Source organism: Phalacrocorax aristotelis, chromosome 6, assembly GCF_949628215.1.
Source record: "Phalacrocorax aristotelis chromosome 6, bGulAri2.1, whole genome shotgun sequence".
Lineage (NCBI taxonomy): Eukaryota > Metazoa > Chordata > Aves > Suliformes > Phalacrocoracidae > Phalacrocorax > Phalacrocorax aristotelis.
The window spans coordinates 13,230,499-13,518,856 of NC_134281.1; the positions used below are offsets into that span (position 1 = coordinate 13,230,499).

The 288,358-nt window shown below is 48.7% G+C and overlaps 3 protein-coding genes and 1 long non-coding RNA gene across 13 annotated transcripts in view; all 4 read right to left on the bottom strand.

Moving 5' to 3' along the window:
* Positions 1-1,456: 1,456 nt before the first annotated feature.
* On the bottom strand, positions 1,457-123,300 carry PLXNA1 (plexin A1). Of its 2 annotated transcripts, none has more exons than XM_075096000.1 (32): positions 123,071-123,300; positions 107,045-108,392; positions 100,474-100,656; positions 70,335-70,475; positions 68,065-68,165; positions 67,469-67,592; positions 65,198-65,351; positions 64,456-64,555; positions 55,289-55,403; positions 49,323-49,523; positions 39,943-40,039; positions 39,394-39,584; positions 35,674-35,825; positions 35,207-35,327; positions 34,745-34,881; positions 33,983-34,150; positions 33,055-33,148; positions 32,329-32,568; positions 31,992-32,135; positions 31,011-31,245; positions 29,503-29,645; positions 26,301-26,557; positions 22,049-22,115; positions 16,895-17,041; positions 15,926-16,085; positions 15,238-15,341; positions 14,667-14,763; positions 13,772-13,962; positions 12,706-12,875; positions 10,729-10,941; positions 6,959-7,109; positions 1,457-3,459 (listed from the first exon to the last, which is right to left on the bottom strand). In XM_075096000.1, exons 1-32 carry the CDS (start codon positions 123,244-123,246, stop codon positions 3,364-3,366), a joined length of 6,018 nt encoding a protein of 2,005 aa, XP_074952101.1. In that variant the 5' UTR covers positions 123,247-123,300; the 3' UTR covers positions 1,457-3,363. The 2 variants fall into 2 exon arrangements, with proteins under 2 accessions (XP_074952101.1, XP_074952102.1); XM_075096001.1 differs by lacking the exon at positions 123,071-123,300 and adding an exon at positions 120,919-122,549.
* A 26,668-nt stretch (positions 123,301-149,968) lies between these two features.
* On the bottom strand, positions 149,969-267,771 carry CHCHD6 (coiled-coil-helix-coiled-coil-helix domain containing 6). Of its 6 annotated transcripts, none has more exons than XM_075096013.1 (8): positions 267,685-267,771; positions 265,237-265,369; positions 263,952-264,021; positions 261,614-261,758; positions 227,177-227,260; positions 207,054-207,124; positions 191,161-191,296; positions 149,969-150,522 (listed from the first exon to the last, which is right to left on the bottom strand). In XM_075096013.1, exons 1-8 carry the CDS (start codon positions 267,754-267,756, stop codon positions 150,499-150,501), a joined length of 735 nt encoding a protein of 244 aa, XP_074952114.1. In that variant the 5' UTR covers positions 267,757-267,771; the 3' UTR covers positions 149,969-150,498. The 6 variants fall into 6 exon arrangements, with proteins under 6 accessions (XP_074952114.1, XP_074952110.1, XP_074952112.1 ...); XM_075096009.1 differs by having other exon boundaries at positions 267,541-267,735; XM_075096012.1 differs by lacking the exon at positions 149,969-150,522 and adding an exon at positions 161,882-161,974.
* A 154-nt stretch (positions 267,772-267,925) lies between these two features.
* LOC142058588 (uncharacterized) lies at positions 267,926-269,447 on the bottom strand. Its single transcript, XR_012661034.1, has 4 exons — positions 269,016-269,447; positions 268,553-268,637; positions 268,336-268,427; positions 267,926-268,101 (listed from the first exon to the last, which is right to left on the bottom strand). It is a non-coding gene; the product is annotated as an uncharacterized LOC142058588 (long non-coding RNA).
* Positions 269,448-270,253: 806 nt separating this feature from the next.
* TPRA1 (transmembrane protein adipocyte associated 1) overlaps positions 270,254-288,358 on the bottom strand; it is a 19,498-nt gene continuing 1,393 nt past the window's right edge. For 2 of the 4 annotated variants that reach the window (XM_075096007.1, XM_075096006.1), the window contains exons 2-11: positions 283,841-284,043; positions 283,561-283,693; positions 280,631-280,717; positions 278,924-278,996; positions 277,827-277,906; positions 276,550-276,660; positions 276,066-276,126; positions 274,906-275,008; positions 274,200-274,280; positions 270,254-273,067 (exon numbers count right to left, since the gene is read on the bottom strand). In XM_075096007.1, the coding sequence (XP_074952108.1) occupies positions 272,833-273,067; positions 274,200-274,280; positions 274,906-275,008; positions 276,066-276,126; positions 276,550-276,660; positions 277,827-277,906; positions 278,924-278,996; positions 280,631-280,717; positions 283,561-283,693; positions 283,841-284,031 (1,155 nt within the window). In that variant the 5' untranslated portion in view covers positions 284,032-284,043 and the 3' untranslated portion in view covers positions 270,254-272,832. Of the gene's footprint in view, positions 273,068-274,199; positions 274,281-274,905; positions 275,009-276,065; positions 276,127-276,549; positions 276,661-277,826; positions 277,907-278,923; positions 278,997-280,630; positions 280,718-283,560; positions 283,694-283,840; positions 284,044-287,684; positions 287,992-288,358 lie in introns of those variants that run through there. The other 2 variants (XM_075096004.1, XM_075096005.1) reach the window with 2 other exon arrangements.

Sequence of the window (288,358 nt, forward strand, 5' to 3'; positions counted from 1 at the left end):
GGAGGAAGCCAACAGGAACCCATCCCCAGGACCACACCATGGGCTCTCAGCATCACCATGGGGCGGGAAGAGCCAGGCCAAAGCACAAGGGGTACGCTGCAAGTGGAGCCCAGAGAGCACAGCCACACCATGGCACTGCCAGCCTGCCTGACATGACCCCCCCAGGAACCTCTCTGCTGCCCAAATCCAACCCAGGCCCACCATGGCCAAGAAACTCACCTGTCCCTCCAGCCCAGCTGAGGGAGCACCCTTAGCATCGCTGTCAGGAAAGCAACAGGCTAATAAATTCTCTGCTCTTAACAGTGCTTCCAGCCCTTGTTTGCCAACAAGGAAATTTTCAGGGGCATGCTCTTAGAAACAACGCTCCATCCTCTTCAACCAGCAATGGGGAAGGTCCCACCATCCCCTCTTAATCACACAAAAACTAGGTGCTTGGCTCCCTCAATGGCCACCAAAGCCCCCCAAGATGCTCTTACCACTGCAAAAGGCAAGACCCATGCCACTTTCAGAGAGACTTCGAAAGAACCGCTCCCCTTCCACGGCATCACAATGAGTACCAACGCACAGCCACCGTCCTCCAGGCGATCTCCAGGACCTCCACCAATGGCGCCCAGCTGGCAGCAGCACGAGGAAGCAGCTTTGGGGCAACCTTGCACCAAAAGGAGCTGTGGGCACCCCTCCGCCCCATCGCAGCAGCAGCGAGTTCTGCAAAGGAGCCCCTGGGGGGATTTTGTCCCATGGGAGTGCCCAGGGAGATGCTGGCAGCCAGCAGCGGCCCCAGCGCGGGGCGGGCAGGCACCCAGCTGTCCTTTAAGGCTCTCCAAGTACCACATTTGAGATGTGAACCTCTGAAGTCTTTCTTTTTGCTTTGTTTTTGTTTTTCTTTTGGACAAGAAAGTGACAAATTAATTTCAAATAAAAAAAATAGATAACAGGTCTAAACAAACCTCTAATATTCAACACTTGCAGTTTTTTTTGTTTTATGGTTTTTTTCTTCTGTTTCTTAAAAAGATCAACTCAGACTAAAATCTAGCACAGTCATGCAACAGCCCACAGCTCTCAGAAATCCAGCGACAGCTCAGGGTTCGTAGGTTTGGGAAACAATTATTACTTCTTTTTCAAACATAGTTTTGCTGTTGTGGTTGAGTTTTTTGTTTGTTTGGTTTTTTTTTCTTTTTTTAATCAGCATCTTCTCCTTTCCCTCCTTATTAAAACAAAACAAAACCAAACAAAATTACAACATAATGAGAGATGTGCAGGCTTCAAACGATTGTTCTGCATGGTGAGAAAGGCTTGGAAAATTCTTCCAGATCATTTGGTATCTCTTTTTTTGTAGTTGTTGTTTTGTTTTAACTGGCTGTGTAAATTAATTTCATATTTATATTGGTTCGATTCTCCTTCAGTTAACTATACAGCACCCCACTGGGGCACGAGAATTAGATTGTAACCACATATATATATATACACGCTTTTATTTTTTTTTTTTTAATTAAAAACTTCATTATTTCTCCCTCTCCCCTCCTTAACTTGCAATTTAAGGGAACGGACAGAAATCAGCTGGGCTTCTTTCCACTTGGATTTCAACAGCCACCCGCTCCTGGCAGAGTTTGACCCCGTCTGCCATGGCCCAGGCAGTGATGGGAGCTCTCGGTACACAAAAGGAAAGGGTTTTGCTCAATTTTTTGGAAGTTTTTGGTCACCTACTGCCATTCAGGGCAGCATTTGGCACCTTTTCATCTCTGCAAAGCACAAACCCGCGAGGATCTGACATTTCAAAGTAGGCAGCCAAGGGAGAGACCTCCGGTTTCCAGCGAATGCCCCAGCAGGGCGGAGATGGCAGAGGGGAGACAGGGTGACAGCAAGGAGAGAAAGGGGAAGAAAGAAAGAAAAGACAGAGGAAGAAAGGTCAATCTTGGGTGGAAAGTCCTGCACACATTTGGGCTTCCCAGGCTGGGGAGTGGGTAACAGCCCCACAGTAGCTGAGCATCCCAGTCCCCCCGTGAGCTGGTCACCCAGCGGTGATTGCCGGGGGGGAATCCTGGTCAAGAGATGCAGAAGATCTGCCTCCCCTTTCCCTGGGGATCTGGTCCCTTCCCCTGCATCAGCACAAAAAGATGATGGGAGAAAAAAAATAATAAAGGGCTTCATTAAGGCTGCTCCAGCACCAGGGGATCTGCCAAAAAAAACCCACGCTGGCTCTCCACGAACCTGCCCGACAGACCCCAAGCCTCCGCAGCTGTCCTCCACCCCGTATCGTCCTGGGACAGGCAGGGGTGGGCAGTGCAGCCCGGACCTCCCTGCAGCCACTGGACCTTCGGAAAACGAGGATGAGCTCAACAAAACACCGACCATCCCTCAGCGATCCCCCAGGAAAAGAAAAGCCAACCTTGGGATCTCCTTTCGCCTCTGATCGTGACCTCCAGAACACTCCAGCAGCATTTAAATAAGAGCATCTACTCAGCTAATAAAACTCCCACCTTTTTTTTTCTTCCTCCCCCACCCCGCCCCCCCCACACTAAACAACATTCAAATAAAACATGGCACAGGACGTATTTTAAGAAATATCAAAGCTCAGGGATTCCTCCCTTTCCTGCCCACCCCGCTACTGCTCCCACCCCCAAATCTCCCCAGCATCAGTCCTTTAGCTTATTTTTTAAAACCGTTTTTGTTAGCTTGTTGCAAAAATTTAGAATCTTTTTTTATCCCCTCCCATTTTTTGTTATAATTTTTTTCTTTAAATTAAAAATTTTGTTTCTCTTGTGTAAATTGTGCAAATATAGCAGTTAACACTAGTGGCAGAAGGCCAGAGAAAGAGAGAAGGGGGAAGAGACAGAAAAAGAGAGAGAAGGAGGAGGAGAGGGGGTGGACAGCTGGGGGAAGGAGGGGAGAGCAAGTCAAATACAGTAAAAATAGGAGCCCACCCACCCTCCCTCCACCAAAGTAACAACAACATCCGAACGCCGTCCTGGAAAGCCCCACGGTCCCAACCCTCCTTTTCCTTGCGGGCTCAGGGGCTCTGCCCAGGCAAGGGACGCCCAGCGGGTCCATGGGGCAGGCAACCCCCTTCTCCTCTGCCTGGCATCGCCTCTCTGCAAGGTCCCTGCTGCATCCCGGTTGGATCAGGGGTTTTTGTGTGTGTCAGGGGTTTTATTGATGTTGCTGCTGTCGTCAGGATTGTTTGTTTTTTCCGCTAAAGCACGAGGTTTCCTTGTTCATTCATGGGAAGCGTGCAGAGGCGTGGTGGCTCCCGCGGGTCCGGCTGGCCCCAACCCCAAAGTCTTCTTCTGCCCGCGGCTGCTGCTGGCCGGCCCTCCCTCCTGCCACCTCCGCTGCCCGGGATGCTGGCACTGCACCACCGCCTTCTCAGCTGCTTAAGGCCATTGTGTCGATTGCCTGCTCCAGCTTACTCCTCAGCCGCTGCCTCCGGGCCTGCTCATCCTTCTCCAACGCGGCTAAAATCTGGGGAAGAGAGGGGAGAAGAGAGGGTGAGGAGGTATCCTCCTACCTGAAGTGGCTCCTTGTTGCCCACGGATGTGCTGGCTCATTGACAGCATCAGGGCATGGGGATGTAGCCCCACGGGAAGGGGCGCATGTTCGTTCCCATCTCTAACGGGGTCTGGAAAGGGCCAAAGGAGGCATGAGGTGGAAGACGCTGCCCTGAGTGCTGCTACCCCCCAGGCAGAGCCTCCCAGGACCCCCAAAGGGCTGCAGTAACGCCAGGGACCAGCTTGATACTAACGAGAGGCCAACTTGCACGTGGGGAAATGAAGAAAACAAACCTCCATTGTCAAATGAAGGATGAACCCCAAAACCAAAACAACGACACCTTCCCACCACACCCACGACTCCAACAAACCTATAACATCCTAGGGAGGCAGGGGCTGCATTTAAGAGACCACGAACAAGCCATGAACTGGTTCCATGAGCACAAGATGACAAAATCTACAAGGCTTCAGCTGCAGCCAGTGGTAAAACCCTGCTCATCTCTCCCCAGGGTGGACAACTGGGTCCACTGGGGCGATGGAGGGCAACACCACATGGATGCACCAGCAAAGCCTGCCTCACTGGGAGCCCTCAGTCCTGTGCAAGGGGTGTACCCACAGACATCCAAGGACAGCATTCCTCCCTTGAAACCCCCTTTCTCTAAACAAGATCCTGGCCATGATGACAGATCGCAGGGTGAAGGGAGGGTCCCCTGCCCTGGGCTGGGTGCGGCCATGCCCCCAGGGCCGGGGAGGACTGGCAGCAGGAGGGTACAGGTCAAATCTCAGAGTGGGGAGAAGGGAGTAACGAAGTGTAAAATGAAGGGGCAGTTGCCCTCCCAGCATCCAGGAGTCTCACCTCACTAACATCATGCCAGCAGAGCAGAAAAGCTGATTTAAAAAAACAAACCTGACAAAAATCTCATCTCCTCGGGTGAGCTAGTTGAGAGAGCAAATTTTTTGCAATTAAATATCAAGGCATCCGTCAAAGGGGACTTGATTAACCATTTCATTGGCTGCATAATTGGAAACAAACTGTTGTATAATTAATAGACTGACTAGGAGGCAGGCAAAGTCCATCAGGAGCCCTACAGGTAACTTCTTAATGGGGAATCAGCTCCCTTTGATTAAGAGCTGCTGCAGCGCCGGCGGGTTGCAGAGCGGCGCGTGCTGTGCAGCATCCACCACGCTGCCATGCAGCAGCCTCCAGCCACCAACAGGCTCTGGCTCTCCACCAGGCTTTTTCGGGACAGGATCAGGCTGGTCCCTGCCTGCCGGGGCAGCAGGAGATGCCAGATGGGGAATCTCTTCCCAAAGTAAGGGGGAATGCTGCATCTTGCCACCGACATCAGCTCCTGAGGAGGAGAAAATTCACCAGCGAGAGCCAAGCACGTCTGATTTACCTTGCCTGGCAGCAACAACCCTGGGCTGCAGCTGGACTCACAAGATCTTATAGATTCTGCCACAAAACCTGCCGCCAGGGACACTCCCCTGCCATCCGTCTCCACAGCCACTGTCAGCCGTCATGCTACACGCGAAATAAAGTAGCTATAACAACACTCATGGAGAAATCAAAACCTCACATGCCTGAAAGGTGGCTGAGCTGGAACCACATTAGATCGGTCCGAGAAGTGGAAGAGGAGTCTGTTCCCCCTGCCCACCTCCTCCACCTCTCCCAAGAAGTCAGCATATGCTGGGATGCTGAGGTGTCAAAAGATTCACAACTTGTCCCTGCATTTACTCTTTTATCTCAGCCTCACGGAAACAATGAAGTCAAAGGAAACCTGTGCTGAGCATAGACAGAGACCCAGGTTTGTCACCTGCTGTAAGGAGCCACGACCACTGATTACCAAGATGCAAGTACCCAAATGAAAATTAATTATGATTTTCATTCACAGCCAATGACAGCATATTATTGCACTGAACAACAGGAAAAATTATTCTCTCCCATTTTGCATCAAAGAGGGTGCAATCGGGCTGCATATAATTGTGCTTAATGAATGAAAACAAACAAAGGGAACAGCTGCGATTTATTAATCCCATTACAAATAATAAAAGAAGTTCCTGAGAGCTGTGAACACACTTGTGATGCTAGGAGAGCAGGCGACAGCAAGACACTCAACAGACATCAGGCTGCCATTAGTGGGCAAGAAGAGGACCTGTGCCCCTAAAGAGCACCCCATTAATGCCACACAGTCCCCTCCCTTCTCACCCAGTGCTTGGAGGATTTATTTAAGGCTTGGGGGATTTTTATGCTGGAGGAAGTGAGCACTTGATGATGGCTGCCCCACAGCAGATCTAGATCCTCCAGACTGCTCCTCTTCCACTCTCATGGTAGCCACAGAGCTGTTGTACAACTGTAAAACACTTCACGGCCAACTCATCAGATACAGAGGCCTCCTGAATGTGTCATCCCAAGTCATTTGGGGAGTGGCACAGAGGTTCCACCAGCACGGTCATCAGTACATGGCCACGAGCTGCATGGTGACCACCACACAGCACCTTCCCAAGCACCAGTGTTTCCTCCCAACGTTGTAGGCATGCCAGGCCCTCCTCTTCCTCACTCCTGCAAAGCACCTAGCTTTGCAAAGGTCCACAAGGATTTTGGCCACCATGGTCCCAGCACTGACGTTAGACCCAGGGGCCAGGTCTGCTATGACCTGCCTATGGACTCCCTAAATTCACACCTCAAAGAAGCGCTGGGAGATGCCTCCCGAGCTTGCTGCATGGTCTGACGGGGACCCCGTTTCCTCCCGCTGTGGGGCGAGAGGCTGGTTCTCCTGGATCTTTCCAAGCGAGGAGATGTTCCGGCACTCTGTCACCTAAATAAGCCACCATTCAAACACAACCGTCAATCCCCTTTATTGGGACAATAAAACCTATACTATCATGTTGTATGTATAGATCCACATTTTACTGTAGTTACATATTTTATTGCTTTAATAAAAAGATGTGGGGTGTGGATTTGAGCAGTCCTTTAAGTAGTTAATTTGTATAAATTACAATAGAGGGGCTTTTAACCATTCTTACTTATCTTCACAAAGCAAGCACTGAAGAGGCCACCACATCCTCTAGCATCCCCAGGGAGAGGAGCCAGACGCTGCCCATATAATCACACGGTGTTGGTACTGCTGCAGCGCCAGGTCGGTGGCGGTGGACAGGGGAGGCACACTGAGATAACGCCATGAACTCTGCAGCCCCGTGGAGCTCACATGCCAAATGTGTAGAAAAATAGGTGTTTCCCACATTACTCACGGCAGAAAATACGGGGAATGAAGTGCTGCCTACACCAGCACCTGGCTCCACCCCTCCCAAACCTTTCCTTCCCTGTCAGCCCAAGCACAGACACAGACTACATTGCTCTTTCCCACATTTTATGGGGTGTTTGTCTATAGGAAAAAGCAGGGGACTGCAGAAATGCAGGCAAAAGGACACAGCTCTCGGCCCAGGCTTGACTCCCCATCACCACGTCTTACCTCATCCTTGTACTTGGTGATGTAGGAGTAGATCTCATGCAGCGCACTCATACTGTTGAACTGGCTGAGGTGTAACCGCGACTGCTCCGCTAGGTATGCGCTCATGTCCTGGTCACTGATTGCTGGCATTTTAGCTATATCTGCATAATATCTGCAAGGGAGAAACAGAACAGTGGGTCAGAAATAGGGACAGACAGAAGGGGACCAGCGTCTGCCACGACACTCGCTGAGAACAGCCTCTGGAGAGGCAAGGTGAGGAGCAGCTTCCTTCCAAGCAGCAACATACCACGATCACCCATTATAACGCCGCTGCTCATCAAGAGGTCTCTGAGCACTCTGCGGAGCGGTGAGCATCATTAGGAACACACTCCCAATGCAGCAACGCCCAGCGCAGCTCACCATGCTAGGAAGCCAGGATCTGCTGCTCTGAGGGATTTCCCACCCTCTCCTAAACAACACATTTTCCTCCTTCCCATCCCATCGGCACATTTTGCACTAAACCGCATCCACCAGAATCCTCCATGCCTGCAGCAACACGTAAGTCTTTGTTACCATTCTCCTAAGGTCACCATGCCACTAAAGCCAAAGATGCCCCTTTGCATTCAATTAGATAATTGGTGCGTGAATGCAAGACAAGTTCACATCCAGCCCTTGCAGCAATACACACCCGCGTGGTTACATCTTCCTCAGCAATAGCCATTCAACACAGCCTATGACTGCCGCTGGCCATGCTCAGAAGTTACCGCTCACCAAAAACCTCGGGGACCTTTTGTTTGCAGTGAAAACCGAGGTTCTGCAGACACATCTGTGAACTCAAAGAATCCTGGGCAGCAGAGGAGGTAGCTGATGTCTTAGGGCATGCCTGGGTCAAATGACTTGATTCTTTCCTGCCTTCCTTGTGCTTCTCTGGTGGTTGCTACCAGCAAGATACTACCTTACATTTCCTAGAACAACTTGAGATTTGCGGTCCCATCCCACAGCTGCCTCATTGATATGCTCAGCAAATATAGAGAAACCCCCACACGGCTTACATTGTCCAGAATCATAGCAGAAAAACAGAATACCCTGCTTCATAAAAATGCAAAAGGATCAAAGCCTCAGTGTCACATTGCAGCAGGGGGGTTACACCAAGCAGATGCACCAGCAGACTGGCTACTGAGGTCCTTTTTGAAACCAGGGCTGTGTCCACAGGCCTCTATTAAAAGCAAATGAGTCCTGGCCACTCCCACCACCTGGAAATGCAGAGTGCCAGTCTCTTCCAGGTTTGCTTTACTCCTCGTGACTCCTCAAACTACTCAGTGAGGTTTCTGGTACAGTGATTAGCATCATTAGCATCATCAGCCAAACGCGGAGGTGGAACGCGGCTGAAGCACTTGGATAGGAGCAGATGGCAGCAAGACCACTTGAGATGAATATGAGGATCCACTCCATCCCACAGCGCTGAACTCAGCTAGTGATAAAATACTTGGGCAGTTTTTACAAGGAGGCTCATTCACACACAGACAGTTATGAGAGAGATTTCCTGGATGCTGCCAAGAGAGCAGTGGTCTGAGCTGAGGACCTCTGACTATATCAAGCATCAAGAGATCTGCTACATTGCTAGAGAGATTATCTCTAGAGTGACATCTCCTAAAGCTGACACTACTTCTACCTGCACTGAGGAATATTAGGAACAATATGCCCAACATTCTCAGTTCCAGCCAGCTTTGATTAGCAAAGAAAACCCATAGAGATCCTCCTGGCCACCCTTTAACCCCATAGATGAAGGCCCCTGTGGGGAGGGACTCACGGGAAATGAACGTACAAGGGAGACCTGCTGAAGAAGAAAGCTTTTGCGGCTGCCACAACAAGATGTCCAGGTAATATCAGCAGTTTTATGATCCGGGTTTTACCATGACGCAAAGGATGGCAGGAAACCATAATTTTTCAATACAAGTGTGCACAGCTCGTGGACCAAGATCCCAGTCACACCTACCATTTCCAGAGGACACCTACCACAGCCATGATTACAGCAGCAGTCCTCTTGGGTTTCCCCAGACTCTCCATCTCCCAAGCCCTTTACCGTGCTATTCTTGCCTCAGACTGGCAGGATGCCCTTTTTTCAGCTGGTGCCTGAACCAAGGCAGCCGACAGACCTGCTGTTGGAACTAGCAGTCCCACTCAGCTGCCCACGCATCGCTCCCATCCTGCCTCTGCAAAGCTTTGTGACGGTAACGGTGCCAAAAGCCAGAAACGATTACACTGTAAATCCCCACAGTAGAGGAGCAGTAGGAGACACAGTCACGCCCTGCACAGGGCAGCTCTGCCCCCTGCTTGGCTGCTTCTGGGACCACAGCAGCAGTATGTGATAGCAGAATATCTGTCACTGGTCAGATCTGCCACTCCTCCCCAGGGACATAGCATGTCTAGACCAATGTTTCACTCTGGACTGGTTTTATACCTTTTTCCTCCAGACACACTTAGAACTGAATATTTTTGTCATAGAGATGGCAAGCTCAGAGAAATTCACCTTACAAAGTTTGTGACTTTCCTACAGGACCCCACACCAAAGCCCCCTACAGCCCTCTGCAAAGAACTTTCTCCTATTACAATGCAGCTTATCTCTCCTCTCAGTCACCATATTTCAGGGGCATCTTCCGATCCAAGCCCTATCTTCCTCGAGGAAAGGAGCTTGTCTTTGTACCTGCCCACAAAGCACCAGGCATGCCAATGGTGCCTCAAAAATAACTGTGTACAAGTGAGTATCCAAAGGATGATTTGGGCTACAAAGTCCCATGCTTGCAAACTAGAGAATATGATGCTTATTGTTGCCTGGACATCATCTGTTTGGTTCATTCTATATCCAGTCTAGATGCTGAAAAAGGGAAGGGTCCACAGTGTAATAAAAAAAAAAAAAAAAAAAAAGAAAAAGAGCATGATCTGTAGCACAGCATATCAACACAAGGGGAAAGCTGCATCAGCAACCAGAAATCTGACATTTTTTAAGCTTGAGTCCCACTCTTCCATACGGTAACAGTAGCTCTATTTGGAGGGCTTTGGAGGACACCTCCCAGGTTTCTCTTCTCTCCCAAAAGGATAAAGGTAAACATAACATTATGCCTGAGTGCATCAATTTGCAATCAGTAGCATTCAAACCCTGAACCTTTAACACTGCATTAATTCAGCGGGACAGAAGGATGTCTCTCATCAGCTAACAGTGAAGGCGGAGGGTGTCAGGAAGAGTCAGGGGACCTGCTCCTCTCTCTGCTCCATGGCACAGCAACAGCAGCCTGAGCACTGCCTCAGAGCATGTGCTCTCATCAGGATCCCAGGCAAGATGTACAGATGGATGAGAGACGGGAAATGGTAATTTTCAACTATTTCAGCAAAACCTGCATGTATTGTCATGGTACAAAAAAGGCACTTCTCTAGTCCAAGGCTGACTTCTCACTGCTCTTGAAGAGTAATCAAGGGAGGTGTTAGCAATTCCCTAGCACAGATCAAGTTTTTACAACAGAAAACATCAGACAACCTAAAAGTGGAGATTGCTTTTAGCTCCCCTTAAGCAAGTCATAAATGGCTCTGTCAAACAGTCTTTGCAAACTCATTCCAGGAGACAATCACAAGAAAGCATCATCTCCCAAACAAGAGGACCACTTTCCACAAGCGTTAATAGGATCCCTCTTCAGACAGCTGCCAAGAGGAGTCCTCCCAATGACCCAAGTCCCCACACCCACATCCACTGTTAAGTCCTCCAGGTGACGCAAGGAGCTATTGCCAAGTTTACTCACCTTTCTACCCAGCTCTTGTAGTTGGGGATGTCCTTGGCGTACAGTAGTTTGTTGGAGGGAGAGTCTTTTCCTAGCTTGTGCTCAGAAGTTGAGCAGGAGTCCATGAATGTCTGAGCCACCACGGATAGGCAGGCATCAGTAATACTGTTCTTGTGAATGTCGAACACAAACTGGGGGTTCTTAATCACATTCACCCAAAAACGTAGAGGTAGACTGAGGGAAGAAGGAAACAGGAGTCAGCACCTGAACCAAGCTCTACATGGCACTAGCACACACGCATCTCCAGTTGCAGAGGAGGAGCAACCCATGACCCAGAATTGGGCAGGATGCTTTTCCCAGCTTCCCAGGAATGCAAACAAGCTAGGGTAAACGGCTGTTCCCCTCTGCGCAATTCAATACCACATCATCCGCCCACCCCCACACGGCTACGGCTCTCCATGAAGAAATTCCTCAGCACTGCCAACATCTCCAAAGGTAAACCAGGGCAGTGCAGATCTGCGGTTTCTCCAAGGACCCACTCTTACTGAAGAGCCCTTGCTGAGTCCGTGGGTCAAACCAGGCCTGGTCCCTTCTCTCGCCTCAATAAGCCCATCTACAGCGCCATGTGGCATTTCACACATCTCTCGTGTTGGAGGAAGGGGGTTAACTGGACTCCTCAAGGGACTCATTAGCACATTTAACACCAGAGGAGTATTTAGGCAGCCTCAGACGCTGGAAATAAAGCTCTCAGCTGTAGAGGCAGCAGGTCTCCTGGCCAGCCACCGACTGGATGTTTGCTGCATACTGACTCAGGTGCCACTCTCCGTGGCTCCATTTCCCAATCCTGCTGCCCCTCTCCTCTCCCTGGAGCATCTCAGTGTCTCCCCCCATCAGAAAACCTCTCTGCTCTCTCATCCCTCAACACCAACACCTAGCAAATGCTTTTATCTTAGACAAAACACACTTCATTCCCCAGGACTTTCCTAATGAGGGTACCGGGTGCATGTACGTATTTCATTTGTGAAGGGAATGGCCTTGAGAAATTAGCTCCACACATCGAATTAGCGCCCAGAGATAAGCACAGGCATTAGTATGCAGGAGCCTGCATGCCCAGCCCCTGAGGAGCGGGGCTTTTTTTTCCTCCCTTGCCTTTCACTCCTTCTTTTAATATAGAAAGCCAAGTTATAAATCAGTTCCAAGCGCTTCCATGCTCTCACATCTCCATTTAAAAATGTTTCTTTTCCTGCCCTGCTAATTGCCAACAGTTACTGAACTATACAAAAGCAATTTGGCTGCCATTTAACAAATGCCAGACACGGGAACGTACATACCCGTCTCCAGTAACTGCAAGATCAGAGAGATGAAATCAGTGAGGCAGCAGAAAGGAAGAATGCCATGGGGTGGGTGGGCTGCAGAGCAGGAGCCAATGCCTGCTCAAGCCCTGGCCCCAGCACTTACGGAGGTCTCATCAGCCTCTCCAGCCCGCTTTTCAGGGAGCAATTAGCAGAGTCGGTGGGCTGGCTCTGCAGGCAAGCTTATGGAGGATGCATACAGGGCTTTACGCTGACTTTGTTAGGGCACACTTGGCTGAATGATGGGAGGGAGCATGGAAACACCTTTAGGGCAGTCAAGACAAGAACCAGGGCTGGCATCTCCGAAGGAGCCTGGAGGATGACAAAGCCCGAGTGGCCTTTGCTCAAGGTGAGATGGGAACAGAGCTGCTGTAGTCCTCAGCCAACTCCAGCCATCAGGGGGAGCGTGGTGCCTGGGATTTGGGGATGGAAGGGCTGAGGGAGCATTGCATTCCTGGGATTTTTTCTGCTGCAGGAAGGCATGCAAAGGATTTACCCACACCCGAAATACAAAGATATGGGCCTCTCTTGTCCTGGATAATTTCCAGGGACATATTTCTTCTCACTGTCAGAGGGTTTAGAAGTATTGTTAGCTGTGATATCATTAGCTCCACTCCCCTCCCCGTTCACTGCCCCCCTCCATTACCAGTTACTCTTCCAGGTGTGCCTGACATCGTAATCATTGATCTGATGCTTATCAGCTTGTTCATCCAGGAAATCAAACATGTATTTGATGGCGAGGGGCAGTGCACTCCCACGATGTGCTGTGCTGAAGATGGTCTCAAACAGGTCATCCACGAATTTCTGCAGGGTGCCCTGAAGAGGAGAAAGGGGGAAGGGTGGCTCAGAAATGCCTGGTGCTAGCAGAGAGATGAGCCTTTAACTAAAGGTTGGCCTTTAAACCAACTTCATTTCTATCACCTGGAAGAGAAGCACAGTATAGTCTGTGTAACCCTACTTGTTCTCAGTGGTTTATACTGGGAAACAGACACTGCAGTGACAAGATATCTCCTTCACTGCATGATCTGGCACGCTAAAAGTATACAAATAAAAACACCATATAGAGCAAAACCCAAGTGAATGTATGTCATATCATGGTCTTTTTTGGGTCCCATTAAGGTACCCAAGACCTGATGACAGACATCGCTGAACAAGCCCTCATCCCACGAGGCAGGGAGCCAAGTCACAGGGGAGATGGCTGAGCCCAGTCTCTGCAATCCTGAGCCAGTATCTACAGCACAGCCCTCCACTCCTCTCTAGGGACATCTCAGACGCACAGCACCTGCTCAGCACTACAGAAGGTTTTGTATGTGCTGAGGGAAGGGGAACTTGCTGCAATGTCAAATGCCCTGGGTAATTACCCTTCCCACATCACTGATTTTGCAGCTTTATCCCAAACACCAAAGGGGGTGAAGTGCCTGCCCCATGACATCTCTGCTTTGCAGTCCAGCAGCTGCTCACGGATACAGGGAACAGTAAAAACGCCAAAGGGTGCAAAAAGCAAATAGGAAAATCCACTCAAGGGATATTCACTGAGGGTTTTGACACATAAAAACATCACCTCCAGCTCAGGGAATAGATCAAGAGAGTAGGTCCTCCTGTGCTGAAGCTGAAGACTAATAAAAAAGCAGTGCTTACCACTTTTGGACAACCAAAAGCCATACCCTTCCCTACCCAGATTTAAAAAGCCAGGCAGCAGTTCTGGGCCATACCTTGGTGGCTAACAGGCGGGTCAGGTAGATTTCGGAGACCATCTTGCTGCCCCGGTCACCCTCCCGCTGGTCCATGTGGTCATGGTTTTTCACCAGGTGCCAGAGCTTGGTGCCACTCTCCAGGTCGGGGGTGATCATGGGGGTCCGTGAGCGCAGGCTGTCGGGGCTGCTGGCTGTCCGCAGCATGCTCTCTGCAAGCACCAAGCAGAGGGGGATGCTTGTACCCTGCCCACCTCCACCTCGCCACCAGACCCTCCATCCCCCTTCCCTCCTCTGTGGCTTCAGGGCACCTCATGGCTGTGAAGCAGGAGCTTTGGGATCCAGCCTCTGCAATCACTGAGCTCTGCTGGGACCATCCTCAGAGCCTGCCGGGCTATGTTCAAACCTGGCTGATGTACAGGAGCCAGGACCATCATAGAAGGGTTCCTGCAGAGGTCTGCCCTGCTCCCAGCACGCAGGTACCAGGATCATAGATCCCTCCTGTGTCAGTCCGAGCTGACCACACTATTCCCTTCCAAACCAAGGCTGAAGTACACCTGCCAGCATGTTCACTGGAATCCTTTGCTCTGCTCATTTAAGTGCAAAGTGCCTCTGTGCCTGTTTTAATTAGATTTCAGAGGAATAAAAGGGAGGGGATCCCTTCGCAGCAGCCACCTGACACATCTTTCTCCCCTGAGTCTGACACATTGCAAAGAGAGTTGGCTCTGAGGGCATCAGCCCCCTCTCCAACACCAGAATAAATAGCATGGTGCAGGAGAGCCGGGGGTTTGGAGGACCTTGTTCACATGAGCCACACAGCCACAGTTACAATCACCTGCCCTGTGGCTTGGTCTGCAAGCCCAGCCCAGTGCTGCCTCCCCTGCCAGCACAGCAGAGGATGCCCCTGTGCACTCACCATATCTGCTGAGGGACTTGGTGAAGGTGGAGGAGTTGGAGATGTTGTATGCCGAGTTCTGCTTGGGTACCAGGGCTACCGAGGAGCCATCCGTCACCTGGGGGCAGAGATGGCATGAGCAGGCTGCGATACTGGAGAGGCACAGGAGGAACAGCCACACAAGAGGGAGAAGCCAGCCCAGGAGGGATGAAGCTACACTGCACCGCACCCTAGGGAGATCTATCTCCAGCAAAGGAGACCTACGTATCTACCTCTGCGACAGCTCACGGAAGGGGTCAGAACAGGAACACACCAGAAACCTTGGCATGAAAAAATGGCAAAGTAAGGTCAAGCAGGGAACAGCCTCTGTGAGTCCTAGAAATGCCCTGTTTATTGCTTCCTTGAACAGAAGGACCATAAACATGGGGCCCAGGCAGGGAAGCGACTGCAGACTTCCTGGCCATGCCCCTGCATGAGCATCATGGTCTGGAGAGCTGAGCCCAGGTCCTGACCAAGCTGAGGAGGGAGAAGAGATGTTCAAGCTCAAAGCAGCTGGTGACTGCTCAGTGCTTTCCACCATGGAAAGCCTTACCTGGTAGTGGGCCAGGGTGTTTAGCCTCTTCCAGTCATTGTCAATCTTTGTGGTAACATCTTCATCCTGCAGTATGATCCGGGCCATCCTGCCCTGCCGCCACTCTGTCCCCATGAGGGAGAAGAGCTCATGGTTAGGGAGTGTTACAAGAACAAAGCCAAGGCAAGGGTGAGAGTGCAGTCTGGGCATCAACAAAAGAGCCCTCCCCCTACCTTATGAATCCCAGGACTGATGACTATCAATATGGTGTTGGGCAAAAGCTGTTTCTAAGTACTCAAGGAAAGACAGCATTGGTTCAACCCTGGCAACCATTTCCTTTACTCCTCTTCATTTTCTCGCCCCTCCTTTAGGAACAGGTCTTTTAACACTGTTCTTAACTATTGCTGGCCTCATTGGACCTCAGTCACCTCAAGCCTGCAATACAGACCACAGCCAGAGCCAAGGAGGCTCCTGTCCCCATCCTCTCCACTGGCCGGACCCACACTCTCATGCCAGGGGTCCCCACACAAAGTTAGTGAGTGCCACCAGCACAGCAAAATTAGACTGGACAAACACAAATGCTCTGGTCCTGCGAAGTCCCCTCTCCTGTAGGCGATGCAGATTTTCCTGCCTTGAACAGTTTTTTTAGCACTTCTGCTTTTAGCCACACCCCTGCTCCCCACAGGGAAGTGCTTGGCCTCTCTCTTACCCAGGTCCATGTCTCCGGCTTTGGGTCGCTGGGAATAGGGCACCCCCTTGTAGACAGCATCCAGCAGCTTCTCTTTCACCTGAGTGATGGTGTCGCAGTTCAGCACCTTGACGGGGATCTCTGGGGCATTCTCATTCTCAGGGTTCACACAGTTAAGGGTCTGCACAGCACAGGGGGCAAAAAGACTCAAGTGAGAGGTTGTGATGTACTGGCTGCAAAGGCAGGTCCAAGGACCTGGGGCTACAGCTGTCTACAGGCCACATCTTCTCACCTCCCAGGCCCCTGCAGAGTTGCAGCTACATGGCACATTCCTGCCCCGCCTTTCTCCCTACCACCCTCAAATCTCCAACCATTCCCAGAAAGGCAGCACTGTGTCAGTGAAGGAATCCTGGGCCAGCAAACCATGCCCATCTCACCAAAACCTGTCTAGGCTGAGTGATGCCCAGCCACTTCCCTCTTGGCCCCACCCTGGTGGAGGTCAAGGTGGTGAAGAACTAGGTGCAGTCTCAGCCAGGGGAAAAGCCTGGCTCATCATTCAACTGGACAGAGGAGATGGCTCATATGGAGGAAGAGAAGTATCTCCTGCAGTAATCTCAAGGCTGTAACTTTGATCTCCACTCAACATGTGTGGCTGGCTCTTCCAGGTAGCATGTGCTCAACAGCATCTCTGGCCCCATACCTGTCAGGGCCATGGGGTTTGCTGGAAGAGGCATGGAAGAGGATTCAGTTCATGTTTGGCTTTCTCAGTTCCACGGCAAGAACAAACCTTACCATGCAAAGCCTAGTTTCTGATCCTACCTGAGATGGGCACCACACAGGGCAAAAGGCACCCCAGGGATGCTGGAGAGAAGAACAAGGGATAAACCACTCTTTGCAAAGTACTTTGGGTACCTCCAAGATCTTGTTAAATAGCTGGACCTAGCAGTCCTGGCAAATATGAGTACCGGTGAGCCTTCCACTTGCACTAACCAGCATTTTGTAGTCAATCTGCTGCCGGATAAGCTTGTCTTCACTGAGGGAGTAGCGAGCCTCTCCTGTGATGGCATCAATAGGTCCCTTCTCCATCTGTTGCTTGATGGCACAGTAGAGCATGAAGAGCGGTTCCCCAGCACACTCCTGCAGGACAGGGGATGGAGGAGAGGGAGAGAGAGGGGTGAGAAGGTGCCAGGCACCAGCTTTGCCTTTCAAGAACCACCACCATGTCAGGAGCCTGCTGTGGCCCTGCAGCGCTGAGCCCCATACGTGGCTTTATAGAGTCTCCAGCCCTTGCTCAAGACTGCAAGGAAGGGGGCACATGGTAAAATTCATCCTGTGGAGGAACTTTCTCTCCTTCCAAGCTCACTGGAGGTTGTTCCCTTGTCTATCAACCCCTAGGCTTGGATTCCCAGAGTTTCCAGAAACTCCCCTGGTGAATTCTGCTCATTCTACAGGTCAAAAATAAGCTAAAAAGGTTAAATTCACGACTGGTGAGAGCAGGTTGGGTCTGGGGACTTTGTGTATGGGATATAACCTTTTGAGCTGGCCCAGCCAAGAGACGCACAGGAGGATTGGAAAGGGCACACCACAGTGAGACAGCCTGGGGACTCTTGCTCAGGTATCACAATGCAGTTCTGGCATCTGCCAGGAGCGCAGTCTCATATGAGAGAAGGTCAAAGGAGGTTTCTCCATATGACGGATGGGCACAGACAGATAGATACACTGGGAAGGAAAACGCAAGAAAGCAACTCACTAACAACACTACCCTGGGTCTCCAGCTGATGGAGGGGACCAGGCAATGAGGTTTTCTGCAGCTAAACCATTTGCCACCTATGTGTCCCCACTGTCAAACCCCTATAGTCAGAGCCAGCTTCAGCCACCAGCCAGAGCCACATGAGCATCTATCTCATAGGTGGGAGGAAGGGAGAGGGAAACCGGACCAGACACTTCCCACGAAAATGCTGGATGCTGGAACTGCAGCGGCCCAGGAATAGCAAAGGACTCGCCAAGGTTGGAGGCATCAACCAGCCTGGAGCCATGAGTTGGCATAAGGGGGCTGGAAGTGGTCAGTCCTTTATCACCCAGGGCCCAAACCTCTCCCCTGAGCTGCATCTCAATGAGCCCTTCCAGATGTAGGCATTAGCCCTAAGGGAGGAAAAGGGGTACAATGGGAGCAGAGAGGATGGGGAGAAGTCCCAGCAGATTTTACCCCATCAGTCCTCACCCCTCCCTGCTGGCTGCCTCACAAATAAATTGTACTTTGGTGCAAAGTGCGGCTGCTCTCCCTGTCGCCATATGCTGTTAGCATCTCCTTAGCATCTGCGGTAATTAAAGAGACAGCTGCTAACGAGCAGGAACAGGCATACATCATCCCCAGACCTTCCGACAACATGCATGTCTTTGAAATTATGTTTCATTTGCAAACTTGGCTTCATTAAGTCAGCTTGGAAAAGTGAAAGACCCAAGGTGGGTGCTATGCTGTGCATTACCAGCTGCCCAGCACCTTGCTGTGCCAGGCTGGCTGCAGAGCAGTGAGCCCCTGGGGGCTCCCACAGATCCCCAAGCCCACCCTTCCGGTGGGCTCAAGTTGTTTCTTTCAGCTGCTTGTAAAAAATCCTCATAAAACTTCCAAGTCTGTGGAAGTGGTGTGGATGGAGGATAGCTTGGAGCATGACTCCTGCTCACTTCTGGCACAGCTGCTCCCATCTCAGCTCACAGATTTCCCATCTCCAGCGAGGCACGGTTGCTGCCTTCTCATCTGCAGCGCTGTGCCCACCTCTGGGGATCCCCACCAAGAAAGGTCAGTTTGGTTCCTACACTGGCAGCCCAGTTGCACTCCAGGCATCACAGCATAACCTCCTCCACTCCTCAGATGCCGGCCAGGCTGATGGGGGATAAATCTCTTTTTGGATGTGTGGATTAGAGCTGGCCCTATGGCCTCCTTGGGGGGGATGAAGGCATCAGAGGTCCTGGGTGGTGATGGGTAGGTCACTCCACCAGCACCATGCAGGCATTTGGGGGCTCCTGTGTGCCCCAGGATCCTGGTCTCCTGACCTGTCAGGCACCCTAAGGTCAACCAAAACAGCCCCTCTGCCCTGTCCCCCTGACTCTGTGCATCCTCCATGTTGCAGTTTGGCTTCCCCACCTGTTCCAAATGGGGGTTCTACCCTTATAATCCAAAACCTCACTCCCAACCCCACTGGCTCATGAGGACTGGGACCGAGATGCTGCCATGGGCCACAGCTCACTGAGCCACAGCACGTGAGGATGGTTTAGGGCTCATCCCTGACAGAGACCAACAAAATGAAGAGATCACAGAAACCAGCACCGGGCAGTTGCCCTGAGATGATCTGTCAGGTGAGAAGGGGACCTCTGAGACGGGGCCAGGCAGCGCCAGGTGTTGATGGAGGGCAGCCTGCCGCTCAGACACAGCCATGCCCGTTCTGCCAGCCCTGATGCAGTTTGCTCACTGCTGGAGGCCTGGATGAGGGGGGCTTTGGGGGAGCTCTCTGTGCAAGCCAAGCCAGAGGAGGGTAGCTGCAAACACCCCCATGCATGCACGCGTCAGTATGTTGAGAGCAGGCTGAGGCGAGCCAGATAACGCTCAAACTGTCTTATTGACTAGATCTAGCTCATCAGGCACCTAATATCGTGCATTTTTCAGCACTTGTCTCGATTTATCCCTCTCCCTTTCCCCAGGGTGTCTCATTAAGAGTCTGATAAATGCTACTACAGGGTCCACGTGAAAGCATCAGCCCTCACTGGCTCCCCACGCTGGTGGCCCTGGGCAGGGGGCGGCTGTCCTGTCCCCGTCCCTCTCCCCAGCACATCACAGCCATGCGATGCCGAGCACCCAACCCTGCTCCGAGCAGGTTTGCTGAGAGCAGATCTGGCAGCTGGGCACACGTCCGCCTGCCTCATTTACATGCATGATTACTGCAGTTTGGTGCAGTTTCCCTACTGGCAAACTGCCGGCTATGACACCTCTCCATCTACTCCATGGGTTTCTCCTGCTTTTGATGCCACCTGTGATCCTCACTGCCAAGCGACAGGCGAAAACGACCCTGTGGGTCTCCACTGGTGGGACTGACCCAGGAGAGGCCGTGAGCACATTCTCAAGCCTCTTCCAGTCTAACTCAAGTGACCCAAGTGATGGAGTTTCAACCACCTCCCTGGGGAGATGATCCCTAGCATAACAAATCCCTCAACCAGCAGGTTTATCCAGGCCCTCTGCATATGTTCTTCCTGTAATATTGCATCTAGATCAGACTTCTTTCTCCTGCTGCTACCACCCACAGACTGGAGGCATTTTCCCCTGCCAAAGCTATGGTGTAGCCAAGGACTTTATGAAAAGACATTGCCCTAGTCCCATCCCCATGCCTTTCTCTCCTGCTACTCCTTATCCTCAGACCTGCCCGCACTGATGATGCACGTGGAAGCCTCTCTGAAGGGAGACAGGGCTATACAATGACAGATGCAAGACAGTAGTGGCACATGAGCTGATCCAAAGCAGCTTCTGAACAAGGTGAACATGCCCCCATCACCTGCCCACATGGCCCAGCTCAGCCAGGGACAGGCCTATGGTGCCAAGACATGCACATGAACACAACATCCCCAAATGCTGCCATGGGCATGCAAAGGCTGTGCCTTGTGCTTTGCTTGCCAAATCACAACTATGTCCACTTCAGGGAGCCCTGAGGAAGTTTATCCACAGCAAGAGCTACTCCTGCCTGTCCCACCAACCCCACAGAGCTGTCTGCTGGTGTCCTACCTGATCCCACCAGGCACTGCTGCTGCAGGGGTGGAAGGCGGCCTTGCTGAGCAAAGCTCCGGCACAAAGAGGCAGCGGGAGGTTTGACATCTGTGACCAGCACAGCTTTTCTCCTCTCCCATCCCCTGGAAAGCAATCTCCGCCACACGCTACAGCTAGATTTTTATAGATACAGCCTATCCCTCAATGGAGGCAAAAAGCCAAGTGCATGTAAGTAATATTATAAATCACTTCTTGTTGACGATCACTTGAGTTCTGCACAGACTCCTGCTCGCTCTCATCCCTTGGCTGGAAATGGTTCAAACCCTCTTTATCTTAATGAGGGATGAAATCCCACAAAAACGGCTGCATGCCACCCAGCCTTGCTGTGCTGACGCCAGGCAGGATCCCAAGAAACAGCCCTGCTGACAGACAAACCTGTGGTGGGACCAGAGATGCCGTTCACCCCACAGGTGTCATCCTGAAGCAGCAGCAGGACCAAGCCAGTGGTCCATGGGCTGGAGCTGTGGCTGTGTAACCTGCTCCAGCAGGTGGAAGCACTGGTGCTGATGGGATAAATGTTCTTGATATGGGTTGGGTGAACCAGTGGTAAAAGCAGCCCTTACGCTTTGGCATCCTCTTCTGCTACCCTTGATGAAATTGGGAAAAAGGCAAATTCAAGCTAATGGGCTTGCCAATGCAGGCAGGGGCACGAGGATGTCCAATGTCATCTGCACCCTCGTGCACACGCTGTGGGGAGCTGCATCTCCAGCTGCCCACAGGCCCCATGGGGCATCCATCCCCACTGGGGCACCTTTTGGAGGGGAAGCAGCAGCTGAAGCGGAGATGCCTGGGGGAAACGATTCCCCTACCAAGGACCCTTAGTGTCAAAGAGATGAAGGAAAAGCAGCGGCGTTATGTGAAGAGTGCAGCACATCAAACTACATCTCAAACAGGCAGAAATATCCTCCAAGCACAGTGACGTCTACAGAAGGACCAGCTTCCCGGGTTTTTCCTCCCAAGTTACACAAGCAAAGGCAAGGAGGAAGGAATGGGGACCGTTCTGAAGGGATTCAAGGTTCAGCTGAGTTGCTTCAGATTTATCTTTTCTCCAGGCACCGTTTTTATGAAGATCTCAAACCCAATATGCATTAAACAATCCTGGTCTGGATTTCATTTCTCAGTCTCAGCTTTTTCCCCAAAAGGAGACCCAGAATCACTAATCACATCTCAGAAACACAAGAGAGGAGTGGAGGCCTGGGAAGCAGTCTCTGCTCTGGGAGGGAGCGGCAGCGCTCAGTACATCAGCCCGGGCTTTGGGTACCATGTTGCCCATCCCAGTGAGGCAGGAACCACCTCCCCACCCCCACGGGGTTGCCATCCCTTCCCAAACTCACCTTCAGAAACTTGTACAGCAGAAACGTGAACCAATTCGTCAGCATCTTCTCTGCCACCGACTCTGTTCTGTAGGGATGGCAGAGAGAAAAGCTGTCAGGAGAGGATATTAAAGGTCTCTGACCTCACCCATTGCCACCTCAGCCTTGGACTGTGGCTAAATTATTTTTGGCTTTACAAGGTCGTATCTGGAAAGGCAGAAGCAAAGGGGTACAAGCAGATAGCAAAAGCTCTAGTGAAAAGCCTGCCCATCTGCAAGGCTGAGCCATAGCAGCCCCCCAAAAGAGAGAAGCAAATTGGTCTCTGGAATATTTGGAGAACCAGAGGGAGCCAAGCATGACCTTGTTCCATGGGGAGTCTAACCCAAGGATGACCAGATTTCTGCTTCTCCCTGGTACCTTCTACTTAAATGAGTTTTATTTCTTCCATCATGTCCCATTGGAACCAGACAGCTCCCTCCACAGGAGGATTGACTGAGGCACTTAAGCCAGGTAAGACATCACCAAACCTACCTCAAGCTCCCCAGCATAACCTGAAGGGAAGAGCTGAGGTTGCAAGGCAAAGTCAGTACCTGACCCACATTCCCATTTCATTCAAGCTTATTCCATTCAAGCCTCAAAGCCAAGAGGCCACAGTAGAACAAGAGGATAATCACCACCAATACTGGAGGGATAAAGAGAGTTTTCCCCAGCAGCCTGCCACAGCTCTGTTCAGAACTGCTGGTGGAGAGAACACCTGGTTCTTGGCACTCAGTGGTGGTGACAGTGAAGCTTTAGGAGGCCACGCTCTGACCCTTGCTTCTCTCCCTGCCTTGGGCCTGGATCTCAGGCAGGGTGCAGGGCGCTGCAACACAGACAGGACACCAGTCCACTGGCACATGGTCTTGGGTAAAGCCACCATTGGATTTAGGTCTGGAGACTTTGATCTCAATATGGTCTTGGTCAAACTTATCCCCAGTACTAATTCAGCTGGAAACAAGGGTATTAAAGGAGGAAGAAGTACAAGCAGTGGTTGGAAGCTCAAGCTGTTTTCCATGTACCTTTGGAGCACTGTGCAAAGACACTATACCAGGCTTGGGATTTAACCCTTCCCTGCCTGCATGATAGAAATCCCAGGTCTCTGTGTGTCTCCTTGGAGTTGGGTGGTGATGGTAGGAGTTTGCAGTGAATGACGCTGCAACCACCTTTTTAAAAAGGAGCTTAAAAATGGAGCCATGCCTCTCAGCTTTTGGAGATGCAGTTGAAGGAAGCAGCTAAAACTGCCTTGAAAAAACCTGTAAATTGCCCCTAGCTTCCTAAAGCATGGTTCAAATCCAGATGGCAACATGCTCCAAAGCAGCATGGCAGGGAAGGTCCAAGGGAGTCACCTGTGTCTGTTTGAGACCATCACTGCACAGCATGTGCACAAGAGGGAGAGCAGGATCCTGCAGGACGGGTGTGAGACATGGTGGGTCCAAATAGGATATAGGGACCTCGGGGTGGTGGAACTGCAGCCAGGACATGCTGCACCAGCAGAGGAGAAGGACAGCCTGGCATGGAGGGAGGTGAGGGTGACACAGGACCCAGGTGAACTGTGCAGTCCTGCAAGGGCAGGTTAACACACCTGTCTCTGCACCACAGCCTGGCCTCACTGCCATAAGATTAAAATTCCCCTTAACACATCCATTATTTTTAAAGTGGCTTTCACTCCCTTTAAAGTAAAAATGCCAGCCAGCCCCCTGACCCTCTCCGGTTAGGTTTCTTCAGCTCATCCACCCATTAATCATCAGATCAGCCACTTGCAAACACAAATGCTCCTGAGAGCACAGGCAATACTAATAATCTGAGGGACGTGGCTGCATTCCTGTTGCACCAAGGGAATGGACACAAACGGGTTGACTCAAGAGACAAAACACAGAAGAAACCCAAACGTCAGAGCCACCATGAAGAGTCCCACTGCTCAATGGCAATGCCGTGCCCGGCAGATGGGGCAGGAGCAGTTCCCAATGGCCAGATGGCTGGGATAGGAAATCCACTTTCCCAGAGTTTATTCAAGCTGACTCGGGGTCATATGGTCCCATCCAAGGCTTTCTCTTGTGCTAATAGGGCTTAGCCCTTTTTGTCCTTCCTGGAATAGCACAGCTCTCCTTAAATCATTAGGGGACAGTAATACCTGAGCCTACAGAGGAGGGAAGCCTTCCTGCACCCTGCCAGGAAAGATTAATCCATCAAGGGGAAGGAAAAAAGAGAGAAGGGACATGGGGAGAAAGCCAAGGGAAAGGGTGGACTGAAGCTACTGAGCAGACATCCTCCCCAGCCCCAGACCAGGTCCTTCACTGACAAGCCTGTAACACTCATCTGAAGTGCCATCACCTGGGCTCTGGCAGATGTTTGTCTTTATCCACGATAGAGCTGGATGCCACAGCAACTGGGGGATTATCCAATAACAAAATAAATAACAGCTCTCCCCAGTTAGATCAGTGTTAATCCAGTTGTCCTGGGTCGTAAGCACACTCCTCGCACCCAACAGCAGGGCTCATTTAAAGGACAGAGGAAGCACAGCCTTCAACATTGCTCACTCCATGCTGCAGCTCCAGGAAGAACAAAGTCTCTTTAAATATCACTCAAGGAGGCACAAGCAAGGTACTGGCCAGGGGACCTCGTCCCTGCCATAAGCCTCCCACAGCTCCACCTGCAATGGACCACCAAGCTCCATGGTTGGGAAACGATAGCCCTTGGGCTGCTGGCTCTTGCTATGTCGTCAGTGCAGGCTGGGCTCTGCCTCCGTGCCACTCCCACAGCTGAGCCACTGCTGCTGCTGGCCTCCCTGCACTGCCTTTTATTTATATTTTATTGATTTACTTCATTCTGGAGTTTTGTTCCGATGACATGGCTTTGTCATGCTCTGAGACACCCAGGAGCTGGAAATGTAGTTTAAATATTTCAGTGAAGCCTGGTGTCATGGAGGGACAGTAAGAAGGGAAGAGCCTACAGATGTGCTTGGATAAAACAGATATGGGGAACAGGGGTTGGCACCTCCAAGACCCACCCTTCTCCCAGCCAGCCACGGGTCTGCACCGCACCCCCTCTCTGGCACATTGCTAATGAGGTGCTTTGAGAAATTAAGGGCTCCCTTGCAATGTGATAAATGAGGCGGAGAAAGTAAGAAAGCAATGTGCCTAAAGAGACTGGCAAAAGGAAGGTAGCAGTGATGTAACTGGGATCAGTTCACATCTGTGTCCACTCCAGACGTCTCCCCAGGGGCAGGTGCAAAAAACCCAATAGGCCTTGTCCAGTCTGGCCATGCCATGAACATTGGTTGGTGTTTGAAAGATGTTCGGGTTTTCTCAAGCCTTTCTGGTGACATGCCAAGCCTGTGGCTCTCAGCCATCCTTGCATCTCTGCTGGAGGCTGGTGGCATCAGTCTGGTGGAGGCAGAGGTGGGGAGGCAGGGGATGGCATGCAATGGGAGAAGATGGCACAGAGGGCCTCAAGCTGGGCTGGTGGACCTTATTAATTGTTTTTGTTCAGCACTTGGTGTATCTTTCAATATTCATCAGCCCATGATGAAGAAGAGCTCAGAGCTATTGTTAAATATTGATGGGCCAGGCAGACTCACAGCAGGGCTTGGCAGGCTGCCTCATGCTCACACTCCTCCCGGCCCTGGCAAGACTGCCAGCTTGTGAAGATCCGCTTGGCTTTCCCAGGAAAACCCCCACGTGTCCGGTGAGGTGGGCAAGCCCCAAGGAGGCAGTGAGGAAAGGACGACTCTAGCCTGCTGTGAACCCACAGAGGCACCGATGCAGGAGTGTCAGCAGCAAGGCAGCCACCAGGCAAGGTGAGAGCTGCCCCAAGTGCTGGGAGGTTTTGGGGACCACCTGGTCACCTGGAGAAAGGAAGGCAGATGGGAGCATTGCTGCAGTGACATGTGACAGTGCCTGACAACAACATGCATCCTCCTTGCATCAGCCTACGCAGCTGGCAGCCACCAAGCATCTTGCTCCCCAGACAACATGAACCTGCACAGGCCAAACCAGAATGAGAACATCCCATGGATGGCTCCTGAGCTGGCTGGGTCCAGGTGGTCCCACATCCCTGTCATACTTGCACACAGACAGGCAAGGAAATGCTTGACCACAGACCCAGTGCCAACATTACCACAGCAAACACCAAAGCCATCACTGATGGCATCCCTAAAGGACACCAGCTCGTGTCCACATACTCAGAAGAGCCTGGTCACTGTCCCACAGCTCCAGCCGCTCGGATGGTCACTCACCTTCGCAAGAGCAGCTTGGGGTGGTTCTTACTCTCCAGGTTCTTCTCAATGAGGTCGGAAAGGAGCTGCTTCAGCACGCCCGTGGCATACTCCATCTCACCCTGCAGCGCCGTCATGATGAGGGAGGCCACATTGCCACGGTCCCGCATGGAGAAGCTCCGCTGAGCCTCCAGAGTGCGAATGAAGGTCAGCAAGAAGTGCTTCTTGTTCAGGAGCTGCCCGAAGAGGGTCAAGGACTTCTCCACGTTTGCCTGAACCTGCAGAGATAGAGCAAAGCTGGGAGATGGGCACGAGGGCTAGGGTGATGAGAAGAAGGTGGCTGGGCTGTACTAGACACTGGATTCACCTTCATCCCCCAAGAGGAAAGGATGAAAAAGGGTCAAAAAGCAGCTGGATTTGCTCTCTCCATAAAACCAAGCTGCTTCTTTAGTGATCAGCCTCAGTTCCCTACGGAAGTATTACCTAGTTCATAATATCTCAGTGTCAGGTTAACTCAGTCTCAGGTCACTGATGTATATATATACACACACATGCTTCCATACAAAGACTCTCTCCCACGCGTGTGCAGGCACATACACGCACTTCCCTCCCCACAAACAAACACTCTTTCTCTCCCAAACACACACACAGATTACAATTTTCAACTTCAGCTAATAAGCAGTGCAATTCCACCCAAGTCACTGCAACACGCAGGTCAAGTATTGCACAGAAAACAAATCCACAACCCTGAGCTCCACCAGCAGCAAACCCTCCTGGTTTTGGGGGGCTGGATTTCAGACAGGGAAGCAAATAGCAGAAAACTGGCTCTGCCCCACTCCAGACGCAGCCTGAAATATTCCTTTTCCTCTTGATATGTTTGAAGGTGTACTTCTGGCCATACTTGGCCACATAGGACCCAGCAGGGATTGGGTTGGGATGCTTTCGTCCCTGCGCTGCCATTGTCAGCCCAGCTCTGCTCAGCCCTGGCCACATTTCTTTTAAGAAATGAACGTTTTTACAACACAACATTTTCCCATTAGAAAAGATGGTTTCCTCTGAATAAAAGCCTTGCTGTGGTAAAAATGTCAATTTTAATTATTTCCCCACCACCACCCCCTGTCTTCCTGATTGGGAGAATAAGTGAAAAATTTCATTTTGTGTCGATATTTGGAGACAAAACAACACTTTTCATTTCAAAACACCAACTCAAAATGAAGAACAGGGTTTTGACACATCAAATCATTTCACTTCAATCAAAACTTTGGATCAGCACTCTTCAGTGAAATTCCTCGCAGTTGTTAACTTCACCCTCCAAAATACTTCCTCCCACTGGACAAAAACCCCGTTTCCTGCCCAGTCCTTGTCAATTCTGTGATACGAGCCCCCAGGTGCCACTGTCACCCTCATCACCCAGGCAAGCAGGGATGCCTGCCCTGACCATCCCAGAAGGGCGGTGACACACCCTCTCTGCCTCCATCCCCGCCTCCAGACTAGCGGGGACCTCATTGCAATGATGCTGGTAACTCAGGGGACACAGAGATACCAGTTGATTCCTCAGCATGGGAAGACCCAAGGGCTGGCTGGAGACCTACCAGACCCACCAGTAAAACTAGGGCAGAGGAAGACATGCTGCATCTCCACCCCTGCCAAGACCAGGCAAAGGACACCATGGGATGAGAGGCTTTGTCCCTTCAGCAGAGCATCAGGATCTCAATAAGATGGGAAACAGGTCCTGCCCAACAGTGACCATCCCATCAGAGCCTTGGCAGGAAGCACAGGAGGACAAGCAGCACAGCAGTGCCTGAGCCCCCACATGCCTGTTGCCTCCCTGGGTCCCCGCGTTTAACTTGCTGCTCATTGGCAGAAATAAATGAACAATCCTGAATTAAATATTTAATCAGGCTTAAATGCGCACAAAGCAACAAACCTTCCCCCCAAAATCTAAAGAGAAAGGGAGCTGGTACCAACAGCCTGCTGGTCGCTGTGGATTAGCGTGTGCGTGAGCAAGTGCCGTTTCCTTCCCGTCACTTGCAATTGCTAATGTTACACTCTGAGTAAAGAGACAAATAAAAGCAAACCTGATTAAATTATATGAAGCTTACACAACTGCAGTTGCTTTATTTAATCTCTTTTGGGGGCTCTTTTTATTTTTTTTTCTCCCTAGCAACTTTAACCCCTTGTTCCCCAGGGCAGGCTGAGCTCACGTGCTCTCTTGAGTGGGATGTTTTGAATTAGGAGCTAGAAGCAGATGAACTCCCACCCAGTCTGCCACAGCCAATGCAAAATTCCTCGTGATACCCTTTTCACCCTTCTCTTTAGGGAAAACTCTTAAGAGCAAGAGCAGAGGTGAGAGAAGAGCCAGGCGTTTGTACAGACAGGAAGGGCTATGCCCCAGGGAGGGCTACACTCACGCCTGCTGCGGCTCTAAGCATCCGGAAACCTGAGCTGCAAGGGGAAATCCATGGAAACGGGGTCCCCGCCGCCCTCCAGAGCTGGGATTAGGGACCAGGGAAAGAAAGCAGGCAGAGGGCCAGGGCCCCATGCTGTAGCCATGCTGGCATACAACACCAGCACGTGTACTTGCAGTTGGTAAGAGCTTGTTGTGTTGTAATTAGTGACCGTGCATCTTGCACCAGGGCCGATTACTTCTCCTAAATACAATGTGAAGCCCACGTTGACATTAATTACTGTGCTGGGTCAGCAGCGAGGGGAAGCTCAGGTCACCCCCCTCCTTTCTCTAATCAAGAGCGGCCTCGGCAGCCCAGCAAACAAGAAGCCAATTGCTGTGCAATTGCATGCACTAAATTAAACAGAGGTGGGGTGGCTGGGAGAGAAGAGGGAGCTCGTCTGGGGAGCAGGGGAAGGATGCCAAGGCTGGGTTCTGTGTGGGGAAACGGAGCCAAGCAAGCAGGCAATGTCGGACAAGCCTGCTAGAAATGAGCGTCCGGTCAGGCATCAAACAAACCCAATTGAATAAAGCAAGTACTGTAGAAAATGACAGCAGCAATGATATTAATACAAATATTGATATTAACGTCAGAGAGTGCAGTAACCATTCAGCAGCCGGTCCGCATGCACAATGGCTGCCATGCCGCGAGGTGCTCCAGGCTGGGCCAGCGTCCAACCAAAGCATCTCTCCAGCCCTGTGCTTGGGGCATGGGGACTTGTGCAGGGGCATATCCCCAGCATGAAACACTGCAGAGACAGACAGACAGAACCACACCTCCATCTCCTTCAGCACAGGATGGTCTTCTATCCCTGGGAAGAGAACCCGCATGGCGTAGGTGCGGTAATCCAGAAAGGGGATGCCAGCCCCATCCAGGTCGTTGGTCAGCTCATTAATGTCAGTCTGCAGCTCAGCAAAGGCTGGGGTGGGAAAAGCAGAATTAAGCAACACACCCCGGAGTCCCAGCATGCAGCACTGGCATCCAGCCTCCGCTGCACCCACCAGCACCTCATGGGTGGGACCCCCCAGGCATGAATCAGCTCCATACCCCCCCCGGCTGGCAAGCTATGGTCTCTGTCCCCATCTCCTAGATGGGGAAACTGAGCTGCAGAGAGTGAGGATGACTACCCCAGAATAAATCAAGTGGCAGATTTGGGAACAGGATCGCCAGGTCCTGGGAGGCTCAAATACCCCCTGCTCAGCACTCACAGCCTCCCAGGGATGCTGGGGGCAGCAGGGAACAGCAAGACTTGAACAAAGCCATAGCTTCTGGGGGAAAGCGTTAGTCTAAACCACAAGAATGTCCTAATTTCTTTTTGACCTAAATACTACTCAAGAGAAGAGCTTGAACACACCCACCCTGGCACCTCCCGATCCGAGCAGAGGCAGCTGCGACTCCCAGGGGAATGTGATGCAGGGGGGTGGGTCCTGAACCTTTAATTGCACCTACAGGGAAAAGCTGACGGGAGAGGAGTCCTGGATATGCACCAGGGAAAGGGGTTGGAGGGGGGAGAAAATCCCTCAAAAAATCAAATTAACAGCACTTTAAAGTCAGCTGAAAGCCAGGCATAGGACTGCAGGCTCGTCAGCCTGATGAGAAAAAACAAACCGTCAGCTTGAAAGGCGTGCTATCTTATCTGTAACTAGTGGGACTAGAAAAGAGAAAAGGCAGGGAAGAGATTGTGGCTTTTAATTAAAAGCAGATCCTTTTATCTGCCAGCTGTGGAAGACAAGACACCATCCCCTCCACCAGCTCCCTCCCCTCTCCCTGTCACCAGTGCCATCCGCAGGCATGTGTAGGGATGGGGATTTAGGGGAGCAAAGGGTTTTTCTTTCTTTCCCCTTTTTATTATCTTGTTTTCAGAGCCTGCTTCATCCACAGCACCCGGGCTGGTTGTGGCTGTGGCTGGCAGGGTCAGGGCCTCGGGAGCCAGCTCAGGGGGATAATGGGCAATTAGTTTTTATCAGCAGGATCATACAAGGAATTCTGCCCAATTTCACAGCATCCATCTGTCACAAAGCAAGAGGCCTACTGCCCACTCACAGGCAGCCCTCACTACCCTCCTCACTCTCTTTTCTCCCTTTTGGAGAAAAGGAGGTGAATTCCTTAACAAGAAAAATCCCCAAATCCCACCCAAAATGAGTTCACTTCCTCTGATAAAGCAGCTTTGCCTGTTCCCGTTCCTGCTCTGGAAAGCAGCATGGAAAGGGTGGGAGCGTGTCGAGCCTCAGGATGCTACGAGACCCTCCAAGACCCCCACATTAGCAGCACAAGGATCCCTCACCCTCTTTGCACTCCAAGGCCACCCGGGACTCCAGGTTGTCCATCTGCAGCTGGAGGCGTTTCAGGGTCCGGTCAGCATCCCGGGACTTACGTTTGTAAGCAATGAGGACGATGATGATGATGAGGAGGAGCAGACCACCCCCGCCACCAATCCCAATGATGGCAGGCAGGGTAAGCAGGCTGTCCGAGTAGATCTGCAGTGTCCCCGGGGAAAACTCAAACCCTCCAGCCTTAATCTGTGCCACAGGGTGAAAAAAAAGGACCTGGCGTCAGGGGGCATGCACTCAGGGCAGACCTCCCCACCTCCCTCCCGTGCTGGGAACAGGGGGGTGATTGAGGGAGAAAGGATGCAGAAAAATGCAGGGATGGCAGGAGCTGGTCTGGAGCAGCATGGCACACTTTAATGGGATGCAGGACACACGCTGCCAGCATGTGTGGAGCAGGCAGAGAGTTTGATGTCTCATTCAGACAACATTACAGTAACAGATGGGATGTGAAGCGAGTTTCCCCATGGATGGGGAGCCTGGGGGGGACCATGCCAGGTCCCTTTCAACCTGGTGGGGTCCTGGAGCATGAGCACTGCTGCGCTACAGCCCCACAAACAAAGGAGCCTTCCTTATGTTGTGAGCCAGCACAGGGGGGAAGGGGTGGGAAGCCGCCCCCCGCCTTGGCACCGGCTGTGCTTTGGCACCCAGTGGGGAAGGGAGGTTGTTGGCAGGGCCAGCCAGGGCCACCCAGGGTGCAGGAACGCCTGGTTGAGTGTGCTGGGAGGGAACAAAGTATTTGGTCCTACCGAACATGTAATTAGGGAGAGCGATGCCCAGGAAGCAGGAAGATGGCTCCTGAGGATGCTCCTGCATGGGTACCGACTATCCAGTCCTCACCCAAGGACAAGCACGCAGCAGGGCTGATGCCAGGATAAAGACTGAACCTCTGTGACATATGGGACACGAGAAGCAAAGGCACCAGTGGCAGCACTTACTGTGACTTTGTGCTGGCCAGTGAGGTTGGGGGACTCGCAGAGGAGCTGGGTCTCAGAGACAGTCAGGGTGCAGGGAGTGTCTCCAATCAGCACCGTGTAGTTCAGACGGGAGTTACCAGCAGCTGGTGGGAGCAGGTTCCTACCCTTTGAGGGAACAAGGAAGGAGACTGTCAGTTCTTGTGCAATGGGCAGTCCTTCAAAAAACAACATAAAGCAAATTCGCGCTCTCACAGTGCAGGACTTTGCCCCAGGAGAGACAAAAAGCCACCTCCACAGAGGGACACACAGGGTCCCTAACCCTCTGGTGCCTATCTGTCTGGGTGCACCGCTGCCTTACCTTGAGGATGAGGGGAGAGCTGGGCTTCAGCTCCAGCATTCCCGTGGGGCTGAGTGGCTCAAAGACAGGGTCTGGGTAGTAGACAAAGTTGGTTGTGTTGATGATCAGCAGGGCCTGGACATTATCCATGACAAAGCCGATCTCATCTGGGCGGTCTCCAAGCTCCGGAGGGCTCCGCACGGGGTTGTCGATGGAGGGCGCGTAGCACACCATGGTGGTGTCGTTGTAGACAGTGCAGTTCTGCAGTAGGCACAGACTGAGGTCAGACCCAGCTCCCAATAGGGAGTTCAGGATTGACCCCACAAGAATCTCCTGCAAGCAGCAGCTCTGGACACAGGGTTTAGACTCGGGATCTCCTGTCCTGTGCCTTTACATCAACAGGCACCACATTCCACCCTGGGGCAGAGACTCCTGTCTGCAACATACGTGTGAGGGGTGGCAGGTGGGAGCTCACTGGAGAAGGGCTCTTTCTGTCACTATCCTGCAGACATCCCACAAAGCTCCTGTCAGCTTTGCACGCTCAAGATCTCAACCCTCTCCTTGTAGCACCTGGCCAGAGGCCCTGCAGGGAGATCGGTGCCTTCCTTTGGGTGGCAGCCCTTGGACCTCAGCCCTTCCACACCATCACACCTGATGGGCAAGGGATGCACTTTCTGCCCTGCATTGCAGAGGGACAGCATCCCTCCTCCTTGTGCTCTGCTCCCAGCCCCAGCCAGCACCACTTACATTCTCCCTTTCAGAACTGCAGTACTTGGCCCGGATCCTGGGCTCTTTGATGGTGGCCAGGTTGGTGCCAGTCACAGTCAGCAGCGTCCCACCACTAGAGACATGGAGACAATGGGTTAGGAGAGGCAGCTTGACACTGGGTCCTCACTTCTGGGAGGGAAGTGCTCATCCTCACCAGCCAGATGCCCATCTGCGTGCACCACAATGGCCCTGGGACCTGTCACCACAGCCAGCAGGATCTGGCATGCACCACCACCAAATCATCTCAACTGACCCAAGGGCCAACTAGAGATATAAAACCTGCTAATTAACAGTAACATCCCACCCCATGTCCACATTTGGGGCCTAAAGGCAGCTCCCAAGCTAAAGGAGACCAAGCTTCCACAATAGGAAAGCATCCGGAGGAGGTCCTCTGCCACCTGCTTCTCCACCATGTAGGAGCCCTGCCAGGTTTTCTCCACGGCTTGGTGTTAAACACCCCGTGGTCCCGGAGAGCTCAGCCATGCCCCTGGGGAGCTCACTCCTCATCAACACCCTGGAGAAGGTTTCCCTTGGTGCTAGCTCTTAATGGATTCCTTCGCTTCCTCTCCAGCCGATTCAAACCTTTTAGAAAAATATGTAAACATTGCAAAAAATCCCCCGATGGGAAATATTTTAATTTTATTTGCCGCCGCCAAATGTCAAGCTGAAATTAAGCAGATCCAAAGCACTCTCTGCTCTTGCCCCCTGCCAGGCTGAGCTCTGCAGGCCAGAAGTTAGCAGGACCCCAGTGCCAAGCCGTTTCTCACACTCCTTTTGCCATATCTCTGGAGTACGGTCCAGCAGCTATCGCAGCAGCACTGGAATGTACCCATCAGGAGGGGGGATCAGTGTGGGAAACTGCCCCCCCTGCATCCCACAAGCTCCCTGTGGGCACCCCTCGATTCACCTGTTGATGCTCCACTCAGGATCAATCTTCTGGATGGTGGGGTCCTCTGTGTAGTTGTACTTCACCTCCGGGTTGCTCAGCTCTGCCCGGTTGATGTTGATGAGGATGGGGGAGCCACCAGGGGTGTGCCCAGGGGGGGTCCTGCACCGGATCTCACGGGCACTTCTCCTGGAGCAGAAACACACAACCTGTCAGAGCCCAGGCAGGAAGGAGGCGAGGGTGCTGGGGGCAGCCAATGCTGCCCATGAGGCCCCTGCCCCAGCCCCTCTCCCCTTCTGAAACTGCCCGGGGGTGGGGAGAGAGAAAGCAGAAAAAAAAGAAAAGGGGAAAAAAAAAAAACCAACAAAAACCCCCAAGAAATGAAACAAAAGGCAGCCAGGAAAGGCTGAGCAGCTCCTGAGCGTTCCCATCGCGCGGCTGCTGCAAACAGCAGCGATTAGGGCTGATAACCAGTAATTACCGCAGGAAAATATTTAAAGAGCCGCTCCATTATCATCCCTAATCTAAAAATTACCCACTTCATGCCTCAGGGCTTTGTGCTTTTAGAGAAAAATCCCCGTTCTTTGGGCTTTTCCTGCAGCCTCTGACACACAGAAGTTTTGGGGGAGATGCCTCTGGCCGCCCACACCCCTTTTTGGGGTTTGGCTCCTGGGGTCCCTCCTGGCTCCCCAGCACAGGCTCCTAGCCACTGCTCTATGTAGGGGCCCTGCTGCCTCTGGAGGTGCCTGTTGTCCATCCTCTGCAACCCTCCATGCCCCTCACCATGAAAAAGTGCAGGGCCGTCCCCCGATGGTCACAGAGACATTGCTGCCGGCATTGAGGTGGCTGCCTTCGATGGCGATCCAGGTGCCGCCGGACAGAGGGCCCCGGGCTGGGACCACGCGGGAGAAAGTGGGTGTCTGTCAAAGGAAAAGAGCATCCCTGGTTCGGATGGGCTGGGGACAGAAACCCCTGTCCCCAAGCAGCCCCAAGCAGGTGATGGGGCTGTAGAGGAGACGGACCATGGGACAGCGGCAGGGCACAGTGCTGAGGGCTGGCAGTGCCAGCAGGACCGCAGGGAGGCCGAGCAGTGGCAGGCTTGGAGAAATTCAAGCTGCATGACCCAATACCTGCCCAGGGCATCACCGCCTGCCCCCCAGGGAAACAATGGCCAATTTTCCAACTCACCTGGAAAACCACCCCAACCCACCTGGGACCAGCCCTGTCCCCCAGCACGGGGCTTACCACAAAGGTGAAGCTCTTGGGGGACGTGGCCCGGTAGCTGGGCGAGCAGTCACGGATGCACACTTCTACCCGTGCCTCATGGACTTTGTTCAGGCTGGCATTTCCAATTTCACACACGATCCTAAGGGATGTGGGGAAGGAGACCTCAGTGCCCCGGCACCAAAACACTACCTGAACTATGGTGGGGATGGACTGGCTTCAGAAAGGGGCAGATCTGGCACCAAGCAAAAGTCGCAGGTGCCAGCAGCATTCTTGAGAAACCGAGTCAGTGGCTGTTGGCACTACCAGCTTCCCCAAAGCCTTTGGGCTCTTCCCAGAGTAACCACAGCCGGCACATTCTTCTCTGCCAGTCCAGCCCAGTCAACCCCATATCTTCTTGCAGCCATGGGCAGCATTTGAGTGGCAGCACCCTGACCCCCATGTACTGAGGTGACCTGAAGCACACCCACCCCTCACCAGGCACTTACTGTTCAGCACTGATGTACTCGCTCTCGATGGGGATGCACGGCACTTTGCCGACTCGAACACCCCAGCGAACATCTTCAAACTTCAGGCCCAGGTTCTCTCCAGTGATGGTCAGACGGGTCCCTCCTTGCCTGGGGCCAGTCTCGGGTGACAGCTAGGAGAGAACATGGCCCATCAGCTGAGGGAGCAGATCCACCGCGACACCTCGCTCAGGGAGGCTGCAGCCCAGGAAGCTGTGGGATGTGTGTTACTCCCCCACGAGCAGTGAGGACAGATGGGTTATGATAAATGCCAGCATGTCTGCAAGGAGCATACAGAGCAGGAAAGACCACCTCAATGACAGTCTCATCCACAAATCCTCCCAGTAACAAGCCAGAAGATGCCAGATGTGTCCAAGCAGAGGGTTGGGGTTTGGACACCCTCCTGCAGACAGAGCCGTCTCACAGGTAACAAGGACACAGACAGGAAGTAGCTAGGGCAGCCTCAGTCATGGCTCCAGCTGAGCTGGCAAGGAAGCACATGGATCTGCATGGCTTTAGGCCAGGTCTCACATACCCAGGGATAAGGTTACCATGTCCAAGGTGTCCTCAAAGGAGAAAGCATCTCCACCAGGTCCCTGTGCATGGCAGGCAGAGGGAAGAAGGCTTTCTCTCTGCCAGGAAACCCTGTACCCAGGCCAGCTGGGAAGGGAGGGCACCTCACCCCGGTGCTGTGCCTCATTTACCAAGATGATGCCCAATATAGTGGGCAGGTGTGGCCTGACAGACGGCAGCGGGATGAGGGATGAATGGAGGCATGGGCTCACCACTGCCTCCAGCCAGGCAGTTTTACACCAGTGCTCACCAGCCCTGGGGCCCAGCGCCCACCTGCAGTGCTAACTGGGATGAATGGCAGGGCTGCATGCCCTGGCTGGGACCAGAGACAGGGCTGGGTCACCCGTGACACCAAGACAGAGCAGGGGAAAAGGCAGCTGCAGGCATCAGGCAAGGGACAGAGTAACAGGGGCTGGATCGGTCCAGGAGGAAGGTGTGTCCTGATTCAGGGGAAGGGACCATTTGTTGCAGGTGATGCCCCTCTCCGCTTGTGCTCCTGCAGCAATGACAGAGATCCCCTCTAGCACCAGGAGGCATCTGCCAGTGCTAAGCCCACCGCCTGGACAGGCTCACACTGCAGCCATGCTCACACTGCGACTAAGCACGTGCAAACTCTTTGCATTCCTGGCAAATCTAGGTGGCTGCAACCCTGGGGCCTGAGCCAGCTGGAGCCTCCTCCTCCTTCTCCTCCTCACACAAGGCTACTCCTGGATGCCATCCCCGCAGCAAGAAAAGGCAGATGAGCAGAGGGTGGGAAATATGCAGCAGCGGACACTGTCCACATCCCCAGCCCTGATGTACCACACAGAGCTGGGGACCATTTCTGCAGGGCCCCACCGCAGCCATCTCCTCTTGGGTTAACCACCATCCTCCAGATTCACACTGGGCTGGTCACCTTCAACGCACTCGAACGGGGGCAGTCACTCCCTCTTGCATGCAGGCAGTCTGGGGGACATGTTCCAAGGCAGCAGCAGAGCTGAGACCAGTGCCTGGGGCCCCAGCTCCCACCAAGGCAGCCACAGCTCATGATTTACATGGCCAAAAAAACCCTCCAGGGCTGCAGCGAACCACTGTTAGCCTAAACCCAGCTCAGCCCCTGCCCAAGTCTGGGATCAGGGTCATTACAGCAGCTGCAGCCAGCATCAGGTTGGGTCTTCCCCCTAAATCGAGCTCCACCAGGGCAGCTGGCAAGAAGCGGCTGTTTGTTTGGTGTTTCTAAATGAGTGTTAAAAGCTGCTCCAGCGCATTAGATTCCTCCTCCTCCGCAGCAAAGCTGACAAGGGCCACGCGTTCAGGGAGAAACAAGCCCAGGAATGAAATGACATCGTTGGCCGCCCAGCACAGGAAGGTCAGGGCTAAACAAGGCACGTGGGAGGAGGGAGCTGGCCAGGAGAATGGGGACTGCCCTGAGCTTCCCCTTTCCCCCCTCCACCTCTGAACCCCCGGCCCTGGCAAACATGGATGCTCTTCCGCTAATTGGTTTCACAGGGTCCTTCTATATCAACAAGCAAATGGCTCCAGTGGGCGCAAGCAGTGGGCTCACTCCCAGCTCCGGTGGCTACAGCATGGCCAGGAGGTGCTGAGGCTGAGGGGCTCCCCCTTCCCAGGGGAAGGGATATTGCTCTGAGGGTCACAGCCAGCACGGGGCAGGACCCCACAGAGGTTTGGAGGGGGCTTGTCCCTACCACTGAGTGATAGGTGATTCTTCTCCCATGGTCACCTCCCAGCTGAGCCCCACCACACATGAAGATGCCTGCACCTAGCTGGCTGGGTTGGAAGGAGGCTCCAGGTCCCCACAAATCCACTGTAGGAGACTCCTCTTTTCCTCAACCATCCCATGCTGACCTCTCTGCACCAAGCTGCTCTCTGGACCATTTCCAAGCCTGCCAGCTGCCCAGGGTGTGGGACAGGGGTTGTGGGAAGCAGCAGGCAGGCTGTCGGAGGAGGATCACACCAACAGCTACACACATCTACACCGACCGCCAGCTCCCAGAGCACTAACTCAGAGCAGCACCAAGGTCAAGCCCACCTGACAGACCTGTTTCTGCTGCACCTGCAATTACTGCAAAATTTCATAATGATTCAGGGCAGGAGAGCTGCCACCGAGGGTGGACGCCATCAGCTGCTGGGAAGCTGCTGTGAGCAGTGTGCAGGTGGATGCCTTCAGCCCTGGCCATGTGAGCTCAAGACGACAGGGCACAGCCTTCAGCAAGGCCACTCCGGGCATGACCTACCCACCACGGTCTCCACCCCCGCCATCCCCCGGGGCCCAGCTTTGGGAAATTCAGCCTGAACGTGGTGGGAAGCTGTCGGGGACAGGAAGCCCTGCAGCACCACACACAATGGTGGACCTCCTTATAGGGAGGCATGTTCTGGGCTCGACCCTGCTCCCCCAGGGAATAGATCCCTTATCCCAGCACTCTGCCAGCCCCAGGCAACTCTCTGGAGGCAGTACTTCTTGCAGGCAGGGCTCTGCAGGCAGGGACGTGCCTGGGGGAGAGTGTAACCCCTCTCTCTGCACAGCTGCCACCCTGCACACCACTTCGAGAGGCAGGCAGTGCTGGGGAAGGCACAACTCTCATTTCCATCCTCCATCAGATAAGACAATAAAACCCAAACAGATCAGATCCTGCACTAAGGCTTCAGTAATTAACACCTGCGAGGCCTGCCCAGCCATGGGTAAACAGAAGGTATCCAGCAGAAATACCCACCAGTCCCTCCTCATGCACTTGGAGCCCAGCCCAACAGGCATGTGAACATGAATACACACAATCTTATTAAATGAAGGTCATAAAAGCTGTCAGGGAATGGAGATGACGAACTACCGGCATGCATGGTGACAAGAGGAGGAGCAATGTGGAGCTGCAGCTTTCCTGGGATCCTCTGGCCACGTGTGGGAGGAGCACTGGGAATCTCAGAGACAGGCCAAAAAGCCCAGTGCACGGGGGTAGCGGACAGAGAATTTTAGCCTTGGAAATTACAGTGGTGACAAGAGATGCTCAGTCCTAAACACCAAGTAGATTTGGCTGCTGTAAGATGCCACCGGAAAGCCCCATCCCTATCCCCATCTTCCATCTCCCATCCTGATCCTCCAGCACGGGGCACCACCACCCATCCGTCCCCACGTACCTTGGTGATCTTGGGGTCAGTGCAGCGGCTGTTCCCGCTGCTAGCGTGCATCCAGCTGCTCTCGTAGGCTAGGCAGTGCTGCCGCAGTGAGCAGCGCCTCTCCAACACGCACCAGCCGCACTCAAAGCGTGGGTCAGCCTTGAGGCACAGACCACAGCTCTCCCGCAGGGCCGAGCACTTGTATAGGTGGGCTGCAATGGCAGGAGGAGCACGGGGTCAGCATGGCCCACCCCAGCTCGCGGGCACAGGGTTTTGGGGAGAAGGGCACCCACTCTCACACGCCCCCAACACATGCATGGCACCAGCTCCCAGGGGAATAAACCCCCATGAGCAGGAAGCACCAGCACCCTGGACTCAATGATGAGGAAGAGCTTTGGCCTCTCTCCCAAAGCTTCTTGGAAAAAAGCCTCTTGTCTAGAAACCCGTCTGATCAATGTAGCCAGAGCATCACTCCCTCTTGCAAGGCACTGGTACAAACTGCTGTTGGGGTGGGCTGGAGGCTTCAGTGGGCACTGGGCTGCTTTCCCACCCTGTCCCATCCTCACTCACCCTGGATGTTCTGGGGGTTGTCGATGACAAAGTTCCCATTCCAGACCACAGACAAGTTGACCGGCAGGTCGCTGATGTCATTCCCTTCATAGAAATACTGCAGGGGAGGACAGAAGTAGGTAGAGCCGGTTAATTGGTGGGGCGAAACGACCCAGTGAGGGGCACAGAGAGGCGTATGACCCCATTACATGGATGTCTCCCAACAACCCAGATGAGAGGGATGGGGGCCTGTTCAGACCCACTGTCTACGAACAGACAGGTCTAACAGCCACTGGTCAAAGCATCAGACGCACCACATGCAAACCAGTAGGCTGGACTGGCAAAAAAAAAAGATAAATCAGCAACACAGAAGGTTTCTAAATAGACCCAAAGCCCATTAGCCCAAAGGTTTGAAGCTGCTGCTGCTAGGAGAGGAGAAAACAGATGGTATCTCTGCAGCACAAATGTACCTCTCCCTGCCAGGCACCCGAGCCCTCCCCCACATCTTCCCCACTCCACAAATGCTCAGTCGGATGTTTGGGATCATGGTCATCACTACTGAAGCTCAAGGAGGACAAGCTGGGCACATGGCAGAAGTGGATTCTGCAGAGAAACCCCAACACCCGGTGTAACGCAGCCGTGGGTGGGACAGAGCCAGGCACCAGTCTGGTACTGTGCCAGCCCTCAGAAAGGTCTTGGGAGAGCATGCCTCCCTACCTCCCCGTGCCACCTCTGCACCACACCCCCAGCCACCCCACTCCCAGCCCCATGCTGTGCTTAGCCATCGGCTGTACCCAGCTCCAGGACTAGCATCATCAACCCGGTCCCCCAAGCTCCCATGCAGGGAGGTGACACCAGGTGATCCTACCCCCCAGCTCCAAGGCACCCCAAACTCAGGCCCCAGCACCCACTACTGTCCAGATGTACCTTCGTCCATTCCTATTTCCGGCCCAGCCAGCCACTCCTCCCCATGCAAACCCTCTCCCCTGCCTCAAAACCCAAGCTCCAGCCCTGGCAGCCCCATCAATATTCCCCGCACAGCCCCTGCACACAGGCGGAGAGGTTTAATCGATACAGAGGCAGGAAGGCAGTCGGAACCGTCCCTGACAGCTAATGACCTCCTTCAGCAAGAGATTCCCTGCACCTCGCCCGAGAAAATGACAGGCGTGTCAGGAGAGATTAAATGAATGATTCATGGGTTGCTGGAGTTTGTTAGGGAGTGGTGGACGCGCCCGGAGCAGCTCACCCAGACACAGGCCAGCAGCAGCCTTGCTACCACCTCCGGCCAGCCTGAGCATCAACTTTTGCAGCCCTGGTGCCATACCTGGAGGAGTTGGCCCCAGCATCTCCTCCAGCACTGCCCCAGCTGCTGCCCTACAGAGCACATTAGTCCCTGCCAGCACCCGGGATCACTCCGGTGCGTCCACTATGATTGACCCCCTTCAGAGGAGGTAGGGACAAGGCCCACAAGAGAAGCCAGTGTGCCCAGGTGGCTGCAGGAAGCAAGGACATGTTGGGTCCTTCTCACCTCACCATCAAAGCTGGTCCCCTCCCACGCTGAGTCTCTCCCAACCAGGCAGCATCATCAGACACAGTCCAGCATCAGACACAGCACCAACATCAGGCACACGCCCAATGTGAGACATGGCCACAGCAACACACCCCTCCCTTGACCCTACAAGGTGCAAATGAGAGACCAAGCCTGGTCTTCTGTTACACCTCCAAAGCTTTTTGCTAGCGGTCCTAAGTCCAGGGGCCACCTCACCCAAACACAGGCTGGAGGACCCCAAAATGCAGCCCTCCCCAGGAAGGAAGGCTGATGCTGATAAACTGCATGCAGCAGTTGTAAGGCATGAGACACCCAACTGCAAACTTAACCCTTTCTTGAGTGCCCAACAGTTGCACAACCACCTCTCCTCTACAGGAAAAGCCCCATCACCCCCCACCATGCAGCCTCTCAGACACACACAGCACCCCTCACAGTGTTTGCTCAGAGGACCTTCAGCCACATCTCCACCATGCACCATCTACAACCAGGGCCTCTCAGAAGCACCCTTATCACCAGGTCTCAGATGATACAGCCAGAACCAGGCTGGGAGTCCAAATCTGTTCACCTTCCCCTATCCTACACCCACCCGAGGACATCCCTGACAGGACCATGATGAGGAGCAGGCCAGACCCACAGCAGTGAGCAGAGACCATCCCCTGGCAACGAGAGGGAGCATGTGCTGGAGAGGGCGGCAGCAGCACCGGAGCAGAATTTAGCTGTGACGAGCCACGTGGCAGTGTAAGTGAAATTGGCATTTTCAATTTGTACTCTGACATGTCTCATTTGGGGCCCTGGCATCTCGGGAAGGCATCCAGCCTGCAGCTGTCCAAAACACTTATTTGCATCTCTCTGCCCCGGCTGCTTTTGGAAATTAGTTCTTCTGGGACGCGGGTTAGAGGAAGAAGAATAGGGGGAGAAGAAGGGAGGGCATTAACTCTTCATGCACCGGCCCAAGACAGCACATGCACAAGAGTCAGTGTCCCTCTGCAAAAGGACAGGGCTCCCCCTCTAAGCCAGCATGCTGAGGATGCTGAATTTGCCACGGTATGGAGCTGGACTGGATGGTGGGTTGCTGCTTCAGCAGCTGGAAGCACAGGCCTGCATGGAGGGAAGCGGCAGGAGTTTTGGACCTGGCTGGTGTTTGCAGCATGGGACCACCAAGGGAAGGCAGAGAACAGTTAAAAACATGTCCTCAGCATCTGTGTGTCATCAGCAGGGTCTCACCTGCCCTACAGAGATGTGCAGCAGACCCACACCTTGGATGCCATTACTGGTCCCTGTAGGATGCAAGGGCTGGATCAGCAGCTCGGCTGCATGTGGGCAGGAGCTGTGGCTGCAGGGGCTCAGAGCTCAGCCTCCTGGGATGCCACGATTCATCAGATCCCTCTCTAATTTCCAAAGCACCTCTTGGTTTAAAGGACATTTTCAAAAGGCCTCCCTAAAGATGCTCTTGCTGTAACATGGGCAGGAAGGCACCCTCTCCACCCACAGGCACAGCCACAGCCAGGGACATGGCAGCAGCCCAGCCATGGCAGCTGAGCAAAGCAGCAGCCACTTTCCAGACCTGAAGACCCCGCAACTGGTGTGAATCAGGTGGGGGGTGCTTACAAGTCTGTACATCCCACAGGACCCAGACAAGAGCCCATGGGCAACCAGGCCATCCCATCACACTGGCTCATCCCTGCTTCTGGCTAACATGGTGCTAAACACCCATTAAACACTTAACTGTTATCAACTTCCTGGTTAATCAATTGCTGTGGCTGGCAGCGATTCAGGATGAGCTGCAGGAGGGGAAGCCAGGGCACGTGTGAGCAGGGGGATGCACATACCCAGGCAGCCCTGCTAGGAGACTACCTTTTGCTCTACAAAGGTGCCCAGGAACCCCTGGCTGGGCTGACTGCCACAAGTACAAGTTATAGGAAAGGGACGTTTGCTCTGGGAGCAAAAAAATGACAGGCACAGCCCCAAGAGCAAACCAACATCACCCAGAGGAAAGATGTGTGCTCATGCAACATGGCCCACAGAAGGGGATGGGAGAAAAAGATGTCATTGAATGAGTCAGCAACAGAGATGTGAACTTCTAGGCTCCTTATCTAGCCAGCCTTTCCATCCCTTTCTGGAAGAGCCCACAAGGTGAGCATGGAAGGGCCAATGGAGGATGTGCCAGCCCCACCAACCTGGATACAGCTATTCCCAGCAAGACTGCCTTCTGCAGGGACACAGTTCAGGCAAGAGGACTCCTCACCTTTCTCAAGGCTCTTCACCCAAAACCAACCTCAGGCATCTTCCCAAGTAACAGCCGACAACCTTGTGTGCTTCCCATGGCTCCAATTCTTACACCCACCCCATCTCCCCATAGGGGATGCCCACCAGCCTGGCACGGTGCAAGGACTGTGGGCGCCACCTCCCCTGAAGGCCTCACATTCGGTTCTAGCAAGCCCAGTTGCTCACCACCCGCTGGCAGTGATGGGCACCAAGAACCACTCAGCTCCCCTGGGGGTGAGGAATTCAGTAGTCCAAGGAAATACCTCCAGGGAGCTGCGCTTCCAAGGGACAGAGGCGCAGCTAGCACAGGGGCACCTGAAATCTTGGGGGTGGATTGCACTGAGATGCGCTTCAGGATGCTCCTGCAAGTGGTGTGCCAACTAGCCGAAGGCACTAGCCCTTCCCAGCCAAGATGAGGCAGGGCGGCCCCACGGCCATCACACTCCTTGCTGCAGGGCATCCATCCCACTCCAGCCACAGCCTGCACAATCCAGCAGGGGAAGGAAGGGAGGGACCCTGCTCCCCAGGGAAGTCAGTGAAGGAGCTGCTCCTCTGCCCACTGTGAGCAAACCCACATATCCAAATTTCCCTTGCAACCTCCCTCCCTCTCACATGCACCATCCCCCTGGGCTGCATTTCTGGAGGAGCGCTTGGGCTGCAGCTGTGTCCTATTTTTCTGTAGTTGATGACCTCAACTCCTTCCCCGCACTACAGGGACGGCAGTAATGTACATCGCGTCTCGCCAGGGCTCAACTGCAATTCATCATTATTTTATCTGCTGGAATTTAATTGGATCCTATCACACTCTCCTGATACTCCCTTTTCACTTTAAACACTGCTGCAGGAAAGATAAATGTAGGCATTGCTAGGACGGAGAGCACAGCTTTGTTGGCGAACAGTGCCGGGGTTGTGGGCTCCAATCCTGTTTCCCTCTCCATGGCTGGTTAATTAGAGATACATATACTGGAGGTGCACGGCGCTCAGAACAGGGCATGTGTGTATGATTTATGTTCCTCTATAAATACACCCTAGGCCTCGTAAAATACCGTCATCCACACAACAGCACAACTTGACGGTAACGCTTGGCCTCTAATTCTGGATCTCCTTGTGGTCTTTTCACATAAATCTCCTCCTTTCCTCCCCCATCACACGCAAACTTCTTTGCCTGGATTCCTCCTGCCTGAAATTCAGCAGGGCATAAGTGAGAACCTGAGACCCTGGGAATATGTCAGAGCAATGCCCAGGCTCCACTGCAATTAAAAAATACCCAGAAAATGTAAATCTACCATGTCATGCCTGCCATCCCAGTTTGCACATCTGGGGCTGGGCGGCCCGGCCTCAGCATCCGCACTGGGTACCACTCGCATGCCCACCCCACCAGCCCAGCTCGCGCTGCACCCACATCACTTTTTCATGGGAATAAGCTGCTCCTGGGTGAACATCCCGACCCAAGCCTGGCCAAAGGGGAGCAACCGCCAGAGCCGCAGCCAAAATGGGTGGGCAGGGTAGGCGGCTCATGCCGGGGGATCAGCGAGGAAGAAGCCAAAAGGGAGTTGGGGTCATGACACAGCTGCTCCACACCACGCAGGGCTTTGGTTAAAAGGAAAGGGAAATAATTGAGGCATGAGGCTTAATTTAAAGTGCTGAGACGACAAACTCAAATGCTCATGGAAAGGAGATCAGGGGTTCTTCCTATTTTTACATTTAAAGGGAAAGGGCAGCTCTAGTGCTATTTCAGCCTTAAGAGAAACATTCTGGAGAGAAACAGCCAAAGCCTTGGCAGGGAGAAACACCTGTAGTCATTTTGCCAAGGCCAGGACTAAATCAGATGAAGTCCAATGTTACAAGCAGTAATGCAGATTCAGGACTGTGGTACTTCCAACAGCGAAAATGTTTGGGGGTTTTTGGGGTTTTTTTTGTTGTTTTTTTTTCCCAGCAGTTGGAAGGATGAGCCCTGTTTAGGGGTGGCAGATGAGAAAGAATGGACAAAGGCAGGGATGCCTGGAAAGAGACATTAAGAGACAGGTGACAATTTCTCCATCCTTCACTGCAACAAGCAAGCCTGGAAATGTCTGCCTCCAGAAGATGTAAAGTAACCAGTTAACAAAAACCTAATTTACCGGCAAAGAACTTACTTTCTCAGTTAGTCTTATCTTTCTTTTTTGCTTCTTTACAATGAATGCGGGAAACCTTTAGGGTTGCTTTCCCTTTGAAGAGCAGAAAGAGACCAAAGTGAGGAGGCAAAAAAGGGTTTTTTCTGCTTGCTTTTGCCCTGGGATATATGGCAAACTTCAGGCCTGGTCTCCCTTGAGTTTGCTGAAGATCTATTTTGTGTCTCAAATGATGTTTATAGGCGATTCTCAAACCTTAATGAATGGACTGCTGAATATTTAGCCAAGATGTCTTTTCTTCAAAGTACTAACAAGTCATTGGAGTTTGACAAGCACTAAAAATAAACAAAAGGCAAAGAGTTTTAAGCAGGCTTGACTTATTATCCCTTCCATTCACCCATGATTCAGGAAAGCATCCCTAATTCCGTGGAATAATTAACCTCTTGTTTAGATACCATTGAACTCCTAGAAACAAAGTGTGCTTAAATGCCTTCCCAAGGCGAGGGTATCCATTCCTCACTTGCTGGCTAGGAGGATGTCATCCCTTCCTTAATTTTTCACTCACCAGTGTCCTCCACACCAGGCAAAACCTAAAATCCTAACTCAAAGGATGAATTGCAATGGAAGAACCCATCGGGTCGTGGGTGGGTGACTGTGCAGGAGCCTGAAGTGCTATGAACCAGCCAGATGGACTGCAAAAAAAGATGGGGAGGAGACATCACAGGAGTGTGAATCTGAATCCCCCACACCATAAAGCAGCCTGGCTAAATGCCCTCTAACGTTAAAGCAGGTGAGCAGACCTTGAAAGCAAGACAGCTTCTTTCAAGACAAAATGCTATTCTTCCTTCTGTGAAGACACCCTGCTCATGAAAGCAAAGTCTCCTGCCTGAGACCATAGCCCCACGAAACTGCTGCCACCCACTCCCGTGCCCATGCAGCCCACAACCTCACACGTGCTCTCTGGCCAATTTGCTTTGCTTTCCAGGCATCCCTGGCAATTTTCAGGTCAAACACTCAGCTCTGTGTGGGAACTGTACGGCAGGCAGGCACACCTCAAGCTGCCCCATCCCTTTGGGGAAGAGCTGCAGAGGCTGTGCAGCTCATGACACTGGTGGTGGCAGCCACAGCACCCATTGGGAAACACAGGCGGTGTTTTTTGCTTCTGCCTCTCCCTCCTGCCCTGCAAGCTGAAACTTACTGGGGAGAAGTAAGTCCAAATGATTCAGACCCTCTCTCCAAGCCTCACCTCCGTTAGGTAAAGGCTCTGCTCTGGTGCAGGCACCTCTCCCCTGACAACCCTGCAGGAGCCATCAGGCTACCACTGCTGGCACTGTGCAGCTTCTCTGTAGGGAGTATCCCGCAGCTCATACCATCCCAAACTGCTTTAGAATGAACTAAGCCAAATTGCACTCTAAAGAATTGGGCAAGAGGGAGCTGCCGGCTGTGCCAGTTGCCGGCAGAGACGAACTGACAGGAGCCTGGACTGGCCGAGCGGCTCCAGCCAGACAAGGACATGGCCCACAAGACTTCCTATGCCCCAAGCAGATGTGGTTTTGGCTCCCAGGTGCTCACACAGCTCTGTGCCTGACCAGTGTCCCCACAGGCTGGGCTCTCTCTTTAGGACAAAGAGACTCTATTTCTTCCACGCTTTGCAACAGGGCAATGGCTCCTCCAGCCCATTTACAGCCACACATGCCCTGAGAGTGACGCCAGGCACAGGCACATCGCAGCACAGCCCTTGGACAACCAAGCAGGTGCCTGGTGTAACCGGCCTCCTGCCGGGACAAGGGTGGCTCGGCTGACCCCCAAGAAACCTCCCACATGGCTGTGATGGAGACAGAGCAGACAAGCTTGGCTACCAGCAGCAATGAGACCTCAGTGAAGGGACCCACACCAGGGAGATGTCTCTTTGCACACACATCCACCATGTTCTGCTTGAAGCAGTAGCAACGAGCTGCGCAGGCAATGGGCAAGACCGGGTCCAGGAGCAGATCCATGTGGTGAAGCCCTGGTGAGGGTCACAATCAACACCAGGGACAAGCAGCCAAGCCAGCTCCGCTGGGCAGCACTCCACCTGGCTTCTTTCCTTCCCTGAACGCAGCAGCAAGATGACAAACCTTTGCTTAAGCTGCCTCGCTAATGGCTTCTTGCAGCAGAGCCCTGCGGCAGGCACTGCTCCGGCCCTGCGGCTCCCTGGAGCCTGCACTTTGTGCCGCTGCCTGCATTCGCCTCCAGGCCAAGCGCAGATCCTCCACCAACATTTCCAGCCAGCAGCTCAGGACGGAGAGCATTTCTGCTCCTCACAAACTGCATGTTGCCAAGAGCGAGCCCCGGCAACATGGCATTCCCCCAGCATTGCCACCCAGGGCAGGAGCCAATGACTTGGGATGCTCCTTCTGCCCAAAGGCTCCACAGCCCAGGGAGCGCAGGAGGAGGGAGGGAGCCAGGGCTCATCTTCAACAGCCTCTAAATGTCACTCATGCCACCAAAGGACAAGGGAGCAGGGATGGGCACTGCTGTTAGGCTGCAAATGAGCTTTCACAGTGTGAGTGATGGAAAACAAATTTTAAAAGGATTAAATAGGAGGGAGAAGGGAAGAGCTGGCTCCATGTGGATGAGGGCAGGTCAGTGCAGAGCCCAGCAAGGCAGCTGAGCTGCCGAGCAATGCCGACTCCCTTCGGGTGCTCTTAACACTCTGGGTGGGTTTGCTTGTGGGCTTGGTGCTCCCAGCACAGGATTGCTGCGCAGCAACGGGCACACACACACTCACTGAGGGGCCAAAAACACCCTCTCGCTTAGGGATGAGGCAACTGGAGAGGGCAGAAGAGGCAGAGCTGCCTGCAGGAGACAGCTTAAGTGACAGAGCTGCAGGGAGCAAGGACAGAGAGGAAGGGAGCAGTGCACCAGCAGGGCTGGGATGGAGAGCAGGCAGGCAGGGGGATGAGGTAGCTGCCGGTCGGAACCGGGGGCGAACAGGGGCTGCAGGGGAGGAGGGGAAGCTCTCGTAGGGCTGACAGGCTCAGCTGCACGCGGGGGAGTGTGCACAGCGGGACATGGAGAAGGTGTTAGCTCGATCCTGCCTGTAAAGCGGGATGGCTTGGTGTCAGGGGGAAGCAAGAGCAGGCAGAGGGGAGGGGGAGGCAAGGCTCCGGCACGTCTGGGCCAGCTGGCTCCAGTCCAGACAACTTTCTTCAGCTTTCCAAAGCCAATTTCCTTGGAAGTGCTCCTAAAGCCTGGTGGCTCCCCTGGGGCAGCTCTGACGTTGATCCTATCCAGAATGACCCCAGGCAGCAGCCTCCCCATGCACCTGGTGGAAGCAGGGGGGAGCCCACCCCACACCCCACAAGCACCAGAAACCCGTTACCTGCCCACAGGAGAGCAAACCCAGCCATGCAGTGAGCCAGGAAGGTCCTGGGGCAGAACAGGAATGAGCAGCCCGCAAACGAAGCACGCGCCAAGGCAAGCCGCACACTCACCGAGGTGTTCTGGCACTGGATGCTGGTGCTGTTGAAGCGCAGGGCAGTGACACGGGTGGTGCTGCCGGGGATGTGGAAGATGCACTCGTAGTTGCGCTGGCCAGACTGCGGCTGAGGCAGGTTCTTGGCCGTCAGGGTAATGGGTTTCACCACGCCCACGGGGATGTAGATCTGGGTGGAGGGCAGGATCTGGGGGCAATCCTGTAAGGGGAACAAGGGGCAGGTGATGAGAGGGGAACACCACACAGCCTCCCCTGACACCCCCTCTTGGCTGGCAGGCTGGGCAACGTGCTGTGAAAATACCACCCTGAGCACATGCTTAAGTAAATCCTTATGTGCAGCCAAGCCCAAACCAGCATCTCATGGCTGCTCTGACCAATGCCCTGAAGACAGAAAAGGAGAGCACAGAGGAATCTGGTAGCAGGGCACTGCATTGTTTTCCACAGCTCGGGTTGATCCAGGTGGGAGGTGGGGAGAGAATTCAGCTATGGGACCTGCAACCTGGCACTGCGACAGCAGCCCATGTTTGGGTGAAATGACTGACAATGAGATGGGTTTTAACGCTACCATTGCAGTCAGTAGGTTTCAGAGCTAACACCCACTGGGCTGTGCACTGTCAGGCTACCCTCTCAGCCCTCCTGTTTCCCTTACAACCTCCATTCCCCTTCCTTCACGAATGGACTGAAAAGCCTTTTCCCCATTTGACACTGCAACATGCTTCTGCAGTGTTGCAGAGAACCTGCGCTGCAGCGAATTTTGCTGCTGCTGCTCTGTCTCCGGTCAGCTTGAAGCAGCATCACCTCAGACAGCCTGTCTGCAAGCTGCCCAGAAGGGAGTGCCTCCAGCCAGGGGACGCTGGTGAGTCCAAGCAGGGGAGGAAGGCAAGGGCAAGGGGCTCGGCCCCACCTTTTCAGCTCCCAGCACTCCCTGGGAGGGAGCTGTCAGGAGGGGAAAGCACTCGACTTTTAACAGCCCCAGGCTCCCAGCTGCTCAGGGGAGCCGGTGAGCCTTGTGTGCAAAGCACAGGGGAGCAGGAGGGAGCAAAAATAAATGAGCACAAGCACCAAAACAGCTCCGCAGCCACTTCGGCAATAACAGCATGATGCAATCCCATGCCAGACTTGCCGAGCCTGGTGGAGGTCTCGCACCTATGGCAGTGACTCCTGGAAGCATCAGCTTGAAATAACACCAAAGGGGGATAACGTGCACTAAAATGAGCTGCTCCGAAAACAGGAACAGCAGCAGCAGCACCGGTGGTGGATGCAGCCATCCTCCTGCTCTCACAAGGCTGCTGACAACCACGGCACGGCTGCAGGGGCAGCTCTCGCCCCAAGGCCATGGGCAGCCACGCATGGGCAACGCTGCCCAGCTGCCTCCCACTGCCCCACAGTGAGCCAGGATGGACCCTGCACAACACCGGGCTTTATCTCAGCTTGTAGGATTAATCTAACTTTCAAATGATGCAGACAGGAACAAGAAATTGTTTCATTTAGCAAGTATCAAAAAACCCAGCTTGTTTTACTCTTTAAGTTTCCTGTTCTTTGCAAGCCTCTATTCCCCAAAAGTGCAATTTTTAAGGAAAGAAACTATCCACAAAACATGCTAAACAAAATGAAAGCAGTGAGGAACAGTGGTGCAAGCCCCAACCCAGAGATGGTGACGGGGCTGGGACAGTCTGGGGACCCTTGCTGCTGCTCTGCTACCTCCCTGCTCCATATCAGGCTGCCAGCCTGGCTGGGGTGGTGGGTAAGTCCAGGCTACCCCAACTGGGCTCACTACAGATGCTCACAAGACCCATGCCGAGAAGCGCAGCGGGCACGTGCGTCCCTCTCCTTGCACAGGCAGGCAGGCAGGCTCGTTTTGCTGACTCGTGGTTTGAGACAAGTCCCCCCGTGACATCACATGCTCCGCATCTGCCGGCAGAAGTGTCTCATCCAGCAAAAATGTCAGCCTGCGCCCAAACAGGAAGCACCTGGTGCTGGTGGGCGCCCAGGGTGCCCAGAGGTGTGGGGGCACTGGGACAACTCATTTCCCCTACAGGCAATTCCAACCACTGACAAAACTCACTCTGGCACTGCCCAGCACTTATATCCCTCGGGAATGCTCTGCACAGCCCACAGAGTTCCCCATCCTGCCAAAAACAGCCCCCCCGGCAGAGCCCCAGCTCCCAGGAGCAGGGAGCTATGAAGGGATGGGACGAGCAGAAAAGCAAGACTCTGACACATGCATTGCCAAACATTGCACAACTCAGATTTTCTCCATTAAAACCGTTTTTCTAGCTGAATGAGAACATGAAAAGGGTGTCCAAGTTTGGTTGGAGAGGTAAAAGCTTTAGAGTCACCCTGAAAATGCTGCTATTTGGGTTTCTCTGGCAGCTCCCAGCTCCAGCTGCAAGGCTGTGCCATCAGCAGAGATGGGGATGAAGACAGTCTGGGGCTGGCTTTTGAGGGTCCCTCACAAAGTCCTTAGCCATTCCCATTGGTGGGAGAATGAAGAACAAACACAAGGTGAACCTGCTCAGACTGAATGAACATGCTTGGTCCCCACTGGCCAGGACCATTTCATCCTCAGCGGAAGCGCTGCATCAGCAGGCAGCAGGGACTATCACAGGAGAGCAGCTTTTTGGGATGGGAGAATCCAGCATCCATCACCAAACACTCCGCAGCCACTGCTGGGCACCGTGAGCGGGGACAGGCAAACAGCAGCTGGGGGTGCTTCATCACCCCTTCTCCACCCTTGAACTCCAGAGCAAGCCACAGAGGACGATCTCCAGAGCCCAGGGTTCAAAGCCATCGCAGCCAGTGGGCAGGAACATCCTTCCTGATGCTGCCATTCCCAGGCACATTTACATGAGTGGTGGCTCCTACCCATGCCCCATTCCTGCCCCGCCACCCCCCAGAAATCCATGCAAGCACCGCTGGCACACCCAAGACAGCACTGTGGGTTGCTTTTTGTGTTTTCCTACGTAACAGCTGCTTTCCCACACAGGAAGCCGTGGTGAACCACCCATGGGAACCATCAGGATGGAGTTAAGCGCTGCTGTTAACCCCCATCCCCGCCTCTCCTGACCAGTGCCCATTATGCTCCAACCAATGTGGACAGACCAAATCCTGCTTAAAATAACCCTCCCAGTTAGACACCCTCCCACAGAGGGGATGGGGCTGGACATCCACCATTAGCTTGTCCAGCAGTGCCACAGGCTGGCACCGCACCCCCCTCACCCGCCGCACTGCCCTGCTGGGGACCGGGACCGGATGGGGACAAGATGTCTCATTGCAGCCGGGACGCACAGGCCACAGCAGCAGCTGATCTGAGGGTGTCTCATCATCCCCACCGGGAACTGCTGAGGCCACACCAACATGCAAACAGACTGAGCCAGGCGCTCCAAACCTCAAGCCAGGCACCGCTCCAAGTCCCAGTTGGCCAAAAAGGTCTGCCAGGGAACAGCCTGCCCATGCTCAGGAGTGTCATGAGTTCCCAAGCAGCTGGTCCACAGGAGAGCTACACACATCCCAAAGACAACACACCTGAGGGGTACAGCCAGATGCTTTCAGATTCATCTGGCAGGGAAGGGGGAAAAGCCCAGCAGCCTCCCCCATGCCCTTGGCAAGGGAAGTGGGCAGACAAGAACTGCTAGGCTCCAGTGGTCTGGACACCACGTGTTGTGTTTGCAGAATCAACACCAGGGCTGGCGGGAAGCATGACCTCAACAGCAGGCTTCTGAGATGCCTGGGACACACCAATCCCTCGCCAGATTTCTTCCAGGCACAAGATGGGAGAAAAAAGCCTTTTCTCATCTTTTCGTGTTACTGAATCTCCCCTCATGGGCTGGCCTTGTTCTGGCCCATGCATCACACGCTCAAGTACCCATGAGCATGGTGCAACACCCTTGCATACAGATGATACCTCCAGGGAGGTGAGGAATGGTGCCAGAGCACAAACTTTGGCTGTTTGGTGGAAGGGACGGCGGAAAGCCACCACTGCACCATCTGATAGGCATGGAGCGCTGGCAGCAGGGATGCGGCACCGCCCAGGCAGCTGCACGCTCACCGGCAGCACAGGGGCAGGAGGGGCTGTCTGACGAGCAGAGTCTTGTTCCTGGCGCTCACCTGTTGCTGTGCAGAAATGGCAAGTACCAACCCCGCCTGCCCATGTGTGGGAGCGATGGTTGGGCTTTTCCAGCTCTGCCAATGCTCTTGGCTGAGAGGCGGCTTTGCTCATCTCTACGCCCGAAATAAGGATCACAATGAGAGCCCAACGCAGCCCTGTGCAGGGACACCACCATCTTCCACAGGTCCACCTGCTCCCGAAATCCATGAAGACTCCAAAGTGCAGCCAAGTATAAGACCCAAGCAGCTCTCTTTGCAGGCTGCAAAGCCAAAATGTTCCCCCGTAGACACAACAGCTCCCCTGGGAGAGGCAGCAGGACCAGGGGCTCTGGTTTTCCAAAAGAAAACTCTATAGAGCAGCTTGGTGGGCACTCAGTGTCCAACCAAGGTCAACCCATCCCAAGGGAGCTGGGAAGCCATGCAGGGCTCAGCCCCAGCATACAGGAAGATGTTCCTCCATTCATTCTGTCCCCAGCACAAGAGCAATGGTGCTGCTGGTGGCTGGGCAATGGTTGAGTAATGGTCCGGCTCTCCTGTCCTCTTCTGGAGAGCTTTAGCTCCTCAAATGATGAGAGAAGCAGAGGGGAGAAAGGGGAAAACAATAATTGGGGTGTCTTGGACGCAGATGGATCTGTCTGACTCCACACATGCTCCCAGCACAGCACAGAAGCAGGGGGACACAGGGAGGACAACAGCCCTGATCTAGAAGGGTGCCCAGGAGCCCACAGGCCCTCACCAAAGATGAGGGCAGACCTCAGGAGACACAAATTACAGAGGATGGACATTCGCTGCTCCTCCCAAATGGGGAGATGCAGAGGCAGACTTCCTCAGTGCCAGCCAGGACAGCAAAAACCTAGAGGGACATCTTGGCTGCTTGCCTTCACACGTGGTCTGTGAAGTGGAGACAATCCTTTCTTGTTCACCTCTGCTCTTTGGGACCAGTCCTGTCCTGGGAGGCTGATGGGACCAGAGTTCTGCTGGAGCTCAGAAACCAAATTTTATCCAAAATGATCTGGGCTACCGCTTTCTCCAGGACAATGTTCTTTTGAGCCATTCCCGTGAGGACAGCACTTGGCTTTGCTCCCAGCAACAACCATCAGGCAACAGGACCTTTAATGCTGGGCCCCTGCCCAAGCAGCTGGAAACCCAGGTAAGTTCAACCAGAGCCCACTTCCAGTACAGGGACAGGGGAGAAACTGTCCTCCCCAAAACTCTCCCTTCCAGACCCAAATCATCATTTACTGCTGAGCCAGCAGTTGCTGGCCAGACCTCCAGACCCAACCCAAGCAGCCACCGATGCCACCACAGGCTAGGGACGCCGGGACCTCTGGCAAGCACCCTGCCAGCAACAGGTTTCCCCGGTGGGTGGCACAGATGCAGCGCAGGATGAAACCCCACAAAAGAACATGTTTCTTAGCAAAGCATTTGAGACGAAGAAGGCACAAGGTACAGTAAAATGGTTTGCTTTACGGATTTCAACCTTCCCCTCTCTGAAAAGAAGTTGTTCTGCAATGACAGTTCAAGCTTGCTCCCTTCAAAAACATCAAAGGAAAATGCTTTAGTGTCTCTGCCTTTGTTTTTACCTTCATTCAGCCTAAAGTGTTCTCGGCTGTGCCCCATTTCCCAAGCAGCCCCTCCACAGCGGCACTCCTCACCAACGCAGCCTCTCCCCACTGGCATGCAGTCCCAGCAGCGCTTCCCACTCCTCCCTCACTGTTCCCCGGGTAGACCCAGCACCCCAGGCAAGGTGGTAGGCAATGTTCCCAAAGCAGTTTGTCCTTCTCCACCCTTCCCCATAGGGCAGGGGGTCATGACAGGACTGGGACAGGAGAGGGGAGCCAGCTCACGTTGCCTTACCTCGGAGAGCTTGACGCGTCCCTCCAGGAAGGAGCAGTCAGCAGCGTTGTGGGTGCAGATGTGACGGTACTTGCACCAGTGGCAGGGGAAGGAGCCGTTCACGCAGGACAGGCAGCTGCAGAGAGAGAAGTTGGCAGCATTAGGGCCATTGCAAGGCAAGGTCCACCAGGGCACTTCTCAGGATGCTTCCGTGGGACAGCATCCATAGGTGATCCTGTATCTCTGACCCCTCAAGCACAGGGCAAGGGCTGTGCGCCAGCAGGCTGGGAAGGGGAGATGACTGCACACCCTGGACCCCCAGGCTTTGCCCACAGCAGGGCAAGGGGAAATGGCCTTTCCAGCACGGCAAGGCTTGTGCCCCAGCCAGGCCAGCCACAGTCCCTCCTCCGCTTGGCAAGCTGACCCTGCCTGCCCCACTCCTGGGGTAGGGCCGAGCTCCAGACTTTGGAAGCTTTATTTGGGTTTGCTGAAAGGCGATTTTAGCAAGAGGCAGCAGAACAAGGGCTCTGCACCGCAGGGAAACAGGGGAGAAAGGGCCAGATTAATGCATGCTCATTGAGAGGAAAATTATAACTGGCAAAAGGTTGGGTCAGATTAACATTTCGGGACTGTAGCGCCTTTCAGCTGCTCACAATAGGTTGTGTGTGACCCCCTCCCTCGGCCCCCCTCATCCTCAGCCCTCCGCGGCCGCGCGTGCGTGTGTGTGCTTCCACCCCCTCCCTCCAGCCCACAACGTTTCCATCGCTCTCCCCAGCCTCCTCTCCAGGCTCTTTGTGTGGTGGGATTGTGCATGCCCCCCTCTCCCTGCCTCTCCTGGTGGATGCACTGGGGTATCCAGGGATGCTGGGGGCACCCGGGGATGCCAGGAGCCAGTGCTCTGCTCTGCACCCCTCTTCCTGAAGAAATGAGCCCCAAGGACCTGGTGCCTTTTCCACACACAGGAGCGGAGATACAGAGTCCCCTCCTTGTGCAGCCATCCACATGAGCAGCACGCCAACAGCCTGTCCCCTTGCTAACTGTCCTCAAAAGCACGCCTTCCCAGCACCATGAGGTATTCCTGTTTGCAAGCACAGGGGACCCGGCAAGCACCCCAGCCAGAGGGCAGCTTTCAGCGCCCCCACCCTCTGGGTATGGAAAGGGCTGAGCCCTCCCTGCCATACTGTCCCAGAGCAGCAGCAAGGTCCCACGTTAATGTAGCTAGTCTTCAGAGGGCAGGTCTGCACCAGGCATGTCCTGTGCAGCCCAAGCTGCCCTCCCAAGGAGGAGACAGGAGAGATACTGAAGCATAAGCTCAAAAGCAAGAAAAAGAATCAGCCTTGTTTTAAGAAAAAAAAAAAGAGGGGCAAGGGTGAAAAGCAGCAGCACCATTTTTCTCCCTAGAAGGCTCATACCTGCCTCACTGACCTGAGCACGAACAGGATCAGGCCCAAAGCAATTATATTTACACAAAGGCAGGATCTTCTGAACACAGCTTTGGCAGAAGGCAGGCAGCCCTGCCCAGCCTGATCCCGCTCCTACATCACATGCTACCTCTCTGCCTCTACCTGCCAAGAAACGACAAGGAAAACACAGCATCACTGTGCGAGGTAGCAGAAAGAAAACCTTCCTGGAGAGATGGATCTTTGGGTGGCAGGGCCCAGCATGCTGAATCCCTTGCCCCCAGCAGATTGCCACTTTGGAGGTGTGGGGACAGCACAGGAGGCAGCCACAGCAGCAGGCAGCACAAGGTGTGGGTAGCACAAGGTACAAATGCACACCTAGGGCTTCACAGGGCCACCACTCCCTGCCTGCCCCAGGGTTTCTCACACCATTACATACATATACAGCAAGAGCTTCCCAAATCCATGCGCGCACTACTCTAAGGAAATATTTAATTAAGCTGCTTGCAAAGGGGGCTGGAAGTCATTTCCATGTTTCGCTCACATTTTCACTTCCAAATGAACAGCCCTTTTAGCTTTACCCACAAATATGCTAATTGAGATGTTCCTTATGCAAATATATGCAATTTTATTTCAGCTGCAGAGATTCAACTTAAAAGCAGAGCCATAGCCTCCTATCTCTGGTTGCTTTGATGGAGGGAGGTGCAAAGGGTGGGGGGAGCGGGGGACATAAAGCAAAAGGACCACTCCTGCCCTCCCAATAAGGGCTCAAGCAGCAACCAACTGGTGGGCAGGCAAATCCAAGATGCAGAGGCAGCAGGGCAGGGAAAGCAGGGGTTAATCCTCATGGAAGTTGAGCAGCCACAGGGAGGTTATTTAAGAGAGGAGTGTGGTCCAAGCAATTGCAAGCCATATGCTGGGGCATAACCACCAGCCCTACCATGAAATTGGCCCTCCACAAAGGAGAGATTTTCCAGCCACAAGGTCTTTCAGGGTCTACAGAAAGACTCTCCAGTCCCCTCTCCACCACCTCAAAGCAGTCAGGTGCAGCACCTGGCACAGCCCTGCCCCAGGCATCCTGGCCCCTGGAGCTGCAGCTCCGCTCTGCAGTTCTTCAGGGTCAAAGCCAAATCTTGGCTCTTTTGGGATGTTCCTCACCCAAGGGTCTCCTTTATCATTTAACTACTGCAGGTCCCAGCTGATCTCCTGGTCTCTGCTTGGCAAAGGACCTAAAGCACCTCAGGTTATCCTCCACATATGCCCCGAGGTGCCTGGTTATCCCACTCCTACTTCAGCCCTCTCAGCTGCTTCTAACTTAACTGAGGTATTTTTAAAGCCCCATCCCCAGAGACTGTTTTCACACCCTTCCTTCTGCTGAGGTTCTCCATCTCCATCTGCCATAAGGACATCAAACACCACCATAAGAGCACTCACCACCACACATCTCCCTCCACAGCATCTCTGTTGCATTTAGAGCCCATCTGGGTCAGCACCTCCCAGCTGGCCAAAGACTCTGCGAAGTGGCGAGCAAGCCAGCGCCCGGGTGCCAGTAACATGGTGAAAACCCGTTTCCAGCCTGACTAGGTCCTGCGGGCCTCAGCATGTCCATTTGACCACCCCAGCTCCCTGCAAGGCTGCCCAACCCAGGGCAGGAGCCAAGGGAGGGCTTCCCAGCTGCAGGTCAGGCTGGGCAACGCGGCCGGGGCCATATCCCCAGTGTGTCCGTGTGACGCTGCTGTCTGTTCCCAGCACTAGAGCAGGTTGCTCGGCAGCATGATGCCATCTGTGCCGTCTCTCTCCTTCCCACGGTCAGGCACTCTTCCCTCATCACTTCTTGCCTAAGAGGCTTTCATCACTCCTGATAATTAGAGGGAGGTTCTCCTTCATGTGTTGAATTCCCCCCCTCCCCGAAGCGTGCCAGGAGTGCGAGAAGCCCAGCCAGGCAGAAATTGGAGGCTGGGGGTGCAGCACAGACACTGACCCACAACTTGCTCTCCTTCTGCCTCCACCCCAGCCCTGACAGGAGCCAGGTGGAGAAGCCCAGTCTGGGCAGGGGGAAGGGTGTCAGACCCACCGGCAGCACCCCTTCCCTTCCAACATCCTCATGCAAGAGGAGTGGCATCAACCTCAGACCCGCATTTCAGGATCACTTCGTGCAAAAAGTGCCCCATCCCAAAACAAGTCCAGGCTCACTGCCTGTCTGCAACCTCTTCCAGAAAGAGCAGGGAGCCCTGCAGGGAGTTGGGCAGCTGTGTCCATGTCTGAATAACCCAGAGGCAAAACTGGAGCCTCCCCACAGCCTCAACACTTGCCTCTGACTCACTACATAACGGGTCAAGACCTCCCAATGCTGCTCCCCTCCACTTTCCAGAGCAATCCCAAACTTGCTGAGGCTGAGCTAGGGAAACACCTGACATGGCTGCAGAAAAACAGCAGTGCGGAGAGGGCAGCAGGGCAGTGAAAGAGCGTCTCAGAGCTGGGCGCATCTCTGGGGTGGGTGCAGGGCCACAAGCATTCTGCAGGGGTGGCTTCAGGGACCAGTTCCTTGCTGGGCACATGGGCAGCTCTGAAGGCACCTCTGGCTGCAGCTGTCTCAACACCTGATCAGAAGGAATGCTGCAGCTGATGAGAAGCATTGGAAAGCCAGCAGCACCAGACCCGGGCACCCCACTCAGTCTCCTTCCCGTGCTCCCAGCCCCAGGCATGCCATGCGCAGAGGACGCGTCCGTTCCCTTCTCTGATCTCCAGCCCGAAGGATTCAAGAGCTCTTCAGTGCACCAAGTGGGGAAGGCAGAAAACAAAACCAGCCTCCACAGGGGTGAGATAAGCCTGAGCAGCAAACACGAAAGGGACGGGGGGTATGAGTGTTGCACACGCGCATGCACTCACGCACACACACACGCTGAAGCTATTTCCTTGGAGCAGCACATTCCTGGAGGAAGAATACGGAGCAAAGGGCAGGGAAGAGGGACGTGGGCAAGTTCAACAGCACCAAGAGCAGAGATGGGGAAGTCCATTGAGAAGGGAAATGATAAACATGGTGCTGATGGAAACAGCACACGTGCACGCACAGCACAGCCCACTTGCAAGTACTCCAACTGCTCCTCAGACCTCCTCTTGGCAAGGAGGATGCATCCTTAGAAAACACTCAGCTCTGGCATAGCCTGCATCTGGAGCAGCAGCTGTCATGGATGAGGGGCTGAACTGCAGTGCTTTGGTCTTTATATCCATCTCTCTGCCCCAGGGAGGGGGGGAAAATCCTGAAGAGCAACAGGAACAGTTAGTGACTCCCAAGCCCCTACACAGACCTTCAGGCAGCGCTGCCCTTCACAACTGTTGCCCACACCCGAAGCCAGAAGAGTCATAGGGTGAGAGATCAGCTCTCGTCTCCCTCCATCCTGCCCATCTCAATCCATTTCTGCCCTTCCTTTCATGCCTCAGGCATGAAAGCATCAGGCTGATGCTTTTCTGTCTCTGCTGGGTTTTGCCAAGGGTCTTACTCTCAGAGTAGGGACTGGGCACGCACACCTGCTGCATGGTGGTCCAGGGCATCCACCATCACACTGGCTGGAGGATGCAGAATCAGGCCGATTTTCAAGATGGCCAGAAACATGTAATTCACCTGAAACACCTTCAGCCTCCCCCCCTCACTGAAACACAACACCAGGTGCACCAGCTCTCCTCCTTCACGATAAACATGACATAAACCAGGTTATCCCGAGTGGTGTCTGGGGCCATCCTACAGGATTTTCCACCTGCCCAGCCCAGGAGTACGCAGGGATCTGTTACTGTCTCGCAGCCCAGTCATGCTCAGATACATTCACTCTACCACTTGCAGCCATCTGTCCATCTCTTTGAAAAGAAAGCAGCTGTAAACAGCTGTAAACAAGCACCACTGGGCCAGTGGGGAAGCAACTACGCTGTGTGCAGGCAGCCCAGGCCATTGCCCGTAAGAAGGGCTGCAGCAAGGAGCCCAGAGACACAAGGGTTGGCATCAGCCCACAGGTGCCACCAGGTGCCTTGACCATCAGAGCAGGCCAGCCCTGCTCCCAGCCGCTGGGGCCATGCACTAAAGTCCCATTTACTTAATGAAGGCTTATAGGGAAAGCCTGACCTGTGGGACAGATGAACAGCAGAGTCACATCTCTCTGGCCAAGAGGAGCTAGAGCCACTTGGCACGTCTGCCCCTTGCTCCAGCTTCAGAGAAATTCAACACTCTGCAGCTGATGGGATCCGGGTGTCACAACCATCACCACAGCAAGGCACAGACACAATGCTGGTACCAACATGACCACCTCCCGGATCAGACACAGCGCAGGCATGCACCAGCACAGGTTTCCAGGCTGCTCGGATCCCATCGCGGCATCAGACCTGCTGACCTGTGATTTTCCCCCCTCTCCAAAGAGCCAAACCACAACAGGAGTTAAGGATCACTTTCCAGAGGAGAAACTCAGAGAGCAAACATGGATATAGTGGGAAGAAATACATCTTGGTATTCCCTGGAATTGCTTGCTGGCTTTCCGTGAGGAAACCCCACTCACCCACCTCGCCAGCGAGCGTGGGCTCTGCTGACGGAGGCAGGCAGGGAGCCTGGTGTTATGTCTTTATCTTGAAAGGGGACTCATTTCCCCATGAATGCTTTGAAGAGGGAGTTTAATGCTGACAAAGATGACCTCAACAACTGTCAGCACACGAGCTGGACAGGGCTGATTCATTAGACGATCAAAGGCACTGAGCAGTCTTTAAATGCCTGCGCTTGATCGATGCCCCATAGGAAACCCCCAAGGGAACCCACCCTGGTCCCTGCCATGAGGTTTTCCATCCCATCCTCCACCACAGGAACCACAGCCTGCCCCCAGGAGCTGAGCCTGGGTGTTCCCTCTCCATGGTTGTTCCCTCTCCATGGGCTGGCAGCAACCCTCAGCCATCCACACCCCTCTTTGTAAGGGATCCATTTTTCTGCATCGACCTCCAGGTTTCCACTCCCCCATTCAATGCACCTGTCACAGCTCAGCTAGAAATATGCCCTGCCTGATGCACAAACCTTCAGGAGCAAGATGCCCAAAAGAAGCCACAGCCTGGAAACACCTGCCTAAGCCCCACAGGAGCCCCGAGGCTGTCGGGGTACAGTACTCCAAGCTGGGACCCCCAGAAGCTTGCCAGGTGACCCTGCTGGAGCAAGGAATGGAATCCAAGAGAGGCTGCAAGTCCCAGACCAGGGGTCCCATGGACCTTGCACAGAGGAATACCCCGGGAGCCAGCAATGCTGGTCTGCGATGGAGACAGTCCTGTTGCATCAGGTGACACTATAAAGCCCTGCAATAACAGGCAGGACAGCAACAAGGCTCTACCTGGAAGGTAGCCCCTCAGCCTTGACTGTCACAAACCAAATATACAGGCAGCACAACCTCCTCTGTATCCCTCCTTCCCTGTAGGAGAAGGGGTTAGACGTATCTTCCCTTTTGCAACCCCTCCCTGGGCCAGGGTGGTTCCAGAAGTCTTTGAAAACATACAGGAAGAAGAGTTTTACAGGGTGGTGAGAAAGAAGAGAGCCAGGGTGCTCGCACAGCAGCAGGACCAGCCCCACAGCCTCCAAAAGGGCTTTAGCGGCGTGATTTGCTGATGCCTTTCCAGGCATCTGCTGAAAATAAGAAGGGTCAGACTCTCCCCTGTGTACACAGTGGAGTTGTGTCCCTGGAGCTACTCCAGCTTACATGAGCTGCGTTATAATCCAGCCATCTGAAAAATCTCACCTAAACTTTTCATCCTCAGCTGAGAAATGATTCAACACGCAGGCCTCTGGCTCCCAACCTAAGCAAAGCCACCCAAATATAAAAGAAAACATAATGCATGGTGATCAGAGACCTCCACAGGAAAAACATTAGCCTCGTGGAAAAGCATATTGTTCCTAATACAGAATTTATCAGGCTGACGTATAGATTTTCCTCCACAAAATATGAAACCTGGATCTGAAAGGCTATTAACTCTGAAGAGATCCATTAAAGTTGCCTGTCTGCAAATGGTATTTAAAAGTATTGCATCATCCTAGGTATTGTCATGCTTTTTGGCTATGACTCGACTGCAGGTCACATAGTTAAAACTGCCTCCAAACCCTAAAATTCTTGACGTAAAAAAAATAATAATAATGTTCACTAGCCTAGAACATGGACTTTTCTATCAGCTCCAACCAGAGACTATAAATATTAATGCATCCATAATTAGCCTTTTTAAATAATGCATCCAAAATTAAACATCAACGCAGTAATAAATCAGTCAGGGCTCTTTGTTGTAGGTTTGCTGGGGGGAGGCGGTGTTGGGTTTTTTTTTCCCCTCCTGTGTCAGGCACATAAAATAAAATGCCAATTCCCTCACCACCTCTTCCCGCTGGACCAAAATGCTGGAGCCCCAATTGGAACAAATCCGATGCCATTTGTACTTAAAAGTCTTCTTTCTTTCATTTAGAAAAATAAGTCACATCTGCCTTTTGATTTGCAAAATAATGACATGCAGCCAGCCTGAGCCAAAGCTGAGCTAATATTATTGAAACCACACGACGTGAAGGGAGACAAAGCTCATCTCAGGAGTCAAGGTGAGGGAGAAAGTCAAGTTTGCAAACTCTCTCCTCCCTCACCAGCACAGTACTCGCAGGAGCCAAGGCACACTCCCTGTGCAAAGAGCGGGCAGGGCAGAAATCCCTGTGATGCACAGGGTTTGCAGGGGCTCTCCTCTGACACATTCCTCTCAGAACTCACTGCAGGTACCTAGTCAGGGCACCCACATCTCACCTGCTTTTCCCTTATCAAAGAGGAAAACCCAATTCTCATTTGCCGAACAGGCTTTGGAGGATCCATCTGCAGCAGAGCCCCCCTCCCGAAGCCAGCTTACTTTGCAAACAGCCATCCAAAAGAGATCACTCTGCATTTGCTTATCTATAATTACTGATCAGCCAGAGCACTGCCATCCATGGGAAGTTTCTGCCAGGGTAATGAAATCACTTGCATTCTTGAGCTCCAAGTTCTTTGCCCAAACACACCCCAGCATCTTCTCCGGCATTCCCACAGCAGAGCCATCTCCCCACCACTCAAGCTTACTGTCTGCGGCTCCTCATGAAGAGCTTGCTGTTAGAGGCTTTAGACAACCTGCTTAGACAGCACATCAATAATCCGTACCTTCTCTATTTTATCACATGCATATCTCAAACTGCCTAAAAACCCCTACGTGGAGTAGATTTCAAGGCACTCTGACAAGAAAGCAAATTCACAATTACTTCCAGTTAGGAAATGCTTTGGTAAACACCTCAGGACATGCAGCATGTTCCATCCCATGTTGCTGTAACTTTCCAGCTTGCTCTCCAGCAAGCCTGAGAAGCAGGTACCATTGCAGGAAATCACAAGCTTCTCCTTTTGCATCTCCAAGTCACTCCTATTAACTGTTTCCAGGAATAACAAGATGCTTGGCATTTTCGATCGCATGGACTGCTACAGTCTGCAATGCAGTAAACTTGTATTTTCTTACAAAGCTTTGCCAAACCCAAAGCTCTGTTTTTAAGTGAAGTCCTGCCCTGATGCTACCCGTTCCCAGATACCCAAACTGACTGTGGGTGCTCTGGTCGCTGGCCCAGTTTACAAGAGCAAAAGGAGGAGGTTTCCCACTGCAAATACCACTATACACGACTGCCCTTTCCTCTTGTAACATCAGCACCCACAAAGCTGAGATCTCTCTCTCCCAGTCTCACATTGCCCCACCAATCTGTTCCCGAAGCACTCTGGTGAAGGCCAGGCCACTTACGACTGATGGACACTGCAGTTGTAGAAAACAAAATCCACGGAGGCAAACTTCTTCCCCGTCTCCTTAGATTTCAGGTAGAGCTTCACCACTCGTTTGTCGCCTGGGAGAGACCCAGGTAGAAAAAGGCATTAGAAAGCATACAGTACACAGCCCAGCATTCACCCCAAGACTTGTGATGGGCTGGAGAGAGCTGGGCATCACCATTCAGCCCAGTTAACTAATAAAATCCCCCGAATCTGGCAATCAAAAGAGTGTTCACCCACCCCCACTCAGCCACTAAACAGGCCAGCAAACCCCAGTACAGCTCTGAGCTCCTACAGCTAACTGCAACCTGCTGGCAAAACCAGCACACAGGTGCCTTGGGGTGTAACTGGTGGTCCCAAAGGGGAGCTTAACAGTTCTGGTCTCAGCAGAATGTCCTAGAGCCCATGGGCAGCTACAGCACATCTGCCCAGGAATGGTCCATAAGTGGGAACAAGGCCAGGGTGCCCAGGACTGGTGCTCAGACCAACACAGAGTCACCAAGTAGATATGCCCCTGGCTTGGAGGAAAGCAAGGACCAGTCCTCCACGAGCAGCCTTGTCCTTTTCCCCCTACACCCTGAGAACCCAACTCAGGTACTGCCTGGGAGCTGGGAACCACTGTCACAGTAGGACTGTCCTCCTCCACATCTGGCTGTGGGGCAACAAGGGGAAAAAGGTTTGTCTCAGGCTTTCTTCCCCACCCCAGGGCACAAGCTCACCACGGCCTCTGGTGATAGGGATGACGTCCTTGGCAGAGGGAGAGCTGCAGTAGATCTTCCCATCTTCAATGCGGCTCTCAGACTCAGTGAAGTCTTCAAAGGAGCAGTTGACTCCCGCTGAGAGGTCTGGGACGTTCCATGCCTGCAGGACCAGCTGTGGAGGATAGGCAAGAGCATCAATACAGGAAACTAGCAAAAAAGACTCCTCCATGTCTGCTGTGTTTAAGTCCAGCCAACAGAAAAGACATGGGGTGCAATTCCTTCTCCACCACCCACATGTGGTGGGGAGACCTGCTCTGGGTTTTTGCAAGTGAGCCCCATCCACAGTCCTCCCCACTCAAGCACGGAGAGAGGATGTAAATGGGTTAAAAGACAGAATGACTCACAGCTTCCTGTCCTCTGCCCTCTCCTTACCACAAGCCATTACACCTCACCTCTACAGAGACCAAGCACAGCGTCAGGCTAGAGTGTTTCACAGAAAGGCATCCACTCTGGCAGAGCCGACGAGGGGAGGAATCCACCTCTTCCCTCGCAAAGTCATTCCTGGGGTCAGCAGTTCTCACTTTACAAAACGCTTGCCTTATTTCTAATTTGAATTTTTCGCAGCTTCCAGCCATTAATTCTTGTTATGCCTTTCCTTGATAGATTAAAAAGCCCTTTAGTCCCTGATATTTGCTCCTTGTAAAGGCACTTATACTCTGTAATCAAGTCACCTCTTAATCTTCTTTTTGATAAGCTAAGCAGATTGAGCTCTGGAAGTCTCTCACTGCAAGGCATTTTCTCCAGCCTTCAACTCGTTTACATGATGTTTACGGGAGGTTTTTAGCCTCCCCCTTTCAAAGCTGGGCTCCATCCCAAGCACAGCATCCCTGTGTCAACCATACCAGACCTCCGCGCACCATCCTGACATCAGTCAGGGCAATAACCACCCGAGAGGTGAAAACGCTGCCCAGCTCCCAGCTTTGCCTGAGGAGCGTCAAGAGCCCCACAGCAAGGGCTCAGTGCCAGCACCGTTTCCCAGGATGCTGGGTGAATGCTTGCCTTTTCCCTCCATATCTAACTTTAGACTCGGCAATATCAAACCCAACTTTCTCTGCTAAACCAGCCCCACTCAGACCCAACTGCTCTGAAGGAAATCTCACCCCATACCACCCCCCAGTCCCAGCATCCTCCACAGGTCCCATCCGCAGCCATCTTGCATTTATCTCCACATTACCAATGAATGGGAGCCCCTGCAGAAGCACTGTCCAAATCCTCTCCACCCAGTGACAATTCCCCTCTGATGAGGACTTCTTGAGAGTTGTCACAGAGCCAGTTCTTAATCCACTTAACACATGCTTTATCAATATTGTATAATGCTAATTTTTAATCAGAATGTTGTGTTGTATCAAGTCAAATGCCTTGTAGAAGTCTAAAGACATCACATCCCCACAGTCCCTCTTCTAATTCAGATCATAAATTCACCAAAGAACAAAATTTGTTTGTTTGACATACAACTGTGTTGACTGGCATTAATTATATTCCTATCCTTAATTCTTTATCAGTTGCATCCTGCACCAGTTTTTTTCTTTTGGTTTTTCTAAACCTGACGTCAAACTAAGCAGTCTGACCATTTGGTCCTTTCTGCATCCGGGCAAAAAAACAAGCACCTTTTCTGTTTCCTGGGCCTTTCTCAACATTCACTTATTTATTACAAAGTCATATTATTACAAATATCCGCAGGCCACGGAACTCCTCAGCCAACTCTTTTAGGACTCCTGAGTGCCACATATCCAGACCTGGCAGTTTTCAAAACTTTCCTGCTAGTATATGCTGTTTCATATTCTCTTCACAGTGCTAATGGCCTGGAAAATACTTCGGGGAAGTCCATCATCCTTTCTGTCTGCACAGAGAGAGCAGCAAGTTGTGCATCAAAGTCTCATCCCAAAGTATCTACTACAGGCCAGGGTCAGAGACAGGCTATTGAGCTAAATAGATCGCTGGCCTACGAATGGCATCTCTGATGTTGGTGTTTGTATTATGGAGAAATATTTATTGCTCGATTATGTCTTTTCTGAATAATCATCAGCTGGTTTATTATCTCCATCAATAGGCCAGTCCTCATCAATGCCCTGCACTTCGTAATGTTTTATTTGTCTCAGACCTCTCTTCCCCTTTCTCCCTATTTGTCGTACACTCATCACTTATTTTGAATTGCTGTCTCCCCAGCCATTGCTCCCAGAGGGTCAGGAGGTGCCTCGGGAGGGTCCACGGGCAGCAGAGATGGCTTACCGGGACCTCCGACATGGTGACCGAGATGTTCTTTGGCTGGACAGTAAGCTGAACACACTGCCGCAGGTCGGAGGCGAAGCGCTGGGGCTCGTCCGCCCGCTCGCACCGGTCCTTGCGTGAGCATCTGGAGGGGGATGAAACCACCACGGTGAGGAGAGGAATCCCCTGGGGTCCTGCACAGCTCTGGCCGGACACCACAGCATGCAGACCCTTTGGCACAGAGGTGATGCCCAGCTAAGGACCCTGGGTGCCCGAGGCCCAAACAGGAGCTCTGCTTTCCCCTGGTGACAGCACTAGGGACTTCTGGGGTTTTTTTTTAATTCAGTTTTTCTTACTGGCATGAAGAGGATGAACCCGTGAGTCAACAGCCAGGATTAGAGGGGTCCTGCTGGCACCTTTGCTGCACATGGGTGCTCATGAGCAAAGCCTGGTCCCTGCAGGAAAGGATGACAGACCCCTTGGACTGCTCCACCCCCCTGCATTTCAGGGCCAAAGTCTGGGAGAGATGTCCCCAAGGAGACCAGCAGTGGGGACGGACGTGGCTTGCCAACCATGGTTCCCTGGTGCGGCCCCAGGGATGATCCTGCAGTACTTACATGTTGTGGAGGACACACCAGCCACAGTGGGGGTCCCGGGAGCCCAGGCACAGCTCACAGCTCTCATACTGCTCGCAGCTCTCCACCGGCACCCGGGTCACCTGCAGAAAACAAGCAGGGATTGAAGGACGTCAGGCTGCATGTTTCCCTGCTGTACCCAGACCTAGACCCTGCAGAAATGGACCCAGCACAGGCACACCCTGGTCTGTTAGAGAGAAGGCAGCAGCAGGGAGCAGGCTGAGCCGCCTGCCACGGCCCACTGCTTTCCCAGGCCTGGGCAGCACATTTGCAGGCAACACCTCCACCCCAGGGAAGTCTTTACCCCAACCAAGCTCCTTGCACTGTTGCATCTTTGCAAGGTTGTGGCAGCAGACTGTACCAGCTCAGCCCCACACCGGCTCCCAGTGCCAGCCAGGCACCCCACAGCTGCCGCAGCCCTGCTCTGAAAGGGTTACCGGTCCTTTATTAATTGCTCCTCCAGATTTGATTAAAATCCCCTCGTTCACCAAGCCCTTCGAGCTCTGTTACAACTGTTCACTTAATTACTTTCCACCAGCACTCTGATAACACCAAGCTGTAGTAGGGAAGAGAGCGGGTTTTATTAAGGAGAGGGGAGGAGAAGGGGGGGACGGGGAGGGGATGCTCACCCACTGTGAGGAGCCCACAGCGCCAGGCAGCTGCCCATGCCTGCTGCGCCTGTGCCTTAGTTTCCCCACTGCTCCCTCAGAGCAGGACTCACTCCTTAATTTAAATTTGCAAACTTCTTTACTGAAGGCTAAACCCGGGGTGCCTTCTCCTCTCCCAGCCCAGCAGGGGATAGGCTCAGCATGATGCCCACAGGGGCTGGGATAAGACCAGACAACCATTACCCTCCAGTTTGCATACCAGTGAGGATACCTGTAGTGTTCCCATTTATTTGTCCCTGACATCATTTCGGGTGGGTGGTGGAGAGGGGGTTGGCAGTGGGTCCCACCTAGGCAGACCCTGCACAGGAACGTGCTAGCTCCCAGCAACCATGGTGGCCCATGGGGGAGATCCCGAGTCCAGCTTGGCATAACCCCCCTCCCACATCCAGACCTCCAACATCTCCCCCGCAGAAGGTAGGCTTCGCTGAGCCAGGCCAAGGACAGAAACACAGCCAGGTACAGAAACAAAGCCCAAGACAGCTGCACAGAAGAGCCCAAACACAATTTCTGCCCCTCCTGGAAAGCCGTGGGTTTCCTGCAGCAGAGTAGAAACCAGAGACAGGCACTGGAAGGAGGAGGGAAAAGGCTCTGCTTTCCCCATGGGGCTGTCTAGACAAACCCACGGCCCTACTCCAGCATCCTTCCCCCTCCCAAGCCCCTGGGCTGGCGGCCAGGAGACCTGTTACGCGCCAAGCTCAGCCATGGTCCCACCCGCACACACCTCTCCTAGGCAGAGCAGTGAAGATGCTGTGAGACACAAGCACACCACATCCCAGCATGGCCACCCTGCATCACCCCACCCAGCGCGATGCGATGTGCATCCCCGCTGATGCCAGATCCAAAAAGTACCACCACTGTGGCACAAACCTGCTTCACCCACTCCAGTGCAGCCCGCGGATGGATGAACTTGCGCTAGCAAGCTCTCTGGCAGGTCAGGGATCACACAAACACTTGCAAAGCCAACCAAAACTTCTTATTGTGAGCCCTAACTGTGCTGCCAGGATGGCAGTGGTGGATCTGATCATGACTGTACCTCCAGTTGGCTCAGCAGGAGCAGAGGCAGGGACTAAGGTGTGTGTGCCAGAGCCTGGGGGCACACCACCCTCTCTGCCCCAAGGTGCAAAAGCAGTCATCCCAGAGGGGAAAAAGCCGTTCAGAGCAAGGAGCTTGTGCTAACCTGCAAAAACCCTGCTCAGGAGGGGACAGCCAGAGCGGGGAGGAGGTTTATGGCCAGGCCCCCACAGCAAGGAATGGTCAGGCAGCCCTTGGTCCCTGGAGACCGCTGGGATTTCAAGCAGCTGCTGCTAACAATTAAAGCCTGGGGCACAGCCCCAGTGAGGATAGGAGCAGCAAGGTCACAGAGCCAGTGCCTCGATGCAGTGTTTTCACAGAGAGGAGCAGGGAGGACCTGCCTCTGTGCCCTGGGACAGAGTCCCCAGGCAGCTCCAACCCCAGGAAGCAAAGGCCAGACCCCACCAGGGAGCTGCCCAATAGGCTTCCCAGCACATGGGACTGCAGGCTGGGGCTGCAATATGGGTTGCCAAGTCAGGCAAGCAGAGGGGCTGCCGTCCCCCGCCCCCTTACCTGTTTCTCAGTCATGGCGTAGATGTGCTGGCGGTCAGGGCTCAGCACCAGGTCTCGGAGGATAGAGCTGCCCTCGTGGGCCACGACGTTCTCGTACTGCAGTGCTTGGTGCTTCCTCTCGGCAGGCAAGTCCACCAGGATCTGCAGGGAGAGCAAGGCTGGGGTGAGCACAGTCCCACGCACACCTCAGCCCCCACGCAGGGATTGGGATGGGGAACATGCCCCATTAGCGATGCCACCCCTCCGTCCCACACCAGCATGGCCATGCCATGGCCACCATTGCACAGCGAAGCAGCAGCCATTTTGCAAACATCCCAACCCTTTCCAGAAGGCCAAGCTGCAATGTTTTCTTCCCTTTTTTGCATTTGTCCCATGTACATGCTGATGGCATTCACCTCTCTCCAAGGAGGGAAGCCACATCCATGGTTCTCACGCGACACCCCACTATGTGCTACCTTGCTTCCCCCACTGCTGCTCAGCCCCAAAGCCCCTCCGACCTGCAGCATCAGCTTGCAGCAAAGCAGCAAACCCCATCTTGCTGCAGCAGTACTGAAAGCGGCTCACACGCTGCACCGCACCAAGCCCCGGCCGGGCAGGACGCTGCGGCACACGCAGGCAGGGCTCCCATCTCCCCATCCATCAGAGGAAACGCTTGGGCTCGTGACCGGGAAGTCAAGAGGGTCTCAAGGAAGCTGAGGGTCAAGAGAGGTTCAGAAAGTGCCTTTTGTTCCCTGAGCAGGAACGTGGCGAAGGCTTTAATCCCTTTACGGTTTGCAATTATGTTAAAGCTCTTCCTAAGTACACTGGTTTCTGGCTGTACTGGCGATAACCACATCACGAGGCACCACAGGGCTGGAGGCACCCGCTGAGCAGGAGCTAAACTCAACTGTGCTACTTGCCATAACCTGATTGCCACCTCCGCAAGAGAGAGATGCTTCCTGCTAATGCCATTGCTTGCAATACCCCTAGATTTGGACTGTCCCCCAGCACAGGGCAGCCTCAGGGGAGACAGTGCTGGAGAAATGGCTTGGTGGGTCTGGCTTGCTCCCATGGGATGGAACGGGGGCAACGCCAGCAGCACATTCTGCAAAAAACCCAGTGGCAGGCAGAGGTGAAGCGTGCCCAGTGAGACAGAGCAAACGTTGCCTGGGATCAGCACACGCAGGGAGCCAGTCCAGCACCCCCATCTGCAGGACTCAGGATCACCCCACTGCACAGCGCCAAATCCACTGCTTTGAACCACCCCCCAAAACACATCCCATAGCTCTGCCATGATCACCACACCCACTCCCACGGCCTGGCACAGCCATGCCCAAACCCTTGTGCCCCCCACAGCAGCTGCCCTAGCATCCCAGCCACATCATCCCCCTCCTGCAATAAATTGCTGCTGGCATTTGCATAGTTCCCAATCAGGAGGATACGGACCAGGAAAGCAGGATCCCGGTGTGCAGCTGATTAGCATGGAAATGTATGCGGCTCACAAACAAACTGGGGCCCGTTTAATTAGAGCGGCGCCTTTGATTCACTGCCAGCCTCCTGCATGCACCAGCCCCAGATTATTTTTAGGCAGTTTTACAAAACAAATGTATTTAATTAAGAAAGAGACCCCTGAGCAACCAGAGAGCGACAAGTCCTGCACAGCAGTGAGCAAAGGGACCGCCCCCTTCCCAGGGGACTTGGCGACCAGGCTTGCAGGGCCAGGCTAACTCTTGGGAGTGCACGGCACAGCCAAAAACCTCCTGTACATACTGCCACAGGACTGAAGAGCCTTCACCATAACCCAAACCGGTCTGGTACTTACCCGCCTTCTCCACATCCTTTGTCAGACCCCTACAGAGGCTCTGCTCCCCAACACCCCCACTCTGGGTACCACTGTGTGCTGGGGAACCCAGAGACGCCGAAAGCCTGTCCTAAAACCTCTGCCTGTCCTTTTGGGAGGGGGTCTTTCTGCCCAGCTCCAGGACCGCATTTGCTCCTACTTCAAACAGCAGAGGAGGTCAAGCCCCAGACACCTGTGGTACAGCGCCACATGGCAATTTCCTGCCCTGAGGTACCCCTTGCCCAGCACCACCCTCAGGACCCAACCCTGCCTCCCTGCATCCCCTCGCAGGTCACTCCCCTCCTGGCTCTCAGCTTCTCCCCCAAAAGTTCCATCCAGGCCAGCTCTCCGAAAAAGGGTAACGGAGCATCCCCCATCCCCAGCAAGGCACTGCCTCCCCTCCTTGCTACAGCAACGTGACAAACGCACCTTTCCAACCCTTTTATGGGCCGCAGTTGCGGCACAGAAGAATCAATATAGTTTTACCCTGGTTCTAAAATAGATCTATGGCTGGATGTCGCGCTGGCAGTAATTTTTAACTAGCGGGGTAATTTCCCCATTACATTATTGCACTGCGCAGTGCTGGGAAAGAGAAAGAGATGTATTAAAAAAAACAACAGACGTGAAGCACTTCCAGTTAATTTGAGGCTCCAGGAAGAACCTAAAAATACACGCAGTAGTCAAACAGGGCTGGAACCCAACCTGCCACACATCAGGGTGCTCTGGTTGGGGGACACGGGGCCACCCCAGGCATGCACACACGGGAATGCTTCTCTCCAGCAGGCACCACTTGTCGCGTTAAGGATGGTCTATAGGTAGGTTCAGGATTCAGGAAAATGAAACTTAGAAGATCTGGGAATCAAATTGTTGTCTGGTTGGCCAAAAGGCAGGGCACAAGGGAATTTGAGTTAGCCCATGAAGGCAAATTCATCCTGCCACTCCTCCCCAGCATCAGCAGATCACCAGCAGACAGACCCCAACATCATCCCCAACTGCCCACAGCGCCCGCTGCCATGTGGTCAGAGTTGGGAACCCAGCATCAGGGCCTTTCCAGCAGTATTAGCCAAACAGCAAGCTGCTTATCCCAGCTGGCGGGAAGGCAACAGGCTGCTTGGACCATAATGTGGTACATGGGATGCACAAGGTGCCTCCCCATCTGATCTCTTACAGACACTGGGAAGGACTGCTTTCCCCCCTCTCCCTGCGCCCACAGGGTAGCTGGGAGAGGGCAACGGGGAGAGGATATGGTTTAATCAGAGCAGCCGCCGCCACCCCCCACTCCCCCCCGGAAACATGATCCTTCCTGCCCACCCTGCCTGCCTTCCCACCCTGGGGAAAAGACATTTAGCAAAAATAAATAAATAAATAAACCTATTAACCTTTCTCCTCATCCTGACGCTGATATAATTACCCAACACTAATAATTACTCGCACTAATTTCTTGCTCAGGATTCCTGCCCTCGCTCTTGCCTGCCTCGGGCTGGCTTCAAGCAGCAGCTCAGCGGTGCTGCCTCCTGCAAGGGGCTGGCAGGAGCCCCGGGGGGTGGCTGGACCCTGGGGCCATGCCAAGGCGGAGGAGCAGGAGTGAGGGTCGGTGTGTTGGGCTGCTGCCTCATTAAGTAAACAGAGGAGACCAGAGGCAAGAAATTACAAGCTCCTTGCTGGGGTGAATCACCTCAAAGCAAGCCCAGAGGCTTTCTTCAGTGAGAAACCCACATGCATGCCTTCCCTACCCAAGCAAGGAGGCCCCCCATGAGGCGAGCACCTAGCACAATTTCATTCTGAAGCAGGAAGGTTTTAACACCTGGTCACCCAGAAGCTGAGAGGGCTGCTGGAGGCAGCCCAAGGCCAGGAGATGCAAAGGCATCTCATCTTACCAAGAGGCCCCTCACTTCCCAGGCCAGCTATGGAGAACCCTGGTAAAGGAACGATGAGGGAAAGGACAGCATGCAATGCTTCAACCCCTGGGCACCCCGGTGTAATGAGTGACCACGCATAGCACGCCCTGGCTGGGCAGAGACAAAGTCCTCCCAGGAGGCCCAGAGGGGATCCTGGGGATGGTCTTGGCTGGAGAAGGAAGTTGCCATCACTTTCAGGTTTTGGAGGAGGAGAACACACTGCCTTGCTAAGAACCATGCAGTGGTGCAGAGTCACGGCTGTACAACAGCACCAGCCTGTCATGCTGCTGCCTCAAGACCAATGCTCCCTCCAAAGTTTGGCTCTCCTTTACAAATATGATGCTGGAGCATCCAGAAGCTTCTGCAGGGCCCAGGCCCCACCACAGCCAGTGCCAGCAAAGAGCCGCTGCCCTGAGGCTGGGACCTGACACCCATGCGAAAGGCATGGAGAAGCAAAAGCACCAGGACGGCAGAGACAACACAGAGGAGAGACCACTCTTTCCATTGCAGCACACTTGCTCCCCCTGGGCCAGACACCCTCCAGGCTGGTCCAGGTGAGGAGGCACCTCCCCACTGCCATAACCGCTGCCTGACTGCTGCTCACCAAACCACCAAGGGGAAAACCTCTCAACATCCTTATGGCCACCAGAAATGGGCACAGGCAGAGAGAAGCATCTCCCCAGGGCCGCCTTTTGGCAAGACAGGTGATGAGCGGAACGAAAGGCAGCAGCTGTGACCTGGTGGCCACGCAACTCTGGCAGCAGGTCTGGAGGAGGACGGTAGCAAAGGACAGGGCTTTATAGCTCAGCCTGACCCAGGGACACCAGGCGGAGAGGGAGGAAGCACAGCCGGAGAGGGAAGGCAGCTTCAGACATGCCAAGGCTGCTTTTGCATTTAAAATGCACCGGCAGGGGTCTGGCCAGGGCCTGGGGGTTTCTGGGGTTGGCCACTGGCTCCCCATGGGACCAAAAACAATTTCTTGGGGGCACTTGTGGAGGGACACCAAGAGACCTGCTCTCACCACAGGGGAAACCCCCCCAAGCCCACCGCTGGGAAGATGGGGCTCTTCACTGCCCCGCAGCTGGTCCCCCTGCAGGGCTTTCCTGCCCCAGCCCTCTATCTCCCCCGCTCCATGCTCTCAAGCCCCCATCCTGTGTCCCAAGCGGTCCCCCGCAGACCCCTCCTCCGGGCAGGAGAAGTGCTCAGCCACGCTTTGTACTCTTATCTGTACAGGGCTGTGATTAATTCACAGCGGCTGGCAGCAGCTACAAGAGGAGGGCGCTTTTGCCCACCTGCCACACTTCAAAGGCAGGAACTTATCTGCCTGAAACACACTCTGCAGCCTTTTCACGGGGACCCTTTCCAGTTCCACGGGGCTCGCACAGCACTGACAGGCAACACCAAAGAAGGGCTTATTTACAGGAGTGCATTTCAAAGCCTTCCCCCCTTCTCTCCGAACACTCACTGGAGGAAGCAGAGAGTCCCCTAGCCCCAGGGATGTCCATCAGGGATAGAGATTGAGCAGGGCAGATGAGATGGGGCTGCAAGGAGAGGATGCTGGATCGAGGTCCATGTTCCACCTTCACCCACATCTTCTTCCCCTCCTACTCTACCCTCTATCCTCTTGCTGATGTGCAGCTCTGCAGCACGTCCCTCAGCTGGGAGGAGGAAAAAGCTTTTACATGTGCAGAGCCCAGCCACAGGACCAAAACCTTCCCCTCCCTATGCCACTGGTGCTCACGGCTCAGGCGCCACCAAAGGCCCCTGCTCCAGCACCCAAAACAGTGGGTGCGCATCCCCCTGCCGTGGGAGCACGGCTGTGCTAACGCCCCCAGCATTCGATTTTGGCACTGTCCACCAAAAGAGCACAGGACAGAGCAAATAAAACCAGGAGAGGAGCGGGTCCTGGCAGAGCTGACCCCAAACCGTGGGTCCACCTCCCAGAGGCAGTCAAGGACCCACGTAGCCCAGCTACCCTGGGGTGGAGGTGACAGCTGCCAGGTGGTGTCACGCAACACCGTGCCAATAAGCCTACAGCCGGAAAGGGAGTATCCTGTATTCAGTGGGGAGGAGCTGGGGGGGAAGAAGGACCCCCTTGGGGTGCCAGCCTGCATGGCCCCTCCTGGCACGTGGCCTGGGCCCACCCTAAGTCAGCAGGCAGCGTGGGGATGGGGACATCAGCTGCCCCTCCACATGCCTCCCCCCTGCAAGCCATCTGCAGCTGCCGCCCACATGCCCCTCTCCAGTTTCCAAAGGAGGGAGAGGGGTTTGAAATGAAGTTCCTGAATCAGCTGCTCCAGCGGCGATGCACTCCCCCTCCCCCACCCCACAGTGGGAAGGTGCAGGGGCTGCCCAGAGAAATGCAGGTCTGGGAGCAGCTGCAGGGCTGTGGCATCAGCTGTTTCTGGGGGGCACAGCTGATGAGGATGTGGGGCTGGGAGCTGCAGGAGAGGGGAGCACCAGTGTGCAAGAGCAGGAAGGAGGTGGGGGGAAAAGGCAGTGCCTCCTGCTCCTTCCCACTGTATTGCAGGTTACCAAACTTTGCCATCCAGGGGAAGGAGGACATGCCTCCGGTTTTGCTCAGGTGTCAAGAAAATCACCACTAGGAGAGTCCCCGCCACGCTTTACCAGGGCTTGCCGAGCGGCACACCCAACCAGAAGGGTACATGCAGCCAGCAGCGAGGGCACAGGCAGGGTTTTGGGGATGCATCTCCCAGGGGCTCGCACCCCGGGCTGGGGACAGGATGGCCCTGCAGAAACATCCCAGCTATGTGGGGCGGGCTGGCAGCCGGCACACCCCGGCTACCTCCACTCCCCCCCAGCCAGCCACCCTCCCCGCCACCCCGCCAGCTGCCCCGCAGGAATGCACCAGCCGGGTGCGGATCAGACACATGCCTCCTCCCAGACTGGCAGGCAGCTGCTTGCTGCCGGCTGCTCAAATCCAGCATGCTGGGGCCCCACAGAGGTGAGTACTGTCCTCCCAGCCTCCTCCGCAGGGAAGAGGTTTCACCAGCCCCTCTCATGGGGCTGGGATGCTCCTGCCTCATCACTAACCCACCGAGGGAAAGGGGTGAGATGAGCTGCCTACTTCCATTCACAGAAACCCATTCACTTGATAAAGATGAGTACAAGCAAGGCTTTTGTCCCAGGCCCAACATCGCCCTGAGCCAGAGAATATTGGAACTTTAATTATATCAGTATAATAAAGCAAAAAACAAGGAGATACTTAATCTAAATCAATGCTCGTAACAGCAACAAATGCCAGCAACTTGCTGACACTAACAGATATGACACCAGTTAATCTAACCAGTTTCAAAGCACACATTATTACCACTGCATCATCCCCAGGCGGTATCGCAAGCTTGGCCACATGGGCTGAGAACAGACACACTCGCTGCACCTCTCTGGGGAGGTGGGGTGGGAATTGCATGAAGGCCCTGGAGTTTGCCATAGGAGAGAGGGGAAGGGGGGAGGCAGGGGAGTGACTCTGCCCAGCAGGACCCGAAAACACAGCACCACCTTCCCCAAAACTCAACTGCCGCTGCCTTTCACTCAAACTCATTTTCACCTTTTCCTCTTGCTCAGCCACCCACACGAGCAGTGCTCCCCCATGCCAAGCAGGCTCAGCAGAGCCAGCCAGACCAGCACCAGTCCACTCAGCACAGCATGGCACGGCGCAGCACAGCACCGAACAGCCCCTCACCCACCATCTGCAAACCTCCCCAAAACCTCCCCTGACCAGGTCTGCCCGCATTGCTCCATCAGCAGGACAGGGAAGTACAGCCCCACACACTGTTCAAGCAGTTTTGACAGAACGAAAACACTGTCAGAAAAATCTTTTCAATCCTTCTGTACTGAAACCAAACTGCTGGAAAGAGGGAGCGAGTGCTAGGGCACTGCGTGGCAGCAGTGCCTTTGCTGGAGTCAAACCCGGGTGCAGGAGGGACTGATAGAGTCAATGAAGTGGGGGAGGAAATATAAGCACCCCCGCACTGGGAGCCACCAGCGTGGGACAGGTTAAGGCACCTGCCCTGCTCCTCTCCCAGCAAAGCCCCAGGTCCCGTCACCAGCCCCCCACCAGCCCCTGGCCCCATGGCTGCCCCGGCAGTCTCAAGCCATTGATTTCCCAGCTTTGCCCTTCAAAACTCTCCTGGCTCAGCGTCCGGTTCGTATCGTCTAGTCACTCAGGAGCAAAATATCTCTATTATTATTGCAATTATTTCCCAATCAGCATCACTCAGGGCTGAGGCGGTCAGAGGAGGAGGCCCCGACAACCCAATCGATGGGCAGCCTCTGCCCTGGGGGCTGTCGGGGACAGGGTGGGAGGTGCTGGCAGCTGCCAAGCGGCACGGGGAAGAGCGGGCGGAGAATGGGGGAACCCAGGGACCCCTCCGCACAATGCTGTGGCCTGCCAGGGTGGCAGTTCTCGGTCTCTGCCATCCCTCAGCCAAGCAACAGAGATGCAAAATAACCTGTGCAGGGAGTGTGCATGCAGCCACCAAACCCACACACTCTGGATAGGATGCAAGGGCTTTACCTCCAAGGCACTTCACGGCTAAAGAGAACCAAGGGGAGCTCCAGGGCATCTCCGGGGGTTAGGACAGCAGCCAGCAGGCCATCAGTTTCCTGGGGAGGGAGCAATGGAGCATCCCAAAACTATCCCTCCGGCAGCATGGCGCCTGCACCCAGCTGTGCCCTCTCCAACACAAATGCACAGCAAAACCCCAGCACCTCACTGCAGACCTGTCCCTCTCAAGGGAGGGGACCGCAGGCAGGTAAGTGAGTCTCACTGTCTCTCAAGCCACAGGAAGAAAGGAGGGAGCTGCAGAGGTAGGAGAACCCAGTAACAGATGGGGAAGGAATTTTAGCCCTGCAAAATGGAAGGTAATGGTAGAAAAGCACAAAGCAAAATGGAATGGGGACCTTTTCACTGCATCCCACTGTTCCCCTCGTGTAGGAAAAAGCCCTGGGTGACAGCAGTGAAGGGCAGACCACATCACAGAAATACAGGATTACTTTTTCCCCCATTTATTAATTACCATAGGCATCCCAAGCATCCCAGCGGGCCCCGGGTGCACTGAAGCCACAGCAATGTGTCACCCTCCTGGCTCCCACGGGCCTTGGACTACACGTGGCCAGCCTGGGGTGAGTTAATACCTAAACATCCCAGAGAAGTCCCTGGGAAGAAAGCTCTTTCCTGAAGGATTCAGTACTCAGTTTTTTTCCAAATGAAAGCCATCCCTTCACTGCCATAGCACTGGCTCCTCAAAGGAGACCACATCCTTCTGTCCCATGGGGAGCCTGGACCCTTAGCTACCAGTCTCCTATGGTGCACAGCCCACTTCCCTGGCTAGCAAGCAGAACAGACTCAGAGCTGCCATCCCCAGTCTCCTCACAGCTTAGAAGTTGCTCTCTCTCCTGCAAATCCAAAGCACCGCTTATTTTCCTCCTAACAAAGCTGCTTAGCTCAACAAGCACAAGTCCCCCTTTCTGAGCCTCACTGCACTTCTCATCATGCAACCAGACCACGATAAACCTAACAGGAATGCCGAAGTCTTGTCCCACCACCCTCACCCTCCTGGCCACTGGCCTATAGCCAGGAGCTCAACTCCTCACTGCCCGCCAGCAGCAATAGGGATGCTCCCCTTCCCAGATCTCTGTCAGGGGATCCCAAAAGGCAGAGAGGAGGCAGTGGGGACAAAGGACAGGCTCCCAGGGCTGCAGCACAGCTGGAGATCAGCTGGATCCTTCCTCCCCCCTCAACTCCAGGAAAATAGCTGTTTCCTTCCTCGTCCCTAAAACAACACAGCAGCAAGAGAGGAGCTGCCTGCAGACAAGGCAGGGGCCATCAGTCTTGCTAACAGAGGAGCCAGCAGCACGAAAAGCCCAGGCAGGGGAGGCTGCGGAAGGACAGACCCTGAGGGGAAGGTCTGCTTCAGGGTACCCTGCAGTCGGGTCCCCTCCCACCCCAGTGCCCACACCAGCAGCCCCCCGTGCAGATTCAGCACCAGCCAAGCCCCCGTTTCAGCAGGGCAGCCTGTGCAGGGCACCATGGCTTGCATGTGGATTTATCTATCCATCATACTTCCCTCAGGAGCCCTACATCTCACAGTATAACCCCACGAACTCCAAAGCCTTCTGCAGCCACATCTCAGCAGCTCAGGCCACATAAATGCAACAGCCATTACTTCCACAGCATACAAGCCAAATGCCGTTTGCTGCAGCAACACATTGCAGCAAGGGGGATATAACAGGAATGAAATCCACTGCCCATTCACCTCCACCCAAGGAGAAGGACAACGCTGACTGCACTGGGGGGATTTGGCTTCACCCATTTCACACCCGCTTTGATCCCTTCCTACCAATCAGGCTTCTTGTTACCACAGCTGCAGGCTGTCCTGGTGTTTTATATCCATGGGCAAATCACACCAGGCTGCCCAGGAAAAGCTGATAAGCAATAAATGATCAGGGTCGAAATATCACAGCGCACAGTGACAACATTAAATATTAACATCCAGCACAGGCAGCAGGGCTGGACACAAAGAATCTCTTACAAATTCAATGACAAAATTCATACATTGCATGATGTGCTCCATGGGAATGTAACCCATGGCATCTGGAGGAGGTGGAAAGTTACAGCCACACTTTTTCTTTTCTTTTTGGATCAACTTCCCTGCTATGGACACGCTGCAATCAAAAATCCAGGCTCTGCCTTTCCTCCTGAAATAGTCCCTGCTCCAATCATAAGCACCTTCAAGATTAGAGGAGAAATCTTCCACCGCTCCTCGCTCAGTGATCCCAGCAATAACAGCCAGCTAAACCTGGCTCCGGGCTTAGCGCAATGGACCTGCAAATATTTTGCTTCAAATACACTCAAACCCTCTTGCTTGCTCCACCTTGAGCTCTAGACATGTTTGGTAAAACTCCCTGCTCTCACCTCTGTTTGAATTTTAAGGCTTTATTCCTAACACCCTAAACCTCTGACCCTTCTATAGCATCTCCAACCCTGAGATCCGCATCCCTGGATACACAACATCCTTCTCCGTGTCCCTGTAAAGCCACAGGAAACCTATGGGGCTGCAGCTCCCCACCATGCAGAACTGGAGTGATGAAAACCACTTCTCTGCAGTGGGCTCTCCATTCAAAACCAGGATGAAAATTAGGCTCTTCAGTCTGCAGATAGGAGCAATTTCAAAGGAGAGATTGAGAAGATTTAAATATAGAGATTGCTTTCCCCAAGGATGCTGCTCGAGATATTTAAGAGCTCAGGTTTTACACAGCATGGATTTCCTTTGGCACTGATGCAGAACTCCCTGTGCCACTTCTCCAGGCAACAATCCCTTCTTCAGGCTGTTGGGGCCACAGGGTCCCGTCAGCTAACGCAGAGCATGACAGCAATTGCAGATCTTACACAGGAGGTAAACTGGGTTGCGGGGGGCTGGAGCCCACCCAGAGCTTTCCAAGTGTGACAGCACCCAGCAACAAACTGTTGTAACCCCAGCTCTTGCAGGTCCAGGTGATGGGAAACAAAGAGTCCAGCTAATTCTAAATAAAGGACCCCATGGCACACAGGGCTGCTTCCTGAAAGCCCAGCTCTTGCTAAGACCAGACCAGAGCACATGCCACAATCAAAACAATCAAAAGTTCTCAGAAGACCTTTGAGGAACACCTGCCACCCTCCTCACCATCCCCACTTCTGCCAGGGGACCTCAAGCGGAGCTGCCACCCACTGCGACTTGCAAACACCATGGCCAAGGAGCTGCTCCCAGTCAGTGATGCAGGATGGCACCCAACAGCCTGGTGAGAGGTAAGCAGCAAGCATGGTCAGACCTCACCAGCCTGATGCTGGAGGGAGTGAAGATGGGGACAGGCAGACAGCCCCAGACAAACAGCTTTATCCCAAGATGCAACCCTGTCAGGCACCCATCGCACGCCTGAATATCTGTAGAGGGAGGCCAAGGGGTGGGAAATTATGTTAATTAAAGTTTTAATTACTGTAACCAAACGAGTAGTATAATTACTTTATTCTCACAGAGACTTCAAACTGATTAAGGACCACGTGCACAATCTTCGGGTTGATGGGGTTTTTAATTAAACGTGCCATCAAAGATGGAGAGAGGGGTGGGCAGGACAATGGCTCAGCCCTTTCTGCTCCTGCCTGGACCCCCTGGGAAACTTCATGGAAGGAGGGAGCCTGGGCTGGCAGAGACATGAAGGTCAAGAGCAGCAACTAGTACAAAAGGCCAAAGATAGCTGCTTTGGGAAGACTGAAGTCAGGGGAATGCGCACAGGTGTCCTGAAGGAGAAGCTCCTCTCCTATACATTGGCCCTCAGTTTCACGTTCCCCCAAAACATCTACCTTTACAAACACTTCCAAAATAACACCTGAAAATATTAATGAACTGATGCTGCCAACTGGAGGGAATGATTAAAAAACAATTTTGCAAAGGTATCCTTTTCAAATAATAATAATACTATAAGACAAAGCAGTAGAAATTAAATTCCCAGTCCCCTACCTCAAATAAATAGTATCAGAATTTGAAATGAGACATAATTACCCCGGCAAGGTTAAAGCTGCTAATGCACGTGGAATACAGAATCACCATCCATCATAATCATATCTCATATCGCAGCCATTATTTATAATTAGGAGGCACAGTTTAAAAAACACATAAAGACGCCCATACAATGCAGTAATTCTTCTGTTATTGCTCCTGGAGGGCCAATCCTGCTCTGACTTGTGGAGTCCAGGATCAGGCAAAAGCAATTCCCCCAAAACTCCCAAAAGGCATTCCCAAAAAGCTCCTTGCTGGGAATAGAAACCCACCTCAGCCCGCCTGCAAGCCCTGCCTAAACACCAGGGTGCTGGCTCTAGGACACAGCTGGGCTGCGCTGGATCTTTCCCAGCCATTTCAAACCCAAGCAGGCTCACAAGGCATCCACATAGTCCTTCTCCCCTAACTACGCTGAATTTATATTTTTTTTCCCCAAATGCCAGAGCAGGAAGAGCAGAGCTGAGCAGACACCAGAGCTACAACCCAGCTCAGCAAGGCAATGGCCAGCCTGCTGGGCTTTGTCCAGGCTTTCTTGCATGCCAGGTGGTTTGTTACCTATTTTTAAAACCACAGAAAGAGTTACAGCAGAAGCTGGGGAAACCGAAAGCTAATCCCAGAGCTGCTGGAAGCTGCCCTCCTTTGAAGAGCGGGCTTTGCAGACTGCCCCCATGTCCCAGTAAATATTAACAAGCACCCAGCAAAGCAGGAGGAAATTACCCTAAATATATTCTTGGGAAGTCCACAGATGATGGTGCCTACATGGCAAAGCCCGGTTCTTGAGGTACCTACCTCCAAATCCCATCTCCTCCCAGCAATGACAGCAGCGAGCCTGCAGCCCTGCGGGGACATGCAGCTGCTCCAATGCACACGCAAGCGCTGAAGCCAGAGTGAAGCCCTTGCACAGAAAAGCATAAGAACACCAGGACATGGTGGAGTACACAACTGCTTCAGAGCCCCAGAAGTCTGGGAGAGGCAGTTTTGCACCACTCAATGGCAAATTAGAAAGCAACAAGGGTTGGAGAGGGTGTCCTGGGGACATAGAGCTGTGATGGCAAAGGTTACAGCAAAAGTCCAGGGATGAGATGGTTGAAAGGACAGACACACGCATGTGTAAATCTAAGCTACGGTGTTTCTGGAGATGGAAAAGCAAGCTGGGATAAGGACAGGGGAGAGCTGAGGTACCATCAGAGATGCACAAGCCCCCAGCAGAGGCAGTCCTAAAAAGGAGCTCAGCCCCACCACTGGCTGCAAGCAGCCCAAGGGAAACAGCCGAAGCCAGCTCGCCCCGCCAGTCTCATGACTCTTACTCACAAAAGCAGAGCTACACTTTCTCAGAAGTTTCATTAAGCTGTAAAACAAGAAAAAAAAAAATAGGGGCCGGGGCGGGGGGGCGTGTGTGTAATCAAGAAAAAGCCAGCTTGCAGATGCACGTGCAAACATATGCTCTCCAGAACCCAGGAAATATGTTTCTAATGAAGGTGGCCACAAACACACCGAAACACCAGCCAGAGTTTCCAGGCAGGGTCCCCTTATCAGAGGTGCCGTGCTCCTGCAGCATGAGAGGACGATGGGCGCAGGGAGTAGCTGGCGGGGGGGGCACATCCAGGGAGGGGCTCTGTGTAGAGCACCACCATGTTTTTGCTATCATGGAAGGCAGGGTTTTTGGTCTTTTTGGGGTTCAGCCACTGCATCCAGCCAGCTGTCTGCTCTTTGGGACAGGCTGTCTTCTTGCATGGTGGGCACCAGCCTATGCGCCCCATCATGAATGATTGCTTTGACCTCCAGGGCTGCGGGGCATCTCTTGGTCTTGCCCTGAGCATTTTCCAGCTCCACCTCTATTTCAGACAGCTAGCACGCTGCCCAACATGCCAAGGATCAGGCCAGTCTTGCAGGATCAGATAAGTTTGGGGAAGACTACCTCGGTATGCCGGAGAAGGGATGCTTCCCAGGGGGAGCAAAGCCAAAGGGGACTGGGTCATTCCCCCCGCAGCCAGTGCCTCCCCAGGCCCTGAAATGGCCATCAGCACCTCACTGGGCTCTGGCTGCTGTCCTTCAGCCATCTCAGCCCCGATGGCACACGCCAGAAGGACTTTTAACAGCAGTGGCAGTGAGTTTGCTGCAATCAAAAGGAGCAGAGAGGAGGTGCTTTGCAGGATTGGGCAGAGGATCGCTATTTGCCCTTCCAAGTGCTGAAAACTAATCCCCCCTTCCCCCTTTTTATCCCATTGAAAACTTGACAGAACCTCCTAGCGCTTTGCAGTTGAAATTGGCAGGTCTTAAATTAATTGACTGCAATTTTACACAACAACATGTTTAGCTGCGAGCTGGCCCGCGGCCCGCTTGGCTTGCCACCGCTCCCCAGACACTTTTCAAGCAACCTCCAAAACTTCATAACACATCTAAGGCAAGGCGAGCAGGCTGCCAACGTGACCCGCTCCCTGCCAAAAACCAGCCCTGCCTCCCCGCGCCCCAGCCCCGACCCTGCTCCAGCTCCTCCGGTGTTTTCCCCGGCTCTTGTTAATGGCTTGTTAAATTATTCTTATCGTCTCTGAGGATTTTTGCTCCTCCAAACGGCGAGGAGCACGGGGCGGGCTGGGTTACGGGCCCACTGCTTTGCCATGGAAACGGCAGCAATGGGACTGATGTGCGCAACAGGGGCGAGAAAAGTCAGGGTTTTGGTTGTTTTTTTTTTTTTATTTCGATCCATCCTGACGCATTCCTGCTCTCCTTCCACTTAATATCCCAAAGAACAAAGCCCAAAGCAAAAGACGACAATGCAGCATCAGGTCTGCAATGTCCTCATCCGGGGCTGGGTACTTGGGCCAATGCAAAAACACACAATGCCAGCACCCAGGAACGAGACGGTGCCTGCAACCCACATCCTACCTACCAAAAAGCAACTGTGCTCCTAAGGAAGGAAAGGGTCTGAGCTGACACTGCTGCTCGCATGGAGCCTGCATGCAACCCAGCTGCCAAAACACGGGGCTGGCCCCGCCTGGTCCCAGCTCAAGGTCTCCGAGCCTCCCCGCGAGCTCCCGCGAGATGCTGCCGCTGCCTTGGCCAAGCACGAGCCCCAGCGATGAGTCAGCCCCGGCTCCCAGCCCTAATCTAATCCCATCCCGGTGCTGGGCGGCTTTCCAGGGCATGTCCGCAACATGAAAGGCGTGCTCTCGCCGCACTGCCGGCTCGAGAGCCGGAGGAGGAGAGGGGAGGATTGCTCCGGCTCTGCCTAGGACTTGGGTCAAGCAGCTGATGCTCTGCAAAAGCCAAAATGGGGGTGGGTTGTTTGTGTGATTTCATTGCTTGAACAAACAGAAACATCCTGTATGTGATTAAGAGCCTTTATGAAAAACACACCAGCGCTCAGCACCGCAGCTGGGGCCAAAGGTATGGCTGCGGCTGGAAGGCAGCACGCAGCAGGGCTCCGCCACACTGGGGTGAGCGGAGCTCTGAGGCAGATTCACGCAGCCACAACAACCCAGGGATGTTTCAGGCCATGCACAGAGACAGACATCCCCCCGCAGGAAATCACCTCCCCCATAAAAAGTCTTATTTTTTTCATGCCAACCTCCCCAAGCCCTCACTTGCTCTAGGGAGCAAGAAGCACAGCAGTGTTACCAACAGCCCACAGAGCCGCAGACGATGGCTGCACTGGGAGAGGCAGCCAAGGCGCTAACATCACTCTGAAGCATTAATTCTTTCTTTTATCACCTTCTGCCCCAGGATATCAAACTACTCTGCACATGCCTATAGCTTGCTCCTCCTTTTGGCTGCAGGCATTACCATCTGCAGATGGCACGGAGGAGAAACAAGCAGCACAGCCAGGAAAAGCGAAGTGACCACAGGTCCCCCCCCCCCGAAAAATGGAGGACTCCAGATTCTGCCGACAACCAGGACTTGCCTGGACTTGTGCGACCGTCACCTCTGCAGCCCCTGCCCTCCACGCCAGCAGAGCTGCCTCTGGGGAACCGTGCCAAGAAAACACATGCTTTTGTTTAACGAGCACAGGCTGAGGGGGGGAAAAAAGCACTTAAACGTTACACACACTCCCTGAAAAAAAAAAAAAAAAAAAAAAAAAAAAAAAAAAAAAACCAAGAAAATTGAAGTTTTGAAGTTGTTTCTCTCTGGCAAGGTTCAAAATAGGGAAAGGTTTTTGGGTTTGCTGGGAGGCTTTAAAAAAATTTTATTTCATCCAAACCATCCATGAAACATTCTTGACATTTATTACCATAAACTTTTCCTCCCATTAATTGCTTCTATACAACTATCATTGATTAAAAACATCACCAGAATCTCACAAGCCGTTTAAAAAAAAACAAAATCTCTCTCTCTCTTTCTCCCTGCTCACGAGCACAGAGAGAATTAGTGAGGTTAGGGGGGGTCAGAAACAACAGTTTTGACTCAACAGCCTTGGCCAGCGAGGGCTGCCATCCGCAGCAGGGACACTGAGGGCAAGACTCGGAGTTCACTCGATGCTTGCAAAAATATCCCCACTCTGCAGGTACGTAGTACCACGTCTGGTGCCGACTCAGAAATGCAACACTGGGCCAAGTCTCAGCTGAAAAATAATGTTCTCAGGGATTTGGGCTGGGTTTATAGCCAAGGCTTTTGCAGCACAGCAATGAGGATGCTTGTGCAAGCATAGCAGCACATGGGAAGGGAGGAAATGAAGCCAAGCAGAGGTGAGGGGAAATGTTCACATCCCAGGAGGAAGGCACCGAAAGCCACCTGGGCAGATATGGTGTTGGGGAGGACTGGAGTTGTTTGGGTGCTCGTTAATTGCTTCCACTTCCAAAACGAAGCCCAGGTCTTGTTCCAGCAGCCCAGGTGAGCAGGTGTTGGGCAGAAAAGCATCCCCAACTGCGGTCAGAAAGGACGAAGCTGCAGAGGGGAAGGCAACCTGTGACGCTGGACTCCATGAAGGAGCAGAGGAAGCCCCTCCATGGCTCCCCGCCTTCCTTAAGCTGGTTGGATGCTATTATTGCACTCCACGTCTGGGGTCAGTGGCAGAAGGAGGGACGAGGCGCAGCAGGACACACTCAGGGCACCTCAAGCAGCACACCGCATGGGGACTGCGGACAGTAGGTGCCATTCCAGCTGTGCCAGCTCCCACACAGCTTCTGGCTAGAAATGCTGATGCTGCCATACAAACAAGTTACTGCAATTTAAGGAGTCCTCCTACAGATGAGCAACGGTACCACATCGGCACACAGCGTGCCCTTAGTCACCGAGGTGAACCACACTTTGAAGCTCAAGCAAGCACATTTCAAAACCCTATTCCCTCCTCCTCCATCTCCATGCCAAAGGTAGCAACTTTTGCATGCTTAAAACGAGAAGCCACTGGAGAAAGAAGCCAAAGCTCCCACAACTGAGAGCCCTGCCATCCTGCTTCCCTGCAGCATTGAAGCCAACTCATCCCGCTGGGAGGAGAGCCCAGGCATCCCATTCCCAGGTTATTTGCTCCAGCCACAGGCTCACACTTTCCCATCAGCCGATTCAAGGCAGGAAGGAGAGGCAGGAAGGAAACCCCCAGCTGAGTCAGGGAGTGTTTATCTCACCTGCTAGAAGAGAAACACATCTTTAATTTTAAACGTTGAGCGTAAAAACAGATCCCTCGAGGCTCATAAATATACCAGAAAGAGAGGGAGAGTAACACGGAGAAACCCTGGGGAAATAAACAGAGAATTCAATTTGGGAAATTCCCATCCCCCGCACGGGGTGGGAATCAGCTGGCACAGGACATGCAGGCGAGGTGCAGTTTTTGGGTTTCTGGGTCTTTTTAAAAGACTTTGCTCATTTCCCACATAAACCAACATATGCATCACTGCCCCCAGGAAACCAAGCATGGCAGCAGTGACCCCAACGGCATCTAGCATGTCCATCCAGGGGGGCAGAGGCTGCTCCCCTCCCTCTGCCACAAAAGCGGTTGGTACAGAGCATATTGCAAGAGCCCACTGCCTGCACCCCCCAGCTGTTCCCGCTGCCCCAGAGGTCCTGCATCCTGACCTCCTCATCAGAGCTGCAGAGCTTTTCTGCGTGGTTGCATACACACCAGCCTCACTAAGACTCCTGTTTTCCATATCCCATTACAGACACAGTCACCCTGGCCAAGATGCAGGCCTATTTTTGGAAGTTTTTGAAGAAAAATAAATGCATACATATATATATATATTTACACACACATCAGAACTGCACCATATTTTGCCTCAGTGAATTTTTTCAGTTGTATTTTGCTCAACAGCTGCCAGTTAATTTTTGACTGCCGCCAATGGACAGCAAAAAGCCCGGGGATCCAGGGAACAGCCAGGCGCTGACCCAGCCTCTCAGACCAGCACACCTGCTGCCTTCACAGCTTCCAGGACTTCAAGCTGCTCTACAGACCTCAAGCTTGCCCGCAAGCACCTCTGCTGAGCCCAAAATCCACCCTCAGAAGGATTTTGCTGCATCTTTTCAGTGAAAATTTAGCTTTAAATCCTGGTTGGGAAGAGCATCACCACAGACATGAGTTTGATGGAGCTCAGGTTTTGGTAGTGATTGCTGATGCGAGGATTGGGAGGATGCAAGAGGGCCAGGGAGGACTTCTGCAGGTGAGAAAAGCCATGCAGAAGGCACATGGATGACATCTCCTTCAGTGTGAGGAAATGGGAGTCCCATTTCCTACCCTGAAGGGGGTGGCATCCATATGTCTTCAGCCACCTCCTCCCCAGGCTTCACCAGAGAACAGCCACAGCATAATCATCCACACATACCTTTAACATCGTCCCTTCATCCACCAGTGCCCAAGCTCCCACCCACGCAGCTCCAGAGTTCCATGGCATCCTGCAAGGACAGCAAGCTGGCCCCAGGAAGGCAAGGAAGCCCCTTACCTCTGCAGCCACCTGGCCCAGCGAGCAGCATTGCCAGCGTTAAGCCTCCAGCTACAGCAGCACCAGGTTTGTTCTGTGGATGCCGGCACATAATTAAGATCTACAGGGCTCTGTCAATCACTGAAGTCTAAGAAATGGCAGGAAAACCTCTCCTGGGACATCGCAGAAGCCTGCACATTACTGGTGCCAGGGTGCCTGAGGAATGCTGGCAGGGTGGCACAAATCCAATCCACCCCTGAGCAAGAAGCTGGGCTCTCCGCCCTCCAAACTGCCTCTTCTCTGCTGCTTTGTGAACCGTAACCCCCCGGAAGTCAAGCCTGTGCTCTCCCAGCGCAGCATCTCTCCTAACTCTTGCTACAAAAGCAACAATCTCAGTTAAGAACCCCGTGGATATTGCAACACATGCCGGCCCCGGAGGCAACTGGTGTTGGGAAGAACCAGCGCTGCATGCATGGGAGATGGGGTGCTATACATTTGAGGCTTTGATCTGGCAGCCCAAAGCAGGGGCTGGGGGAGGAGAGCATGTTTGCACAGCTCTCCTCACCCTGGAGGAGAAGCCCTCCAGGATGCAGATCCAGCACAAGGAAATGGCTTCTCTCCCCCCGTCTGCGCTTTGCCTGCTACCTGCCCTTGCCGAGCAGCATCCCCAGGACCAGCAGTGACAAGAGGTCTCCAGGAGCAGCTGGAGATCAGCAGCAGAATGGCCAGAAGCCCTTTGCCTGGACCCATACATTGCCAAACCCTTCTCCAGTGCCCAGTCCTAGCAGGCAACTCCCTGGACCTACCCCCAGCAAAAGCCCCCCCTCCCAATAGGGGGACTTCTGGTAAAGGGGCTGAGGGGGTGAAGGGACCTTGCTGGGGCTCCAGGCAAAGGGAAAAAAGACCATGGGAAGGCAGAGCCTGCAGAGAGCAAGCCCCCTCCTGCCCCAGAACACTCTCATTAACCCTTCCCCTCCTGGCCAAACCACAGAGCTTGGACCCACCGGCTCTCGTCCCACACCACAGCAGCATTGGGGAGCAGGATGGGAAAGCAGTACCCCAAGAGTACACACATCCTGGGGAGCAGCAGGACAACCCTCCCCTCCTTTTCTCTGGAGCATCAACCTTTCCCGGGCTCATTCCCAAAGAGGGACTGCCCAGCGGGACGGAGCAGCATCCCGGCTACCCCGGAGCCGTGCACAGCCACACTAGCACACAAATTGCTTCATTAAATTTCATCACATTAAGCCAGTTTCATGAATTTAACATTGTCCCCGGACTATTGTTTGCCTGAAAATTAAATTACAGCAACATTTGTTGTTTCAACAAGTCTGTCAGTCAGGGATGGGGCCAGAGGAGGGGATGCAGGCGCAGGCGGGGGATGCCATTTCGGCAGCAGTACTCCTCTTTCTGGGCAGGTGGCTCTGGTGAAGGTGAGAAATGCAGACTCACCTTCCTTCACAGGGGAGGGAGAAGGGAAGAATTAAGCTAAAAGTCTGTTTTAACCCACGCCAACCATGCCAGATACGGAGAGGTGAGCCAAGCTGCCTGGGAAGGGAAAGCATTGCCGTTTCGGAGCAGATAAAGGCTCCGACTGGTCGCAGCAGCCACTGGCCAGCACAGCAGAACATCATGCCATACCCTTCCAGGCAACACAGACCCTGGCTATGTCCACATGAGGAGCTCAGCACGTCAGTCTGGGGCTTTTTGATCTTTCCAGATTACAAAGCTTTGCCGTGTACAGGAACACTCTGAAAAATTTCTCATTTATTCTTCCTTTTCCCTTGAGCAGCTCCTCTCTGCAGTATCAGAAACAAAGGCGACAACCTTTTGCTTTGTGAAGAAAACTGTCAAGTGAAGCGGACTATAAATAGCACCCAAAACTGACCCGCATCCCCAGCCGAGGGGAATGAAATGAAGACAAGTGAATGAACAGCTTCAAGGTCAGAGAGACGTTTTTTTTTCCCCTTTGTTCAAGGTCTGGTAGTTTTTATCCACGCAGGAGAGCAATACAAAATACATCATTAAAGTTGTGGCTAATAAAAATCACGCGGGCTTTTTCAGCCTGGCGTCATTTCCTTTGCCCGTACAGGGATTACAGCTGGAGGGAGATGCGTCCCCCAGCACCAGCTCTACCAGCACAACCCCACCCTGCATCTCCCCACTAAGTGCCCTGGCCATGCCAGACCTGTCCCAGCACAGAGCACCCAACCGATGCTGCCCTCAAGAGCACAAAGCATGGCAAAATTAAAGCACTATCCTGCCTTTCTCTGCAAGACTGTAGGGATGCTCCCCACCACCACAGCCCGTCTTCAGTCTGCAGGGAGCGGCTTGTCACAAGGCACTGGCTCTCTTCCTTCTCTCCAGCTGCTAAATGGCATTAAAAGAACTAAGCATCCATTAAATAAAACTTTCCCACTATTGCTTCCCATGTAGACAATTGCTCTCGCTGCCACAGGGAGGCTTCATGCTGCCAGCTGGTCCATGGGCGCACAAAGAGTGGGGAGGTGCCAGGATCGGCTCTGGTACAGCACGGGCCACCCAGGCAAAGTGCCTAGGGACACTGAAATCCAGCACCAAACCCCTGAACGATGGCACTCCCCCTGCCCATCACATCCCCCGCTGCATCACCCTGCAGCTCCACTCTCCCTCTCCAGTCTCTACCCAAATGCAATGCTAAGGAAAGGGAGAGGGGGGATTATAGAGAAATTTCCGAGGTCGGAAGCAGCTGGGGGGGGGGCAGGGAGGTTTATTCAGTGCAAAGCCCTTCACCACAGTTCCTCTGAGGTGAGATACGGGGACCTCAAGTAGAGGAAGAACATGGAGCTGGCGTGCAGCAGCTGGAGCTGTTTCGAGCGCTGGTGAGGGGAGGAGAGATAAAAGAGAAATGCAAATGGAGGGAAAAAGTAAGAAGGGGAAATGTTTCCATTCTTCATACAAAGGGAATGAATAGTCGACACAGTACCCACCCATGGACTCAGGCCTTTGACCGCCCTACTGCCTCTGCCTTAGATGCTCTGTCCTGCTAACCGCCCCAGCTCTGCCCTCCAGCCTGCTCCAATTCACCCTCAGCCACACAACTGCGTCCATTTGAGGGATTTAAGTGAGAACCCATGGAACGCATCTCATCATGAAGTGCCATCATGTAAAATGCTAAGCATTATTCTTATTGTGGTGGCCTAAGCCAAGATTAGCACACACACCTCCAAGTCTGGGAGACACCCTTCCTTAGCCAGGCGGCACATCTAAACCCCAGCTCCAGCTCCCAGGTATTTGCTCATCGCGAGGCACAGCAGGAGTACCAACACAGCCCTGACCCCAGGTTTGTTTGCCCTGTATTGTGCAGGCTAAGTATGGCCCAGGCAAGATGCAGACTGAACACACTGGTCCCACCCCGGATGCTTCTCGGGCACTTAAGAGGATGGGATTTAACTCCTGTCCCACACCCCGGCACCCAACAAGGTCAGCTCCTGGGAGAAACAGGGGTGTAGTCCCAGGGGTCTGCACCACCCAGCACCCACCCCAGCTCCTCCGCCTCCATATTTCACCCCACAATGCTGATCCCATGAGACACTTTCCTGCCGCCTTCCCTGTCAGTACCAGCCGGCCATTATCATCTGTTCTCCCACTCCGTTTCAGAAAAGCCCATAATTAACCAGGGCAGGGGACAGCGGAGGCCAAACAGCAGCTTTTCTGAGCATCCTAGGGCTGAGCGCCGTTCCCGCCTGGACCTGCAGCAGAGACAAACGACTCCCACAGGTATCAAAGCCTCCAAGATGGATGACGGGCTCCAGTGGTGACCAAGGGGCAGCTGGAGTCCATGTCCTGCATCCCCAAGCACCATACCACATCTCTAACTCTCTCTTGATTTATGACGGATTTTCCTCCCAGTCTGGATGGGAGGACCGGGGGTGGGGGGTGTGGTCAGCCCACAGGGACTGGGGAAAGCTTCCCCACTGTCACATCTCTACCTGAGGCAGTGCTGGGACAACACTGAAGCCAGCTTGGCCCCTGCTGGGCATGCATCTCCCTCCTCCAGTAGGCCAGGGGCTCAGGGCAAATTCCTCAGGCACCATTAATCTGGGCTAACAGGTCTGCACAAAGGCAAGGCAGGACACCAGCAATGACTCTTCCCACCCAGGCATACCCACAGCCCCTGCCTCTTGAAACCGCTGCCTTCCTGATGAGCCTCAGGCGCTCCCTTGTCCTCCCCTTTCTCCGCTGCCTTTGGTGGGAGGGTGGAGCTATTCTCCCACCTGAAAAGCCAAAATTAGTCAGTGTTCAAGCCTGTGAATAAGCACAATGGCTCCAACAGGAGGGACCCAACAGAGCTGGGGCCTCCCAGCTCATTTCCATCTCAATGGGGTGGCTTTTCACCCTGCCCGCAGAGGTCCCCAGCAAGAGGTGAGGTCCAAAGCAAGAGTCGTGCTCCCGTTCTTCCCAGCAGAATAGGGGTCACGGGTAGGGGCCACAGTCCCCCCATTCGGGGGCAGAGAGATGCAGAAGGAAATCCTCCACAGCTTCATGCTTCACCAACCAAACCAACCCCACTGGCCGGGAGGGAAAATCCAGTGCTCGCTGCCCATGCTGCATGCCCCCAGCAATGGGCAAGTCCACACACTCCCTTTCCTAATGCAGGCCCCCAGCAACTCTCACACACAGGTTTAAGGGGGTTCAGTGTCCCCACCAACAACCTCAAAGCATCGCTCTTCCACCTTTCTCTCCCAGTGCTGCTGAGCCATGCCACTGCTGCCTGACACAGCCCCACAACAACAGGGGCAGGACCAGCAACAGCATGCAGGCACAAACCCGCAGGCTCTTGTTTTTTCCTTACCCAGCCCTATTTCCATCCTATTTCCAGGGTGGCAGCTCCTGCGGGGCATGGGTTGGTCTGCAGGGACCAGCTGCAAAGGTGATGCTGCTGGTTTTGGCTGGTATAGACCTGCCAGCTCTGAAGCACACCCCATGGGGCAACATGAGCCAGCTCAGGGGGCTGCCGAGAGCTGACTCGCCCTCAGACCCCTTCTTCAGGGCAATTACAGAAGCCAGGTTCACACCCAGCAGCCCTTTTGAAGACACAGGGTCTTAGGGATCCACCTCCATCCCTGAGCCTCCTCCAGCTCTGCAACACACCACTCCCCAAAAGTCACCTTGCCCCCACGCCGGCAAAGCCCGGCAGCAACGCTACCTTACCCATCGGCGGCTCCGCGGCAGCCGGTTGGGCTGATAGATTGGGGTTAGGCAGCGCGTTGCCTGCGGGCGCCCGGCGCCGGAGCCAGGGAGAGGCGAGACTTGCACAGTCAGCGCTTTCGGCAGTGAAGGTTGGAGCAGGGCTGGCTGCTGCTGCCTCCTGGCTGGCCGGGTGCCAGGCTCCCAGCCCTCGCTCACCTGCTGGCTTTGTGTGGAGAGCAGAGCAGACAGGGGAAAAAAAGAGGGTTATGGGTTATGAGTCAAAAAACCCAGGGGCACAGGGGTTGGAGGGAGTGGGGTTTGGGGGGAGGGAGCCCCCCAACAACTCCTTTCCCTCCCTGAGGCTGTGTGAGCACACTGGAGCATCCCTCAAAGAACCAGGGGCATGGAAACGCTCAGCCCCATCCATCCCACATGAGGCAGGAGCCCGAACCCCAGCAGCATCCCCCTCCAGGAGTCACTCGAGGATGGAGCTGGCAGCTGTCTGCAGCCCCAGCCCCGCCGCCCCGGCTGGTCCCCGAGGCCAACGGTTCACGATGAATTTCTAATTGTTTCCTCCAACAATGAGACATCCTGTTCGGAGCCGGGCGGTTCAACAAAGCCTGACGCCGACAAGCAGGGCCCCTTCCTGCTGAGCAGGAGTGGGGCAATGCTGAGTGCTCACACCCAGAGCAGGGGGGACGGGGGAGGCTCAAACCCCCCCTCCCCGCCACCCCATCCACTTAACACGCCAGCTCTCCAGCCTCCACCTTGATTAAAACAGCTTAACGACTCCGGCAAGAGCTCTCGAGGGGGCGGGGAGCCGCCGAGAGGTATTTGATGGATTAACTTTGGCAACCGTCGGCTACCTTGTCATGCCAATAAAATTATTGCCATTGATCGGGGAGAGGCGTGGACGCATGCTCCATGGAGCGGATCTCCCTGACGGGGCTGGGCGCAAGTGCCCACAGGGACTGTGTGCATCGCAGGGAGGGGGCGAGGGGTCCCCAGGGGATGGGATGGGGATGGAGTGGGAGAGGGCAGAGGGAAGAGGCAGAAGGAACAAAAGGCCCTTGTGCCGGGCGGCCAGCTGGGGAGAGGCAGCAACATGGGCAGGAGAGGACTTGGGGACTGCGATGGGGTCGATGCTCAGGGAGTCCTCAAGGGTCACCAGCTGACAGCCGGGGCCAGGGCAGACTTCACGCTCCAAATCTGCTCCCCCAAACAGCCTGCTGAGGCACAGGCAGTAAGTAGGGTAGCCAGCAGCAGGGTCACGAGGGGGACTGAGCCCTCTTGCACACTTCGGGAGCCGGATTTCACGCGCTGAGACACAAAGGCGCCCTTTTGAGCTGGAGCAGCTTACCCTGAGCGCTAAGCGGAGGGCAGCACAAAAGGACCCACGGGGATGGGGACCGGCAGAGCAGGCAGGGAGCCTGACGGCTTCTCCTTCCAGCTCACATGGACTGCGACTGAGTCGTGCCTTGTACCCCACGGGGGCTTTATTTATGGGAAAAGAGCCAGCAGGCGACAGGGAAATTCCCGAAAAGCCCTCAGTCAGCAGCTCACCCTCCCCACAGCACCTGTTTTCAGGTCATACTGCCCAGACACACATCAAGGTTTGTGAATGCACCAAAGCATCCTTCTCCAAAGCTTTAAGACAACCCTACACAAAGAGAGTGCTTCCAAAGGCTGCCAAATTCAGTGCCCCAAAGCAACCCTATCTCCCTGCCCTCAGCAGGACAGGGGGCTGCAGGGGAGCCCCTCGACCCTCCACGGGACAGGAGCACCATGTCCTGTTGTGTCGGGATGGGGATGACCCACTTAGTGCGAAGAATTTATCTATTATTTTTAAGAGTGGAAAAGCCAAAGAAGCCAGACATAGGGCCAGTTCAGCTGTGCTTTCTGTGGGAGAGAATAAACAAGCTGCAGCAAGTGCAAGCCTTGAGGGGGAGCAGATTCCCGATGGAGACATGTCCTGATGCACTCGTGCCTGAGGCTGGCCGGTTTCAGGACAGGGCAGGGAGCTGCAGGGATTACAGTGGCGACTGGGAAGCCAGATAATCCTCCAAAAAAAATGAGAGCACGGCTGGCTGCAAGGGATGTGCAGTCCAATGCTATCCTGGCTGGGATGCACTGTCTCCACCATCCCATGACCACGCCATCCTTAGGGATCTACAGTGCCTGGATCCCAGGTGGTGCTGGATATCTCCTGCGGGGCTGTGGCAGGAAGGACAGCTCGCAGCCTCCTGGATCTGCAGCAGCCTGGGGACAGCAGTGGGCAGGGAACCACCAGCTGCTTCAAGGGAGGAACTCAGGTCACCCCCCCAAAAATAACCAGGAGACACCCAAAACTGGGTCAACCCACAAGGGCCACACTAGAGCTCAGCAGAGCCCTACGGAGGTTCCATGTTTGCATAACAAGGAGCAGATGGCAAGCTAATGAGGGCAGCCCAGTCTCTGCACTGCACCTCCCAGGATGCCCCACTGCCCCATCTCTGAGCTGCCAGCCCAGCAAGGTGCAGTTACTGGGAGGGGGTTGCACCATCAGCATGCCCCCTCCGGCACTGTCCTCCTTCCTTCTCTCCGTACAACACTTCAAGCACACCCAAAATCAAGTCCTTGGTACACACAGGTTAAGAGGCAACTGTGGGTACAAAGGAAAATGAGCCTTTCCAGCACGTGGCTGAGCACTCCCATTGCAATTACACATACAGCCTTCTGTCCACCTGAAAAATGGGAAGGACGACCCTGGAGAAACAATGGCCCCCCCCAGTAAGAAGATTGTCAAGCACAGACAGGTGGTTTCCAGGAAAGAGCCACCCGTTAGGAAGCAAGCCTTGTGCAAATACCCCCTGGACATCCCCGCTGCAGTGTGTTCATGGCTCATGTCCCTGTGTCACTTCCCTATCCGCAGCACCCTCAGACCACAGTATGCAAGGCCGGGTCCCTGACACACCAGCTTGGGAGCATGGAGGAAACGGCTCACTGCCAGCCCCAGCAGCGTGAGAAGCCATCCCTGTATTGCTCACCCAGGCAGCAGCAGGAATTACCCAAGAACCCCAATCCCATGATTGCTGGCACAGAGGAGAGCGAGCACGCGGGGCTAAGGGCTTTCCAAGCCTGGCCTCTCCACATAACTCGGGACCAGCCAAAGATAACCACCTGCCTGGTAACCCCACAGGGACAAGCTGAGAGCGGGCTACCATGGGCTTTGCCACTATGACCTGCTCAGCATCCCAGGAGTGCTTCATCTCCATTCCCCCCAAGTGCCTCCCCATCCCAGCCCACAGCCCCTGTCCACAGGCAGTTTTGCACATATGACATTGCTTGCAACATCCTTTCACCCCCCCGAAATGAGGGTCTCCCTGCAGCTGCGGCAGCAGCAGGTGCTGCCCAGCACCCTGTGCTCATGGCAGCAACTGTTGGCTGCAGGGCCAGGGAGAGGCTGCAGGGCAGCGAGAGGCTCGCGTGGCTTTTTTTTGGGGGAGGGGACGACAAAGGGAGGCTCTGTCTGCACACAACAGACTGGACAAATGCTGGGCATGGGAGCTGCCATCCAAGGAAAATCCAGACGCAGCAGTGACTCTGCCCTGACCTTACCTTGGCCCAGATGGCGAGATCGGTGCCCCCTTAGCAGAGCAGCATCCATTACAGGGCTCCTGGGGATGGGGAGGGGAGCACCCAGCTGTCAGCACATCCCTCCCTCCCCAAAGGAGATGCCAGGGGTGCTGGCAAGGGCAGGGGGGACCAGCAGAAAGGCAGACAAGCTACCAGGCTGCACCAAGCCTAATGCAGGTGCTTGCCAAGGGAACAGGGGGAAACATTCATGGCTTAAAAGGAGAGGGGTTGCGGCCGCTGCTGAGTGATCCATCCATCCTGCACCCTCTGCCTGAGAGCGCTACCCTGGCCACACTCTGCTGTACCTTGGCCGGGTATTCCATTCCCTGGTTGGGGATTTGTTGGCACCACTTGGGGACAGGCCAGCAGCCCCCCTCTTGCGCTCCCCAGGCAGCAGGGAGCCTTCCCCTCCCTCTGGCCCTGCTGGCAGCCAGACAGCAGGATCAGGTAGTTGCTGAGGCAGCGCTTCGCTGGGCCAGGCAGGCAGCGGCTGCCGCAGAAAGGCTGGGCTGCCCACCCCAAGGTCACAGCAGGGGATGAGGGGGGGACCTGGCGGCGCAGGACTCAGAGCCTGCAAAGGGCTCCCATGCTGCCACTGGAGAGCTCTACAACCCCAGGGGTTTTGGGGGCTCCAGGCAGGATAAGCCTACAAAACCTGCCCAGCATCCCAGCAATGGGACAGGATCAAGACCCACCTCTTCATTCCCCATGGAGCTCCTGCTCTGTGTCGTCATGCCCTGCAGGGCCAGAAAACCAGACCCGCTCTTTGGGGGACCGAGTTTAGAAATCAGCAAAAAGAAAGCTGGGGAAAGCCCTGCAGGAAAGGAGGATCCTTAAATCACAGCTGCGCTCAAAGTCCTGATCTCAGCCATGACTTTGTAGCATGCAGCCTGCACCCTGGCCAGGCACCCACCCTAGATGACCGCTTAAGGGTGACTCTGAAGGTGCAAAGACCAGACAAAAACTGAAAATCAGAGGGAGAAGAAAAAACAAGTCTGCTATGTAAAAAGCAACTGCCAGCCCCTCTAGATAAATAAGGAACTAGAGGTGTAACACTGTCCCCATGGCTTTCTGAACCCTCCTCCCACGTGCTCCTTCCTTCCCATCCCCATTTAAAACATCCCATCTGGAGCCCAGCAGCAGGAGAAGCCACCAGCAACGCGACACCAGTCCCTCCGGATCCCTCATCGACCCGGAAGGGAGGATGAGCTGCCTCCGTCTGCTCCCCACAGCCTCGCTCAGCCCTGGCGCCACCATGCCCCCCCGAGGACTGCAGAAAGGCAAGCAGAGGATGCGGGGCTGGAGAAGACCACCAGCATCCTGCCCCCCACACCAACACATGCTGCCCCCTGCTCCTAAACAGGCTGCTAATAGGCAGGGCCACAGGCAGGTCAAGGGGCCAGGGGGAACATGAGCAGGGCAAGCAGGACATACGGGGACAATCATCTGCAACAGCACCCTTCCCCTGCCAGAGAAGCCACCCTGGCCAGCACAGATCAGGAGAAGGAGCAAAAATTCAGGGTGCTGTGCCCAGGATGGGGTGCTAGAGCACCTCGCAAGCAGCAGAGCAACAGGCTGGACCCCCTGGGCAAGTCTTGGTCCTCCTGCCCCTGGCAGAGACCATACCAGGACCTTTGCGCTGCCTTCCCTTGGCTGAGGATGCAGTTAATGCAAGCTGTGTTTATACAGGGCATGTACAGCTGTAATTATAGGCACGATGTTATGATAACAGGAAATCCGTGCCCCGTGGAGATGCAGGCAGAGAAAGGCACGCATGGAGCTATTTGCTAATTGCCACCAACAAGCAGCCTTTTGTGTCGTGACGGGGTACAGGAAGAAAAGTCTCCCCCGCACTCGGCTGGAGCCATCAGCACCCACCTCTGCCCACCCTGCCCAGGTCAACAGCAAAGCCATACAGACCCGGACAGAGCGAGCCCACCCTGTGGCAGATACAGGGCAAACGCACCTGCCTTGAGGCACAAGGGGATGGGCTCTGATCTACCAGCGGCCAGGACTCAGCTTCCCTAAGTTACAACCCTTCCAAAAGACAGAGGTTTTGTAAATTTGATTCACAAGAGAGGAGCAAGGGGAAATTGCCCCTCACTGGCCCTTTGCACTTTACCCCCAATATATCAAGTCATGCTATGATGGAGGCACTGCCCTACCTGTACCCCCAGAGGGCCAGCAAGGCAAGCAGTCATCCCGCCCCATCAGTATCACTGAGGGCTTTCCTACCTTTTTGATCTTCCCGCTCCGTGTGCCCGCAAAGACGACGGTTTGTCCTCTGTAGTCATAGGCAGCCACTGAGGTCATCCCATCCTCCTTATCCACAAAGAGCGGGGTCCCCTCGATGGTGACGGTCCCGCCCAGCGGCTGGTTAAAATCCTGGCCGCAGAAATTGTCGTCGATCTGCAATGGCTGTCAGAAGAAAAGGGAGGAAAGGTGAGCTTTTTGCCAATGACTCGCAGAAATTGTCGTCGATCTGCAATGGCTGTCAGAAGAAAAGGGAGGAAAGGTGAGCTTTTTGCCAATGACTCGACGTGCTGGACCTCCCTGATGGCCATCAGCCACCTCCCACCTCCACCCCATCCAGTACGGCAGCCCTATCCCTTGCCTTTCATGTTCCAGCCATCCCACCTCACCAGCCAAGGGAAGAGATGAGCTGATGCTTCCCTAAAATTCCCTACGCACTGATGTAAGGCACTTGGGACACATCCAATGCATGCAGCCCCTCTCTGCATCTGAACAAGCTTTGCAGACCAAGACCAAGGCTCTCGGTCCTCTGCATCTTATAGAGCAGCACTTACAAACGCAGCAGCAGCCAGCACAGCATCCCTGCTCCCCCTCCATCCCTGCTGCTGCCATCTCAGACACGTGGGATGCCGGCATGAGCTCCCCAGCACACACACACCCCTCTCCTCCTCACCCTGGCACTAGCTTCAAAAAGAAAACAGCTTGGCAGTAAGGCAGGAGGGGCTGAATCCTGCGCCCCAGCCTTCCCCCAGAGACAAAACACTTCCCAGCCAAGGCCGTGCCAAGACAAACGGGTCAGAGCTCCTGAAAGAGCCTCATTTCACATAGCAGAACCTCCAGAAAACACACTACCCACCTGCCAGCCCTGTTCCTCCTCCCACAGGAATGTCTTTGGGAAATCCCCACATTTTTTTCATGCTGCCTTGCCCTAGACAAGGCGCCTGGTTCAGCCAGCTGCCTCCTCAGTTCGGCGCTTTTCCATGGGTCTGGGAGAAGCTTTTACAAGCTCTGCCTGGGGAGAGGCAGAGGCAGGGCTGCACCAGCTCCTCTCTGCTCTCAGGGCTGCGACAGCAGGGACCTCCAGCAAGGACCGATGGGCAAGGCAAAGCCAGGGGGATGCCCCCTGTGAAAACCGGGATGCAGGCGTAGGAGCAGGACCAGGACCAGCTCCACAGCACTCACCCACCTCCATCGAGCATCCTCCCCACGTTGCCCTGACCTGCTGAGCACAGCAACAGACCCTGGCCATGGGTATCTGGGGCACATGGGCCTCACAGAGGTCTCATGATAGGCAATGGCCTCATATGGTTGCACAGCACCAGCAAAATCCACGCCCAGCAGCCCCCAGCCCATCCCAGGCAGCAGAGGCTCCAGCCAAATCCCCAAGGGTGGCAGCAAGCCTGGGTGCAGGAGGTTAGGGCAGCAAGGCAGGCGCAGCTGAAAGGGAGACAGCCTGCTCCAGCCATGGGATTCTTCCGCTTCACAAGGTTCCTTATGTAACTTTGAATTTAAAGGGGAGAGGATTTTTGGCAAGCAGAGGCCTCCAAATGTATGCCAGTCCCCAAGGGGTTTTAAATCCATACATCACGTGCATGGAGGATATGGGAAAACGCCGAGCTCCTGAGCTCCACGTACACAAGGGCAGTACATAGCTCCGCAATTCCCACTCACCGCTGCCTGGGAAGCAAGGCTCAGCCCAGACGTCTCAGCTCTCAGCAGAAACCTGCAGTCACCCACAGGGAGGAGGGAAAACATGGCATTTTTCCGTGCCCCAGCACAATGCACTCGCAGCCACAATGGCTTCAGCCTCCTGTAGCCACAGCAAGGCTGCTCACCCTCCTCACCATGCCGACATGCTGGCCCCAAGACCAGCAGTCCCGCTCCCAGCTGCAGTGGGGACTCAGCACCGTGCCAACCTTCCAGCGGGGAAGACTGGGAACAACGCCAGCTGGTCACGTTCAGCCTCACTGGGCGGTCTGGGGATGCTGGACTGCTTCCTCAGTTACTCTAACTTCTGTTTTCGCTGGGCGCCTGAGTTAGCATAAAGCCAAAGATCAACTCCCTTCCCCGCCTGACCTTTGGTTGTCCTTCCCTAAACTGGGTGAACTCCTACAGCCAGGCGTGAGAGACAGGGGCATCCCCAAAACAGGAATGTGGGGCATCATGTGCCTCTGCAGCCACAGGAAAAGGCGGAAAGGGGAATTAAGACCTTTCCACCCATCCTCTGAATCCTAGCCTTGCAAGCACCCTCTCCTAGCCATCAGCCAGCACATGCACTAAGCATCCTTCTCTGCGTCACCAGGCTAGACATGCAGATCTGAGAAAATTATCTTCCCAACCACAGAGCAAGACAGGAGTGATGCTCCAGCCGATACCCACCTGCCATCCAGATACCTGGGATCCTTCAGGTGCTTTGCTGGGAAAAAACACTCTCTGGCCCTGACAGTCCCTCCGCTCCAGTAAAACCTCCCAGCACCTTCCACCCAGCCGCCAGCAGTAGAAGAAGAATTAAGGTCAATGCCATGAAGGTATGTAAGCCCCAGCAGCCCCTGGGTGCAGATTCTGCTCTCTTGCACTCACAGTTTCCCCAACCCTTTGGCTGCTGAATATGCAAGAGGGGAGATGTTTATGGTGTTTACTCCTCTCTGCTTTGTCTCAACAAACTCTCTGGGAAACGACAAATACAGCTGCTCTCCAGGACTGCGAGGAGCGCCCGCCGCCACTGCGATGCCGACACCACCTCGATAAATAATTATGCTGACAATTAGCTCATTAACAGCAAACTGCCTCGTTAGGGAAGCGCAGGCAGGCAGCACGGCGAGGTCGGGCCAAGGGCGGCAGTACGGGGGTTACGGCACCAGCCAACAGCCCGGGCGGATGCGGGGAGAGGCGAGGCAGAGGGCTGGAAGGATGGAATGACAGAGGGACAGCTGTCCCCCAGCCAGTGCTGGCAGGGACCTACACACACCACAGCACTTGAGGGCCAGTGACCTTGCAGCGTTTCAGCTTGCAGATGCTGGGATCTGCAGGAGGTGTTGAGCTCTGCCTGCTCTCCCAATTTGCACAGGGTGCTTGCAGGGATGGTGGCCTCAGCCCATTACAAGGGAGCAGTTGTTTGTTTCAGGGGGTTGGGGGTATTTTTTATTTATTATTACCATTTTTCTTTTGTTTTTATTTCATTGCTTTCCTTTGGCACCCCTCTTGGCTGTCCCTGGGCCCCAGACACCCTAGGACCCCACCTCCACGGCACTGCAGCCTTCTCCCCTCTCCTAGCACTAACCCATCTCCCCCAAACAGGATCAGGAAACTTGGATTTCCCAGGGGATGTGGCCTGCTGGAGAGGGGGAAAGCGGGCCCACTGCACCAAGCGAGCAGAAGCAGGCCGTCTCCTTGATATGCCTTGTCTCATTGCCTTCCTTCAAGCCCACTTACGAAAGCAATGAGGGAGCAGACAGCAGAGGCAAGGCTTGCACCACTCAGTGTTATTAATTAGCCAGTAATTCGCCAGTTAACACCATTACAGGCACACCCCATCCCCCTGTGCCCCTCCAGGGGTTTCAATGGAGGATGCAGGGGACACAAAATGCGAGGGAGGAGGTTGCAGGAGGCAGGTACCAAGTGCTAGGCTGAGATGCCTCTCTTTTTTGCACATTAAATGCTGCCCAGGAATAAACCCAGCACGGTACAGTTTGTTAACATCTGCATTTCTCTGGCTGCCCCCAGGAATAATTTGGCTTATCCCGGCCCTGTTTGGGCCAGTTTATCACCAGCCTTCGCCCTGTGCCAGCAGGCTGGGCAGTGAGCCCCACCAAGGACTCAAATCTCATTTTCTCCTCTGGGCAGTGCTGCTGCCCCCAGGCACTGGGTCTGCCCACACTGCCATCCTGGGGCTCAAGGACTCTAGGAACCCCAAATCACTTCCTGCTGCAATATCTCTACTCCAGTTCCAACTTGCTGCCCTCTCCCAGTCCTGCTACATCAGACCCTCATCCCCCCATGAATGGGGGAGACACACTGGGCATGTATGGCCACGGGCACACAGACCTCAGTCCATGCATTGCACAGTGACAGCAGAGAGCCAGGCTACACAACATCAAACCCATCTTCAGTGAAACACTGTGAGCAGCAAAACCTCTGGACAGGCTCAGGAGTGGTTTAGGCACTGAGGCCGGTGCAGGAGAATGGACCGGATAGTCCCGCAAGATGCCTTTGCTGTGCATGGGAGGCAATGTGAGGGTCTGAGCACACCAGCACGAGGGGTATCACTCCCATTCTCGCTGCCGGATCGCTGGATCCCAGAAAGGTAGAGAAAGAAAGAGGAGATAGAAATTTGCTCCACTTGCCAGCACCAGGGAGGAACCACTAATATCTCCTCAGCAGGCTGCCAAGCCTGGCGGCCTCTCCTCCTAACTCCAGCACCAGCTCCAGAGAATGGGAGCTGCCCTGCAGCACTGGCATATAAGCATCCCTCAGCCCTGTGCCGCTCAAGGTCTGGGAGTGGGGCAGCGGCAAAGCCTCCTCCAGCAGGGACCAGCCTCAGTCCTTGCCACCACGAAGGAGCATAGCAAGAGTTCCTGGGACACTTTCAGTATGGAAGGGGTGTAAATCCCAAGCAACTACTGACTTGAGCAATTATATTCTGGCTCCTTAAAAATAAAACAATATGCCTTTTGTTTTCTGTCTAGCCCTCCCCACCAAGAGATCCGTCACTGCCACAACCAACCCCAGAGGTGGCTGCATTTTATTAGGGGCACAGAGATTCCTGCCAGAAAGAGGTTACATGCTCCACAGGGTCTGGTTTGGCTTGTGCTCAGCACAGCAAGGGGCTGAGGGCTTGACTCATGATCCAGCCATGCCTTTCCAGGCTCCACTTGGCAGCTGGAGCAGGACGAGGACAAAAAGCACCACCTGGCTCCCCAGAGGACAGTGGCACACCGCAACCCAATGCACTCAAAAGCACGAGCCACCCCATCGAGGCACACATCCTTCCACCCTGCAAGAGCCATGTCTGCAGGACTCAGAGCACCTCAAGATCCACCTACTCATGCAGGCTGGCCACCAGATAGCAATCTCGGGACCCTCCTAGCATGAAACCCCTCCCAAAGGGGTCAGAGCCCCCTCCCCAAACCCAAGGGGCATGGTGCCACTGCGGAGCATCAGGGGAGGCAAGCCAGGAGCATGGGAGTAGACAGCAAGCATCCCCTCTGCCGGAGCCAGCAGCTGTGCGACCCAACAGGCAGCAGTGTAATGATTTCATCATTTTCCAGCAAAATTGAATTAGTTCAAAGCCAAAATCTGATTTGTGAGCCCAGCGCTCTTGACAGCAAACCCTTTACTTTGTCAGGCAGCTGTTAGCTGTTAGCTGTCTCCTCCAGAGCTGCGGGGAGGACAGCGGAATGGAAGGCCGGGCTGCTCCACAGGGGTGCCCTGCACACCTGCCTGCACCGCCAGGCACCCAAAACCCTGCTCAGGCAGGGCTGGGGGCTTGGTGAGCTGGAGTGGGTGCTGAGCACCCACTGGGGTGCTGAGCACCAGGCAAGCAGGTGAGGGGAACCCCTCTCTGCCAGGTATCTGACCCTGCCTGGGGACCAGCCAGCCCAGCTTAGTGATGCCCGGTGTAAGACCTCCCCATCACCCAAAACCGCAGCCTCCCTGCAACCACCTGGCTGCCTGGAAAAGACTCCAGCAATAGTAATAGTTCAGCTGCAAAACAAACCCAGAGAGCCAAGTGGGGAGGTCCTCTGTTCCCCACCACTCACAGGCCCCACACAGAGCAGCTGAGCCACAAGCTGGGGCCAGATGCGCCCACACGAGCACCAGGCAGGACACATCTCTGGGGACAAAGGGGAACGCTCCCTCAGTTGGGCATCACTGCTCTGGGATGCAAGCACTCATGCCCTGCACTTCTGGATGACAGTTTGCACTGACCGCACTCAAAACCCGCCTCATTGGCGGTGCCTTTTACCCTCTGTCTTCCTCTCCAACACCACATGGAGAGGATGCGGTCTCTCCATGCTGAGTATGACCAACTTCTACCAGGACTGCCAACCTCCCCGTCTCCCTCCATCAAGTCTGCACTCCTCAACCCCCATATCTTACTGCCCTCAACACCTTCTGCTTGGCTACCACCAAGCCCCAGGTGAGACAACATTCACAAATTCACACATGCCACCTGCAAGGGACTCCCCAGCAGGGCTCCAGCAGATGCCCTGATGACTGAGCATCCTGCCCTCCCAGCCCTGCTCACTGACACTCCCCAAATCCACAAATCCACAGGGTAGGAGAACCAGAAGCCAGCACCTGCATCAGCACAGGGCCCTTTTGGTGGGCTCTCCATGGGCACCGATGCAATCCAAACCCAGACAGCCGCCCCGCACCGAAGCCACAATCTCCACGAGGAATGCTACTGAGCAAGCTAAGTGTCCAGTCTTAACAGCACCAATCCTCCTACTGGAAACGCAGCTCAGGTCAGGTCACCAGGAAAGGTCTGGCCAGAGAGCAACACCAGGAGCCACAAACAGCCTGGCTTGGGTAGAAATAAGCAGGAACTTACCGAGTTGATGCAGCCCAGCTCCTTATTCAAGAGCCAGGGCAGCGAGAGTTTCCCTTCCCCTCTGTAGCACGACTGGATACGCTCCTTGATCTTATCCTTGATCTTCTTCAACGTGAAGAGGCAGAGCACAGACTCCTTGGGAGGCTTAACCCTGTTTTTCTGGCCCTGGGAGAAGATGGTGAAGAGGATATCCTCCCGCTCTGAGATGCCCAGGTACTTGGCCAAAGCCTTGCCAGGCTTGGTCAGGTAGGCATCCTGGATCAGGCGGTACTCGATGCCATCCTGCACGCAGCCGATGGGGAACTCCACGTAGGAGTAGAACTTGGGGTCGTCTACACAGAGGCGGACGATCTTGGAGGTGAAAAACTGCTCCCCGGTGGAGTCTGGCGAGGTGAGCTGGGTGTCCAGCTGCAGGGTCAGGTAGTAAACAAACTGCTCACTGCTGAAGCTGTAAATGTAGTAGATGTCAAAGGTGGGGAACTTGGAGAGTGTATCCGAGGGGATCTTGAGCTGGGAGGAGACAAACTCATCCTGGTAGACAAAGCCAAACATCTCCGCATTCTCCTCGTTGGACATCAGCTTGCGGCTGGAGAGGGTGGGGAAGTACTCCGACTTCCCGTCAATGGGCGTCCCAATGAAGAGCTTGTTCTGCCCGTTCAGCACCTCGATGATGACCCCAGACATGGTGCCCGACTCATTGACACTGGAGAGGTAGTGCTCCTTGCGGTGGTGGGGCTCACCCAACTTGAAGAGGTCGTCCAGCCGCAGGAACTGGCAAATACCCTGGGAGGCACTGCCGCAGGCGATCAGCCGGTTCCCCGAGTAGTCCACCAGCAGCAGTTTGTTCACGTTGTTAGTGGTGACCAGCCCATGTGGGCAGGACTGAACGCTGGGTGGAGGGTAACACTTCTCATTGTCCTCCACAGGCCCTGTCACGTGGGTCCGCAGGAGCGTGAGGTTATTAGAGAGCTTGTAGATCCGATTGACAGCCCCCACATAGACCTCCCCAGTTTTGTTATGGACCACCAAGTGTGTCAAGCTCCAGTCTGTAACCGGGAAAGTCCTAAAGGGAGACTTGGGGCTGCCTTCCGCCAGCGGTAGCCAGGAGCTCCCCAAGAGCAGCAAGGTCCAAACATTGATGAACAAGTGGTGCTTGAGCCAAAGAAGCCACATTGCAGCAGCCTCACATCCAGCCAAGGCCATGCCCAAACCCAGCCACAAAAATAAATAGAAACAAACCCAAACTAAAGGGACGAGGGAGGGAGGAGGAGCTAACGGGACACAGTCTCCTCTGCTTCTGCTGTGCTCGGCATTCAGGACATCGTGGGCACAGCCAGTTTGGTCAGCCCTAGAGAGGGAAAGACAAGAAAAGCAGGGTTAGGAGGCTTTCCTGCAAAGTGTCAAACCTGTTCCATCCCACCCAGCAGAGACTCTGCTGCTTCACACTTTTCTAGCAAGCAGCCTAACAAAACATCCCCCACCACTCCCTGCCCCAGAGGAAGACACGTGCCTGGTGCAGGGACCAAAGGAGCCTGTGAGATGCTAAGGACAACTGCACCTAGTTGCACACCACTGCACACAGCACGTCCCAACCAAGGAGCTGCCATGCGCTTTACCTCACCATCCCAGCCTCAACCAGCAGCCCCCCTCTGAGAGGCATCACCCTGGCCTCACCCCCACCCAAACCACCTCGGGAACTACCACAGCCACCTGAGCACACCTGTGGCTGCTGGCTGGACCAGACTGGCACGTCCCCACAGGCAGTGGCCCGGTGATGCACTCCAGCACACCTACTGCCTACAAACGCCTCGGCAGGGTGTAGCTGGCCCTGACCTGCTTTCAAGACCACCAGCAGTCCCAAATCATTAGACAGGGATGGCTGCTAACAAGCCTCGAGAGGAGCCCCCTGGCCTGCTGCCCCTGCCTCGCACCACCACAGCACTGGGAACGGATGCAAAAAACCCAGTTTGCAGCAAGCACAGCCCAAGCCCCTAGACAGAGGAAGACCTCAAAAGCACATTTTAAATGAGCTGGGAGAGCCGAGAACCCTGGCAGGCTGCCTGCCGTCCCTGCCACCTGCCTGCCTGACAAACCTCAGGAGGGACATGGGCAAAAGCTGGGGAGAGAGCAAGCGGGCACAGCAAGGAGAAGCACGTCCTTCTGGCATTTATATGCATTAAGAAATGCAGGGCCAGCCATCGAGCAGTTGGCTTGAGAGGCTCCAGAGGGATGAGGAGGCACACACAGGGAGGGCGGAGAGCTCTGCACACTGCTGTGCCATGGCTAGGGCTCATCAACCCAGAGCAAAGCAGCAGGGAGCCAGCCAAAAACCCCACACCAGCGTGACCTTTGCATTCCCAGCAGTGGGGAGTAGATGGCTACAGGTAGCGGATGCAGACAGCTCTGCTCCCCACATCTGCTCAGCAGTCCCTCGGTTACACCCCCTCTGTCTTCTCCATCCTCCCCCGAGAGGCACAAGCACCCCTGGGCCTACGTGGGGCTGTGCAAACCACCCCTACCAGCACACGGCCCACCCCACCAACACCGTCATGGCCCGTCCACCCAGGGAGGGACCATTGCTCCCAAGGTACCCATCCGGGACATGAGCTCAGCCCTCAGTTCCCCACCCCAGCCACTGCAGATAAGCCGCTCCGAAAGCGAGAAGAGAAGGAGAGCCTCCCTCTCCTTATCGCCCATCTCTGACTCAGCCCAGGATAACCTGTGGGAGGATCCCCACCAGGGAGCGGCGCGGGTAGGAAATATGGCCTGCGGTGACTGCAAGGCTCTGCCGGCATCCCAGGCTGGGCAGGGTGTCCTCAGAAGGCAGCCGGCTGTGCACGCCATAACAGCAGGGCTGTGTGGAGCCAAATGGTGACCCCAGAGCTCAGCAGCCTGCTCTCAGCAGGGCTGTGGGACCCACCAGCCCGGCCCCACGCAAACGTTGCAGGGCTGCCTCATCACCAGGCCAGTGGCTGGGCCGCACATGTACCCTGACGTCCCATATAGCATCCTTCAACTCTGCTGCCCCTTTCCCAAGCCACGGAGCCAGCCAGGAAGAGGTCTGAGGGAAGGGAGAGACTTTTTTCCCTCCTTCTCCCACTCCCAACAAAGACAAAACCCCCCTCTCCCTTCCCGGGGGCAAGCCCAGCCCCAGCCATCCCTGCAGCCCTGCCAGCTTCGCTGGGCCCCCAGCACTTTGGGCAAAGCTTCCGCACCACTTCCAAATCCGCTCTGCAGATCTGCCATGTCCACCAGCTCTCCCCTGCGCACACACTCACCACCCTGCTCCCTTCTGCCCCCAACACACCCACCTCCAAGGCAATAGCCGCAAGGGAGGTTTGGGCAACAAGCATATGAGAAACACTGAGACCAAAGCCAGGTGCCATAAAGCTTTGCGGGTGTGAGACAACAAAAGCATGAAGCCACCATCCCTGGAAATCATCCCCATGGTCCTAATCCCCCCTTTCTACCACCTTTTCCAACACCAGGAGCTTCCTAGCAAAGAGCACACACACCACTGCTGGGGCAAGCACACTTCCCAGGGGACAGGCACGCCCCCCAGCACCTTCATTTTTACAAGCTTGTTGGTAAAAGCACAACGATGAGCACCCCAGATCAGAACTTATTAGCCCCAAACCACATTGAGGTGTGGGACTGAGCCGCACCGTCGGCACAAACCCACCGGTTAGCCCAGAAAACCGCCAGCCTGGCAGCAGCAGGCAGCACGGTTTCCTGCCGGGTTGCCAGAGGAAGATTTCCCATCCTAAGAAACCAGCACAGCTCTCACCAAGCTGCTGCGAACTGCAGGGCTGAGCCCCTCCAGGAACAGTACAGCCGTCTCCCTCACAAGATGATCACCATTGACACAAAACTCACGCGCCAGCAACACGCCGCAGAAAGAAGAAGCAGGGAAGGTGGTAGAGGTGAAAGCGGGAGCTCGGTACAGTGTGGGGATGCCAGCTGGAGCATCGCCCTGCTGGGACGGGTGAGGGGGACAGGGAAGCCACTTTCTGAGCACATTTCTATGATTCATCACTTCTATTTCAGGGAGCAGGAGCGCTGGAGGTCGGACTGCTGTCACAAAGCAGGGCTAGAAAGCCCAATAGGAGATTCCCAAATTAATGTCGGGAACTGCTACTCAGGAACTGGAATGAGAACAAAGCGAGGCAGAGCTGGGGCCAGCAGAGAGGCAACACTCTGCAGAGCTCCTCTGAGATTTCTGCTCCTAAATATACATTAGCAGCAACATCTCATCCCAGTGCCCTGACACCAGCGGGGCTTTTATCCAGTCCTGCTTAAAACCATTGCAGCAATTATTAAAAAAAACAGCAGGAAAGGTTAGCTTGTCGGCTTTCTTCAGGATTAAATAATCTGGGTATCTGAGACTTGGATCAACCCCCCCGTGGAGGGGCCAGCAGACAGCCCTACACCAGAGCACAGGCGCCTACACGGCCCCAGCTCCCTGCCCGCAGGAGCAGCTGAGGAGGAGCGGTGTGGGGGCCAAAGGGCATTTCCCTCCCATCACACTGCCTCCAACCCCCACGGAGAGGTCACGGTACAGCTAATGGCAGAGCAGCTCCTCCTCCGACACACACTTTAAAGCACACAGCACCCAAACCCCCTGAGCCCAAGTAGCATCTCACCCTGGGGAGGACCCAGCCCCGAGCACCAAGCGAGTGCTGCCAGGAAGTGAGACCCACAGCGTGCACACCACCACCATGGTCCCAAACCATGGAAACCCCTGAGCAGACACCCTGGAGCTGAGCCCAGCCCTGAAACGGGCTGCAATAAAATAACACACCCCAGCCTGGAAGCACACATGCCACCCAGGAGAGGAGAACCAAAAATACACCCCATTACACTGCCCAAGCAGCAAGTGATGCAGCGCACAGCATCCTGGAGAGCACCCCCATGCAGGGCTGGCTCACCGCACAGCAGGGCCACGCTGCAGCGAGACAACACCACAGGCTTGTGTTTGTTTTCCATGCACACACACACGCACACATATACACACACACACATATATAGGAGGAAACCTGCTGTCGGAAACAAAGCCGGTGAAGCAATTGCGCAAGCGCGAAGTCTGCCCCAGTGCCTTTCATCCCACGCCAGAAAGGACATTTGCTTACAGTTTCACCTCAAAAGTGGCCACGCTGAGACGGTCACAGCTGCTGCATGACCTGGATGAGGCTGCTCGCCTTGCCACAGCCAATGCTAATGCACCCCGGCCTCAAAAGAGCCTTTCATCAAAAAGCCATGGGCTTGCCGCACAGACACCTGTGTCCCACTTGCTCACTGCTAAAGAGGTGGTAAGGGGCAGCAGCATTCATCCCCTGAAGCTGCAGGCTTCCCAATCCCGCAGCACAGTCAGAAACCTGGGTTTGGGATGGGAGATCAATAACCATCACTTTTGATAGCACAAAACAGGAGTTCTGGGATGGAAAAACTAACCTTAAAAGGCAAAGACTGGACAGAGCATAAGGATCAGCTCTCCACTCATTCAGGAGGCAAGTCCAGAGCACTGACAGATGCCGAGTCAGCACAGGCAGCTAGGCTACAAAGCAGCAGCCCTCACGGAAACAGCAGAAGCTGAGGTTTAAAACGTGCAGACGAGCGCAGAGGTGCACATCTAGCACCCACAGACCCGCTTGCCATCCTCACTCCTGCATCACTGCTGGCACTCCCCCGCACCACGCACGCCCCAGGAGGAGCCCTGCAGGGGTCTTAGGTGGGTCTGCATCCCCAGGGCTAGGGAAAGCATCGTTTATCTTGAAGAGAAGCTGCTCTCAAGCAGCAGGACAAGGCTGCAAACTGCCCCAAGGGCATTACAGCCCTTTAGTGAAGCAAGGGGATTGAAAAGCGCCATATAACCAACCCCCGAGAGGGGAAATGGCATTTAATGGGTCTGTATCTACAATCTCTCCAATTCACTTGCTGCCCTCAGCGATACAAAACAGTCCAAGAAGGAACCAACTCCATTTTCAAACACACGAGCTGCTAGTCTGCCAGTAATTAGCAAAGAGGAGAGAGGGGAGATTATCCGGGGGAGAGAAAAGCCCACAGGCCACAGGAGAGTCAGCCTCACCATACAGCTGGTGTATTTTTAGGTTCGTCTGCCTGGGAAAAGCCTTGCAACAATGAGGAAAGGCTTGTGGTAGTACTGAGTTAGGGCTGCACTACATATGCCATCGTCTGCAACAGGGCTAAACTTTAACTCCTTCCTTCACTGCACACAATCATTAGAAACCATTTGGCTGGGTCTCTCCCTAGCAAGCAAGTTAAATCATTACAAATCTCAGCCCTGGCTCGAACCACACCCTGATGAAATCAATGGCAAGCTCTGAAGCTGCCCTGCTCCGATCTCCATTACTATCAGCCACATCAGGAATATCTTCAGCATCTTCAGTTTCCTTCCAGGCTCCTGCCATCCCCCCAGGCAGGGGCCAAGGACCCCATCCTGCCCTGTCATTGCAGCGCATGTGGGCACTGCAGCTTCCACTCCTGCCCTGCAAGGATCTTCTGGGCAAGGAACTCAACCTCTTCTGCCCTAAGAAACACGGCAAGGAGAAGCAGCCATCTACTGCCCAAAGGCTTCAAGAAGAAGCTTGACCCTCATCAAAAAGGGGCATAGAAGTACAAGTAGCAAGGAAATTAAATAGCATTTCTCAAGCATGCAACTCCCCTTCCCCAGTCCTCTGGGGGAAGTCATGTCACGCCAAGGAGAACAGCTCTGGAGCCACCACCTGCTCTCACCATTAAGAGACTGCATGCTGCCCTGCAGAGAGCCATTCCCAAACAGGCTCATGAGCATTTCTGAGATGGAAACAGAAGCTTCCCCCAACCACAACAACCCAAGGCAGAGAGGCATGCAAGGACACTCTCAGCAGGACCTGCCAGGACTGCCTGTCCCGGCTATGGAAACCAGGCATGGACCAAGACCTTACACACGTTCTCCAACGCCATTCAGCTATGCTAGAAGTACAAGCCAACAGCTGTCCTTTGCATTATTCTCACAACTCATCTGGGTATCAGAGTCCCTACAGGGACCATATAAGGACTGCCAAGAGGCTTTCTATATGCAGCCCATGAGCTGGACGTGTACTTCCCAGGAGAAGAGCGCACCCCATCCTTCCCTTGAGCTCCTACATTCAAGGGAGCAATATAAAGACCCGGACCAACCAACGCCTGGGATGGAGACCAATGCACAGCCCACTGCTGACCATCCACACAGGACACAGCCTGCTGCCTCCCCATCCTGCTTCAGGAATTCTGTTCATCAACACACATGGAGCAAAACGCCTCTCCCCAAACCCCTCTGTGCCTCTCATGCTGCAGACTGCGACCCACTGCGCCAGGACCCCAGCTGTGGGACACTGTGGCTTCCTACTGTCAACACCGAGGCCAGCTCAAGGCTTCACACCCTAGACTGATGTGAACTTTGCCACCTCGATCAGGACCACTTAACAACATTTTGTCCCCAGCTTCAGAGCAAAGAAGTCCAGACCAACTCCCCTGAAGGCTACCTTCCACCTTGGCTTAGGCCCATGCACTCCAGACCCTGGTTCTCACACCCCATCAGTCCACTGTCCCATGCAAATGTCCAAAAAACCAGCCCTACTGGCAGAGGTCACCTTGGTCCAGCTGGACCCGGAGAGAGCCAGAAGGTCACCCACAAGCCAGGACTCCCAACAGCCAGCAGAGAAGTCCAACAAGAGGTCCTCTGGCCACTGCCATCCTTCTCTTGTCTGATCTCGCTCCTGTAGTGTAACACACCCACTCCTCGCTCCTCAACCTGCTGATCCACGTCCTCCACTGGGACAGGGCAGCCACAAACACAATCCGATGACCCGACCCTCCCCAGATGAATGCACCTCTTACAGCCCAGCTCTCCAGGGAGGGCTTTCCCCTCTCCAACACATAACCACCTCTGCACAGCCAGCAGGAGAGCTGCACTTTCCCCAGATCTCAGCAAATCCAGGGAGCTCCCGCTTTGCAATGACACACTGGCACAGGAGGATGCCTGGGTGCTAGACCCCCTCTGCTCCTGGCAAAGGGAGGTCACTCTGGAGCTGGCTTAATCCTGGCTGAGCTGAAATTCCTGTGCTTCCGTCTGGCCCCATGCTGACACCAGTGCTCACGCCATCACGTGGAGAGCTGAGCACGACCACCACCAGACTTCAGTCCAATTAAAACAGACCACAAAAGGTCTACAAATGAAGTTTCACCAGCTAAACCCCAAGCCATGACTGCCTTTCCTCCCGCCCAGACCTCCCGTCCTCCCTTCTTGCTGGAATCAGCTCAAGTCCCGGCTCTGCTTCCCCTGCAGAGGTCCCAGCTTAGCATGCCCCATGTTTTATTTGCCCAAGATGGAGCAGAGCCAGGAGCAGCGAGTCAGCCCAAGAGCTAGCGAGCGGAGCCTTGCTCAGCAGCAGAGGGAAGGGGAAGAGCCCAATAGCCTCCCCACAGGAATACCACCACAGGGGAAACTGCTCCAAGAGACCAAGAGGGGCTTCATTTGCAGCAGGATGGGTGCAGGGCAACCAATAAAAACAGGGAGGCACCACGCACCATGGCAGGGGCTGCGCCTGCACCCTGCCCTCCTGCTGGCAGTGCCGACCTGACCAGCAGCACCAGCACCGCCCCCCCCCCCCCATTCCGGCACGTCTGTACCCTGGCTGCCCATGGCAGGGGGGTCTTACCCAGCCAACCCAGAGGTCTTACCCAAATGATCCAGGCAGAGCAAATTCCAAAGCATGGGCGCAGCACTGCCCAAGAGGTGCTGGCTGGGACAGAGAGCAGAGCAGTGCTGCTTCTCTCCCTGCAGATCCTGGTTGCAGCTCCAAGCCACACTGGACACAGGCATGCTGCTATGGCCTGATGCTGTGCACGAGGGGCTGAGACCCCGACGGGCATTAGTGCAATGGATGTACTTATTCGCCACAAAACTGAGAGGACACAGCTGCCTGCCTGTGCTGGGAGGGCTGTCCAAGCGCCTCTGCCAAAAAGCCACTTTCTGCTAATGAAAGTGGCTGGGTGGCAGCTCCAGTAAGCACCGTCACCCCAGAGGGCCAGGGAGCCATGCAAGGCACACCTGGTGAACCAAGTGACATCCGGCTCGGACTCTCAGTGCAAGCCAACGCACGCCCCTGCCACCCGTGCATCCCTCCCTCCTGCCTCTCACCCCTGCAGGCACGAGGCTGTGCAGAGCAGGACCTCTCCCATGTGTGCCGGCAGGCCCGCAGGCACCGCCACTGTGCCAGTAATAAGAAATAATAGTGGGTGTCTGTGGAAGCCCAGGCTGCCGGCGGCGTCACTGGCTCAGCGGTGCTCTCCTTCGAAAGCAGCGCTGCCTTCCAGCCTTCCTCCTCCCCCATTTCTTCATGATGACATCAGCCTGAAAAACAGGTTCTTGACTTCAGAAGGACTCATCGGGGCGATTCTGGTCCCGCTGGAGAGTGGAGAGCCCCCTGTGACTCCAGGAAGGATGCAGCCATCCCGGCGCAGGATCCCGAGACAAGCAGCGGCAGGCAGGCAGCAGGCAGGGACCCTGCCGGCATGCCAGCACTTCCAGGAATAAAAACCACCAAGGAGGAGATGGGGGTGGAGGGAGTGCGACACTGCAGCACTGGGGAACAGATTTCAAATGTTTTACAGAGGCCTTGGCAGCTGTGAGCTTGAGCTTGGGTTCATGCCCTGGCTGTGCCATTGCTTAGGTATGGGGCAGCCCAATCCACCCAGTGCAAAAGCCAAAACCCAGGGCCAGCTCCTGGACCCCTGTGGCTCCCAGAGACCGAAAGCAAGTCCTCAGGCTGGCCAAAATGACAAGACAGGACGGAACACCACCCAGCAAAGCCTTCCGAGGGCCACTGGGCTGGACTTGGACCAGCAGGGAACATGATTCTGCGAAACATCCTGCCCACCAGCCAAGCTCAAAGATTATGTTTAAGCTCCTCCTAAAATATTTTTGGGTTTTCCTCTTCCCCTGTTGAAACTAACAGTCTGCACAGGAAGAGCAAAGCAGCCCATACACAGAGCACACACAAAGCAAACAACTTATTTCCATTATAATTACCTGCGATGTTATCAGCAGCTCTGATGGGGTCTGCATTTGCAGAAGGAAATGTGGTTTTCACATTGTGTCATTCGAAACCTGAGACCATCCTTCCTCCCACCCTGCCCGACGCATCAGCCACCAGCAGTATCCACTCGTGCAGACATGACATTAATGAAGGGGGAACAGCCCCTGGACACGGGGCTACACACACAGGAAATTTCTTCCCCCAACACAAGCACCAACGGGAATCTGCCTCTCCTCTCGCCAGGGATTTACTTCTGCAGGAGCCTGAATATTTTGACACACAAGCAGTTGCTTAACTAAGCACGTAAAGCAAAGGGACTCGCAGGGCTCCTACAATGACGCCAAGATTTGTCTGGATGGGGGTAGTGCCGATTGATCTAACTGCTGCTGCAGAGAGGATCAGGCCCCAGACACAACTGGCACTACCCCTGGAGGTGCTCGGAGCGTCCTGGGAAGGTGAGCATCCCAGCTGGCTTCCTGGTAATGGTGGGAAACCAGCCCTGCTCCTAACCCCTCATGCGCCGGACCGCAGCTCTGCTCCACCAAACTCCCAAGAAAACGCAAATCGCTCAACATTTATCAGTTCAAAACACCCGTGCAATTAGCACGATTTTTTTTCTCCCTCCAGTATGATTATATACATTTTAATGCAATTATCACCCCTGTATTTTGTACATTAAACAGTAGGCAACCGAGGGAAGAGAGAGGCTTTATTTTTCTTGGCTTTGCCTTTCTGAAAATAATAGTATGTTGCAAAACAACTCCAGCAGAATGGCTTATCTTCATCAGAGAAAGAGGGAGAGCGGATGGAAAACAAGAAGGGGGAAGGAGGGATCTCCCAAAGAGAAAGCAGGGATTGCAGTGCCCCTCCACGCTGCCCTCACCCTCCAGTCTCTACACATACCTACACCAGGAAACTGTCCTCTATACCAGAGACAGGACTCAGAATCAGCCTCAGCCTCTGTCCTCCACCACCAATGGAAAGGAAAACCAAATCAAGCAAATGGTTGTCGGTTACTCAACCCCCAAAGCCCGGGTCATTAGCCGGATTAAAGTTCCCGAGCTCTGGCCAGCAGCACGGATAGCACAGCGCAGCTAAACTGCCCAAATTGGATTACTACCACTCCTGTGTGTCCGTGCCAAGTTGGGCAGCAGACTGCAGGATGCTTGGGACGGGGAGGCGGGCAACGAGCCCCAGGGCTGATCGCAGGCTGCTGGAGAGGAGGAGAAGGAGAAACGGGGAGGAGATGCTCACCACACAGCAGTCGCCCAGAGCCCTGCAGCCCACCCCGAGCATCCTTGTCATGCTCTCACCCCAGGCACTTTCTCCAGCAAAAGCCCTCATAAGCTCAGCTCAAGAAGCAAAGAGGATATTGTGCTGTGGCTCGCACCGGGCCCCGGATCGACCCCAGCGAAAACAAATCTCTGCAGTTCAGGCAGCTCACAAGGGTCTTGGCCCCCCAGCACAGACCAGCACACAGCAGCCCACAGGGCAGGGGTGGACTCAGCCCTGTCACACCAAGGCACCCTGCACCATGGGGACAGGAGGGTCACCCCAAATAGTCCACCTTGTGCCATGCAAGGAGACTTCAAAGGAGAAAGGAGAAAAAATGGTTGTGTAGCACGAGCCCAACAGTCTGGACATGGAGTTTTTCTCCAGACTCAAACATCTCGGCATACCAGCAACAAGGAGGAGGTTTGCCAAGCCCTGGCTAAAGGGCAAATAAACTTTTAAATGTTTTTAATTCAGGGTTTTAAGTGGTGGCTTCCACCTGGAACAAAGGCTGGAGGCAGCCGCGGATGCAGGATGCCCAGAGACGCACTGCAAACAAGGACACCGCCCTGTGCCTGGCCACGCTCTCACAAGCTGGTGGGAAGATGTGCATTTTGGCTACACGACATACTGAGCGCAGGGGTGACAAGCTGCGTCTGCCCGTGCCTGGCACAGAAACTATCAAGATTTATTTATTAGCCAGCACTTTTCTCCTCCATCATGCACAAGACTTGGTTTCTAAGCACTGGCCACACTGGGGTATCTACATGGCTTCCATGCTGCATCCACAGCCAGGATGAAGAGGGGCATGGCTGAGGCTGCGGGTCAGAGACTTTGTCAGCACACTCGTGTTCTCACCACGTACCACCTATCCCCACAGCACTGCCCAGAGCATGTCATGGGCTACAGCCAGAGAAGGTGGTGATTGTCTCCAGCCTGAAGCCAAACCAGCACGCCAGCACTGGGTGGTGGCAAACATTTGCTCCTCCCTGTTCTGCATGGAGCCACAGTGCTCAGCACCTTGCTGGGAAAAAGGGCCCCAGCCCAAACCCAGGAGAGGTAAGAGATCACAGGCCATGCTGAACCAAACCCCCCCACCACTCATAATTCCAAGCCCTTGTCCCCAGGACCTTCCTCCATATGCACACCACACTGCTGAGCAGCTCACCAGCCAAACACCGGCCAGGAGCCCTCTGCCCACGGGTTTCCTCCATATGCCACAAACGTGTCTAATGATACAATACAGAAGAGGCATCAACAGCCCACAGAGAGCAGCAGCCCAAGGTCTCCACGCAGGTGAGACCACTCCCCAGGGTGTAATCCACCAGCCCAGACCAACACAACATCTGAGCTTGCAAGCAGCAAGGACGGCACACAGGCAGCAGGGTGACCCGCCGCCCACCTTCCCATTACCACACAGAGCAATGGCAGTACCCGGCTGCTCTGCCTCTTCCAAGGTCCACCTTCCTTCTTTTGTGCTGGGGGTGCCGAAAAACACGACTGACCCCTCACTGCAGACACAAATGACTGTAGCACCGAAACACCCTACACGGAGAGGCAATCACAATAAAGCCCTGTGGGACACAGCAGAAGCCCGATGCTGTGGACAGGCTCCCCTCAGTTTGCAGGGAGCCGGCAGCACCAGCACCGGCCTCTCCTGCTCAGAAATTCCCAGCTCCGGGCCAAGTCCAGCTCTCACCGGTGGTTAGTGCTACAGCCGGGAGCAAGGCAGGCAGCAACAAAGGCCCTAACCTGCGCTCAGCCCAGAGAATAAACACATACAAGTTTCCTTCATTAAGTCTGGTCCCAAGGCCAGATCCTTCCCTTTGTCCAACAGATGTCAATCGCAGCAAACCCACCACAATAAATTGCCTGGCATGACATTTACACCCGGGGAGCAGGGCAGGGGCCGGCCCCGGCTGCTGCCGGGATGGAGGAGGGGAGGCAGCGCTGCCAGCATGCAGCAGTGTTGCTTTTATTACCCTCTTCCATTTCGGCTGTGCAAAGCTCTGGCGAAACAACGCTCGCCCCGAGCCGCCAGCGTGGCCCTTGGCCCCATCTCTGCCGGAGTTCGTAGTTTGTTTATCTCTAGCAGGGCCCTCCGCCTCGCACAGGGAAAGGGCTTTATCTCACGGAGAGGCACAAGGGCTCTTCTCCACGGCTCCATGCACAGCCCGGGCATGCACGAAGGCGGATGCCTCCGCTTCGCTCCAAATCTGATGCATCTATTAAAAAAAAAAAAGCCAAGAGGGGAAAACTCTCGCCGGTGCCGCTATCGCCATGCTAACAAAAACAATGCCACCGCCAAACTTTAATCTCCAGGATACCAGCTGCAGAAAGCCCAGCCGCCCAACGGCGCGGGAGCCAGCCAGCCCCCGGCACTGCCTCTCTGCAGTCCCCCGGGAAGCAGTGCATCCAGGCTCACTGCTCTCGGAGGAGCGGCACGGGCAGCCGAAGCCGCAGGCAGATGGGGAGCACCGAATCGCACGCACGATCGGGTATTTTGAATCCAAACTTCCTTACCAGCCTTCCTTACGGCCCTGTGCCGTTGCGCCGCTGCCAGCGCCGGCATCCACCAGCACCCGCAGACCGCGCCACGGCGAGCAGGCAGAAGCAAAAACCTTCCCCCCTCGCAGCCGCTTAAGAAATTATCCGTGCATCCTCCCAGAGGCTTCTGCCCCGCTGCTTTTCCTTGGCTTCTCCACCTTTCCATCCCAATCGGTCACCAGTGTCTTGAGAGAAAGACATCGAGTCACTCATTTTACCCACTAAGTATATACAAAAGACCCTGAGATTGTTCAGGAAGCAATTAGCCGCTGTTCAGAGGAAAATGGTGTTTTCAAATGGATAACCTTTGATGTAGTCAATAGCCTCGGCTTCTCTTTTTTTTTTCTTTTTTTTTTTTCTTGCAGCCGCACACAAAAGAAATAATAATTTAAAAAAGAGGAATCAAGCAAAAGGCTGGTAATTCCCCCCGACACAGCCTTTGCTCAGCAAAAAGGGATTTTCTCGCAAGCCGGAGGAAAAGCAGCTTCGGAAAGGCGGCTCATCTGCCCAACTTTTCTCCCCTCGGTGTCCCAGAGCACAGGAGAAGAATCATGAATATTCATCCCCCCCCTTAGTAGATTCTGCTTTTGTTTTGTCCTCCCCAAAGCAGGAGAAAAGGGGGAGCTAACAAGTGAGGTTAATGCCTGTCTCTTCTCTCCCATCCGTCTCCTCTTTAACCAGTGACCTTCGTGTTAAGCCCTATTTACACACCAGCCCCCTTCCCCTGGCTCCCCCCACCCCGGCGCTCGGCCAGGGGCACAAGGAAGAATTTCCCCGCAAGACGACAAGGGAGAAGAAGGGATTTCGGGATTTATTTCAACATGCCACAGAGATTTTGTAAATCCCTCCCCGCTCGCACGCCGGAGCTGCTGTGCGTGTTTGGAGGGCAGGAACGGGGAAGGCAGCGGGGTAAGGGACGCCAAACGCGCAGCCGGCCAGCTTTATTCGCCACCTTCCACGTTAATACCGGAGGTGGCAGGCGCGCACCGGCACGCAGCCCCGCACACAGGTACCGCAGCCTCCCACGCCTCGGTCGGGGGGGTGCCCAGGCGCTGTGCTGCAAAACTACAACATGATCGTGATAGTAACGATTATAACGAGGGCGCCGGCAGCCATCCCACCGGGCACACCGCCTCGCCGGGCAAACCCGACGCGGTCCGCCAGCACCCCCGCGGCATCGCCCCGCCGGCTGCCGGGGAAAGGGAACGCGGGGGAACAGCGGCTCTGCAGGTTTTGGGGCGAGCCCAGCCCGGGTGCCGCGCACCGCGCCCCGGCGGGATGCGGGGATGCAAGAGCGGGAATGCGCGGACGCGAAGCAGCGGGGATGGCAGCGAGGACGTGAGCACGGATGTGGGGCAGCACGATGCGGGGATGGAAGCGAGGACGGAGCGAGGCTGCGGGGACGCAGGGATGACAGTGAGGATGCGGGGCAGCACGATGTGGGAATGGCAGCGAGGATACAGGGCAGGGGGGGATGCGGGGATCCGAGGCAGGGGGGATGCGGGAAAGGCTGCGCCCCGCTCACGCCTCCAGCGGTGCCGGACTCGGGTGGGCAGCGGGGCGGTGGGCTCCCCGCGGTGCGGCACCAGGGAAGCACAGCCCGCCGAGCTGCGGGGCGGGCGGGCTGCAGGAGGGAGTCAGGCAGGGAGGCGGCCGGCCCCGGCGCCGCGCCGGGCAGGGAGGCACCCCCGGCACCGGCACCGCCCGCCCCGGCCCAAGCAGCTCCGAGCAGGGGGGCGGCCCCCACCCGCTCCAGCCCGGTCCCCGGCACCCCACTGCGAAACCCACGCGGAGACGTGGGGTGCATAAAGAAAAAACGCTGAGTCCCGGCAGGGCTCTGTTCCCCCAGCGGGAGGCGGTTCCCGCGGCCGCGCTCCCGGAGCCGCGGGGCGCAATGCGGGCTGGCCCCGGGCGGCAGCAGCGCGGCGCCGGCCCCGGCCCGGCCCAGCCCTCCGCGCCCCCCGACGGGCCGCCGCTGCCCTGCCCGGGCCAGCCCCGCTCCGCCGCTGCCGCCGCATATTTTTGGGGGACAATAAAACCAAATCCGTGTATTTTTAACAAATCAACAAACCGGGCGCATAAAGGCACGCGCCGCGCCCGCGGAGGAAAGTTGCAACCGGTTACTCACGGCTCCGGTCCCCGCTCGCCTCCGCCGTGCCAGCCATAATTGCATTCCACACCGAGCCGCCCGCCGGGCCGCCGCCGCCGCCTCCTCCTCCGCACCCGCCTCCCCCCCCCCGCCGCCGCCGCCGCCCGGGGCTCCGCGCCCGCCTCGCTCGCGCCGCCGCCGCCGCTGCCCCGCATGAATGGGACGGCGGCGCGGGGACCCGACGGAACGCCGCCCGCCGCGCGCCCCCGCCGCCGCGCGCGCACGCACGGCGCACGCCCGCACCGCCGGCGGCGCGAGGGAGGGGAACGGGGCGGGGGGGGGGGGGGAAGACGGCGGCGCGCGCCGCCTCCAGGGGGCGCCCGAGGGTGGGGGAGGGGTGGGCGGAGCCACCCGCCCTCCGCCTGGCCTTAAACGGGCGATGCCGCGCGGGAGGACGTCTAAAAGTGGCCGCGGCGCGGCGCGGCCCGAGAGTCCCACGCAGCGCCACGGGGCTGCGGAGCCGCGCGGGGAGTCTTCCTCAGCCCCCCCCCCCCCCCCCCCCCCCCCTCACGGCAGCGCTTCCTTACGCAAGGACGGCCATTCAGCATCTTTCCACCAGCACCACATCCACTCCACCTAAAAATGAAATTACAAAGGGGGAAAAAAATTATAAAATCCATAAAAAAAATTAACTGGAGGGCTGAGGTGATAATTCCCCCTTTTTTTAAGCACACCCCGCGCCAGCCACGTTTGTCACCTTCGTTGTCCCACCCTTACACTCTCTCCTTGCTTTTTGCCCCTTGCCATGCCAGCCACAGCTTCCCTTCCTGAAGGCAGCGGTGCTCCCCGCCTGCCCCCAGCACAGCACATCCCCATGCACGGGGGTCCTCTCTGTGTAGGCCCTGCAGAAACGCTCCATCATCCCTGAGTTGGGAAGGGACCCTTGTAAAGAGCAAACAGAAGTAAATATAGGGTGTATAATCAGGGCACCACTGATCGGATGAGCAACCTCTGGGATGGAAATGGCAGGGAACAGCTCTAACCGGACCTGCCCACCAGGAAATGCAGCTGCAGATGGTTATGGTTTACCAGGACCCACCGTGTGCTGCAGCACGGGGGCCATCTCTCCAGGGGCAATCAATGCAAGGTGGCTTGTTCACCCGGGTTTTCAAGGGTGCAACCAGCCAGATCTTCATCCCCACCAACTCTCAGCACTGGGACAACACTCTGCCGTTAGACTCTGTCCGTTAGACAGGGACACACCGTTAGAGTTTGGGAGTTCCCCCTATCCGTAATGGAAGGTGTGTGCTCACCTTGTGTGGGCATGTGTGCACAGATCTCCACTGGCATCCCCAGCAAGCGTGCGTGCCGCATGGACCAGGCTACAAGCACACGCAGCACCTTGCCCTGGCTGGTGGCGGAACTGACTCCCAAAGCCATGGACATCTGGAAAGCCTCCTTTGGCAAGAGCAGGGCAGAGGCCACTGCAGGTCCTTTGGGAGAGGACACTGAAGGAGAGCAGGGGGCTCCTGGTGAACCTCAAGCACCAGAGAGTAGAAGAAAACGGGCTCTCAGAGGCTCCAACAAGGGTAGGAAGGAGGGTGGAGCAGAAAATAGGTGATTTGGCTGAGTACAACAGCAGAAGTACTCTTCCCTTCCTCAGCACCTTCAGCACCTCGATGCTCACACCTTGCTCAAAGCCCACCTGAGAACAAAGAGGATGTCCCTGCAACTCAGACAACAGGTCCCTTCCAGCACAAACAGCGTTTTCTCCCCAGTTATCCTCCCACCCTGCCCTCGCCAGCATCCATCTCCAGGAGGCCAGGAGGAGCCAGGAACAGGCGCATTCCCCCCGGGGATGAGGCGTCACTGCCTGCCATTCTCCCACCTCTTGTTTGTGTAGAGGCACACATGGGGCTCACACTTAAAAGCTTTTGCAATGGAGGAGAAGAAATCTGCAAGCTCTGCCGGCAGGAAAGCGGCTGAGGTTTGGATTGCTTCCCCCAGATTGAAAGAAACACTTCTCTCTTCCCCCCTCCCCCCCCCCCCCCCGCCTTTTTTTTCCTTCCTCTAAGAGACTAAATTTAGTGAATTCCTTTCACATTAAAAACTTGTCAGGTATTCACATCCAAAGAGGCTGCTGCTTGGATCTCTCAGGGGAGTTACCGAGACAGTGAAACCTCTTAAATGTATAAAGAAGAAGGGAGAGATATTCAGGCAATCTCCCACCACTGCTTTTAAATCTGCTCGCTCCCAGGACCAGTACGCAGGCACCTTGGTCCCACAGCTACCATCCCCTGCTGCAGAGGCAAGAGGAGAGGAATGAGTTCTTCCTCCCCAGGGGAGGATGGAGCAATACAGCAGCTGGGCCGCTGTTGCTGTTCCCGTGTTCCCCGCTCAGCGCCAGTGGGAAGGAAACTGGAGCGATTTATTTTTGCTGAAAGATGGATTGTCAACATCCATCCAGCATTGAGGGAAACCAAGGTGGTGGAGCTGAGAAAAGAGCGGGCGTCCCTGCAGCGGGCACACCACTAGCCTCCTCCTGAGCCACCAAGGAGGGTCCAGTCCTGAGAGAGGGGAATAAAAAAATAAAAAGACAGCAAGAAGACCCAGGCATCCCCCATGCTGTGAGCCCAGCGCAGAGTCAGGGTGGGACCTGGCAGGGCAGCACCCTGGGTTTCTACCAGGTGGAAAGCAGCCTCAGGCTCACAGTGACCGCAGAGCTCACACAGCTGGTCCGGTGGCTCGTCCAGCACTGTGCCCGGCGGGCACTGGGACACGCTTGTCACTCACGTGGCTTCCCCCCAGGTCTGGGCACCTCACCCCTGCAGAGAGACCCTCGTTATCTCAGGAAGCTTTGCCTTTTATCCTGCCTCCCGTGGGGCTTTAATTGCTGTGTTCATTCCCCAACCTCCTTGTGCATCCTCATCCCCCTTCACTGACAAACCCTGCGGGCTGACAGCTTCGTCATGCCCGGAGGACAGCCGGCTTGAGTGGCACCTCAAAGGCACTCAAAAGCTCTGAGCTCAGCAGGGTGCTGGGAGGAAGGGCTGGAGGCAGGAGATGGCTCTGGTGGCAGCTGGACCCAAACCCCAGAGGTGAGGGATTCGTCTGGCTCCTTCTCGTTATGCTAAAAGCTGACTCAGCACTTCTTACCCACAACTTTGACCAAAATTACTTTGAGAGGCAATCTGGTCTTGGTGTGCCTGGTGCACTTTCCCTATGTTACCAAAGAGACCAAGGGGCATTTTGTTCACTAAAAGCAGCCTGACAATTGCTTTGTAAAAAAGAAACTAACTGGGAGAGGATTAAGTTGCATTACAGAGCCCGAAGAAATGGAAAGGCTCTTCCGCTCATCTCACTGGGTTAACCCAGTCTGAGTGGTAAGGGGCTAAAAAACAATGAGCTAAATTAATAATTTTTCAACTGCGTGCAATTTTGCCTACTAAAAACTTCTGCCAAAAGGCAGACGCCTGCACGGTGCGCCCGGGTCCTCCAGCACACAGCACCTCCCTTGGTTATCACCCATGGACCATCACGAGACAGACCCCACCAGAACCTGAAACCACAGTTTAAACCCCCTGTGCTGAAAAGCAACACGCAGGGATGAGAGAAATCCAGTGGCCTCAGCTCAGAGGCCTTTTGGGCTGTGAAATCTGGCTGGCCCAGATTTTCCTTGCAACACAAATGCGGGCTTTGTGGACCTTCAGACCCAAACTCTGCAGCTTAACTCTGCCCAGCACCCTCCTGAAAGGTCAAGGGCTCCAGGAGATCAGCTCTACCCAGATGTCAGCAATGGGGTTTTTTTCCTCCTCTCATCCTCGCAGGTGTCTCTTATTCAAGACCCAGGAACAGAAAGGCTGGGCAAACCAGCTGGGGAGGTAGCACTGGGTCCAACCAGAGGGTTTGTCAAAGTTTTCCAGGAGGTGTCAGCAGCTCTTTAAGCTTATTGACAGCCAGGATAACAAACTGTGTCTGCAGAGCTCTGGGGATCCAGGGTGAAATTAAAACAGGTAATGAATAGAGCCATTTTTCAGGGAATCACAGCTGCAGAGGCAAGCGGGGCCAGCAGGCAAAAGGCACTGAAGAGGCCCATGGAGAAAGGACCTGGGGTGGCCACCAGGGCTGTAACCAGGGTGTCGTGTGTTCGTCCTGCCAGAGAAGGAAAACACTGCCACCTGTCAGCATGGCTTTTATCCTGGACCTGCTGCTACGGGCGCCCTCCGGATCAGCAGGGTCCGCAAAGCATCACTGGCCAGCGGCCCCTTCCTCTGCACCGCTGTGCTTATGATCCTTAAAACGGGGAATTTTCTATTAGATGCTTCAGTGGGCAGGCAGTGCCGCTGTTAATTACAGCAAGAAGCCCCTCCCCACAGCCAGGGCTGGGAAGGAAGAGGTCTGCAAGCAAAGCGGGTCACCTCAAAGAGGATCAGAAGAAAGAGGGGTCTGGGAGCATCCTTGTCCCCAGCCTGTCACACTGGCAATGATGCACCTTTCGATTTGGAAATAGGTTTGGTGGGATGGTTGCTGGGAGCTGTGTTTGCGGGAGATGCTCTGGGGAACCCTGCCAGTTCTGTAATGGGAGGTTTGGGCATCACTGCCAGCACATGGGACCCAGGGAGAAACACACAGCCACAACAGGAGAGGACAGACACCCAATGGGACAGCTCACTCTGTTCTTCTCAAAGCTGATTCCCAGCTCCCAAAAGACTTGCCTGCTCTGATGACTGTGTATCCACTGGCCGACAAGCCATGTACGCACCGGTCCTTCCCCGATGGGCAGGGAGTTCCTGCAGAGATTCCCCCAACCATACCTGCACTGGCTAAGCTCCTTCATCCCTCAGCCCCATGACTCACAACAGTGCTTAATTAGCAGGAAGCTTGATGCAGACACCTGTCAACTCCTCCGAGACAAGCAGCATTTCACGTTAGCTGCCCTGGGGCTCTTCAGCAGGAACAGCTCTCTCTCCGTATTGATATTCCTTCATCTCAGCCTATTTTCCAAGCTGTCAAGCTGCCATCTCAACCCTCCCAGGCCCAGCAGTGCTGGGGAAAGGGGCCTTGTGTCCGTCAGCTCCTGGTTTCCGATCCCACCTTTGCAGCCGCTCAGGAGTGCTGGAATGACTTTGTTCTTCCCCCTGGCAGCCTGAGGGCTCCCTGCCAAGGAAGTCAGGCAGCCCTTGATGAGCCAAATCCTAGTGTCCCCACACAGCATGCACCAAACGCAGACTTCAAGTTGGGGCAACTTTGAAGGTAGGAAAGAAAGTCACTGCCCAACTCCCCAGCTCTGCAGAGAGTCTCCGAGATACAGACCTCCACCACTGTGGTCATGGCATGGGGACATCCGCCCCATGCCAAGAGCCATGGTGCTAGCCAATAGAGGCTACATGGCTGCTTTGATTTATTGCAGCTGACAGAAGGATGCGGTGCCATCACCAGCGTGTTTAGTGTTTAGTGCCAGGGGCATTTTGTGACGCAGCAGTGCACCATGGCCACTGCGCTGGGTCCTGCAGCAGGTTACTTGGGGTGGGCTGAGGTTTGCAGCCAGTCTTGCAGAGACAGGAAAATGCAGACAGATTGGCCCAACGGTTCTGAGGAATAAAGAGATCCCCTCTTAATTGCAAAAGGTCTTAACTCTGAAACCTAATGGTTGAGGGCTGAATAGCAACCTGAGGTCAGTGCTCACTGCCTGTCACCAGCTGGAACCAGGCAGAGCATCCCTCCTGGGGAAATGCTGCATCCTTTGGAGTGCCCCTCCATCCCCACTCTGCCATAGCTCACCATACTCCTGCTTACTCTCACCTGCCCCATACCCTCCCTTGCCAGGGCCAGCTGAGGACCCCTTTCATGAAGCAGGTTCACTCCTCCCTCACCATCAGGCTGACATGTGTCATTGTCCATTTCCCAAAGGCTTTCTGGTCTTCCACCAGTGCCAGGAGGAGAGATGCGGTGCTCAGTGTGAACAGGGACAAGGTGGGGGTTGCAGTGGTCTAAACGCATCCCCCCTCCATTTCATGCATGGGGAAAAGACAGCAAATGACACAATTAAGACACGATGATGCATCAGCCAGACTAAATCCCAGGCCATAGTCACCCCTACTTCTAGTACCAGGGTCCATCCCAGGCTGGCTGTTTCTCTCATGACTCAAATCAGTGGAAAGATCAACACCAAATCCTTTGGTGGCTCAGAAATCCATCTCTGTCACATGGAACAAGTGGGTGGCCATGAGACACCAAGGAATCCCTTCCCTTTCTCCAGTGCCCATGTAAAATTAAAATGGACAAGGAAGAAGCTGCTGTAAATAATGCATCTGTGGTGCACTACACTGCTTCGGGAACACATATTCATTGTCTAGTCTTATTTAAAGAAACCCAGCCCTGCCTGCATCATTAAAAATGCATCCTGGTTTCAGCTTCATCCCATATCCACTCACCCCTGTGCAGCAGGTGGCTCGGTGGCTGTTTTCATGTCTTCCCACTCTCAGCTGGTCCCGGGTAGCCCCGTGCTGGTACAAGCGAGGCCTCTGGGTCACATGAAAAATTCATGCACTTGGCATCAGGCGTTTTCCATCCCTACGCTCCCCACTCCTCCCTTGCACCTGGGCCTGAGGACCCACTCTCTGCTGCTGCCTCCCAGACTCCAGCAGCATCCTTCAAGCTAATAAAGGATGCTAACGAGAACTGCTAAGCCCCATTCTGGCCACAGCATCAATCCCACTACTTTCCCATCCTGCTGCCTTCTTCCCAATTCCTTCTACCCAGACTTAATTCTCACCTACATGTTCCCCTTGCTCGCAACCTGCATCTGCTCCCCTCCCACAGCCCACTGTGTTGTGGGGTTCACTGGCTCACCACTGGCTGGGTGTTAACAGCCGATGGGAGCTGAGCCTGCAGGGAGGCAGTTTCCCTACAGCATCTTCCTACCTTGCCAGAGACAGCAGAGAGGGGTCGGGGCCCTTAGGACCCACGGCTGCAGCATTGTTTGCTTTTCATTTTCATTCCAGGGATGCGGTGCCCAAGGCACAGCTCATAGTAGATACCAGAGGGGATGTTCTGAAAATGGTGGCTGAGGATAAGGAGGAGAGGCTGGACCCAAGGCTGGGACTGAGGGGAGGAGGGGCGAGTTGCCTGATGCCTGGCTGAAATTCACCACATGTTCAGCAATTGGGTGGCCGCTAGCCCAAACAGCTCTTTAATGGGGCAGCACTTCAGATAACACAGCTGAAGCAATGGTGGCTCATTAATGATGAAGATCCACCACCTGCGGGCTGAGCCAAGGCAGGGTGGTAGGAGCAGGGCTGCATGCCGGGTGGTGAGGAGGGCAGCCACGAGGAGCTCTGCACTGAGGGCATCTCCCGAAGGGATGGCGTGGCATATGCAATGCCTGGGATGAACCTGTGTGGCACCTTGCTGCAGAAGCAGGGCAGCCCAGAACCACTCTAGAAAATCCCAGATCACCTGCCCTTGGTACTGCTAACATGGGCTGGAACAAAGGTGGGCACTTCCAGAGGTCCAACAGCCCGCCCTGGCACAGCAGAGGCTCTGCAGGGAGGCGAGGGAAACCCAGGGTGTTTCCAGCCCCGATCAGTGCTCTCACCTCTTAGCCAGGCCACAACCAATGTATCTGCACCCATCCCTGCAAGGACAGACAGGTGCCCCAGGGTGCTCCCACCCCGACCAAAGGCAAAGCCAGCAAACCATGCTCAGCTGTTGGAGGGAACACGTGGCTGACTGCAAGTGCACATGAGACCACAGCAAAGCCTGGGTCAGAGACGTTATTCAGAGCTTATAACATATACCCCTGGCTGCTGCTCACGGCCTTCTCCTTTCTGGGAATCACTGAGCCACTGGCCAGCCAGAGGCAAACTGTGGGGTGGGATAAGCTGGCAGCACCGCTCGGACACACAGACACCCACCCGCAACCCTGTGCACCAGCCTGCACCCGCCCAGATCTTCCACATCCCCCTGCAGAGGAGCTCCTCTGGAGACACTGCAAGAAAACCTGGGAGATAACACATGCCTGCGACATTAGCAATTAAGGAACATTAATTATAATAATAATAATTATCACAAAATAGCATTTTTATGGCACAATATTATGCTGAAGGATTTACAACATACTGAATCATGAAGTTCGTAATTGAAGTTATTTTAGTTTCTAATTTTGCTTTAATTCTATACCTATAAAAGATATGATAAATATACCTTAAATTAAAAAAAAACACAACACAGAAACCATTACTTAAGACTATTTCCCTATACAGGAATGTTATATTGCAGTATAGAGATCCCTTGAGGAGCATCACAAACCTCAGGGAGGAAGAAGTGTCTGGCCCTGTGAAATACCACGCTCCCACAAGCCTTGCCCTGGGGCAGCAGGGCATTTGCAGCCTGCAATGCATCCAGGGCCTCTTCGCTTTAGCTTCCCAGCCATAAGCCTTCCTGAGATCGTTTTGTAAGTTACTATGTTGCTTCGGCTGGTGAGACAAGCAACTAGAGGAACTAGAGAGCCTGGTATCCTCACACCAATGCCGGAGGAGTCCTGGCATCACTGCTACGTGTGTAACATGCTGTCTGGATGCAGCAGGGACATGCCACTGCAGCTCTGACTTCAGTCCATGCACCTGTAATGGTGGGTAGGGAAGAGAGCACAAATAAAAAGACCCAAATCCAAGTGTCTGTGGCCTTGAGCTACTTGGAGACTTCCTCCCCGCCCCCCCCCTTTTTTTTTTTTTGCAACAGAAAACGTTGATTTGCTAAAGTTTGGTGTTTTAAAAAAAAAAAAAGAACAAAACAAAAAAAAACCCCAACAACTCACCAAAACCAAAGCCCACTATTATTTTGGGAAAAGTTCATCACTGCAGTAGCAAAAGAAAAAAAAAAAAAAGACAGGGAAATTCTTTAGACATGGTCAAAGACCTATGTCTTAGAAGAGAAGGGCCTGGTCTTTCCATTGTAAAAGGATGTTTCAGTTCCTTTTTGTGTATAAGATCCGTAACATTAACAAAATCAGAAAAGAAAGGATGGCGCTTACCAAAGCAGTGTGCTGGGACCGCCCTGTATCTTGTTGCATAGGAAATTTGAGTGACAAGTGTATCACCCTGCTGTGGAGCAAGACACATTTCCAAATCTCAGGTTCTCCCCCAAAACAAGTCCAGCCTCCGCGTTGCCAGGCCTGCACCACAACCCAGCCCAGCAGGCAGCTGTGCTGATGCCAGCCCAGCCATCCCCATCTTGATGGCTCACTGTGTCAGGAGATGTGGGGCCACCTTCGGCGAGGCTGCGCCCCACTCTCACTGCCAACACCAAATGGCATGAGAGGAGGGGAGGGAAGAGGAGAAGCTGATGGGCATCAGAAGTCGTTTGCCTCCAGACCCAACGCCGTCCCCCATGGCCCAGGCAGCCCTGGCTGTCCCCCAGCAGAAAGCCACCACTATGCGCGAGCACCTGAAAGTCTGTCACATCCATCCCTTGAGTGTTGGCATGGCCCCAGCTGGCAGCTGCTGTCCCATGGTGGCAATAAGTCATTTGATTTGAAAGACAGAGGATGTGCTGTATCCCCATGCCCGCAGCACGGCCCCTGCTCACTGCCTTTAAGAAGCTCCTTCCGCGCGACCCCATGGAGCTGTGCCTAACACCGGGGCAACTCATCACACCAATGGAGCAGCCACAGGGCAAGCAAGGCTGGCAGTCCTTCCACTGCACTTCACTCTGCCCCTGCCCAAACCAGGCAGCGCGGCTGACTGCCTCCGTGCTCAGCCTGCAGCCCCGCTCCCCCAGGAGACCCCCCAGGACTTAACTTCTTCCTAATTAAGTGCCTCTGTGCATCACGTTGCCCACCGGGGCCTCCCGAGCACAGATTACCCACCTCGTTGTGGACACAGGGAATGTTACGAGCGGATCCAGGAGATGATAGGTTTTGGCTCCCTGACAGCCCACAACTGATGGCTGGTTTGGGAGGCAGCCGGGGCAGCGCCGATTCCCAGAAAAAGCAGTGGGTGATGCTGGCGCCCATGCTCCTAGATGGAGAGAGACCCAGCCTCGGCTGGGAGGGATATGGGACTCCCCCAAAAGCAGAGCAGGGGTATGTGGTTAATGGAGGGGGGGGTGTCTTTAACTAGAAGAGGCACCCTCATTACTAGCAAAGCCTTTAATTGATTCTGGGAGAGTGATTTCTAAATTATATCCTGATGTGTACACCGCAGTCAATAAATGCATTAAAGCAGGAGGAGCCTGCAAGCCCTTTGGTTGGGCTGCTCCACACCCATACCCCGCTCTGTGCCCCTGCACGCAGTGGGGCTGGGTGCTGCAGCAGCTCAGGATGTGACCCCATGGAGCATCCCTCCCCGGGCAGGTTCCCCTGTGCCCCAGGAGGGATGCCGGCACCCCAAAATGCTGATTTCTTTGGGATCACACCACAGTCTGGTGGCAGAAACAGAAACAGGTCTCACTCTACTGCACCAAGCTGGAGCTTCCACTGCAGCCTTGAGCGCCTCCTCTTACCCTGCTCCCACCTCCTGGCTGCTACTTACAAATTTATTTGATCTGGGAAACCAAGAGCAAGGCAGAGCAGTCCTTTCCATAAGGACATGCCAGAAATCCTGAAAAGCTCGGCTGCCTGACTATTTTAGGATGACAGATTTAGGAAGGGGTTTACCACCCTTAGGAAGGGGTTTGGTGATTTGAAGAAGCTGCCTGGAAGTTCCCAGTCTCTGTGCATGCTCCCCTGGCACATCCTCGCTGCCTGAAGGGAGAGCTGGGAGCTAGAAAAACAAAAGCGAATACAAACACTTCAGCCTATTTATGAAAAAAAAAAAAAAAGTTTACAAAATGATGAGTGAAAGACAGCTAATGATGCATCATATGGTTAGTGCCAGGGAAAATGCTCTAAATTAAAGTCCTCAAATGTGAAAAGAATCAACATTTAATAAGACAGTTAATGTATGTTATTTAAATGTCACTTCATTATTAAAAGTGTATATTTTTTGAGGTTTAATAACCATGTAATTGAGGCATCTTTTCTATAGTTAAACCTTGGCAAATATGTTTTTCATAATTAGCTAGTATTTATTTAACATGCAATAACCATCCCATTAAATTTAATTACTTCAATTAATAGGTACAGAGGGGCCTTTTTTAATGTCAATATGTATTTTTAAAGACGTCTCCCAACACGGTGCTGTGAGGAAGCTCGGCTACCTGGGGGTGACTGGAGAGGGCAGGAGCCCAAGCTGAGCCACAGGGCTTTGCTGGCACCCCACTGCAGGCATGGGGATCCCCGGGGAGCCCACATATGAGGAGGGGGTGTGGCGTGCCCTGGCCAGGGGTCAGAGTGTACAAGGAGGAGGGTGCCAGGGGGCACCCCATGGGGACCCCAGCCCATCCATGCTGGACACCTCCTCACCCCTCCAGCCCCACTGCTGGGTTCAAGGAGCGAGGCCAAAGGGCAAACTTTTCCAGGGCAGCGAAGCAGAAGAGGCTCAGCCTGATACAGCTGCAGCTGAGCCTTGTAGTCCAAATTAGCAAACAGCCCAGGGTAAATTAACTCCTTTAACAAACCATCCAGTACAGAGTTATTAACTAGCTTGTAATAAAGCCCAGCCCAATGCTGTGCACGCTGCAATTGCTGGGCTCCGGACTATAAAACCCCACACCATTAGGCAGGAAACCTCTATCATGCAGGTATGCACCACCTCCATTGCCCCAGCACCTCCCTGACCCTGGGGCAGGGGCTTTGTTGCCACCTCCAAAGAGCCCTGCACACCCAGGGGATCTCCCCACTCCCCAGCCTTGGCAGGACCCCCCAAATGCCTCTCCCCCATTCTTCATGACCCTGCTCTCCCCATGCCTCTCACCCATATGCCAGGGAACTTGGATTTGCCTGAAAGGAGAAGTGCCCAAGGAGGAGCCAAGCGGGAAAGAGCACACATTTCTCCATGTAGCAAATGGGGAAGCGTGCTCAGTAACGAGGAACAAACCCCTTGGAAAGCAATTACTGCTCACAAGGAGCAGTGCACTAGAAACACATCGCCTTTCTGCTCCAGCAAAGGTGCCGGAGTGTGGAGCCGTGGCAGCCCAGCCAAGGCCAGCAGCCAGCATGGCCCCTGGCCTGCCCCACATGCAGCCGGAGTGGGGCCCAGTGCTCCCCAGTGCCCCATGGCCACCAACCCATCCCTGAGGCCATCTCACCCAGGGACGTGATGCTGGCTGCAGGTACCAAGTCCGGTCACGTCCTCCTGCCTTACAAACTGGTGAGATGACGTTGGAAGTGCTCACTGCATCCAGGGAACCCTGGGGAGGTGGTTGCTCCATTTTCCCAGTTGTCTTGAGCTAGGACACGGCTCAGGAGACACCAAGTCTTTGAAGGCAAAGGATTATATGTTGGGCTTATATCTCTGGCCAGGCTGGCCTAGGTTCAGGGTGACTTGGTTCACCCTAGGGCAGAGGTCCAGCTCTAGCAGAGCCCACGTCCCCAGAAATACCCACCACATGGCCCTGGATGGCCCTGGGGTTTTCTTTCCACCCCTGACTTCTCCATACCCTTTCCAGCCCTTTCTGTTGCAGCACAGCAGGGGCTGTGCCTTGGTGTCCCTGGCACTTCCTTCCCCAGCTAAAACCGCCTGAGACCATTTACAGGGGATGGCTGAAATGCACCAAGGATCTAGCAGAGTGGGGAAGCATATGTCTCCATGTGTTTCCCCAGGCACAGAGTGAGGTTCCAGCAGTGCCACTGGCCTCCGCCAGGCAAGACACCGACAGCCTGCGCTTGCCCACCCCACGCGCAGTGAGGTAGCAGGACTTAGCAGTGATCAGTGAATGGCATTTAATTGCAGCATTGGTAATTAAAGGACTCCCATCAGTTGATCCAACAAGGCTGCCATGAGCTGGCTGCAGCCATCTTCTCCCCTTGCCCAGGGCCCCTGGTGACTGTGGGGGTGGTGAGAGGGGCATAGTGATTGCTGGTGCTGGGGCCGGGGTCTGGGTGGGAGAACTCCCACCCTTGCTGCCCTCCTACCTGTGGCTCAACTTGGGTAGCATGGCCAGGATGTGGAGCAGAGCCAATGGGGTTATTTAGCACCTCAGCCTAGGCACAGGTGCCTGGCAGCAAAGCTGCCAGCATGCGAACAGCTGCCCACACCGACATGACCATAAATTACCCACAGAACCACTAGGGACCCACACTGGAGGGAAGGCAGTAGTGGCATGCGGCCCCATGCAGGAGCCCAGCGCAGGCGATTAATCCTTGTTAGCAGCCTGACGGGGAGACTGGCTTGCTGGGCGTGCGGCACAGGGTGGCTGCTCCAGCAGCACAGCTCGCTCCTCCAGCACCGCTGCCTACTCCTGCACTCCTCCATTTGTACCCCTCCTTCCCCAATACCCTCCTTTCTGTGCAGCTCCCCCTTCTCTCATCCTCCCCCTGCCCTCTCTCACCCTTGTTTCTCCCTGCCTCACTCCATCCTTTCTTCCTACCTCTCCCTCCAGTGTCCTACTCCAAAGATGCTCCTGCAGCGCTGCTCCTACCCCCAAAGCAAGGGTGAGGCTGGTCCCTGCCTGCCACGCTCGGCTCCCAGAGGCTGCCTGACAGCCCTTGCAAGGAGGCAGCCGCTGGGACTTGGGTGTCCTGTGCCACAGCCTCAGCCACCAACCTCCTGGATTTCCAGAGAAGATGATGAAACCAAGATGTGCCAAACCACAAGGCCACCCCCAGAGCCCAGACCCACCCTGCTGCACCCCAGCCCCTGGGGACACAAGGCTGTTGGGCAAGGGCAGAGAACATTCTGACCAGGGCAGCCCAGCAATGCTGCGCAGGGATATGTCATCCACAGCATGACATCCCTGAAGCAAGCAAATGCCGCTTCTCACACAACAGATGGCAAATCCTACAGCAGGGAGGGGAAGCTGGGTGCCCATCAGCACCCCCAGCTATCACCTTAACTCTGCACCTCCCTTTTCAGGGCTCAGAGCCAGCACCGGGCTCCCAGGCTCTCCCCTCCACCACTCTCCTCTCCCCAGCTCCAGACATACGCAAGGACACCCCCGGAGCCAAGGACCAACCTCTGCCTCCTGCCCCCAGCCCTCTGCACCCTAGTCCATCAGCCACCACTCCAGGAGAAAGCATCAAGCTGAAGCAAAAAAGGACCTTGACTTTAAAGAAAATAATAATTCTAGAATAAATAAATAAATAACAAGCCCAAGCGCAAGTCTGTTTTTAAATTCAAATGTGCAATATGGCCCAGAGCCTCGGAGCCAGAAGGAAACTACAGATTTGGGCAAGGAAGCAGGGAATATTTCACTTCAGCTCAGTCCAAGCTATCATGATTTACACAGCAGCGAGGGAGGTGGGGAAAGCGCTTCTCCCCGGGGGCTCTGCAGCTCCTGCAGTTGTCCCACTGCCCACTGCCCCCAGGCTGCTATCCCAGGACCTAAAAAGTTTTTCCAGACTCTCCCATCCCGCACCAGCTCCCCATCGTGTCCCACTAGCTCTGCTTCAGGACCAAGGCTGTGCCAGGGCAGGGGATTCTCCCTGGGGCTCCTCTTTAATCCTCCAGCACCCGTAGGCACAGCACGCTGCCGCCCTGCCGGTGCCCAGCACCCTGCAGCCTGAGCGGGGCCCAGAGCCACACAGCGCAGCACCCGAGCAGGAGCGTAACCCCCAGACCCTGCTCAGGGGCTGTTTGGGGTCACAGAAACACCCGGTGGCTGCCATGGAGCTTGGGCTGGTGTTTGCACGGGGCAGCAACATCACAGCCGTGGCCCTGTCCTGCCGGGGAGGCTCCTGCTGCTGCCGGGGGTTGCAGCGCCCACCTTGTCCCAGGGCAAGGGACATTCTCCTGAGCCCCGGGGCACGGCCCAGCCCGCAGCGGTGGGCAGCCCCTGCCCCTCGGGCCGCTTGATTAACGCCCCTGCCCCGGGAGCCCAGAGCCCTACCCGGGATTCACATCCCCTGCGCGTCACAAGTGACAAGAGTTTGGACAGGCCTCAGCCCAATTGCCACAGCTGGGCTGTTACCTGCCCCGTAGCGGGGAGGCAGCGCCTGGGATGCTCACAGTGATGCGCCCCGGCTTGCAGCAAGCGCAGCGCCCAGCCCCGGGCCCCCGGGCTTCCCCCAGCCCCGGAGCCGAGCGGGAGGCCGGAGAGCGGCACCGGCAGAAGCGCGGACCGACAGTGCCATCTTGTGCTGCCTGCCAGAAGGGAGGCCCGGACCCGCCGGCCCACGGAGGGGCTTCGGCCCCACGGAGCGGTGGGTGCCCCTTGGTCGCACGGCTGGAGGCCGCGGTGGGTGCAGCAGGGTGAGTGCAGCGCACCCCTGGGCGGCACAGGGCGATGGGGGTCCGGCGCGGGGGCCCTCGTGCCGAGGAAGGTGATGGGGAGGTGACAGCGAGCCAGGAGCAAGGGGAAAATCCGAATAAATCCCCAGTCCTGTATTTCCACCACTACCAGGTGCGTTACCCCCGCCACCACACAGCCCCGCACCGACACAGGGACGTGAAGTTGTGGTGGAAACAGGCATAAGGTGACGGCTGTACCCATGGCCGCATCCTAAATGCAGGAGCTGCAGGACCCTGTGCCCAAAAACCAGACACCCCAAAGCACACGCACTGCCCAGACACACACGGGCCTCATGACTTTGCACAGGGACATCTCGAGAAGAAACCCCTTGGCCCTGCTCAGGGAAGTTCAGGGCTGCTGCTCTCAGGCCTGCTAGCACAGTGGCTGCTGGTGGGGCTGGGGAGAGGAGCCCTCCCTAAAAACAGCACAGTCCAGCTTCCCTTAAAAACATCGGGGCAACAGAGCACAGCATCACCTCAGTGCAAAACGAGCAAAGGCAGGGTGCAGGGCCAGCTCCCGGGGGTGTGAAGGCACATGGGAGGTGTTGGGGACAGCTCGTCACCATGTCACCCCATCCCCATGCACAGCTGCTGGGGCACCGTGACCCCAACGCAGCGACCCAGGGACTGAGGGGCTGCAAAGGCCGCAGGCGATGCCGACACATCCTCCCCCATGCCCCCGTGGCACATGTGCATCCTCTGCCATGAGCGTGGAGAGCGAGGGAGGAGGGAGTTGATGGTGGGGTGGGGGGAAAATCTGCTTCACAAATTACTGTTAGTACCAAATGTCCCTTCTTATCAAGACTGGACGGGTATTCAGTTTTTCTCTTCAAACGCCTGCCTTCTGAAATGGTAATAGAATTTCAAATCTAGGGGAAAAGGGAGGGGAAAACTGAATATGCAAGGATTAACAATGAGAGAGAGAGACAAAGGAAGAAATTATACCAAAAAAAATATAGTTGAAGCCTTTGCAAGAATTAATTAAATACAAATATAAAGAGAAAATTAACAGTCTCATGCTTAGGAGGGGGGAGAAAAAGGATATTTTCTGAGTTTAATTAACCTTTTTTTGCCAAGAACAATGAAGAGGAAGGGGGAAGGGAAGAAGGGGAGAGCAAAGACTCCTATTTGTTTTGCCTTGCAGGAGATAATCACAGGAGCCGGCCGGGTCAGGGGCTGCCCACACGGGTTTGGGGTCTGTGGGTCTGGCTCACGCACGTGCTGGGATTGTGTGCACGTAACAACTCATTTGTTGGTCCTAACTGGTAGGTAGATTGGGAGGGGCAAAGGCTGAGCTGGGAAGAGCTCTGGTCCCCTGGATGCCAGGGGGCTCAAGGTGGGTGAGGAGGGGACATCCCCTCCGGGCAGCACCATGGCGAGGGAGACACTGCCGGGCATCGGTGGGAGGCAGATGGTGGCCAGGGTGGCTGGCAGGGCTGCGAGACGACCTCCGTCCCCACGCTCCCAAATGTCTTGTTTGCAGGTTTGGTATCTGCAGTGCTTGGAGGCTCAGTCACAGAGCGACAGCTGGGGGGTAGGATGCGGTTTTGGAGCAGCTGGATGCCAAATTAACTGTCTTTGTCACTGCTGTCCCCTTCTGGGGGAAGCAGGGGAGCCAGGCAGCGACAGCAGGATGAAAAGTGACAGGACAAGGAAAGGAAAGGCGATGTCAATGCTAACAGGAGCGCCTGCCTGCTGAGTCCTTGCTGCTCTCGTGCTCTGTGTCCCGGCACCTCCCTGCTTTACTGTTGCCCATGCGGGAGCTGTTTGACCACAGCATAGACTGCAAAAGAGGGGAAGGGGACAAAGCCAAACCTGGAGAGCAGGAGCTCTGGCCAACATCATGGCCAGCTGCAAGGAGCAGCATTGTGCTCCCTTTGGGGTACAGGCACTGCCAGGCAGTCAGGCTTATGCCTGCAAGCTCCACAATAACATTTATGGCAACTCACACACCACCAGTGACTGGGAGACATGGAAATGGGCCAGTCAATGCCCCATGGGCCACTCAAACAAGGGGCGATGAACAGTAGCGTTCTCCTCCCCTGGGTCTCAGCACTTAGGCTGCTTGTGGGGAGCAGCTCCCCAGAGGAAAGCACAGAGCTTCAGGGTCGAGGTGCTTCCCGCAACACAGCTGCAGTGCTGCCTGCACAGGGCAGCTGCAAACAGGCAGCGTGATGGTTTTCCCTGTGCCTTTCACTACATCCTTTTGACACTTTGGTGCCACGAGGTTAGGAGCAGGATCTGTCTCCCTCCAACCCCCAGCCAGGTGAAGCAGAGATTTCCCGAGAACTCATCACACATAACTTCCTTGGGCCAGCACTCATGGAGATGCCCTCTGCCCCTGCACCACAAGCTTTCCCAGATACTCGCACAGCCCGCTCTTCTCCCTCCAGCACCCATCACATCCGTGCTCGGGTGGGCAATGGAGAAGCCAGTGTCCGCGCTTCTGGACGAGGCCGTAGGCAGCAGAGCTGGCTTTCCAGGCGGGGTTGGCTGAGCTCAAGCTTGGTTTCCACTAAGTGACAAAGGGAGAAATTAATCACTCCCAGACAGGAGGTTCCTGAAAGGCACAAGTTGAAAACCCGGACCTCTGCATGGGTCTGGCCCTGCCAGCATGGCATCGCCCAGGAGGACACACGCACAGGCTAGAGATTACCCAGGAATTGGGATGGGGTGATTAATAAGTTAAAACCAACACCAGCAAGCATTTATTTAACAAACGCAGCTCCTTATCTGTCCGGGAATAGACTGCAAAATTAGTCAAGAGTCTTCAGTGTAAATTATTCTCAGTATAAGGATTGTTTAAATTGCAAGCTGGAAATATTACTGTGAAGTGTACAAGGTATGTGGTAAATTATGTAGCCAATTTATGTAATTTATAAATTGAGTTACATAAATTAGCTACACAAGGTACAGCATGAATGTCAAATTGTATACTCAATTGTCACAATAATAGCTCAGCATCAGATTAGCCTGAGGATTAATCCAGGCAGTACAAAGTCTGGATGTTACAAATAAATAAATATAAATATCAAACTGTATACTAACAGCTCAAACTAGAAAGTTATTGGCATTAATAAAGTGCAGTCACTCCATTACTTGTCAGGGGGGAAAAAATGAGGCAGAGACAGCAGGATCAGTTTGCTTTTCAGTTGCACAGACGTCCCCACAGTCAGTGCCCTGCAGAGTGCTTTAGGAAGGGCAGAAACTACCTGAGCCTTCTCCAGAAGTTCATGTCTCACTCCTGTGGTAAGGAATATCTCCATCAACAGTAATGGGCTACAAAAGCTCTGATGACTTTACAATGAGGAAGTTTAGACTAAGGGCACCGTTACGCTACTTAATGCACTGCACACAGGGCTCTGAGTATGGAAAAGTCAGTGAATTTATCGCACAGCTCAGACTCACCTGCCATTATTCACTAATCCAAATTTTCAGTACTTGGAGGACCCTTAGGAAACCAGAACTAAGGCTGTTAGTTTCCCCCAAGTTAACAGGCAAAGGTAACGTTTCAACCATGCCTTTTCCATAAGCACTTCCCCTCAGCTCCCATAAGCTACTCAAGCCCCAGTTTCAGCACGGGCCTTTTTGGACATACAGACACCATGAGATGAAAGGTGCTTCTCTTGCAGCCTTCAGGTAGAGCTTTGATATAACTTGAAAGGCTGGAAAGGGTTTTTGGGAGGATATGAGGGGATTTAGAGAAACAAGAGGAAATATTGCAGACTGGTTTACAGATTAGTGAACCTAAAATCTAAGGCTGGATGGAAATAACTACTCTGGACCAGAAGAAGCAAGGAGAGCCAGGTGCTCTCCCTGGGGCGCCTCACAGGGTGGCCCTGTGGGCAGTAGCAGGGCTGAACCACATTTCATACTTTTTGCTCCACTGTCCATGTTCTCAATGAATGCTAAGGGCTTCTGAGTTTCAGAACTTTCTGCCTCGTACTCCTTGTTAAAAATGTAATTTTCTTTCAAGTTGAGAACAGCAAAACTCTGCTCTCCTCAGAACAGCTGTGGTTATATTGTCATCTACTTGCCCAGAAGTGCTGCAAGGTCCGTAGCAGTGTTAGAGCATCAGCTTCCAGTCCCAGGGGTGACGAGAAAGAGATCTGGAGCATAATTCTCTTGAGTACAACTTATTAAAACCTCCCTGTTAATGGGTGTGCTTAGTTCTCCCAGAGAGCTGTCCAAGCTTGGACCTCCCAAGCAATCCCATGAGGGAAGCACTGGAGGACAGTGACCAAGCTCATAGTCAGAAAGATTATATAGATCGCCTTAAAATTATGGTGTGCACATGGGTCTCATTTTTCTGTGCAATTCCTTGCACTGTTGAATGGAGATTTTCACCCAGCAGAACCACCACACTTTGAAACATCTGGCTCATCAGGCATAAAGGACTTCATTTCTACTGATGCCACACTTGTATACTGCCACCTTGACATCAGATTCCTATAACCTATATAGATCTAACCCCATTCATTGGCTGAAAATAGCCTCAAAGAAAATTACTCGAGTTTGTATCAGCCACAAGGAATGCAGGACCACCTGCAGCCTCCGAAGAAGACATCTGTTTTGTTCTTTGAGGAGCTGAAGAACCAGACCCTGCTGTCTGAGGGTGCTTACAGGAAGATTATCAGCTTAGACTCTGAAGCGCGATTTCTCTTCTCTGTTTGGTCACAGACTAAATTGTGACCCTTTCCTTCAGAGAGCACAGTTCATTTTTTCTGGCAATGGGGAGGTCAGGCCAACCAGCGGCTGGGTGGAACCGACAGCTGGCACTGAGGTTTCACGGCTGGGTTTCATTACAATGTTAGGGAAAGCAGCCATGAAGTATATTAAATATATTACTGTGGATATTCCATTTTCTAAACCACCCTCCAGCCTGGGAATGTGTACTTCAGGGTTCCAGAAAGCACTATATAAAATAATTAGAATGTAGTCTTGAAATAAATGGATGAGCATTTTCACTTTTTGTAACCTCTTTAACTTAAAGATCCCACAGCACTGCACAAGCACCAGATTTAAGTTTGGAACAAGCCTAGCACACAGATAAGTCTACTGGTCTCAGCTTATACTCTGGACAACCCTGTCTACCTTCCTACCACAGAGCCCTGAGATGTGGTTGCAGAGCCGTGCTTGGGAGCAGGCGCAAACCTCATGGCAAAAGGAGGCTTCGGACACCTGCAACGCACGTGGATGTCAGGCTCTGTCTATGTGGCCAGCACAGCGCTGATCCATTTAATCCAATAAATTGCAATCCAAGGAAGTTATCATTAGTTGGCAACAGCACACTGGAAGCTAAGGAGTAGAGGGGAAAAGTCCCAACACAAAGAAGGCTTGCAAAAGAAAATAAGAAAATAAGGATTAAAGGGACTATGAAGGCTGTTTCATTGAAGCAGCCCATAAAGAGCAATTTCTCTGCCTTTTGTAAGCTTTTATTTTGGCTGATATGATTTAAGCTAAATCCTGAACTGGCTTTTTCCCCCCGTCTCGTTAAGAGCCACAAAGCTTCACCGCAGTCACCAGCCAGACTTCTTCAGCAGCTGAAAGGCTACTGAAGGAAAAGTAAAGAATTAATTTTTAAAAAGCCATGCTTGCACACAGCTTTATTAAACGGCAAAAACTCAGATGTCTCCCTTGGTTCAGCCGCTCAGAGGGGGAATGCACGGCAGCACTGGCAGACTTCCTGTTTACTTGTTTTATGATGGCTGTAACGAGGAACCCATTAAATTAATAGCTGTGCTTTATTCTTAATGTTATGTTTGGCTAATCCTGACTTACAGTGGCACTCCCCATTCATAGAAAATAAAAATCAAACTCGCTATAACGATGGACTCCATCACCAAGAGAATGGATACAGAGGGATGTTCAAGAGGTCGTAGGAGGGAAGAAATAACACCCTTGTCATTCCTTCTGTGGAAGTGTCACTCATGTCCCTCAGCTGGTGCCCATTAGAGGAATTAGCTCAGGCAGTTCAAGGACTAAATAACACAAAACTGATCTAAAGCCGTAAGAAAAAAACATTGCCAGATAGACCCATTCCAACCCCACTAGCACCTCAGCACCAGGTACCAAAACACAGAAACACCCTCCTGTCCTGCCCCTGCGAGCAAGGAACCTGTCGGGTGGCCCAGCGGTCAGAGGCTGAAAGCCGGTGTGCCTCCTGCACGCCCCATCGCCAGAGCCACTGGATATTCTCCTTACCTCTAAGGCTTAAGTTACCCATTCACACACTTCAGACCATATACACCCAGGTTAATGATGCAACTGGGTCAAAAGGAGCCTCCTTAGGTCTGAGGTAGATCTTGGGAACAGCAGCCCTTCAACTTGCCTGTTCAGCAACCAGTGATCCTGGAGAGCTCTAGCAGCTCTGCCCCATACTCAGGAAGGAGCTGCGCACCCAGAGACTTAAGCAGAGCCGCTCAGGCAGAGACATACGTGCAGAGGGCACAGCTGGAGCGTGCACACACGGGCACAGAGCCCTTTCACAGCCCTATTGCCCACCAACGCAGGTGACTCCTGACCGAGGACAAGCACACTTAGCAATAGCGGCAGAAGGGTCTCATGGGATCATGGACAAGCAGTTCAAATGTACTCACCGGGTCCACCTCCCACCACCATACAGCAGCCGGGCACTGCATCCCCGTGAGGCAGACAGGCTGAGACACTCCTAGCACACAGCTCTCAGAAGACAGCAACTGCCTCAGAGCACATACAACTCAAGTAAAACAAGCCCTCTTTATTACAGAAAAAGTTGGTAAGGATCAAATGCAGAGTACCCAGGATGACTCTGAGTTTCCAGCATGATGCTCAGAAAGCTACTAACCACAGCAAGGCTGAATGAGCCCTCCGAGGGCTCCTTGCCCTCGGCCACTTCCCACTTTGCAGCCTGGGTGACCCAATAATCTTTCCCGGTCTTAAACAGCGAAGATATTTTTTTTAATTTTGTAGGGGAGGAAGTAGGAAATGTATAGGACTGAACTGCATGCACCAGTTTGCCATCCATAAAAGTTAGCAGTAGATGGGAACAAAGACAACTTACTCCACAGCTATCAACCCAATATTAACTCATTATTCAAGGATGATTTTGAAATTAAAGTTTTAAGGGATGAGCAGATCCTAACTCTTCAGAAAGAGCCAGGTGAGCCGAAGGGCTTTGTCTGGGCTAATTAGCAAACCTGCCCCAAAGTTATCAGAAATTATATTTATTTCTAAACAATTTTCTGAAAACAAAGGAGGATGCAAAGTAGGAATCAAATGAGACTCCAGGTTCCTGCTGCTCCCACAGAAAACAATAAAGGGCAGCAGGAACAAGACACAAGTACTAGCAACATCTCATAGCACATTGCACAAACAAAATGGCTGGATCAAGCACAAGCTACTCCACTGAGTGCAAACAGGAAGAGCGCCTAATTTAGGCCATTCACAAGGGGAATCCAGCTTCAAGAGCAGTTTGTTACATACCCCAGAGGGAACAGTTGATTTTGTCTTCAACATGGAAACAAAAGTTTGTTTGCTGCTCTCCCTAGGAAGATGACAAAGGGAAGTTCTCTGCCATGTGCTGACCTCTGTAAAAAATCTGAAAAGAGCACACGTGTCATTAAATCCAAGACAAACTTTTGACACGGAGCCCTCCCGAGACCGGTGGCTGCTCCATTTGCTCCCTCTGGCTTTGCCCCAGGCTGCGTAACTACCACTCTGCCAGCATAATTACATACCAGAGTGGGAGATGGAGGGGCGTCATTGCTTGCCCTGAACAACCTCAGCACGGAGATGACTACTGGTCCAGGCTAATCACTTCAGTCTGCATCACACTTCACTCTCCCAAGGCATCAGCCCAGGAGAACTGGGGAAGTGTCAAGAAACCAAGTCACGTATGAGGAGCAGAGTGATACGGCAGAGAGATAAGGAGGGCAGTTCAGGAATATCATATCCATCTTCTCCAAGGATTTAAAATAAAAAAAAAAAAGAGAGGAAGGGAGCAGGAGTAGGGCTACAACCCCACAGGACTCTGAACAGCCCTTCAAACTCCTGTGGGCTTCCAAAAAAGGGCTGATAATTCAACAGTGCTGGGTGCAGCAACTCCCTGATGGGGAGGGTTTTGCCCCTTGGGGTGGCAAAAAGAGCTGTTGCAGTTGTAGGTTGTATGTTATCCAGGTGCATCTAGTTACAGCAACTCTTAGAGGGCATGGGAAGGAACAAGTGGAGAATCCTTGTACCTATACTGCTTCTAGCCCCAAAAGACCAAGTCACCAGGCAAAGAGAATGCATACAAGACTGGCAATGAAGTGTTTTAGGGAATCAGACATAAACAATTTATCGACAAGCTTCAGACAATCACTTTTAACCAGTTTGGAAATAAAAAATAGCAACGACTTGAAAGACAAATTGAAAAATTCTGCTTGGAAAAGGAGAACACAGCATGAGATCACAGGATTCAGCAGACTATAAAATAGGAAATGAGACTTACTCTTCTCCCCCTACAGCTACACAAAACCCTCCTACACAGATTACAGACACGCTTGGCAATTGCCTTCCTCCTCCAGCCTCTCCCATTATGGACAAGGCAGAGTCAGTAGAAGCCTGAATGCAGAGAGGATATTAGATAAAGCATCTTGCAAAGCCAAGTGTGAAATATTAGCAACAGGAGGCGATGGGTTGTGTTTTTATGCACAATCACAAATTTGGTGCTTAGAGAGCCTGAGATGTTCTTGCACACTGGAATATCAAAGTGCTTGTTGAATGTTTCATTTAAAAAAAAACTATTGAAGCCTACTGGAAAATTTCTCTCAGTTCTGTTATTTGCTGTATTTTCTCTAACTTCGTCATTTTTGTTCTTTTTCTTTCCTGCAACACTAAGAAATCATGCATGAACAAAAAGGTTGTTCCTTCCATTCATCTGGCCAGTTTTAAAACAATTCATACTGGTAAAATGGGCGCTCTGCAAGCCTGTATTTTCACATGAAATTACCACAATTGTGCACATTGCGTCCGAATTGCCAGATGCATTTGTACACATAATTACCCAATTTGCACACAGAACTGCAATAACCAGGCAGGCAAAATGGACATGCAGCTGTTCAGCTGAATGGAGCACTGTGCTTGAACTGCATCTGGCATTGGGCAGGTTTGGGTTTAGTAGGTGAAAAAGGTCACAGATATTCCTGGACACAAGAAAGCTCCTTTTTATCCAGCACACGCAGCACAGATAGCAGCGTGGCTGGCTGCCCCTGCCCTACCTCAGACTCGCCTTTGGAGGAAACTGCCTCCAATCCAGCTTCTACAATAGATTCAGACCTTGTTTATCCTGCTGTCCAAGTTGCCCATTAATGCCAACTGTGACAGTAGCTGTGTGATAAGGACATCTATTCAACACTGGACACCAGGCTCCAGGAGTAATGATCACTGCTACTTTGTAGCGTAACTGACACCTGCTGTCACAATCTTGCATGAAAAAAATTCATGCTCCGAATATCCAACAAGCAGCCAAGGAGAAACATAAGGAGAGGGAGCCTAAGAGAAGATGCAGGGCTTTTTTCCTTCTTTGCAAGGGCCTTGGTAATATAGGAGCAGCTAAGATGGAGGGGGGGAGGGGGGCAGGGAAGAGAAAACACTTGAGAAGCTGTGTTACCTGCACATTTTTTACTCAGATGGCAGCTGAGGTGCTGCAAACTGACCTTCATCTTTGGCAATTTCCTATTGACATCTCTGCTCACCATTTTTTCCCCAGGCTCAGATACTTGAGCTAATGATTAGGGCAACAGCAGCAACAAACTGCTCCTGGGCACTAGGAAACACCAAAGGAAAGGGACTGCCTGAAAGGCAGACGGGACCGCAATCACCACACACAGTATCACCAGAAAGTTTGCAGACATTCATCACAGAGTAAGCAAAAATCGAACCCAACATGGCAGGACAGAGGAGTTCCCTCTTCAAGGCTACACAATGAACTAACACCTGTCCTCAGAGACTACCAGAGACTGAGAGCTAAGCAAGCCACTACCGAAGTGCAATGACACACAAGAAGTATATTTTCAGCTAATAATCAAGCAGTCCATCTGGAGGTAATGGATGGCCTTAGAGTACCACTTCGTCCTTGTTGGGCTGCAAAACAGCCACAATGCACCTGGCCACCATTAGCTGGAGATGTTACATTTATGATTTTATGGCTGATTTTCCCCCCTACCCTCTATCAATTGAGTTCACTGTCTGAACGATCACATCTGTTTATGTTCCACAGACACCTGCATATCTTGAGATGACAGCAACTCCCTGAATGCTGTAATCAGTTATTTCTCAACAGAGGAATTGCCAATTTGGTAATAAAGCTCATTATAGAAGAACATGGAAATGTATTACAGTTGCCTAACAGAGAAAATTTTCCAGTGCTGCCAAATAGTCAGCCCTGGCATCACAGTCCCCCCCCAGTTTAGGGCAGCTGAAATAATGACATGCAAATTACTCATGCCAAGGCAACGTTGGATAGGGGCAAGAAGAAAATTAGGAAGTGACAAAATAGGTACTTTTCAGACCAACAATAATTTAAAATCTAGTCAGGGATAGACCTTTGTACTCCAAATTTCCATACGCAGAGTCAGAAGTTTTGCAGCTCTGTAGAACCTGGCTATCCCAAGCAGATCCAAAAGCCAGCATGGCAGCAACAGCAAAAGCCCTCCCAGTACTGCTACAAACAGATCTGAGGGCACCATGTGTCCTACTTTGGTTTGGAAAACTTGCCCTTCCTCCCCTGGGGACAGCAAGTTTGACCTATACAGTGATAAAAAGCTGGAATTTTTGCAAGATCTGAGACTAACTACGATGAGCCTGGGTAAGCAGACATCGCTTCTGAGGAGGAAGAGGGTTGTGGCATCAGCTCTCCACAAGAAGGAAAGGCATTTTGTTGCTCTAAGTTGCTGCCTAAAGCAGAGAGATGAAGCAGAATGTAACACAGAAAACAATTCTCAGCCCCCCTCATCCATTTTCATTTTCATAAATACTACATTAAACTCTGACATGACCTCCAAAATCCATGTTCACATTCTTCAGAAACTGTCAGGTACAGTCAGAGAGGACAAGGGCAGCAAACACTACCAGAGGAGAAGCTTTAGCTAGAGAAAGGGAATCAAGTTACCAAGCTGGACCTGCTCCCCTGACAGGTCTTTTGCAAATCAGCCACACCTACCTCTATGAGGATGAAATGCCAGATATGCAGAGCTCCCACTGTCCCTCGGCTCTGCAAGGAGAAGGCTCAGAACAGAGCACAAGGCTGAAGGGGATGGTGGTTCATGGCAGATGAAGCAGGAACTGCACACAAGAGGTGGTGCAAAGAAAGATAACTTGGGATCTGCATTCAGCAGGCAAAAGTTTTTTCAGCATGATTCACCAACACCAGTTCCCATCAGCCAGGACTTTGCACTCTTCCAAGTACTTTCAAATAAGCCAAAGTCATTCAGCCCAGGACCAAAATGAACAAGCTTTTTGATTTACAAACTGTGACTTGAAATATTTCTATTCCTCACACTTGTTTGGAGTTTTTGTTGGCACAGGCAATAGGCAGAAAACAACAATTTACAAACTCATGGGACTGAAAGTATCTCACAGCACACAGTGACCATTAAACACTTTATTGTTTAGGAGGGAACCTTGGAAGGGAAGAAACACGCCTGCTGGTGTAACCGATGGGAGCATGCTAGGAACAGTTAATCCTAACAAGCTAGTCAGGGTTACTTCCAAATACTTCAGACCCCTTTCTTCAGAGCAAACAGACAAAGATAACAGCTCTTGGAACTCAGATGTGGATTGGTGAAACCAAAGCTAGCACAGGGTGAACCAGGCTCATATTGGGCAAGCCTCCAAGCTACAAGCTGTGCTGGAAGTACCTGGGGTCAATGTGATTCTTTACACTGTAATAAAATAAAAAAAGGAAACAATAATGTCCCCCTCTCCCGGGACCCTCCTCCCAACTCCAGGAACATCCATTGAGACTGATACATGCAGGCAATTATAAGAGGAATCATGTTGTTGTCTTGGACCGCAAAGGGCAGAAGGCACTGGTTTTGGTCAGTGTCTGTCCAGAAGGATGCTGGGGCTTCCAAGGGCGTCTGTGGCTCTTGTCCTCTGCTCTTTGGTGGCTGATATTTATCCAGAATTAACTAACAGCTCCTGGAGGAAAAAGGATACAAAGGAAAAGGCAGCAAGTTAGTTATGCAGCTGTTGACATGGGACTGTTTCCTTCGGAAATGAAGGAGTAATGTTGGCAGATCACAGAAAATCCCACAGAAAATAATCAGATTTTGCCTGCTGTAAAACACCGAGACACTCAAGGGGACAGAGGACTGTAGAAGCAAGACAGCAGGTTACTTTATCAAAGGCAAGACTCATTCTGTGAACAATAATATATGGTCAGTTGCAAATGATTAGTTTATAAATCCTATGGCCTAAAGCAGGAGAGAAAGGCCATGGTCTCAGGTCAGCCTCAGAGCAGCTGGGTCGCAGGAGTGAGTGTAGCTCCACGCTAAGTCTCACCCTCAGCAGGACATGGGAGCGATTTGATTAGCTGCCATCAAACATGCACATACCACTCGCTCATCCTAGAACAGGGTCAACATAAGAGTGAGCACTAGAGAGGGGAGAAGAAGAAAGAGAGGAACTTGGAGACTGCCCTCCTTCCTGACATGCTTGACAGCCTTTATCCTATTAAGACCCAAACCCTCCTAAAATTCAAAGCCAAATCATGCCTGCTTTGTCCCCACAGCAATCTCCTGTCTTCTATGCGATACATCCTCAGATCCTGCAGGTATCAACATATGAGCTGTGGGCTTCCCAGGGGTAGAAAAAACAGGAGGCTTTTGAGCTTTTTAGGATGGAGACTGCAGAGCCTGCTATGGCCTCTTCCTATTTTTATCTTATCACTCCTATGAAGTCAAAGAAATCATACCAACAATGCCACCAGCAGTGGACAGGAACATACCTGGCACCACCTATAACACCTCTCCCTCTGAGATTCTGGAGTATCAATGTTGGACTCTACTTCAAAACCTAGGTAATCAGCTCTTATGCATCAGCAGTGACATCTTCATATCAACGAACTGCTGGTGTAGTGACACAAACAGCAGAATTGCATAGGGTGAGCCCATCAACACACTACTTTTGCCTTGTGCTCTGGATATGTGCAGTTCCATTTTTACAGAGTAGACAGTATTTACCCATGTTTAGAGGACCCTGCTAAAGCCAACCACAGAAAGATAACTGAATAGTTAGCTGCACGTGGTCTTACTGCCTGTTTTTACTAGGGCTGGATTTGAGCTCAGTTCTACTTTCTAGACACCAGCCTTTCTTAGAAGAGAAGCTGTGCTTCCTCAAATGTGAATCAGAAAGGAGAACACCACAAAATAATGACGGTAGCACACTGTCACAAGGTGAAGATGTCATTTGGGCTACTTGTGCATAGCAGGCTGATATTTGCTGCCTAACACCTGCAAGGTCAGCATATTCAGTCTACATTGACCATGCATCTCCAAAGACAGCCCCATCTCTAACAACAATGAACTGGAAAAGATTCCACGGGCTCGGGAATAAAGAGAAAATTGTTTCCCAAATTATTTAGACAAAGCTTATCCAGAAATCTGACAAATGAATAATCAATATTACTTGACTGATTCTAATTTCCCAGGTAATTTTTCTCATCATTAGTGACTTAAAAGTTTTGCACAGAGCAGTACATTTTAAGAACTCCAATAGCACTCACACAAGTTGTAATGAGCAAAGAAGCAACAACCCACAATCAATTTTGCAATAAAGTAATTTGCTGTATTCACACTGTAACACTTCAGTGAAGTGTCGAGGAATGCTACATTTTGTGAAAAAGCCACCGATGTGTCCACTCTGTGATTAACCCTTACAGAATATAGTAACACCTTGATATTATTTAAAATTACTTTAAAGAATATTATAGTTACACAATTTCATGTTCAAAATCATAACTACATATTTTTACTCATTTCAGGAGAAAACACAAATAGCCAGCGCTTAACCTTAATCAGTTCTTTCCAGCCTAACCTACCCACATACTGGGGACGCATCGAGCTGGAGGCTCACAAAAATTCCTTGTGCAAAAACATCAAGTTCCGTCTCACTCTGGATGACTAAACTTTCTCAAAATCTTTTGCACAGTGAGCACTGGACCCAGAACTGATGGGCTGCCAGGAAGGCCAGACACCAATTTCCTGCTGCGCAGCCCTCAGCAAGGGAAGCTTCTGCAAGCAAAGGATGCAGCCGCTGATCAGCCCATGCTGCTCCCAGCAGCAGCCTGATAGAACTTCATCTAAGACCATCTTGTGCTGGATGGAGCACCAGTTCACGTCCCCTCCCTCATTAGGGACATGGAGTGCTATGAAGGTTATAGGGTTGGCAGTTTTGCGGAACTGAAGCATTCCCAGTACGCAATAGCCTGCACAGAGGGATGACTTTCCCAGCTGTTTCAGACTTTCCTGCTCAGATGCCAATCCAGATCCACAGCATTTGCCATGCCAGTGTAGACCACTACCATCCTGCGCCCTCTAATATTGCTAAGGTTCAATTTACAAATAAAGTGAAACCAGAGTACAGTCTCTAGCTGGCTAAGAACCCGTGCTCCTCTGGATCTTCTGCAGAACATGCCATGCACTGCAGGCACGGTTAACAGCTAACAATGCTGGAGGCCAGAGGTCTCCCCTGCCAGCTACTGCAGAGCAGCACACAGCCACCGCATGTTGCACAGCAGAAGCTTTGTAGTCTCATGGTCTGTTAGCCCATCATATAATTCTATGCTTGTTAGAATACACATATAATTGTTTTCACTGTTCCTAGGCCATCAGTTTATAAACCTGTGGCTAACTACTTAAAAGCACAGTTGCATCAGTTTCATGCCTCACATGCTGTGTAATAGCATGGAAGGACGCCACATCTCTGTGGCTAAACCTACTCTTTGCTAAGGTAACCATTTACAGCAGCATTTTAATTCCATAGAGCTTTGCAACCATGCCAATAGAGCTTTGGCACCCCTTCATTTTCTTCCAACCTGGAATCCTCCCTGCAAGATGCTACCAGGCTGCTACAACACTTACCTTGAGCAGAAGGAGCCAGGAAAGTGAAGGAGAAGACCTACCTCTCCTACATGCTCTTATCATGGCATATGCACCAGACGAGTTGCATATGCAACAAGTCCAGGCAGCTTGCAATCACATGCTTCTCCCACACGACAGGATATTCCCAATTAATCGAGCTGAGGCTCAGCCTGAAGAAGTTCGGTGCCTCATCACAATATAACAGCCCCACAGTCGGCATTAGCTGGTCTCTGCTGTAGTCTTAGCAGAATAACAGCTCAGGAAACAAGCAGCCTTGGAGTGCACTGCACGCTCACTCTAATGAGAGGCGACAGCACCCTTCTTGCACAGGGAGGGTAGATTATTTTTAATGCCACTGCCAATGCAATGTCAGGTAGACACCAAGTTCCAGTCTCGATGAGCTCCAGCGCAGCACCTCTACATATGAATACTGTGTCCATAACAAAGGGGTCCATACAAAGGCAATTCCTCACAGCTGTGGCTGCAGCACAAACAGCAACAGCAATCTGTTCAGTCCCAACAGTAAATCCAGCTGGAGAGCACGCAGTGCTCTGCTCCATGCCTCTCCTGGCAAGCAGGGCCCTGACCCATGCACTTCTATCACTATGAGACCTTGCTTGGGAACTAAAAGGACTCAAAACTGGCTGGCTGCTCAGGTGACACAGCCTGCCACTTTGCAGCACCTGTGGGGAAGCCAGTAGCTTTCCAGTTCTGGTTCCAGTTGAGTGAGGAGGAAGGGTCGAGCTCTGCAAGTAGATCTACTCCACACACCTCACCCCTGCTGAGGAGGGGAGAGAAGGGAGTCCAGTCCATGCCCAGCACAGTCCTCCTTCCATAACAGAGAGCTGAGGCCTTGGTACTAGCATCAGAGCAAGCAAGTCTTAGCAAAATTTTTTTTAAGGCACTGCTCTCTTGTCTTCCTCCTGTTCCTTCTCTGTCAGTCTGTATCCCAGCACAGGAGCTCAGGGCTGCCTGGCAAGTCCACAGCATCCTCTCCGCCTCCCGCAGTCACTGGTCAGCTCTGCGCCTCAGTTCTTGGCCTCGCTGGAGACTCAGAGTCAGTGGAGGAGTCTCCTTTCTTGAAAGCCCAGACCCTGAAAAACTTCCTCCCTCAGTGTTTGCCAGAGGCGCTGTTTGCCAAGCCTCAGCTGTGCTAAGACGTATTTATTTAACCAGCCTTTAGTCTCACGGGGTAAACCCTGCAAGTTTCCTCCAGCGAGTGCCTTGCCTTTGTTCTAACATTCCTTTAAACAGTTGCACCACAATATTCACACATATGGGCACTGCGTAGCTATGAAGAAATCAGAAAGCTGATCCCCATGATAAATGACTCGGTGCATTTGGAGTGTCAGTGACAAAGTAGAAATTAATCTCCATAGTTCCAAGTTCCCTGCTGTGCGCGGGCAGCTCTCTCAAAACCAGAATACCTGTTGGCATACCACAGATTTTAGTAACGTGGCCACACAACTTTTTCACCTCGGTTAGTCTGGAAAGAGGCACTAATGAAATACAAAATTCCTGACCTGTCCTAAGATGGGTGTTCAAGGGCTTTCCACTGGATAAGGCATTTGTTGCAAGGCTATTAGCACCCCAAAGTGCTGCAAGGGACATTTGAGTCACTTTGGTTTGATGTATGCTGTAGGTATTTTTTGGTTATGTGCAATTTGTTCTGTTACATTGAGGGTATTGGCTATTTTGTGGAGCAGCTGTGCTGACTAATGGATTACAGCACTTCTGTGCCATACAGTTATTGCACAGAAAAGCCTCTCTGTCTCTCTCATCCTTCAGGAGTCCAACAGTTGCTGTCCTTGGGTTTGGAATAAGAAGGGGCAGGAGTATGCCTGGCAGCAACAAAAAACATTAATTCAAAAAGCTATGAAGAGAGTTTTGTTTTCCCTCTTCTCTGTACTGGTGTTAATAGCTTTGCAAAGCAGAGAAGTTCACCCAATGACTTCTTGGCTACTTCCCCAGATGGCGTCTTCAAAGCTGGCTTGACAGCAGAAAAGATGCCTTTCAAAATACTCACCAGACACATTGTCAGAACACCCCAGGAAGTGCTTTCACGTGGAAGTCCTGGGTCTACGTACCCCACCAACAGAGTGCAAGAAACAGAAACAGTTTTTCTGGTTTCCTTTCCCCACTCCTCACTCTCCTTTGACTCAGAAGAGCCGACACACTGCTTTGCTCTGCCTTGACACCTCCCATTGCTCTGCATCACCCAAATACAAAGTTATTCACTAGCACAACTAATCTCTAGCTGTTTGGAGACTCACCTGTTTGTTCATGCATTATAACATTGATTTCCTCCAGACAATTGTTCTGATCATTGTTCTAACTCACAGAGAGCTCCTGTCATTAGCCTTGCTTAACAGGAAATGTTTTGCCACTGACTGAGCAGCTCTGCAGTAACTAGACTGAAGGAAAATCATCCCAGTTGGGGAGCTGCATCTCCCCGCTGAGGTGGTAGCCCCAGACATCGCAGTAGGGAACATGCTCAGTTCTTTTGATTTAGGACATGTGCTAGAAAATACCGGGGCCAGAAGGAACAAACACTGCTCTACAAAGGGCCACTGCTGAAAGGATGGCTGTTAATTAATCGGCATACAAACTGAGGGCGGTTTTTGTTCAATCAATGTTAATTGCATTTAGTCTCGTTCTCACCATTAAGAAAAGACACCAGGCCAGGCTGATGCTGCTAGTGCCTGACATGCAAATTCCACCCACGACTGGGAGGCAAGGCAGGAGGACAGAAGTAACGGAAAGAAAGTAAATAACCCTTCCTCGTCCCTTTTGCATCACCACACAATTTTATTGGGTCTGTTCCATTATTTAAACAATTTTTGTTTTCCAATAACATTACGGGGGAGCTCAAAGGATGAAAATCAGACATGGAGCATTTCACTACTAGTTATTCTTGCTCTCCTGGGTACTAGCTTAAAGCTTTGCTAACATGCACAGTCCTGCCTATTCTGCTTCTGTAAAGGACTGAAATACAGAAAATCACTTATGTGAATCAGTGTCTGCTTTTTAGTCCCAGACCGGTCCCAACAGACCTGCCAGTGCCCCTCAACATGACCTACAACTGCTGACTGCCACCTTCCATCAGCTCTGCCAAAGCCTTTCTCCTCTCCTTGCTACTGACCACAACTCCACCATGTGCCAAAGGATGCTGAAGTCTCTTCCTCTAATGTTTTATAACACAAAGTAGTATTTGCTATTAAACAACCTCTGACCAAATTTGCCTTGTAAGTCAGTGCACGTCTGAAGCCTGAACTTCCCAGGTAAACCACTAGCGCATCCGCCAGCAATTTGGCTCTGATCTGGGGACTGTGCTACTATCTGCCCAGCCACCTGCTTGGGAAATGGGAGCGATCATCTCACCTCTGCAGGAATCAAGCCTGGAGGCAGAGGGGGCTTTTGCACCACAGGAAGCCCAAGGTGGTGGATTTCATGACTGCTGGCTTATTACTTCTGCAAGAGCCTTGAGTTTTTCCAAATCAGTATCAAGAACAATAATAATAAAGACCGGGCTCTGTCTCTGCCTTCCCCCTGTGGCAGCACACAACGCTTACCCAAAGCCAATGCTTCAGGTTATCATAGATTTTTCTTTATCCCTCAACAAGTCTTAGTCCCATTGCCTCTCACCGCATGAAGTGGACATATCACAAGTGCCGTGAAGGACTAGCTGAGTTTTAAGTGGTCTGAAATGGCTCCACTAGACTTGGTCAAGATTGCTTTAAAATCATTTCCCATTAGGACTGTGACCCTCTCTCTTTACAGCAAGCATAATGACTCTACCTCAGGGGAAGATAATTACATCCCACTTATCTATACACATCAGAAAGTATACACTACAAACACTACTGCGCCTTTCTGGAACAAGTGAGAGAAGGCAATGCAGGAGGAAAAGGAGATAACACTGGATGCCCCTCCATCCTGCAACTGGAGTCACCCCGAGCATTTCACAAGCTCGTGGATTAGCCCCTGGGAGGGATAAAGGGATCCAGAAAGCACAGAGTGTTTCTAAAGCAGAACAACGACAACTCATACAAATCCAACTCTGGTTTTGCGAGGATTAAAATGAACTTCACCCAACTGTGAATATCCGTTTCCAGAGCCAAAAGAAACGGAAAACCACTTACTGATGCAAGAACATTTCATTATTTCAAACCCTAAGCCCAATGCTTCCAAAAATTAAGGACAGGCAACAGTAATGTTATTGCTGGGGGACACTGGCTGCAGGGGTTTAACTGCTAAACTGCCAAGCCGTGCTCCGAGTACAACATAATGAAACAGTATACGCAAATAAAGGCAACTTCTCCACACTCATTCCTGCTCTTGCTACCTGCCCCCAGGATAATCAGTAGGAAAATAAAAGAAAAAATAATCCCAGAAGCCAAGAGACTTTGGATTAAGTTGTATAAATGACCTGTTACCTCCTAACACAAGGAAGAAAGAAATGCAATAAATACCTGCAAAGCCATTCCAGTATTTTGGATTAAATGGATTACAGAAATGGAAAGTACATGATGCTATAAAACAAGATGCCAGAAAAGTGTAGGAATTTGAATCAGGCTGGCAAATGATCCCTGCAGACTACTGAAGAAAATTCATAGAGAGAAGGAGTAGAGAAAGGATACAGTAAGAATACTGACTGATGAACACTGTTGTTAGGACATGTAAATTCAGGATGTCAGACTTCCACTTAAATCTACTTCAGCCCTGGAACAAAAATAGCAAATCCTACTGTTAAAAGCACTGGAAATAGGAAAGTCAGATATGCCAAACCTCATTTCAGGATAGGTTTCCCCTGTGCATCCCTCAAGATTGAAGTTTGTGACTTTAATTATTCCTGGAACATTGTGTATATAGGGATTCAATGCAGGGATTACTAGCAGGATCCTTGTTATAAGTGCCACTTCTCAAACAAATTACACTTCACTGGATGTCAGTAACATACACAAGAAAACAAATTAGATAAAGGCAGCAGGATGGCAAGATACAGATCTGGTGCAACGAAATTTCACAAGGTCACCCAGAAAAATAGACACTTAGAATATAAACTCCTACAATGTTTCTAATTCCATGGCATATTAAAGCTTCACATGACCCAGACACGATACACCTTCAATACACCAGTGGCTCCACACAAGTCTGAGACCAAGCCTATCTGAGACATGCTTTCTTATGAAGAAATACAATCAGGCTGGGGGTAGAAGAAAAGAGAGAAAGGACATAGAAAGAGCAACCCAGCTGTCCTCTGAACTCCTAGGAATCACCCCATCCCAACCCTTGCCTCTGACGGTTCACAGCCAAACACTGATGGACGGGAGAAGCCAGGATGAGAGGATGCCATTTTGTTTGGAGGCAGATACGGCAGCTCCTTGGCTGCAGGGCTTCTTCACAGGGTGATCCCAACTTTGCATTTTGCCCTTCCCGATCTCATCCAGGAACAGATTATTAACCTGCACTAGTTCTAACGAGCATGTCTTTAACTCTGGGAATTTTCATGAAGTTGGAAGCACAGGAAAGTCCAGTCCTTAGATAGAGTGCAAAGAGCTGCTGAAAACACTTCACAACCTCTCAGCTACTGCACTGTGCCTTTGAGATGGGACCTCAATAGTGGTTGTTAAATTCTCTGCCTGGGGATTTCACCTACCACTTATGAGTGCTATTAAACCCTGCAGTTTTCCCATGCGCTACAGGATGGTAAGCGCTGCCTGGAGGGTATGCGCAGGAGTCCTAGGCTCTGTTGTCAGACTCCTCCCAACTTTGCTCAGCAGCCATAGATACGTCCCCCTCTTGGTTTCCCATTCTGTGCACAACAGTAATGCTACTTACCAAGCACAAAGAGGTAAGATTCACCAGCAAAAGATGCTAAAGAAATGAAAAAAAAACCCAACAAAAAACAACAACACACGCTTCTCAAGGGATCCATCCCTTTATACCATTTGCATTTAGGCTTCAGATGAAATCTAGTGCTTTATCTTGTTGCTTTCTAACTCACTTTAGCAGGCTCCTGTCCTGGATAAAGAGATTTCCTCTCCAGGTCAGGGTAACATGTCCACATTTAAGATATGGCTCACTCCTGTCTAGTCCAGCTTCATATACCAAGCCCAGCGGCAGGCAGAGACAACTTCTCCAGATATCCTTTTTCTATGCCTAATTCTATTTCTGCTCAGTGATACAGTGAAATTCCACGCAGAAGTATTATGAGCTTGACTGTCTTTATTTGTTTAACAGTTCACATTTTCATTAAGCTGTTGCTATTCGGCAGCCAGTAATTTTATTTGTGTGATAGCCATATTCATCTCACCTGTATGGGTGTAGATGTTGTTCTCCTTTTCTTCTGGCAGAAGAGGCAAAAATCAGCCATGATAGAGCCAAGACATGACTGGGAATTCTCATGTCTGTTTGCAGATTGGTGTGGGATATAACTTCTACCTGCTTTTGTGAAACATCTCCAAAAGACTAGGGTCACAATAAAGAGCCTACAGGTAAATTAAAAAAAAAAAAAATTGTACTGGGAGACTACCTCCACTGCGCAGGTAAAAAACCAAAAACTGAAATTTCTTTGAGCAGAATCAGCCCCTTTGACTCAGCACTGCAACTCTTCTGCATCAGAAGCCTATTGCTGACTGAGCATTTACAGTATTTGAATATCAGATTTTAAAGAGTTAAATATGTGTCTAACTCTTGCCAGTCTTTAAGTATCTTGAAATATCTGGTCCCAGGAGCTGCAAGATCTGATTAGATCACAAGGAAGAGAAACCTCGTTGGTTGGCCTGCACCAAGCCCCAGTTAGACAATCCTCTACCAAGTTCAGGCAACTAGACAGAGAAATAACAAGCATTTTGAAATGTTAATGACCTGAACTGAGACAGTCATATGACCCAACCACACCTCTTAGAGGTTTCAGAAGTCACCCAAAAAACCCTAAACATTTCACTTTGCCACTCCTCTTTTAGTACATCAAGGAGTGGAGGAGCAGGGAAGCCCTGCCCCCTGCATGAGCACTGGGTCGGGAACACACAGTCCAGGCAGGAGAGCACTGCATGTTCCCGCCAGGCACAACATGCGAACTGGAACAAGAGGCTCTGGACAGATTGGGAGGCCATGGAGATGTTTAGTCATGTGATTTCGTGCAGATGCCCAACCACAGGCACACCCAGGTAGCAACCTGCATGAAGCTGCATGCTCAGCCCTGAATGCAGAAGCCATCGTAGTCAGTATCTCAGCAAGAAGGATTTGTTCTGAGCAACTGCCCACCGGCACCCAACATAACCGATGCAATTAAGAGAATAGCAGATAAGATGCCCTACAACCTGAAACATGAATCTGAGCAAACAAAGGGAGAATAGTGAACACCGGGAGATGCATCTTTATTTCTCAATCAATGTCTCCTCCTGCATAAATTCCAAATCCTTCTTTCAAGATTAAAAACCTTTACCATGTGAAAAAAGCTCAGAATTTCTCTAGCTCCTTCCCGTCCCTTTCCCTCTTCAGAGAGCACCCCAGTAGAATACCAGAAGCTAAAATAAGCCACAAAAGCCTCCTAAATAATTATCTCTCATCTCCTCCACTGCAAATATACGGTCCTGCATCTGTGTCAGGACAGAGACTTGCTTCCATCTGTCTCAAACACATCTTTTCCAAAGAGGACCTAAAGGTCCAATATTTAACAGGAGCATCTGAAAGTGTATTAAGAGACTGGAAAAGAAAGTGACGGTTTCTAAGTGTGCTGTTCGCTTGTCTTGTGGACGCTGCCCAAGTGGAGGGGGAGCTTTCTTTTTTTTTTAAATATGACAAATTATGCTGGTCCCATCTTGTAATTACCCTCAGTGTGCAGCATGTCTGTTCGTGATAGATACCAGCGCAGCTGCTTAGGTGTCTGTTTATCTGCTAGAAAAGTATTGTCTATTTGGAACCAACTCATCCTAAAACAGTAGCCCCAGAAAGGGAAGAGAGAAAAGGGAGGGGGAGAGAGAGATGAGGGAGTTGTTGACTGGGAATACGTCCATGCTTCTGCTGCAAAGGTTCTGGCAAAAAGCAAGCATCATATTTAGTTTTAGCTACATCCTCTCTTCTCCTCTCCTAGACCATTCTTTTCTAGTGTCACTCAACACCTCTTTACACCCTCCTTCCCACAAGGCCCTCACCACTAACATACATTTCATTTCATACTTGCTACCTGTGGAAACAAAGCTAGCCCACAGCTGCCTTCTGCAGGTCTGTGGCAATGCAGAGGAGCTCTCAGGACCCAACCTGAACAGTCCGCAGTTAAAGATAGGTAAAATTTAAAAGAAAAACAAAACAGAAAGGATGGGGAAAGAAAGAGTGAAGCGAGGGAGAAAGTACAAAAAAAGAAAAAGACAATCAAAGGGTATTTATATTTTGTGTTTAAAGAGACTTTAAGCAGGAACTTGCCAATTTTACGTAGCCAGGATTAGAACAGAATGAACTCGAACACTTCGTCCTTCTGCAGAGCCCTCTGAGCTGAATTTCACTCTCTGCAAAATGGCCAATATAGAAATAAGCTCATAAATCCCTGTGAAGTAAGTAACTTCACATTACTCTTGGGGAAACAGAGGCGGGGACAGATTCATTAATCCAAGTAAATGAACTTGTGAAGCAGCCTGGATTTCTGAATCCTCATAATGTCCCATACAAGAAACAGCACCCAGGACTGAGCAATTTCCGTGCCATGCTGCCTGGCACAAGCAAAGCAAGACACTTGAACAGATGAGAATGTTTTTAGAAATGAAAAATACAGTCGTTAACCACACCTGCCCTAGCCAGGTAAACATGCATTCTTATTAAAACATGTTGTATTACTTTGAAATGGCTCCCACCATTTCACTTGTTCCATTGTTAACACCAAAGACCAAGGTCACATCTGTAAGATGCTGCCTCAAAGCCTGTTGAGTAGCAGAGAGCTGCAAAACCTGTCTGAACGGGTGGGTACATATTCCAGTGGCTCAGCACTGCCAGGGTTAGCCTGTTCGTAATACCCAAACTAGCAAGGTTAGGGATGGCTTTGATGTCATCATTATTCTGAAGCCTGTGCATATTCTGAGAGGATGCTGCTACAGGCTGGTACTCTGCCTCCTGCTTACCAAATACAACTTCCATGCGTGCACAGAGGAAAGCTGGGTCTTTTAAAGCTGTTTAGACAGTTATATATACACAAAGAGCTTTATAAGACATTTAGGTTAAAGAATTGTTGAATCCAGCACTGAATCAAAGACCTGACTTTTAAGATAAGGAACTGTCCCTTAATTTTGTGTGTGTGTGTGTGTGTGGTGGCGTTGGTTTGTTTGTTTTGAAGATAATGAAATTCCACGTGTAAGATGGTATCAGTCAGTTGAGCTTAAATTGTGTAAGGTCATCGTCATTACTGTGACTTAAAACTGAGACTTGCATTCAGAAAGCTCAACATAAATTTTGGGAGGCAATAAAAGTTAACAGAAAGTCTAGCTGCTCCCACATGCGGAAGGCTAATCCTACCACCTCTTGTCCACGATCGGTCCACAGCTACATTCTTACACATGAATGGTCTGAGGGCATCTACTGACAGCTACCAAAGCACCATCCCTGGATGATGCTGACCAAAGGCCTCCAAGCACCAAGCTCTGAATTACACAAACTGAGCCCGGCCCCACTGATGGCAGCCAGCCTTAGCTTTTCAACCAGCCTGGGAAGGAAACACAGGCGTGCAAACACAAACGCACACCCCAGCCCACCCACCACAGGGGGACAGGCCGGTCACTTGATTTGCAGAGAGCTTTTCCGTTCGTCACACTCTACTTACTGCAGCATTCGAAGAGACAACCCACTCCCCTTTTCACATGCTCTGTGGTAGCCATTTCTCCAGAGCTGCCCATCATTTCCTTATCAAGCAGTAAAAATGTAGGATCACTAGAGACACAGCTCAGCCTTGCTGAGATTTCACTCTCTCAGCAGGTTGTAAATGCCCCTATAATGTTGGCTTTTTTAATCTTGTGTTATTATTACCCGCGGCTGCCATTCAGTCTGCAGAGAATAAAGCGCCAAGGCTTTCAGGACCCACACAATGGCTCTGTGCGTTTGCCAGCGGCTGGACAAACAATACCTCTGTGTTTCAGCTTTATTGGAAACCTTTCTGTTGTGGGAGTCTTGACTGCATGCGTCCCTCCACTCCGGCGATGCAGAGGTGTGAACGTGTTCCCACAAATTCATCAGTGATTTCAGGAGCATGTGCCTCCACGGCTGTCTACAGAACCAACATGAAAGTGTGTGGGCAGCTGCCTGCAAGCCCAGTGTGTCCCTGCGAGCCCTATGGGGGGACACAGATATGGGCCTGTAGAGCCAGTCTGTCTTCTCTACAGATCAACCAGGGTTACAAAGCTGAACAGGGCCCCTCCATGAATAATTACGTTCATCTCTGTGTAAACGGTGTTGCCAGGTCATATGGAAGTCTGATTATGTATGACATAGCTATGAAAATGTCAAAGCTCCACTTCCCAGAAACATGTTCTTACATGAAATCTTGGCTTCTGCTTAAAATTAAAGCACCCGAGATCTTCCTGTTTGCAAGGAAGGCTTGAAAAGTGGAACAACAGAAAAAGCACAAATTGGAATGCAAACAAGATTTGAAAAATGCAGGGGTCTTCTAATTTGGGAAGACTGATTTTTTTGGTCAGTTCGTTATTGCTTGCAGGGGACACTGCAGACGTATGAACTCTTACAGAGCTGCAAATATTCCCTCACTCAAGAAAATGAACCATGCTGCACACTCTTCACATATTTAAAACCCAAGAGAGAAGTCAGAAACTCCCCCAAAACCACAAGGTTGACTTGTAAAACTGTTTAGAAAGACGCTGGGGTTATTTAATTTGCCTTCTGATTTTGAGCACCTGTGTCACATTCTCATACCACTGCTGTCTAGGCAGGAGAGCTAGATTTTTTTATTTTATTTATTCCTTCCTTTTCTTTCTTTTTTTAAATAAAATCCAAACTAAGATTCTCATGTACTTGTAAAACTTCAGGAACAACTCCACAAAACTAGGGCAACAGAAAACATGCCAAATACTTCAAGGCTTGGCAACAGTGAGTGCCTGCCTGTCTCTCTGTGGCAGGAGGAATGTCTGTCTCAGCCAATGTTTCCGAGTAAGAATGTCTCATCCTGATAGCCCGTGTACATATAAAACACCTATGCTGTCAGCTCTCCAAGAAAAGACCTTGACATTTTGCAGGAAACCATATCCCCATCTCCCCTGAATATCAGCAGAAGGCAGAAAAACGTGGTAGCTCTGAAAATGTAAGAATCAGGTGCTGCCTTCAGCAAGAATTCAAGTTAAAATGGAAGAGGCAGTGCTGAAATGAGCACAGGCCAAGGCACTGGACTTGGGAGTACCAAGGAAGCACCTTCCAGGTTTCCCAGACCCACGTCCACAGCTGGCCTGTCCCACTCCTCCTCTTGTGAGCCAAGAGAAGAGATATTTTGAAAGGGAGGAAATTGAGGCTTTTCTACTTTTTAAAAACAAACAAACAAACCCAAAACCTCCACAAATAAAATGTGAATGGTTTCAGCACATAGTGTATTATTGTTGCAATATTATGTGCCTCATGCACCTGGAGAGACAAACTGCAACCCACTCTCTGAGCTCTAACTTTATGGTAACTGGGCTGGCATGGGAAGATGAGCTCTGCTCTCTGCAGACAGAGTAACTAGATTGCAGTGTTCTCTTCCCAAAAAGAGTAACGAGGTGCCGAGAGAACCTGCAGAGGTGTCAGAGAAACAGATGCTATTAGACCCTTCGCAGGCCAGAGACAGATATAAGAATAACACAATACCAGCATAACAGGACCTTATCAACAGCCTTGCAAGTGCTAAGAAGTGGAAGCTGAGCAAAGGCTGTGACATCTGTCTGCATCACAGCCCTGCTTTTACTGCCTTCTGACTTCCTACACCATCCATGTGTCCAAACAGCTTTGAAGCAAGAAACAGCGAGACAGGCAGGTGAATCTGAACTCCTATCAGCTGTCTGAAGAGACAGTATGAACACCTTACGTTTCAGTAACACTTCTCATCCACGTTTCTGAAACGTCCATTCAACCTCAACGCTCCAAACCACAGAAGTAATATCTGCCCAGGTAGAGACGGGCAAATAAACACAAGTTAAATGACTGCTCAAGGTTGTCCAAGGACTACTAGAGAGAGACACACATGCCTAGCAAGTAGATTACTCTTCCCTTTTGAAAGGCACGTAGACACACACACTCACGCACTGGGGATTGAAGCTGCTTAGCCAGGTGTGGAGCCTGCTGTGATCAACACAGCTTCACTGAGCAGTGACTCTTCTTGCTGCTGTTTCACTGGTGCTAAAATGTAAAAAAGCAAACCTTTGTAACAAAATTCATTCAAACAGATGCAAATAGGGATGGGAGATTTTGCATCCGGGCTATACATCCTATACATCCTATTTGTCTGCTAGTTATTAAATTACCCACAAGCCATCAACAATTCAAGACTCTCTCTGAGAGGCAGAGATTAACTAGGAATTGCTATGCAGAAATGCTTCTCATTTCTCTCTCTAGCGAGATCAGCCTCATGATGAGTTGCAGACATTTGGGAACAAAGGTGAGCTTTCCTGCAAGAAATGAGAGGCACAGAAAGATAGGAAAATGCTACTACAGGGAAGAGAGGATTTGCAAGGTGAGAATCTATCAGGAATGGTTTCACACACACACTGCAAGCCACGGACTCTGATCAAATGCACTCATGTATCTGGAGCACAGGAAGCCGTACTTCTGTCCAAGCACTAATGCAAATGAGATTTTCAGTGAAAGACAATGAAGCCAGTATGTAAATATTAATTTAACAATCTAGTTGACAAAGCCTCAGCTGATCTATAAATATCTGGTTTATTAGCAGGTGATGCTGAAGGCAGCTATCCTGGCTCCTCTTCCCACAATCCCCTGTGCCATCTTGTTTTTATTGACCCCAGAGATGCGGTGATTTGACTGTACGCAGCTTGCTTCACCACCACTACCTGCAGAGTAGCTACAAACACTTGACAATACAATACATATTTATCAAGGCGCTTACACGACAAGGATCCTGTGGCACTATGCACACAATGGCTCACAGTCCTCAATTAAAGGGAGCAAATGGTTTACAAAACTAGAAGAATCATGCAGCCTTACTTTTAAGCAGGAGGCAACTGAGGAGCTGGTCATTCGGATGCCATCAGGCACTTAGGGAATGACTGACTCAGATCCAGAGCCAGGCACTGTCCGTTCGCATTTACACTGCAGACTTGGTAAATTAAGCATCAAGAACAAGAATACCTTTAACAACTCTAGGCTGCCAAAGCAGCATTTTGCCATCTCAAAACAAGGTGTCAAAATCCTGATCTCTTTCTCCAGTTTTATTTCATCTGGAATTATTATTTTATAATGCATAATAAATCTAACAATTCTTCACCATCTCTTTGGGCCGCACACGCGGGAATCCCTTTTTTCACCCAGGCATGAGACAGCTGTTTAACAACGGACAGCAACACCAAACCAGAGTTTGGGGCCAGCAGTCAAGAACATTGCATCCTGGTAAAACTGATGCGGCATTTGGATCAACACAACAGAATTGCCCTGACTGCAGTATGGCCAGCCTCCATGGAAACCACGTGAATTATGATGTTTTAGACTATTCATGTGGATTTGTATATATTCTCCAGAAGTCTTTAAAGCCTCAGTCTTCCTCTTGCAGCAAAGAGCAGCAACAACGTACTTGATGGGTTGGGCTCGTAAATAGGCAGATTGAATTACAGGAACAGAATGGACTTTGTTATCCCTCCCTCCCACTTGCTTCAAGTTTCTAAAGAAACCTCTGAAGACAAGAAGTTACTATGTTTCTCCTACCCATATGATAAGCAGAAAGAAAAAATTAAACCCCACACAATCAATGCTTTTTTTTTTTCCTCCATAAGGTCCATCATATTCTTACAGCTTGCCAGTGGCCGGCTCTAGGGTTTACCCCGACAGGGAACCTGCTGTGCCGGGCACTGTGTCAACCCTGGCAAGGGCAGAGGACTCGTGACAGGGAAGTCTACACTGCAGTCGGAGCGTGCAGAGGCGTACTGGAGCTCTGCTGGCAGAGTCCAGGTACGTACCCTGCACACAGTGTACCCCGCTGCTGCACCCTCGATTCTCAACAACTGCTCACTCGATTCAGTGACAAACATTTCCAGAACACCCACTTGTGCTGCCATGGCATGGCAGATACGCTCTAAAAGATCACAGTCATCTTCGCCAATGGCAGTAAGGTTCCCTACGCAGCAGGCTTTGGACACAGAACTGTTCCTTTATTTGTCTGAAGAACAAATATTTGCAAATTTTGTTTTTAAAAGTTTTAAATACAAGGGTTAAACTGATATTTATATGATTGCAACCCTGTGATAGTCTTGCAGGCTGGCTTTTATGACCACTAGGGTCTGTGGAAAGGAAACTTTTGCAATAAATTTCACTTACTAAACTATCTTTTCTGAGTGGATGGCCTTCTGTTTCCCATTATTTATGGAAATAAGATAGAGGACTCTGACTTAGCAGAATAGAAACTTAAAGCCATGCTCAGAAACCCTGAGGAATTAGTAAGAGAAGTGCTACACGTTGCCAAATTGATCATAAATAATGAGTTGTTCTCATTAATCAATTATTAAAAAAACCTACTATAGTAATCATCTTTACTATATTATTAACTCTGATAAAACTGTCATAAATCTAATAGCAATAGATGTAAGCAGCACCAAGGAAAAACTGAAACATTTTACATAGTTCAGTAAGCGCAGGATGCTGCAACAAGGCTGCAGAATAGCCTTCACAGGAGAAATCCACACAGTTGCTGTCTCCTTGGTCTTTGATGTAAAGCTACTTGTAAACCTGCAGTGCCAAATGACTCAGAAGCAGCTTGCTCTCTTCCCCAAACCTCTACTTGTGCCATTTCCTGTAGCTCTTGCAAAGGTGCTGCTTCCTTTGTCCGCTGTCTCCTTTTCCTATCAGCATATCCATTGCCCAGATCCTTGATTTCACAGCCCAGCCAGTTGTAATCCAGGAGTGCTTACAAGGCAGGACCCGAACAAAAGTTTAACTAAGTTTCATTTTGTCTGAAGTAAATTTCAAGCTACCAGAGCACAGATGAAATCCAGCTTATCCAGAGTAATTCATTCTTCACACTTGTTTAAACATGGTCACTCACCGAGGACAGACTGGCAGCCTTCTCTGTGGGTTGTAGACTCCACCGCACTGTTAGGAACTGTGCTGAGACAAGTCCACATCACATGTCAGTGGAGATGGACTGCATGCTTCAGCTCTGGGATGGAAAGATCAAACTGCTAGATAGGTTCTCTTCCTTGCCGGGTGTGCTAGTTTTTATCAACGGGAAAAGCCAATTAAAGTTGATAAAGACATGTTCTCTGCTGATTTTTCCTTACTGCCCACTGCTCAGTGCTAGTATAATGGATAATGTTCTGCCTGTGGGTGTATTTTCTAAGATCTGTCAGTTCTGACAGCATTTTGGCACCTGGATAACTCAAGATTTATACCGAGGGTCCAGGATTGCACCATTTCTCAGTAGCTGATGGATACATTTTTCAGCAGGGCTTCCCTAATTAAAGGGCTAGAAAGAGATGGGATCAGATTGATAGGTTTTGCAGTCAGATGTTTTATGCTTAGTTTGATGAATTATAAATCACCTTTTGCAACTTTTGGAACACATGAGAAGAGCACGCAAGAGAAACTACAGCAATGTGCCCAAAATATCAAAATATAATTACTTATTTTCAAATTCCACCTCTGTCCTTATGGCAAGACCGTTAAAGACTTACTCAAGAAAAGCAATGCTCATTGAAAAGGGAAAAAAAAGTGTTTTTTATATATATATATATATATATATATATATGTAAAAGAAAACTGATGCTACGAAATGAGACACTGCTGCTCTGGAGGTACTCCCACATGCAAGTGTTTTGCCCCAGACAGGACACGAAAGGTGCAGCCCTCCTCCTTTGAGCATCACCTTAGGCTGGGAACACAGCACTGGTATTTGAGTACCTCACACAGCTCAATTAGCATCCTCGCCTGCCAGACCAGTGGGAAGGTTTGCCTTGTCCTCAGCTGTCACAGCTAGAGAAACTACTATCATATTTAATGCTTTGACTTTAATACTCGTAAAGCTGTGTGAAGACAATGTATTCTGTGCTGGCTTCGTTGTCTCTGTCACAGCCCCTTCCCTATATATAATGAAATGTAACTCCAGAGAGGCCAGTGGCAAGATCTTTCAGAATAACCACAGCTTGTTCTGGTCTTAAGGAGATCTGCAAGTACTGAGCTCCTCTTGGGGGGGTGAGGGGAGAACAACAACAAACCCCAAAAAACAGGATGTAAAAGCCCAGTATCACAAAGTGAAAGTTCACGAGTTCCTTGCCACTAGAGGGTTGTTCAGAGCAATGCACCCTTAAAGCCATAGAAAAAGTCACAGAATAACCATCTGGAACGGGGGAAAATATTTGTTGGTAATTTAAAACATGAAACCAAAGAAATACAATGCAGAGCAACCAGGATGTGAAAAGCATTTTCAGGCACTGAGAGGTTAAAACAATTATTTGAACAGCTGGGAAAATTAAAATGGTAAAATAATAGCTACCCTTCAAAATTCTACAGATGTAAAGAGACTCTTCAATGAATAACTGATAAAGGGGAAAAAAACATTTTTAAAGAGAAATTGTTTCATGCATGAAGGTCACACAAGTAACAGCTCCTCTTAAGAACCTGGATTTTCAGACTTCGCAAGAGATAAAGTGGTGGGTTAACACAGCAGCCTTTTACCTCTAGGGACCACCCAGGGTCAAACCCTGAATACTCCAAGTTACACACAAAAATGACTTCAGGCGTATCCTTTCTACTGCTTTTTTGGAAACTGTTCCCCACCACAGCAAAAGCAAGGTCACAGAGGATCACACCAGAACTGGGAAAGCAAACAAATTGCTACAACAAGAAATTCTCCCAGCACTGGCAGAGCTTCAATGGCTGCAGCAATTGGTGCAACCTTAGAGCAGAGCAGTTCAGATGATCTTACCACCCCGTTATCCAGAGCTCCCCCTTACGAACAGCCTGCTGTGGCAAGAATGTGGTGGTATGTGATTTTTCAGAAAAAAACTGAGAGCCTGTAATGAGCAGCTTGACTATTCAGGAAGGGTCTAAAAGGAAGAATAATGCCAGTCAGGATTGCAGTGTATGAGCCATGGTGTTCACAGCACCACTCATCAGGACAGGGTACATGGACAGACATATCCAGAGGACTCAATGCTCCAGCAGAGCCATTGTCAGGACAGGAGGAGCTGCAAGAACACAGCTGGGGAAGGTCTATCTCCCACCTGGCTCCCACTATCCTCCTCATGGGCAATGACTTCTCTCTCTCTACTACCTATTTTAAAACAAGAAACCAAAAATTTTCAGAAAGGCGAGAAAAAATTGACAACTGAATATGTAGCACTGCAGAGAAGAAATCAGCTGCATGGTGCCAGCTCTTGTTTCCGCTCCTCGCCCACTTCAAATGCACAACCTCTTCCACATAAACTCTGAGCAAACTGTTACAAGGACAGCAACTGAACACACCTCATCAGAGTCCAAAAACATGTATCCTTTGGCAGAATCCATCCACCCCAGCAGTCAATTCTTCTATCATTCATACATATCATTTCACCAGTCTCCAACTAGAAAGTCTTAACTATTACTTTTTTCTTTAAGTCAAAGAAAGAAGTTAGACAGCATAAACACTGAGCTCCTCCTAGAAGAGGACTTTTTCTCTCATCAAAAGAATTTGTTATTCCAGCATTATTGTAGCACTTCTGAAGAACCAAGATATAGCCTCCTCAATCTGTACGTTTCTTCTCTCCAGAGCAAAGCCTTCTTCAACGTACTCTGAACACGGTCATTGTACTTCTCCAGTTGACAATCATCTGGTAATGAGTCCTGATGCTGTCAGGCATCTCCTTTGATGGGTTAGGCTGCTCAGTAGTCAATTATACTAAAAGGAAACATGAAGAGGATGAGCCTGCAGCCTTCCCACACTTCTTGCTGCAATCACCTTGAACACCCCCAGCTACACAGACCAGGTTTGACCACTTCAAGGATCAGAAACGTCCAACATGTTGCAGAAAGGAGTAGTTCTTACCCTGTGTCTATGCCAAACCAAAGTAGCCTGTGACACAGAAAGTAACATGGCTGACAGAAAGTTATCCATTAGAGGTCTTTACCTTCCCATGGTCCTGAGGGACCCTGCGACACATTTTTACAAGAGCCAGGACCCTGGTATTCTGCCAGACTACATACATTTGGTCTAAACGAAAATTATGACTGCAGCTTTAATTCAATATGCTCTCCTTCGCTTCTGATCCTAATCTGCTGGTAAGAGCTGTTGGACCGGTAAGCACCTGCCTTTTTTTTTTTTCCCCCTTTAGGTGACTACATCACCATGCTGCCGGAATAGATGCCAGCCGCTGGAGTTGCACAGCAAAACCACGTAGGAAATTCACCGGCTGGGTACATAACCTGCCTTAGCGGAGCTGCTACTCATCCTGGGAAACCTGCAAATCCATCTCTGGTACCTAGTCATGGCACTGGTTGTGACAAGAATGTGGAACAGGAATATCCCAGCTTGTCCCCTCACCGTACCAGTGTGATGATCAGTCATCAGTCTTTTACTTGCCCATGGCAAACAGCATCCTGCAAGGTTGATGTGTAGTTAGGTAATATACTTTGGGATCCTTCAGGGTTAAAAAAAAAGAGTGCATATACCTGACAGGATGAGAAAGAAGCTGAAGCAGAAAAAGGTGTGAGACTTACACAAGCACCCACACCTTTCTACCCTCCCTCCATGGAGTCTCTGAATCTTACCCTTGTTTCCTGGAGTCAAACTCCCCTGTGCCAAGCAGCTTTCATGTTCAGTGAGGACCACAGGATTACTCTACATCCTTATGAGCTTCCAGTACTCAGAACCCAAAGATTTCTTTGCTCCTCTGATCAGCCATGTTCAGATGCATATTTAAAAATAAGACAGACACTGAACTCTGTCTTGCCCCCTGAGGGAACTGCAGCCTCCTCTTTCCAAACTGCCAGTTCAGTGCTGCAGGGAATAGGCAGCCTGGTGTCAGCTCCAATACAGATTTTAAAATGAAAGGAATGCAAACAAAGGGACAGAAGAGAGGAAAGGAGGGAGTGAGAGAATTCAGAGACACTGGAAGGAAGCAGGTGAAAAAATGAAGACAGAGGGGAAAGGAGAAATCTGAGCCCAAACTCTAGAAAGATGTGAGTAAATAAACAGATAGAAGGAGGAGGAAGCAGCAAAAATAGGCAATAGCATGTGTCTAACTTGCTCGTACATACTGTAAGAAAAATCCTATAGGTGCCCAGAACTGCTCACGCTAGAAGGTGAGGAGCATATCACTCAGTCATGGTGATATCAGTGAGCCACACACAGTTTAGAATATATGTGAAATATATGTTCAGGTCGGCAGTGATGAGGTAGCCGACAGAAGTACAAAGACAATCAAAAGGGACTTTAGAGAACTGGGGTGCTTACTTGAAGGATCAGGAGCACAGGTAGTGTTTTTCTTCATCCCATTGGTAGCCGGGAGACATATGTAAAGGAACAGGAAGTCCCATCTCATTAACACGTGGCTCAGAGGCTGGTGCCAGCTGCCAGCGGTGGAATTTTGTTGGGTTTTTTTTGATCATGGGGCAGTTTACATGGCACCAGGCCTGCTGGAGACAGATGGGGTTCACCTGTTGCAAAGGGGGAAAAGGATTCTGGCTCAGGAGTTAGCAGGCCTCATTGAGAACGCTTTAAACTAGATACGAAGGGGGAAGGGGATAAAACCAGGCTTACTAGGGTTGAGCCTGGGGGTGGCGTGCCTGTGTTGGAGAAGAGATCAACAGATCAACTGAAGTGCATTTACACCAATGCACGCAGCATGGGCAATAAACAGGGAAACTATGATGTGGTCGCCTTCACGGAAACATGGTGGGATGACTCACACAACTGGAGCGCTGCAATGGATGGCTACAAGCTCTTTAGAAGGGACAGGCAAGGAAGGAGAGGTGGAGGGGTAGCCCTGTATGTTAGAGTGTTTTGACTGTCTAGAACTCAACAACAGTAATGATAAGGTTGAGTGCTTATGGGAAGGCCAATAAGGGAGATATCCTGGTGGGAGTCTGTTACAGACCACCCAACCAGGATGAGGAGACAGATGAAGTACCCTACAAGCAGTTGGCTGAAGTCTCACAATCTCTAGCCCTTGTTCTCGTGGGAGACTTCAACTTACCAGGTACCTGCTAGAAATACAACACAGCAGAGAGAAAGCAGTCTCAGAGGTTCCTGGAGTGTGTGGGAAATTACTTCCTGATGCAGCTGGTAAGCGAGCCAAGCAGGGGAGGTGCCCTGCTAGTCCTGCTGTTTACGAACAGAGAAGGCCCTGGTGGATGACATGGTGGTCGGAGGCTGTCTTGGGCTCAGCAACCATGACATGACAGAGTTTTCAATTCTTGGAGAAGTAAGGAAGGGGGTCAGCAAAAACACTACCCCAAACTTCAGAAGGACAGACTCTGGATTGTTAAGGAGTCTGGTTAACAGAGTCCCTTGGGAGGCAGTCCTGAAGGGCAAAGGAACTCCAGGAAGGCTGGATGTTATTAAAGAAAGAAGCCTCAAAGGTGCAGAAGTAGGCCGTCCCCGTGTGCCGTAAGTCGAGCAGGCGGGGGAGGAGACCGGCTTGGCTGAAGAGTGACCTCTGGCTAGAACCCAAGAAAAAAAGGAGAGCTTACCACCTTTGGAAGAAGGGACAGGTGACTCAGGAGGACTACAAGTATGTTGTGAGGTTATGCAGGGAAAAGATTAGGAAGGTGAAGGCCCAGCTGGAACTTAAATTGGCTGCCGCTGTTACAGATAAAAAATGTTTTTATAAATATATCAGTGACAAAAGGAGGGCCAGGGAGAATCTCCCTCCTTTGTTGGATGCGGAAAGTAACCTTGCCAGGAAAGATGAGGAAAAGGCTGAGGTACTTAATGCTTTCTTTGCCTCAGTCTTTAATAGTCAGACTGGTCATCCTCAGGGTTGTCAGGCCCTTGTGCTGGGAGATGGAGCTAGTATGCAGAATGAAGTCCCAGTTGTTGAAGAGGTGGCAGTCACCGACCTGTTCCTTCACCTGGATGTTCACAAATCCATGGGGCTGGATGGGATCCACCCGAGGATACTGAGGGAGCTGGCAGAGGAGCTCGCCAAGCCACTCTCCATCATTTATCAGCAGTCCTGGTCAACAGGGAAGTCCCAGATGACTGGAAACCAGTGAATGTGATGCCCCTCTACAAGAAGGGTCAGAAGGAGGATCTGGGGAACTACAGGCCTGTCAGCCTGACCTCGGTGCCGGGAAAGGTCATGGAGCAGATCATCTTGAATGCCATTACGCGGCACGTGCAGGACAACCAGGGCATTGGGCTCAGCCAGCATGGGTTTATGAAAGGGAGGTCCTGCCTCACTAACCTGGTCTCCTTCTATGATAAGGTGACCCGCTTAGTGGATATGGGGAAGGCTGTGGACGTTGGCTACTTGGACTTTAGCAAGGCCTTTGACACTGTCTCCCACAGCATCCTCCTGGAGAAGCTGGCTGCTCACGGCTTGGACAAGTGCACTCTGTGCTGGGTTAAAAACTGGCTGGGCAGCCGAGCCCAGAGAGTGGTGGTGAATGGAGTCAAATCCAGTTGGTGGCCAGTCACGAGTGGTGTTCCCCAGGGCTCAGGGTTGGGGCCGGTCCTGTTCAATATCTTCATTGATGATCTGGATGAGGGGATTGAGTGCACCCTCAGTAAGTTTGTAGATGACATCAAGCTGGGTGGAAGTGTCGATCTGCTGGAGGGCAGGAAGGCCCTACAGAGGGACCTGGACAGCCTGCATCATTGGGCTGAAGCCAACGGTATGAGATTCAACAAGGCCAAGTGCCGGGTCCTGCACTTCGGTCACAACAACCCCATGCAACGCTATAGGCCTGGGGAGGAGTGGCTGGAGAGCTGCCTGGAGGAAAAGGACCTGGGGGTGTTGGTTGACAGCCGCCTGAACATGAGCCGGCAGTGTGCTCAGGTGGCCAAGAAGGCCAATGGCATCCTGGCTTGTATCAGGAATAGTGTGGCCAGCAGGAGCAGGGAGGTGATCATGCCCCTGTACTCGGCACTGGTGAGGCCGCACCTCGAGTACTGTGTTCAGTGTTGGGCCCCTCACTACAAGAAAGACATTGAGGTGCTGGAGTGTGTCCAAAGAAGGGCAATGCAGTTGGTGAAGGGTCTAGAGAACAAGTCTTATGAGGAGCAGCTGATTGAGCTGGGGTTGTTTAGTGTGGAGAAGAGGAGGCTGAGGGGAGACCTTATCGCTGTGTACAACTACGTGAAAGGAGGTTGTAGCGAGGTGGGGGTCGGTCTCTTCTCCCTAGTAACAAGTGATAGGATGAGAGGAAATGGCCTCAAGCTGTGCCAGGGGAAGTTTAGGTTGGACATTAGAAAAAAATTCTTCACCGAAAGGGTTGTCAATCATTGGAACAGGCTGCCCAGGGAAGTGGTTGAGTGTCCATGCCTGGAGGTATTTAAAAGAAGGGTAGACGTGGGTGCTTGAGGATATGGTTTAGTGGTGGACTTGGCAGTGATAGGCTAGTGGTTGGACTCAATGATCTTAAGGGGTTTTTCCAACCTTAATGATTCTATGATTCTGTGAAACATCCACAGCTTGCATTTCAATCACAGAATATCACAGAAGCACCCTAGAACAATTTATCCTTGCATATAGCTCAAACGTATGCTGTACACTGTCCTGAACTAATGAAGACCCACCCCAGTGCTAGCACGGCATTCCTAACCAACTTGAATTCCGCACACCACAAAACAAAATAAAACAAACCAAGAATACTATGGGGAAAATAACTCGGCAGTGCTATACAACACTTGATTCTGGTGCCAGTGTGTCAAAATAGGGATTCCTCAATGTCGCATGCTTCTAGATCCTGCCCAATAGGGTTGGCAAATTTCTGGTTTTCAAGCTTAAGACAAGGATTCCTAGCAATTAACTTCAAGGAAATAGTTTTGAAAGCCTTAAGACACTATTGGTCTATTGGGGCGGGGCGGGGAAGGTGGCAGGGAGAGAGGGAGATGGATAATCATGAAGTGCATAACTAGAAGTAAACTTACAAATAAGAAATTCCAAGTCAGAAGTCAGGACAGGTTCTTACAGCCCTACAGCACACAACTCTAGAATCTCATCAAAACTTCAGTGGCACTTGAGAAGTTTGTGCCAAGATCAGGAAACACTTCCAACTGTTGATTCTGATGCAATTATCAGGAAGAACACAAGCTTGCCTGAGGTGAAACATGCAGTATGGTGTGAACTTTCCATCCTGTTGTCAGGATGGACCAAGTACCATGCTCAAGTACAAATCAAACCTGATGAAGCCAAGGAAAAGTACCAACAGAGAGAGAAGAGCAAAACAAAGGACAAAGATGGAGCAAGAACCAAGGATTATGAGGAAGAGTAGGGACAGTTACAGCCTAGAAACTTGCAGAGCAGTTCAGAGCCACTGAAGAAATTCCCTCACATACCTGGCTGGTGGGTCCAAACATCAGTCGGATCCAAACCTGCTGGAGAGATTAACTGCAGACAGCTACAGATTAACACACAGTCCTTATAACCTTTTATCCACACGACAATGTACTAGACTGCTGTGCTTTGGAAGACTCTTCTCGAGGGAAGATGCCTACTTCAACCTCCAAGCACCACAACACTCCTACTGCTTTATGTTGTCCCTTAAGAAAAGCTTTTCATAGCAGCAATGAAAGCTTTTTGCACTGAACAGCTGGAACCAAAGTCAAAGCACAACCTGGCAGTTTTCTTGGCTGAACAGAGATGCCATTGAATCCAAGAGTCACAGGCAAAAAGCCCATATTGACAAAGGTTTGAGACAGTGGTTCAAGATATCAAGAGAATCAGAACTGCTATTTGCCGGATTTACAAGAAGAATATTTTGAACCTTATCCTTCTGCTACAGCTGGCATCCGGGGATTATCTCTCTTACTTCTCTTCCTTAAATAATTTTTCCATAACACCTATCAAAGCCACCACCCTCCCAGCAGCAGCAGCCAGGACTTGCTGTCAGGTCTCCCCAGATGCTCAGATTAGCTAGCTCTCTTCTCCATGTGGGAACTCTCAGATCCCACAACTTAGTGAAGCAAGGATTTGGATCTGAGACTCAAGTTTCCATGAGGGGATTTCTGTTATTATAGCAGATCTGGTTACAGACACAGCCACTGTGAACTATGTGACAGGATATGAACCCTTTTCTATATATTCCTGCTGTGTGATCTCACTCTTCATTTCTTCACATCCCCCTTTTCTCTATAGTATTGCAACACTTCATTGATTCAACACAATCAACAAGAGAGCATGAAGGCAGAGGCAGGCTCTCAGATTGGAACAGCTGGTTTTCTTGATCGCATCATGTCCCAAAGAGAGGTAAGGAATCACAAGAAAAGAGGCTGCTTATTCTCAACGGCAAACAACAACACACCGGAGAAGAAAGCACAACCCTGCTGACTGTGAGGAAAAGGCAGCAGTGGGATTTTGAATATATTTCACACTCCTTGATGGATCATGCCTGAAGATTTTGTGGGAAAGTGAAGCAGAGAGGAAACCACGCTTCAAAGCCTATCACTATACTCACAGGGCCTGTGAAAACTTTCTAAATACTATCCCCTGCTATACTGTCCAAAGCCCACATGCAGACCTGCTGACACAACCAATTCCTCAATGGCCACATTCCACAACTACTATGCCCTGCTCCCAGTAAGCTTTGGAATAAGCTCCTGTCAGTCATACCAAAGTGGGCTAATGATAGATGGACAAGGATTACCAGCGGGGACTGAAAAAGATGGTCAAAAGTCATTGACCCTGTGACCAAGCTCTGAACAAAGGCTGCTACTCATAATAGCCACCCACATCACAGCCAACAACCACACTGAGTACCCACCTGTGAGCTGACAAATCTTAGGCTATTCCACGCACAGCTGTCTGTTGCACTAGTCCTTGGACAGCACAACATTGCAAGGTCTCCTCTTCCCACATCTCAACCACTGTCCTGCCTCAACACGCAGCAGCAAAAACAAGCTACCAAGGAACTGAAAACTGTCTGCCTGTGGATCAGCAGGAGAAGGTGCTCAAGCCAGCAAGGTTCAGCAGTTGCTCTGCTCTGCAGAGCTTACGCTTCCCAAGCATGAAACATTTGACTGAACAACACAAAAAGGGGTGCAGGAAGCAAGACTGCAAGCTACCTTAAATCCATGAGCTCTGTTCTTCTTCCAGGCTGCTCAAACCTAATACCATATCTTTTACCTCGTCCTAAAATAAGAGAACATGCATTAAAGGATCAAGCTATTAACTTCTGAATGCTGGGCCATTTCTGTACCCCCTCTTGCAACAAGGGTTTTGCTTCCGTTTCTCAAAAGCAAAGAAGGAAATCTATACTTGGACAGAGAAGGCATATTCCAACGGACAATACCTTAAAAAAAAGCTGCTCTCTTTTCTCAGATGCTGAAGCACAAGCCAGCCCCTCAGACATCTAGGCAAGTCAGAGCATTCAAGTGGGAATTAGCAGTTTCATGAGCAGAACTGAAGTAACTTGGATTCCTCCAGATTCATGTCTCAAAGTAAAGTTCCTCTGTGACCAAACTGATGTCTAATAAAGGGCAAGTCAATACCATTCCCCCCTGTAAAAGCACTGCTGGGGTCCCTTCCCTCCACCTAATTGCCTGCTTTCACAAGATATACAGGAACTTATTACTTCAGAGCCTTTGTGCCTTCTGAGGAACATGACCGCAACTCACCAGCAGCTTCAGAGCACGCAGAGAATGGGACAGAAACCAGGCTCTCAGACGCACAACATGGTTATATGAGTACCGTTTCCTTAATCAGGGTAAAATTCCAGACATGTCTAGGTGGGAGCCATACATTCAGGGGAAGTGCTGGTGCATTAAACCCAGAACAGTGTTACCTGTGACACTTGAGCAGGCTCTGCCCTGCTCTCCAGGGGCTGCTCTGTATATGGCAAAGCTCCTGACCTTCCAACATCTGTTCAGTTTTTTATACAAAAGCAAGTCAGGAACCTGTAAGGCAGTACAACATCTTTGTTGACACTTCAGTCCCTGGGAAAGAAGCGTTCCTTTGGCTTTGCGTCAGCCACCTTTGGCCTTGTCAAAAAATAGTGCACAGCCTGTTCTCTCAAGCAAAGCCGTGTGCCTGTGCAAAGGTTCCCAGCAAACAGACAGGAGGCGGCAGCTGGAGAAAGGAGACCTGGGATCACTGCAATCTCGCCTTTTATGATTTACCCCCATGTACTGAACACAGCCTGGCTCTAATCCATCAGTGCAAGAAACCTGCTAATACACCTACATGGTTGGAGAGAGACTTTCCTGCATTTTATGGGGTTCTATGGCAGCAAACGTCAAGGCTCAGCAAAACAAGAACGCTCTAGGAGGAACTGCCTCACGCAGCCTGGAATCTCTCTTGCTCGTCTTCCAACCAGCATACATTTGATATTGCATTAAGTAAGGAATTGTGTGCATTCTGTTGTCTCAAGTGTATACCATAGCTTTGCGTGCACATAACCCCCCCATCAGCACAAGCTAGAACAAAGTATGACTTTCACATTTAATAGCTTTCAAAATGCTTGCTCTTCTTGAACAAAGTGGCACCCCATGTGCCTCAGATGTTTGGTAAAGGCTGGAAAGAGGGGAATTCATTAGAACATTACACCCTGTCTATCCTCAACAATGAGCCTGCTTTTTTTCCAGAAAGGTCAGTCTGGAGTCTGTACCGAAGCTTCAGGCTCTGCGTAGCTTTTGCAGAACAATAAGGTGGTCACTGGTGCAGTACAAGCTGTCCACAAAAATTTCTCTAGTGCACTCCAGCCCTATCACAGTGCCCTCATCATGTCAGCTTGAGGCACACACAGCTGGGAATAATCTTACCTGGATCACAGTGTCCAATACATTTTTCAGCGGCTGTCGACTTCTACAAGACTTGAGAAGATTTCCTGAGCCTCAGGATACTCCTGAACACACTTAGGCTTGGTACTAAAAGACAAAATGCAACTTTGATGTGCCAGGAGAAGTTAAACAGCCACCATCCTTGGATCCAGAAATATTATGGAGCTTGTTAAATCATGACAACCCTAAGTAGGCCACCTTCAGCACTACTGAAGACAAAAGCTCTCAACTGTTCCTGCTGACCAGGCCTGAAGGAAACTTCTTGTGTTCACACTCAGCAATTGGTGTACACCTGAATCGTGTCAGAGAGTCCAGAGAGTCATTAGAAGTGCCAATATAATTTACTGGCATATTGTGTTTAGCTGCAGCCAGTGCCCCAAAAGAAGTATATATTTTCTCCCTTCTTCCGCCCATGAAAATGAATCAGTAGAAGTGTCAGACATGAAATTAAGATGGCACTGAGATGGGACAAACAGTCATTCAGTCTTCTTTCTAATTCCTTTGGAGAGATCAACAAGTCTCCATACCATATCTATAACCAGAAATTCTCCTATTCTGTCAAAGAGCTTCTTTCATAAAGTTATCAAGTACATAATTGAAACAAAGTACATTACTTGCCCTGCTGCCTCACCCAGAAGATAAAAACCTAAATTCTTTGATAATTAGAAACTTTCTGATTTTTTTTTTAATCTTATGCCAATATACTCCTCTAAATCACACAGTTCTTCCTGAAGTTTATACCACAAAGATGTGTTTACTTGTACTTTTCTGAACCTCTTTCTGATCCTGAAGCATGCATGTAATCACTTTGCCAACTACAGTTTCAACCTTTGATCCAAAGGCTTACAGTCCTATCAGTGAAGAGCCTCTTCTAGAAGAGTGTCTTTTAAACAGAAGCAGTGCAGGCACCCACCATGTAGCTGGGCACTGCTTGTCTGATCCCCTAACAGGCAGCCCTACAAAACCCACAAGTCAGTTCAGTCCAGTATCACTTACCTAGTTCCAAAATAGTCAAGAGATCACTACATAGAAAAACCTCAAGGGCAGAAAAAAGGTGCTGTTAATATAACATCTAAACAAAGGTGTGTCTTAGAAGCTTAATTGCTTAAGTAGCTGGGCTGGGGCACCACACAGTACTAAAGAGGATAAACTCAGAACAACTGCAAGCCATGAGTAGGAAACATCATTCAGAAAATAAGACAAATGTAAAAGTTTTAGAGAAGTCCGCTCTGAATGAAGGCCGAAAAAAAATGTTGCAGCTGCTATCATCTCACAAAGTTTTGAGCTTGTTTTTTGTTCAGTTATCTGATTTCCTGAGGATATATATTGTAAATGAAACTTCAAACAAACAGAAAGGAGATTTGAAAATCCAGGAGTCTGTACAGGTACAAGTAACTGTAATGGGAAGGTACCATCTCAGACCTGGCAGAAGGACACCCACCTGCCAAAAGCTTGCATGACCTGGATAAGTGGGTGCTCCTTTCAGTTTTAAGACAGCATCCACAGCATATAAATCACCAGAACACTTGAAATAACCATCACTGACAAACCTGAAGAGGAATCCAGGAAACAAGTAAATTAAGAAAAACATTCTATATTTCCATATGAAACACTCAGATCAGGTCAGGACTGAAGGACACACTGCACAGAGAGGAAGCTGGAATGAGCACTGTGTGCACCTCAATATATTTAGGAGTTTAAAAATTTTTTTAAAATCTCATTATCTTCTTTCACCGATGTTAAATTCATTCTGAGAAGGGAACTAGGTACCTGCAAAGACACAAAAACACTGCAGATATAGTGGTGATTGTCCAGAGCTCCCAGTCCTCCAATAAAAGAACAGTGTAATAATGCTTTACTAATAGACTGAACCAAGTAACCCTTAGCTTTCCATTACACAGCTCAGTGACCCAACAGATGATCTACTCAGAAAAATAAACCCAGTCCTTGCAGGCAGCAGTTGTAGACTGATAAACTGAGTGGGAAGAGAATGCAGAGGCAGGTGGGTAGATGTAATCAGAAATGACAGAAAGATAAGCAGGCAGAGGGCAAGCAGAGAGCTTGAAGAACAGAGGCAGAAGAGCTGATATTTTACAGTGTAGATATTCAAAAAGTTCAGTCAACAGCTTTCCAATAGCATTATTTTAAGAATCATTCCACTAATATAGGCAGGGAACCAGCTGCTTGCAAAATGACCTTTAAACCCTACCTACCATACCTTGTTATACTAATTCAGAGCTGGAGGTTGGCTGATCCTGAAATCCATTTATACAGGACAAAGAGGCATTCAGCAGGGACAAAGAGCAAACACATTGTCAAAGTAATTTTGTCTGCATTTCTGGATGCACAGTCAGGCTTAACACAGTAGAGCAGCGTGCTTCTCCAACTTCAGAAACAACAAGATACACAAGACGCTGCAACACCATCCTAACTCAAGGCTTCACTACCTGCTTCCATCACATTACAAAGGTAACAAACTAATTATAACAAGTGTTGGCTTTCTGGACAGCTTCTGTGAATGCAGAGGTCTTTAAAGGCCTTTCACCAACTCCTAAAGGCCTCTAACCAAAAAAGATGTTATAGCCAAAAGAAAGTTTCTTGCCAACAGATGAAAGATCAGTAGCAAAGCCAACTGTAGCGCTATATTGAGATCACTGTAGCACTGTCTTCAATATGTCTTGTTCCTGTATTTGAAGCACTGGTGTCCAGAAAGGTTAAACTATAGCTTGAGAAAGTCTAGCTAGGACTCATACCTTTAAATCACTTTGGAATCAGCACAAATATACTAAGAAGTATCTCCAGACAAGGAGGCCTATTGGGCAGATAGACTGTCACAGGGAGGTAAAAACCACAAACAATTAATGCAGGCAGAATGCAGAAAGAAACCTCCCCACAAAGTTCAGATTTCGCAACAGATGAATGTTCCACAGTCTTGGACAAAGGCTCTCTGGACAGAACAAACACTAGGCAAGCAGCATCAGGGCAACTTCCCCAAACCTTCCCCTCCAACACGCCATAGCGTGCCAGAATGGGACTGGCTTGCTACTAATAGGAGGGATCGTCCATCATTCATTAACTTCCCAAGTTCTCTTTGGCACTGCAAAGAAGGGCTAGTTAGAGCAGCCTTGCTTTCTTGGTAACAACTCTTCCACTGGATTGGGATCAATGCCACCAGAATAACCCCTCTACATGCTACCTACCCAGACACATTCAGCTGATCGGTGAAGGCTTTAAATCCTATTAGTCCTCAAAGCATTCAGCCCCAAGACCTGCTAACAAAAACAGCTGATGGACTGTGTGTGTAAACTGCAAACTGCATGTAGCAGGAAACCATCCTGCGCAGACTACGACCAACAAGGAGCATAACAAATCTTTGGTTTGCCAGTTTGTCATGAAGACTTTGGCATCACTGATATAATTTCCCAAGTTATAGCCAAGTTGTCAGAGAATGGATCTAACATTAGCACAGAAGTTATGGAAGTCAGGGCTATTTTGGAACTTCTTGGCTATCTGAAGGCATTTGACCACTGACCTTGTGCTTCTAACCAGCAGTTGCTATCGACAACAATTTTTGTGGATCTGTTTCAATCTAACTTCTGCTGCAAAACACATAGTTTAAAAATTGGAAATCAACTACTTTCTGTCCAAGACTGCTTGGTCATCAGTCTCCCGGAATTAATCTGAGTAAGAATTTCCACTTCCAACTTGCCAACACAGTGCTACAAATCTTTTGTGAAAAAATTTGGCATTAAAACAGTATGATGTATCACAACACTGTCTCTCCCCCAGGCAAGTTTTTCCCATACTAGATAAGCCTGACTGAATACAGGCTACAGTTCTCAGGAAAATGCTGCCTAACACACCATACAGAGAGCACAGAATTAAGGAAACCTGTTAGATACAGTAGATCCATGTAGTTGTCATTAATTTAAGCCAAAAGAGAAATAATTTTTTAAAAGAGAAAAATACATCAGAGAAACACATTCCTTTCCTGATAGTGCTTGGCCCTACTTTGCTTGAAATTTTGATACCCAACTTCACATTAGCCTTTTCAGATTCACCCACTCAAAGACCACATCTCAGCATTAAGTCAGCTATGACTTCCCATTCCTGACTGACTAGCTCTTACAGTAAAGTTATTATAGAAAAATGTTTAGACTGCTTTTAAACAGGTTCAGGCAAACTAAGTTTTAAAACAGGAACAGTAGCACAGACCACATTTTAGAAGTAACAAAACACCAAATAGTTCAACTTCAGAAATTTTAACGGTATTCTGACTGCTTTCCTTTTTCTTTTTTACAAAGTTGCCTTCAATACGAGCTGTGAAACATGCATATTTAGATTAACTTTACCTGTAAGTATATCTGAGATCAGAACCATCAAGCAAGAAATTAGACCCAACGGCAATTCTGCCTCACTGTAACAATGTCAAAAACACAAACAAGAACCAGAAAGCCAAAAACAAATGCACGTGGACTCTGCGTTGGACTGTCAGACAACAGACTGTTTTTAAGAGGAACGGGGTCAGAAGTCCTCCTTCCAAAGCAGGCAGCAGATATAAGAACTTGAGAGGAAAAGATGATGCAGGGCAGGGACTAAGTATCTCTGGAAGCGGAGCCTGGAAGCACAGCAAAGTGAGCAGAAAAGTTTTAAGCTTATTTATGCTCGTTTTCTTTAAAAATTACAAACTCCAGGAGGTGCCATATTTGGGCTCTACATGGACTGCAAACAGAAGGGAGAGGTACTTGTTCACGTGGGCTAAGTAAGTGCCGACGACATGCCAGGCTGTGGGGAACATCAGGGCTTCATTAAGTGCTGAGACACAGAGCAAATAATGAACTTATGCCTTCAGTTTCGTAAATATCAAGTATAGGCAGCAGCCATTTCCATTTTAAGTAGGCCAGCATTTTACTCTGGGACATGCCTCATATAATAAGATGGTTTATGTCCTTTCAGGCAGCTCTATATTTTCAGTTCATTCACTGATGAACTCTTGAGGATATGAAGTGGCGTGTGTGGACTCAAGACTTGCCAGAACCAAGAACTGCTGCCCTAAAAATGAAAACAATAACTGTTTCCATCCTTTACAATTAGAAGCAAAACATGGATCCTTTTCACCTTTGCAAAGAACAGGTCAGGGTATGCTTGGGTACAGTTAATCCACTGCTGCTCTCCTTTATGTTCACGACTAAACAAACAGCAGCTGCCTGCAGCTTGTGGCCTCTCTACCGACTCCCTTGTGGGGGACATTTATTAAGTCATAAACTCCTCTGATAGTGTTACCACCACAGCATTTGCACAAAAAAAGGTTGGAAGAGAGAAAGATTTTAAAAAGACAATTGACTTTACAGAGAAGGGAAGAAAAACGCTTTATGTTTGCTTTGAGCAAGGACTGACCAACGGAAGAGAGGACAAGCATACACCTGGCTGAGGATGGCTGGGCGTACCATTCTCCAACAGATTTATCTGAAATGACAAAGCTGAATTTCACAAAGCTGAAACAACCCTAGAGTCTTCCAAGTTAGATATATTGCATTTCAAGTACCATACCATGTGATATATTTATATCTCCTCAATAAGACTTCAACAGCTAAGATCCACCTCTGCAGAATCCTGGGGGAGGAGAAATCCTGGCACTTCTCAAATACAGATATGGACCTCACTATACCTGGCCAAAACTTTCTTCCTCTAGTCACAGCACACTGCTACCCTCTACTCCAGTAAGTACATAAACAATCTATAAAGCATTCTGCAATCCATCAGAATGGAAACATCTCTTTAACAAAAGCCTGATGATCCAGAATGATCAGAGATACCCGTGGTGCAGCCCATGGCATCCCATGCATCCTGACGCTGTTTCTCTTAAGCAGAGAGAGATTCAGGTTGCAGAAACAACAGCTCCCAGCAGGCCACACTTCAGCAGGACCGAAAATGCTTAAGCAAAACCATTCCATCAGGATGGGACACTGCATGACTACCTGCGGCATCTTCTCAGCAATCTAGGTCGCTGGCCACAGATTAGAGACAAACTTCAAGCACAGTTGCAGTGCTTTGCTGTGTGTGCCAAACGGGAACTGGGCTTTTACAGGGATCACTCAGAAAAGTAGGAACCGTAAATTGACCACATTCCTTTTTATTACAGTCAAGGGCAAAGAAGAATGCAGTCGACTGAAGTTTATGTTAAAAGTCTACCTCCACTGGAATCTGGTCAATCAGTGTTTTGCAAGGGCTTGTTTGCATAGCAGAGTGACTCACAGTAAACGAGTGTGAATTTTCCCTGCACTTCCATTACAAAGCAAGAATGTTCACATACAGAGAAGTTGCTGTACCATAAACTCACTCACCAGTTTATTGCATTGTAATTTCCTTATGTAGACAAGCCCTAAAGCCTTGATAGAAGTAGGTTTACCTTTGTCTGTTATAAACAGCAGACTCGTGAGAAGCTGGACGCAGAATAGGGAGAAAAAGCACAGAATTATAAATGGCTCCTAGCTCAATGTATACAGCTCCTATTGACAAGGGAATACATGTGTCGAGTATGCAGCTCTTTATAGCTTGGTTTGGCCAGGAGCTAGAGCACAAAATTTCACCTTGGTCCTTCTGTGAAAGACAGGCATCTAGAGACAGCAAGAAAACACTTGGAAAGAAAGGGATACACGCTCTTCACTAACAGGCTTTTTTCTGCACACAGTCGCAAGAAGCAAGTTCTGTTTGAAATCTCAAATCACGTTAATATATGGTCACCAGAGGCCGCATTTTTCAAGTGGCAGCTGGTAGGAGATTCCCTGGTATAAGCACCAATTACGTAACAAATTAGCCAACTGAAATTCGATGGAAATTCCAATTTGCCTACTGGTGCAAACAGGATGTAAGGGAAGCAGAATGGGTCACATAATATTCTGAAAAGCTTGCACCTGAGTGCATATTTGCAAGGGGAGGGAAGCAATTCAGTAATAGGATCAGACTTTAAAATTAAAAAGAAAAAATTTGGTTTTCCCTTCCACCTGGACACAAAATAAGAAATTACGCAGATTCCACTGCCCACTCTCCTTTTCCTTCCACACCCTCTTCTCATTGGCATCAGACAAAACCTTGGGGAAACAGCAGCAGCAATTTTCAATTCTCATTATCTTACGGCAGCAGTAGCTCTTGGCGAAACTTGTGGTCAATAAACTACAGGCAATTTTAAAAGACACAATGGGAACTGCCGCTCCCACAGCTGTCCCATTATCCCAGCTTTTATTAGATTTAAAACCAGTGATTTCTATGCTGTAGCTGAAGTTCTGCAGATCCATGAAAACAGACCACCAGAAAAAAAAAAAAAAAAAAAAAAAACCACCACACTCCAAAATTAAACAGGGAACACTAACATACTCCGAAGTCAGAGAGCTTCCACATAAGCAAAGCACAGGACGCAGCAAGCAACCTGGAGCCTAAGTGGGCTGATGTCACTGCAGCAAGCCAATGGCGACACAGCCAAAACTTAATATTAAGGATAGTATAAATGGCAAAGTCAGCAAGCAGGTTAGGCAGGGCTCCCATAACTCTGTGAACATCACACTACAGGCATTAAGTTTGGAGTTCATGGTCTGGGTGTGCCTCCCAAGTGGCAGAGAGATATACTTGTGGATGGCAATTCAGGCCACCTGTTTCAGATGACTGTTTCAGGAGCAGATGTGCCATCCTCTAGCAGTGCCTATCTCTCTCCCTTGACTAAAAAGAAGTCCTGATGGCCAGAAAACATACAAAACAGGTAATGTCATTTATATCCCTACCATGCACTACAATAAAGTAACCTGTTCCAGTAAGAGGGCCTGTACAGGAAATGAGTAGTAAATACATTTCAAAACTCATTAAATGATTACCTGATATATTTGTCCGTGGGGCAGAAGTAACTGAGGGTGCATCTCAGCTCCCGGCTCAGAGATGTGCACAGCAATAAGCAAAGGGAAACGGGTGCCCAAAGGAACAGTCTCAAACCAGCACAGTAAGAGGGAAGATGCGAAGAATTATCCTCATCCACTGTAAGCTGTAATTCTCAGTCTAGAAATCTAGAGCTTGCTTTCTCCGAGTCTAATGTATACCATGCCCTGGAGACATTTTTACCAGCCATCAAAAGGAACTTGCAGAGAACCAGATGCTTCATTAAAGAATAGTCACCAAGCCTTATAAAATCTTTAGTAAAAAGCAGAAGAACAAATCACCAGTGTGCAAGTGAGCTGAAGTCACACATCCAGCTTTGATTACAACCTCCTGTACTGGAAAACAAATTGTGTTAAAAAAAAAAAAAAGGAAAAAACCACCCAAGAAATCAAGAGATTCTGGCCTCTCTTTCCCACATTCCTCCAACCTGAATTTCCTGAATGAGGAATGCGTGAGACAATGCCATTTGGTAGAAGATGCTAATTTAAACTTAAAGAAAAATAACAGCTTAAAAGGGGAAGGGAGGAGGGAGTTTTAATGCTTCATGAAAAAACACAACAGCTTGTGATCGCTACATATATCTCAGGAGTCAGAGGACTCAGTAAGAGCAGCGAGGCAAACTGTCAGGGCTTGAGCTGTTCTGGGACAAAGGAAACTACAGAAGGTGTACTGCCTTACACGAGTTTTATCTGAATTCATACTTGCAGAACCCTCTAGCACCTATATCTACTGTGGGGCTCAGTTACCTGTTCCTTAGCCTCTCTCAACTCCTTCTTGTAACATAGCAAAGATACTTTTCGTCACACTGTCATCATCCAGGGCAAATCAATGTCCTACGCATTGCTTCTTTCAGGAAGTTTCTGTAATAGTGGGGAAAAATTTCTGAAGTTCACTGAACACTCTGGGAATGAAGACAACCCCTGGTTTTTGGTTTATAAAGAAAATCTACCAAAAAAACCCAGCACCACACAAATCCAAAAAAGACCCAAGTTAATAGGATCTTTCACTGCCCTCTGCTGTTACCAGTCATTTAGCTTCCAATTTACTCTTTAATAATGTCAGGCTGGGGGCTCAGGGCTGGCAGCATCCCAGCCCCTTTCTCAGGCGGGTTGGAGCCGCAGCTTGCAAATATGCTGAAGTTTAATGCAATCTGTCTTCTTTGGTAATCACATTCCGCCTGCACTGCATGCAATAAAGATGTATTGGTAAATGCATTTGCTAAAGATATACTCCACAGAAAAGGCTACAAGCCTGATTTACAGGAGGCAAGGAGGAAGCATCAGGTAACAGAGGCTGGCAATAGGTGCGCCAATGCTCCGCGCACAGCAACAGAGGCCATGGATTGTGCAGCGGCAGCACAGGCACTGCTTTACTTTAAAGCTGAGAAAGAAAAAGAAGCCACACGTTTTGGGAGCTGGGGACTTTAAAGATATCAGAGAAAAGCCCTTTCCCTGGCAGCTTTAACCTTGCTGATTTGCAGACATACAAAGACCTTCTTTGTAAACAGGAAGGAAAAAAATCCCACTAGGACTAGCAACAACATTTGGTCTAATATATCCTGACAATTTTCCCATCTCCTTCTGTCGGGCGGCTTCTGGGAGCCGGCTGGCAGCTTGTTTCATGTTATACTTAAATCAGGCATACAGCTTCCCCTCACAATGCTAATGCGACAGAGAAAGACTGCTTCTATGAAATCTCCATCTCTCCCCCACCCTTTGCATTAGCAATACCATGAGAGGAGCCTCAGTTTTCTATTCCCAGGAGGCTCCATCCTTTTCCCCAAATCCACCTTACTATAGTCTCAGCACCTTTTGGAGAATTTTCTATCCCCCAGCCACTCCCACCCCACCCCCCCACCAACAAAAAAATTAAAGCCTGTCCTTGAGGGACACCTGACCCACTGAATTCTCATGTGGGGAATAGCATCCTTTACAGTCCACACGTTCCAAGCAGCAGCTTATGCCATACCACTCACTTTTCCCAAGACCATATCCTACTTGTAAGGTCCAAATACTTCATTTTTCCCTTCTCCTTCACTTGCTTTGATAGCCAGAAATTCTTCCAAGGTACTGAGCAGCTACTGTCCTAAGGCATCAACAGAATCTACTAGGGCTCTGTATCTCAGAAGGAAGAGTCATAAGGCTTTCTGGTCCCCCACAAAAAAATGAACAGGTTTTAGAAGTGTGCAATTTTCTTAACAGGCAGCAGCTTTGCCCTGTAAAAAAACCTTTCCTCATGCAGCAACGAAACGAAGCAAGACCTCCAACTGTGAAGTCCCATAACGGGAGGATGTTTAGAGCCTGTTCAAAATGCTGCCAACACTGGCAAAATGGATTTGCCTACCATTTGGAAAATACAGCATCCAAGAAGGCAAAACTTGGGAAAATTTATTGTGGTTGCTTTTGAAACCTAGGAGCATCGGTGTTACTGTTTTGGTGGCAGCTCAGTGTAACAGGACCCACTGGCGGGAGTGAGGCTGGGACATACCACAGCGTGACTGGGAAACATGGAATGAATGTGGGAAAGTGGATCCCAAAGGAAAATTGTCTCCTATGAACACTGCAATTTGACTAACAGATACCACAGCTCTCAAACACTTCCCAGAAGAAAACACCATGCAAAACAAGACAGCAAATCCCGCAAGTACGACAGGGAAGCTTTTGTTACCTTCTGAGCTGCGCTAACACAGCGCTGATATTGCTTAGCCAGCTCCGAGCATTTGAGCACTTCACGTTTATTTTCTTGGTAGCACTTCAGAATTTCAGACTGCAGGCTAGCACAGACAGGATCAGTGTTCCTCCTCCTGCAGGGAAAACAAGCACAGAAAGATATGTGAAGAGGAGTTTTCACCCACTTACTACCATTTTACCAGTGACACACATACTAATCTTGTGCTGGAGTCACCTAGCCCTGAAAAACAGAGAAACTGGTGGGAGCAGCAATCACCAAAGTGGGTCAAACAACCAACAGTGTCTTTCAATTGAAAAATCCAGAGTATTTAGCAGAAAGAAGGAACATTTTCTTTCTAGGTTGGTGTGGAAGGCTGTTTAACCCTTATATAAAACATGATCTCTCCTCTGCAGTCAGGGGGGCAGAGGGAAGAATCAGTTCCAAGAGGTTCAATGATTTCCCCAACTCACATTGGAAACCTCTGGCAGAACTCAGGAATCCTGGCTGAGCCTGTGCTAGATCTGTAACAGTCTGACAAGGAACTGAACAGACTTGTTGAATAAGCCGCCTCAATCTATTGATTTTTCATCTATTTAAACAGTTCAAAAAAATCCAACATGGTTGGAAGCACTGCAATTCTCCTAGTGACTAGGAAAAACAGAATAGCAGCAAGACCAGGTATCTTTTTCTTTGTATTTCTGAAGCAATTAGTACTCGTACCCCATAAGTGGCATTGACAGCTACCCAAGAACAATTAGGGATGATGTTCTTATACTCTAATGTGCATGTGTACATATGGCATATCATCAACAACAGTACCAATAAAGGGGAAGGTCATTGTAAAACAATAACAGCAACAATGCCACAAACACAGTAATGACAGTGTCATCAGCTGCAGACAGGCAGACACAAATTGCAGGAATTTGCAGCACAATTGCCATGGCTGTTTTACCAGAGAACGAGAGAACATATGCTTAGGTGTAGCAATCCTCAGATGCTGCCTCCTAAACCATAAATCCATTTAATTCCTTGCATTTTCTGCCCCAATATGCTTAGAGAGATCTGTGCCCAAATATCAAACACACCTCTTCCTTCCAAAGCACTCGATGCTACAGGCAGGCATTAATGCCATGCTATGATGTATTCATTTCCACATAATACAACAGGCACTCAATTCAGCAACAGAGCTTCAATAACCAGGCAGGAAGAAAACATGACCTGATCCTGGGCATGTCTCATTCTCTCAGGTAGAAGAGATTTCTAAGAAACATGAAATCTTAAACCAAGATCTTCTAAAAGCTTTTAGAGAGCTCAGATATGGGTTTCCAAATCACGCTTGTTTTTGTAAGATGCTCAGGAAAGCAAGTGGAAGGGCCAAAAAACAAAAGAAGCAAAACTCCGTCCCTTCCATATCAGCAACTTGGTTGCTCCCTCAAAATAGTTCACTTGAGACATACTCCAAATTTTACTTCTTCAGTCCTCAGTCCTACTGCAAACATACATGGACAGACTAAGAATTTATCAGTATGACAGTCACACTCTAAAACACTGAGGCCTGTATCAGAAACTACCAAAGATACCAGAGAGACTTCTTTTTCTACCTTTTCACTAATCTTACAGCTTTTAGAAGAAACTTATTCCATGCACATTCCCTAGAGGCTAGTGTGCATTTCTAATTTCTATGTTCTATAGCAAATCACCTTTAAAGCCTCTAAAAATCCATATTCTAAAAAAAATCTTCAAATTTTGGAATAGAAAAGAACCCAGGGAGATCTTCAGAAACTCATAATGTTGGCATTTTGCTTTGTCACTAACTTTAATATCACTCTAATCAAATCAGCGAGACTGTGGAAACTATACCAAACAATACCAGGTCAGGAAATACCACCAAATCCCTCAATTCATTGAAGAAGTTAAGACTTTTAAAATTAGGTTTTTTAAAAACTCAGCCATGTTAAACTGAAGGGCATTTTGTCATTTTCATGCAGAGAGCTGGAAAAGCAAAAAGGTACAGCATGCCACAAAACAGACTGTATTCATCTGAACTGAACAATATGGTACAAACATCTCACAAATATTTAGAAGAATGCTTGAGGTTGCCATTGTTGGCTTGGAGAGCTATAGAAATTGTGCCTTTTTTGTCTGTTCCTTTACTGTCCCTTCTATGGCATCAGTGTTTATTGCCTAGAGTAAATATAAAGCTAGGACCCATCGGTGGGCTTAGACAGTAGTGCAAAGTCCGTGGCCCTCTTCATTAGACAACACCTTGGTGCTCAGCCCACAGCGCAGAGGACTATTTAAAAGCCACAGAGCAAGTGTTGCTGCCTAAAGCCTACCAGAGGCAAGGGATCATTCAGCACAGAATGGTAAGCATTGCCCAGCGAGTACCTAAATCAGGGTTCCTACATGCCACTTCCCACGACACAGAGAGGTTTTATTGGGTACCAGGTACCCAGAACCATAACAATAACATTCCCCTTTATTTCTTCAAAATAAAATCTCAAACTGTGGTTATGCATCAATTGCACCAGCTTCTCAAAACAGATTTAGAGAAACTAATCAACATAATGCAAAGTTGGTTAAGGTGATTATCAATACAAATTACACAAACCAATACATTAGTGCATTCACAAGTGAACTGGAAATTCAAGAGAGCCAGTTAAACCCCACTGAGAATGACATTTCACTCTGGAGCAGGAAGCTAGTGCTGCTCAGGAGATAACTGTCACTGTACCCCACCATGCAGTGTGATCTATGAAATGAAGGGACAAGAAGTAAATGTGAGCTCACCCTGAGGAAGCGCATCCTGCAGAGTCTGAGAGTACAGAGTCACCCACATCCAGCAGACTAGTTCTGGTACGCATCTGGACTGAAAAGGGGTATCTGAACTGCTTTGGTGAGCAATTGCTCGAAGAGCTTTCCTCCCAGCACTGCAATCACTACTCCTCTCCTATCTGACCCAAAGGGATGCCACTCTCCTGCTCACATTAAGTCTCCTAACTTCAGGTTGCAACATTTCCACACAAGTGGGAGCTACAACCCCATATACATCTTACAGTTGTCTGGCTTTACTTGTACCTATCTGAAAGGAAAAGGAATTAAACAGAAAAAAAAAAAACCATGCTGGAGACCAGCAGTGTCTAACTACAAACATCTCTGTTGAGAGCAATGGCACATTGACTTCCAAAGGAGGTGGACCTTTGTCAACTATCTCCCTTCAACCACAGCCCAGTTCAAGGCTGTTGGCACTAACTAGCCTTTAGAAAAATTAATCTTCTGGACACTCCACTACGCTGCTCTTGGTAAACATCTCCCTGCATGAGGGTTTTTATTACTATTTCTTAAACAATAAGGGGGAAGGAAAATTGTGGAGCAGGGATGAGGTTTGAATACATAAAGAGAAGACTAGTGTGCTTTGACCTTTCTCCTAAAATGGGTCACAGTTTTAAGCATAATATGCCACCATCAAATAAGGGAAACAATTAGCCTCTGTCTAAAATAAAACATGTTGTGATTGCTACCACTATTATTGAAACAGATGTAAGAGGCTCATTTATAGCAGCTAGGAAAAAGGCAAGAGAGAAAGGCTGGGCCGGGAGCAGCTAGGACAATACCTGCGGACAGGGAAGTATGGGAGATGAGCTCTGACAATACCTTGGAAATAAATGCAGGACATACAGAATATGAATGATTAAACCAATAACGCCCCCTCTCATCTGTTTAAAGGAAGAGGAAAGGAGAAAAGATGAAAGGTGGGAAAAAGGAAAGGATGAATCTAGAAATAAAACTCATTAGCAGTGCCTCCCCATCATAATGGGGAAAGAACCCTTTGCCTCATCACTGTTCAATGGGAAGGAAGGCTACATACACATCAAATCCATGATTTCAGATCTTCCTCTCCCCCTCCCATGGAGGGATCTAAATCAGATCTTTGTCTGGAAAAGAATGGAGAGGTTTTCTTAAAATGAAACAAAGGGCATCCTTCTCTCTGCTCTCCCTTGAGGTAAGACAGAACGAGCACGATCTTCCTGCATTTTGATACACCGAGAGTTACCAAATCCTCTCTATCACTGCGTATTCCCTTTACTTTATTTAATAAATGAAATCTCATCAACTTATCCTTCTTCTATTATCACTGCTGACATCAATCTGATAATATTGGCTTGGCGTGGAATCGTGCTAGTATATGTCCTCTTGATATTTAATTTAAGAGAAACGTCTGCAGTGGGGTGAATATGTGAAGCAGGCTTTTTATTACTGGCAGCAGTAAGGACGCTGGGAGTGAATTAGACATTCATCTTAGTCAGGGCCAATCTAGTGGCTCAGAAGAGGTTTTCTTCTTAACCCTCTCCTAACTGTTCAATAGCAGCAGGTAACAGCTGCTCCAGTCAATAACTGCATTCATTTGTCTTGGCAAATTCATTTCTACATGGATATAAACCCCATGAAGAAGTGCTAAGCATCTGGGAGGTTAAAGCAAGGTTCTTTGAGAATTTCTATCATAAGTTCCATGATAGTAGGAAGAGTGCTGGTCTAAACATCCATCAATTACTCAAGAAGCAACACAGCTTCCAAAGACAAACACGCAAACTTACTGCAAGAAGCGATTAAGGCAGTATCATCAGGATACAAGACCCCATAAACAGAAGGTTTCAAACACAGCACAATGGCTACTAGCTAGTTGATGCTGACAGGCTCTCTTTTTGGAAGAAGAATTATGGAGTCAGTATTGGAATGCAAGGGAAAGCTGGAAGATATGTATGTATTTGCTAGTCCTTCCACCAAGCTGAAAAAATCAGACTAGCCAAGTGGAGATACAACTTTAATGCGTTAGGACTTGGCAGCTCTTTAGACTAGTGCCAAATCAGTAACTCCCCAGTGAGTACCACACCATCACTTGGCTTAACCGGGTAAAGCAGCAATTCCAGATGGAGTTAAGAACAAGATCCTCTCTTTACCTTTTACTCTGGGAAACCATTCAAGCTGCGAAAAACTCAAGTTAGAGACTGATGGTATCTAAACCTAAATATTTCAATATCTCTGCTGAGAAAGTGAAAAACAAAGACATGCAGGGCCCCTCATATAAGCCAACTTCAGAGTAGCTAGCTCCAGTACACAGCTGCAAGCAGCAACCTAAATGAAGCAATAACCTGGAATTCCGCATGGGCTGCAAAATCCAACAACTGGATTAGCTGGTTTCTGCTGCACTATTTGACTAAGGCCAGTGTCTGAGCTAACTCGAGCAAACCACGTTAGTCACCACCGTCACTACAGTGCAGACAGCCTCAGAGGTCAGCAATGAGGTGCAAGGGGAGCACTGTGAGCAAAACCCAGGGCACACAGAAGCAGCTTCTGCATGTCAGGAGGAAATCAGAGACGTGTCATACAGTTGGTTAGCATGTTTATGTATCTAGGGTACATTACATGCATTTCAGACTAAGCTCAGTGATGCTTTGGTCACATAAATGTGGTGTGCTGCCATGCTGTACTGTACATATATAAAAACTGATAAGTGGTTAACTGACCTGTAAAACTGCATTCTCCCTTGGGTGGCAGTTGGGTCCTCTTTAACATGTCGGAAAAATAACTCCAGACAGATGCAATACACAGCACATAGAAAGGTTCCATCCTCTCTCATTATTGCATCCTTGACATTTACAGCAGAAAATTAATCACAATTGAAGCATTTCATTCACATATAACAAATTCATCAGCACAGAACAAACAGCCAGGAAAGCTAACTTTCAGCATAGGATGCAGGATGCTGCACTATCACAAAGTGGGCCTCACTACAACCTATGGGATTCCCTGATCCTGCACAGCAACTTGATAACGTGGCTTGAATGAAAGAGGGAAGAGTTGTGTTTCAGCTGTTTGGCAAGAGAAATAAGAGATGGAAGAAGCTTAATAGATTATCCAAATGTCTACTAAAAATTCAGTAATATTTAAGCTACATAACCTAGCACAGTGTAAATAAACTGCATGCCTCATGAGGATAAACTAATGTGATCAGGAAGGAAATATTTCTGATCAGTCTCATGTATCCAAAACACTGCTCATCAGGCTTTGCCACTGATCTGGATGGAATACAAGGTTTGTAGAAGTAACATATTGTATAGAGCAAGAGGGGATGTACTAAAAGAAAAGGTGAAAGAAAAGGTGAAACCTTGTGACAATTTTCATGAGAGTAGAGGCACTACCTCCAAATCTCAGCTGAAGCAGTTGTATTCCTGTCTTTCTAAATCCTTCCCATACCCCTCGTCACATTGTCTGTCTGCAGCACACAACTGCACAGCTGCAATATTTCCCCTCTCTCTTCCTCCCCCTTGACAGCTGCATTTCAATGACAGGTCACCTGATTCTTTTTCCCTACCTTGTCCATGGAAGTGCCTAATGAATGCATATTTCTAAAGTATGAGTTTGTATATGACTCTGATCCTACAAAATTTGTCTGTACTTGAATACTTCGCAATCTCCATTCCTTTTTTGACAACTTGTTTGAAGCTGCCCAATTCCCCACTGCAATTTGTGCACTCAGTGCACCGTTGTCCTTTCCAGGACAGATACCTCCCTTCCTTCTGATCACAGATATGCAGAAGCTGTTCTGAAATCTTCTCCAGTGTAAGCAATTACATTCTATCACTGAGAACAAAAGTTAACACGAATGCCCAAATCTCAAGTGTCAGCAATGTGTTGTGTCACTGTAGTGTACTCAGTGAAAACAGCCTGCCCCAACCACATTTTCTTCAAACAAACAAAAAAAAAAATCCAAAAACCCCAAACTCTGAAACATGTAGAATGAAGTGGAAAGTAACTAGTATTTAGCAGTTCTCTGTAACAACTTCTAATTTTGGAAATCCAGGAGCAATCTCTCCATTTCAGTGGTGAAATTGATGCAAAGAGGTTGTGTGACCCATCCAATGCTGGGTCCAGCTTTCTCACTTACTCCAACATATCACAAACTCTCCCGTCCCTCTACACAGTTTATCCTCATGCACAAGAAGTCATTTCACATTTGACCAATGGGTCACCCTTAAAGACTTCAATTTATACTTCATTGTGCTTTGCCAAGTGCAGTTTCAACCCAATTTAACAGGCTTCCTTAGCACCCCATAAGCTGGAGGCACTGGGGTTTTACTGGTGGGCTGTGGGTCTTTGGGGGAGGAGGAGGGTCACAATATGCAAAATACTGTACAAAACGATACAAAATTAAATGATCCCTGTCCTACTGAACCTGCAAACGCAATAACCAATCATCCCTATTAGTATTCTGCATGGCAGATGGCAAGTGGTTTGGAATAATGAGAGACTTTTCCCCACAAGTGGATAATTCCAATGTACATTTGGATGTAAATTCTTTACTGATTATGATGGTAGAATACTGAGTTATGAGAAACTGCCAGTTTGGAAGATGAAAGGAAAACTACTGCCTCTTCCTTTACTTGCCAAGAGATACAGAAGTTAACAGAACTGGCTCTCCTGCCCACAAAGCCATGCACCATTTTTCCAAAGATGCCAAGCTACTAAAAGTTGACTGGCAAAGATGAAGAGCCTAAAGTTAGCAGCAAAATGGTCTCTGGAAGCCAAGCAGGAATGAGTCAGAATCTTGTTGCTGGAAGGAGTTCTCTGAATCAGAAAGGAAGCTGGCTCAGCTCCCACAAGGCAGAAAAGCAATATAGCAAGCAATAACTGAATGTGAAAACAACACACAGCCCAAGAAGTGACCCGAATAGGGATTTTCTTTCTTCAGATAAAAAACATAATCTAAAAACTGGTTAAGATCTCAGGTCAGGAAGGGAATGCATGCAGCTTACAGAATGCATGCAGCACTATCCTAAGAATATATGGGTTGTAGGAGTGCTATAATGTCTCAGGGTTAGCTGGGGAACTGCCTGCTGGGCCCATATTCCTTGCCGGTCTATTAAACCCTTCCCCAAAAAGTATTCTAAGGAAAGTAACTGCAGATGTGATATGCTGATTTCATATAAACTGCAAGACATGAGGGACAAACAGGTTCTGTAAATTTTTCCTATGTGAGGTGATCTCGTAATGATGTCAGACTGCTAACGAAATGTTCTTTTTAAAAGAAAACCCTGACCACTCATTTGAACAGCAGTTACTTTTCTAAAAACGCCACTAAGCACTGTACTAGGTCCCTACAGTTTACACCAGACAACACAAAGGGGTATCAGTGACGGACAACAGTGTCAGTCCATTAGTATTTTCTGCACTGCCCGAGTGGCATATCCTGCTAAAGATGCGGAAACAAATTCTGAGAAGAGAATGAAGCTGCCAGCATTAAAGTTCAGGTGGGATCTGAAGCTAAACATTCACCTTATTAAAAAAAATCCCCTTGCTTCTGCCCACATGCTCAATCTTGGAAACCACAGTGTCCCCCTTTACCATGCCATGCAATTTGTTGAGTACTGACTCAGCAAGATCCCCACTAAGCAGTTACTCATCCCCCAGAGAACATCAATAATGGTGCTGTCAAAGAACACACACAAAGCCCTGCAGTCTATTTCTGGGGGGAGGTTAGGATTTTTTCTTTTTTTGTGTGTGTTTTTAAAATAAATATTATGATTTCAAGAAGTCCTCAGATAATCGAAAAAAATCCTTATAGAAAATAATTTTGATAACATTGTTTTAAGTTTGGAGAAGAGGATCTGAAACATCTCAGGTCACTTAAGACTCATGCCTCCTTGAGACTGCTCCATCGTGCTATTAGTGGCACTCACAGTCAGCAAAATGCTGAGAATTTCTCTCCAACGAAACAATATTCATCCCTGAATAAGCAAGCGCTCTTGTCTTCCAAAGACTATTTTTTGGGGCCAAATTAGTTACTAGAACCAACCCCAGCAAGGTCCTCTCACAGCAGGTTGAGTACCACCTGATCTTGAGACTCCAAAAGATGATGGGACTACATAGCCTAGAAACCTATTTTATCAGAGTAACTTCATGAACTATCAAAATCACACCACATAAATAAATAATAAAATAAATAAAGTCATCGAAGCCTGGTCTGATGGCAGACAAGATTTTTCTCTCCCTTTATAAGGGAGGAAAGGACCTCACTCTCTCATCAGCCAACAACATAAAACACCACCAACTTCCTCTCTGCAGATGCATCACCACCATGGAAGGTGTCCACAGCCTTCCTGCCACAGTCCTTATTTACCTCAGAAGGTGGAGATACAGAAGCTCTGAACAATTTCTCTCCTCAGATTTCCTCCACTGGTACTTGCCTTTGATCTCTCCTATCATCCCTCCATCACTACAGGAGGAGACTCTGACTCAACAGTAAGTAAAGCCATTTTGCACAGCACATATAATCCAGAATCAGGAATACAATTACTGTTCAAAATAGCAACATTGCTCTTGGAATCAGTTGCTAGTGAATTAACGACCAGATTGTTAGGAGTGTTACCTCAACTCTGCCTTAGGCTCCTAATTAGCAAACAAGTCATTAATTCACTGGTAACTAGCGGCTTCTCAGGCATTATTGCTTCTGACATCTGTAATTCACCACTCTCTTTGGAAAGCTTCCCCAGACAACTTTAACCTCAATCCTCCACAAATCAGCGCCATGCCACTACCATCAGCACTCTATACGACACACACTGGAAGAAAGTGGCAGAAAAGCACAGCAGGATAAGCTGAGCTGGGTCATTAATTAATATTCAGGATACCTTCACCAACTCAAGCCAAGGGGAGAGTGCAGGACCAAAGGCACAAGAAGTTCTGGACATTGGTGTGGACCTGTCATTACATCTATATACACAATAAAATACTATGAAACCTAGAGAAACCTTGCTTCTATTATGGTACACAGTGAAACATGCAATTCCCAATCTGAGGGCAGAGATCTGCTTCTATTTTCACTGCATTCTCCATGATAAAGAGCTTTGAACTGAAATATTTCACATAGTCTGATGCACAAAGTATTTATGAGGTTTAACAGGTGCACAAATATCCATGCTCTTGAAAACAATCTGGATTTGGCCTGCCAACAAACCCTGATCTAAGGGTTTTATAACGGCAATATTACTACAGAATACAAGTGCTTTCCATGTAAAAATCGATAGCAATAGAAACATCCCTAGTAGACTACATGGAGTCTTTGGCACCTCTTCCTTTGCTATTCCAGTCTTTGCTGTTCAGGTCTTATTTTATAAATTCCCAAGTTCTACCAATGTACCTTTGAAGAAATGCTCTTGCAATTTTGAAAAGATATATTAATATTTGACACCAGTTTTTCAGCACTAACAGAACTGCAATCTCAGTTCATTGGACTGATTTATTAGTACCCCTCGTCACGCACGAGAGGAAAGGCAATACTGTAAACACTAGATTAGAACACTGGGCAAAAGGAAAGTCTTATTTAGAACCAGCATCTTAGTAATCCCTAAGAACTGAACTTCAGAAAGAAGGTTCAACAGCTTGGATAAAGTATACAATCTAATAAGTTTTCAATATTTAAAATTTGGTTCAAAAAAGAACAATCTGGAACATTTACACAAATCCATTACATATATTTGACTTTTCCATTACCACATACCATACCCCTGAAGTAGTAAGGGAACATAGCTTCCTTGGAAATCAATGCACTGGTACAACAGTTGCATAACAACAGGCTTTCCAGAATTTTTAAAGAAAATGTTTACGTGTTAATGTACATGAGTGAATACCTTGTGAAGCAGAACTAAAAATGATCAGAAGGTTTTTCTTTCAGTAAAATTCACATCACATAAGATGACACAAAGTCAAAATTGACCCATCTACTTTTACCCTCTTTTGAAATAACTGTGGGCAACTCATGCCTTGTAGTCTCTTAGAACAATATTCCAATTTCCTACTAAGAGCAACTTTATAAACCGGAGAAACAGGAAAGCTTTGACTAATAACCCATCTCTTTATTTAAAGGTTACACGAAACAGACTTAGTGCAGCCAAAAGCAGGAACGACCAACACAAACTAAGCACTGAGGGAAGAATAGGACTAGGATGGAGCCAAACCTTTTTTGTGAAGCTATCATCATTGCAGGGCACAAAAGCGCTGTTGAGATAAGGCTGGGGATGAGCTTCTAGCAGTCTTTTATTCCTGAAAACTCTTAAATCCCTATTGCAGAGGCTCTTAATTTCAACACTGAATTAATCATTTGTCTAATCTAATGACAGGAGAAATCTCAGAGCAATTTTGTTTGAAAACGGTATTGTCTTTGCTCCTCTTCTCCTTGGGCTTCATGACTGTCCACATAACAACTATTTCAGAGCTTGACTCCTGGGCATAGCCCTCTGTTGAAATACCTGAGGCCCCATAGTAGATTTCAAGATTAATGAACTCAAGTATCACCACATAACTATTTTATAAACTTTCCAGATCTACACCATCAAGGCAAAAAAAGAGACAGACAAAAAGAAGAAAAAAAGAAAAGGCAGTTCCTCCAGGTTCCGGTTAGTGTTGCCATTTTAATTGAGGGGCCATCAGTCTCAAAATTTTGTGCAATTCAATAATACCTTCATTTCCATGAGTACTGAAAGCAACCATAAATTCCCTCTAGCCAGCAGACAGTCCACCTATGAATTTTCTCTCTTTCCTGCCACTGAGTCAGTATGGTTCTCTACTCCACGTTCCGCCCAGGAGGACATTTACTACATGCCAGTTTCTCTAACATAATCACCTTAAATACTCATGTCCATTAAGTTTTAAAATCTTATGACCTTTAAATGGAACTCTTAGATACTAAGTCCTGTTTGGAGTAAAACCCTTTGGCAGTTTCTCCACTGGAAAGTTGTCTTGGATTCAAGGCTGATCTCTATCAGGACATGATACCGGCATTCTTTATGCAGTCCTTGATAGCAGCACAAAGCATATGCAGCCCTCTCACTCAGCACAAACGCAAGGCAGCACAGCCATCGGTAAGCAGCTTCAGAAACAGTCTGCAAACTATAAGGAGATCTCAGAGGGAAACTCAGCTTCAGAACAATTTTATCTTTTAACAGCTTCCTAATCCCCTCACCCCACTCCTGCAGCTTTACCTTTCAGAGAGAGTCACATCCCCACCCATGCCAATTCTTGCATCCAAATTTAACAACTACAAAAAATAAAATAAAAACGTGATAAGACAACCTTCACAAAAGAAATAAATACTTTTTTTAAAAAAAAAAACCAGCATTTTGAGGATAAATCTAGAGTGCCTTCACTAAGCCATAACCTCTTTACTGATGTTTTTTTCCTTTCCCTTAACAGATTCAGGGTCTGTAATGACATTTAATCCTCAGAAGCTAATCTAAATGTAACACTCAAAAGAAGACAAAGACAACACAACAGAAAAAAAATTTGGTCACTGCCTTTTGGGAGTGCTGCTTTATCCCCGGAGCGAGCGCATTAATAGAGCTTGGAATGAAATGCCATTTTATTCTCTGTAGCAGGGAGGGGATTAGCAGGTTGTCTTCTCTAAACCCAGTCTGAGTCATGGCTCTATGAACACTGAGAAAAGGATGTGGAACGAAGTGAAGGGCAGGGAGTGCTGGCTTTTTATTTACACGCTGCTTCCTTTGTGGGTGGTTACTGATGTGCACAGTTTGCTAAACAGGGAAGGAAGGAGGAAAAAAGTTCTAGGTCCCCAGACTTTAAATTCTGTTGGTTAGCAAAAGAGAAAAATAATAATGGATCGATTATAACAACATCATTGAGACAATATGTCCGTGGCAACTGTCCAATTCACCACAGCATGTAAGCAACAAGGGCAAGTTGCTTAAGGTGCTGAAAGCTGTCCTCAGTGATTTCTTGTTGCTAGGATCTTCTTCCTGGGAGAAAGGAACAGGTTGGACAGAGCCCAGAACAAAGAGAAAGGGGACACTGTGGTAGGAGGAACGCAGAGACAGGAGCAGGCTGGGTTCAGGTAAAGAGATGAGGAACAAAGTCCATTGCATAAGTCAGGCTATGCAGGCATCAAGACTAGCATCCTACCTTGAAGTAGAAACCAGGAGCTAATGACTATGTCAGTGATTTAATATGAAGCTCAGCAATAAGTACTTCACTTCTGTTTCTATACAAAGGGACATAGGAATGTGTCTACCTCACAGGCATGCTGTGAAGGGTCACTGGTGGAAAGCTTGTACAATATTCCTAAGTCCTGCAATGCTTGATAATCACTAAGGAGAGGAAATAGTCCATAAAACACTTGACCACTTGTGCAGAGCTGTAGGTGTTGATAACAGAATTACAAAAGTCAGTAAGTGCCAAGAAAACACTGGGGGTTTTGTTCCAGGTATTTCATATCTTTGCTTCAACACAGACTCTGAAAAACAGGGTACTCCAACCCCAGCTCTATTCCCCTCTTCCTCCATCAGCTATGCTGATTACAATGGCAGAAGACAACAAATCCAGAGTAGACTGGTCTCACAAGGCAAAAGTGCCAGGGGCAGGTCAAAGAGTTCAGTGAAACAGGGATGATATAAGCTAGGGAAGAGACACTATGGGAAGGAGATGCCTTCTCCTCTGCAGATGGATGAAGTGCCACTCCTGGTTTCCTTTCATTACAGGAGCTATCAAAGTCCAGTATTGGCAGCAGGTAGACCTGTGCTTCATTCATATTTTGGCTATATTCCAGTTCATGTAATTTTACTGGAGTGTCAGTTTATTCCTGCCAACCAAGCTACTAGATCTGCATAAATCAGTCTTACCTACCTTAGCACTTACCGTGCTCGTATGTCTAACATGAAAGTGCAAAACAGGATGAGCAAACTATTCTTTCCACTAAAGGTAATAAATTACAAGATCCTGTGACATCAACAGGCTGTAGAAAGACTTGACTGAATATATGACGCCTAACAAGAGGACCTCACAATATGCAGACTTCAAGTCCTACCAGTTAATCATGAATGCCAATGCACGAAGGAAGTTTCCCTGTTCCAGCCTTATCATGACCCACACATGAGGCATGTGCACTCTTTTAAGAGTGTTTGTACAGTGTGTTGTACACCAGGGCAATGACCCTGAAAAGGATCGCTGCATACTGCTGTAAGAGATGCGCGCACTGCAGGCTGATGGGGCAAAGCAACGATTCTTCCCACATGCACAATTATCAAAGGGCATTATCAATCCCAGATCATGCACTCCAACACGCGGCTCAGTGCAATCCTAGCTCTTGCTGGCAATTTCTGCGGTAAAGAAATAGACGGTTATGATGTTCACTTTCTCCCTCAGTTTCACTAGCTTGGCCCTTCTCAAGGCCTCCCCCAGACATGTTATCTTTTCACACAAAATTCACATTAGGGCAGTTGTCTCTTTTGGCTGCAAGAAGACAGCCTAAGGAATCTGTCCCTTTTTGACAGCTCAAGTTCACACGGCCTTCAAATAGAAGGCCATTATACAATAAGGCCAGAAGCCAGTGACTGGCAGATGATGAAGGCTCAAAGAAAAGGGGAAGGAACCCCTAGGAGACCATAAACACATGTTCTGAATCTTGAAAGAAGTCAGACATTAGCACTTGCATTGGTCTCAACCACTAACCTTTATGAGAAATAGTTGCATTCCTGAGTTTCCTGCATTACCAGTCTTCATCTCCACAAGAAACAGAAGAGACCAAATGAAATTGAAACCTCAGGAACCAAACTTAAGACTACTATAAAAAATAGGTTGGTTACAGTCTGTAATAGCAAGTAAAGAACTTAATCCAAGGTTCCAACCTCTTCCTTTACAAAGTCACAAGGATAAATCATTGCTACATGTGTTCCCAAAAACCGACTGCACATCTGCAGAAACAAATCCAAGAAAAAACTGGACTGATCAAAGACTGTCAGAACTTTATATCCTATGGATTTTTAAAATTTTATTTAAAAACAGAATTTAGAATTTTACTATGCAAAACTGCATGAAAATGCACGCAATGTGTTAGCTGCCTTGTTTTGGCTTGTTTAGCAACTTATTACTTGACTGTCCAAACAAAAATGTGGAATTACAACAGGTTATGTGATGCATTGGCAGCCAAACATGATTTTAAATAAAGACAGCACAATATACTGCACACCCCACTAACATATTCATCACTACTATATTATCTATTTATGCAATTAAGTATCATACAGTCTGGACTGGACCCAAGTGGACTACATATGTTGCTACTCCAGTTTACTGCATGTTGGCCAACTGTTTACCCAACTGAGATCCGAGTGCTGCTCTTGACAGCGTAATTGCTTTGGACTCATTAATATTAAAGAATTATAGAAAATATTTTTTCTTGGACAGCTGTTAGTGCATGTGGAACAATAAGCTATATAACGCCACGGGCAAATACAAATGGAATTTAGACACTAAATATGCTCATGGTAAAAAGACAACATTAAAGGCCTGCTAATTGTGCCAAGGCCAATAAAAAAGGTCAGAAAAATCACTGCACCCATTCTAAGAAAACATTCATGATAACTACAATTCTATTTTGATTTAAATTTAGAGGGCTAGTATTTAGCCTGTTTACTTTTTTCTTCCCTGGGCAATGAAGACTTTAGAAGGGCTGCCATTCTTCCTATTTCCATGCACTAGGCCAATGCTGCAATGTGTAGGTTAAATGCATGGGGTCAAAGTTTGAACAGATCAAATATGCTCCATTGCCATTTTGAAAACCCTAGTAAATATTGCCGTTTAAAGTGAATTTTCTAGAGTCTACATCTTCTCCCTCATTCTCCCTTCCAAGATCTAACAACTTTATACTAAATTCTGTGAAGCTTGGCACAGAAAGAGAAGACACTAGCTTACAACTCCTCAGCCCCTTAAATGCCTTACAGGAGGTAACTTGACACTCCGTTTATGGGAATATCCAGAGGCTACACACCGAGCATTACAGAATGCAACTGGAACTGCTGAAAAGAACAAAAATGGCTCCTCACTTTATCCACTCCTCTGCCTTGGTGGCTGCCTCCTGGTACTGCTCGGATGTCAGCTTGTAGATCTCTGCATTCTGAAACAAAGAATATAATACTCAGCTCTAAAAATTAAAGGTGTCTCAGATCTTATCCCATCACAAAATCATCTTCTATAATTAATAACGATTTCCAACAACAAAGCCTATTCAGTTCAAAGAACACAAAAAATGCTTAAAAGTTCATTTTCTTTTCAGCAAAATGCGTCAAGGCCACAACACGTCCTCCATTCCGCGCTTCACTTTTGTGGAGGGAACGAGGCGAAAAGGTCACTAATAACCAACCATCAGCTTTGATTATTCCTTGTAACCACAAAAACAAGGTGTTTCCAGCACTGAGTTACTTTGAGTTAGGTTGTGTTTTGTTCTCCTTTTTCATTAATTGCTGTGAAGGATCTTGTAAGTTACTGACATGTAAGTATCAAAATTGGCTGCTAGCAGTGGAAAATCCATTTTACATTTCAGTGCTTCTACTTATGTTACTTATTCTTTAAAAGACAATTATGCAGCCTGTTTCCCTTTTAACAACACAGGGAGGCGTATCAGGTATCAGTTAAGGCACTGCCAAACAGTCTGGAGTGTCTTGCTGCAGGGCTTAAGAGGTTTGCATTAAATTCTCCTGAGCTTGCACAGAAAGAGTTTTAGTTCACAACTGCTCAACCACTGAACATGGAGGATGAATTCCTCCTCTCGGCTGCACTTACAAGCTTCCCAAGCGCGAAGAGCAGAAGGGAATGGCTGCGCGCCCCCAGCAACTTCGCTGCAAGATCTCGTGTTACTAAACTGCTGATAAAGCTGCTTTAGGCAAAGTCTCTGGACTTTACACCAAAATAGCTCCAATTGCCTCACTCAAAACTCATCTGGCAAGACCCTTAGTCCGAAAAGGCACATGAAAATATGCAATAATCAATCAAAAAAATGACAAAATGGTATTGAAAGCAAGGAGAGCTATTCATGTAGCGCCGGTTCTAGCTGCTATCTCTTCTCTCCCTGAATTTGGTCATTTTATATAGAATACTATTCTTGCTCTTCATTTATTTTCCCATAAATGCAGCTGTGGTCCTGCGCAGGATGAGACGACACATATTGTTCAGTGGTTAGAAAAAGGAAAGGACAGATATAACTCAAGTTCTATTAGCGGTTCTGCCACTTGTGCAATCTTGGGCGAGTCACCATTCTCCATCTGCAAGCGAGGGATAACAGCTGCCTGTATCACTGAAGTTGTGTGAAGCTTAGCTAATTGGAAGGTTTATACAGGTTTTCAGAGCCTAGGCTTCAAGGTGCTATATTTAAGCATTTTTATCTCTGGTGCCTGAATTTATGTCACATACCGAAAAAGCCACAGAACAGACTTTGCTTTTCCAAACTTTGACCTAGAAGACAGACTTGAACTGAGAAATCATGGATGAGTAACCACATCAAAATGCATTTTGCCACCAAATTGTCATTAAAGTTTTCATTTACTTACTTGTTACATAATGGTCAAACTTCTATGCTATTAAACCCATTTTACTCCTTCCTATAATGAAAAGTTCAGAATTTAATGGAGCCTTTTTCTCTGTCCTGTAAACAGACCTCATGACTTTCAGCTCCCTGCTGTTACTTATTCACACATGAAACCACAGGACCTGTGCTTCATTAATTAAATTTGCCATTAAAAATTAAATAATGTGAATAAGTAGATGTAAGCGTTATCTCCATGGGTTTCACAAGCCTCACCGTTTCTCCAATTACTAACCAAGCAATTTTCATATTTCATTCTGCCTGATTTCTCAAAGGGACTTGATTTGAGAGATCAAAATGAGAGAAAGTGGGAAAGAGAGAAAGCAAGGTAGTAAAATTAAACATTTTTCAGGCAATAGGAAGTAGCCCCGTCAGATACTATTAGCCTGCAGCACTCTGCAGTGAAACAGCAGCAGGAGAGGAAAACAGGAACAAATATGTTGTACGTGAGACCCAGCATGAGGTTGGCATTTAACCCACCCAAAGAAAGATAAAATAGCCAACAGATTCATTTACTGCTTGCACTGTCGATTAACGTGGTTGTGGCACAACCTTGCCCAGTTGATCAGAGAGATTTCAGCTGCCTGGTACTATGGTCAGCCCCATCTACAACAACATCAGCTACAAACATGGACAAAAATAGCTGGGAAAGAAACCAGTATGAAATAGCTCTGGATCCTAAAGCTGAAGAAAAGCAGGCAAGTGAGAAGCTGAATGGAGAGGCAAGAATCTCAGTGAGGGAAACGAGAAGAGACCTGACCTCACAGAAACCATCAGGCACGATGCAAAGATCAAGGAGGGGCACAGAAGACCTTCAACCTGAAGATGAAAGCCGCTGAGTTTTAAAAATGAAAAGGAAATATCTTTGCATGTGATCCAACTGGGCATCCTACCTTTGAGTCAGACCTCTCTGCCTTCTCCCCCGCCTCAGGCCCTAAAAAACAATGAAGCAGTATTTCCAATGCTATGAGTCAGTATCTTTAAATGCATCCCCAAGTAAGAAAAACAGAACTTTACCATTTAAACCTAAGTTCGTTCAACAAGCAGACTTGTTAAACAGGTTTTCCTCGGCCTCTAGGCCCTTTCCTACCTTGGGAAAGTCGCATTCACTTTTGTCCTAAACACTAAATGAGCAACAAATGGGCTTAATGAGCAACAGAGGACAGGCCTTTCAGCATAGGCCCAGTCAGGGCAGGATCTGTGATCTGGGGCTTCTACTTAGAGAGAATGATCTTCCAAATATCCTTATCTATATGACTTTGGATGCAAGATCTGTTTTATTTTCAGTATTTTACCCTATCACACAGTGGCAAAGGATAATGTTCCAATGGCCTACAAAAATCTAGGACTTTATAATAAGGTTGCAAACAAGGAACTAAGCCAGGAAGCACATGTCCTGTGACTTCAGCAGAGCCACCCACACAGAAGGACTATTCAGCAGGATCAAGGTGTGGTATTGCACTTGAAACAAAGTCTGAGCTGCCCATAGTCTTAGTGAAGTCCTTTAGCTTCATAGAACAATATTCAGTTGCACAGTAAAAGAGAGAACATTCAACACCAAATTACAAAACATCAATGCTGCTTTTAATTTACTCTCACAATATTTGATGCTTGAGATAAAATGGCAGCTCACAAAAAAAAAAGTTGAACATGAGACCTCAACTATTATTAAATAAAGCTCCTGGCAGTCTTAGTTGCAGAAATAAGTTTTAAAACATGACCAGAGGACACCATACAGGCTCAAATAACAAGAGACACAGAAAGAATGAATGAACCACCTAAAATGTTTCACTTCCCTCAATAAAGCTGAGCCTCAGGGGCACCAACTTCAGAACATCAGAGCTTTGTCATATGGGGAGAGAGCTCTCCAGAGAGGACAAACAAACTAAACAAAGAAATGTTAGTTTGAAAGATTTTTCCCCTGCTATTAAATGACGGTTCGTAGCAAATAACAAAAACACTGAGAAATTATAAAAATACATAACTAGAGCCTAAAGACCAACAGAACCACTTTCTTTTACCCTGCTGCTTTTCTACAACAGATTTGCTGCTATACCCTTGCTCCCCACTCCTCCAAAACACCCTTGCACTAAAAATTCCCCTTCTAAAGGGAACCAATTTTAAAACTTTGAGCTAAATTTGGAGCAGTTTTAATTCAGCATTCCTGCTTGGCTGCAAACTCGCAGAGAAACTCAAACACTCACTACTACACCTCGCTACACTGCCCAGGCCCTTTCCACAGCATATAGCAAAGAAAGTAAGAAAACAATGTAGCAGAAGATGGAGTTCTCAGGGTTATTTCAGGAGGGAATAATTGAAGCATAAAGCGAAGACCCTGCCAGCTCATTCTCACATTGACATTAAACCACATTCCTTACAACTTCAGTGAAACATGCAATACTTGCAGTAACATGTAAAACAGAACACTGAGCAATGCAAGCATGAGGAACTAGAAATTAATCAGATTTTAGGCAAAATTCTTTGCAAACACGAAGCAGCAGCAGCAACAACCTGACACCAGGACATAGATTTCTCCTTCTGATCTACTGACCCAGACTGGACCTGATGGTGTTTGAATTAAATAAAAAACCCCAGCCACCATCACGCCAGCTATCTTGAGATATTTTGACACCTCAGAGTATAGAAGCTTGTCGGTGGTCACAGTGCTTAAAGATACAAAGAGGATTAACAGCTGTTGAAATACTGCCAGCCTAGATGAATGCTAGTGATACCTCTGATGAAACAGAGCAGGCCAGCAGAGGCCTTGACAAATGCTGCAGATGACAGCCAGGGGATTAGGATGGTACAATCTGCCTCGCACCTGACAGATGCATTGCTTCAATCCCCTCTCCTGACGTCTGCGCTCGCCAGCTTCCAGCAAACCTCCCACCACACGGAGCACAAGAGGCGGTGCCATGTGGCAGGAGGAATATGCAGCGTGCCCCGGGAGTAGGAAACACCACAAATTTGGGGGAGAAAGGGGAATGAAAAGCAGAGGTTAATTTTCATGTATCGCATATCAACTGGGAAACATTTGAATTCCTGCTTCCAGCTGCTTCTAAAGCCAGAAATAAGACCCCACACCATCCTGATAAAGCAGCATGACTGCCACCTGCCCGCACGACTTGGGGACAGGGAACACGCACGTGCCCTGGACACAGCTACTGCCCAAGGAACAGTGGGAAGCTACAGAAAAACTTCAGTAAGTGCAAGCTTCAGGAACCGCTTTTGCTCACAGCACTGCCTAAGGGAAGCAAAGGTACACTCAGGCACCACACACCTCGCTGGGTCACTGGTTCACATGCACTATAAATCAAGCTGCTCATTCTTATCGCTCAGAAGTCTCATGCAAATGGCTCCTAACCGATTTGAAAAATTACCCCATCTACTTGCACCCCTCCCGCAGGTACAGAGGCAGATGAGCTGAACCAATCTGTTCACTGGACGACCCTTCGGATCTGTTAAAATCAACCTACACAATCAATCACTGCTATCATCTTTGGTCCAAAACAGGGAGTTTGGGACACATTGCAAGAAGCAATCTCTTCACCTCCTGAGCTAGCTCCTCTTGAGTCCTTGCTCAGCCTGCTTGTTGGTATCAGCTAGCATTTAGCTAAAAGAGATCATTCACATTTTCTCCTTCCTATCAAACACAAGTGCATATACACATAGAAGCTGATTAACAAGGAAGAGAAATGTGCATATAAAGCATACCACGAGAGCACAGAAGCCAAGGGTTAAACTGCTTTTATGCTAATTCAAATTTTTTTCTCAAAAGGTAATAGAGGAAAGATGCAAGCAACTACAAACAGCTTGCTGATACAGAGAAAAGATTTTTTTTACCCAAAGCCAACTTCTAAACACAGCTCTGTTGTTTGCTGTTCATGTGTGGGTTCATCCACTCCTCCCGCTGAGACCAATAATGAAATGAGAGCATTGAATTTGTGTCATTCTGTTCTTTCCTTCGGCAACAGGCTGCAAGATCATAAATTTTGGATTAAGATTCAGAGAGGACAGAAAAAGAGCAATGTCCGCAGTAACAACACAGGAAAGTTAAACTAGTGGCAGGCAGAAGTATATTCCCATCTGAACAGATATTCTCACAACTGCAATATTATCCTGAGTTGAAAGCAAAATATTAATTCTCTAACATACCTAGACAACTTCTCAAAGATAAAATCCCCCAAAATACCAATCTCCACAAAACTTTAGGGAGGCAGAGCTGGGGAGTAAGGACCACAGCTGGGTTTATCCTGTGGATAACAAGCTAGACACAAAAAGGTTAAGCTACAACCCCTAAAGCACACACTGAATCAGACAAAGCTACATACCCCAGGACTTCCCAGAACCAGATCCCACACCAAGATACTCCATCTGAGTAAGAACAGGTTTACAGAACCAGACCAAGATCGCACACCAGAGTTGGACTGTCTCTAAAAAGGTACCCCAGGAAGAGTCCAATTAAAACAGGTACCCCACAGAAAGACGGTATTAGGAACTTCTGCAAAGAGTTGCAACTGCCTCACTGGAAACATGCAGAAAGCCTCATGTAATCTTCAACTCAGAACAACAGCCAGCAATAAAGAAATTGTTACTACAGAGTCAATTAAAAGGGAAAGAAGGAGCAAAAAGCCCCAGAAATAATTAAACACTGCGTTTATATGAGGTTGCTTTAAAGCACACCATTCTGAAAGACTGAAACTAAAGCATTAGCAATTCTTTAAACACAAACTCTGGAAAGTAAAAGCATGTTTAAAGAGAAAGGCCGTAAAATGCCAGCGGGCAACCCAGGCTTTCTGACAAGGACAGCAACAACAACGTGAAAGGCCCAGATTAACGCTCAAACTGTTGGAGGAGAGTATTGCTCTGCTCTCCTCCTAGCTGCAAGTTTAATATAGGAGCAAGAAGTCTTAGGTGAGGAATTCACAGTAAATGCCCGAATCAATTATACCTGACAACTGCAGGTAAACTGGCTTCCCAAGCATTGATTAAACATCAACGGTTTTCAGCATCTGCTTCAGAGAAGTCCTACACCTGGCTGACCTGCACAGATAACGTAGTGTCCGTGACTTCAAAGGCAAGGCACTGCCTGCTAAATGCCTGCGCCCAGATGGGCAGCTGCATTAGTCCTGTGGTGACACCTGGCTCCTATCAGCCAATCCGTCACACAACCAGGATGCACTCCTAGGTCACAGGACACTGCCTCTAACGACTGGGCATGGTCCAAGAGAGACTGACAGGCCTGCAGAGAATCAGTGCTAAGGGAAGGGGAGAAGCGGGGAAGAAGAGAATTGCCAGAATATCAAGAATAGCGGAAAGTTTTACTCGGAGGCTGACCAGCACTTAGGGGGTGGGGAAAGAACAGAAAAAAGAAAATTGGCAGTCATCAAGTACTTGTCATACATTACAAAAAAGATACTAAGTACATTCCCCTGTCAGGCCCATCACAGGAGCTTATTTTGGGAAGGGAGGAACATTATAGCTAAGGTTTGATGCCATCATGCCAAAGCTGGTATTTGACAGAGCCTCCAACAGAACTCCCACTGCCTCGGACAGGCACGCTGCAACTCAAACTCCCAGCTTTCTCTGCTGAGAATATTCCTAAACCCCATTTATAAAATACAGCAGCTGGCCCAGTTAACAGTGCCTATCCCAGCTTGAAAAACCTAAGTTATATTCATGACCACATCCTTTTCCAAAACAGGTAGCTAAGGAATGCAATTGACAGGATTCCCAGAGGAAGCCAGAATAGGAGGGACCCAAGGTGGCAGGCTGTGCAAGAGGACTGGAGAGCACTGAAGAAAATCCATCACGTCCATGCCCTTGCATGGGGAAAGGGAACTGCAAGGAAGAGAGTCACTGTAAGAAACAAACAAAAAACACCAAAACCCAGAAGTATACCAAAGCCTGTAAATTCCACCCCCTCCTGGGGTTTTTCCTCTACCCCCAACTGCAAATTATTCTCCATGTGCAGTTTCCAGTAAATCAAGCTTTGCTAAATAACCCCAACATGTGCAGGGCTGAGAACCAGCCAACAAGCAATGATGAGATGGCCCTGGAATGATTAAGGAAAATGCAGACATCTCTCAGGTTACAAGGAAGCCTGTTGTACTCTCCCCTTAGTGCATATGCAATGCTGCAAGCACTGTTCCGAAAACCTCTGATATTCAAAGGCTCATTTCGTTGACAAGGAGCCTGCGGATTCGTGGACAGATTGTCACACAAACTGTCAGGTTTTTAGAGAGACTATCAGACCTCTCTTTGCCTACGTTATGGAGCACATCAAAGACACAGAAGCTGAACCAGACGCAGACTGCACAGATCTGACAGAATGGTGGGTGTACATATTCAGAAAACTGTACTGCTGGGGGGGGGAGGCTTAATGTGAATAATCAGGGCCTGAAAGTTCCAGAAATGTGACAGTTTTTGGCAGCAATTCTCATCTTTGCATTTATTTATCGAAGGGAGAAAAACTGCCATACTAGAGGCAAACTTGGGAGAGAAAGAAAAATTATATCAGCAGCAGTTTATTTTGCCACTGTACTTTTTCTTTATTATTATTACTCCCAGTGCATTTTCTAAAGATATTTGTATTTTCAGTCAAGGTTTTCTCACTACGCTTGCAGCTTCTCTTCCCATTTTATCCTGTAGGAGAGGCTGGTTTAACAATTACAGCCAAAAACACCGCTAGGACTTTACAGGTCGCTGTACATGGTTAATGACACAGACAAATCCACACTTTCATAAGTGCCCGCTGGCTCGTGGGTCTGCCTGGAGATGCTCAGCAGCTCATTATTCAAAACTTCAAGCTCAGGTTATGGGTAATCAGCACATCTGAGGAAATATACCATATCTGGACAACCAAAACGTGAAGGAACAAAAGCTATTATAGAAAATACTAACCTTAAGCATTAGGGCCTCACTTTTTAAATGACGACAATGTTCACTTATCTTCCAGTGAGATAGAAACCTCAGTTAATAAATACCTGGAAAAAGTTCCCAGCTCCACAGCTCAAAAGTAGTTTTACAAGGATAACTTGATGTTATTCCCCTTTCGAAGTAATACTTGGACAAACATTATACAGCAATAGCATATTTATTTTACAGCTGGCAAAAAAGTTATTAGGCTATTTCTACCAAGAAGTATTGATTATTACTTAAAAAGGAAAGTAAAATATAAAATGAAACACTGATAACAAGAAAAAGAATATGGATTAACACAGATTCCTTTGGCCTGCCTTTGCAATACCATTGTCACATAACCTCCAGTTCTCCCTGCAAGAGAAAAGAACACTGGTATCTTTCTATATTTATTTTGCTATTGAAAATGGATTTAAATTCTCCACACAGTGAACAGAAAATAAATACAATGTTTATCCTAAGATAAAAAAGCCAAGGAGGACAAAGGAGAGGGATGGTAAAGGGATAAGAAAGAAAGGAAATATTTGTAAGCAATTTCCTTTCCGTGTTTTGACAGTCTCATTCCCTCTACTTTTAGCAACCTTCTCTTACACGTGGTTTTTATCGGAGCAGTTTTGCCTCCTCTGAAAAGGACAAGGCATTGAAGAGACATCTCTGTAGCTGGCAAAGAGCTTGTGAAGTCTCCAAAGACAAGCGCAGAAGGACCATCGACCACCAATCAGGTGGGGAGAGGCATTTACACAGCAAGGCTATTGAGACGTAAATATTAACATAAAAATGAAACACCCACAGAGAGCAGAGGCAGCCACACAAACGCTTCATTCCCATACTCCAGCAGCAACCACTCCTTCACAGCCGATGACTGTCACAACCCTGGTGCATGATGTCACCAGTGGCCTTCAATAGCATTTGGTCACCATCATCTTAGTGTCGTACTTTCATACAGAATCCAGGCGGAGGAAAGGAACATGGGATTTCTCACCTTTAGCCCATTACGAGATAATAGGAATAATTACTGATTAACATCAAACAAGAAAAATCTCATAAAGCCTTGCTGCCAAGGCATCTCAGGAACGTATGTGGAGGAATGTCACATGCATGGTGTACCATACACCTGTAGATGCAAGCTAAATCTACTCTCAGAATTTAATCTCTAAACACCATCTCTATAGTAAGGAACGCTACACGCAAGCAGCAACAAACCTTGAACTTTGGGACTAAACAAGGGAGAAATAAAAGTAGGCTTAAAGCTCCAATAGACATATTTTGGTATCAGCGTTTGTGACTATCTGGGGTTTGTTGCTGTAGCTGATAAATGTTGTAACAAGAGGAGGCTTAGGAAACTGTTATAAATGGATTTTTCAGGCTCATTAAAAAGTATCTGTTTTTCACATATATCTACTGGACAAGACCAAACAAAGCATCCTAGCCCTTCAGCTGGGGACAGTTTGGGCTCAGAAATCTGGCAACAGGAACACATAGAAGGGACAGAACTATACTTTTGCTGAGGAACAATGGAGGGAGGGTGGGACCCACCACACACACTGCAGACCTGGAGCCAAATCCTCTCTCCACAGAACAAGTGAACACAACAACAAACATAAACCAGCACTGTCCTATTTGCAACCGACAAGGACAAACTCTGTGTTCCTCACTGGGACGCCCTTTGCCTATCACAGGAATCGACAGCTAGGACACTAATTTTTTTTTTTTTGTTCTTCCTGCAACAAACGCTTGCCTCTAACTGGAAGATGAGTTACTATCTCTGTGCCACACGAATGAGTGATTAGCCATCAGAAAGTAATGGGTTTTTGCTGCTGCTAATGGAAGCTGTATCTCAAAAAATGACCTAAAGGTGAAAGGTCTCATATACTACACTTAATCCCCTAAACAGCCAAAGGAAATTTTGTGGTATAGATAACTTATGAAAAATGAAGTTAAAAAATTCATATACACGCCCATGCGGGCACACAATACAACAATTTTACAGGCCCATATGAGTAGTCTTCTCCATTCCAAGAACCACAGTGCAGCTGGTTCAGCTGGTTCAAGGCTTGCTGCATGTCAGGGCAAATTAGATAATTTCTGTATACCATCCAATACATCATAAGACATCTCGGGGGAGGGGGGAAATCCAGGCACTCCTTGATTGACCCAGGCATGCAAGCTCACAGCAACCTTGCAGCTTGAAATTATACAACCAAAAATTTGGCTTCTGTTCTGAAGAATGGGGAGGGAGAAGGAAGGAAAAGGAATTAAGCCTTTTTTCTTATGAAAACACCTGAAATGCAATAATTGGGAAGGAAAAGAAAAGCTAGCTCTTCTCTTAACCTACTTATCACAAGTCTCCTCAAACTGGAGGCTTAGAGTTTTATCTCAGCTCCCGCATTTCCTTCTCTCATCCCTCGCTCCTCTCTGGACCCTCGGAGGCTGACACAGATTAAGTGGCCTCTCAGTGTTTTCTGGCCATTCGTTGCTGTCACTGCCCTCTGTGCAGGGCAGCATCTTTTATCTGATGGCCACTCCACTGGTGAGTCCCAATGAGAGCAAAACTCTCCACACGTTTGTCAGGGTTTGACTCTACAGAAAGCAGACAGTTCTAATGTGTATGAGATGTATGTTTATTGTTTTTATTTAAAACAAAACAGAAATTTGGCCATTATCTTGTATTTACTTACAACAGGGCTGGCCTGTAAATGAGTGAGTCAGGTAATCCTCGTTTGAGTCAAGGTGTTTAATGGTCAACTGCCATTGGAATAATTCTTGTTGCAGCAGAATATATAACCAAACCACCAGCTAACCCCCAAAACAAGTAAACAAAACACACCACTCACCATCCTGGGATCAGGAAAGTCTGTGACAGATGAAGCAAATACCATTTGCAGTGGCTCAAGACCTCACGGCGAGCCTGATGGTGCACATATATTTAAGAACATTAAAACATGTTATTTACAAGCTACTTCTGAGTCACCCTGGTCTCCTGAGAATGTGCATTATATGTTCAAGAAATTGGAATAGCTCTTTTATTTATGTTTCTTTAAAATGACTGGCAGATGGAGAAAAACCTTCAGAGAAGTGGCCCTAGGCTGTCATGAAACATGTATTTAACACACCCACAGTAAACTACTAAACACACTCACTTCAGAAGGTACAGCCACTGTAAATACAGAGTAGTCCCTTTTTAAAGTCTGATCTCTGCACTAGTTAATTCAGCACTACTTTGAGATCTTCTGTGGAATCTGCCCAATTTACAGAGTAATTCTTCACCACATTTTCCATTAACACGATGACAGCATATTCTGTAAGGGCAGAGTCACAATTTGAAGGACCTTTTCAAAACAAGCCCAGGCTTTGGCTTTATTTTTAAGTCACAATAGTGATTCCTTTTTTCCTGCCACATGTGGAAGGAATGCTGCATGCTGAAATAGAAATCTCAGATTCCCCAAAGTCAGGCTCTTGTGCAAGCGGATTCCACACAAACAGGGAAGTATTGTCTACCTGAAACAATTTCCAAGACTAAGTCTAAATCTGGAATATCCCAGGAGAAGTGCAAGCTTCAATCATTCAAATCCCAGCAGACACACAACTCCAGCCTAAGGTCTGGAACATATTTAAAAAATTCACTGTGCTAACTCTCTACAGTTTCATAAAATAGCCAATACTGCAATAACAGGGCCAAAAATTAATTGTACACTGATTGGCAAATTACACAAAAATAACAGGCAGCACTGGTATTTATTGCAGCAGGATAATGTAGTTGGTGCTAAGGTATAACTGCACCACAGTAAAACTAGGTGAGAGACAGCCACGTGTCTGCATGCATGTGTATGTATTTGCATGCGAGCGCTGCTTTCCATTAGAAAAGTAGCACTGGTTTTACTGGTAACAGTGCTACCTGTATATACACACATTTATAAACACCATTCTGCTTATAAACAAGCATATAAACAGCACAAAGAGGGAGAAAACAGAAATTTAAACTACTAGCCAATCAGACAATGAATGAAATGAAGGGAAAATTGGGTTGAATAAAAATGGCAGGGGAGAGTATCAGAAATATTAGATAATGGGGAAAGGAAGACAAAAGCACCCCTTGTTTTGCTCTTTTTGGACTAGACTTGACAAATACTCTGATGTTAAGTTCCAACAGAGACAAGATCACATTCTAGGTCTTTTTGTTCTGCCTTTAACAAGTCTTCATAGTGATACACTGATGAGACCAGATACCAGATTGTTATCTAAATTCAGCTGCTAAATTCAGTGTTAAGACACTAAGTTCAAACCACACATTGCCACATTTATTTCACAAGTCGAGCCTGAGGATGGCTTTCTCCAAGATGAAGCAGCCCATAAGCATCATTCCCTCTGCAAAGGTACTCTAAATGCCAGGGAAACAAAACCACCGTAAGGCTCTGACAGTTCACCCTTCACCACACAAGACTGCAAACGCATCTCTACACTAATCGTGCAGACTGAAGGGGAAGCAAACACTTAGTTGCTGTTTGCATAGAGGCTGCTTGTAATTTGATGTAATGTACTGTGCATCAGTCAACACATACTGAAGAGAGAACACACACACTGCAGGGAAGGCAGAGAGGCAGTGCTGACATCTAACAAATTTTATTTACCCTGTTATAGATGTTCTTTGAGTTCATCAAATTACCAATCAATTTATTTGACCTCTAAAAGCTGATGTACTGAGGTATATTAACTACTAAACTTTACAAGCTTTCAGCAAAACAGCCATTAAATGGGTGAATTGAACACAGGGTACTGGAAGTCAGTTTGCGAGTTGGCCAACGGCAACAACGAAGCAACCTCTCCCCGCAGACAGGGAGACAATGGAGAAGCATTAGGAAGGCAGCCTCTCCTAGATGCTGTTCAGCTTTAACGGATACCAGCAGAAAAATGAAATTATGGATGCCGTACTGCCTCCTCCTCCCCCAGCATGACATTTAATGTCTGTGAATAACTGAAAAGAGGAAGAGGATGGGAGGTCAGAACCAGTTCAAATAACTATTTCAGGTTTGGTCTTTTTTCATTTTTTTCCCATTCAGAAATTTACCATGCACATGGGACAAAATCTTCAGTTCTCTAAATATCAAAGGCTGTGCCCTGCGAGACTGCTAGAGCCACCGCCACCTGAAAGGCAATGTCCACAGAGTCTCAGACAGCCCAGGCAACTGGGAAGTGATCTGGACTATTAGGACAGATCTTATCAGCCTATTACAGAGAACTATACCACGGATTATTCTTGTGTTCAGAAGATTAAATCAACAGTTCGATCAACTGGATGTTTCGCTATATTGCTCCACTGGCCTGAAAGGTAAACTGCTTTTTTGGACCACAGCTGTTGTAGATTCACATCAAGCACTGCTGGTTCTGTGGGAAGAAGGGTTTGCCGCAGGGGCAGAGGATGAGAACTGAACAAATTAGGTAAGAAAAAGAAAAATAAATTGTAAAGAATATTGTAAGGTTCAATTAGAAAGGCAGAGACAAGTGATACTTCTGAAGGAGAAACACATTTCTTGAGATCAGAACACAGTTTCACACTAGCTGTGCTTGCTCAAAGTACCCTATAGCACTGGCTAGAGCAGTAAGCTAGTGGCTGGCAACACAGCGAAAACAAAGCAGCTCTTGTACACACAGAGCAATAGCTCACATGCAGCCCTAAGATGTTACAGGCCATTTTATTGAGAAAGTAAATGGTGTCGGTGACACCTGCCAAGACATATCAACTCATTTAGAAAAGGGCACTGAATCTCTAACTCGCACAGAGAGGGCAGAGGGTTCGGTTGAAGATAACACCTCAACACGGCTTGCTTTTTTAAAGGTAGGCGAGTGCTCTCTAGGTCTCATGGATACACACGCAGCCTGGGATCCCAACTCGGGGAACTGATTCCTCATCCCCTTCAACAGAAATCCCCTGCCACCTTGGCCAGGTGACATTACTTTGTTCAGCCCTCCCAAATCTGCTTAGAATTGACCATGAAGACCCAATATGAACATATTAATCTGGAAAGCTTTTTTTGTTCCAGGCTGCTGTCATTTTCTCCGTAGAGATTTTTACTGAGATAAGCTACTGGCCAAAAGCATAGAAATGACAGTGGAGTCACATGTAGGGGTGACCTTGGTGCACCATAAGTGGGAGACTGCTCCAAGAAGAAGGATGAAGGCCAATAAGAATAACAAACAAAAATAAGTTTGCCTCCCGTTCTTCACACATCCTAAATGCTTTACAAACATGAATTAAATGGTATGTGCAAGGGCAAAAGGAGATTAATTTAAACAAACCAAGCAAGGTGAATGCCACACATAAAATTACAAGATTTGTGAAGCTAAGCAGAGAAAAATGTGCAGTCTCTCTTATTAATAAAAAAAAAGGTATTTGTTTAATGCATTCCTTTCCCACTTGCATAAATACTCTACAGCTTATGAATACCTCTTGTGCTACTTACTGAAAAACTACAAGCAGAAAAACATTGCATGTTAATGTACCCACTGCTCACAGTAGTCCACAGCCGCCTAATAAAAGATAACGTGGGAGCTGGAGCTTAGGAAAATCCAAACAAAGAAGAGACATCCATCTATAGGAAGGAGTTTCACTTCATCTGCAGAGATTACCTTCAGCCTTTCTCTGCTGTTTTACGCTGCTCAGAAGTGTTGCTCATGTTTTGCTATACTGTAGCACTGCCCTTAACCTTTGTCAGGTTAAACGCAGCAAGAGGCCAAATTGCAAAAGGAGTCAAACATATTTACTTGGGAGAAAGCATACAACTAATATGCTATGTGAAATCTCCTGGCATCTGAAGGGTTCCAGGAGAGACTGCATTTCTTTCTTATACTTTTAAAAGGATGTTTCTACCATTTGGAGAAAGCAGAACAATGCATACACAGAATCCTTCATAAAAATCCCAGTTCTGAGCAGTATATATTATAACTATTCATGTAAAGCTCCCTCCACCTCCCTCCCTCCCTGCTTCTCAGTAACATATAAATGCATGAAAAAACATCAGCTTAAGCTTCTCAAATTGAGTGTTTCTAAGGTTTTCCTTACAGATTATTATGTCCAACTCTCATTCTTTCTATGCAGAGAAACACTACAGTTCAAAACCTCTTCAGAACAGTCAAGGCAAAACCCACTTTTTGTGAAAAAATTATTTATTACATTGATGAGATGTGAAGTTACTCTAACAAGTGACAGCTAGAAGTTTAACCACTTACAACAAGTTACCCCGGTCTCATTTCTGGATTATTTATTAGAGATTAGACAGTCACATTGGAAACACAGGTGAGGAATGGAATGTCTGTATCACCAGCTCCAAAAATCCTGCAATTATACAGGGTCATATAAGAAACAGTAAGTTCAAAGGATCTATTCTCTGTAGTTTTCCTGATCACCAATACTTCAAGCACTCCAAAGCAACACCATACAAGCAACCCAAGGGACTGAAACACACAAGTACAACAAACTACCAGAGTTAAAGTGAGGAAGACCAAGGGCATCACCAGTGTCCTAACCCTCTGCAAGGAGTTTTTTCAATAAAAGTTCATTTTAAAAAAGAAAAGAACTCTAAAAAGCATGCACCACACTGCAGGCAGAACAAAACCTACCACCCCTTCACACATACACAACCCCTGACAAACTGATAACGAAGGGCGCAGCGGGATGAATACCTCCCAACAACAAATCACAGCATTGGTTTGATCCCAGTTCAGCTACTTCATGTATTCAAATCTGCACTCAAAATAGCAGAATGCTGCTAGTAGCAGTAGTTCGTGGCATTTGCTCAACACAAGTCAGAAGTGCAAATCAAGCGTTAGGCACTACAAAGAAACAGAGAACCAAACAGTGATTCTGATACAGCTACCATAATATATTCATGGCCCACCCGTATCTTGAGCACTGTGTGCACAGTTCTGGTTCACACCACTCAGAGAGGATTAAATAGATGTGGAAAAGTTTCAAAGACAACGAGGCAGGATGATCAAAGCATTTTGGGGCAAGTGTCCTGTATGCTTGCCCTGGTCTTATGCTCATCCCTGGACATCCACTTTTGGTCGCAGTCAGGACCAGCATATTGAACAAGATGGATCTTCAGTGCGACACAGCACTGCTGCACTCACCATCTTACCTTTTCCACTGCTCTAGTAGAAGATGTAGGGAAAACCCCAAAAGCTGAAACACTGACATTATTTTTTCACATATGTCCTTTCCTGTAAAAATGTTAATAAGACTGTCTAGAGAAACTGAGTTTCTCAAGATCTAATTGAAATAAGGTACACCCATCGTTCATCTCATGCAAAACTAAAGGCAAAGCCTTTTTAGCATTTCTATAGCTTTACTGTTTCACAACACTTTGCCCTCCCATTATAAGCTATTCCATCATATAGATGGAATAACTGAGATAGATGGGCTAAGTAATTGTTTCAAACTCCCAACAGAGAAACAGCTATTAGAAAATGAGCAGTTTTTTGCTTCCAATTCTGTGCTCTGTCCAGTAGATTACAGTACTCTTTCAGAGATTACAAAAATAAAAGGATAATGTATTCACACAATCTGCTGCATTCAAGGGAACTACTGAGTTCAGTTCTGGTCAATACATCTCAAAGACAGAGCCTCAAGGGGAAAAAGGCCCAAAGACAAACAAGTAGAATGAGAAACCTGGAAAAAAAATCATTCACACAGCAGAGGCTGAAAAGGTGAGGACTGTTCATCTTAAAAGAGGGAACAGAAGTCTACAAGTAATGAATAATGAAGAGAATTCCTTTTATCTCTTTCACATAAGGGATATTAAATGAAAGAAAAAGTATTTGGAACTGGTAACAGAATTTACAGTGTATACAAGTTAACCTGTGGCACACACTGCCACATGACATTGGAGGCAAAGAGCTAAACAAGGCTTCAGGAAAAATGCCTGAGGCACGTAGAAGAATGGTGGCAGTAATCCAAGTTCCACTACAGTGAATAAAAATACTGAATGAAAATACACTCTCTTGCAGCAGGGCATGTGTCACCCTCTGACTGACAGCACTTAGGAAGACTCTTCTCAAAGTTGTTCTCCAGAAGTTTTTTTTGTTCATTTGGTGAGGGTTTTTTTGCATCTTCTTTGAAAACTGACCACTGTCAGAAGAAAAAGCACAGTCTCCGTGTTTGATTCATTGCAGCAGCTACTATGTTGTAAGGAGTATATAACACAATTACTCATCATCCTACCTGGAAGGTGCTTAGTTCTCAACATCAACAGTTAAAACACCCTTCAAAAACAAATCTCTAAGTCTCTACTAGAGACTTTAAATCTCTAATCTCTAAATCTCTAATCTCTACTGCTGAATTCTGTTATTATGCAGAAGTAGGGACAAAGCCAACCTAAGGCTATAGACAGGCACAGCAGGGGAGGAGAAGGGGTATTTCTGACAGCCTGGTTCTTAGAGAAATCTCAGCTTTCTACCTCCACCCCAAGCCATCACACCCATTCACTCCCAGCCCAGCACCTCCAAACTACCAGTGACCACACCCCAAGTGACCATCCCCTTTGAAAACAGTGGAGAAAGCAAACTTCTATTTCAGAGCTCCTCTCCACCTCATCCCCTTACCTATAGCTTTTTTCTAATGTATACATGCACATACACACATACATCTATGCCTGAGTTGGAAGGCTTTAGCACAGTGGAAGGAAAAATAAATAAATAAATGTCAAGGTCTGCGTGTATTCAACAAATAAAAGCAGAATTATATAAAAGCAACAGCTAATAAAAAAGATTGTTCTGTGCTGTGTTTTCCATCTTTCCAACCATTATAGGAATAAAATTATCCACAGAGAAGATAGAAAACCTTTTTCAAAACTAATACAATTAAGCTTTATTACACTGTTTCAAGTACATTTCTCTCCAATCCCTTCTAGCCCCCACCACCTCCCACTCCAATCTAGACTAACGGTTGGAGGCATTCTTCTATTTTATTACCAGCAAAATGCTAGTGTTCAAGGGTCAGAAACTATCTCGTGTTTCAAGAGAGGAAACAAAACCTGTCCTTTTTATCTACTTGCTTTTGTACACGTAAGAACTACAAGATAGTTCCTATGCAGCTCTGCAGTTTGAATAGGACTATGGGCAAGCCACCTTACTCCCCTGAGAAGATCCTGCACTAAAATATCCATCACCTTGTTTAAAAAGTTACCTTGCAGCAAGAGACATGGACCTGAAAAGGGAAACACAAAATACAACAAAAGACTTCAGAAAGAGGACAATGCAGCCTGGACACAAACTTCTCCCCACTCTACTGTCCATAAAGGACAGACACACATACAGATTTTCCCTGCAGTTTCCGCTTCATGAAGCCAGAACTGGAGAGAAGAATATAATAGAAGCACACAGCATGAGACCAAGAAATTGCAAAAATTCCCTTTGCATATGAACATATGGACAACTGCGATAATTAGAACGATAGCTGCTAGATTGTTTGCAATTTCACTGAACAATCCCCATTATCTAGAAATAGAATTTCAAAATCTGAATGCAACACTGAGTGGTAGTTTTAATAGTTTATTTTTTAATGAACTGTATGGATTAAAGTGTTGCAAAATTGTATCATGTGAAATTGCTCATGGGCATGTTTTACCATCAATGGCTTAAAAAAAATGCTGCATGGACAATCATGCAGTAGCAGGAAATGAGAAGGGGAACAGACGTGCCCATAGTTCCCTACCATTTCTATAATCTGCAGTTTTCTCATGTTTCATATTCACCATCATGATACATGTTGGTAGTAAAGCTGACTGATTTCTCTGCCTTTTTATACCCTGCCTTTTTCATTGTTTGCATTTCTTTTTAGTCACATAACACAACTACAAGTCGGATGTATGCAACTCCCTGTCAGGAGGTCTAATTGCTTCAAACTGGAGAAGATTATTCTCTGCATTTATTAAAAAATAAAGACTACTTATAATATTATTTCATTTTGCCAGGAAGTGAAAAACGCATTAGTTCGTAAGGAACAGCATGGCTGTTCCTATTTTTATGGCATCAATTTTTAAAAACTCATCATGGTAAACAATTAAACGGAGAAGCAAATCCCACGTTTAGGGGAGAGATTCAAATCCCTAAATGGATTTTCAAAGGTCATTTCAGGCGTAAAAGATGCTTGACACTGTCTCTTTAAATCATGTTCATTTCAAAGGCTTATCCAGCAAGAAGCAGGCAGTGCACTGCAGCACCACTCTCTGAACTGTTGGGCTCCCCAGGGAAAAATTAATAATACAACTTTAATTCATATTTATAGCAAGATTTGTGGGTGTTGGTTTTTTTTTTTATTTAGGAAAGGATTTTTAACAAAAGGAATAAAAACGGGGCACTTCTTAAATTTAGCTTTCACCTAAACCCCATTGTAAAAAAGAAAATAAAGTTTGAACTACTAGAACTCTTTTTTTAAAAACATCCAGTTAAAATCCCCTTATCTTTCAAATGCAACTTGCTCAAAACTTCTGGTTTGTACAGCTTTTTCCTCACTTACCTATGTAAGGTGCGTGAGGCAGACAGATACTGGGAACTAACAGTTCCGGGTTTCGGCACAATGCTTCTTGTTTCTCTACTCTTTGGATCCACACAGATCCGCACCCAATTCCATTAGCACACAAAGTCCACAAACAAAAGACAACTTAGCCTTACCTTCCTCTCAATGCGGGCCAACTGCTCTTTATAGAAGGCCTCTTGCCGCTTCAACTCTGCCTCCCTGCTTTGCAGCTCCACAGCCTAAGGAGAGGAAAAGAACCTCAGTAGAAGAAGAAATTAGAAGGAGTGAATGAGTGCAAGGAAAGCTCGTAGAATGCGGACTGGAAAGAACTTAAAAAGTCATTGCTCAGGACTAGCGTACAGGATCCCTCTCAGTGGAACTGCAAACCTACAGTATTGCAGTTCATTTTGGATTATTCACAGAAGTTTCAAATGCTCTTATTAGTATCATACTCAAACTTGTAACCTTGATTTTATTTCTCCTTATTAAATGAAACCTATAACCATAGAAATATGACACCTTTCTATTGCCTTTTTCAGAATTGCACCTTATCCAAGTCTTTGTTTTTCCACGAATCATGACATTTATTACTCCACTTAATGTTCTTTGCCTTACCTTAAAAATAAACCTCCACTTTATAAACACTTGCTCCCTGGAATGTCAGAAAACTTCCATAGATTTAACACATCCCTACAATCATGAGGAAAATCCAAAATAGAAGGCTGCATTATAACATTTTTATAGCAACACACATTCTCACTGACCATTGATTTGCTTTTACGGACACACATAGGACTACCCTGATAACTAAGACCTCTCTCCACACATTCCCTGTACATACACCACCAGCACCCCGCGAGCTCCTCTGGCTGGGTGCTGCAGATTCAGAGAGGAGATGGGTGACAGAGAATTTCTCTTCCATCTTCCCAAGTACAAGCGTGACTCTTACCAAAACAGCAAATTTGGTGTACAAGTATATGCTTAAGCATAACCTGGTCATCAACTAATCAGTGCTCAATTAAATAAAAAACATCTGCGGTTACAGCAACAGCTTTTGCCTTTTAGCTCTTTAAAACCAGCAGCACTTCTTTGCATTCCCACCCCTAAACTGAACTAGCATTAAGAAAACATGGCATTGATGGAATTAAACCAAAATTTTTAAGTTAAAAAATAACAAGCAACAATGGCAAGAAGAATGGCGCTTGTTTTTCTTACCCCATCCCACCCCAAAAATCTCTGGGGCCACATAACTTATCACCAGGCAGAAGACCTTTCAAAAGCAGAATTATCAGTCCGTTTAACAGGAACACTAATCTATAGCATCCCAGCAGCATTGCTCTTAACTTTTAATGATGATGGTACAATCACAGAAAATGCTGGTCCAATATGATTAAGCAGCTGGGACAGAAACATCCCCATGGGCTCAGACCTGTCATTTTACGGCCAACAGCCATTGTTAATGATTAAAATTACATCTGAAAGCAAGTTGCTGTGCATTTCCTTCTTTCTGTTCCCCTGCTGCTGTAAATACAGTGGTATAATAGGGCTTAGAAGAGATTTTTAAGCTAGGCAGTGAGAGACAGCTGATAAGTAAGCAAGAAAAGGAGTATATGAAATAGGGGGGTTGTAGGGGTGTGGTGATAGTGTTGCCTGTTTGTTTGCTTAAAAAAAAAAAAAAGAAATATTTTAGTTTGCATGTTTGTCATTCCAGCCAACAGGACCACAGTAAGGCACAAGCACTATAGACTCATATCTAAATCCTCTTGCTCTCAAAGACACTTGATTAAAGGCAAAATCTCTAGCTTTGGTTTAACCAGAGCTGCTATGTATCTTTCAGCCTGCAAATGAGCTGAAATAGGATGGGGAGAGGGATGAGAATGAGCTGCCCCATACGTGTAGCCTGACCAAAGAGATACCACAGCAACAACAGGGGCCCTGATGGGTACTTTGTAAGTGCCAAAATTATTACCATTTTCTGATAAGAGAACCATAGCTATCCTTCTGAACCAATATCCATCTTCTGTACAGAAAAAGACTACGCAATTTCAACTGAAATGAAACAGATGTAAGCAGGCAGGGTGGTCTGGTGGATGACCAAAGGACCCTGATTCTCCTGCTGATCTTCTGCATAACACCCATAAAATCAGATTATTAAACAAGTGACTTGTATTTCCTTAAGGAGAAAATAAATAAGGAAAAGAAAGAAGAGTACACAGTACTGACCCCTCTGCACAATTCAGACAAAAAGTTATTTTCATGTGAAGTATAATTAAAAAAAAAAAAAAATCACAAGATGAACTCTTAAAAACACAAGAAAATTTCTGCTTAATCTAAATACATTAATTATGCGGCAATGCTACTCTCCTGGGGTAGCAGACTATTCTGGGAGCACAAAACCAATATGTGTAACAATACTGGTGGGCAAGAGGCTTTATTCTGTTTCTGGCAAGATGTGGATCCATGTACCCACACACCCACTCATCTTTTCAACCTATGAGTTTGCCTGACTTCATTGACCAAGAAATTCAGGACATTTACCCATATGACACCTCTGGAAGTGAACACAAACCGAATACCTAATGTCTCAAGTAGGGGGCCGAGATGCAGACAGACACATTAGAGGTGTGCTGATCTGTATGATGACAACCAAGCAGACATGACTGGAGCTGGGATGCCCACAGTGAATAATGCCTCCATACCAATGCACCCTGCAGCAGAGAGACATTCTGTTAGTGACTTCCCTAGGGGCTTTCAAAATTGATATCAAAGAATCAAAACCAGATCTCCCAACTGCAGGCTATGACCTCAGTATACTCACCATTCTTCCCTCTAAGTTATATCTCCCATATTATCTGCCATTATGTCTCACTTATCACTCATAAGCTGTATGATGAACCAGAGGTTGCAGTGAAAATTTTTCCTCACAACTCAAACATGTTCAATGACTTGCTTGTTTTCAAGAGGTGCTGACGTTTCAGTGCATTGAAATATACTGAGAAACATTCCATTTGTGACAGATCTGCTTGAAAGTTGATTTCTGTTTCCCTCTATCCCCAGCTGTTATTACTAGAAACTTTAGTACACTTTATGATGTTTGAAGTACGAATGGTACAGTCAGAGCATGTGTCATTTGAAATATTCACTGTTCCAAACTGGGCTAGGCAACAAGGGACATTTTGTATGAATACAAGATATTTATTAAGTGTTCCTGTAGTCCTGCTGCTTATTCCCTACCTGAAGTCAGAAGCCTGTGATGTCCCAGACAGAACTGGCTGCTTTGGAGATGATTACAATTTCACAGGGGACTGAGATTGCAGGTGCCAAACAAAGCATCAGATACACTTTTCACAAACACCTTTAGAACTAAAGAAGGAAGGAGAAGACAGGCGTGATAACACACTGGTTTGAAAATCATATATCAGAAAGTTGCATTTCACGTCCACGCTGCAGAAGCTACTTCTGAGCTTGAACATATCATGCAAGAGATGACCAAAGTCCAGAGATGGCATCCAAGAAACTGTTGTGTAGAACACAGCAGAGCGAGATATCCAAGGAGTATGAAGGCAGAAACAAAAGGGAGGGAGGGGAGGAAGACTGTAGTTCATTGTAACACATGAAAAATGCCCCCCAAACTTAGAAAAGTAGCATGGGACATCACATATTTGCAAAAGAGAATGTATGCAATAGGCAATTGCCCTCTGTACAAAAACTAGGTGTAAGATACATTCAGGAAATGCTCAAGAATTCTCTGTGATGGTGTCAGAAGTTACAGGCATTGAATTCTTACTAAAGGACAGTAAATACACACTACTAGCATGCTACTGCAGCTTCCGTGGGCATGGATCCATGGACTGGCTGGGGCTCTTTTAAATTCTGCCTACATTTTATCTTTACACTTCTTCGAGAGCCCAAAGTTTTTCAGGTTATCTCAGTGCTGCTTTGAACAGTGACAAAGCTAGGGCAAAGTCATGTATGATTCCCTGCCTCCTCCTCTCCCTTTATCAAGTAACCCATTTAGAAACAGACTGTGAAAGCACATTTCTAAAGCTATGCATTACATACTGGCTCAACTAAAGAATTCGAGCACTAGCCTGCTAGCTGACAGGCAGGCCAAAAGAAATATATTACAAGCCTCTTAATTGAGGTAATGAAATATTATTGGTTCACTCTCTATGAACAAAGCCAGACACTCTTAGCCTTGTCCTAAACTGACACCAACATGCAATGCATCAGACTGTGCAACTGATCTAGAGCTGGGCTTCACTCTAGCTACATACAGATTAGCTTCGGCTTTGCCCACCATGAAATATCACCAGATTCTTATTATTTTTAATCATGGTCCCTTCTCATCACCTTGTTAAACATGAAAACTAGGAAGGAAATCTGCTTGGGAAAAAAAAGGGTTTCTTGGCAGGGTCAAATTACAGCAGGGAATGTGGCACCCAGGAATAAAGTGCAGCAATAGCACAGCCCACAGCTGACGGCAACCATCAGGCTGTCTCTCTCTGCAATACTGTTGGGATTCTGGGATTTGGGGAGAGGGCACAGAGAAGACTTTACTGGAGGGAAAAATAAAAACCACGCCCCTCTCTCTGTAAATGGCAAGTCAAGCTAGAAGGAAAGGTCCATACCTCAATCTATAAAGAACTTCCTCAAAGGCAAGTCACAGCACTTGGCAAGATTATTGCAAAAATATTTATCTTCTTGGCAAAACACATTTACCAGTCACAGACGAACTAGTGAGATGACGCCTAGAGAATCAGTCGGAGGCAATCCAGGGAAAGAAGCTACAATGATAAGGAAAGGTCCTTAAGCCTCTATCAAATGCCTTGTTTCTACATCATCCTGTCTTTGCTGGGAGGAGTTACCAGCTTCCCTCAAAGGTATTAACATCTCTGCAGCAGCACAGCAGAGATGTTTTGGCTGGGTACCTCAGCTTGCTACACTTCACAACTGCAAATTCTTATACCTCATGCTTTCCCATGCCTCTTCCAGTCCTGGTAGCAGTCCAGGTGGCAGGGGAGAAAACTAAATGCCATTAAAGGCTCCAAGACTAGAAGAAGGGATTGACAGCAGTGCACTGAAGAACAGAACTAGCTCCAAAATCAGCTAGATGGCATGTTCCTGACCAAGCCTAGGGCAACACCAAAACAGCAAAAAGCAGCTTGCACACATCATGCCTTAGACTGAACTGCAGAACTTTACAGGGAGGCTTGTATCAGACAAGTGACCACGGGGGAACCCTGACACAACCTCCACTTGCATCAGCAGAAATATCACCACTACTGTGGAGCCACCTGCAGTCACTATTCCAAACACGAGGCCTACATGAGGTTTTTTGTCCTTTCACTCTGTTGAAGGCAGGTGACAGGGTTTTGTTTTGTTTTAGAACCCAGATGCAGACTCATGGCCTTAAAAAGCAGTACTGGTGTAACCTTCATTTCCTCCTGTTTCTCCTACTCTCTCAGCCAACAACACACATCACCAGATCAAGTTTGGTTTCAGCAGCTGCAAGCTACACAAAAGGAACCAGTGAAAATCTTTATGGAGGAAATAATATGCAATTTTCTAGCTGAACACCTTTTAAAATGTAATGACAGAAAATAAAATCCTGCATCTGTGCTCAGCAATAACAATCTGTACGCACACAGTAACAACATGACACTTGGAATAAGCAAGATCCAGACAAAAAAGAGAGCTTACCCAGGCGTCCAAATCCGCAGGCTTGGAATAAAGAGAGTGCAAGAGAGAAGGGAAGGGAAAGAGAAGAAAAAGAAATCAGTGATTTATGGAGGCCGCCTGCTGCTGCACAATATAGCTTTCAGGACAAGTTTAGAAAAGTTCCTTTAAAAATTACAAGCATCTTAAGCAGTGCAGTGCTGTCCCCTGTTGGGAACTGTGCTATTAAAGCAAAACAAAAGTACATGCATTCCCAAAAATAAAAACAAAGCAAAGCAAAGCCCCCAAAGACTGCTGCAGGATCCCCCTGTGGGGTGGAAGCTACGCAAAGACAGCTGTGAAGCAGCCAGTTTCAGGGAGTCACGCAAGGCGCTGTACAATGTTAGAGGTGCCGATATCCACAACATGCACCAACAAACATGGCAATACCGGGCATACTCAAAAGGAGGTGGCCAACAACTGTGCTGTTTTGAAATTACCTGCAAAGAACAAGTGTCCTTTTGCAAGGGCATTTCTGAACACACAAGCTGACCTACATGGCAGGTCATCATCTTTACTGAATAATTTTAAAGAGTGCTTCCTAATAGAAAGCCAAGTGACTGATCAGACTTCCAAACAGATTACCCTTCATAGGCAACTGAACACCTCTTTAGTGCACAGTCCAAACCTCTGCCAAACCCAAGCCCCCTTCACATGCTCCTCCTTTTGTCAGCAAGCCTATTTAAGTATGAATACAAGCAGATGAAGCAGGCAGCACTATCACCTCTTATTTACTTATTTTTAAATAAACAGTACTCTTTAGTTACACAGTAACCCAGCAGCAGCAAAGCAAGTACAAGATGATAAACACTTCATGCCCAAAACCACCTCCTTCTGAAGCCAAGGTGTTTATAAGGCAGCCACGGCTCTCATTTGTTGTCAGGGGCTGCAAGCCTTCCCTGCCTCTCAGGGCTACATTCAATCAGCAGCACATTCACTAAGCAGGAACTTCAGAAAGGCTGGCCTTTTTTATTATGAATATTTATTTGAGAGGAGTTGACAGTGCAGGAGGAACCTTCCTCTTGGTCATAGTTCTGTGCCAGAGGGAGCAGACAGTGGAGTGCAATGTGTTTATGGGATCTGCCATCATTTTAATGACACAGAGCGACTACTTCAGGTAACTGAGGGATGATGTGTCATTAGCTGTGTCACCCATCCTTATCCTTTGCAACAGCTGAGAGGGCTGGAACCAAACATCTACAGTTCAACTGGGGAAGCCAATTCCCCCCTTTCTACAGACAGGTTTGATATAGCAGTATCAAGTCCTTGGCTGAACAAACCAATACACAACAGGTGTTCACCAGTAATCACTGACTGATCTTGACAAAAGCCAGATTTGAATAACATTTTTCTTCCTGCTTTTTACAGTCAGGACAGATGTGCTTAGTTTTGTTTTTACATTTTAGCAATTGCAAGGCTGTCCGTCCTCAGCAGATGGACAGGAGGAACACAGGGCTCTTTATGGTACATGTTATTATTTCAAGCAGGTAGGCCATGCACACCAGTAGCTCTTCACCGGATTTACATCTGTCATCTCTGGGGTGCCTAAGCCATTAACTGTCACATTCCTGGTGGACATATGTTTGCAGGACAAAATGAACATGAGATACTAACTCAGTGGCACTGGATGGGTGCTGGGAAGAGAGGAAGGAGAAGGAATCAGCCCTATCACCAATAGGTGATCCCTCTTATACCCCTGCAAGATGTCGTGCACAATATCAGAATTACAGTTTTAAGAATAACACTGTTAGTAACCACAGGGCATCTCTTCTGCAGGTACTGCTAAAGGCTTTAATTTTGTCAACTTGCAGGAAAGGGGAAAAATTACTCCAAGAATAGAGAGATACACTCCACTGAATGGAAACAGGAAAATTAAAAGAGGTGTAGATGCAGTAGGACATATTGCTTGTTGGGAAAAAATAACTACATTTGGAGTGAAGCACAGACTAAATAAAATATAATAATTTTACACAAAAATGAAAATTCAGGAGAGCTACTGGTTTAAGTTTTGCTACCTCTTAAGCATGTGCCACGATCTCTTTGCAGACCTGCATTTACCAACTTTGATAATAAAAGACAGTGTGTCCGCTAGTACTTTTAAAGTTTAAGAAATAAGCAACATGTGGCTTCCTTGCTTCCTAACAGAGTGAGGTAATGCATCTGTGCTTCTGAAAATTTCACATTTGAGCACTGATTATTTAGGCAGGGGATGCTTTCCCACGTATGTATCAACAGCGCTACTTCCAATGAAACAAAAAATACAGCATCAAATTAGTATTTCACACATACAGACAATTTCCAGCATCTTTTCCCAAATCCATTCACCACATCACCCATACATGACTGCCATAACGGGCACATCACTCATGGCTGTCATGGTCTGGGCAAATGTAAAAATGGCAGTGAGCAATGAAACATAGCTCTGCAAGTGGCAGTGAGGGAGGAAGGGATCAGCATGATAAAGCAGCAGCCCTAGGAGGGGCAACATCTTTGTAACAGGACTGGAACCAGCTTCACCCTAGATGGCCATTACCTTGCCACAGTCAATAACTCTGTCATATATCTAATTTCACTATAGTGTGACCAATGACTCAGGAATCCAGACTACCAGCTTGGTAGAGATCTCCTACTTAAAAACTGCAATACAGAGTATTTTTAGGGGCGCTGCCAACTTTGGGAGTGGAAGATAGAGTGGGAGATGCGAGAAATGAGAGGCAGCAGGTGCCCAAAACCCAAGACAGCTGCTGGCAACAACTTTTGCACTCATGTCAGTATCTGAAGAGCTCTGCAGCACATATTCTAACATCTTGATGACCAGACTTCATCACTGAATGAGCAGAGTAATTTCTTCTTACAGTATTAATCCAGCTCTAAACTTTTCCATGATGATAGAAATTAAAGCATTTAAAGAATATATCTAGACATTCAGTATCTACTCCAGACCCTTAAACGCTTCCAGTTTAGTGGAAAATTAAAGCAGTATCAATATTAAATGTAACAAGAGTCGGAGATGTAAGCAACTGACAAGGGAGAGGAAACAGGAAGAAACACTGAACAGCAATCAATTCTGAGGAAAGGCTGTGATGAAATTGCTCAACTCTAATGTATACAGAGCATACACAATTCTATAAACATGAAGATGGGAAGCAGCAGAAAAACCCTCTGCCCTTTTATGATTCAGGGACCAATGCACTTCTAATATGTATGGCATTGCAGCAAATAGGTTTGCAACGCTGACAGCTGATAGTTTTCATTTAAAACAAAATAAAGAGAAACTTATTTTAAAAATCCAAAGTAAACCATCTACTTTCATTGCTTGCTTTAATACTTCAGCCCATTCCCACATTCTCCTTTTCCCCATCACCACTTCTATACATGCATACATCCATACAGTTTTCATTTTGTAGGCTGCCAACAGACAAGGCATTCAATGTCTGTAGAAATCTTAGAGAGTGTAGGTTCTCTAGAGATGTACACTTAAGATGCTGATTTCTGATAGCAGGTGAGTCAACAACTCCCTCCAATTTTCTTCCTCCTTGCTTAAATCCCTACTCTGCCTGTTAGACATAATCTCCAAGTCCCTGACCAATTTAGAAAAAAAAAAAAAATCTCAAAAGAGGGCACCATGAAATTCTATATTAATTATGAATTTCTATCCCAGGACATATTTCAGACCCTACTGAGTCAACGAGGTATTTTCTCATAAAGCTAGAATCAAAGGCCACTCAACTCTTCTTGGATTATTTCTAGCTCACAATCATTAATACAGACTCCCATTATGCTAGCCTAAGGGTGGCATATGGCTGTCTAGGGATAGGACAGAAGAGGGAAAACAACAGTTATGCATGCCTACATCCCAGTCTCATTTCTGCGCATGCATATGGGGACATAGCTTTCTCTTGCCAGATTATTAAATACCAAATATATTAGCTTCCGAGTCAAACATAGTACTTCAAACACGACCACTGTTTTGCAAAAAATCAAGATGACATGCATAATCAACCCATGTGCCTCTAACCAGCAAAAATTATGAACCGTGTGAGTACAGAAGGAATTCCCTTCCCACACTTGCTCCCAGACACTACAAGCAATTTTTACCTGCCTCTGAACAAAATGGATATTTACAGGCACCAGCCAATGGTTACAGGTTCAGTGTAGCACAGCGAATACAGAGTTCCTGCCACAAGATTAGAAATTTCATTTCTTTTTATTTACAAAGATATTATCTCAAATATTATACAGTTTAAGAGAAATACAGTTGACTTTGGGGCTGCTCTTTAATACACACAAAGACTGTCTTAATTGCATGCTTGAGTAAGGAAATTCTTGAAAGGCTTCAGTCATGGTCACGCATCCCCTGTCAGTCTCTATGAATCCTTCTGCAGGTGGAGAGTCAGGTGCACTTTCAAACATCACAGTTCACGTTTTTACCCACTTTGACAGTCTTGTAAATTTTCCTGTTCTCCCTGCTCTTTCATCCCAGACATATGCAAAGCATGCTTTACACAGTTACAGGGTTGGTGTCTTTCTGTGGGAAAGACATACGGTGATCAACATTTAGTATAAATCAAGTGGATTCCAAAGCCTACAGAAAGGATGACAAAAAGCACAGGTGACTCAAGTTAAAATACATGGTCTGGGCTAGTACACATACACAATCTTGCTTTGTAAGGTGTTACCTACAGGCAAAATGGAGTCAAAATATGTAGAAAGATTAACCAGAGACTGCCCAGAAAAGAAAAAAAAAAAAAAAAAACACATAAAAGTGAGGAACTTCACTGCAATCCCCCTCATTTCTGTGATCACTAGAGACAGACAGGCAGTCGGCACTAAATCTCCCTACCACCAGTTCTGAAACTGTACCTTGGTCTTCACCTGCAGCATTCCCTACATCCTAGGCCACAGTCAGTGTTATGAAAAGGCTGCCAATTAAGTTGTGGTTTTGAGCTATAGAAAAATGTCCACTAGGGACTCTGATTCTTGCTTGCAAAGCACTTGCAACCCACTGTGTGTTTTAGGAAGAGAACATACTGGTTCTCAAATACATGCACTCTCGGCTCCTCACAAGGCTGCGATCAGAGAAAATGTTGCAAGGTTGCCTCTTTTAATGAAGTCCGAGTGTATCATAATGAAATCAAAATGAAGAGTGTAGATTCAGCAACAACACTGATTTCAGGCTATTGTAAAACTATTCTTTATTTTTATATTGCAATCTCCAGGACATGATTGTATCAAGAGCACCTCGCAAAGCTATATCACTGCCAGCAAAATTTTGATTTCCATTTGATAGGACTATTTGCAAACAGCAATTTTCCACATTGTGGAAGTGCTTAACATTTTTAAGAACTACAAGAATTCAACGCTGATTTGATGCCTGTTTACTGGGCAATGCAACACACTCTTGCTCAAGGCAGATAGCTTGGAAAAACCGGGGGGGGGGGGGGGGGGGAAACGGGACCTGTCTCTCTTCCTATGAAGGAGCAGTACCTGCTAGTCGCTCAGCAAGGATCACAAACCAGGTGTTGCTGCTGCCAAGAGGGTACAGACTGAGTGTAGCAGGAAGAGTTAAGAGGTTTGATGAATTTTCCTTAGGGGAAAAAAAACCAAACCCACAACATTTCTCTCTCAGTGGAACTCCTGAAGCTCAAAAATTATGTCACATGCTAAGGAAGCGGAGAATTATTTACTCCTGGACCTTTTGATCAAAAGCAAGAAGCTTGAAATTTAGCTTTAAAATAGTATATGCTCTAAATATAGCAGTCAGATGACCTGACAGAGCTAAGATTCATGCTTCATGAGTTTGCAAATTGAAAGAGTCAGTCCAATTCAGAGTATCACAGAACCCTAAAGACGGATTGCTGTATTTATTGTAGCAGATCCTATTCACAAACATATCTCCACCCTGTTTGCTCTCTAATTATACTTGGGGCACATAAAATCATTTACTTTCTGTTGCTCCTTTTGTACGCTATACCTCCAAAGTCAATGAAAGTAATTTTAAGAACCTGTTGATTGATTTATTGATCAAATAAGTTGACCAGTGCAGTAGACTAGAAATAACCAGACAGGCAAGTGAGTTGATAAATATTCCTGAAGGCTAGTCACTATAGGCACTGCAAGTCAGGTTCAGGGCTTTTTTAGAATCTATATTAACAGTTGGCCCTAAAACTTCATTCCTTACGCAGGCCTGCTTGGTCAAGGGCACTCCCCAACCAAATATTTGAGATAACTCTGTACAATCCAGTATTAGCTATCAAATTCAGCAGAAGTCATTGGCAGAAGTTCAGCTCCTACTACCAGAAACAACATGAGAAGAAAGAGGAAGGGGAGTTTGAGGCAGGAAAGAAATACTTCTATCTGACCAAGGCCATGGGATGGAAGAAACACAGGTGGAGATTATCACCCACAGGCAGCTAGCAGTGCTTGGGACAGTTTTCTGGTGAGCCTCCGGTGGGGCTTCAGCACAGCTTTCACCAAGCTCCAACAGCGAGGAACAGATTATGCCCCCGGTCAGCACTGAAAACCATGTATCTCATCTATCATGTATTCACTGAGATGGTCTATTTTCTTCTTGTGGATTTAATTGTGATTTAATGAGGTTTTCAATGAAACGTGTTGGCAGCTTATCATAAAACTAAGCTGAACATAACTTGTACTCCTTTACACTGTCCGCTCAGTCGCATGAAGAACTGTCATCCAACTCAAGCAAGAGCCAAATTAGTATTCACCTCTGTTGCATAAGAGTGGTTTCCTAAGAGGCAGAGGACAGGTACACCGACAAAGCAGGAGGCAAAGGAAAATGTTTGCATTACTACTATTATTTGTACAATATTTTAGGTAATACTTTGGCACTATGGTTTTGGGGACTTTACATTTATCGCCAACACAATAAAGGAATTAAAAGTCCAAGGATGTCCATAGCTTCTTCCACAAGCATAAAATTAAAGCAGAAAAAAATTCACCATTCAGGTACAAAGTAAATTAGCAAGATCAAGTTCACAATCTCTCATAACCTCTCAGCATTTTTGAAAATAAATGCCACACTTATCAAAACAACCTTTAAAATAAAAACCTTTAGAAGCTTATTTATCTCATAATATTCTCCTTCCTGCCTGTCATATAATATATACACACTGCATACATATAAAATCAAAAGAAAAATTCACTCAAAGAAACCAACCTTCCAGTGCTCCCTTTTCCATTTAGTGTTTGTTATACACCCACAGAGACCTTAAAACATTTTAAAGGATCAAGCTTTCCTTCTCATTAGTAGCACCATCACATTGTTCCGAACTCTGGTCATATAACCTTTTGCACCTCTTCTCTCTACTGAATCAATCTCCCCTGGCAACTTCTGGTGTGGCACTCTACTCCCCCTGCCTCCGGCTCTTCTTCCCTCACTAATTCTGTGTTCAGAACTGTGAAGCACAAAATTAGACGTTTCAAATTAAGCAAGGAGAGAGAATGAGAGAACCTTATTAAATCAACATTAGCATCAGAGTGTCTTTAAAAGAGAAACTCAATTGCAAAATATTACTTGTCTCTGTAAAGCTCTTTACATTGACAGAAATGAGACAGGCAGCAGCTGAAGTCATCTTCCCCTGCCCCCACCTTCCTCTTCATGCTGGTCACAGTGCTTGAGCAGTAAGAGCAGGATCCTTTTCAGACCACAGCCCCAGAGGTAGAGGAGCTTACCTTGAACTCACAAGCACTGCAATTGCCAAGTAAAAAGGACAAGGTCTATCACCATGATGTTGGGGGAAAAAAAAACACACACGCAGAGCAAGCATGTTAACGCACAAAAGCGGGCTGCCTTCTCCTCCCAAGCTTTCCACAACACTGGTTGTTCTCTTAAGTCACATGACAAGCTACAGTCAATTCTTTTTTACAGCAAGGCAAAGAGACATTTCAAGTTTTAGTTTCCATTCCCAGTCCCCAACAATCAAAATTACTGACACGATGGTGACAATCAACATATTCTGTTCCAAAACACCTTGACTTTCTGCATGTGAACCTTTGGTTCCTGGCCAGATATCCTTAAACTCCTTTTCAGGATAAATCACTGGAATATCATACCATTCCCCCTTGCTAGATAATTAGACATGTTGTTAAAGCCAGAAATCACCTCCGAGCCTGCGCAGTCGTTAAACATGATTTTCCCTTGGCACTTCTTGAGTAAGAGTTGATATTTGCACCTTGTGTGAACAGAATGAGTGTGCACACCGTATACCACTGTGCAGCAGGCTACGTACTTGTCTGTTGAGCTGCCGCCGAGAACAGGCAGTGTCTCAGCAGTATCTTGTAGAGAGAGTTTGTGATGTGTGCTGCTAAGGAGTCCTATGGAAACAAATTCTACTAGAATAATTTAAGTACAAAAACATCTATTTGAAAGCTATGTCAATTAATTAAAATCAATGTTTAGAGTAGCCTTTTAGCTGGGGAATGCTATCCTAAGGATGTGAAACTGAAGGTCAGTTCCTGATAACAAAATTAAGCTTTCAAAGCATTTTTGGGCAAAACAGACACTACTCCAACAGAAATGGAGGCTGAAGCTTTTGATTGCTCTAGACCTAACATGCAATGGAAACTTCTGTACCAGCCAGACACTACTGAAAGCTGTGCATTTTGCAGACAGGTTTCTAAGCGCAGACTCTCTGTACCAATAAAAGGTCTCTTGGAGAAGCCAGAAATGCTGGCAGGTCTGATACCTCTTCAGAGGTGTAATAAAAGTGACCACTTCCTCACCTGACAGCCATGCTTAGATGCCATTAACTAAGCACTAGACAAAGTGGTTGCTACACCAGAGTTAAGACAAAGTGCACCAGGGAAACAGGAAGGAGGAGGATTAAAAAAAAAAAAACACAAACAAACTACGAGAACTAGTGACAGAAAGCTAACTCAGTTGTTTAAAGGGCTGTCTATTCAACATCCTTGTTTCATAAAATGAAATGGTTCATTTTCACCTCAAAGGGCAACAGTAGCAATACAAGACTGCTTGAAGCCTTCCAAAATGAAAGGGCCTGATGAAAACAAGCAAGTTACCATTAAACTGTAAAAACCGAAAAATGGGGAAAACAGAAAATCCAGAATGAAGCACCAAACCTGCTGTCCTAGGGCTGCCCTCGATGCCCTTCCAGGCCAGTATAAAGTGTTTACCAAAGTGTACTTAACTGCCTGCTATATGCCTTTCTTCCAGGAAAGGACAACACTAAGCAGAAATTGAAAGCATTTTTTCCTATTCTCTGCTGCGTCTAATTTTCTTCTAGCCTTTCCCTAGCAGCCTGACACTAGAAGTGGCTGTCTGTTACCTGCATGTCCCATCCCTTGCTTTCACAGGGGTTATCACATAGTGCCTTTAATTCAGTGGGACAGTAACTATAATGATGGATGTCTGAACAGAATGATAACAGGGACTTAGAAAGTTAAGTGCTAAACATAATAATGAAAATTAATAAGCTGATATTAACAAGCAAGTGCAAGGTCCTGCACCTGGGTAGGAAAAACCCCAGGCACCAGTACAGTCTGGGGGCTGAACTACTGCAAAGCGGCTCCGTTGAGAGGAACCTGGGAGTGCTGGTGGACAACAAGCCGACCCTGAGCCAATAATGTGCCCTTGTGGCCAAGAAGGCCAATGGTATCCCGGGATGCATTAAAAGGAGTGTGGCCAGCAGATTGAGAGAGGTTATCCTCCCCCTCTACTCTGCCCTAGTGAGACCACATTTGGAGTACTGTGTCCAGTTCAAGAAGGACGTGGAACTCGTTGAGCAAGTCCAGTGGAGAGCTACAAAGATGATCAGGGGACTGGAGCATCTCCCATATGAGGAAAGGCTGAGACAGTTGCGTTTGTTTAGCCTGGAGAAGAGAGGACTGAGGGGGGATTTCATCAATACCTATAAATATCTAAAGGGAGGGTGTCAGGATGATGGGACTAGGCTCTTTTCAATAGTGCCCAACGACAGGACAAGGGGCAATGGGCTCAAGTTGGAACACAGGATGTTCCAGCTCAATATGAGAAAAAACTTCTTTCCTGTGAGGGTGGCAGAGCAGTGGAACAGGCTGCCCAGGGAGGTTGTGGAGTCTCCTTCCCTGGAGACATTCAAATCCTGCCTGGGCACAGTCCTGTGCCCCCTGCTCTGGGTGTGCCTGCTCAAGCAGGGGGGTTGGACAAGATGATCTCCAGAGGTCCCTTCCAACCCCCACCATTCTGTGATATCCCTAAATATGAATGCATTAGTTCATGGGATGGGATGTAATTTTCCTGCGAGGCCCTCTTCTCTTGTACACAAAACACCAAGGGTGCCAAAATGGAACAGTATCACTTCAGCCTTTAAAAAAAGAAAAATCACTCTGATTTCAGTGTTCACCAAGTAGAGTCTGTTTTTCCAAATACCAAGTAGTTAGTTTGCATTCACATGCCCAACATTTTCAGCTCTTTAGTGCCTTCATTCTGAAAATTTTTCAGGCAACAGTCAACTTTTACCAGCCACACAAAATGTACAACTAAAAGAAGAACAAACAGTGGAGGCAATTTTTGAACAACTTCCACCATCTAATTCTGTTTTTTGAAAACCATAAGTCAGTTTGATAACTCAAAAAAAGCATCAAGAATTAAACCACCAGAGGGTTCTGAGGGGTTTTATTTTTGTTTGCTAGAAATGCACCATACTATTCACCTTCAAAGATCTCAGTGAGTCTCAGCACATCTTGACAACACTTCTTGAGATAACTACTATTCCAAGAAAACGAAAGCACAAGCCAGATGCAATAATTTGTCCTGATTCATGCAGAAAATACTAGACAGGATCATGACTGATAACAGAGACCCAAACCGCAGAAGAAACCAAGATTTTCATCTTCCATGTATTTACGTAGATTACTGAAAGGAAAACAGTCACAGTGTACTGATGCTTGCCTGTTAATATCCTTCCAAGATGGCACAATCAGAAAATTATCTCAAAGGATCTAAGTATAATGGAACAAAAGGTTATACACATTTCAGATTAAGTGAAAGAGCTGGAGCAGCAAAAAAGCAATCCCTATTTCATTCTTAAGTCTCTAAGGGACTCAGGAAGCAGCAGTCAATGGTGGAAAGCCATCCACCAAATCCAGGAAACTAATATTGCTTGCAGTGATTAACTCACTCTAGGTGTCAGCCTGCCACCTACTACTGTCAGTGTGGAAAACTCTGTAAGCACCAAGAGGATTCTGAAGAAGGGAACAGAAACACTGAAAAAGAGGAGGCAAGACAGGCACAAAACAATGCAGAGTCACATCAGCCTTTCCTTTCAATAGAAACTTTTGGCTGCAGCACTTAGCCCACTTCTGAAACATCAGTAAAATGGACCCATCTCATCACCACTCGGTTTTTCAAGCAGCAATTCGGGAATTAATATTCACGGGTTCTAAGACTGACATAATTGCAATTTAAAAAGGGCAATTAATCATCAGCCACACTGGCGGCTGACTTGCCAGGCTGGGATCCTTTCTCTCCACACCTGTCAACAAACCCACAGGAGGGAAAAGCATCACACATGCACACAGAGCCAGGAAGTGCCATTCTCCCTCTTACCCCCAATCCCAGGCATCACAGTGTATGCTGTGGGTTGCGTTACTGTTTTTTTTCCCACATGTGCTCCATTGGGATCGTTCACTCACCCTTTCTCCCAGCAACTCCTCCATGATGCCCAGTCTCCCTTGGCCTGTGGATAAGGAATGCGCTCTCCATGTTGTATCTCACTCACGTCAGCCAAGACAATTGAGGCAATCAGCCCCATCGCCTCCATTATGGAGTTCTCATCTCCCCATTTTCCTTTGTATCTTTGCATGAACTAATATTTTTTAAGAGTGGCATCTCATCCTGTTCCTACTTGCAAAGTAAATTACAAAAAGGTGAGAGTACGGCTCCAGAAATTCCACACCTAGCAAGCAGTTTTTACAAGATAAGTCAAAAAAAAAACCAAACAATTAAGGCAGTATTTACTTCCGTGCTTTTATGGGTAGATTTTCAAGCACGCTTTAAGCAAAAACAAAAACCCAAGCAATTGTTCTGGGTATTAGTTCTGCCACTTCAAATCTTTCTATGCAAGCATCCATTGCCAGATATGAAAAGTATTTCAACCAATAGTATTTAGAAAGGAGAAATTTTGAAGTTTGTCAGTGGTGTTCCGGTTCCCAGAAAGAAAGTTCTGAGACTAAATTACTGTGGGGTGAGTATATAATCTCCTGTAGGAAGTACAATTCTTAATATAACATCCTTTCCTGAGATGAAAAAAGCCACCAAACTGATGATCATATTATGCCAGTCTACTTATCTGAAAAGTACGAAAAACCACAATGGTGATAAATACCACAGAAAATAAGTATAAGATTGATGGAAATGTTTAGAGCTCAGCAAGCTGTGATGTCTTCAAGTGACACACTTAAGACTACGTCATTGGGCCAAAGAAAATATACAATGTACCTCTAGACTAAAGAAACCTTGCTCAAACAGGTGCCACTGCTGCCAGCCAAGTGCAGCAGATACACAGCGACTGAGGATGTGTTGTACGACAAGATGTATAGCCCTCCCCTCCTCATTCCTGACAGTCAGCAACTAGAAATTGCCTTCATCATAACAATACACAAAAAGATTTCAATGCTTTTGTATGTGAGAGAGAGTAATTTAAATCCTAAGAATTAAGTCAGGATGGAAGCTGGAACACAATTACGTATTGCACGTCTTGGTCAGAGTTCCAAACAAAGGTAGTTGGCCGAACGTGTCCGCCAGTAGATAACACCAATAAATGGCCTCATTTCCATTTATTATAAGATAATAAACAGGCTTTGCTTCCTCATCCTGTACTCATTTCTATCTGGTCCCTCTCAAGCTTTGCTATCTTTTTGACACATGCTCCAGGTGTTCTTCACCCACAAACCTCAGTGCATCACTGCAGGTTAAATTAGGTGTCTACAACCCACTTCTCTCAGCCTTGTGAAACTAGACAAGTGCAATTATGAGCTCCCTCCAGTTTTTCCTCATTCAGCTTTTGCAAGCTTTTAGAAATCTCTTAAAGAACATTTAGTTCCCAAACAGACCTTTACCTTCCAATGACACAACTATCACATTGCCCACACGCCCTCTGTTCAGATAGGACTGATCTTGTCCTCCATTAACAAAATCACTCCTTAACAAACAAGCGTGTGGTGTTAAGAAATCACAGGTATTTCACTTGAGTATGTATGTTCTCCCAACTTAGAAGTAAATACCCTGTAACTCAGTTGTATTTCTTCATAATGACTGGCTGGATCAAAGACTTTTACTGGGCTCTCTGCCATTTGGAAGGGATGTTTACCAAAAACAGAGTTGGTAACAAAGCGGGTGGGGGGGAGAAAAAGAGAAATACAAAGAATCTTTCTCGAACACTGTCAGCCTCCTGGGCTCTGCTCAGCATCACGGATGCTTCATTTCTTACATTTTTTTCAGAAGAAAAACAAATACTTGTGCTTCCAAATTTTCTTAGCACCTGTAAGCTTAATGCCTCCAATCAGCTCTTGCTCACATATTTATCTTCAAGCCCATATTATGAAGTATTGATAAGCTTTTTCCTTCCCAACGTCTCTCACTCCACATGGATAAGAGCCACTAATAGAAGATGGAGACCAAAATGCTTGACTCTTCTATTGCCTACATTTAGCAATCAGCAACTGCCTGAGTATTGTGAGAGACCCAAAGCACTGCAGTGTATTACACACTTATCTCTGCAGAACCACCCTGCACAAGTGACAACTTCCAGGGAGGGGGAGGGGGAATTTTGCAGCTTTGCGATAATTAAAGCATAGACAAGTGTCACTGCTGTAGATAATTATGCATTAGCAGTGAAATTACTTAATGGAATGAAATAAACTAAGCCAAATGTTTTGTTTTAAAGGGACTTTACGGTCTGCAAAAGGTGCCCGACAACCCAGGAGAGCGAGAGTGACAGTCCTCCATCATTCATAAAAATGATACGACACCAACACCACAAGAGCCTGGCAGGCTTCCACCTCCCACCCAGGCACAGGGCAGGGAGAGCAGAGAAGAAGCTAAAGAAAATTTTGGCCTCCCCGGTCATGCATGCTCTGATCCATCCAATAAGCGCCCACACAGGGACCAGTCAGTCACTAAGCAGAGAGGAACAACTGACTGGGATCATTTCCTAAATACAGATACCAGCTCTAAAGAAACAGTTTAATACAACCCACAGATCTTCCATAGCGCACCCCCACAAGCCGCCATCAGAAAAAAAACCACTATTTTTAATCAGTGTCAGTACAGGCAAGACTCCAACCAACAACAGAAACAGGATATGTAGGTACACAGCCCACAACAAACCATCTCCTTCCACCAAGCCCATGAGGTCTTCCCCCATCCTCTCTTCTTGCCTCAACAACTGCACACCTACACACACTCCCACCACTGCTCTCGTCTGAATGGCTCTCAGCAACGTCCTCCTGCTTGTTAAAACAAGGACTCTCAAGGTCAGTCAGAATTTATAAGGCAGCCATTTCATCTTTTGTGCTTCTCTGGCTACATTCCTTCCTAAAAGCTGCTGAACATTGGAGATTCTGCTAGGTCTGAAAGCCCTGCCAACACCAGGGCCAATTAGGAGTTTCAGGATGATGCATATTAAAGTTATTATGGGAGGCAGTTATGCAGCCAGAATAAATCTTAACTGAACCTTTAAGTGTTTTTTGTAACCCTTATTTCTCCTTCTTGAAAACAGATGAAAAGATACAAATCTCCACCCTGAAAATCTACAGGGATTCCAGCCAACGACCAACTTCTCCCTCAAGAGAAGATTCTGCCCTCAAAGCAATAATTCATTTAGTCCAAAGCCAGCTAGATCATCCTTGTTTTAAACTCCAAATCACTCAAATCAGTCAGAAACTTAAAATATCAGTAAACAGTGACCTGAGATACTGCCTTTACAAAAGCACTGCATGTACATCTCAAACTTCCACTGAAAGAAAACTTCAGTGGTTTTCAGTACAAGCCGCCTTAGATTGTCTGCGTAGTCTGATTGCACATAGTCAAAGGGACACAGATATTATAGGGGTATTTTTTGTTTTAGTGTTTTTTTTGTTTGTTGTGGTTTTTTTTTTTTTTTTTTTTACAGACCAGGTTTTGTAGGTAGTATCTAATTAGAAGGCTAGGATGTAGGTCAAAAGAGTGAATCTTAAAGAGGATCTGAGGAACAGAGGCAGCAACATCAGTTTTGATAGCGAGCACAAGATGTCATTTGGACAGCATCTGCCACTCTCCTCCCACCATTTCCAAAACCAAACTTGCTCTCAGCAGCAATTATCTACCCCTCCAAGAAGTACTACTAGAAACCAACTAGAGAGCTGAAGACCAAATCGCTGAGCTGCCTGAGAACATACCACCTCATTTGTGTGGAAACCTGCACTGTCCTGATGACAACCTTGTCCTCCCCTCTGCAGCCTGAATACACGGCAATTTCACAAGCTGCTAGATCTATGCACTTAAGCATGAAAGCAAGCCCCATAAAGCATGCTGAGAAAATGAGAGACAGAAGCAGGCTGATTCAACATGCATCTCCAGTTTGTAAATTATGTCAGTACAGAGTGGCCTCACAACTCCAAATGATGTATTTCTCTAGAAACCAATGAACTTCAAAAACTTAGGGTAAACTCATCCTGAAAAATATTATGGTAACTCCTGGAGAAGCTAGAGTCAGAATGAAAACAAATAAGCATCAACTTTGAGACATTTCATTGGCATGCAAGCAATTTGAGGGCTCAGCAGTTCCCAGTCCACCCCTGGAAAGGAGTCTTCATGGGTGTCCCTTCACTGCCACCTTCAGGAAATACTCGCTGCTGCTTTCAAAGTGCTCTCGACACAGCAGGGGTAAAAGTATGAACTGAGCAAAGACATCATCACTGCCATTCAACAAAAATGCACATTAAAAATCTTTAGTTCCAAAATAGGAGTACCACAGCTAAAATCACATGCCAAAGAACTGAGGAGCAGAGCAGAGAGTCTGCAAGACCAATACACAGAGCAGCCATCGGGCTGAGCAGTGGTTCTGACCCCGAATAAGAAACGTAATTTATCTCCCAGATTCTGCACATGAGGCAGGTAATAGATTTTCCCAGATCCTAAATTCAAAGGGCTATTAATGAGGATATGCTGTTAATAGATTGTTTACTAGACCCTATTTGCACCATGGTATTTTAAAGGATCACTTAAAAAGCCAACAAACCCCTTCCCTCCAAAATGATTTTTAAAAATAAGCAAATCAAAGCTTCTTTGCTAAAGAAAGCAGAAAGTTTTGTAAGAATTCAGAGTTGGTCACGAAGTGAAAAAAATAATGTACAGCTCAACAAAGACATTCTAATATTATTATTTACACCCACGTGCACAAGATGTACCTTAAGTCTCTGGACAGTATATTGACTTACTAGTAGATGACATGAATTATCAAGCAGGAAACTTACTTCCAAATCAGTCTGCATCATAGCTCCTAAAATAGGCAAATGACTTGCTGAACTATACAGCGAAGCCTAACCAAGCTCAACAGCAACATCTGCTGGCCAATGAGCAATAGTATGAAGTTAGCCTAATTATCTGGAAGTTTATTGCCCACTCTTAAAAAGATGTCGATTTTTACTGTAGTTTAAAAATGCCCAGGTAAGATATATTTCTTGCACAGAAAGCAGATAAGACTACTCAATGTGTTCAAGCAACAAGGCAAAATTTTGCCTGCACTTGCAGGCACATGTAGTCAGAAAAAAAAAAAATATTGGTCATCTACCATTACCTGCCCACCAAGATACCTGACAGCAAAACCCTGAAATTAAGAGGGGTTAAAATTCATGTTAGTGAGACTATGCTGGAGAAAATCTCTTCTGCCCAACTGCTTCAATCACATCCAAAGAACACCCATGGTACCCCTTGAACTACTTTCTTTCCTAAGGGAGCAGCCTGCATGTGCAAGGCCTGAGGCAGTGAAGGATTTATCAACCACACTAGTCCCATCTACACAGAGAATGGCAGCTAGAGCTCCCTTCCCTCCAAGTGCCTGAACACATTCCTTATTAACCTTAGAAAATAAGCCTGCTATGGTAGAGTAACATTACTGGAGCAGGAGCATGGCTAATGGTCCCCACTTAATCTGAGCACAAACTGACACTCTATCTAGACTAACTACAAGGAAAACTCTTATTTTTAGCCCAGATGCATAAAATTTCATGAACTACTTCTAAACTGTTCTAAAGAAAAGAAAATGCAAGTGGCTGACAACAGATTCAAGATTGCATTTAGACCTTCATCATGGTCTGGAACAAGGGCAGAGTGACCCGAGAGCTGGCTTCTGAGCAACCATCAGATGGGAAAAGGTGTTGACACATCCCTCTTCTGTTACCAGTGAAGGAACAGTGTCAAATTCTTACCTGACCACAGAGAACCACCTCTTTCTGCAGGTCGCTGTATAACAAGAAATCACAGGCAAGTAGGTTTTCAATAGAACCCTATGATAACCTTCAGCAGCACAAAGCTTAGAAAAATTACACTGCAAAATGCTACGCCTTGAACAGGAAAAGGCACGCTGCCGGGGGGGGAGGGGGCTACTTTTTAAATTATAGAAAACTATAGGCTGGACTGAAGGCCATTATCTTTAAAATTTTCATTTGCTTTGCAGTTTAAAGCTCTCATATGCTTGTCCAAGTTTTGTACTTGAAACAAAAGTCTTTCACCCTGAAAAATTAAGGAAAAGGATTTAAGAAACATGCAAGTCTTTTTGCAGCTGATGTAAGCCTTTGTTATTCATGGGGTTTGGGGAGGGTTTTGTCAGTTGTTTGGGTTTTGGTTTTTTGGTTTTTTTTTTTTAAACATACCCATACTCCCAATCTCCCTTTTTCCACATTTAGCTTTTAACTAGGAAAGCATATCATAAAAATACAAAAAATGCCTGATTGCCAAGGTCCTTAGCTGGGAAGAGAACAGCTTTTGTAAGGAACCATTAGTGTATTAGAGGTTTGGAAGCTACAGAGGGGAGTCACAGTTTCAGCTCGACAGTGCCAATTACAGCTATAGCAAGATGAATACTGAGGAACAAACCCATTCTGCTCAGAGGCTGGAGAGAAGGGAAAAGGAGAGAGAAGAGATACGAGCCTATGTGTTTAGAAAAAAAACGGGGCTTGAAGTCATCTGCTAGACAGTGAACCACTTTTTCCATGGCAAAAGCATTAGGCTAAAGATCCAGTGAATGTACGTGGCAAGCTCTCAGTCCTAATTGGAAGAGCACTGGTTATTTAACAAATGTATCCTTAGACTAATGTACTATTCAAGCAGGTATTAAACTATAGAGCTTTTTTTCTTTTGGACAGTAATTATACATAGCCCTGCTCCATCTGTCTGTTTGATCAATTTTTACTCTCAACTCCTACTATATCATCCTTCAAGTTTGCCCATTATCACTAAGTCTTCAAGGCTAAAAAGGCTCTAAACCCCCAATGTAACACACAGACAGGAAAAAGAAAGCCAGCTAACTCTCTAATTCCTTCCCGCCCTCATAAGCTTGCAGGTGTTCTACTTTCATTGTCGGGGGGGGGGGAAATCAAAGCGAAAGTCATCAGCTCATTTCCTCTCCCTTAGTACAGTCCCTTTTAAGAAGCTATTTTCTATCATGTTTTACTCAGTACTCATAAATAATATAGATAATTGCAGATGGTCATAACAAACAAGCAGAGAAAGTATATCTATATAGTACAAAAGAAACAAAAATCCTTATGTGCTCCAAAAGCAGAATGAATTCCTGGCAAATAGCAGCAGTTGCATCCAGGTCGTTTTTTTAGTTGATGTAAGGCAATCATAGAGCCAAAAATAATACAGGGACAGACTTTAGACAGTTAAACGAGGGTGCTGGCAGCTCACTTCCTCTGAAGCACATATTTCCTATCTCTTCCCCACGTGCAATACATATAGCTAATTCTTCCCTAAATTTGCACTAGGAAGGAGGAATATTGGTCATTAAAAGATAGGTTTAAAACTGCTGAAACTCCAAAATACATAAGCAGCGTGCCATTAGGAAGATATTATGCTGACTGTAATAAGAAACTCTAAGAGAGCCCACCCAGCTGCCCAAGAGTTAACATTATGCATTTCTCATCAAAACCTCTTCCAAGAGGTTAAGCACACAATAGACTGTCTAAAGCACAGCTAGAAGGGCTGCTTGAAATTCCACACATGTGCCTCAGCAATGTATTTCTATTAATGTCCAGTGTGTGTCAGCGTGAAGATAAGGCACCAACATCATGTCCAACCAGCCAGCTAGAGAATGGGATGCCGTGTAAAACATTGTCTGATGCTTAGAATCCCAGAGAACAGTGTCGTTTGCAATCTTACCCACTGCACACGTGCCTGATAACGCCACCAACAAGGAGAGGTGGCAGGAGCAAACTGCCCTGCAGTTTTGGGAAAGTAAAAAGACAGAGAGAGAAAGAGGGAGGGAGAGGGAAGCAAACAGAATGAAAATAAACTTCATCAACAAATAGAACAGGTTTGAGGATGCCCAACTGTAGCAGACTGCATAAACAAACTGGAAAAAGCCTCAGTGAAATTTACTCTTCCTACCAGCTTGCTCTAACTTTTCTTTAAGGTGAGAAATAAAGAAGCAGTATTGGTGCTTATTTTCATTTCTCCCATCATACCAAGTAGACTCAGCTTCATCTTCTGGTATGATCCAAAATTATTTGTATTGGGAGAATTGTGGAAGACATTGTATTTGAGGAAATCTGATCTTAAACAGGACATGTCTGCTCTGTTGAGAAGCCTGTATGCTACCATGTGCACTGATGGGTGTTAGAACACAGATAGCATTCCAGCCTATCAGGACACTCCCTATTAGCTGAACAGCTTGCTAATATAATCTGTAACTTACCTATCTTTGAGAAAGGTAAACTGTAGGTGGATGAAGGAGTGGAATGTAGCGATCCTGAGCAGAAGACCACTGCGCATCAAGGAGGTGGTGACCCACAGAACAGTTAACCCAAGCAGGTGCAGGCACATATACAGCGTGACCTTCAGGCTCGTCTTGTACTGCTCAGATTTCTCGGCACAGTAACAGAGGAGCCTGCAGGCAGCTGCCGCTTGGTATTGGCCCCTGCAGGACCTTGCCTTTATCTACAGGAGCAGCAAGATGTTCTCATGTGAATATTCTTTATGAGCAGAGCTGTTTTCTTGTAAGAATATAATTGCTCAAGTGATGAAAAAGGAAGAACCTCTCCAACTGCACAGTGTGCCATAGGAAAATTCATCCAGGGTCTGTCCAATGCTGCATGGAAGTGGGGCTCCCAGCATGTGAAAGGACATAAGATTTACTAGCTATAGTCCTCTTTCTAGTCTACGTTATTAAAACAGCTATTTTATTAAGCCACTTGTCAGCCTTTCTTATTGAGACCCAGAAAGAACCCTGCACTGTTTCTCTCTCACACCACACCCCAGAGCAGAACATTCTGCCCATCTCAGGTATCTTCTTTACCATCCATGTTGCCAACGAGGATCACATCAAGACATACATATTACAGTTCCAAGAAAAGGTGGCAGAAGCACCAAAGCTAGTTTTCATGGCATTTAGGAAATATGACAGAAATGACATCCAGTGGTAGGTCACCTACCTCACGTCCCCATCATCTGAGAGTGCAAGAGCAAAGTGTTCCATTCAGTGCAAACTTATTTCCTAGCTATTATTTTAGCCCTTTAAATTCATAATCTTGCTCTCTTTTTAAGTAACACTTTCCCGACAGAAACATGAAGAAAATTTTCAGTGATTAAGGATCATTGATTCAAGATTCAAAAGCAGTCATTTTTTAGATAGCTGTTCAGTATTCATTTTATCACCAAATACTAAGTTAGATATATGTAATATCCCAAATACTCAAAACAGACAGCAAAATCATAATCCAAAAATAAAGTTTATCCAAGCTACTGGGAACTACTAAGAAGTCTTCAGTCTTTATACCTATGACAATCTCATACCACAAACCATACCACATTTGACTAATATTGGCCATAGGAAAGGAAAGCCTGCTGAAACACCCTGATGCATTACCAAATCTGTTGCTTATGCCCCTCACATTAGCTGCAAAATTAGAACAGATTTCTACTACTCTGCAGTAATCTGGCAGTAAAAAAAAAAACAAAAACAAAAAGATGCAGTACTAGCTTTGCTGGACCATTCATGGAGAAATATCAACATATTATTCTCTTATTTCTTTATGAATTTAATATTTTGTAGCTATTGATGGGAGGAAAGGCAGGCTAATCTTATCTTTTGCTGCTTAAATGATGGAATGGCTTTACAGTAACCCCAAGTCAGAACAAATAAATCTGGAAGAAGTTTCTGTGGAGTATATGAACTTGGCAGACAAAAAAAATAGTGTGAAATATGGGCACAGGAGAATTGAAGGCAAGACAGGGGAAGTAGGCAGCACTGCAGACAACTTCAATTTGCTGCAGCTGTAGAATTTAAAAAGAGGCCAACCTTGTGATAAGGTCCCTTAGCCCAAGAGACTACAAAAATGAGAAGCTCGAACGACCATCGGCTGCTGAAATCTGCAAAAACTCTCCAAACACAAATTAACCTTCAGTCAGGAGATAAAAGACCAGCTGCAGAAATTGGAAGTTGTTTAAAAAAAATGCTATAAATGTCTGACAAATCATAGCAGCAGTAGCAGGGAAAATAAGGAGTACATACGCAGCACCTTACCCGTAGCCAGATAACAAGCTTTGCCTTCCCTCAAGAGAAGGTGAAGAAAGAGGAGGTTTTCCCTTGGTTTGGGTTTGTTTTTACTTTCTGGGTTCATTGTAGTACACATACTCCAAAATTGCTTTTGTTAAATTTAGACCTCACTGATGCTCCAGAGACTGGAAGTTATTAGCTTGCTGGAGGTAGAAGACATGTAGATCCTTAAATTTAATGCAAACCTTTCAAAGGCCACCATTTAATACTGCAAGATTACTTTCTATAAGGTTCCCTTAAATGTTTAATGGTTTCATAAAAAGAAGTAATTCCTTCACAGCAGAAATGCACCCACTTCCGTAACAGAAGGTAGCAGCCGAAGAACCGCTCAACTGTGGGGGAAAAGGAGGGATGCTCTGGCCAGAGACAGTAGAATAACAGACCACTAACTTTAAAGACTTCAGACATTAATACATTTTCTTCAAAGGAAAGTCTAGAAAAGTATCTCTTACCTCAGACAGCAAGAATGAGAGGGATAGAAGGAACAAGGTCTTAAGCTACTCAGCCTAGCTATTTAAATCCCCCCATCAATAGCTTGCAATATTTTGTAATAAATCATTAAGGTTTAAACCAAAAAACACACCTTTCCATTTGTATCAACACATTTAAAAGGCAGCTTTATTCAATTAGTGAAAGTAATCAAAAACAACTGCATTGCAACTCCTAACCAAAGATAATGTCAACTCCTGCAAACTTAGTCAGAGTTCCCTAGCTGGTTTTGCACGCACTAAGGGTAGGTACATGAATGTTTGACACACAGTATGTGAATGCTCTGCAAATAGCCAAACTGCAGGGAGCAACTCTCATCAGGAGGTACTGCCCCCACAACTGGTGGTACCCACCTATATGTAGGCGTTGATGTCCTAGTAACTAAATGCATCAGTCATTTTCTAAAGAAAACAAAAATTAATCTGAAAAAAGGGTGTCATTCCTTTAGTGAACACATTTAGGTATGTGTTGCTCATCACTAACATCAATGAAAATCAAACTTGGAGAAAAAGAACTCAACAGGCTTTTTCCTCATTTTGCACTATTATTTAAAACAAGCCTCCATACTTTCTGATTTAAATCAATGTTTTCTGTTTCACCCACAAAAAACTCAATCAAGAAACATTACAGAAATTAAAGAACCACTAAACCCCAAGCTTTCCATTGCCAGTGTCTCCTCCCAGAACCAACCTATTTTCTACATAACCTTGCAACTTTAGAAGAGAAGGGTTTTCGCCCAGTGTGCTACATTTTAGCTGCAGAGCAAACAGGACCAGCAAAACTGGCCCTGATGTGAGCAGTATCCAAACCGTTCCGTGAGCTTTGCAGTGACAGTAACTTTCATTACATCAACTCAAATAAATAGGGAGGAAAAAAATGACCAAGTTTTGACGATAGAGGCCTGACCTCAAAAACAGCAATCTCACTTCACTGATGGTCCCACACTGTCAGTTTCAAACACACACCATGCTACTACTGGCCCTCAACTAGCCACTCCAGCTTGTCACAATGATATGAGATTACGCACACAAAAACCCAGTCTAATCTGGAGATGCTTACCTATGGTTAATCAGCCAGGATGAAGCTGATCCCCATCTTATCACAAATTAAATGAAAGCCTTAACAAAACTAAATCACGTTCAGCACCGTTTCTAAAAGCATCTTCAGTACCAGCTCAGCTGTATCTACAGCTGATACCGCTCAGCAACAGTGGTCAATTCACAGCAAAAAAAAATGTAAGCAAGATTGGCTTGAAGCTTCATCAATGACCAGAAACTGAAAGAAAACTTTCCATGAACAGGCCAATTCAATCACTCCTCCACCCCTACAGGACCACAAAGAAAACTTTAGTCCACCTGATCACCCCCTCTACTACAGTGGCAGAGAATTTTGGTGGTATCAATCTGCGAACAGGCTGTTTATGTTGCTTGTAGAAACTTTAAACAATTTAATCTCCACGTTCTTTGAACTGGAGAAGAAAACACGGCAGTTAAAATGTTAGCAGGCCAATATACACTAAACCAGGGATGGAAGTGTCCAAAGTATTCCACAGGCAAAGCCCAAGAGTTCAGAATCCCACACTGACAAGATGACACCGATACCAAAACCTACTGCCCTGATTAAAGGCATTCCTAGTCATGCATTCTTCCTTCAGCCCTTCTCTTCTGAATCAACAAGAGGACATGAGAGGCTCCAAAGAGGAGAGAGATCATTTCTGTGCAAGAAATAATTTTAAAAGAATCTGACAGCCTATGACCAATTATAATCAGCTACTGGAATATCCAGAGATGGGACTAACCTTAAATCCTATTTCCTGCCACACTCATGCTTTGGGCCACACTAATCACAATGGTACAATGCTGGAGCCACCAGAAAGCAAAGGCTGCCATCCAGCAAGCCAGTGAGCAAGGTCCAACTAGAAACATTGGGAATGGTAAGCTGTCCATCATCCACAGCTGGAAAAACACTTCCCTAGCAATTTAGGAATCTTGTGTCCAGTCTGCTTTCACACAGCAACCGAAGCCCATCAGTCTTGTCTGAAAAAGCTAACTGTGGTGTAAAGTTTGTCCTACCATTACCCCATTTCTGAATTCATTCTTTCAAAGTGGGAAGGAAGATGACGACTTTTGGTCAATAACTCTGACAAAGCCATTATCCTAGGGGTATTAAATGGGGAGATAAGAACTTCAGGGCTTTGCACAAATCATATTAGTTCAATTCTCAAATCCGGGTAATGCTTCTTTTCAAAGTATTAATTTCATTTATTCTATTTGCTCTCCCTCTGTCCTGATAACACAGGCACACATGGCCCCTAAATGAGATCCTCCTATTTTATAAGTTATAATCCTCCCTTTCTAGAGTAGTAATGAGATGTCTTCGCTTAATCGCGTTTATTTCCCCCCCCACCCCCCCCGCTTTTCTCCATCCCCATTCCACATTGATTTGTTTCAAAGGTTTCAGCGAAAACCATCAGGCAGGGAGTCACTGGCTCCAAGAGGCTCATGATGCACATGCTGCACAGCCTTAGGAGATTACAAAAGCAGAAAAGAGAAAAAAGAGCAGCTTTGCTTGCAAAGTTTCTTTTGCTGGTAAGAAGGAGAAAAAAAGAAAGCCAAAAGAACTGAGAGTTGAGAGAAGAGGTTTTGATTAATTAGAAATGAAAAAGGAAACATTGCTGGTATAGGGGAAAGGTGAGACTATTCACAACACAGTGAAGCAATTAAATAACTTGACTATGACAACTTTGGAAGTTCCTCACGGTAGAAATAAAAAAGGATTTAAAGATAGCTGTATTAATTCTTAGATATTTCACATGAGATTTAAGGCACGCTACAAGCATTAGCTAAACACCCAAGGCCCTGCTGTGAAGAACTGTACATATAATCCTTGTTGTATTGTAAGTACCCACAGCATTAAATTATTCAGAGTCCAGTCAGCACCATGATCCTGCAGTGCTGTACAAACAAACAAAACATTTTATCTCTAATACAAATTGGTGAGAGCTCTTCTGCAGCAGCTTAGCAGACTACATCCATTTGAGCCAGTCCCACATGGTTAATCAAAAGCCATATTCACTCAAAGAGGGAAGTGAATGCTGCGATGTTTCTGCTTACAGAGCTGTTTTGCTTCTTAAACTAAAGCTTTAAGGAGTTTTACTCAAAACCTAAGATATCTAGCAGCTAAGTGTCTTGTTTAAAGTCAAAAAAAAAAAAAGAAAAATCAAGACAAAAATGTAGGACAGGACCCAGTCACTTAACTCTAAATCCCTCTTGTAACCAATGCACCACTTCAAGGGGAAAAAAAAAAAACACAACACACTATTTTAATATGCACCCTACCCCATAAATAAGGAAGTAACTGGCCCCAGAAGCTGACAGCAAGTTCCTTATCGAAGGTTAGTTGTAGTCCACACATTATATAACAAGACTGAAGAAGTGCTTCATAGCAATACTGCCAATAATAAGACAGTAAATGAAAGTCATGAACAGAGTAAACGACAAGCGACTTTCAGCACAATCAAAATAAAATAATTTCAAAATACAGCTATCATATGTGGATTTATGGTCTACAAGTGGTAAGGTTAAAGGAGAATATTGCAGCACTGCTCGAGACAACTGTGCAAGAGAAGGCTACTAATCCCCAAACTATTGATACGTCAAGGGCACAGGGCAGCTCAAGATCTTACTGCAAATACTACAACAAACAAAAAACCCCAAGCCTTCCTAATTCTACATGGCATGATTTTCAATTTTTACTAAATTAAGTGCTGCTAGAAGCAATTTATTCATTTGTTATTTCTTTCATGGGAGTTGCCCCATTTTTCTCTGGCTTCTCTAGTAGGTCACAGCAACAACAAAAACCATGAAAGTTGTTCCCTTACAAATTTAAGCAAATTATTTCCAGTGCCATTAGCACCTGAACTACCACTAGGTATCTAAAGTTCGACTACTATCTTCTATCCAAAAGAGAAGAATAACACAGAAGAGATGAAAGAGCAGCTCACACCCATTACTTGCCTCATGCTAGGGCTAAAAAGCAGAAGAGTGAGCAAGAAACATTCGAGCCCAATTCCAAATAAAGGAAGAAGAAAATACTGGAAGACAAAGGAAGATATGATTTGAGTAGGATTGGAACAAGACAGTAAGGTAACCATGCCCAAAAGGAAACTGTAGCTAAGATAAAGCAAGTCTAATAAGTATTCCAATTATTTAAAAAGGTGGCACAAACGGTTCCTGCTTAGGAAGACACCTAGAAGCCAACAGACAATAGCTTTGACCTCATATTTGCAAGGACAGGCAAGACTATGCCATTTTTAAGGATCTTAAATTTATGACTGATCAAGAGATAGTTAAAGAGCAATGAAATTCAACATTTCTCTTTCTTGCACCACATTCTGGGCTAACACTCCATGGTCACTATTTGTCTTTTATGGGTTACACAAGAAAAGCCTGATCAGATTTTTGTAAAGCATCAAGTATGCAATATCTGGATATGTGACACTTCAGAATTAAAAGCTAATTCAGATTAACATATAAAAGCTGTTTTATTGAGGTCAGATCCCAACTCATTTTAGAGGTGCCCTCTTTACACTTCACAAATATTGCCTAACTCCGCTGGTCACATTTCTCCAGGATTACTCTGCACCTCACTGCAGGAGGGCAGGGCTCTACTTCTGAGCTTGATCATGCCTTTAGATTGGACAGTAAATCCACCAGCTTCTTCACCACCCTCTTCACAGAAGTCCATTAACTGCATTCATAAAGAGAATATTCTTGTTCTAATGGAGAGTTAATACTGTACCTGCTGACCCAGATGTCCTATGCAGAGGAACGGACAGTCACCTGCCTCAGACATCACTATTCTATCAGACACCACTATTCTAAAGCTCAGCAATCACACAACTTCCCATGGTAAGAGTGTGATCTGTCAAGAGGAAATTTCCTACAACACAGGAGCCATTCACAAGCTATATCCAGGACAGCAGAGACCTACCAGTCCAACCACATGCAAACGTTACCATGGAGTCAAAAAGCAGAAATAGGTCCAAAAACACAAACGGACATATCCATGGAAGACAATTTCATCAAGGACTGTTAACCACCAAGGTAAAAATACCTCTTGTCAAAAGAAGCCTCTAAAGCCCCAGAATGGCAGAAGTTGTGAGGGTCTACAGGTGTGAAATACTGCTGTATACCTGCTCTGTTCTCATGCTCTCCATAAGCAGCTGCTATGGATCACTATCAGAGATGGGCTATAGCTAGAAGAACCTTCTGTCTAAACCACTATGGCCATTCTTAGGTAAATTTTATTTATTCAGCCCCCTAAAATACCCTCCTATTATAACCTCAAAATGCTTCACAGCCAAGTCGTGTGCCTGGGTAAGCCATGCCTATTATCGTTCAACATATAGAAAAAACATGCTCATAGAAAAGTTCTTCAGTTAAATCAAGTGCACGCAACAAATTGGTAGGATGGAAAAAACACGTGACCATCATTATTCGAGTCTGTCCTCTCCCTAAACCATCCTTTCAGTATTACCAAGTAAGGAGAATTACTCTTAGTCTAGTTCTCTCAATAAACAGTTTAAACATCACAGTCTAAATGAACAAGCAACTTGAGCTCACTGCAGCAAACATAGTTCCACCTTACTGTCACACCCTGACACGTCATACCACTGCAGATCAGAAAAAAGTGGCAGTTCCAGTAAGATTCTGCATTGCTTACAGCCAGTACACCATAGCCATAGTAATGTTAGTATTTAAAAGAAAACCATATAAAATATTATCATGTGAATATTAACCATCAATGACAACCCCAATCTACTGTAGCGATATAAGCCTTTTGGACTACTCGGCCTACATCATGGCTTTCCCTCAGCACTGGTATGACAATAACCCAACAGGTTCTCTCAGCAACACCAAGGTGCCTGATGAAGTAAAGGCTGCAGCAAGAAGTCCCAAAAAATAAGTCTGCCTACTGAGCAAGAACAGATTGGTTTGGGAGTCAGTGGTGTGTACAAAAGCGGTTTATGCTTCCTGGTCCCTAAAAACCAATCTTAAGTGAAGGCTTAAGAAGTTCAAAATGTTACAGTACTTGGCAGTTTTATACCTCTTGTGTTACCAGCATCCTAAAAGGCTCAAACAACAGAACTCATTATTTCTTTTTATTAATTTGGGTATTTGCACAATTACACTCTAGAAAAACAGAGCAGTTTCAGGATAGATCAGGTCAGCAGAATCTGATCCTGTATATATGGAAACATTCATTTCATACACTTGATAGTTTAAAAGCTCTCTCTAACTCAGACAACAACCCCATATACACACGCCACACTGACCTGCCACAGGTAAAGCTGTCCCCAGCACAGTCATTGTTTATGCCTTTCCCTGCAAGCTTGGCCTTAGCCTCACTGCATGACACCCTGCAAGCATAGCTTCCCAGCTACACTGTAAGTCAAACGTAAGTGATGAGATGGGAAGTGATGAGTGCTTCAGCCTAAATGACAGTTTCTCAGCTTATCACACAAGTGACATTAACAAACCACCTCAAGCAGAGAGGTTTTAGCTTGTCCTGTATGGAAACATACTGGAGCTTTTTGTTACTCACCAGCTGGGCCACTCTCTGCCTCTCTTCATTAGTGTTGTTCCTTTCCCGCTGAAGGGCAGTAGTCAAGGCCTCACTGGCTGCTTCCCTTTCTCTTTTGGCCAGCCGGAGCAACTCCTCTTGGACTAGTGCCTGTTCTTGCTCATACCTGTATGACCGCCAAAGGCAAACAGAGAGAAGGTGATCAGCAACAGGGTCATGGCTTAGCATGGACTATCCCTGGCTAGAGCTGAAACACAAATCCACAATCTATTTGACACAAAGTCTGCTCACAGCCCCTCTGTTATCAGCAGAAATTCAAAAGTCCACCAAGCTTTAAACGCGACCTGCAGCTTCAGTGAGGTACAGATCTGGCAACAACAGTAGACTTAGCACCATATAAGCTTATACTTCAGTTACATTTGGCTCTATGAAGTACTTAATTATCACCTGAAAACAGTGAGAATAGAAAGTAGTTAAACAGACGCTGCTTTGGAAAATATCAAGGGATGTACAGCAATAAAAGGAGTTAGCCTGTATGACAATGCTGCTCTTCTGCTCTACCAGGGAAAGAAAAGATCACATAAAATGCATGCAGCAACAGCACTGAGAGAAGGAGCCTTGTCAAGTCCACGGCCTGGACACCTGAATTTCAGATGGCCATGAAGGAAATTTTGTCCAATTCGAGCCTTGGAAATCCCACATGCAAGCAAAGAGACTAACATGAAGCGAATCACAAAATAAACTAGGTTAGATGGGACCTTTGAAGGTCATCTATTCCAGCCTCCTGCTCAAAACAGAACTAACTTCAAGGTTAGATCAGGTCACTCAGGGCCTTCTCCAGTCAGCCTCGGATGATCTCCAATGGTGGAGATTCTATATCCTTCCTGAGCAACCTGTTCGAGTGCTTCACTGTGCTCACTGACTGGGATTTTCTGCCACCCTCCCCACCAATACTTAGGCAGAATTTCCTTGCTGTGATTTGTGTCCCTTGCCTCTTCTCCTTTCAGTGTGTACCTCTGAGAACAGGGTGGCACTGTCTCTATTTTGGTATTTCAGGAAGTCGAAAACAAATTGCCCCCTCTTCTAGAGGCTAAGCCAATGCAGTTCCCTCAGCCTCTCTTCTGCTATGCCTCTGGCTGGCCAAGATCCCTCTGAGTGGCAGTGTTGCCCTCCACAGAGGAGTGACCACTCCCTCAGTTTGGTGTCATCCACAAACTTTCTCAGGGTGCATTTCAGCCCATCCCGGTCTGGTTCTGGTTCCATAGATGAGCTACATGCATACAAGCTGCTCCTCCCTTTCTTGTCTTCCCTGTTTGCCTTTCCACTGCATTTCTGCCTCTACCTCTCCTTTCCCAGATCAGGTATTTGGGATGCAGTTCAGCAGCTCAGTACTGAAAAGTGCCAGCAATTTCAATTCCAAGGTCCCCAAGAATGCGAAGCAGCTTTCCAGAGACTTCCTTGGTTGAATCTCTGAATTTCCTAAGGACAGTGTGATTGATGCAACAGGGTTTTGTTTCAACAGAGTTGGCCAATCAGTTGTAATACTAAAAAAAAAAAATAATCACACACAGAGACTGTTTTTCATTGTTAATATGAAAAGCCTGACCTTTACAGCATCTTTAAGAACACAGACAGATCAAGCCAGTTGTTCTGTAACAGAAAGCTACTGAGTTACACAGAACTGAAGTTCTCACTGTCTTGCAATGCCAAGGACTAGGAGGAGACTTCTGTGGTTCTGACAAAGAAGACATTTTTCTTCTGCAATTTTCTCATCCTTACCTCTACTTCATAGATATTTCTTTCTTAAAAAATGAAAATACCCTTGGATGAAAAGTTTATAGCAATCTCTACTGGCTGATAGACATTATGTCCAGTCTAGAAAAATGAGGAGGAATGGAATCAGATAAATAAGATGGATCTGATTATTTTAGGTATAAACTGCATTAAACCCATCACCACGTTTAGGATTCCGAAATCCCTAAGGAAAGTATCAGACAAAGACTCCTTCACTCATCCCAGAAAAGGTAAATGTACTCAAGGTTATGCTTTATTGGCCTTGCAATGCACATCATACAAGCTTTCTGTAGTTACTAGTTCTTTACATTGGTCCTCCCTGTTTCTCTAAACACCACTCCAGTTGCCCACAGCTCCCCTGACTGCTCTTTTTGGCTAAAGAACAGGCTTCCTTTTAAAAAAAGTGTGTTCTTCTAACCATAAAAGTGTTTTCCTTTTAACCTTAACTGAACTAGGCTTCAAAGGGGATTCCCAGGCATTAAAACATACAGTCATTGCACTCAGACTGAAGTAAAACATACACACAGGAGTTAAACTACTTTCTTTTTCAAGAACTTCACCTCACCTCCTGTACAGTTCCTGCTCTGCAGCAGAAGACTTCTGACCAGAGTCACTTGCCATTGGTGGCTGAATTCCTAGAAAGAACAGAAGCCTGTGACAACTGTAACACAAAACACAGTCCTTCATCACATCATAAGTTATTTGAGGAGAATATTTCATATGTAAGTGTTAGCTCATCAAGAGAAAAAAAACAATACACCTAGAAAAGTCTCAAGGAGATTTAAATTCAAAGGATGGAGTTTGAATTCATGAAACAAAGACACTGACAGCATCGTCTTCAACAAGGCACACTACAGAAGCTTCTAGGTAAGAACGTTAACACCTAAAACCCCTGGTTTATACTGCAACATAAGCATGGTTTTAGTCCTACTTTCCATTTCTTTCCTGCAGTTCCATTAAGTCTTCCCATTGATCTCCTATCCTGGTTTTCCTGGTAATTACAAGGGATCCCACAAGTGGAGATTAAATTATCTGACAGAGCCTAGGCCATCCATAAGGCTGTATTCACTTTCAGGAAAAACGTAGGCTAACTGTAAACAAATCTTTAACAGCAAAGGCCTGGTTCCCTAACTTCATGTTAGTCTGGATGCCTTAAAGAAATCCACATTGATAACATATCAACAAAGTATATTTGATAACCAAGAGAAACCAAACAGTTTTCTGATCTGTAAAGAAAGATAGGTTCAGAAACCAGGTTCTCATCATCCACTTGGCAAGCTGTGCTTAGTCAGTCTGTGCTTGCCGATGAGCTTATTTCCAAAGAATAAAAAGCAGTATTCCCCCAACCCATCCACAACATATTCCCTGTGTATGGGAAGTTGACAACAAGTCAGCTTGCCAGGAATGAAAGATGAAATAAAAAATTTCTGCCTTGCTTATTGCACATTCATCTGAAATCCTAGGAAGGTTCACAAAGCAATACAAGTTCATTAAAGTATCTGGGAAAGGTAGTATTCCAAAGATGGAGAAGGAAAGGATCTAGAAAAACAAACTGTCTTACTTAAGGTCAGACAGTGACAGAACTAGAATCATAGCATTTCAACTTCTCCAACTGCAGGGTGATATAGCTACCTTTCAGAAACATAAAGAGGATGTCACAGGGCCATAACATCCAAGGCATTCAGTTATGCTGATAGCTACACACATAAAAGTGTTACAGGCTAATCAGAGAGCTCCTCTCACAGCAAGGTAGTCTTGAAAAGATGCAGGTATACTATGTCACATCCAGTGGCAGCAGTACTGAGAAGTGTGTCAAAACAGTCGGTAGATCTGAGAGGAACTGACAGTACCTGTAGGAGACTTGGGTTTCCCTTCTGCAGCTGGTGAAGATGGAGCTGTGCCATTGGATGAACGAGGCGATCTCTGGTTGTCCCTTTTACTTTGAGGAGATTCTTTCATTCGGTTCACTACATCTTCAGATAGCTGAAACATACATACATGGGAAAGAAATTAACCAAGTCAACTCTTAAGGCATATGTATTTCAGGATAAAAGCTCTCCATTTGCCAGTTTCCACACTACTGCAAAAGTATTGCCAGTTACCTCATTTCAATGCCATGGTCCTTCAAATCCAGGTGGTCAACATCTGTACGTTGACTTTGCATTTCAAAGAACATGCCCTATCAGTAAGTGATAAAACCTCCAATCTACCCACCCTAAAAGCTTCACTGGACAATGAGAATGAATCTTCCACAAATGCTAACGAATGTGGAGAGCCCTGCTAAACAAGCCAACCCCTTGAGTAGGAACATATTTACCAGAAGTGGAAGGAAAGGAACTAAGCAGGCTATAAGTCCATCCATCCATCCGTCCTTCTTCCCCCATGCCTGCTAACCCAGCTCAGCATGGCAGAAATACTGCAAGTCATATGGCAGAGAACAGCTGCACAGCCCTCCCATTCACATAAGGCTGCAAACAGTTTTGCAATCTCAAGTTCATTCTCACTCCCTTATTCAGGTCCAAACCCATGGGAAAGAAAGAAAAGTTAACTTGAAGTTTTTCTGCCAATTCGGTCCAAGGGGCTTCTCACAGCACTGTTAAGACAGACCCCTTCCCAAGATCAGAGGTTCTGCGCTGACTGTTCTGGCTCCAGAACAAAGAGAAATGAGGCTATTTCCCCACCTATGTTGGTCACAGTAGAAGAGTAACATCTATGTTATACATTGTTATCATGCCAAATACCTGTTTATGAGAACTGGTTTTTAAAAACACAAACTTGTAAAAACCCAGACTTAGTTAAGAGCAGGCTCAGTGGAACTACTTTTATACAGATAGCTGCAAAAAGCAAATAACCTCTTGGGTACTTAGAACGGGGAATAATTATTTCATTTCACAAACCAAACAAAAAAAAAAAAGGATGGAAAAGAGAGACTTTTACTTCAGGAATTCAAACAGAAAGGCCTACAAAGACCACAGCTCATTTAGCCTCATCAGCTGTCATGAGATACATAGGGCATCTTCATCTTGAGCTCCAGGAGGTCACAAACAGACCAGTAACAACAAACCCACACTTGTTCCATCAGCACCTAGCTGACACAGCAACTAACTCAATGTGTCAAACAAATTCTATCTGTGGTAGGTGAGGGAGAGTCCTCAAGGGGCCCCCACCTCCTGTAAAGAGAAATCAGGCAAGAATGACTTTGCCTCTGTCAAGCCCTTTAGAAAGGAGATTGTGCCAATCTTAGTTCATTTTTGTCAAATGATTAGTCATAATAGGATAAAAAAATAAGTAACCACAGCAAAACTCACTCTACAAGCTCATTTCAGATGAATCTTAGGGGAAAACCAGATAAAAGTATGAAGAAGCAACAGCAATAAAAATTATGGTAGTAATAATTTAAATTAAAAAAAAAAAAACAACATAACCAACCAAACAACCAACACTTAAATAACTGATGAAAAATACAGAGACAAATCTTGACAGGGGGGAAAATAATGTTCCTTAATGATACCACTACCACTATCCAGGGCTTGTTTTCACAACACATGTACGTAGATGTCCGACCAAAGTTCAAGCAGCAGCTTCCCATTGCCCCTCCTAGAAACACCCCTAATCCTCACTAATCCCCACAGCCTCTTAACTCCCTGCACGCTCAGACAGCGGTGCTTTGCCAGGGCTCTTGGTACCATTAATAAGGACAGAGGTGTCTCCCCTTGGATGCCCTCAGAGCCACTCAGTGCCTTCAGCGTCAACCTGCTTGCAAAGCACAAGGCAGGGCAAGACGGGACCACTGAACAGTGAGGAGGGGAAGAGGGGAGAGAGCAGAGTTCCGAAGTGGAGATAAGAGGCTGGTGTGAGCTCAAGAAAAGCCACGCTCAGGCACTCAGCCCTCCTTCCCACCACCCTCCAGCCGCCCCACCGCCTCTCCAACCCCCGCCTCCTTCAGCCTTCCCGGTTTTCCTCCTCTCTTCCTTACTGGTTCCCTCACCCACCCCTTCCAGGCCCGCACCACTGCCCCTGCCCGAGCTCCCAGCCACCCCACGCCACGCCATGCCAGCCCACCCCGGCAGGGCTCACCCCAGCCCAGGTCCCCGCCCGCCCCCGGCCCTCGCAGCCTCCATCACCCGGCCCCGGCATCCCTCGGGCCGCCTCACCCTGATGCCCTGCAGCACCCGGACTTGCTCCCGCTCATCCAGCCCGAAGGAGACCTTCCTGCCGCCGTGGCTGCTCTCGCTGCCCCCCATGCCGCGGGGCGGGCGCTGGGGACGCCTCTCCCCGCCGCACCCCCCCGCTCGCACCTGGCCGCGGCCGGCGCCGCTTCCAAGAGCGCCTTTCCCCTTCCGCCGCCTGCCAAAATACCCGCGCCTCATTGGCGGCCGGCTCCGGGACGGCCAATAGCGCGGCACGGTGCTGGCCGCGAGCCGCGGTGCAGGCTGGGGGCTGTAGTGCGGCCGTGCCAAGGGCGCGGGCGGCACCACCCGGCCCCGGAGAGCGCTATGCTCCAAGGCAGGTCACCTCTGTCCCCGCCCTGCGACATACCCATGGCAGCACCAGGGAGGCTCCGGGCCCGTTTTGCAGCCCTTGGCCTCGCCGGGCTTCCTCCTGCTCTCCCATGCCAAGGGCTGTGCCCGGCCTCCGCACCTTCATTTTGGATACTGCATCAAACCACACCGTGAACTTTCACCGTTGGTACACCCCACTGTGGGGTCTCTCTCCTGGCCAAAGTTAAGGAAGGAAGAAAACCAAAGCACATGTTACCACATGGAAAATAAGACTGGAAGGCACAAAGCTGATTTCCTAGCCCCAAGATTGAGCAACCACCCAGGCATTGTCTGTCATGGAGGATTCATAGGCTGAGGAGCCCCCGAGAATGTCCAGGCAATTTCCCCTCAGCAGCATTGAGACAAAGCAGCCCCCCACGCAGCTGAGCAAGGGCACCCACACCTCACCTCACCAGGAACCCCTCGTCCATCTTCGCAAACGCAGTTTCTCCATAGTCCTCAAGGGAGCTCACCGCCCCAACGTGTCAGCTCACATTTCTCTGGTGATTAAAAACAAAATTACAGTCTGACTTCTAGTCAATTCTACAGCAGCTGCTCTGTAGGCAGAATTAACCTCTCCGCTCCCTCCAGCCACCCTGTTCCGGCAAGACCCCTGTGCCGCTACCTGCTGCAATAGGCACATGCAGGTCCCGCATAGGTCAGGCAATCACAGATACAATCCCTGTCACCAGGCACCAGCAATCCACAGCCTAGACCAAGGGAAGGAGAAAGATGATCTATAACACACAACAAGCACACTGAGAAACAGCAGATTTGAAGGCTCTTTTCCAAACAAACTTTCTGCATTCCCAGAAATACAGGCCACATAAGGACCTAGACAATTTTGTGCATTTGTGGCTAGAGAGTTAGAGAAGCCTTGGTATCAACACACTACTTATTGGAGCAGTTTTAACTGTTTAATGCTTATTCTTCACTGCAGTTAATGTGGCAACCACAGCTTTGAGTCAGCAGTGGGACTCTGGCCAGCTTTAAGGAGGTATCTAGGGCTCTCTGCCACACAAGATATCCAGGTCTCTTCTACAGCCTGTTCCTGGAAGCAGGGAATACTTTTGTTATTTGTGCAATACCTTGTATGCCAGGGACTTGGCCTATTGCTTGAGTTCCCAAGACGGGGACTGCATCGCGGTACCGTCACATGTTTGCACTGCAATACAGAAATACTGCACACATCCAGTGCAAGAGCAAAGGTCCAGCTAAAGTCAAACCATGATCCCTCCTGGAATACTCTCACTAGCCTCTTTTTTATTTGTCATCTGCTGCCTGCTCAATTAATTTGATTGCACCCAGTTTTTGTACTGAAAAAACCCGTGAACAGTCATCCCTTATTCACCGCCTCTATCCTCTCACGGTTTCACAGACATGTGCCACTGCTCTTCCAGGCTGGCGAGTTCTCAACCATGTAATTTCTCCTCCAGAAGTCTTCCTGTAACTTTGATTATTCCTGTCATCCTTCCTTAGGCCTTTTTCAGGTGTAACTCCAGCCAGGTGGCAGACATGATCTGCAAAGATCCAAGGGGGGAGTGGGCAAAGACAAAAAACTGCATGTCACAGCTACAGCCATGCCTTCCTGTGATCCTCAAGAGCCCACAGATGCCCAGCAGGGCCCACTACCTGCGGGACACTGACGTGGAAACAGCTGTGATAATGGTGGAGGAGCTGTACAGCAACGCAGCCACCTCCCCACCTATGCAGGAGGAGAGCATGCCATCAAAGTTAACTCCAGCAACAGCATCTCCTAGGGCAAACCCCAGTGTTCTGCAGGGAGCCTGGAAGGAGCTCCGGAATGTTTTATTGTACAAGGGCATGACCCCATCCCAAGGCTAAGACAAGGCTCACCCCACTTCCCCAGCCTGTACACCCCTGCCAAAGAGAACCTGATGGGTGCCGATTACTGCCAGCATGCTTAGCTGTTGCTCAGCTATCATGTCCTCCCTGCAGCCAGAATTAGTCCTGACACACAGGGTTCATTTCAAAGCCTAGAGCAAGCAGCAAGCAAGAGCCAGTTCCAACTGCCACATGAGCCCTTTCCCAAGCAAGGGACAAAGATTTCCTATGGCAGGACCTCTGATGCTAGATATGCCCAGGAACAGCAAGATCTAGTTATCAAGAGAAGAGTCAAAGGCCTCACTGGCAATTACTTAGACCTGGAGACAACTCTCTGCAGAGTCATCTGCTGTCCCAGTAATAGCCTTCCAAGAAGGAAAAAAGTCCATCTCTGACAAGGATTTTAATAAAAATCTGAAAGTTATTTTTTCTCCATAATATGCATTATTTGCGAAAGAAAATATGACCATTTATGCCAAACTTAATTTTATTTCTTTATTTTACAAACAAAAATATACATTTATTCTATATTTTCTCTCTTTTTAGCACCCCACATCCCACAAAACACTTCCGCTCAAGGACCACTTTGAATATGGCCTAAAGCATTATATATACATAAAAATAGAACAGGAGGAAGGTCAGTCGATGACCTAGCACAGAAGCTCCTCAGCAGCAGAATGTGGGACACTCCAGAAAAACTGGAGTCCTGCCAGCAAAGGACAGGATGGAAGTGTTGACCACCTGCACAGGTGATCCTTCAGCACTGAATTCAGCTAATAAAAAGACAAATTTGTAACCTGCTCTTCACATCACCAAGGAGGGCAGATAACTCCTCTCGGTCAGGGTGTTGAGAGTCAGCAAATATGCCTTGGGACGGAGAAGTAGTTGCTCCTTTATTTCCCAATTGCTTTAAGACCTTCATATCTCTTGCCTCTGTCCAAGGCCCACCAACTCCAGGGAAACTTTGAAGGTTTCCCCACACTTTGTAACAGCAGCTCAGGATCAGTGTTGGAAGCAGCATTAGGAGGAGCAGCAGGGCAATTCAGGCACCATGACATCCATCCCTTTTAGAGTAAGCAAGCAAGCATGGCTCAGGCCGATTCACAGCAAGTGACAGAAGGAGCATGGAACACTTGTCCAATGTGGCAAGGGCTGACTTGGCCAGTTGCTTGTCCAGCCCTTACATAGTCACTGCACAGAGGGGAAATGTGAAAGGCTGTTGACCTACATGAGACAATTCAGCTCTTGCACACAGACAAATGGAAACCATTTTTCCTCAAAAGTAAATTAAAAAAAAAATGGGGGGGTTGTTTGTTTTCAGGGTGCCAGTGCTAGAGGCCTGCAGGGCAAAGTCCACCGGCAGAACAGAGAGGCTGCATTGCTCATTAGCAAAAAAAGATAAGCAAAGGGCCTGCATAGTTTTGGCAACAAATATGAACTTCATATTCTCACTCCAACTTTCTTTTCCTATGGTGGGAACACCTGGTAGCAAATGCTTTCCCCTAGCTGCTCATGATCCAAACTAACACCTCCACGCTGCACCCTGCACGACAGTTTCCCAGAAACACTTACCTCAATATTCTTCAGAAAAAGCAGTGAGCTGGGGCAAGAGATTCACAGTCCCCAAACATTTCAAATTCCCTCTTCCTACCATCTCTGACTGAAAGTTGCTATTGCTTATAGCAGATCTCCACCTACCTGGCGGACCCAGGTAGGAAAGCACACCCAAAGCTAGAGGAATATACCTCTTCATCCTTGGAGAGCACAGTATGTCTCAGAAACCAGCCTGATGCAGCTTTTGGCTGAACAGCCCCTGGATTGGAACACAATGTCTTGAAACTGCGTGCCAGACAGCTGAGACAACAGTAGTCCCTTTTCCAGCACAGATATTAATAAGAAGTTCTAGAGAGTCTTTAAATGAACCACGCTCCACATGCACAGAAGTCTTTTTCAACATATCGAGCCATAAAACCTATTCAGAGCAGCAGAAGTCTGGGGTTCTGAACTGCAACATAAGCGAAGGGCACTGCCGGAGAAACACGTCCATCTCCCACTTGTCTCCCAACTTAGAATACCAGCCAGCTTGCTTCTAGCACACCTATGGTGTTTGAGAGTTTCCAGTCACTAAATACTGACAGATCAGACTCATCCTGGGCTTCTGCTCTACCTCAGGCACCTGAACATCTCTGGAGCCTTCATCTACAGAGTCAGCTTCCTCCTTCACAGTACTCTCCAAGACCCTGCCAGAGCCACAAAAACGGGCACAGATGGAAAATGCACCTACCTCACAGGTTTTATTCTTGAAACTCAGCCCTGATTCAGTGTTCACTGTCTGTCCTTCTGTCTCCCTATTGTTCAGTCAGTTCACGTCCATGCTGCTAGCTACCAGCCCCTCAAGATGCTCCCAGGGCACAAGGAACAGTTCATTCCTCTTCATATCTCTCTTCCCCTTCCCACACACTCAGCAGACTCCTTTTAGCCCCTTGCAATGGCAATTCATTACTTTCATCAGTATTAGCTGAAACCAGAGATGAGCCCAGCTGACCAGCTTCTTCCCTCTTCAGACACTGCTATCACCACCCAGACACGACCCAGGCAACCATGCTGCTTGAAAAAGCCCAGGAAGACCATCTTTGGTTTCAGCCATCGAACTCTTTCTATTATGTACAATACTGCAATCAAGTCAACACCCTCACCGCTAAACAGCATTCCCCTAATTGGCAGACAAGTGCTTTCAGTCATTGAAAAGGAAAAGGTGCCAGTCAGGAACGTCTTCTGGGTCATATTCACATCTGGAACACAGAGGATCAGGAAGGTTCAGTGTTTATAGGTTTATGAACAAAACTGTTCTATGTTGTTCTCAGGGAGAGACAAAAAAATGTTCTTTCCGACAGGATTTGGGCTGCCAACTTAGTTCCGCAATAGGTTTTAGAGATCCTAAGGAAGAGAGGAAAGCCATGGCAGATAACCAAGGACAGTTTTCCAGTGGACATCCTAACATCTGTGGTATCAGCAAGTTTGTAAGGAAAAGAGGCATTGTGTGAAGCGGGTAGCCCTGCCTTAGGCATTGATGGCTTTCCAGCGGTCACTGTCTACACTGTTGATGCTGCCCACATGATACGGCATAGAGGCCACGTCATCCAGGTAGGCTGTGGTGTCAATCTGCGTGCTCGAGTAGAATCCAGAATCCATTCCTTCCTTCTTGGCAACAGCATAAGGGTGGGGCAGGTGCACATCCACATCTTCAGGTTCATCCACCTGACATTTGTATGAGAAAAGGATCTTCGGTTCGGACCTGGAGTGATTAAACATTTAAATATGTGTTTAAGCAATGTAGTATCACAGCCAGTTATCCTTAACTGAAACTCAGCAGCACTAAAATTGTGTATTCAGATCCTAAAAACTCTTCACACTAGCTTTCACTCCTGAAATATACCTAGCAGAGTAATTGCCATAAAATAATGCTAAAGCTAGCTTTGGAGTAGTGTCACCTAAGAGAAATAAAAACGGCAGAATCCTGACTCTAGTGTGGGCAAGGTGTTCTCATCTTCGGGAGTTCTGAATTACTAAGGGCAAACGCATCCAAACACCACTGGACTCCACAGCAGCCTGGTCGCTAACACCAACAGAACAGGAGTCCACCTCAAGTTCCAGCTGTGAGCATCAGAAAAACCAAAATACAAACACTTATGGATCAACAGTTTCTTTCTCTAACTCCAAACACTGTTCCCTTCTGATTTCAGACGGCAGAAAAGGCACATTTTTATATTTTAGGAGCACTTTACATTCTCAGTTATATTAAAGCCTGCTGTTCCTTGCTTACAGACGGTAAAAGCTAAAGCCTCCGCATCTCCTCTGAGTGGCCACACGGTGGCAACCCCGACCCAGGAATCACACTCCCGAGGGCTTTTAGCTGGTGACTCTTGAATCTTCAGCCAAAGAGTTACCAGTCTCACCTATCCTGCCGAAGACAATTATCACCAGTTTTTACCGAGGTGGACGGGCCACCTATACTTAACCCGGCAAAAAAACCACGTATAATTTTGTGTATGTTCGATAAATAACCCCTAGATCTTTCTTGTAAACCTATCCCATTTAACCTTCCTGGACCCAATCTCTCACTAACCATTTAGTTAGCAACTTCAGCAGAAAAAACTTTGTACTGAACAGGATGCGGACACTGAAGACGTGGTCCTTAAAAATTTGAAAGGAATACAGCTATCAGCTCTACTTTGCATGTAAAGGAGTCTTGGATAGAAGCGAGCCGCCTTGGGTCACACAAGAAGAATTTCAAGGCCAGAAATTAAAAACTGGTTGCCTAACTGGCATTCTAGTTGCTGTCTTTATTCCACAGCTGGGGAGAACTTGAGTGCAAAACAATTAAATTACAATATATACCCTCTGAACTCCTGCTCCTGGCTACTCACCCAAAGAAGCCTTTCAGGAATGCCACATAGATGAGAGGTGCAAAGAAGCTGAAGTAAAGGAACGTGGTAGCATCAACACAGCTGTCAACGGCAAAAGGGAACATGAAGGAATTTAGCACTTAAGCACAATCCAGCTGGATAACACCAGACACAGCCCCCCAGAATGATCCAGTTTCCCTACAGAGTGTCCAAGCAGAGGACAAGAAAAGTCTCGCGCTAAACAAATTCAAACTGATGCAGAGTAACAGACATTGCCATCAGTATGTGTCACTGCTCCTAGACACTCGGGGGAAACATGCCAAGACCCAAGGTCTGACCAAGAGCACAGTCTCAGCGCTCCCAATTTTGACCCACAGAAGTGACACCAATCCCAACAGAACGAGACTCCAGATATGAAGAAGGGTATCTACATGCTATTTCTAGCAAACAGACTATTTCCTCCCCTATGAAACACGAGCCAATGGCCAGGCATCAGTGGATTCACTCACCACCTCAAGACAACCGCAGAGCGCACAGCTCCACAGACCTCCCCACTCCTGAGTTTCCTGACCATTTAAGAGGTCTTCTGACACAAAACAGAACCAACAGCTTCACTCCTTCTTAGGAACACAGCACGAGTTTGTTTTCTTGGGAGAGGCAGTGTTGAAGGACACTCTAATGCAACATGAGAAACTGGGCTGCACAACTCCTCCCCCAGCATACATACCACAGTCCTTCTATGATATCCACACAGAGGAGGGCACTGCCCAGGCCCTGCACCAGGTTCAGCAGTGCCAGGATTCCGGCATAAACATAAAAACTCTTCCTGGCTGTGGAAAAGACATGGACGGATATGAAGCTCAACCTCTAAGCACCAGCCCAGTGCCAATCTTTGATGGAGATGGCAAACCAAACAGAAGCATCTCACCATCTTGTCTGTTTAAGAACTGCAGAATTAAGACTGCATTTTCCTGTCCCGTGCTGGCAGGACTGATGGAGGTGTAATGGACTAAACCATACCCTCCTGCACGTGTATACACACACCCAGAAGAGATTTCAAAAAACATGGTCATGGCAACACATGCAAAGATTTTATAGGCAAACGTTTGGAACCAGTGTCAGCCACATAAGTGAATGTGAGAAAAACAAACAAAAACCCCACAGCTGAACCAGAATCTGTGCCCTTCTGACATACAGCGCTAACAGAACTGCTCATGAGACCTGCACAGGAGCAGCAGGGTATGCTGGAACACTAGGCAGATCAGGCACAGGACCACCAGCTGCTTGCGGCATGCGCCACACATACCAACTCCCTCAGGGTCCCCACACATAGATGCAACACTACTCAGAGAGAACAGCCCAATGCAAACAACTTAGTAACAGCTTCTCTTCCTATTCAAGAACTGCAGATATTCTGCAACAAAAACTAGAGAAGCATCTTAACAAAGTAAATGCAGAGAGAAACATTATTAAGCAGCTCCCAATTAGCCTTTCTTTCCCAGGGGACAACCACCCTGTAGACTTTAACACCATACATGCATTTCAAAGGAAGCTGTTGTTAAGAAGCCATTTCTTACGGCTCTCTGAAGATTATATATTTACATTACATCTGTATCATTAACTGAGCTGTAAATCTTGTTTTCCTAATGTAATTGTGTAGCTACTGAAGTAGCAATGTAATTGATCTTATTCTGCTCTCCAAAAGGCATAACACACTATTTTTCCAGGGATAACTTCAGTCCTTTGCCATGTATCTGTACCCTGAGATAGTGGAATGTATCTGCAGCACAACCAGATACAGGAACCTCTTACTCCCACCTATGTTTTATCCTGGCACTGTCTCCATCTATACTGTGGAACACACTACAGTCTGTGGAACACACTTACAGGGCAAAGAAATCCGGTCTTTCAGAGGAGTTTTTGGAAGAATCACCACAAAGGAATAGACCTGTTGAGACAAAGAACTAACTGTTCCACAGCTGCTTGATGACTGAACTCAACAATCTTTGTAGGGATGGTGTGTGGTGTCACACACTCCCTAGATGTCTCAGGACAGGGGCACAGACCCCCTGACATCACACCCAGTGCAGACGGTGCAGATGTGAAGGCCTCCCATACCAAAAAAGGCTGGTCACTGAGGAACAAGGGAGTGAAGAACATCCAAGTTCAGCTGGAATTCAGCTGCCACAGCTTACACCACTCCCAGCACACCTTTATTGCTTCAGCTTCCCTGCCACACAAGAAGCATCAATGCTGCACTGTATCAGGCAGGAGGGGGACTAGGGCCTTATTATACACAAATCATCCTCCTTGCCCCGTTTAGAAAACACAAAGAAGTTATCAGAGTGCATAACACATTCCCAGTACTTACCAGAAAGAAGAAACAGGAGCTGGCAAGCCAGAAGTGTCTCCCTCCATGGCCATAGATGTTGAAATCTTCTGCTGAGAGGTGGGCATCAGGGTACAGGATTTCCAGGGTGCCCTAGGAGAGAAGCAGCACCAACATGATTCTGTTACAGGCAGCATCCTCACTGGGGCAGGTGTCTGGACAAGGGAGACTGTGTTTAAAGCAGTTCAGACAACAGCTGTCCCTGCCACCTAAGACCCAACCATCACTCTGCTTAGACCAAGTTAAGCTCACACAGGAAAGGAGGAAGTAACCGAAGAGAAGTGAGAAGAATGTGGCAGGAATCTGCATCTGAAGGAAACCAGCATCAGTGACATTCCAGAAGAGAGACTGAATGAAGGGATAGGGGATGCAAGCAGCTGTCTTTCTGAAATACAATGAGAGTTATATTTCCATCTCTAAAGTAGACCTTTCCTGATGAAACATCCAGAATATAAAAGCCCACGCTTGTGCAAGAGTTGGGAAAGGACACTATCTCATTCACCTGAATTCCTGAAAAATGGTATGAACAGAAGCTACCATACAGAGAGCACAGAGAAAAAGTGCTTGTAAACACTACTAAACCCAGATATAGCTCAAACACTTGATGTTTAATGAGGCTCTTCCAGCTTTATCATGTGGTAGTGATCAGCTCACTGCCTCTGCAAGCAAGAGCCTGGTCACAGAACAAAGATCTGTGTGTTATTCTGGCACTGCCCCAAGCATAGAGACACAGGGCTGACCACTTACATACCAAGGAGAAAAATAAACCCAGACACATACTGCATTGTTCAGAGAGATGGAGACACAGCTAATAAACTGAGATAGCAAGCCAGCTGCTAGACTGAAGGGAAGCAAGAGCTCTCAGAGTCATGAGACAAGGGCAGTGCAGTGGGCCACTTATCTGGCAAGCACACCTCAGGTCTCTCCATCTAGTTTTCATCACACCTGAGGCTAGATTCAGAACTTGCAGCTCCGGTGTGAAAAACCTCTCACTCCTGTTCCAACAAGGCAATCCATCTGAACCTCATCTCATTTCTCCACCTTGGCTGAGCCTTTCATACCATAGAGGACAAGGAGTTACAATCTGGTGTATGGTCTGGGGATCCTCATACATTGCCACAAGCACCCAGTCTTCCCCAAAACCTCATCCAAAGAGCAAAGCTGCCATTTTCCAGATAGGAGTCTCACATCTAACTGCCTGAGTCCAAGCAAAGTCCCCTCTTTTGCAAAGACTAATTCTTCTTCTCCAATGTACTCACCTGGGTGACAGAATATGCCAGAGACAGTACTGTAGTGATTGCCAGAACACGTTTCACGCTTGACTTGCTCTCCAGGTGACCTGGAATTAAGACAGACAGGAGTGACTCAGGATGTGATCTCAGCCCTGGTAAAAATCAGTTCTCTCCAAAACCAATACAGGAAAAAATCTGTATTTTCAAAGGCCTCCAAGGGAAGGTTAAAGCTCACTTAACCACTAGAAACTGCTTCCCTGTTTGGAGAATTGAGCCTTTCACAGACAAAATAATACTTACAAAACAACAGATTTTAACTTTCTTTCCTCCTGCCCACACTGGTATAGAGAAAGCAGCTAGTCTTTCCACTGGGGTTACCAAAAAAAGGTCAGGCATGACTCCAGTACCATGTATACTAAGACATTGTACAGTTTCTTCTCAGGAAGTTGATGGGACACTGCATTAGAGCAGGGGAGAAGGGCTTACATAGTTTAGAGAAATCTGAGCTGGAACATGCTGTCACAGACAATCTCCAGAAGCTCCTTCTAACATAAATTATTCTATGAGCCCTCAAACGGATGAAAGAGCTAGTGCTCAGATGTTCCACTGGCAGATGCAACATGGATACCTACCAAACCCTCTCCTCTACCCCGACACACATGAAGAGTTGCTCCAAATAGCATTTTCACTTGTACAACTGAAAAAAAGTGGAGTTTCAGATTGCAGGTACAGCTAAAGCGTTTGAATGAAGCCAGGATCGAATCAACCAAGGAGGGGAGAGAAGGACCCCCAAAAGAACCATCTTAAATAAAATGGGATTGAAGCAAAGATCACACTTGATTTTTGCATAAGTCGTCTTCACCTAAGCTGTACAGTCCTTCACCACATGCATGCAGGACAAAGAAAGTACGTATAAACCCTGAAATTGCACAAGCCATAGATCTGTAAATATAATCAGTCTTTCAGCCATTTCTAACTAGAAATTCTAAATTTGTCCTTTGCCTTTATCCTAGAGCTCCCTCACTTTATAGAATCAGCATCTCTACAAACTTACAGATGCAGCCTCTGTGGAAAGAAAGGAAATAGGAAACATTCAAAGCACTCAAAAACCTCCTGACACGTACCAAAGGCAAGGCCTAGAATCACCACACTGAGTTCAATCGCCAGAAGGAAGAACCTTGTGATCTCCCACAGGATCTGAGGGATAACAGAAACCAGACAAACATGATTAGATAGAGCTAGGAACCAGTTGGAAGTTAATAAAGCAAAACACCACTCTCTGCTCCAGGGGATGGCAGCCTCTGAATGGAGCAGGTAATTTCCACAAACCCTCCCCATGCTTTGTAGGGATATTAGTTATACGCATGTTCCAAGCCCTGTCCATGCCTGTGAAACAGAACAGTTGTGTGGGAGCGAGCAAATAGCATGCCTTTGGAGAGAGGAAGTGGCCATGGTTTGCCACACTTGTCAATTGTTTTGGATGTGTTCTTTCTGCTGTACTCCTGAGAAGCAGAAACCCAAGATGACTTCAAAAGTGCAATATTAAACAGGGCCAGTTCTTAAAGCAGTAGATTCTGCAGTACAGTTATGAGCGAACAAACTCAGTATTCTGCACTCTGCCAAAGCTACTGGTACCTAAATCTAAAGCACACTCAACTCCAAAGCCCTCCCACTTCCAGACTGTCATTTTCATTCCCATGTTTTATTTGGTGAAACAAGACCAAAAAAAATAGCAGGTGAGGCAGCTTTCCAGGTAGTCATGCAATAAATCAGTGCCAAACCTAGAACAAGAACCCAGATTCTGGCTTGTTAATCCTTTTCCTCTGAACACTGAATGGCACTCTCTCCTGAAGATACACCATACTTTAAGAGGCATTCCATGTAATCTCAGAAAAACCAGTGTGTGCATACATATATATATACATATAAAAGAGAAAACAAAAGAACCCTAAAAGACATGATAGAACATGTGTTTACAGGAAAAATCGACAGAGTTATCTGTCTTACTGCATGACTTCCCAGCAATGTGCACTTAGCAGCAACACCAAGAGAGCTGAAGAAAAGCACCTTCTCACCTCTTCCCCATTATGCAAGCCCTGGACCTAGATCTATTCAACAAAGGTGAATGAAAATGCTACAAACATCCAGCCACTCAAAACATGCAGTGCATTACAATGCTTGGACAGGTAACATTCAAGGAAAAGCAAAAGAACCACACTGATCCCAGAGACTAAAGCCAGAAGACCTGTACTCTGTGGGTGGCTCTTCTCTCTCTAACAGCTCAAGAGCTACACAGCTTTTTCTTTTAGGTAATAATTCCGCTACAAGTCAAATGACTACAAAGGAACAGCACATACAAAGCTATTTCCTGTTTGCTAAGGGTTCACCCTGTGCTCAGAGTGGCTGCAAGGACATTCAGATATCAGTCTCAAAAGAGAATTTGGTTTTATGTGCTTTCAATACAAAAGAATTAAATATTTTTCAAAGAGCCACTCAAATATTGCAAGAGTAACAAAGGCCAGGTCTTGCCTACCCACTGAAGGTATCTGAATGTTTAGCTCTTGCCAAGCAGAGTCATTCCATCCCTGCAACAGGAAAGTTTTGCTGCCACTATTTGTGCATCTATTTTAGGAAGTCCATTGTTTTACAGCCCTGGATGTTGTGATCATTTAGATACAGCTATCAGAACAGGATTCCATAGTACACATAGCTATGAGTACTGCAAAAAAACCCCACATTTTTTTGTGTATGCTCATAAAAGGGAAGCCATAGCAAACTGCTGTCATAAAAACTGCACAAAGCAGAGCGTCTAAAATCAGTGTTGTACCTACCTTATCAGCAACTGTAGCAGCATCAGAGGCACTCACAGTCATGGAGACAACAGCACGGGCAATACCAACCACAGCCACCACAAATACCTACACAAAAAGATACCAAAAGTGAGCTCATGTCAAAAGGCACATATGCAGCAGTGACCAGAAACCCTTTTGGAATACCATTTCCAGGTCAGCTTTCAAGCCTGACAATGTGTACTAAGGATTTCCTGCAGCAGATTAGAGTTGACTTGCCGGAGAAGATTCCTCAGGCCTGTTAGATGTAGGAGTACTGGCTTAGAATATAGGAAGGCACAAACTTCCTCAACTGTCAGATTAAACAGCTCGGAAGAGGTCTCGTACATTCCTTACAACAGTATCTTTACAGGCGAACAGTCTTCCCACCTTCAGTCCACCGGGGCAGGGAAGGAGTAAAACCAGACAGAACTCCATATTCTTCTAATTTACAAGATCTTGGTATGCCTTTACAAGTGCTTGGTACGACTGTGTAAATCAACCACATCAGATAACAGAAGCCACTTGATACCAACTACCACACTTCAGATCTGTGGAAGAACTAAAATCCGCAGTTCTCTCACTCGACACTGACAATACTCAGGAATGCAGAGGGAAAAAAGGCAGCTGCAACCAACAGCTTTAAAACACCTGACCCTGTTCCACCGTGCAATACACAGATACCCAAGTCAGCTCATGTACCATTTAAGCATGACAGAATGGAGCTCAGCAAGGCTAATTTACCAACTCCTGTGTTGTCAAAGCCATACTATGCAATTAACAGCTCAGATCGCTACATCTACCCTCCGCTGTGCAGACTTACCCTCTAAGAAAGCAGATTTTTCCAGATAAAATTCTCAGAGTCATAGGTTAATTCTAACGATGCAAGTATGAACAGCTAAACCTATCAGAGAACAAAAAGCATCCAAGCTGATTCTAAGGTGATTGAAGAACAGAAATGACCAATAAGCCACCTACAGCAGAATGCTTCCTCCTTAGGAAAAGAAGGTATGCAAATGGCACGAAAGAAAAATAATAAAACATTAGAATCATAGAATCATTAAGGTTGGAAAAAACCTCTAGGATCCTCAAGTCCAACTGTCAACCCAACAATACCATGTCTCCTAAACCCTGCCCTGAAGTGCCACATCTACACGTTTATTTTTTAACACCTCCAGGAATGGAGACGCCACCACCTCCCTGAGCAGCCTGTTCCAATGCCTGACCACTCTTTCAGTAAAGAAATTTTTCCTGATATCCAAATATCCATTTCCTAATATCCAAATACCCATTCCTCCTAGGGTGGAAAACTCTGGGATAAAACATTGATGAAAAAGAAAGGTCCCTGAATATAATGGTGTTCTGGAGCAGCAACAACTCTTTGTAGAAGAAAACATACCCTTTATGCTTCCTCTCTAAGTAGGTGGAGACTCTTCCCAATCTATTAACTTCATTTTAATCACTGACTCGACAAGAAAGCTTTACTTCAAGACATGACAAACAACCGTTTGAAAGGAAATCCTCACAGAATAGACTTACATCCTTATTTCCCAGTAACGTACTCTAGAAGATCGAACTGCGTGAAAGTTTTTTCCTCTAAGGCTCTTTCATCACCCTCCACTTCTCACTCCATTTTGAAAAAGTCCTCCCTTTGGTTTCTCAGAAGTTTTGCTTTTCAAAGTCTTTGACATGAACTTCTTATTGAGTCATGCATTACTGAAAGCATAAAGGAGTATTTAAATCCAGACTGGAAATGGCTGGTAATATTTTTGGAGTTTGGAGCACTTTTGTGTACACCTGGTTATCCAAAACCGTGCACATGCCCATTGCCCACACTCCAGGCATCAAAAAGCTAACAAGGATTCCCTCCGAAGACTCAGTTGAGGCTACTAGCTCAGACTTGGTTTTGATGCTTCTTGGTTTTGCCATGCCACTACCGGCACACAGCCCAAAGAAGGACGCCTCCCATTTAACCTACCTGAAACACGCATTTACTTCTACAGCCTGTAGTGATCTCGCTGAGGAAAAGCAAGAACATTATACTATGCGCTGAGGCAAGCCAGGATCTCAGAAAGCACCTGTGATAAAGCTTCTGAATTATATTTTTAAACAAATTCAGGGAGGTCCTTAGCTGCATTTACCATGCCCTGTGAGCAGTATCACAGTTAATAGGTATGACGTTCAGAGATTACTAAAGAGACTACCTTAATGTGATCAAAAGTTGCCTGTGCCTTTTTAAACTGGGGAGAACAGGCAAGATCTTAGATGCCCCAAGAAGTATAACTGTACTGCCTATATATTGTTTCCACCTTCAGAAGTATCAAGAACATCATCAAGTCAGCTGCCACTTCGATATGATGGGAAAGAAACTAATAGGGTTGGGTTTCTACATCCCCAGACTAACAAAAACCCTGTCACATCACCATTTTCTGCAGCAAATGACCAAGCTTTTCAACAGCTTCACACAAATTATTCTCCAGTGTTTCACTTTCACTACCTCAGTGAAGAAGGTAGTGAACCTTCTTCTGGACGTGAAGAACTTTTCTGGTACAAAACCAGAAGGAACCGGTTTTGTGTCACATGCTACTTACTGCAAGGAGCAAGGAAAGTATAAGATACTAGATACCAAGAAAACAAGGCAGCAAAAGAAGAAAAAGGGAAAAGAAAAAAAAGAAAATCACCACATGAGAACAAAGTCCACTCAAATCCAGTAGATGTGGTCCCAGAATCTGTGAAAAGAAGAATTCAGGGGGGAAAGAAAAAAAAAAAAAATCTGTTTCTACTTCTTATAGTACACCTTCAACTAAAAATAGATTTTATCGCTGTGAGATCTCATTTAGGTTCTCTCTCCACAAGTTCAATGATATTGTTCTTGAGTGTTGATTAAAAAACACCACTCACTCATCAGTTCAAAAGCACAGAGCAGTACTCACTAGTATGTAGAATGTAGTGAAGATTGGGCTGGAAGTGACCCGGATTTTGGCCCTGGCAGAGGGCAGCTTCCAGAGAAGAAACATAAAGAAAAGCACATTGGGAACCAGGAGCAGAAGATCCCAGTAGCGGACTCTGCAAAAAGTAAATAAAACAGGTGTTTTTCCTCTTCTTAGCATCTAGAAGGGAAGGCACCAGCCCCAGTCCCTTCTCAACCAAACTCTGAGAAAGCTCTCTCCCCTGGCCCAGGGTCAGACTGTGGTCCCACTTCCTCCATCTCACCTGGACTTCCCAATGTCCTCATAAAGCAACAACAGGCACTTGTGTGGCACAGTGATGTTGGTGTCATTGATCGCCTGCATTGTTGTCGGGGACAAAGTTGTCACATTATCCAGAGCTGTCACCAGGGCAGTTGAATGTGTGATGTTGTCAGACACTGAGAACGTCATCACAGACATCATGGACTGGAACATCCTGCCTTCCTTCTGGTCCAGGTCAAACACAGCGTAAGACAAACACAGCGGAGACAAAAAGCAACATTAAATCAGTTGTGACTCAGAGCTAAAAAACACATCCCTGCCATTAGGCCCCTGCAAAACTGCTTCCTGCTTGTTACAGCAAATTATCATCATCTGAGAGACTGTATTACACAATGAAATGCCACCTGCCCTTACTCTGCACACAGCCATTAGGGTGGACAGTACAAAACCACTATCTTGTATCAGAGTAACAATCACCTTCAAAATAGCATAACATTACGCTGGATTAAATTTTGTGATTTTTTGAGCTTTGGCAGATTCATAGAAGAAATCAACACTCGGCAGCAATACACGGCATCATTGGATGGAGACAGAAACCCTGGTATACCAGAATATAACTTCTCATTCTAGCTTCCAAGACCAAGAAGTTAGTCAATTATTTGATTTTGTGTTGGTTTTGCATGGCAAGGTTTTGATAGCAGCAGGGCTACAGGGGTGGCTTCTGTGAGAAGCTGCTACAAGCTTCCCTCATGTCCGACAGAGCCAACACCAGCTGCTCCAAGACCGCTGGCCAAGGCCAAGCCCTTCAGCAACAGCAGCAGAGCCTCTGGGATAACATATTTAAGAAGGGGAAGGGGGGGAACTGCACAACTGCAGCCAGGGAGAGGAATGAGAATATGTGAGAGGAACAACCCTGCATATACCAAGGTCAGTGAAGCAGGATGGGGAGGAGGTGCTCCAGGCGCTAGAGCAGAGATTCCCCTGCAGCCTGTGGTAAAGACCACGGTGAGGCAGGCTGTCCCCCAGCAGCACATCTAGGTTAACTGTGGAGCAGATATCCACCTGCAGCCCATGGAGGACGCCACAGCAGGGCAGGTGGATGCCCAAAGGATGTGACCCTGTGGGAAGCCCACACAGGAGCACAATCCTGGCAGCACCAGTGGCCCCACAGAGAGAGGAGCCCACACTGGAGCACGTTTGCTGGCAGGGCTTGTGACCCCACAGGGGACCCACAATGGAGCAGTCTGTTCCTGAAGGACTGCACCCCATAGAAAGGGCCCATGCTGGAGCAGTTGATGGAGGACTGTCTCCCGTGGGAGGGACCCCGCACTGGAGCAAGGGAAGAGTGTGAGGAGTCCTCCCCCTGAGGACGAAGGAGCAGCAGAAACAACATGTGATGAACTGACCCCAAACCCCACTCCCCATCTCCCTGTGCCACTAGAAGGGTGGAGATAGAGAAAATTGCAAGTAAAGTTAAGCCTGGGAAGAAGCAAGGTGTCAGGGGAAGGTGTTTTTAAGATTTAGTTCTTATTCCTTGTTACCCTACTGAGATTTGATTGTTAATAAATTAAGCTAATTTCCGCAAGTCAAGTCTGGTTTGCCTGTGATGATAACTGGTGAATGATCTCTCCCTGTTTTTATCTCAACCCACAAGCCTTTTGTTATAGTTTCTCTCCCCTGTCAAGCTGAGGAGAGGGAGCGATAGGCCAGCTCTGGTGGACACCTGTCATCCAGTCAGGGTTAACCCACCACAGATTTCAACTATTGCAAAGAAAAAATGAACTCCCCTACCTAAAAACCTGTTGCTGTTACCAACGCCACGGTCTGAGACCAGGGAAAGCCTTGCATACTTTCACCTAAAAGGACTGTACAGACTATCTTCCAAAGCCAACACTGGCAAAAGCCAAAATTCAGCATTTTTCTTCTAATCATCTGCAAGACACCAGAACTACTCTGATTTTAAGAGCAACAGTAAGGCTGTGAAAAGACAGCACCTAAAACCCTGTTAGGATCAAGTTCTCCAGCTTGTTTACATCCACCAGTCTCGATTGCATTGCCCTTCTCAGACACAGATCAGCATCATCACTGGCAGTTTACAAACCCAGAACCAGATGCTATCTAACACGTTTCCTAAGGTCAAACCCTTGGGCAGCAGAGAGCTATGGTCAGAATCAGAAGAGTCGTGGCACTCAGTTCTTTTGCCTGCCCTACCTTACACCTCTCCTGCCTCTCAGAAAGATGACAAGACAGAACTTCCCATCCACCTGATGAAATTTTCTACTGCCTTTCCTCAGAGAATATTCACATCTTTTCCACCATCTGTCCATCCCTCAGGCCCCACACTGCTGTGATGTTAACTGTCCCTTCAGAAGTTAAAGAGAAACTCTGCTCTGCCATCCATAAAACTCCACGTGCTTCATGCCTGCACTGGTGGTAGCTTTGGCAGAGACTGCAGCAGTAGTTTATCCCTCTGTTGGTTCTACGATCACCTTGGAAGTTTAAGTGGACTATGGCACACAGTACTTTAGATCAGGATTTATTATATACTAGACTTTTGACCTGATTTACCTTACTAAGGCTGCTTCTGATTCGATGTACCACCTTGTGCAAATCCTTTCCTCTTCCCACCCTAAACAGCAACCCTCACCCTTGACGCACTTGACTAGCTACCAGCTGAATGCAAACACGAGGTTCTATCATCACGCCTGGCCCTCCCCAAGGAAGTGGTCACAGACAACACACAGATTCAAAAAAAAATAAAACAAAAAACTCCTCCATCAGCTGGCATCTTAAAGATGCACACTGCCAGAGACAGTGCTCTACCAGTCTGTGTGCTATAGTCCATCCAAGAAGTCCATCCATCTCAAAAAACCCATCTCCCTGTTTGACTTTAGTCCTGGCTGGCACACCAAACACTGACAGCCTCCATGACAGGACACAGAAGGTATTTTCCCTGCAAGGTTCTGGGTGACTCACAAGTCATAAAGAATCAGCACAGCCCTGTGTCATCTGTTGAGCTTTTAGAGCTCAGTAGCACCTTCCCCACAAGCTGCTCGAGACCATCAGCCACAGACTCTTCTTTCTCTTCAGGGGCTGAGAACCCTCCCAGGTCTTCTGAGGGGTACAGTGATCACCCCACCTTCAGCTATCAAACCCTCCCTTTGATTCATCCCTACCGACAGATACTCGCTGAGCTGGGACTTCTCTTTATGCAACTGCTGTATGCTGTGCTACACAAGAAACGTCACATTAAGTAAACACACGCAGACCTGGAGGGATCAACTTTGTGCTGAGATGGCAAAATCTGGGCCAAAAACCCCTCGTTCTAGTAGAGGTTCCAGCAAACAACCTTCATATTCCAGATTTATCTCTCTTCCCTCCAGCTTCTCACTTCTCTGAATTGACATCATCGAGAATTATTTTCTGCTAATAATTTTGCTCCATTCTCTTACTCCAAAACATCACTGCATCTCAGTAGTAGAAAGGACAAGTATGTTCACACTTGGCAACACAGAAAAAGTTCTACCTGATTTTTAAAAAAGCTGAGAAAGGGCAGAGAAAAACCTCACAGAGCATGGGCAGAATAACATCATCAACTCCGAACCATCACAATCTCTTAATATCTCTTCTGGGACAAAGAATTCTATCTGCCCGTCACACTGAAAAGAGCTCAAGTATAAAGCTGTGAGAGAATTACATGGGAAAAACATCTTCCTCATAAAAAGAATGAACAGGCTCCATTCCTTTTCCCTAGAAGCTACCACTATCACACAACAGCAGCAAGCTGCTGATAAGGAGAGGAGCTGGGCACATGTAACAGAGCTCCAGTCACGAGGTTTCAAAGGGCAAAGCATAATCAAGCTTACCTCTCAGCCCAGCTGCTCACTACAGCCCGGTATTAGTATCCTATCCTTCCTCCCAAGACGGAGTATACACAAAGGCAGAGCAACAGAACATCCAACATGACAAGACAGAGTGGCCAAAGCCATCAGCCGGACAGCACAACCCCCATGCTTTTCTAATAGCTAAGGCCTACAGCAAGGGAGTGGAGAACTGTCCCATTCTAGCAAAAATTCTGCGGCCACAGGACTAGGAACTGATGGCAATGATCCGGCTAGGCTTCGTCATCCCCAGCAACTGCTCCTTACAGCACACCATCCAAACCCTTGCCCTGTCGAGTCCAAAATAAATCCAGTCAGCTGAGCATATCCAAGAGATCACTCACCACACCCTGCCTCCACGGGGCTGTTCCCTTCAGCCAGCCCAACCTACGCAACGTGGGTAAAAGCACCCTGTAGCCATGTACAAGGAAACAAGTGCCGCAGTCCTGGTCTCCCTTTTTCTTCTAGCAGGCAGCTCTATTCACCAGGCACCAGAAACCAAAATAAAATTGTTTTCTACACCACAGCTGAAGTCAGCCTGAGTTGCTGAGGCTTGTTCCTCTGTCCAGGCACTGGACTCCCAAGTCACAGTCAGATCAAGAATACCCACATGAGGTTGTTGGGACAGAGTGCTGGGGAAGGCTCAACTGCACCTTCCG

Coding starts and splice junctions, on each gene's coding strand:
- CHCHD6 (XM_075096008.1), bottom strand. CDS start 267,630: ATGGGGGGCAGCGAGAGCAGCCACGGCGGCAGGAAGGTCTCCTTCGGG. Junction 265,370..267,540: donor GGGTGCTGCAGGGCATCAGG/GTGAGGCGGCCC, acceptor TGTATGTTTCAG/CTATCTGAAGATGTAGTGAA. Junction 227,261..261,613: donor GGCAGAGAGTGGCCCAGCTG/GTGAGTAACAAA, acceptor TCCTCTCCTTAG/GCTGTGGAGCTGCAAAGCAG.
- PLXNA1 (XM_075096000.1), bottom strand. CDS start 123,246: ATGCGGGGCAGCGGCGGCGGCGGCGCGAGCGAGGCGGGCGCGGAGCCC. Junction 70,476..100,473: donor GGAGCGGGAAGATCAAAAAG/GTAGGAAAGCCC, acceptor CTCTCCCTGCAG/ATCCTGGTGGACTTGCCTGC. Junction 35,328..35,673: donor GAGTACATCAGTGCTGAACA/GTAAGTGCCTGG, acceptor CACATCCCTTAG/GATCGTGTGTGAAATTGGAA.